The 264,827-nt window shown below is 43.8% G+C and overlaps 1 protein-coding gene and 1 long non-coding RNA gene across 2 annotated transcripts; both read right to left on the bottom strand.

Annotated features, from left to right (window-relative positions):
- Positions 1–25,316: 25,316 nt before the first annotated feature.
- On the bottom strand, positions 25,317–194,564 carry CTNNBL1 (catenin beta like 1). The gene is made up of 16 exons (XM_019943897.3): positions 194,407–194,564; positions 165,124–165,312; positions 160,736–160,842; positions 151,986–152,125; positions 141,552–141,649; positions 133,588–133,681; positions 130,259–130,350; positions 122,223–122,295; positions 121,925–121,983; positions 120,304–120,452; positions 87,449–87,630; positions 59,709–59,806; positions 58,209–58,289; positions 36,821–36,958; positions 36,526–36,598; positions 25,317–25,508 (listed from the first exon to the last, which is right to left on the bottom strand). The coding sequence occupies exons 1-16, from the start codon at positions 194,434–194,436 to the stop codon at positions 25,420–25,422; spliced, it is 1,692 nt and encodes a 563-aa protein (XP_019799456.1). The 5' UTR covers positions 194,437–194,564; the 3' UTR covers positions 25,317–25,419.
- LOC117308350 (uncharacterized) lies at positions 26,488–36,519 on the bottom strand. Its single transcript, XR_004522324.2, has 2 exons — positions 28,028–36,519; positions 26,488–27,880 (listed from the first exon to the last, which is right to left on the bottom strand). It is a non-coding gene; the product is annotated as an uncharacterized lncRNA (long non-coding RNA).
- Positions 194,565–264,827: the final 70,263 nt, after the last annotated feature.

The raw sequence follows: 264,827 nt of genomic DNA, 5'->3' as shown, positions 1-264,827 counted from the left end.
CCGAGTTGCCCCTTTTAACACACCAATAACATGTGCAGCGCGGCTTCACGAGAGCTTATCGGAGACCCCACGGTCGCTGGCTGGGAGGGAGCCCATTTATACGGGGGAACAATGGCTTCAGTATGTAACCGCCTAATTTCCAGAATGCATTACTGAGCTCAGAGGAGCAACGGAATTCTATTAAACTCTTATCTGTCATGGGAGGGTATGAAACCTGCGGGGAAATCCAGACTTAGCAGAGACATGCCCAGAAAGGACTAGGGCTGACCCTGGGAGGGGGTGAGCAAACCCAGAGGGGAAGAGGGGGCAGGCGGGGCCCTGCATGGGTAAAAATATGTGCGTTAATAGAGCTCTGGTTTCCAGCGATTATGTTTACATCAGCGAATAAAACTTGGCAATAAAACATCGGAGCTGTGTCTCAGACAGCACTTCCTTTAACAGCCTGGTGTATTTCACTCATTATAACAGGAGGCAAGGAGCTTGAGGTGTTCCGATTTCTCCCCCTTTAATTAAATTTCCTAAATTACTGCCCAAAATTTGGATAAAGCAAAAGACTTACAGCTCTCCTAATCGCCATCACGGCTCCCATCCCATCATTGTGGTGGCCCTGACTGTATCAAGATCCAATATTATTAAACTGAAATACTGTGGGCATTGCCTGCCTGGGCTCTGGTTTGTAAAAGGAGATGCAGCCTCAGGAGAAAACTTGGCCCAGGCTCAGAAAAGAGGCCTGGGTTCTGGGACCGACTTTGCTATCATCTTGCTGTGTGACCTTGGGCAAGTTACTTCCCCTCTTTGAGCTCGATGAGTTCCCTTTTTCTGCAAACATTCATCTGGAGGCTTTTAGAGTTGATTGGGGTCTGGGGTACCCTTTTGAATGCACACTGGGGTGCCTTAGGGAGCTTTAAAAAAATAATAATGTTCAGACCACACCCCAGAGATTCTGACCCAACTGCTTTGGGTGAGGCTAGGCCTGGTATCAGGCTTTTTCGAAATTTCCCAGGTGATCCCAGCGCACAGCTGGGGTTGAGCACCACTGGCCTAGACACAGAGTTATGAGATGTTAGTGGACTTCAGACTCTCTGGGGAGGCTGGTTGCGTCTGCAGAGTCCCAGGCCCCACTCCTGGGGGTTCTCTTCCAGTATGGCTGGGGGAGATATCAGGGAATCTGCCGGCTTACCAAGCTCTCAGGTGTACCTCGTGTAGGGATCCAGTGGGCCACAGTGAGGACCCCGACAGGATGGGAGGACAGGGGCTCCTCCTCTTCTGGTCCTTGAATTGGGTCCAGCCAGCCTCTTGGGGCAAGAAGGCCACCTGCCCCAGCTCTCATGTGCAGGGCAGCACAGGGGGCCGAGCTGTGACCCCCTCCCATCCAGGTCTGGGACGCTCTTCTCCTCTGATGACTGATTTCTTTATCCGTTCTCCCACAAGCTGGGCAGGAGCCGTGAGTGCCCTCTACAGTCAGGCCATGTCTCTGTCACATGAGCCTCCAGGTTTCCTTCTGCCCAGGTGGCTCACCCATGATGCAGACCCAGATCCTCCCATCTTCGTGGATTCTGAAACTTCATCTGCACTCTGCCTCCCTCAGAACTCATGGGCCAATTAGGAAGCCCCTAGCTAGGCTGAGGGCCATGCCTGGGCCAGAAGCCAGAGACAGGGGGAGGTCATCCAGGCTGGCCCCTGTCCCTTCTAGGCTGAGTAACCCCGTGAAGACCTGCGGGGCCACTCGGAGGTTTTCTTTCTGGATTGTAGCCTGGGTGGACCACGTAGAGTGAAGACATCATCTAAAACCTAGAATTTAAAATAACTCTGTTTTTTAACAGAGAAGGGTCATCAAGGATCAACCACGGTTGCCCCATTGTATAGATGGGGAAACTGAGGCCCAGAGAGGGGTAGGGATAAGCCTAGGGTCTCACAGGGAGGAAATGACAGAGCCAGGCCAAGGGCCCAGGTCTCCTGACTCCAGCTGGAGTTTTTCCTCCACATGTCATGAGGAGAGCAGACAGAACCCATCATCAACTTTGCAGCCAGGCAGCTACTCCAGAGGCATCCCACTCTGGGGTTTCCCAAAGGGGACACCTCTCTGAGGTCCAGAGAACCCCCCTAGGCCTTGGCTCTCAGGTTTGAACCCAAACCCATAAATTGCACTCTACCAAGGCCTGAAACATGCCCGAGCTGTGTATCTGTGCTGTCCCAGCAAGGGGCCTAATGATAAGCCCATCAAGGGCAATTAACTGCATCCGAAAGACGGGGTTCCTAGGGCCCTTCACCCTGCCAACCGGGTGCTTATTAAACACGACAGGACAGCAGGGTCTCTGCCAATTTCGAGGCTCTGCTTGTGGGAGTGTTTTTAAAATCCTAAAATGACGTTAATGGTGTGGTTAATGCCAGTCTAAACATTCCATGGCTGTGAGTAATTAGCTAGACCAACACTGTCCAGTAGAAATCAAATGAGAGCCTGCATGTGTAATTTAAATTTTTCGGGAATTCCCTGGTGGCCCAGGGGCTAGGATTCCTCGCTTTCACTGCTGAGGGCCCGGTTCAATCCCTGGTTGGGGAACTAAGATTCTGTAAGCCGCGTGGCGCAGCCGAACACATCAATAAATAAAAATAGCTTCTAGGGGCTTCCCTGGTGGCGCAGTGGTTGAGAGCCCGCCTGCCGATGCAGGGGACAGGGGTTCGTGCCCCGGTCCGGGAAGATCCCACATGCCGCAGAGTGGCTGGGCCCGTGAGCCATGGCCGCTGAGCCTGCGCGTCCGGAGCCTGTGCTCCCCAACGGGAGAGGCCACAGTAGTGAGAGGCCCGCGTACAGCGAAGGAAAAAAAAAAAAAAAAAAAAAGCTTCTAGTAGCCACAATAAAGAAAAGTAAAAAGAAACAGGTGAAGTTAATTTAATAATATATTTGATGTAACCCCCAAATATTGTCATTTCAACACATGATCAATATAAAACATTATTCATGAGCTATTTTACATTCCTTTTACGTATAAGTCATCAGAATCTGGTGCGTATCTCACACTGATGGCACATCTCAATTCGGACTGGCCGCATTTCCGGTGTTCAGTAGCCACACGTGGTTCTTGACTACCCTAGCAGAAAACAAAGAGCTGAACCACTCCAGGGGGAGGCTGGGGTGTCTCCACAGACCCCACACAGAGGGAGGGAACAGGAATCTAGTGAGCACATACTATATGCCAGGCACTGGGACTGATGTCACTAAATCCCCACGACGAATCTGGAATGCAGGTGGTGTTCACCCTATCTTATAGCTGGGACAACAGAGGCTCAGAGAGGTGAAGTGACTGGGCTGAAGTCACACAGTGGCTGGGACCAAGGTCCGCTGCCCGAGACTTCTGCTGAGGCTCAGCGAGGTGGCCTTACATGAGCCTGAATCCTCAGGCGTTATTTCCCTCTCGTTTCCCCCTCAAACATCTTTTTGAGATTTCTGGCTGCTGAGCAAAGGGAGCCTGTGGAAGGGGTTTGGCCAGCCTCGTCCTGAGCTTTGGAGAGGGAGCAGGGCACCAGCGCCAGGGTGGCAGCAACGACAGAACCCGTATCACGATTTTAATTAACTAATTAGTCGTACAACTAGCTGTTTAGTGTCTGTCTCCCCTCCTCGACTGTGAGCTCTTATAAGGAAAAAACAGTATGATCTTTATTCCCCACTATATCCTCAAGGCCAAACAGTCTGCCCCAGCCAGCTGCACCTGGTAGGTTCTGAGGTCGCTTCTTCTGCAACCTCCTCCATCACAAGGAACTCCAGAGGAGGCTCCTTCCACCTCTGAAGGGCATGATCTGTTTGAAAAGGCAGCCCCAGGCCTGGGCTCAAGCTCCTGCTGGGCCATTCACTTACATGTGGCTTTGGACAAGTCACTTAAACCTCCTGAATCTCAATTTCCTCACCTGTAAAATGGGAATAAAAGAGCCCATTTCATGGGTTGTTTTAGGACCAGAGGGAAAGGCACATGGGACGCACTTTGTTCTCTGCTGTGTCTGTGTCAGTTACCACTGATGCCTTTATTAATATCATGGGACTTACGTCACAACCACAGGTGGGCCCTCGGTGGACCCTCTGGGCCAGAGAAGAGGGCTCTGTGCCTCTTAGATGTTTGAAGACAGGGACCAGGCCCGCATGTTTTCTTGTCTGTGCCCAGGTGTCCCCAGCTCCCTCTACCGCCTGAGTGCCTTTGCTTGTTTTCTTTCCTTCTTTCCTTTCAAGCGTGTCTGGAGTGCCTGCCATGTGCTCTTCACCAGAGCTAGACCTGAGGGGTCCCGAGGCTGGTGACTCTCTTCACAGTGCTCATCTTGTCACTCAGGCCGAGACCGGGTGCTCACCACACCTCACAGGACCCACCATGATCTGGGCCTGTCACTCGTCACCTCTCTGCCCTTATCTTCCTTGCTGTCCCCTCGCCTCCCCTGCTCTAGTCACACTGGCCTCCTTGCTGCTCCTCAAATATTCCTGGAACACTCCTGCCTCAGGACCTTTGCATTTGATGTTCGTGTTCCGCGGAACACGGTCCTTTCAGACCCCCAGCCTCTGATCAAATGTTGTCCTGACCATGTAATATAAAACTGCAGTCCCTGCCCCTCTGAAGCCCCTTACATTTCTGTTTTTCTGAACTCTGACCATTATCTGCCACATTACATGTTTATTTCTTGACTCTCTGTTGCCCTCACTACAATGGAAACCCCATGAGAACAAGGGCAGTGGCTGTCTTGTTCTCCAGCCTGGATCCTGGCACAGAGTGGGTGTTCAAGAACTAACTATTGAATGAACACACAAATGTGGTTTTTGAAACTTGTTTGTGCCGGTCTCCCCCAGGGACGGGGATGTCCTCGAGGGAGGGGCCGAGCTGGTTTTGCTCATCACTTTGCTCCTGCAGGGCCAAGCACACAGTGGGCCCTCAGCTGCTACTGGCCGTGTGGAACTGGACACACCACACTCCGGGAAGGGTTATGACTTCTGTGTTACCATGACTGGCAGCCGTCGTTTGCTGAGGGTCTAGAATGTGCCAGGTCATACGTCAAGCGCTTACCTGTTTTTTCATTAAATCCTCACGATACTGAAAGGTAGATATTTCATGCCCATTTTACAGATGAGGAAACTGAGTCCCGAGAGGTACCCAAGGTCTTCTAGCTGGCAAGTGCAGATCTGGGGTCCAGTTTGGCTCTTCCTGACTCCAAATAGGAAATAACACTCCCTGCGTTGGCCCCTCTGGGCACTGAGCTGAGTGTGATGTTCACTGTCCTCCTCGCAGCCACAGTGGCCCCGTGAAGTCCCACCACTGACATTCTTGTTTAATGATGAGCAGCCTGAGACTCTGAGGGATCAGACGTGTGCTGAAGATGACACAGCTTGTGGCCACCGGGTGACCTGTCTCTAGGGCCTGAGCTCTTAATTGCAAGAAGGGTGTGGTTTGGGGCCAAAATCTCTGTTGACTGGACGGGAGAGGGTCAGCCTGGCCCACTCCTGATGATGTTGGGATTTTGTCCCCCATCAGGTGGACCTGGGAGTCAGGCACGCCAGGCCCTAATCAGGCCCTCTTCCCCTGCATTCTACGTCACCCCTAGTAGCCATCCTCTCCCTGCACTACAACTTTTCCCATCTCGAAAATGGGAGGGTATAGCTTGATCATCACTGCAGAGCCCTTCCAGCTCAATACCATAGAAGGAAATGAGGGATAATGACTTGACCAAGATATACAAGGTTTCCAACATAGATCTTTAGACACCTGGGCCATTGTTCTCCGCCCTGAAGAAAATGCCCTTTAAAGCCAGAGCTGTAGTGTTAAACCAAAGGAATGACATTCTAATGGTGAAATTTCAGGCAAGGTTGGGGGTAGGGACAAGCCTTGACCAACTTGACCCAAGCTGCTGGGCCTGGGTGGGGGGAGAGGGTTTTCCCCAGGGGTCCCTGCTGAAGTGAACACATCATTGGGCATCCTGGGTCTCTCATATTAATGATCTATTGGGAGAATCCGGATGGAGGTGCCGGGTAATTATATTTAAACAGCTGGAACTTGCTCCAGAGTTTCATGCCACTTGCCAAGGCCTGTAAATCATGCCACAGCAGCTCAGGGAGGGGATACATTCCCCTCTAATTCAGGAACACCTCCAGCTGTGATCCTGAACGCAGCACAGCACCTTGCAGCGGGGGTGGCTCTCAGAGCCTCCCCACCCCCAGGGGAAGGCAGCCTTCCAGGAGCAGAAGTAGGCGAGGGACACAGGAGGCTGAGCAGAAGCCCATGATCCTGGAGGTGCAGCCCTCCTACCCCCCAGGAGACACCTGGTTAAGAGCCACAAGGCAGCTTCAGAGGCTCTGAAGAGTTCCCAGGACTATGGGCATGTTTTCATTTTTCTGTCCATCCATCCAATTTTGATCATCCATCCAATATCTCCTCTTTGCTAGTGTGGTGTGTGCAGTAGTGAAAGGTCAGCCACTGGCTTCAAATCCTACCCTGTGTGACCTTGGGAGGGTCTCTTCACCTCTCTGAGCCTCAGTTTCCTCGTCTGTGTACCTCCCCTCCCCCAACCGTAGGGCTGTTGCAAGAGCAGATGAGACAGAATCTCAGCATTCATTTTACCAACAGGCACTGTGCCTATGGCTTTAAATATATCATCGCATTTAAACCACCCAGGGAGGGAGGCCAGGATTACCCCCATTTCACGATGGAGAAACGGAGACTGGAGGGGGTAAAGAAACTTGCCCAGAGCCACACGCTGACTTATTCTCGCTAACTTCTACCCACGTTCACCGCATTTTTCTTTCCATACTCCCGTCCACCCCTTTCCCCCAAACCCCACCTGTTTCAACACCCTTGAGGGTGGAGCTCCGAAGGGACATACGCTCACAACCCACGTGCAGGGCTGTGGGCAGCAGAACAAACACTGGCCTCGTTTGAAGCCAGACAGAGGCAGGCTTGAAGTTGGTCTCACCCCATCCCAGCTGTGTGATCCTGAGAAAGCTACTCAACCTCTCTGAGCCTCAGTTTCCTGATCTCTGGAGTGGAGATAGTGATCCCTATCTTACTGGGTTTCATAAAAATTAAGTGAGATAAGCATGAAAAGCCCTTCTTCAGCACACAGTAGAGGCGCAATAAATGTTAGCTCTTGATTTGTCTGTCCTCACTCTCTCTAGGATAATCTATAGCTGTCAGGGTCTCTGGATGTCATCTTATTGCCCTACTCCATTGTACAGGTGGGGAAACTGAGGCCCAGGGAAGGGCAGAGACTTCTGAGACCACACATCCCATGAATAGGGAGAAAGAGGCCTGCATCCGGGGCGCCACCCCACTCCATCACAATCCTCCACCCTGTGCCCCACTGGCCACTCATGCCTGGAGGAAGCAGAAGCCCCAGCACTGAGCAGGCTGGAAGGCCTGTGTCTTCAAGGAGGCCACCTCTGGCCACAGGTCAAGTGTGTGTCCTTTGGGCCCCTGTTCCACCTTGGTCTCAGTGTCCAATATTCAATTGCTGTTCCTGCTTCCCTGGTCCCTAGAAAGGTAGTTTCTAAGGATCACGGTTCTTTTCTCCCGTGCTCCTTTCCCCTCAACCAGATGTGGTATGCAAGGCCCCACTGCCTCTAAGCAGGGGCTCCGTCCCACTCCCCACACCCACCCCAATGAGGCTGGGAAGGCCCCGTTGATCTCTCAAGAGGCAGCTGGCTCTGGGTTTGGATCCCGACTCTGCCTCTTCTGGGCTGTGTGACCTTGGGCCCTTTCCCTCTCTGAGCCTCTGTTTCCTCATCTGTAAAATGGGAATAAAAACCAAGCTTAGCACATAGGATCGTTGTCTAGCTAAACACCCATCACTCACTGCAGCACCTGGTGGATGGTGGCTCAGGCTCAGGAAAGGTAGCTGTGAGGCCCGACTTCCCGTGTTGCTGGTCTGGTTCAGGGGACGTTCTCCCGATGGGCTCAGCTCGGGTCTGGAGGAGTCTGAGGAATGAGGAAAGCTGACAGTCAGGCCTCAAGGCCCTCGGGAGGCTTCCAGCTCCACTGACACCAGTAGGGTGAGGCCAGTGACCAGGCCACGTGGCCACTGGTAGCATTGACAGGAGGGTACAGCCTAGAACAAGGGAAGGGATGGCCTGCCCTGCTCTGTCCAGCCCTGGTCTCCCCCCACCCTCCCCCAACCCTCCCACCCCTTTTAAGAGGGACACTGACCCACTGGCAGGGAAGGAGGTGTCAGGACCGGGCGGGCCTGCAGACCACGTATTTTCACCTGGGTGAGTTCATCAGCCTCTGGGGGACTCAAGTCTGGCTCTGGTTCTGGTCAGCCCTCCGGTATTTCCCTGCCTAGAGCCCATCTCCTCTTGAATGGCTCTTCAAACCCAACACGCCCCATCCCCACCCGAAGTTCTATCTTTCCCCTCCAGTCTGGCCCTCATCTGGGCTTCCCATCTCAGGAGCGGCCCCCGTCCATCCACCTATCCTGTCCCTGAGATGGGATCCGTGCCCAAGCCCCCTGCCCCGCCCCACCCCGGAGTGAACATCTCCTGATCAGCCTCAGCTTAGCACGTAGCGGGGCCTCGGTGAATCTCGCTGATTGCATGAGCGAGGGAAATAATGGATAAATAAATGAAGAGCTGACTCTTCAGCCTGGGGAGCAAAAGATGTGGGGCACGGGGTGGGGGGTGGTATTGCAGCCACAGGGGAGCCCGGGCCCTGCACTGACACCCCCTCACTGTGCCACTCTGGGGTTTTGCTCCCTCTCTGCACCTCAGTTTCCCCAGAAGAATGAGGCAGTTGGGTGAGGTGACGTCTAACGTGGAGGGTAGCAGGGGGTTATGAAGGAAGTGGGCAAGTGGCCGAGCTGGGACCTGGAGGTAGGACTGGAGGGAGTTTGACCAGGTCCACATAAGGACAAATGTTCCCACAGTCAGAGCTGTCCTGCTGCTGGACCAGCTGCCTCATGAGGAAGTGAGCTCACCATTGCTGGAGGTATGTAAGCAGGGGGCGCTGTGGGGAAAGACCCCCGCACTGCCTGGGCAGTTGGACACATGACCAGGCACACAGCCTGGAATTGGGAAAGACACAGACTCTAGAGGTCAGTCTCAGCTCCATCCTTATTAGCTGTGTGACCTTGGGCAAGCTAGTTTAGCTCTGAATCTCCAAGGGCACCTAATCTAGACAACAGAGATACAGCCTTGACCTTGCAAGGTTTTGAGAAGCTGCACAGGGCCTGGAGCCATGTAAGTGTTTGGAAAGTGCTGGCATCTTCCCCAGCCCAGCCTGCACATCGAGGATGCAACTTCTGGCCGTTCACAGGACAAACTAGCTGCTTCATTCCAAGCCCAGCAAGGGCCTGGGCCCCATTTACAGGGTCTCACGGAGTGCTCACCTGGGCCCTCGTGCCCAGGTGGCCCCGGCCTTGACCCTGGAGCCTAGGAGAAAGGGCAGCCTTGAGTGGGCCCCTCACCACGCTGGGTGCCCCCTCCAGATCCCTGGGCCTGTGAATTTTTTCCTCTACCCGCCTCTCCCGTCGCCTCCGTGCAGGGAGGCCCAACCTTTCCACGCCTCCCAATCACGGCAAACTGCCTCATCAATCATGTTCTCTCTAATTAACTTCTAATTTACCTCTTTAGTCAAATCTGTTTACAATCAGAGACAAGAAAACATGCAGCAGCTCCAGGTGCGGACGTGGGACCAGCTCCAGGGAGGTAGAGGATCAATCAGCCCTTGACCGGGGTGGGAGCCCAATAAGGGGTCTACAAGGCAGGGTCAGGGGTACCACTTGGCCCAGTGCCCTGGCCCCCAGCAGCCTGGCATCCAACACCAGCCCCGCATCCCCCAGAGGGCTTTCCTGCTGGGGCCCCCAGCCGCAGATCGCCAGCCGCCACCTGCCCTCCCCACCCTTGTGTTCCCCTCTATCTGGTTTTTCTGCCTCACTAGGTGGGGAACGCCCCATGGGCATGCATCCTGCCCCTCACTGGCTGTGTGGCCTCAGAGAATGACTGGACAACTCTGAGCTTCTGTTTCCAGGTTTGCAAAGTGAGGGGTAAAGTCACATCACCCAACTTGCTGGCGGCAGCCTGGCCAGCCGTGCCTAGACACTGAGCTCCGGGTGGAAGGAACACAGGCCTTGTTTGTTTGGTTTTTGTTTCTGTATTTTGGATGTTTTAAATTTTAAAAAATTTGAACTAATGTCCAACTTACAGAAAAGTTGCAAGCATGGTATGTGATATGCCATTACCTCCAAATTTCAGTGTGCGTTTTCTAAAACAAAGACGTATTCTTACATAACCACAACATAACCACAGGGATAGGGACATTTGTGTGGAAACATCACTGTGTCTAATCTCAGCCAGGGCCTGAGTTTTAAACCCACTGCATCACTTGCTGGCTGTGTGACTCCAGCCAAGCCACAGGGCCCCTCCTAGGCCCCGCTTCCACATCTAAAGCAGGCGGTCAAGGTAACAATCTTATCTCTATCTTGCAGGGCTGCTGTCGGTGTGGATACAACGAGCCGCTGGGTGATGGGTGGGAAGCAATGTGGTAGAGGGGGTGCAGGTACTGCCCCCCTCTCCGTGTTCAAGGCAGAAAGGGAGGCTAAGGGGGACCTGTAACCTGTTCTAGGTCACACGACATGAAGGCCAGAGTCAGAGCCCTGGAAGAGCCTGGCCTGGAAGAGGCCGAACCCTGGGATGGGGGACCCAAGACTCAGACAGCCCAGTGACTTAGGCCCTTTGACCTACGTTAAGGTGGAAAGTAGGGAATTCCCTGGTGGTCCAGTGGCTAGGACTCGGCGCTTTCCCTGCTGGGGCTCGGGTTCCATCGCTGATCGGGGAACTAAGCTCCCACAAGCCACATGGCACAGCCAAAAATAAAGGTAGAATGTGAACAGCAGGGAGGCAGTTGAGGGCTGATGATTATTAATGGTGCACCAATAATACCAACAGTAACCAATGAACAAGTCACCTTGGGGGAGGCCTCTCACGGGGGCTGCGGGAGATGGAGGGCGGGGCGAGGACGCCCTGACGGTGCACCAGGCCAGTACATGGGACTCTCGGAGAGGCCTGTGAGCCATCGAGGATGCGGGGCCTGATGGGGGGACACCTGCTTGGCCCTGGCTCCCAGCCTGTCTTCTCACAGGAGACCCCCTCCTCCTCATTCACATGTACACCCACTCAGGGGTTCATTCTGTTCACACTCGCTGTTCTCTCTGACTGGAACATTCCTCCAGCTCTGCCCTTGGCTGCCCTGCTCACCTTTCACGTCTCAGCTGGAACATCACCTCCTATGAAAGGCCCTCCAGAACCATCTTATCTCAAGTAGAACCTCGCCACTCCCATACAACACACTCTCTAATTTGCTCTTTTTTTTTTTTTTTTTTTTTTTTGCGGTACGTGGGCCTCTCACTGTCGTGGCCTCTCCCGTTGCGGAGCACAGGCTCCGGACGCACAGGCTCAGCGGCCATGGCTCACGGGCCCAGCCGCTCTGCGGCATGTGGGATCCTCCCAGACCGGGGCACGAACCCGTGTCTCCTGCATCGGCAGGCAGACTCTCAACCACTGTGCCACCAGGGAAGCCCTGCTCTTTTTTAAAAAAAATAAATTTATTTATTTATTTTTGGCGGCGTTGGGTCTTTGTTGCTGCACGCGGACTTTCTCTAGTTGTGGCGAGCGGGGGCTACTCTTCGTTGCGGTGTGCGGGCTTCTCACTGCGGTCGCTTCTCTTGCTGCAGAGCACGGGCTCTAGGCGTGCGGGCTTCAGTAGTTGTGGCACTCGGGCTCAGTAGTTATGGCTCACGGGCTCTAGAGTGCAGGCTCAGTAGTTGTGGCGCATGGGCTTAGTTGCTCCACAGCATGTGGGATCTTCCTGGACAAGGGCTCGAACCCATGTCCCCTGCATTGACAGGCAGATTCTTAACCACTGTGCCACCAGGGAAGTCCCTCTAATTTGCTCTTTACCTCATTACCTTATTTTCTTCATCTCACCTATTTCTATCTGAAATCATATCATTTCATTCTTCTTCTTCTGATTGGTTTAGCTTGCTCTGTGCCTGTCTCCTTCCACTCATGAGTTCCTTGACAGCAGGGATCTTTGGGCTTCCCTGGTGGTCCAGTGGTTAAGACTTTCCGCTTCGACTGCAGGAGGCACAGATTCGGTCCCTGGTTGAAGAACTAAGATCCCACATGCTGTGTGGCCAAAAAGAAATAAAAGAGTAGAGAGCTTTGTTTTGCTCCTTTCCATCTCCCCAGAGTCCGGCAGAAACACAAAGCTCAACAAATATGGTGGAATGAACTTTGAATTCACCTGTTCGTTAGTATCCGCCTTGTGCCTGTCCATGTGGGGGATGCAGAAATGGAATTAGACCGATGTTCTGCCCTCACATGCTCACAATCCTGCCCAGTATGTAAACGCAGGATCTCAGCAAAGCCCAGCCCCCTGTACCTAACACTACTGACGGGATAAAACCTCCTGGGGCAGCCCTCTTGGGGGGGGTTGGCCAGATGAGGGGCAGTGCACCTGGGGCAGCATCCAGACAGAGCCCTGGGTCCTGTCTAGGTCAGAGCACTGGGGCCAGGCCAGTGTGGGCTCCAGCCCAGCTCTGCCCAATCTCACCCGGCCCCGATGGCCCTGGCTGGAGACCTGAAATGACACCGGCTGTCCGTGAGGCTCTGGAGGAAGCTCTGAGAGGGGGAACGGCTCCAGTCCAGCGTGCACAAGCTCCAGTTTGTCTCTTTGTCTTTTGGGGTGTGTGTGTGTGAACCCCGGCTGGGGAGCCCCTTCCTCGGGAGCAGGCATCTTATTCAAGGACTGGGAGATGCTTCCTGTCTGGAAGCCTCAGGGATATGATGGCTTCAGGTGACGGAGAGGGCACCTCAGCTGTCTCCCTGCACTGTTTGTTCATATTTCTATTCCCTGCCTGTGTTCCTCGTTTCCGCCCATGTAAGTAGGTGTCCAGGGGTGTCTCTGATTCTGCTCCGATAGAATTTGCCTTGTTTAATCAGTAACAGGATGGCTGCCTCTGACAGCTGTTTTTCCCAGAAAAAACGATGCTATTAGGGATGGGGTGAGTCAGGAAGCAGCAAGAATGGGGCCTCTTGGCTTAAGTTCACCTTAGCCACAGATTTGTGGGCGACCCCGGTGCCTGTCACTTCCTGTCCCTGGACCTCAGTCTGCCCATCTGTAAAACGAGGGGAGTCAGACTCTGTGACCCCTCAGCGGGGACTTTGAGATGCAAGGGCTGGAGGTGGTGCCACAGTGGAGGGTGGGCTGAGTTCGTGGAGCATCCCTCACTCAGATGCCGGAGGAGAAGAGGCATTTAAACCCAAGGTGGCATTTTTATCGCTGTGTTCTTAATTGTAATTGCCATTTAATTAGATTAATGATAATTAATAATACTAATAATGTACTGTCCTTAGTCTGGGACAATGACATTGCAGACCCACCGTCCCAAAGTGGAGCTGGGCTGCATTGAACCTCTCTCCTCCTCTTCTCTCCCCCCCAACCCTCTTTCTCCAATTTTGTCTCCCTTTTCACCCGTGCTCGGCACACTGGGTTGTGACCATCGCTTGTCACGATGGTCTCCCTATTAGACCACGAAGTGCTCCAGAGAGCTGGGGACCGGTCCAGGCATCTCATGCCCCGCTCCACCCCGCAAAACATAGAGGAATCCTCCCAGAGAGGGGACTGATACCTACTCGATGGCAGGAAGGGTAAGTGGGCGGGTGTGTGGATGGATGGTTGGAAAGATGGATAAATGCATTAATGAATGGCTTTAGTCTCGGGCCAGGGAGGTGACAGTGCTATCCGACCCCCAGAGGGGACCCACCTCTGCTCTCAGCCCCCTTCTCCCTGACCGAGCCCGGCCCGCTAGAACTCCATAATAGCTCTCAGATACATCTCCTCGTCTCCATCCTCAAGGTCATGGCCCGGCTGAAGCCACCAGCACGCTTGCCTAGACAGCAGTACCAGCCGCTGCCTGGCTCTCACAGCCTCCTGATCTACCCCTTTATATCCATTATGTGCAAGAACGGAGCATCCTTCAGACTCATATACATATGTGACCTGCCTCTCTCTGGTTCAGAACACTTCCAGGGCCCCTCTGGGCCTCCCGAAAAGAGTACAAACGCTTGGCCTTGGCATTGGAGCATTCCTAATCTGGCTCCTGCCCACCTCCCTGTCGCCGTCTCTACTACTGCCCCGCCCGCCTCCCTGCCCGCTGCTCTGGCCACCCTGGAGCGGGCACACTTCCTCCAACACGCTTTCCCTCTCTGGGCCTTTGCCATGCTCTTCCCTCGGCAACCTCTCCCCTCCTGCCCCGCTCCCTCCTCTCCACCCAATTCTCCACCCTTCACAGTTGAATTCAGATGCCACCTCCTCCACGAAGCCCTCCATGATGCCCCAGGGAGAATGAGCTACTCTGCTTGCCCACAAGTGTTTTTGTGGGTCTTTGACAGTATCCTCCCCCTACTCCCCACTTGCTTTCCAGGTAGAATCCCCATTTCCCACAAGAATGTGGGGATGTATTTTATTAACCCTTCTTGGGTTTTGAGTTCAAGTCTCAGCTCTCACCCGCAATAGCCTGTGACCGTCCAGCCTCTTCCTCTTTCTGACATTTGATTTTCCCATCTATAAAACGGGGACAGCAGCTTGCCCTTCACAGGGCTGTGGTGACAACTAACTGGATTTGAGTCTGTAAGGTCCCCAGCTCAGAGCTGGACTCTTTCCTGCCTCCCCACCTCTGCCTGCTCATTTCTGTTCCTGGAAGCCCCTCCTGTCTTCTTACCTGCGGAATTTCCACTCTCCCTTTTATTCCTGGGCCAGAGCAGCCTCCTCCAGGAAGTGGCGGGGACCTTCCCAGACATAATTCAGTTCAGATGTTCCCACTGCTTCCCACCCTGACTCAAGACGCTTTTGTGGCTGCCGCTCTGACCACTGTGAGCCCAGGCTGGGCGCTGGCCCCTCCCGACAGTGGGCCAGAGGGACAGGAGGGGAACAGATCCTGTTCTACACGGTGGCGCTTCCTCCATGCAGGCGGCCAGAGTCTCAGTCTCCACCCTTCCCTCCATCATTCATCCTCTCATCCTCCCTCCCCTCAACCATTCCCTCCCTCCCTCCTTGACTCAGTCATCGTACTCCACGCATGTCTCTTCTCTGCGTAAAATCCTCCGATGGCTTCCCGTTGCATGTGGGAGACAATCCAAACTCCTTACTGTGGCTGGCAAGGCCCTGTACGGTCTGCTCCCAGCCCAACTCTGCAAACTCATCTCCTCCCACTCTCCTCCTCATTCTCATGGCGCATCTGGCCGTTCAATAGGTGAACCACACTCCTGCCCCACGGCCTTTGCGCTTGCTACTTCCTCTGTCGAGAATCTTATTCCCAATTCCCCCCGGCAGCTGCTCTGTTCAGCAGTCCTGTCTCAACTCCAACATTACCTCCTCAGAAAGGCTGACCATCCAGACCAGAGTAGCTACCCTTCCTTCCAGTCACTCTTTTATTTTCTTTATAGCTCCTAAGCACCATCTCAGGCTGCCTTGCTGGTTTATATCTTGCTGTTTACTTCTGTCTCCCCTGCTTGGAAGGCAGCAGGGCAAGGAGCATGTCTGCCTGTTTGCTCTCTATTCCCACGGGGTCCAGCACAGAGTAAGTGCTCAGAAATTATTTGCTGAAGAAATGTTGCAGGAGCACCACCTGGGTGGCAGGCCCTGCGCTGGGCACAGCAGAGCGGAAATGGATGAAACGCGGCTCCCACCCTCAGTCAGTTCATAGGGCAGGTGGGGAGAAGTGGGCTCAGGGAAAGCTCACTGGGGGTCTGGGGAGGGCAGAGAGGGGGTGGAAGAGGCGCTGGGGGCGCTCAGGGCTGAGGGCAGAGTGTGTGGGGTTCTCGGCACCTCTGCTTATCACGCTCTGGCTGATGGGGTTATATCTGCCTCTGTCTCTCCCGTGAGGCTGGGAGCCCCCCAAGGGCAGGACTTATGCTCCCGCTTCCCAGATAGGGAGCCAGTCTCAAGGAATGAGTAGGGTCAACAGGGGTTTGGGGAAGTGGGAAGTGGGGCAGGTTACAGAGAAGGAAGGGCGTGGACAAGGGCCTGGGGTCGGGGACATCAGTGCGGGCTGTAAGCAGTGGCTGGACAGTAGCTCAGGCCCACCCATGGCACTCCGGTTCAATTCCCCAATCCCTTAAAGAGCACTTGTTGGGACTTCCCTGGTGGCGCAGTGGTTAAGAATCCACCTGCCAACCTAGAAAAACAGTACAGATGAACCGGTTTGCAGGACAGAAATAGAGACACAGATGTAGAGAACAAACGTATGGACACCAAGGGGGGAAGTGGTGGGTGGTGGTGGTGGGATGAATTGGGAGATTGGGATTGACATATATACACCAGTATGTATAAAATAGACTACTAATAAGAACCTGCTGTATAAAAAATAAATTAAATTAAATTAAAAAAAAATAATCCGTCTGCCAATGCAGGGGACATGGGTTCGAGCCCTGGTCCGGGAAGATCCCACATGTTGCAGAGCAACCAAGCCCGTGCGCCACAGCTACTGAGCCTGCACTCTAGAGCCCGCAAGCCACAACTACTGAAGCCTATGCACCTAGAGCCCGTGCTCCGCAACAAGAGAAGCCACCGCAAGGAGAAGCTCACACGTGGAAATGAAGAGTAGCCCCCGCTTGCCGCAACTAGAGAAAGTCTGCAAGCAGAAATGAAGACCCAAAGCAGCCAAAAAAAAAGCACTTGTATAAAATACATTGCTCACTCTTTGTTCCTAAAGGACCTTGGCTTGGGTGTTTGCTGATGGATGGATTGATGCCCTCATGGGTTTTCTCCTTCATTCTGGAAGGTATAAACAAAGATGAGTCAGCTCCCAGTCCAGTGGGGAAGGTGAACAAGAACACCCAATAAGATAAGGATATCAGGGAGGATGACATGACCACTGATCAGCACATTATAGGTGCTCAAGCGCTTCCTGTGTATCAGCTTGTTGCTGGTCTAGACAGTGAGTAGTATTGTATAGTATGATCGCCCCATTTTATAGATGAGGAAACTGAGTTAGGCAGGTGAAGTGACTCACCCAGGGTCACACAGCTGGGGAGTAGCAGGATTAAATTTGAACCCAGGTAGCCTGTCTCCAGCATCCATGCCCTGTGTTCACTGCCCTTGTGGGTCCACGAAGCCAGCCTGCTGAAATTTGTTTGTGCATCTTTTAATCTTTCCCAATTACAGAGAGACTTTTGCTTGCAGCTGCTAAAAGCAAGAACCTGTCCTCAGGCCTTGCTCCCAAGAGGGCTGGAGCAAGGTTGGGGGTAGGGGGAAGGCAGCTGGCACAGGCCATGTCCTGCCATGGCCACTTAATGAGCTTAACTGATAACCACAGGCCCAGGCAGGCTGCCGGCTGGGTCTGTTCATTTGGCCAGGCTTCCTGGCCTTACACCCACTGGCTCGGGGAGGGTGGCATTGGGGCCAAAGGAGGGGCCTGAGGATCTCCAGTTGTTTAAGTGCTGGCTGCCATGGCCAGCATCAGTGACACGGTTGTGTGACCTTGGGCAAATTCCTTGATCTCTCTGTACTTCCTTTTCTTATTTGTAAAATGGAGGTGAGCGTGGCACCTTGGAGGATGCTACAGGGATGCAGCAAGGTGCTGGGGACAGTGGCCTTCAGTTCAGAGACTACCCGGCATGTAGTAGGCACTCAGCAAAATTTCCACCCCAGTCCTTCAAAGGCCTCAAGAAAACAATCTCAGCCCTACCACGCTTGAATAAAGCAGAAAAAGCCTGCGGTGAGAGGCTGGAGAACTGGACTCTCATCTGGCTGTCTCTAACTGAAGGGGTGACCTGGACCCTAGCTCTCTCTGGGCCTCAGTGTTCTTATCTGCAAAATGGTATAACGATAGTCTCCACATCGCACGAATGTGGGGAGGATTCGAGGAGGCAGGCATTTCGTTGGCGCTATAATGTAGCTGGCACTAGGGTGGTTTTGGATGGCTGGATCTGCAGATCCTGTGTGATTTTAGGACAGTCACCTACTTTCTTGGTGCCTCTGTTCTCTCATTTGTAAAACATCTAACCCCAAGTTCTGCTTCTCCCCAGCTCTGTCGTTCCAGGAGTTCAGCAGTGTTGATCACTGCTTCCTCTGAAACCCACCTAATCTGCTTTAGATGAGGAGAGAGTAAAGTCCTTGTGTCCAGGGGAGGGGGGAAAAGTGGGGGCCAGAATTTTTGTGCCCATTTCCCAGCTAAGGAGAGTGAAGCCCCTGGATTTTAATGGCAAGATACATGTCCCTGCCCACTGCTCCCTCTTGCCTGTTCGAGCTGTGGGGCTGGCGCAGGGAAGGACAAGACTCCCATGGGCCCCAGGAAGGCCTGGGGAGAGGGGTCTGGGTCTGGATTCTCCAGGGCGTGGAGCTGTGTCCGCTCAGAGTGGAGGCAGGGCCTGAGGGTGGGTGGGCACGTTGATTGCAGTCATTCCTCTCTCCCTGCAGCGCCTGCGTCTGATGAAATTTTACGGCAGGTGGAAATGATATGACTCCGCAAGCCCTAAAAGCACTTCTGTTTATTCATTAAAGATATTTGTTACTGAGCAGCCCTGTGGTGGCCCCACCTGACTCCTGCCGGGCCGTGAACTTGCTCCCACTCCTCAGTGCTGGGGGAAGCCTCCACAGGGCAGGGGGCCCCTCCCTATAGAGTGACCGGCTGGCTCTGCCTCAGCCGCATCCCTAACCCCCTGTCTCTAACCCACTACCTCTTCCCGGTCCAAAGCGCCAGTATCTCCTCTTCTTGGGTCTCCTGCTTCCATGCTGGGCTCCACAGTGTGAGCTCCATCAAGCCATCAAAGGGATCTTTTCAAAACCAGATCACAACCCTTCCATGCTCAAAACCCCTCAGTGGCCCTCCAGGCCCGGCAAGACCTGGCCCCTGCCCACCTCTCTGGCCTTATCCTCCACCAGCCCTGCCTCACGCATGGGTCCACAGTGGCTTCTTTCGGCTATTTTCTGGAGAATGACGGTGCTCTCTCTCTGCCTCAGGACCTTTGCACCTGTGCCTTTGCTTAGAACCCTCTTCCCAGCTCTTGGGCTGCCCAGCTCCTTGACATCATTCAGAGCTTAGCTCAAAGGCACCTCACTGAGGAGGACTTCGCAGACCACCCATCCTCAGGGTCCCCCATTAACTAGTCTCTATCACTTTGCACTGAGTTCGCTCCTTGACAGGAATCACTCTACGTATTTACTTGTTTATTGTCCTTCAGTCTGTCCCACTAGGAAGAGGACGTGAGCTCCTGGAGAGCAGGGACAATGTCTGTTTTGTTTCCAGCTCTGGTGGGTGTTCAGTAAATGGTGCGGGGGAGGTGGGTGATGAACTCCCAGGCACCATGAGCTGGTCACAGGTGTGGAGTTCCCCGGGCTGGGCCCTCAGAGACCCTGTCAGTCCCCAGATGAAGGAGAGCTGAGATTCCGAGAGGGTGAGGCTCATGTCTCACAGAAGGTGGGCTGGGGGCTCCTGCCCCTTGTCCCCTGCCGTCCTCCATCTGGGTGTTTCCTGGGTGGGCGGGCTTGCTGAGGCCTCAGGGGCTGGAGCTGGGCTGGAAGCTTCCTCAGCTGTGGCCAGACCACGGCCTGGTTTCTGAAGACCCGCCTCTGGTGATTCTTCCCCAGCTGCTCTCTAGGGCTTTAGAGCAGAGCCTCTTCCCAGGGGCTGTGGGAAGCCTCCTGCAGCCTTCCCGCTGCCTTAGGGGTGGTGGCCTTGCTCCTTGCTCAGCTAATATCAGTGTATCTGGGTCCTGGGCACTTTCTGCATGACCTGCGAGGCCGGATCTTGCTTGAGGGGTCAGAACGGAGGCTTCATCACCATCCAATGGGATCTGTTTCTCCATCACTCAGGGACTGTGGAGATTTAACTAGAACAAGCTGTGACTCTGGACAACCGTGACCCCCGAACTCCTAGGAAATCACCACGTATGTAGTTCTGTCAGGTTCTGCCACAGCCAGAAGTTCACTCAGCCCCGGCCTCGCTGACCTCAGGGTAGCCAGGGCCTATCCAGTGAGGTAACTGTGAAAACCCCCTCATCTCCAAAGGCCCCCTGCATTGTCATGGCCCCGTTCCTTTACCTGCGCAGCTCCCTCTGCCTCGAATGACTTTCTATTGATACCTCTTGGGTGTTGGGACTCACGGCCATCCTAAGGACCCCGTGAAAGTCACTCAAGACACAGTTATGGTGCTGGGTCCCGTCTCTCCCAATCTCTCCTGCTAGGTTTGGGGGCCCCTCTCTGCCCCTCACCTCTGTTGAAGCCCATCATCGCTCTCTCGTGACACCCTGTTCGGCTACTGTGGGGGGTGGTTCACACTGCCTTTCAATCTAGGGGGCACAGTTCCAGAGCCCAGAATGGGGCCTGGCACAGAGTGGGCGCTCAGCAAACGCTTCCCGGGAGGTGAATGGCAGGAGGCAACGTGGGACGCGGAGCGAGGAGCAGGGAGGTGCTGGGTGAGGGGTGTGAACTGGTGGGTGGGCAGAGGAGGCGATGATGCGAACGGCAGGCAAGGAGCCTCGCTCCAAGCGTGCCTGTAAGTGGCTTCTCCTCCTCGCTGCTGCGGTGGGAAAGCCTAACCTTCTTCCAGGGAAGAGCAGCCAGGGAGCCTGGCCCCGGGGCCCTCACGCAGGTGAGTGTTGCAGCCACTGCTCAGATGTGGCGTGAGAGACACAGGGAGAAAGCAGGGACCCTGCAGGGCCGCTGGGGGCTTCAGTCATGAGGCTGAGCCGGCTGCTTCTCGGGGGCTTCTGCTTCCAGTGCGATAGGGCGGAGCCCCTCCTCTGCCACGTAGTTGGGGGACAGTGTGGCTCTGGGATCAAGAGTGTGGGCTTTGAAACCACTTTGCTGTTCCCCTCCCAGCTCCGTCACTTTGTAAGCCACTGACCCTCTCGATCTGCTTTCCTCATCTGTGAAATGGATTGATAATAAAAGTACCCACACCTCACGAACGAGGGTTAAATGTGCTAATTTGACGAGCTTATAGCAAGAGCTTCAATGAGTATCAGCTAATATGGCACACACTGAATAAATCCATTCTTCCGAAACACCGAATGACTTCACTCATAAGAGAAATGCAAATTAAGACAGTAAACTCCATTCCCCGATCAGAGAGGCAGAGATGAAGACGGCTAACACGGCCACGGAGGGTGTGGGGCAGCCCTCACATACACCACTGATGGGAGGAGGGCAACGTGACAATATGCATCACGGTGAAAACTGCACATCCCCTCTGACTTAGCAATTCTGCTTGGGAATCTAAACTCACACATGTGTGAAATGACGTTCTATACAGGATGTTCACTGCGGCATTGTAATAGCCAAAGATCGAAGACAACCTAAATGTCCATTAACGGGATTAACTGAATTATGGTACCGCTCTGCAATGGAGCTCGGCTATTAAAGGAGTAGGGGGGGGACTCTGTGCGTTGGGTAGATGTAGAGTGAAAAGCAAGGTGCAGACCAGAGACCAGGAGATGCCACCGTTTGTACTGACTATATTTTATTCACTTGAAGACACTGAAGGCTGCCTCCGAAAGGATACTCCAGCTCATTAGCACTGGTTGCTTCTGGGGAGGGGCCTGGGTGGGCCGGAGACGCAGCTGGCAGGGAGACTTATGCACTGAATCTCCTTATGTACCTTCTGAAGTTTATGCCAAGGGCACGTGTTACCTAACAAGGGAAAGGGGACTGGAGGAGCGCTTGCCATTTTCTCGGCACAGATAACGAAGGCCCACCTCTGTGATACCAACCACTCTCCACGTGTACCGGGGAGCAAGACAGATTGAAAAATGTGGCTCCACTTTTATCTCTACTGTGGAGTAAGAAAATCTAATCAAGAAGTTTTTGCCTTTAGGAAAGCGAGTCTGGTCTCCCTGTTGGCACTAAATTGACGCTTTGGTAACGGCAGGAGATGCCACCTGGGCACTGGTGCTGCTGTGAGGGTGACTGAAGGTTGCCTTCCAGCTTCCCTGACGATGCATTTCCCCCAGATAAAGAAGGAATGCAGCCTGCATGCAAATCTCTCTAAATTAGACACGGCCCATCTTGACGCCGCTGAACTCAGGCCGACCGCCGTGAGCGGAGCAGCAAGCCGCACAGGAGGAGGAAGATGAAATCCTCATTTCCCGCAGGAAGGAATTCTGGCTAACAGTGCTGAAAGGCTATTTTAGTGCCGTGTTTACATAGGAAAAGGAACACCGCCTGGCTGGGGTGCCATGTCCCGGACCCAGGTATGGACACAAGGATGGACACGAAGGGGCTTTGTTTGAAGGGGAGAGCTTGGGAAGCCCATGAGTGGCAGACGCAGAAGTCGCGTTCAGAACCACAGGGCAAATGGGGCCTTTTTTCGAGCCCAAGAAGTCCTCCTGGAGGGGTGGAGGCAGAATCTCAGCCGTGAGCAGACGCAAGAGGTAGGACCACACCCCTCGAGCCTGAGGGTGAGCAAGATTAATACTGAGGATCTTCCCCTTGTTCTTAAAGCTCTTCTCAGCCTTGAGTGGCGGGTTGTTAAAGTTAGCTGAGTTTACTCCTCGTCCCATCTCCTTGGTCTCCCAACCCCTGGAACCGTACACCCTTTCTGAATCCTAAGGGATTGTACCTCACATTCCCCCCAAACCCTCCCATCACAAAACTGATGGAAAAGGGGACCTCATTTGAAAGTGAAGGTGTGAGTTCAAACTTGCTTTTAGTACAGGGACTTATTGGAAAAACAAACTCTCAGGAGGCAGTCTAACATAGGAAGCAGGGCAAAGTGGGGGGGGGGGGCTTCCCTGGTGGCGCAGTGGTTGGGAATCTGCCTGCCAGTGCAGGGGACACAGGTTCGAGCCCTGGTCTGGGAAGATCCCACATGCCACGGAGCAACTAGGCCCGTGAGCCACAACTACTGAGCCTGCGCGTCTGGAGCCTGTGCTCCGCAACAAGAGAGGCCGCGACAGTGAGAGGCCCGTGCACCGCGATGAAGAGTGGCCCCCGCTTGCCACAACTAGAGAAAGCCCTCGCACAGAAACGAAGACCCAACACAGCAAAAATAAATAAATTAATTAATACTATATTGCTTGCAATTATATAATACTATCTTGTCTCACATTTTGAAAAAACAAAAAACAAAAAAAACAAAGTGGAGGGGACTGTAGCTGAGGGGGTCAGTGGCCTGAAGCCCTACCCACCTTCTCTTCTATGTTGGCTTCTGATGCACTTGTGGGAAGCCTGGGGCTCAGGTAGAACACAGCTGGGAAACTGCTGGACAGAACTTCTCTGGATGGATAATCAGGTGACAGCAGTTGCTTCCGGGTGGGAGATGGGAAGGGAGACTCCTCTCTGCATACCTATTGTTAAAATTTGAACTTCTGTACCATGTACAAGCATTACCTGGGTAAAAACAAAATTTAAAAAGAAAATAAAGCTGAAGGACTAATGATCTAAGTACAAACCTTAGTTCAAAAAATTTAAGATTCTGAACTTATTTATGAAACAGAAACGGACTCATAGACATAGAGAACAGACTTGTGGTTGCCGAGGGGGAGGAGGGGTGGGGGAGGGATGGGTTGGGAGTTGGGGATTAGCAGAAGCTCACTATTATATATAGGATGCATAAACAAGGTCCGACTGTATAGCACAGGGAACAATCATTTTGCTGTACACCAGAAACTAACACAACATTGTAAATCAACTATATTTCAATAAAATAAATTAAAAAAAATTTAAGATTCTATAGGTTACATTTGTTGTGAATTCATTAAATCCCATATGGACAGTAGAACAGATCAAAGTGGACTGTATCAGTCAGGGACCTGTGATTGTCTCCTGAACAGAGGCAGCTCAAGGGAGGGCAGAGCACGGGCTGTGGAGTCAGACCTCGCTTTGAATGCCGGCTCCATGCGTACTGGTCCCAGGGCCTTGCACAAGTTACTTACTCTCTGGGACCTCTCTTTCGGCTTCAGTAAACCGGGGATAATGATGCCAGCAGGGCTGCTGTGCAGGTTAGAGAGAACGGACGTAAAGTGAGTAGCACATAGCAGGTGTTTGATACATGGTCGCTATTATAATTACAGAAAAGTGAAATTAAAAAATAACTAAATCCATATGTGACTGTAGGGCAACTCTGATTCTGTAACGGGCCCTGGAGCAGGCTCAAGATGCCTCCCTGGGGAGTGCTTACCTCATGGTAATAACAGGCACACTGTCCATCTTCCCGCCAGGCTGGACGTGAGCACCGAGAGGGTAGGGCCTGCCTCACTCACTGCTCCATCACCAGCCCAATCCGGGGTGATACAGGTGCCACCTAATTACGAGTCCCCCTGGGGGGCTGCCTGGGATGGCGAACAGTTTCTCCTGGCATGTCAACTCTGGCCAGATGGTAGTGGCCGCCTGGAGCCCTGTCCCTGGGGGCTCACTGAGCAGCCAGAGCTGCTCTGACTGAATGGTGGCCACGGGACACAGCATGCGGTGTCCCTCGCAGCTGGCCTGCTGACCCTGGCTGAACACTTCATTCTAAGTCGGTTGTCCTCCCACCCCTCACTCAACGAGGACTCTATGCTCTGTGACAGAATAAAAACACGCTAAAGGACCGCTGACTTCTGTAGAGGAGGAGACCAGCTTTCTCACAGTCCCTGTAAAAGGGGTGAGACTGCAATTCTGAAGCCACAGACATGTGAGGGAAGGACAAAAGAAATCACCAAATGGGTATTATTACCCCCACTCTGCAGATGAAGGAAGTGAGATTCAAGAAGGTGAAGCCACTTATCCAAACCGCCACAGCTGGTAAACAATGCAGCTGGATTTGGACGCCCTGTCTACTCTAAAGTGGTAGCTCTCACCCTGACACTAGGAACCACCTGGGGGCTTAGGACAGTTCCAGGGCCTGGGCCTCACTGGACATTCCGATTTCATCATTCTGGGGTAGGGCTCAACACTGATATGTACTTTTAAGCCCCCTTCCAACCAGAGTGACTCGGACATGTGGCCGGGGTTCAGACCGCTGCTCTGAGGACTGTGTGCTCTGCGGGCGGCCTTGCAGTGCCAGGAAGCCCTCCCCAGGGTGCTTCTGCACGAGCCACGTACCTCGTGTTACACGCCCAGGCTCTTCGTGTCAGGGCTGGAAGCCCCAGAGAGGTCCCCAGTCCATGCCTTCCCCTTCCCAGCTGCAGATGGGCAGCCTCACCGCAACCCCCAGGGCAGCCCCAGTGGCCACTTTATCACTCATCTGCTCTCAGAGCCTCAGTTTCCTCACTGGAAGGGGGAGGCCAACCACTAAGCTTCCTCAGACGCGTTCCGTGAGCACTGCTGGGAAAGGTGTTGGGTAAAGGTTAGAAAGTACAGAGAACACCAGCCCAGGAATACCAAAACTAGCTTTTATTTGTCCAAAAGTCACATCGAGCTCCGTAAAAACTGTTCTGGGGGAGGCCCAGAGAGAGTCCCTGCTGCCCAGGGCCAGGGGCCGCTAGAAGTTCTCCAGCAAGCCCAGGATGCGCTTCTGCTCGCTGTCCCGGAACTCCGGGCTCCGGCCATCCCCGATGTTCTCTGCATACTCTGGGGAGACAAAGGCAGGGTTAGGCATGAATCTGAGGCGTGGGGTCCTTCGTGGCCGGGTCACATCATGCCTCTCCCTGAACCCCAGCTCCCGTGGGGTGTGTGCTGCTCTAATGCCTCCAGTGGCAGCCACGGTGGCAGTTGTGTGCAAACTCCTTGGTCTTGCATTCACGGCCCATGGGGGAAAGGGCCCAACTCCCCTGTCCCTGCCCGCAGTCCCCTCCTAGCTGCAGCCTTTCTTCACTTAACACACACAGTGGATGCTATTATGGGCAGATGCTGCCCAGACCCAGTGGTTCTCAGAGCGGGAACCCCAACCAACAGCAGCAACATCACGCAGGAACTTGTTAGAAATGCAGATCTGGGGACTTCCCTGGCGGTGCAGTGGTGAGAACTTGGCACTTTCACTGCCGGGGCCTGGGTTCAATCCCTGGTCGGGGAACTAAGATTTCACAAGCTGCGTGGCGCAGCCAAAAAAAAAGAAATGTAGAGTTGGGTCCAATTCAGACCTACTTATTAGGAAGCTCTGAGGACGGGGCCCAGCAGTCTGTGAACAAGCCCTCCAGGCGGTGCTCATGCTGCTCACATTTGAGAACCACTATCTGAGGCAACGGGGATAAAGTCCTGATCAAAACAGGACAGGTGAAAATCTCTGCACTTGTGGAGCCTACTTTCTAGTGGGGGAGACAAACCGAAAGGCAAATAAAATATATAGGGTGGCTGTCAGAAGGCCTCACAGAGATGGGGGATTTGATTAAAGACCTGAAGCAGGTGTGTGGGGGAATATCTGGGAGCGAGTGGCAGAGGGGCAAGCAGAGCAGGGGCTGAGAGGGGAGCATGCCTGGACCCTCTGCGGTGAGCAAGGAGCTCAGAGCCGGGGAGGGGCGGGGCACAGGTCGTGTCGGGCCACTGTAAGGACTTTGGACTTTCCCCTGAGATGAGAAGTTATAAGAGCGTTTTAAGCAGAGGAATGACATGATTTGACTTTAGCCAGCTCACTCTAGCTGCTGTGCGGAAGATACCCTTAAGGTGGCAAGGGCAGAAGGAAGGAGATGTGATTTGATTGGTGGTTTGGTCCAAGGAGGTCATGGTAGAGGTGAGACGTCTTCAGATTTTAGATGTATTCTGAAGGTGGATCCAGCAGGATTTACTGAGAGACTGGAAATGGGGCGTGAGAGAAAGAGATGTGGATAGTGAAGTTGCTAAGAAATACGACAGGGTAGTGGAGAGGGTGACAGGGAGCTTGGAATTCCTCCAGGGAATAAGGGGAACAGGTGTCTGCACCACGAAGGGGGGGGCTGCGGTACAGTCCACTGACATGAGATTGAAACAAATGGGTGTTTTTTGGAAAGAGGGAGGGAGAAAGAATGGTCTAGAGACGCCCAGGAGGAGCGTGGAAGGCCCCTCCTCCGTCTCCAGTGGTAAAAGGCATGTGGGAGAAAGTAGGTACCACTTGAGAGGACCCATCCCCGGTAGAGACAGTTTTAGTTAGAGCAGGAAGATAAAGGAAATACGCCTAAAGAGGATGGGAATACAGGACATGATGCTGATGACAGAACATAATCAAAGAGTTGTAAGGTGGGTAAACATATGGTCCCGTTTCCCCTGTTATCCCAACAGAGTACTTAACACACCTCCATTTTATTCTCAAAAGTGTCCTGGCCCCCCCAGATTATGTGGTCAGCTGGTTTTAGGAGGCGGGAAGGGGTGCGATATGGCACAGAAATGATGTGTGGAGCTTAGGGATGAGAGTGCAGGGCCTGTGTGGTGACTGGGGCCCTGGGTTTCCTGTGGTGGCTCCCAGAGCACCGTGGACGGGGACGGGGGACGGAGAGCCAAATCCTCTGTGCGCTGACCATGCCCTGCCCCCGCCCTCAGACAGGAGATGGTGCAACACTGTGGGCTGTGTTTGTATCCTGACTCTGACTCACAATCCTAGGTGGCCTTGCGTGGTCTCCCCCTCGGCAAATGCATGTAAAGAACCTATAATAACAGATGTTCAAGATACGCTAGCTCCCTCCCTGAGCCTGCTTTGCTCAGGCCAGCAACATCTCTCTCAGAGAAACACCACACATCCTTCAAGGACACCTTCTCCGCAAAGCCCCGCCCGCTCACCTCTGACTCCTGTTCCTGTTCTCAAGCCTCTGTCTCCACCGCAGGCCTGACTTCTAGATCATCTTCTACTTGTCCCCTCTCTCCCTCTAGACTGACAGCGTCATGAAGGTAGGGGCTTCCGCCTTACTTTCAGCTAAATTCCCAGCAGAGCTTGGCTGAGAGCCAACTACCAGTCTGGTGCTGTGAATAAGCTCTCAAAGCAGTGGCTCAGGAATGAGTGCCTGCGGGTCTGCCCCCAGCTCCCTGCCTGGGGTGGCCTGAAATGGAACAATAGAAAACTCTCTTGCAAGAGGCTTCTGCATAATAAAACATCTGCTCACCCAAATCAGACAAAGAGTGGGGAAAGGGAAGAAAGCCTGCAAACCCTCCCCTACCTCCCATCCCCCACCGTGATGGAGAAATACCTTGCCCCTGCCACTTCTTCATTTTTCCTCCATCCTCTTTACTACTTTGGACATGTGCCGGAAAACGGGACTTGGGATTCAGACGTGTGCCAGCTGTGTGTCTCCCCCTGGAAATCATCCTCTTCTGTTAGGCCCATCCATCACCTCCAACAGCAAACGGCTGTGATCCCTTCTATTAAGTCTCCTTAAAGGGAGGGCTGGGGTGATGGGAAAACAGAAACTGGGCTGCGGGAGAAGGCTAGGGGCTGTATGTAAGTGGTATCTCTTACTCACATGTGAATGATCTAGCCGCTGCCCCAGGAGAGACAGAAATGACCATTATAGCATTTAATACCCTCAGAGGCATGGTCTGAAAGCAAGAGTCTTAATGGACTGAACTAACACTTTGTTCCAATGTATTCTCAGACCCAGGAGAGAGGGAAGTGGAGAAACAGTCTGATCCTTTGGGGCAGTGATTTTTTTCCAAGTAAAGCCAACTTCCCTGGAGGGACCTAATCTCTTTCTAGGGATGCGCAGAATAGAGGCCCAAAGTTTGTATCAATCCCCTGCTGAATCACCCCTCCAAAGGCCTTAGAAAAACACATGCCACCGCTGTACACAGAGCACTCACCCAATGGACAAGTCTCCTCTGTTGCTCCACATGCGGGGAAGGAGGAAACAGTCAGATTACCTGCTCTCTGGAGATGGGCTGTGAAGGAAGTTAGTAGGATCTGGAAGAGGGGCTATCCTGTACAGAGTGGAATGGGACCTCACATGTGGTGAACACTGTTTACGTGCCAGACATTTATCTATATTGTCTCATATAATCTTTGCAGCAATCCTATAAGGCAAAGAGCACCACCTCTGTTTAGAGATGAGGAAACTGAGGCATATTAGAGAACTGAAGCAACCTGCCCAAGTCTAGGATGGTAGAGGAACTGATATTCAAACCAAGAACATGTGTCAGAAGTGAAAAAGGCACGTCAAAAGCCATGGGGGTGGGGCTGGGGAGCCGGTCCCCAAAGTGACATCCTCTTACCTAGGCAGTTATCTTACCCTGCCTGTTCCCCATCCTTTGGGGAAAAAATCTCCAAAGCAGCCCAGCCGTGGCAGGGCGTCTGGCTACAACGTCCTCACAAAAGGTAAGGCTCTTCAGCGCTTTGTGACCACCTAGAGGGGTGGGATAGGGAGGGTGAGAGGGAGACGCAAGAGGGAGGAGATATGCGGATATATGTATATGTATAGATGATTCACTTTGTTATAAAGCAGAAACTAACACACCACTGTAAAGCAATTATACTCCAAGAAAGATGTTAAAAAAAAAAAAAGGTAAGGCTCTGGAGGGAATGTCCTGGAGTAAAGGGGCCTCAGCAGCCAGAACAGATGTGGAGTGGGCTGCTGGGGCCATGCTCCTTCATGCCAGGTCACTGAGTGTCAGGGCTGGCAGGCCTCTCAGAAATGTACTGCAACTGGATGGACAGGTGACCGGCCAGGGTCCCGCAGCAAGCCAGCCACAGGGCCAGGCCCACCGGGTCTGACAAGCCCCGGGTGCTCTCCCACTGGCCGTGGCAGCTGCTACCAACTGTGTACCTCACCTCTCACCCTCTACCCCCTACCCCAACTCATTCTTTGTTTCCAGAGTAGAATCCTATTTGGAGCAGACCTTGGTGGTGCCAGCTTCCTCTGGTTATTAAAGCTGCTGCAGCAGTTTATAAATATTGAACAGATTCCTCCCAGAGGTCTCGGGAAAGAGTCCTCTTTGCTCTGTGCGCACGCGCGCGCACGTGTGTGTGTGTGTGTGTGTGTGTGTGTGTGTGTGTGTGTGTGTGTGTAAGAAAGGGAGAGAATGCAGGAAAAAGAGAGACGCTAGATGAAGGGAGAACTTCAGGGTAGGGGAGAGGGAGAGGGGAGACAGGAAGAGCGTGAGTCGGGTTGGAGAGTGAGAAAGACGGTGTACACATAGACTCCCTTCTCGACTTCCCCAGCATTTTCAAATGCTCTTACAATAAAAGCTTTGATGGAGATCAAAAACAGGCAGCAGTGCTGAATGCATAAATATTAAAGCAAACTTTAGACAGCAGGTTTACTATTCAGACATGGAATACAAGCTGTTCTGTTTTTGGTAAGAGGAAGAGGGAGGGACACCGGGCTGGCGGATGGGGAAAGACTGTCTTTGAGGACGGAGACTGGGACCAGCGCTCACAAGCCTGGTTCAGATCCCTGGACCTTAAGCCTTAAACACTCACCCTTGAAAAAGTGCAGGAGGAAGGGTGAGTGGGGAGAAGAGGAACGCCAATATTTTTACACTGAAAACCCTTGAAGACATAGAAATAATCACAAAATAGAAACTGGGAAAGTAAAATCCTTGAGGTCTAACAGAGAGTCCTTAATGACAAGGATGAGTGTGGAGGGACTAATGTCACTTCTCTAGGAGGAGGATGTTGTGCTGGGGCTGCAACTGGGGATATAAGCTTCATCAGGGATCTGATTAAAATGAAACCTACTTAAAGGAGGAGGAGAAGGAAACTTACCCTTTGCTTACAGCGCTAACAGGGTCACATCCCTATAGACCATTTTCCCACAGACCTTTCAGCTGCTTGGAAAAGCACCACCTACCCCTTCCACCCCCACCAGGCCCTGAGGAGTATGGCCTGGGTGCTGGTCCATGGGCTTTCCTGCCAGCACTGGTGAAAGGATTAGGCCAAGGAAGGGAAGGAAGGAACCTGCCTTTACTGAGCAAGTATTCTGTCCCAGGCCCCCAACTGCATCTCAACCTCAACCTTCCTTGGGGCAGTATTCACTTGCGGTTTGTTTCTTACAGAGGAGTAAAGGAAGGCTCAAACCGGTTATCTACTAACTTACCCCAAGTTACAGAGAGCCAGAATTCTTGCCGGCCTGTACCTCTCAGCTCTGCTTATTCCTGCGTGAGCCGGGATGTGAATCACAACGGTGACGGTAGCTACCATTATCAGGCACTTATTACGTGCCAACATGTAGGCACTTTACCTGCAGCACCTCATCTAATTCCCACAGCAACCTTTTGAGGCAGATTACCCTCATCTTATAGACACTGTGGCTTAGGGAGAGGGCAAGTAGCTGCCTAAGGTTAAACAGCCCCTCCAGGGTCCTTTCCTGCCTCCCAACCCTAGAGGCCATAGCAGCCACGGCCTGGCGCAAGTCACACACATCAACGTGTCACCGGAAGAGAAACCCTATCAGCTTCTGCAGCTTTCAAATCACAGAGGCAAAGCCCAGGTTACCAAGAGCTGAACTCAATATGGAAATACGTGTTTGTGAGCTTCTGAGAGAAGACTTCAAGCCATAAAGAACACAAGCAAATCAAAGGGCCGGGAGCCAATCTCCGAAAGCATTCTGAAGTCTTTGGCTCAGTCTTTTCGCCACCAGTGACAAGAGTTTTGAGTCAGTAATCCTCTAAGCTTTCCTCTGCCAAACAGCCCAGCACCACCTGATCTTCCAACAACTTTCACCAGTGACTAAAACATCCAGGAGGCTCACCAGAGGCTTCCAGGCTAACCCCCGGCACAAGTATTTATACGAAGTATTCCCAGGTCACAGTGCCTACTCCATATCCAAGGAGAGGACCACTCAGTGCACATCTGCATCTGCATATGGAGGTCCTTCACGGGCTTCAGGAAGCCATCTCCCTACTTACAGTCATCAACCTCCCAGGAACGGAATATACAAGGGTGGTTGCCAGGGGCTGGGGGAGGAGGGAATGGGGAGTAAGTGTTTCCTGGGTACAGAGTTTCAGTTTTGCAAGATGAAAATAAGTTCTATGGGCGGGGGTGGTGGCAGCAGCAATGGTTAAGTGGTGGCTCCTATGCATATTTTAGCACAATTAAAAAAACACCCCGAGCACCTCCTCCTCTGTGCAGCCTCTCTGGATCGTCAAGCTCCTTTTTAAATCTCCAGCAGAATTAACTGTGCGTTCTTGAGTCTCACTCCATACCTTAGCACTGACTTCAATCTGCTTTGTGTTGTGCTTATTTATCTCACATGTGATGGCACTGAATTGCCCTGGGGACAGGGCCTCCTAAGTGTCTCACTCATCTAAGGAGCCCACCTAGTGCCCTGTGACGCCAGTGGGTACTCTGTAAAGGTGGATGCACTGAATTTTCTTTCTTAAAATGCAGTAGGAGTGTATCAGGCGATTGGTACAGTTAGAGCTCTCCTTTCTGCCAGATGGAAGACGGACTGAGTCTGGATCCAGTTTCCAGCATTAATAGTGACTTGGGTAACATCCCTTAACCTTAACCACAAGTCTTGGTTACCTTATCTGCAAAATGGAGACTGTAATCCTGCTTTTAGGACCGTCGTGAGAACCAGAGAACATACATTAAAAGCCTGGCACAGAGGACGTGCTCAGGAGAGACCACTCTACCTACTGGTCCCGGATTTCTGGAACAGCACAAAGAAGGCTGAAGCACCACCTCAGCAGTACCCTCAATAAGCATTAGCTGAGCCCCTTCTCTGTGCCAGGCATGGGCCAGGCACCAGAAGGTAAAAGCCAGGACGACTGTCACTGCCCTTTCAGAGCGCGTGGTCCTTCTCTGGCACAGAGACCACCGTCCCCTAGGCGGGCACCAGAGGCCTTAGGCCAGAGCTGCTGCCAGTTCAGGGAAAGCTGGACTTTGGGAGCACTGAGTAAGCAGTCTGCAAACCAAGGGACTTTAGTGAGCCATCAATTTTCCCCAGCTCTCTTGGCACCCCCAACAGAAAAGGAGGGAGGAAGATCGTGAGAAAGGGGACTGAAATATAACGGGAAGAGTCCCCTGCTGGGCTTGCCTCATCAGCGTTTTCCTGAGACCTCAAGGGATACATCAGCTGTCATCCTGCCAGCAAAACTTAGGAAATATATAGGACATAAAATCAAAGAAAGAAGCTTGCATCTAATTAGCACGTTAAAAAAAAAAAAAGGAAGCAACCCAAACTGAAAAACAAAATTAAAATCAAAGAGGACAGACCGATGAGCTGGCTTTCTTTGTGAGGCTTTGTTTTTTCGTGCATTGTGATGGAATGAAGGGTGGAGGCAGGAGGGGGAGGGCGTGAAGGCTTTTAAGAGGTGGGCCTGAACAGAGCCCAGATGCCACCCCTATCCAGCCCTGCGGTAGCCTCACCCCTTTGCAACCCCAGCACTGCTCGGAGCTTGCTCATTGCACCACTTTCAGGGGCTGCTGAGAGGCAGCCTGTGGCACAGCTCCACCGCCCAGCGCCGCAGGCAGATGGGCTTCCTGGGGCCAGCGAGAGCCCTTTATTATAACCTTAACCTTCCATCTGGAGAGAACACTTTCTTCTGTTTGTTTTCAGTGGTCAGCGTCCTGTGAGGACTTCTTTGACCTGGGCAATGACATCTAATCTCCTGGCTTTAAATATCATCTCCATACTACTGACTTCAAATTGTCCAAACAAGCACCTCTCCCGCCCCAATGAGAATGTCTACTCTCTGCTGGCCAACAAAGGGATGCAGGCGCTACCCGTAACCCAAACTCACCGTGTACCCAACAGAACTCGAGAGACTTGCCCAGCAATACTCCCAACCCCACCCAATGCTCCAGCCTCCCTCACCCCTGCTTGGCCTCCACTGATGTGGCAGAGTCCGTATGAAGGCCACTGATGTCCTGTGTTGGATGTTTGCTCCTTCTGCCTGGGACGTGCCTTTCCCTCTGGGACACCATTCCCAGTCCTGGGACCAGCCTCTCCTCCCCTGGGATTCCTTGGTATGGCCTGTGCCTCCATTACTGCCCCCTTATCAGTCCCTTAACGCTGTTCACAACTTTAACACAGCACCTAGCACATCATAGTTAGTTTCGAGTATCTCTCCCAGCTAGACCATGAACCCTCAAGAATAGGGATCTTGCTTATTTATTCTTCCTTGTATCTCTAGTACTGGATACAGAGCTTGGCACCCAGCAATGCCAGCTGAGTAGTTGTTGGAGTGTGTATTTCACTTAGCTTGATTATGGTTGGTCATTTCTACGTCTATGTTCCCCAGAAGACTATAAGCTCCATGAGGGCAGGTGCTGTGTGACACCTTAGTAGCACAGTATTAGCACTGTGCCGAGCCCTGAGGAGAGTCGCAGTAAACGTTTGCCAATTTAAATTCATGCAAGGGTAGGGTTTAATTCAACAATGTTTAAAATATTCACCGGGTGTCCATTATGTGCCTGGCATTGCTCTAGGTGCTGAGGAGACACGGAGAACGAGCCAATGTCCCTACGTCACGGAGCTTACACTTTAATGTATGAGACACACAAATCAAGGAAACAAAGACATAAATAAAAGTAATTACAGACTGTGATAAGGGCTAGGAAGGAAATAAACTGGGTGCTATGATGGGAAATAATACATGGAGAGAAGTGGATTGATTCAGGATGGAGACTGGAGGCAGACGTGGCAGCTTTACTAATGGATTGGCTGTGAAGGGTGATGGCGAGAGAGCTGAAGGGCCGGACCTGGGTCTGGGAGGAGGGATCTGAGAGTCTGGACAGAGCGGGAAAAGAAAGCAACAGGGGAGAGGAACAAGAGTGGTGGGAATGAACACAGCATCTGTGCAGGCTGCTCACCTGCTCACCTGCCCAGACAATCAACAAATGTCTATTCAGCACCCAGTATGCACCCAGTGCTTTAACAGGCACTTGGGGAATAAACTGGGATCTGAGGGAGACAGAGGCTGGCTCACAGCAACTGGAAATCCTGAATAACCTCAGGTATATGTGTTAGGATCTCTGAAAGAAAAGCATCCACCTACTACGTGTCAGCACCTGTTAAAAACACTTTTCCTTTCTCAGATCACTGTTTTGATCACAGGAATGGAGGTGCAGGGAGAAGCCTAAATGCAGGAGAGTAGAGCTGAGAGTAATAAAAAGTTCCAATTGAACACGTGGGCGTTGAAAGTAAATGCCATTTAAAGGCTGGGGTTGCAAATCACCACAGCTGCATTAGGGAGGAGGTGGCATGACACCCTGAGCAGTAACTCATGTGAATGTGACACTGAGAAAGAGGGAGCACCCATGGTGCCACTGTGGAAGATGCTAGGCCAGGCTCATGAACAAGTTCCCCCTTTCCTCTTTCTGAGGGAGAAGACAATAAATTCCAATGGCTTGAAGGCTCCATCTACAAAATGGGCACGACGGATTTACCATCCCCACCCTCCTGGGAGGGCTGTGCTGATCATGTGATTTCCAGTCCTATGTTTTCACTCACACTGTTCCTTTGTTTTGGAATGTCTAAGACCCAGCTCAATGTTACTATTCCCACAAGGCTTCCCATGGGGTTTTAGCCGTGCCTCACTTATAATGCTGCTAATGATAATCATCATCATAATAGTTCATAATACTCATAATAGTTCACATTTGCCAAGAACTTATTAACTTGAGATATTTTCCATATATCATCTCATTTAATCCTTTTACCTAATCTATGAGGTCCCAGAGCAGTTGGATACCTTGCCCAAGGTATCACAGTAAACAGCAGAGCCAGGATTCTGTTTCAGGAGCCAGATCCCAGAGCCCATGGCTCTTAACTTCTCTTCACTTTATTGTATGTATCATTTATCTCCACATTTCATCTCCCACATGTAACAGGAGTTATAAGCCACTTACAGGCAAACCCTCTGAGTAAATCTAGCCTAATCTCTCATCTTAGAAGTGGGCAGGACAAGGGTCAGAGAGAGAGAGATGATGTGCCTGCAGTTACGTCCATCACGACTCTCTCTCTGAACTCTGGCATTATCAGTACTATAAAAGCCAATACAGGCTTCTAGCCGCCATGTGTGTTAGTCTGTGCTAAGTGGCTCGAGGGTGGAACTGCACCACTGAGCTGATTGAGAGCATGCTCGCCGACTGGAGGCCCCTTGGGAGCCACTCCAGCTGAGTCAGGCCCAGCCAAAGATACAACAGCATTTGAGAGACCCGTTGGGGTAGGTGAAGGAAATTCGCCCAAGCACTTTCTGTGTGCCAGGCACTACACTGGATGCTGTCATGTAAGTATCTTGTGAACCTTTGCAAAATTTCTTCTAGATCATGCTCACACAGCTGGCGGAGGGCAGCGCTAGCACTGGAAAGCAGGCATGCTTTTTCTACTGCACCACACTGCCTCAGATTCACTTCCTTCTGCCTTAATTCCAGGTAGTTCTTGTTAGTTCCTTGTTTTTTTCCCCTAAGAAAGCAATTTCCTTCCACTACATGCAGCTTGGAACTAGATTTTTTTGTTTATTTCTTGTTTGGTGTTTTTTTGTTTTGTTTTTAAATTTCCAACACCTAGTGCTCCTTGTTTGTTATGTGTTTTTAAAATTCTGGAACTAGAGGGTTAGAGGCAGAGAATAACTAGGTTAGTCTTCGGTATTCTGACAAGATGACCTGGACACACACTGAACTGGACAACACACTTAAGCCTTCAGTGCAGAGAATGTTATGCACCAAATTCCAGGGATATTGACAGAGACAGAAAGCATCGCGTAATTTCCCTGGAGCCCCAGACACAAGCAACGTGCAACTCACCCTTGATGATGTGCCTGACAATTTTGATGGAGCTTCCACGCATATTTAGGATTTGGTGAACCCTCTGGCGAATCTAATAAGGAAGGGGAAGAGTGGAAAGAGAAAGAAAAAGCATCATTTGCCCTGGTAGACATCAGAATACGTCATTGAAAGTATTCACCTCACCCCCTGAAAGAGAGGGCCCACATAGAGTGAAGGAATTCAAGGAGAGTGTGATTCGCTCCATTCTACCTAAGCAGGTGGCAAGCAAGGAGTCAGGGAAGGAAGGGCCCATCCAGGGGCAGCCCCCTCCTACCTGGGGCACGTTGGCATTGCAGATCTCTGCCATGATGTAGCAGATGTGCTGGAGAACAAAAAGCCCTGCATCCAAGCGCCGGAGGTAGAACTCATCCTCAATGTCATTGTCTATGATTTCTCCACGCCGGACCATGTCCTAGAAATGAATGAACGTTTGGGAATAAAAGCCACACAGTGAGTGAAGGAGGAAAGAATAGGTTTCTAGTCCACCCATAATACACAGAAGAGTAGTAACTACAACTACAACAACAAAAGAAAACCACTCTGCCTCGATTTGCCTCCTGCTTCTCCCATTACTCTAAAGTATCTTATGTTCTCTTGTTGGCCCAGGGAGTCAAGATTAAAGTCCATTTTTCCTATACAGTTACTCAGGGCCAAAATGATCTCATCAACATATTCAACCTGAAAAAATAAGCTGATGGGGACACAAATCTATTCATCTGCTTCTACTCATTCTTTACTCTTTCGTTCCAGCCTCCATAAATAACCTCTCTACAGATATACTTAATTCTCCTTCCCTTCCAGATCAAGTTAACCTAGGGAAGAGAGCTGCTTTCTCTACGATTCTGTCTTGGTATCCTGGTGATGGCACAGGTACCCAATCTGTGTGTCCCTTTTGGCTTACATTTTGTTAGATGCAAAATGCTGCCCATCTTTCCATTTCATTCCACAAGTTCAATACTCCCTCAAGGCCAAAGTCCTAATGAGTGATGCGAGTCTCTTTCCTAAACTTTTGTAACCCCAGACCTATCAGACTTGCTGTCCCCATATCTATTCCTCTCTAGTAGATTCTTTAAAAAAAACAAAAACAGCTTTATTGAGATACAATTGACATACCATACAATTAGTATAGTCAGAGTTGTGTAACCACCATCACAATCATTGTAGAGTATTTTCATTCCCCTCCATCTCCAAAGTCCCTCATCCAGTGGATTACCACCACCTTTGCCAAGAGGCCTCTTCTTCCCAACTCAGGGACTTTAGGGCCTTCCTTCCTAGGGATTCTGGGGTATCTCTCAAGCCAACGCTATTTTTAAGCTACCTCTCTTACAGAGCCTTAAAGCTAAAAACTCCTCCTTTCCAAAATTCCTGACAGCACCCTTGCAGGTCACTCCATGACACGACCTCTTCTGGCACGTCATATTCACACTGATTTCAGTTATCATCAGCTCCCTGTTTCTATAACTCCCTTTATTTCATGAGGGTGAACTGTGAGCTCTGTGAAAGTGGGGACTGAATTTTGTCTTTACATCCCCAGCTCAGTAAACATCCAGGCAGTGAATGAAAGGAAAAAGACATCTCCGTTTTAGGCTGTCATCTCTCAGGGGTCAGAACTGGAGGAGGGACTCATTCTACACGACTAGCGACTGGTCTAAGAAGACAGGTGCTTGAATACATGCCTTTGATGACGACAATCCATTTCTTAATTCCGTCAGTGGTTTTATGGCCATGGTTCCCTCTGCCAACTCAGGCTCCTGTCACTGACAGAAGCCCTTGGGACCCTGCTTTCCACTCTCCCAAACTCGAAGGACTTACCACTGTGGTCATCAATCTCCAACCAGCATCCTTCAGAGACTATTTAGATGCAGATAACATGCTTCTTTATTTGCCCAGGGGGCCAGCCTGCAGCTACACAAGGCTACTTTTCATCTCACTCCCAAAGGCCTCTGTCTGAGAGGCAATAGAGGGTTCTAGATTTGCCAGGCCTTGTACTGCTCAGTAAATCACCACCACTAATTCATAGCTTTGTTTAGTAGCAAATTCCTTGGTAATCTGGTAATAGTGCTAACGTTCATGAGGTAGTCATGGAGCACTGGACTGACGTCCAAGGAGTTTACAAGTAGAAGGGCCTCTTTAGTTTCTCATTTGCTCATAATCATAACTTCCTGCTCCAGAACTCCTAAGTGTTCAGAAGCTGGGGGCCCAGGAAGGAAAATTACTCTTGACTTTCACTCATGCAAAAAGCATTTGCTGTTAATACTTCACATTTCTATAATGCTGCAGAGTTTAAAGTGTTATTATGTATATGGTCCTTATTACCAAATTTAAAGAGAGCAGGGAAGGGATTATTAATCCCACTGTACAAATTAGAATCCAAGGCACACAGAGGTTAAGTAAGTTGCTCATAATTACCAGTTACTAGAATATGGACTCCCCGGGGGCAGGAATCCTGTCTAATTCACCTCTGAGGTGGAAATGAGTAACATGAAGCACAGTGTTCAGATCTGGACCCTGCTAAGTGCCTAGTGGCAAGAACACCTTCCTAAGCATTGAGTTAAGGCAGAAAAGGAATGAAAATGGAGGTAAGGGGATGCCCTGGTCTTAGTCACCAAGAAGCTGACTGTCTATCCGGGAAGGTCACAGTAACACAGAAAATGACCAAAAAGTAAAGGGATACAGTGCACCCACAAATTTAAAGTAATTACAAGTGGTGGGTGCTAATCAGGGCTGGTTAAGATGTTAGGGCATTGGGAAGAAGTGACTTAGGTAAGGTTTCAAGGATCCTGACTGGCAGACATAGCAGGATGAATGCCTTAAGAATGAAGGCCTTCCTGTGGTCCGAAGCCTTATGCAAATGCCTTATGCAGTTCATACTTTCTGCTCACTAGCCCCCGACCCATACACACAGCACAAACAGGCCTGCCCTCCCTTTTCTGGCCCCTTCACTTTTGCTTGTAATGTTGGTACTCTTCCCAATCCCCAATCTCTATCATAATGTATTTAAAGTCTAAAACGTGATACTCCTTACAAAACTTCTCCTGAGAGCTTTAAAAACGTCTCAGTGTTTTCTAACTTGCTGTGATTTTTCAATCCTCAAACCCCCCAAGTTTTGGATTTGTACCTCTTTTATGGCACCTCCCATGCCCTGTCCTGCAATAGTTATTCAGACGTGTGCCTCTTTCCTGTGTAGGTTCCTTGAAAGCAAGAGTTGTAAAGTTTTAAATCATCTTTGTACCCTAGAAAGCACCTTGCATGGTACTTTTTTGCATAGCAGACTCTTGAAAAGCATTTGTGAAACAGGATTGGAAAAATGCAGGTAGAAGTTCAGCTGTATTAATGAGCTGTGTGTGCTAAGACTTCTGTGGATGGGGTAGGAGGGGAAACATTAGGAAATGGGGAGGGACAGTGCCTTGGAGGGCTAGCTGGTGGGAGGCTTGAATGCTGGCCAGAGAAGTGAGATATGATGAGCTGCTGACTACACTGTGCAGGAAAGTGAATGAGAATGTGCCAACACCTCTATGATGGACACATCGGCTTAAAGTGTTGAGAGGCAGGCAGAGTGTACAGCTCGGAGGCCACAGTATCAGCCTATGTGAGAAGTATATCAGATGGGGAAGAGAAGAGGGGAGGGGAGGGGAGGGGAGCAGAGGAGAGGACAGAGACCAAACCCTTAGAGGTTCCCAAACATGGGAACTTGGAGAGAAACATATTCATTCATCTACCTGGTAAAGATTGCCTGAACACCTAACTATGGGCCAGGTATTACATGACGTACCAGGGGCGGCAAAGATAAATAAGACAGTCTACATAATCAAGGAGATTAAAGTCTAATGAGGTTAACAAATATGAACAAACTTCTTTTTAAAATGTAGTGATGGCTATTATGAAGGACCTCTCAAACTGTACTGAGTGCCATGGGACTCCAGGAGAAGGACAGACTAAGTTTGTTTTGAGGAGTCAGGAGAGTTCAAGGGAAATCTAACATTTGAGCTGGATTCTGAAGGAATTTGACAAGCTGGAAAGAACATTCTAAACAGAGGGAACAATAGCATGGGTCAACTCGGCTAGGGTGGAAGAGAACAAGAGCGGAATATCACTGCCATTAAGAGAGAGAAAGAAGAGAAAGAAGGGAGTGTTTCTTTGCTTATTAGATCCTAGCTACCGGCAGATCATAGTTTTTGATTGATTACTACATACCAGGCGTTGTGTGACGCAGTCTGAATAATAGCCATTGCTACCACCATCTACCCACCTTGGAGGAGCAGCTGATGTTTACTGGGGGCTTATTATAGTGCCAAGTGCTTTACCTATACTGATTCCTTTACTTCTCACAAATATTACGCGGTAGGGATTGTTACCCCCATTTCAGATGAGGAAACTGACTCAGGCAGAGCAACCTGCCTAAGGCTAGTGGGTAGGAGAACTGGGATTCAAATCCAAGAATGTGCTCTTTTCCTACTACCATGGTTGTGTAGGTATACGTTTTAGAGCTGTTTGGAGAACAAAGGAAGATACTAAATAACAGAAAGGCTTAAGAAATAGAGTTTAGCAAAATTAAATTTCTCCAATTACATCAGAAATGCCCCTGGCGATTTTTTCTTTTTCATACTCTTCCCCACAATCTGATCTTCTTTTAACCAGACATAATGTACCTTCCCATTTCTCTAAATACTGTCATGTGGAAAGGATTGGACCCAAGAGAACATTGACAAATTCTATTTTTTCCTCTTTCCTCAGAACTTCAAGACTCTAACAACGTTCAATTCGACATTCTACTTTTAGACACAAGGCCACATGATTTGAAAGTGAAATTTTCCAATGTAGATCTGAGATATGATTACAGTTCATCTCCAAGAGAGGCATCACCATCACCGCACTGAACAGGCACAAAGATGAAACACAGACTGGCTTCTAAGACAAAGTTTGTGCCCTGACAGATTTAGAAGCATCACAGAAACCAGCACACAGAGAAGGTGACTGCTGTCAGGACAGTCCCTAATCTAGCCTGTTACAACTCTGTGGCATGGAATATTTACTGCTGAGTGGATTCACGGAAGCTGAGCACAAATGTTTACTCCATGTTTAAAGGGAAATTTAAAAAAGCAGGGTGATTATGTATTATTCTGATGGAAAATAAGGAAGTTTGCGTACAGTTCTTTTAGGCTTCTCAAGTTCTGGTCTGTTTTAGAAAGAAGTAGGATGGTATGTCACCTTTATTATCCACCCGTCTCACAATGTGTGAACAGAGTCAACTTCTTATAAATGGATTAATGCATTTTTGGCTCTTTTTCTCCGTTTCTAAGACACTAGATAAAAATTTGATCTTGAGATAAGGACTTGATATGGTTCTTTGGATTTCTGTGTGTGAGGAAGACCTAGACATCTTAAAGAACTAAGCAAATGGGATCAGATCCCAACTCTAATACTAACTTACTAGTGTCTGTAGGCAAGTCATTTAATTTTTCTTGGCCTTGCCTTCTTTGCTTGGAAATTAGAAGCCTAAGCTGGATCAGGGAAGGGAAATAGGGTTCCTGAGTGCCAACTCTACTTCACTGTCATGGCTGTAGATGACCATATTGGAAAAGCGTTGTGCAGCCAAGTTGGAGCTTAGTAGAGGAAGAACACTGCAATCAGTCAGCACTGTTTACACCAATCACAGGTTGGAGAGTGTAGGGGGGCTGACCTCTGTCTTCCCTGATCAGGCCTTCTTGAAGGTTCCTTTTAGCTTTGATAACCTGTGGCAAATCTAGGACTGAAGCACCTTCATAACCAGATGCAGTGAGTTTCTGCCTGCATATGGGTAAATGGACAGACGGGAGCTGTTGACTGACAGTGCTCCTAGACAGTCAGAAGAGCCACTGGGAGACATGCCTCAAGTAGAAGACACAAACTGTCACCTCAACAGGACATGTTTAGTACTGACAATTAGCTCGTCCTCTCATCAATAAATTAAACTTCCCTATAAGAAAGAGACAACCCCTGGATCTGCTATTATATTAGACAGGCTATTTTAAAACAATTTGGGCAGGCAAATCAAGTGCTCTTAAAATGGGAATATGGGAGAGGATTGGGAAGATGGCGGAAGAGTAAGACGTGGAGATCACCTTCCTCCCCACAGATACATCAGAAATACATCTACACGTGGAACAACTCCTACAGAACACCTACTGAACGCGGGCAGAAGACCTCAGACCTCCCAAAAGGCAAGAAACTCCTCACGTACCTGGATAGGGCAAAACAAAAAAGAATAAACAGAGACAAAAGAATAGGGACGGGACCTGCACCAGTGGGAGGGAGCCGTGAAGGAGGAAAGGTTTCCACACACTAGAAGCCCCTTCGCGGGCGGAGACTGCGGGTGGCGGAGGGGAGGAACTTCGGCGCTGCGGAGGAGAGCGCAGCCACAGGGGTGCAGAGGGCAAAATGGAGAGATTCCCGCACAGAGGATCGGTGCCGACCGGCACTCACCAGCCCGAGAGGCTTGTCTGCTCACCCGCCGGGGCAGGCGGGGCTGGGAGCTGAGGCTCGGGCTTCGGTAGATCGGGGTCAGAGCGCAGGGAGAGGACTGGCGCGTGAACACAGCCTGAAGGGGTTAGTGCACCACGGCTAGCCGGGAGGGAGTCCGGGAAAAAGTCTGGACCTGCCGAAGAGGCAAGAGACTTTTTCTTCCCTCTCTGTTTCCTGGTGCGCGAGGAGAGGGGATTATGAGCGCTGCTTAAAGGAGCTCCAGAGACGGGCTCGAGCCGCGGTTATCAGCGCGGACCCCAGAGACGGGCAGGAGATGCTAAGGCGGCTGCTGCTGCCACCAAGAAGCCTGTGTGCGAGCGCAGGTCACTATCCACACCCCGCTTCCGGGGAGCCTATGCAGCCCGCCACTGCCAAGGTCCCGGGATCCAAGGACAACTTTCCCGGGAATTCACCTCAGGCTGGTGCAACGTCATGCCGGCCTCTGTCGCCGCAGGCTCGCCCCGCACTCCGTACCCCTCCCTCCCCCGCGCCTGAGTGAGCCAGAGCCCCGGAATCAGCTGCTCCTTTAACCCCGTCCTGTCTGACCGAAGAACAGATGCCCTCCAGCGACCTACACGCAGAGGTGGGGCCAAATCCAAAGCTGAACCCCGGTAGCTGTGCGAACAAAGAAGAGAAAGGGAAATTTCTCCCAGCAGCCTCAGAAGCAGCGGATTAAAGCTCCACAATCAACTTGATGTACCCTTCATCTGTGGAATACATGAATAGACAAGGAATCATCCCAAATGGAGGAGGTGGATTTTGGGAGCAAGATATATTATTTTTTCCCCTTTTCCTCTTTTTGTCAGTGTGTATTGTGTATGCTTCTGTGTGAGATTTTGTCTGTATAGCTTTGCTTTCACCATTTGTCCTAGGGGTCTGTCTGTCTGCTTTTTTTTTTTTTTTTTACTTTAAACAAAAATTTTTCTCTTAAAAATTTTTTTTTATTTTAATAACTTTATTTTATTTTACCTTACTTTATTTTATCCTCTTTCTTTCTTTCTTTCTACTTTTTCTCCCTTTTATTCTGAGCCGTGTGGATGAAAGGCTCTTGGTGCTGCAGCCAGGAGTCAGTGCTGTGCCTCTGAGGTGGGAGAGCCAACTTCAGGACACTGGTCCACAAGAGACCTGCCAGCTCCACGTAATATCAAACGGCGAAAATCTCCTAGAGATCTCCATCTCAACACCAACACCCAGCTTCACTCAACAACAAGCAAGCTACAGTGCTGGACACAATATGACAAACAACTAGCAAAACAGGAACACAACCCCACCAATTAGCAGAGGGGCTGCCTAAAATCATAATAAGTCCACAGACACACCAAAAAACACCACCAGACGTGGACCGCACACCAGAAAGACAAGATGCAGCCTCATCCACCAGAACACAGGCACTAGTCCCCTCCACCAGGAAGCCTACACAACCCACTGAACCAACTTTAGCCACTGGGGACAGACACCAAAAACAATGGGAACTACCAACCTGTAGCCTGCAAAAAGGAGACCCCAAACACAGTAAGATAAGCAAAATGAGAAGACAGAAAAACACACAGCAGATGAAGGAGTAAGATAAAAACGCACCACACCTAACAAATGAAGAGGAAATAGGCAGTGTACCTGAAAAAGAATTCAGAATAATGATAGTAAAGATGATCCAAAATCTTGGAAATAGAATGGAGAAAATACAAGAAACATTTAACAAGGACCTAGAAGAACTAAAGATGAAACAAGCAACGATGAACAACACAATAAATGAAATTAAAAATACTCTAGATGGGATCAATAGCAGAATAACTGAGGCAGAAGAACGGATAAGTGACCTGGAAGATAAAATAGTGGAAATAACTACTGCAGAGCAGAATAAAGAAAAAAGAATGAAAAGAACTGAGGACAGTCTCAGAGATCTCTGGGACAACATTAAACACACCAACATTCGAATTATAGGGGTTCCAGAAGAAGAAGAGAAAAAGAAAGGGACTGAGAAAATATTTGAAGAGATTATAGTTGAAAACTTCCCTAATATGGGAAAGGAAATAGTTAATCAAGTCCAGGAAGCACAGAGAGTCCCATACAGGATAAATCCAAGGAGAAACATGCCAAGACACATATTAATCAAACTGTCAAAAATTAAATACAAAGAAAACATATTAAAAGCAGCAAGGGAAAAACAACAAATAACACACAAGGGAATCCCCATAAGGTTAACACCTGATCTTTCGGCAGAAACTCTGCAAGCCAGAAGGGACTGGCAGGACATATTTAAAGTGATGAAGGAGAAGAACCTACAACCAAGATTACTCTACCCAGCAAGGATCTCATTCAGATTTGATGGAGAAATTAAAACCTTTACAGACAAGCAAAAGCTGAGAGAGTTCAGCACCATCAAACCAGCTTTACAACAAATGCTAAAGGATCTTCTCTAGGCAAGAAACACAAGAGAAGGAAAAGACCTACAATAACAAACCCAAAACAATTAAGAAAATGGGAATAGGAACATCCATATCGATAATTACCTTAAACGTAAATGGATTAAATGCTCCCACCAAAAGACACAGACTGGCTGAATGGATACAAAAACAAGACCCATATATATGCTGTCTACAAGAGACCCACTTCAGACCTAGAGACACATACAGACTGAAAGTGAGGGGATGGAAAAAGATATTCCATGCAAATGGAAACCAAAAGAAAGCTGGAGTAGCAATTCTCATATCAGACAAAATAGGCTTTAAAATAAAGACTATTAGAAGAGACAAAGAAGGACACTACATAATGATCAATGGATTGATCCAAGAAGAAGATATAACAATTGTAAATATTTATGCACCCAACATAGGAGCACCTCAATACATAAGGCAAATACTAACAGCCATAAAAGGGGAAATCGACAGTAACACATTCATAGTAGGGGACTTTAACACCCCACTTTCACCAATGGACAGATCATCCAAAATGAAAATAAATAAGGAAACACAAGCTTTAAATGATACATTAAACAAGATGGACTTAATTGATATTTATAGGAAATTCCATCCAAAAACAACAGAATACACATTTTTCTCAAGTGCTCATGGAACATTCTCCAGGATAGATCATATCTTAGGTGACAAATCAAGCCTTGGTAAATTTAAGAAAATTGAAATTGTATCAAGTATCTTTTCCGACCACAATGCTATGAGACTAGATATCAACTACGGGAAAAGATCTGTAAAAAATACAAACACATGGAAGCTAAACAATACACTACTTAATAACAAAGTGATCCCTGAAGAAATCAAAGAGGAAATCAAAAAATACCTAGAAACAAATGACAATGGAGACACGACGACCCAAAACCTATGGGATGCAGCAAAAGCAGTTCTAAGAGGGAAGTTTATAGCAATACAATCCTACCTTAAGAAACAGGAAACATCTCGAATAAACAACCTAACCTTGCACCTAAAGCAATTAGAGAAAGAAGAACAAAAACCCCCCGAAGTTAGGAGAAGGAAAGAAATCATAAAAATCAGATCAGAAATAAATGAAAAAGAAATGAAGGAAACGATAGCAAAGATCAATAAAACTAAAAGCTGGTTCTTTGAGAAGATAAACAAAATTGATAAACCATTAGCCAGACTCATCAAGAAAAAAAGGCAGTAGACTCAAATCAATAGAATTAGAAATGAAAAAGAAGTAACAACTGACACTGCAGAAATACAAAAGATCATGAGAGATTACTACAAGCAACTCTATGCCAATAAAATGGAAAACCTGGAAGAAATGGACAAATTCTTACAAATGCACAACCTGCCAAGACTGAATCAGGAAGAAATAGAAAATATGAACAGATGAATCACAAGCACTGAAATTGAAACTGTGATTTAAAATCTTCCAACAAACAAAAGGCCAGGCCCGAATGGCTTCACAGGCGAATTCTATCAAACATTTAGAGAAGAGCTAACACCTGTCCTTCTCAAACTCTTCCAAAATATAGCAGAGGGAGGAACACTCCCAAACTCATTCTACGAGGCCACCATCACCCTGATACCAAAACCAGACAAGGATGTCACAAAGATGAACAAGGATGTTCACTGATGAACACAGATGCAAAAATCCTCAACAAAATACTAGCAAACAGAATCCAACAGCACATTAAAAGGATCATACACCATGATCAAGTGGGGTTTATTCCAGGAATGCAAGGATTCTTCGATATACGCAAATCAATCAACATGATACACCATATTAACAAATTGAAGGAGAAAAACCATATGATCATCTCAATAGATGCAGAGAAAGCTTTCGAGAAAATTCAACACCAATTTATGATAAAAACCCTCCAGAAAGTAGGCATAGAGGGAACTTTCCTCAACATAATAAAGGCCATATATGACAAACCCACAGCCAACATCATCCTCAATGGTGAAAAACTGAAACCATTTCCACTAAGATCAGGAACAAGACAAGGTTGCCCACTCTCACCACTCTTATTCAAAATAGTTTTGGAAGTTTTAGCCACAGCAATCAGAGAAGAAAAGGAAATAAAAGGAATCCAAATCGGAAAAGAAGTAAAGCTGTCACTGTTTGCAGATGACATGATACTATACATAGAGAATCCTAAAGATGCTACCAGAAAACTACTAGAGCTAACCAATGAATTTGGTAAAGTAGCAGGATACAAAATTAATGCACAGAAATCTCTGGCATTCCTATACACTAATGATGAAAAATCTGAAAGTGAAATCAAGAAAACACTCCCATTTACCACTGCAACAAAAAGACTAAAATATCTAGGAATAAACCTACCTAAGGAGACAAAAGGCCTCTATGCAGAAAATTATAAGACACTGATGAAAGAAATTAAAGATGATACAAATAGATGGAGAGATATACCATGTTCTTGGATTGGAAGAATCAACATTGTGAAAATGACTCTACTACCCAAAGCAATCTACAGATTCAATGCAATCCCTATCAAACTACCACTGGCATTTTTCACAGAACTAGAACAAAAAATTTCACAATTTGTATGGAAACACAAAAGACCCCGAGTAGCCAAAGCAATCTTGAGAACGAAAAATGGAGCTGGAGGAATCAGGCTCCCTGACCTCAGACTATACTACAAAGCTACAGTAATCAAGACAGTATGGTACTGGCACAAAAATAGAAATATAGATCAATGGAACAGGATAGAAAGGCCAGAGATAAACCCACGCACATATGGTCACCTTATCTTTGATAAAGGAGGCAGGAATGTACAGTGGAGAAAGGACAGCCTCTTCAATAAGTGATGCTGGGAAAACTGGACAGGTACATATAAAAGTATGAGATTAGATCACTCCTTAACACCATACACAAAAATAAGCTCAAAATGGATTAGAGACCTAAATGTAAAGCCAGAAACTATCAAACTCTTAGAGGAAAACATAGGCAGAACACTCTATGACATAAATCACAGCAAGATCCTTTTTGACCCACCTCCTAGAGAAATGGAAATAAAACCAAAAATAAACAAACGGTACCTAATGAAACTTCAAAGCTTTTGCACAGCAAAGGAAACCATAAACAAGACCAAAAGACAACCCTCAGAATGGGAGAAAATATTTGCAAATGAAGCAACTGACAAAGGATTAATCTCCAAAATTTACAAGCAGCTCATGCAGCTCAATAACAAAAAAACAAACAACCCAATCCAAAAATGGGCAGAAGACCTAAATAGACATTTCTCCAAAGAAGATATACAGGTTGCCAACAAACACATGGAAGAATGCTCAACATCATTAATCATTAGAGAAATGCAAATCAAAACTACAGTGAGATACCATCTCACACCAGTCAGAATGGCCATAAGCAAAAAATCTAGCAACAATAAATGCTGGAGAGGGTGTGGAGAAAAGGGAACACTCCTGCACTGTTGGTGGGAATGTAAATTGATACAGCCACTATAGAGAACAGTATGGAGGTTCCTTAAAAAACTACAAATAGAACTACCATATGACCCAGCAATCCCACTACTGGGCATATACCCTGAGAAAACCATAATTCAAAAAGAGTCATGTACCAAAATGTTCATTGCAGCTCTATTTACAATAGCCCGGAGATGGAAACAACCTAAGTGTCCATCATCGGATGAATAGATAAAGAAGATGTGGCACATATATACAATGGAATATTACTCAGCCATAAAAATAAATGAAATTGAGCTATTTGTAACGAGGTGGATGGACCTAGAGTCTGTCATACAGAGTGAAGTAAGTCAGAAAGAGAAATACCGTATGCTAACACATATATACGGAATTTAAGGAAAAAAATGTCATGAAGAACCCAGGGGTAAGACAGGAATAAAGACACAGACCACAAGAATAAAGACACAGTCCACAAGAATGGACTTGAGGATACGGGGAGGGGGAAGGGTAAGCTGTGACAAAGTGAGAGAGTGGCATGGACATATATACACTACCAAACGTAAAATAGATAGCTAGTGGGAAGAAGCCGCATAGCACAGGGAGATCAGCTCGGTGCTTTGTGACCGCCTAGAGGGGTGGGACAGGGAGGGTGGGAGGAAGGGAGATGCAAGAGGGAAGAGATATGGGAACATATGTATATGTATAACTGATTCACTTTGTTATAAAGCAGAAAATAACACACCATTGTAAAGCAATTATACTCCAATAAAGATGTAAAAGAAAATGGGAATATGATTAATAGAGATTAAGGAGAAATTCCAAAAAATCAGTAACCTCCTTAAGTATTGTAAAGATATCGTATTTTACAAAATTTCAAAGTGAAAATCTATATATACATTGAATTGTATTTGAAATACGACAATTTCAAATACAAGAGAGTTAAGATTTAAAGGATGTCTTCCACAAATTAATTCATTCAACTCTCACATTTGAGAAGAGTGAAGGTGACCGTTTTCTCTGTGAAGCAATGACAACTGAACATCCACACACAGCATTTTTTACTTTTCAAAGCTGCGGATCTGCATGAACCTCCCTTGTTGTATATGCCTGGTGTTGGGTATGTACAGCAAACACCATTTTCAGATCTCACAGATGGAAAAATTGAGATAGATGCCAAATGACTGTCACTGAGTTTCGGTTAGAGACTTGACTGGAACATGGTTTCCTACTCCAAAACCTTTTTCTGTTAGTCCTTTCAGTCTGACAAGGGATGGGCAGCAAAAATTGAATAATAACAGCACAATTTCCTGAGTCCTTACTGTCTGCCAGGCACTGTGCTAATAAGCACTTTCATGGATTTCTCATTTTTCCTTAAACCCCAAGAGGTAAGAATCATTACTATTTTCACTTTCAAATGAGAAACTGAGGCTTAGAAGAGTTGGAGAACTCTCCAAAGGTCACAACGCTCAGAGCTGAGTCAAGTGCTAGAGACAGGATAAAAACCCACACACGTCTGGCTCCAAGCCTGTGAGCACTTCCATAGTTCAAAGAAGGAAAAAGTCTTTGTTTTATAGACTTTTTCTGGTATTAGCATATGAGCATATGAGTTCTTTATGCCATATCTGGGAACTACTGCAAACCAGCAGCATTAAATGTAAGGTCATCTGGCTCCTTTGCCTGTCTTTTCCTTATAAATTGAAGAAACTTTAAAAAAAAAAAAGAGGGGGGTGGGAATCTATAGCTAGACCAGCAAATTCCACATGCAACTTGGGAGAGTTAAACCAAAAAAAAAAAAGACACTCTGAAAGGTTTTATTTTGTTCATTCCATAAGAGAGGGCTAGAATAAAAAACTTAGATGGTAATTCAGTGAATAGCTCATTAAATAGAACAGATTGCAATTCACAGCAGCATAAGCCCGTTTGGGGGCTGCTAAAATAAACAGCTTCGTCTCCAAAGACACACAAGGAGGTGGTACGTGTGGCATCAAGGTGCCATTTCTGCAGGGCGGTGTGTGTGTGTGTTCTAACCCTCCTCCAGCCACATCCTCACTTTAAATGTTCATCTGTCTTCGGGAGCACTACCAAATCACTACCTTTCCAGGTGCCTCTCTCTCTCTCCGCAGGCAAGTCGCAAGCCTCCAAATGAGCGTGTGGATGCTACTCCTAATCTGCCCCTGACAGGCAGCGAGCTGCCCCTCGCTGATGGAAGGAGACAGTCATAAAAGAAGCTGCTATGAAGCCAACAGGAATCCCTCTTTTCTTAATAAGAGAGGACATGACTCAGAAACCCAGCAGGGGTCACAGTTACTGTCTGTAGTCATGGGCAGGAATTGCCCCACCATTGAGAAAAGGCCAATTTCCTTTTTTCTTCCAAAGCAAAGGGAGAGATAGGTATGTGGAGTTGGGGGAGGCACAAGCAACAGCAAAACAGAATCTTCCTCCAAGAGCTTCTGAAATAGGGCAGACTGTTAGAGAAGGATCCTAGGACTGCAGGTCACTTTCAGCAGGGGAAACAGAGGCTGGAGAATTAGTAAAAGGGATTTTTTTTTTTTTGAGAATATACAGCTAACTGATAGCAGTTCTAATAAGAATCCAAGGATATCAGGCCAGAGTTTGCCCACAAAGGGAAAACTATGTGTTAGGCCACAGCCTTAACACATGAGCATGTGCCAGGTTTTTACAAACAATCTCATTAATCTTCAAAATGACCCTCTAATAAAACTATCATGAAAACTAATACACATACACACACAGGGCAAGGCATTTCCCCAAAGAACAGAATTTATGTGTGGCAGAGCTGGGATTTAACCTTTGGCTGTATGACCCCTGGGTTCATGTTCCTTCTATGGTACCATGATGCCTCCATCACAGGTAGGCCATCCATTTCCAAATTCACTAAAAATAAACAAACAACTAGACTATTAGACTATTCATCTGAATTTTCACAACATATAAGCCAGCCTTGAGAGAACCAGGGCTTCTGTGAAGTTGGGAGACTGTGGACCCCACTGAGAGAGGACAGAGAGGATGAGAAAAGCAAAACGGAGTGCTCAAGGCTGCACTGCAAGGTAAGAGTCAGAGGTGGGGGGCCAGAACTTCTCCTCCAATGGTAGGAAGGATGACTGTGATCGGGCAGGGCACGGGCAGGGAGGCAGGAGAGAGCGGGTGAAGGGGCATATGGCTAAATCTGCATCTAGGAAAGAGGCAAGCAGGACAGGGAAAAACACCACAGCATCCCCTGCCCCACACCTCTGGCTTCTACTGACTGTCAGCTGTGTTCTACCAAGTTCATAGACCGAGAAGTTTGGGAACCACTGTTTCAAGAACAGCTGAGAGGAACTCTCAGCAGGACTCCCTTTTCTTAGGCTTGCCCAGGAGATTCCAGCATTTAGCAGACTTGACAGCAGTCTCACACTTCCACTGTCTACACACCTACCAGTGCTTTACGATCACCAATCCCACTCATTCATTCCTGCGCTTTACCCCCTTTGTACAAATCCTTAAATGAGTTTCAAATGCTAAGGAAATAGTCAAAGTCTGTTTCAGACATCACGGCCTGTGGATACTGTTTCATTACAAGGAGTCCCTCTTCCTCTTTCCAGGATAAAGCCTGGGATGATTTAACTGTGGCAAAATTAGCATACAATTTGTAAGTCATTATGGTGCAAAGTATGTGGCGAGAACACTTTATTGAATAAACGTGCTGAGAATAATTTTCCTAGGAACTAAAAAAAGGAAAACCTCTCTTCAAGGCTCTCCTCCTTCTTTTAAAATCCCTGCCAGTATCTATATAATTATGTCTTACTTCTGACACTCAGAAGCCTGGCATTTCTGTACATTTAACCAACAGAAGCCAGAAGGAACCCATGAGAAGTCAGGATATCTTCCCAACAACAGGGACCTTGGCATTTTCTGGGCTTTTTTTTGCTTGGGGAGTCAGGTGAAATCTGCTGAGACAAGCACCCTGGGTATTTATAGATCACAGAGAACTGCTGCTCACTAGAAGAGTCTTAAGAATTACATGACCTTTAAAAGGTTAACCAGGAAGCCCAAGGGTATGTTCAGATACACTGTGGCCCTGAAGTCACATGGACACTGAATATAACTGAAAGCATTGGGCGACTGCCCAAGACGTGAAACTCTTTCCTAGTTACAGATTATTGTAGGTAATGCGACTTGAACTGAGTAGGTATACAATTATCAGTTTGTCCTGTAGACTCTTCTAAATAGGAGTATCTTTCTGTGTTTAATATAGCTACAGGTATGCCACAGAATTTACACAGTTGTAAAAAATATTTTTTTGATGATGGGGCTATTCAGAGAAAACAAAAATTAGGGTTAAAATGAGAGTTTAGATGTAATGTAGAAAACTCAGGATCCTCTATCTTCCTTAATACCCATGGACAAATATTAATTTTATTTCATGAGTAGCTGTCCTTCATTTACTGCATGTTAATCACTATGTAGGTCCTAAGAATATGATGAACAAGAGATTAGAGTCGTAGAGACAGAGAGTAAACAAACATATAAAATAATTACAGGTTACGAAGAAGCACTGGCATGGGGACACTACTTTACATACGGGTGTCACTGAAAAGCTCTCTGAGGGGGTGACCTTTAGGCTGAGACCTGAAAGTAGAAGGAGGCACCAGCGTGAGAAGAGGCAGGACAGGGGGAGAAGCAAATGCAAAGGCTATACAGCTGGAAGTTAACGCACAGCAGCAGGAGAGGAAGTGGGAGAAGTAGAGGGGACTCAGATCACACAAAATCTTGCAGCATTAGGGAAGGAAGAAAATCATGTGTGCAGAGAGGTGGTGGTAGAAACAGTGCTCACAGAGAAAAGAAAACTAAAGGTTCTCTGGCCACCTCTACAGGCCGGGACCTGTGGAAGCAGCTTTCACGTGTGTTATAGCTATGTCACCAAATTCCTAAATATGTAATTCCTCACAGACCCACAGGTTGGGACGTATACCTCAAAAACAAAACACCAGAAAGGAAGAAAATAAAGCTGGCGAAGTTAGGCTATTTGTCCGCAGTTGGAGAACCAGAAGAAGCCTGGCTCTAAAGCCCATGCGCCCCCCTCACACCTTCTGCCCTGGAGTATAACTTATCACTTGCCCCAAAACTTAACTTGGCTTCCCACTGCCCCTCCTTTGCTCCTGTTCGTCTCTAGTCTGGAAATGGCTTATATGTCTCCTCCTTTTAAGGTTCAGCTTGAATTCTGCCTCATCCACAAAACTGTCAGGGGTGACTCGAGGTGCAGATGGCTTCCCCCCTGCTCCTTGGATTCTTCCAGCCCTCAGCAGCAGCAGCAGTACTCCTGGGGCCCATTCTTCTTTTGACACTTCCACCTGTGTTCACCCCAGCCAGTGCCTAGCTTACTGCCTTGCACAGAGCAGGTGCCTGTCATCTGCCAAATGACTGGATTCTTTTCAGTGAATTTTGGTCAGCTGCAAACCATGGACACTTGCACCGCGCCCGTGGGAATCTGGAGTTTGCAGGGAAGATGGTGGCTCCGAGACACTAAAAATGTCAATACTTGATCCCCCTTCTCTTGGTCAATACCTGACCCTGTTATTTAAGGTGTTTTTTGTTGCAGACTTGGCAGAGTATATGAGATATTTATTCATTATGGATATGACAGTCAACGTTATCAAATGCCTGAGAAAAAAGTATTCAATTCAGGTCAACAAATATTTGCTGAATTCCCAGTAGGTGTAGGACATCCAAGTTTAACGGGGGTGGGGTGGGGTGAGGCAACAAATCATTTAAGAGAGACTTAAGAGAGTAGGCTGCATGAAGGAGAGACGAAATGAGGTGGTTTGTTCCAGGTCACTTCATACCTGTGAGGCGGCTTCATCTGGCAGGATGAGCCTGAGTGCTGGCAGAGAGCGCTGCTCACAAACACGTCCCTCCCCCCCGCACCCCGCCACGACTCTCCCAGCAACACTGAGGCTGCTGAGCACTAATAGCGTTGGAACGTTTGCCAGTGCCCAGCAAAACAGCCTTGGCATCAAGGAGACAGGTGTTTGTCAGGGAATGGCGGGGCCCTGCGCCTGTGCACACAGAAGCACCGTGAACGCTGGCGAGAGTGGCTGCAGCCATTACTCTCCGTCAGTGCTAATCAATTTCACACCCTCTTCAATGCTGATAATAGATAATCTGGTAGGAAGCAGCCCAAGTTTCTTTTTTTTCTTTTTTTTTAACATCTTTATTGGAGTATAATTGCTTTACAATGGTGTGTTATTTTCTGCTTTATAACAAAGTGAATCAGTTATACATATACATATGTTCCCATATCTCTTCCCTCTTGTGTCTCCCTCCCTCCCACCCTCCCTATCCCACCCCTCTAGGCGGTCACAAAGCACCGAGCTGATCTCCCTGTGCTATGCGGCTGCTTCCCACTAGCTATCTATTTTACGTTTGGTAGTGTATATATGTCCATGCCACTCTCTCACTTTGTCCCAGCTTACCCTTCCCCCTCCCCGTATCCTCAAGTCCATTCTGTAATAGGTCTGTGTCTTTATTCCCGTCTTACCCCTAGGTTCTTCCTGACCTTTTTTTTTTTTTTTCTTAGATTCCTGCTCCCTGATGCCCAACAGCTTCCTCTGGTCTCTCTCAAAAAACAAAACAAAAGAAAACAACACCCTCCCCCTCCCCAAAAAAAAACAAACAAAAACCAAAGTCTATTCCAGGTTCACCTCAGATGAAGCATCTGATGGTGCCAATGCTCTGGTCTGCTAGGACAACTCCTTCTGGGTTATCTGGTAAGGAGGATGCTCTTAGGAAAAGGACTGCCTGGCATACTTAAAAGTTACATGGGAATTCCAAAAGAAGCTAGGAAAATCTAACAACAGCAGTAGCTTTTACTTATTGAGCAAAGTAAATACATAGTTTATGCTTAGTCTTCATGATAGCACTGAAAGGGAGGTGTTATGGCCATTTTACAGATGAGAAAATCACAGCTCGGAGAGGTCAACTCATTTGCCCAAGGTCTCAGAGCTAGGAAGCAGCAGAGCTCAAATTCAAATCCAGGCTTATCTGACCCCCTACCTCATGCGCACCTTTCTACTAGGCTGCTGCTGGCACTCCATGAAGACAGTCGCTGATCAACCTCTCATTGTGCTTTTAACCCATTTCATTTTCAAAAAATGGCAGTTACCAAAGTATGCTCACCTGAATCTGAGGGAAAACGTTAAGTTGGAGGGGATTTGAGAGACCGCCTTTGCTGATGCCACATTATGGCTAAGAATCTGGGGCTACACAAGGCACAGTGACAAGGTGTGGCGAGGCAGTGATTGTGAGGTGCATGCCCGCACTAAAATCCTAGCCCTCGGACTCCCAGGTGCGCCTTCAACCAGCCCTAAAAATCTCCTTCAGCAGATAACTTGGGGAATTCCATCAGCAGGAGTTCTAATTGTCCCATGGCTGTTTCCCTACAAAAGTCTAGGGAAAGTTCAATTTGTTTCTGATTATCATTCAGTCAAAGATGAAGAATATATACTTTGGCACTTTAACAATCACTAAGTGTCGACCATGGACAAGTTACTGTGAATGGAGGAAAAAAGGGAAGAGGAAAGTTTAATCAAAGAATAAAACAAAGGGGGTGAGGTGTGTGGAATGAAGGGACTGTGTGTGGAACATGCTGGTATCTGAAGTCCAGCCTCAGAATTCAGAGTCTCTGCCATTTACCCTGTAATAGTATCACCACATTAAAGAAGAAAGTCCCAGTCAATCAATTCAATCAATCAACAAACATCTGAGGACTTACTAGGTTTAGAGAGCACAGGGAAATCACAAGAATGATACATATGGTTACCTATCTACTGGTATTCATAAATGAAGGTATAGTTTGTGAAAGGGAATGGGTGGCTTAGAAGGGCACAGACAACAAGGTCACTGTTTTCCCCAAGCTCTAGTCTCTCACCCTGGCCTGAGGCACAACTTGAGGGAAGATGCTAGTGTAATTCCCAATGTACACAGCTCTGCCTCATGGCTGGCCTGCCCCAACACAGACGGGAGGGGTGCTGAAGCAGGCTCTCCCACCAGTGAGGCTCAAAAGCCTCCAGTGTGTCTTTAAGGCAAGAAGAGTGAAAAGAAAATAGAGTGATACAGCAAATCCAGATCACGAAGAAAATGGGCTCTACTACAGACTTTGAAAAAAGCAAAAAAAGGATCATTGTGCAACATGACCATAGACTGAGGGTACTTCCCTGGTGGTGCAGTGGTTAAGAATCTGCCTGCCAATGCAGGGGACATGGGTTTGATCCCTGGTCCGGGAAGATCCCACATGCCATAAAGCAACTAAGCCCGTGCACCACAACTACTGAGCCTGTGCTCTAGAGCCCATGAGCCACAACTACTGAGCCTGTGTGCCACAACTACTGAGCCCGAGCGCCCTAGAGCCCACGTGCTGCAACTACTGAAGCCCGTGCTCCTTCACAAAAGAAGCCACCGCAATGAGAAGCCCGCGCACCACAACGAAGAGTAGCCCCTGCTCGCCGCAACTAGAGAAAGCCCACACGCAGCAACAAAGACCCAATGCAGCCAAAAACAAAAAGAGAGAATACAAATCAGACATTAACCAATATGAAAACCTGCCCCGATTAAAGGGACAGATGAGAAATCAACTGAGGACAGAGATAGCAGAGAACAAAATAGAAGCAGATGAAAAATACAGGAGGTAGGATAACACCCTAGGTAAGTATGGCTTGTCAACAAAAAACATCTAGCAGGTTTCATCTCCCTTAGCAACCACCTCATCAGACAATGCGGCTCAGTCACTCTGACCTGGTTTGCAGGCCATGCTGCAGAGTTTTGAGCTCCCTTCTCTAGGTCTCTAGGTTTCATCTGCAAATGCGGGAACTGTATTCAATGACCTCACAGTCTCCTTCCAGTGCCTCCCTATGACTACAGAAGCCAGCAAGTGTGTGTGCCAAGACACACTCTGCCACTGTGGTACCACGTCACAGCACTGTGCTTTGGTCAGATTTTCGAAGAGAAGCTCTTATCAAGGGTACTTGTGCTACCACCCAGACTCCCAGGTCAGACCGGGATCAATTGTACACATCCATCCTCTTCAGGGACTTCACTCCTGTTAAAAGGGCAGTTATAACCACTGGCGGACTGTCATCTGCTCAGCTCTTACGACATGTTAGGTGGCACACAAAGGTAGATGGCACCTTTGCCCTTGCCTGTCCTGTGGGGAGATACGAGGTGCACAAGGGACCCAATGGAGTGCAAGTCAACAGCTGGCAAAAGACAGGCAGGGATACGTACGTGTTTTTCCCCTTCAATCTTCTTGTCGGCCACCTGCATTGCATCCAGATATTTAAAATGCAATTCCATCAGCCTGTCAACCTGAAAGAGAGATACTTCACAGGCATGAGTGAGAAAGAAAGAGTATACCAAGGCAAGAGAACACGGGAGCTCCTATTCGTCTTACTGTCACTCCCCACAAAGGGAGAGCCACTCTACCACTTCTCACTCTGGATATGAGCTTTGCTGTGGAACACATCAGGAAGGGATCAAACGGCTCGGGCAGAACAAAGCAAACACTTAGCATGGATGCAGTTTGAACACAGGCCATTCCCGAAGGACACTATGCATTCCCAGCCCTTCTAGGTCTCCCCTGAATTCAGGTTGTTAAAAACAAACAAATAAATAAAAATTCAAGTCCCATCTTGCACAGAGAAGAAGCATGAAGTTACATACTTGATATTCACTTAGAACTATACAGAAATTTCTTTTTTCAAACTGAAACCTTTCATGTTCAGATTCTGCCCCAGAGCTGATCTTTTTTTAAAAACGGTCTAAGTAAAATCTCTTTAGTTGCTTTTCAGTCAGAAGAGAGTGCAAGAAAAACTCCTTCACAACTTAAAAAAAGCCCCTGACTTTTGCTTAGCAATAACCTAAAAATCAGTTTCAAACTTAGCAAAAGTCATGCTTCAAACATGGCCTGAGGAATACTGAGTGGGCTTGAAAGTTTCATTTTTTTCCCTAAGACTTCCAAAAGATTGAAGGAACACTGTGAAGCCAGCCTAAACTTCTAACCTCTCTTTTTACTGGGTTGGCACCACTATGGTTCTTGGCAACCCTGGTATTTACCCAGGAGCTTGTATTGATTAATAGTAGATGTTGCTTCAACACAGCATCAGACAGTCAGGAAGACTGTGCCCAAACCTTCCCTGGTTAACAATGATGACCCTAAGATCGTATATATTTCAGTTTACAAAGTATTCTCATATCCACTATTTCCTTAAACATTAGGAAAACCTGATAAGGCAGGCAGGGAAGATAGAGAGCAGCCCTAATTTTAAAGATGAGGAAGCTGATGCACAGACATTAGATAATGTCACCAGGGTGACATGATTGCTAAGATGTTCTGTGTCCTAACCCAATGGCCTCTTCTTCCTTTTTTTTCTTTTTTTGCAAACAACAATTGCACTTATTTGTATTACTTACATGGTAACAAATGGTTTCATTGCATATTAAGAATTTTTAAAGCACTGACCTAATCTTTTCCTCCTCATCTTAATGATCCATAATGGTACACTGTTGCGTACAGAAATGGTTTCAAAATACTTGGGGTCAAGGGTGATGCATTAGGAGATGAGAGGCAGAAAAACCTTTGAGATCCAAACCAATGGAGCCCAGATGCTGGAGAAGATATTTTAGGGCAGGAACACTTAACCCAGCACTCCTCAGATCGCATCAGGGAGATAGTGATTCTATTCCCGCTGGTCCCAGTCCCATCTTTACAGTCCAACAAGCACCCACCTTCTCACTGTCATTTTCAGTGAATTTATTCAGAAGCCGGGTCCGCTGCTGCCCTCTCAGGTTCCGCAGGAGGGAAGCCAGGATCGAACAGACATGCTCTGTGTTGGGAAGGAGAAAAGAGAACATGCTGTGATCAGAGCAGTAATTATTACCTCTCTTCAAGCCTGGTCTGGTTCTATTGAAGGAGGAATAAGTAGGTCTTCCCTGACTGCTGCTATTGCTTAATAAGACAAGAACCTAAATTGTGTCAATGGAAAACTGAACTGATTTTCACATACGGTGCAAGAAACATATTCAAAAGGGATTATATCCCCAAAGACAACTTGAGCAAGTGAATCAAAACTAAGTTAGAATTTCTGTTCTGCCTATAATTAATTGAGTTTTATTGTCTGCAACAGAACCTCAAACTAATCCCCCCATTTACAGAAATAACCGGTAAATAGAGTATGAATACTAACCATGAGGTGAGCACATAACGAACAAATAAGACATGTTCTACCATATTCTCAAATTACCTTATAACTTCCCCAGGTAAATATCTGAGAATTAAATAAGAAATACGAAAGGGTCCCAGTGCTATCACTTACATTCTGGTGCACCTAAAATCCCTACCTCAAGTTTAAAGACAGCAGGACAGTAAGGACTTCAAAAGGATAACAATGTTTTTTCAGTCCACATAACCTATAGGCTTCTATTATGAGATACTATTCTTCTAGCCAGGGAAGAAAAGGGTAATTGAAGGGTATATCATAGGCTTCAGCTGTAAAGAGGTTCTTTTCTTTAAAAAGGATTTTTAAAAACCAAGGATAATGATGTTGAAAAGGAGATGGCAGAGTAAAGTTTGTTTTGAAATAAAATGCTCACAGTGTGGGCAACAAATATTCTGTTTGAAAACTGACTGAACATCTTCATATGCCAAAGTTTGAGTTCTCAAAAAGTCATTTTCCTCACTTATATCAGAGAAGCATTCCTCACTACTTCATTTCCCCAATCTCTTAATGCTAGAGTTATTCAGTCTTTAGACTTCTATTTCTACCTCCTACTCCTTCTTCTATCTACTTTCACCTCCCTGGGGATCTCATCTAGTCCCACAGCTTTAAAGACCATTTACGTGCTGACAACTCCCAAACTTGTGTCTATAGGCCAGTCCTGTTTTCTGAACACAGGCTCATGAATTCACCTGTCTACCTGCTCTCTCCACTTGGTTGTCTAGCAGGACTGAACATGGTTTTGGAACCAAGCTCCTGACCTCCCTCCTCAGGCCTGTCCCCAGTTTGTTCCACTGAGTTAATGGCAACAAGGTCCTCCAGTTTCTCAAGCCAAAAACAGTGGCGATATCCTTGATTCTCTTCTTTCTCACATGTCCCACAGAAACCTTATCAGCTGTAGTTTCAAATTACACCCAGGACTCCATGTCTTCTTACTGCTACCCCCACTGCCATTACACTGGTCCACAGCACCATCACCTCTTGCTTGGAATACTCAGCAGCCTGCTTGTGGGGCTCTCTGCTTCCACCCTTGCTGGCTTTGGCCTGATCTCCATAGAGCAGTCAGAATGATCCTTTAGGTTAAAACCTAAGTCAGACCCTATCATTCTTCTGTGTAAAACCCTCTAATGGCTCCCCACTCACTCAGACTAAATGCTGTTTCTAACGTCAGACAGGCTTCTGTCCTGGGGCCTCTGTACTTACTGTTTTCCTTGCCTGAGATGCTCCTCACCAGACTATCTGCATGGCTCAATCCTCAAATCTAGCTTTACTCAACTGTCATCTTCTCAATGAGGCTTTTTCTTGACCACACTATTTAAAAATGCAGTGCTCCAACACCACCGATTTCCAAGTCTTAACTGCTTTATTTTTCTCTTCAGCATGCATTATCTTCTAAAATACTGTATAATTAATTATTTGTTTTGTTCACTGCCACCCTTCAATTAGAATATAAGCTCCTTGAAGGAAGGGATTTTAGTCTGCTTTGTTCATTGGTATATCCCTGGTCCCACAACAATGTCTAGCACATAGTAGGTGCTTTAGAAATACCTGCTGAACAAATGGGAAGAAAGCAGGCTCTCAATACAAGTTTTTGGTGGTGGTGGTGGTGGTGGTGGGACCAGACAAACAAATCACTCTTGAACTCTGGGTATTTTTCAAATGCCTTTGAATAGCTTTCACCTTTTGTATATAGTGCCTATCCCAAGTTCAGAGTAATAGCACCCTTGCATTGGTAATATGCTCTCAAACCATCAGTTACAAAACGGTCCTTAAAGATATTTTGCATTTGGGAGTAAGTGGATGACTTTTTCTTAGGGAGCCATCAGTTTGAATAAAATATCTCTAGTCAGTAGATTCACTTTTTTAAGTATAAATTTTTTCTTAAAATATGCTGTGGAGAGAGGTATTATACCTTCTCAAGACCCCAAGTTCTCCCCAATATCTTTCTTCTAACTTCCGATGTAAAGCTGGGATTGAGCTGGTATAAGCTCCACCTTGATAAAAAGGAAGGGGCACGGAACAGGAGTAGGGTGAGATGAGGGCAGAAAGTGGCGAGTGGACAGCATAGGACCTGTCTTCACAGGAAGGCAAAAACCATCATGAACCTAGGGTAAGGAACCAAGACAGCTCAGCTCAGGGTGACAAAGTATAATAAGAAGGGACGTCTTTGGAGGCTCACATCAGGCAAAAACAACAAAAAAAACAAACTTCTGTGTATGTCAAGGAGAGAAGATTAGAGGAAGGAAGAGTGGGGGACATAATCAGTTCTGCAATCTTGGGCCAAGCAACTGGATGTGGCTCTGATCTCTTCAAGCTGGTGAACAGGCCATAAAAAATGCAGTGAATTTTAACAAGCTTAGTTTTGAAACTTTGAAATTACTCAACATGACAACTGCTAACAACTTCCATGTATATATATGACAATCTGACAACCATAGAGGAAGAAAAAAAAAAAATCAGCCAGAGAGTTCTCATAGATTATCTAGGCCAAATCTCTTATTGTACCTATAGAAAAATCAAGGCCCGGAGAGAAGTGACTTGTCCACACAGCTAATGGGTGAAAGAGGTAGAACCCAAATTTCAGATTACTCACTCAATCATTCACTGACCGCTTACCTCTGTGCCTGGCAAGCACTTGGTTATCAGGGCCTCCAAACAACATAGTATCCCTAACCTTAAGGAGCTCTGTGTTTAGTGGGGAAAACAAAACAATAATTACAGTGCAGTGTGACAAGTTCCATCACTGAGGTAGACAGAGGGGATCTGGGGAGCACAGACAAGGTATAGCTGACCTAGAGGAATTCCCACTGGAGGTAACAAACAACTGAAAATCTTAAAACAAAACAAAACTAAAAAGCCATGGCTGACAACTAGATAGAGAAGATAGAGCACTCCAGGCAGAAGGAACAATATATGCAAAGGCCGGTTTGGATGGCGTATCACATACACGTGCGGGAGGAGAGGCCAGTCAGGTGGGGAAAGGCTGGAGAAAAAAGCGACAAGGTTCCACCAATGAATTTTAAGCTGTAGACAGATAAGACTAGATATGAGTTTAGACCAATCTTTGGCTGCTAGATTCCTTTTAGAGATCAAGATAATGTTTCTCTTTCCTGATAAATTTTTTGTGCTTTTTACCTGAGTTACCTCTTTGCCTTGGCTGTTAAGAAGCTCAAAGGTGAGTCCATGCTCAACCACAGGAGTCAATTTCTTTTACTACTTTATTATTGACTCTCTCCATCCTCCACCAATGGATTTTAAAATAAAAGGAATGGATGCATATGGTAAAAACCAAACTATACAAAAAGATATGAATGTCCTCAACAAATATTTATTGAGCACGTACTAATATTTTTCTTTTCCCATACTCCTCTCCTACCCTGTTCATCTCTCCCAAAGGACAAAAAACTACTAGTATCTTGTGTACACCTACAGGAGGGGAAAAAATATATATACATACATACACACATGTATGTATGTATACATACATGTGTGTAAATACACACACACATATATTCTCTACTATATTTTTCCATATCAGCACATACTTTTTTTTTAATGGCTGTCAGGAATTCCACTGAACTTATTTATCATAATTTAACTAATGCCCCAGTCATGGATATTAGGTGGGTTCCAGTTTTGGGTTGTTTGTTGTTTTTGCTATTGGAAACAATGCTGCAATGAACGTCCATGTACACGTATTCTGGCACGTATACCTTTATTTCTGGCATGGATACACTTTTGCACATATATTCTTATGGCAGATTCCTAGAAGTGGAAGTGGTGAGTCAAAAGCTATTGACATATAAAATGTTGAAAGACAATGACAAATTGTCTTCCAAGAAGGTTGTACCAATTAACTTCCACTCTCAGTATGTGTATGTGTGTGTATCTATGTGTTTTGTACATACAAAAAGCTTTGATGATTACCTTTTACATGTGGGAAGCATGTAACTTAGTAGGAAAAGCTTACATTTTGGAGTCAGACAACATAGGTTCAAATCTAAGCTCCTACCACTTGCTTAAGGGCATGTCCTTAAGTAAATTAACCAGAATGTGCTGGGAAATACCTACATGCACATACACGTATATCATACATACACACTGAGAGTGGAAGTATAATTTTACATACATAGTGTAAAAGAATATCTGTTTTCCCATATCCTCACTCAGATTGGATATTATCCAACTTAGAAATTATGACAACCCTGTAGGTGAAAAATGGGATCTTCTTTCGATTAGCATGTTTTTATTTTTATTATGAATAAGGTCAAACACCTTTTCTGATGTTTACTGACCATTTGTATTGCTCTCTGTGTGAACTGCCGGGCCTTATCCTTTGCCCATTTTGATTTCTATGAGCTCTTTGTAAATTAAGAATATTACCCTTTTGTCTTCTACACTGCAAATATTTCCCCCAGTTTGACATCTGTCTTTTGATAAATTCTTACTCAAAGCTAAGATTTAGTATCACCATATTGTTTTGCTGTAAGTTGCTTCAAATTCCGGTATGAAAGTAAGCAGGGTACAATAATAACTGTCACCAATTTATTGTGTATCAATAACAGTAGGCTTGAGTCTGTACACAATTTTCTCATTGAATCTTCACTACTAAGCTATGCAAAAGGTACTATTCTCATTTCTGATTTATTATGCAGAATCCAAGTGTCACAGAGGTTAATCAATTTACTTAGTAGGTCATGTCCTTGAGAGAGTGGTGGGAACTTAGGTTTGAACCCATGTTGTCCGGCTCCAAAATGGAAGCTTTTCCTGCTAGGTTACAGGCTCCCACATATAAAAGGTAACCATCAAAGCTTTTAAAGAAGAAACTTTTATGATAAAAGAGATCAGAAACTAAACCATGTAAAACCTGAAAATGTGCTTCATGGGGGGGCTCACTGTGTCCAAAAGACAGGCACTATGTAAATGTGGATTAACAAAAAAGTCAATAGTTTTAACGAGAGGAAAGTGAAGCGAAAGGCCATATGGAGGTAAGACATGAATAACACCCTTCTTTTCTCTCTTACTGAATTACCCTTTCCAGAAGCAATTTCTAGCAGAGTCCAAATAAAGAAGTGACTTTGAGTTCTGGGCAGTTCCACAAATACTAAACCAAAACTTCTCAATAATTCTCCCACTTAATCTTCCTGATTAAAATGGATGAGGAGTTGCAAGAGAATGTTCTTTTATTTTTGGGGGGTGGGGTGGGGGGGCCACGCTGCGCGGCTTGCGCAATCTTAGTTCCCCGACCAAGGATTGAACCCAGGCCCTGGCAGTGAGAGCGCAGAGTCCTAACCACTGGACCGTCAGGGAATTCCCAAGAGAACGTTCTTTATATACCTCAACAAGATGGGATGTGGGGTGCTGGTGGCACAGAGAGAGTGTCAGGAGCTGTAATTTTCAAAGAGGAAAATATAATATAGAGGAAAATCATTTTTTCTGGAACTAGATCATATTAGCATGTATTTCCACAGCTCATCCCAGCCTGGAACAGGAGATACCTTGATCAATTGCAGTGGTATACTAAGAACAAATGACATATACCTATTAGTTTGGGATTTTAAGTAAAGGACAGGTTGTCATAGGCAGACCTGAATCTGCCTATATTCTTTGCATCTCTCTCTCTGGGTGCTGTGGCTGGTCGTAGGTCACTGGTGCCTGCCAGATAGGAAAACACTTCATTCACCCTAAGTTTTGCACATACACATGAGTGCAAACACACACACACACACACACACACACGCTTTCATTAGCCACTAATAAATGTAGCTTCCCTAGGAACAGATTTCAGCCCAAGGTGGTGTCAATTTCTCACGCACCAAGGAGATGGGGAGAGCTACTGGCACAGAGAGCAGGGGAGATAACAGGTTTATCTGCTGGCCAACACCGCTCAGCTGCTCTGTCATTTCGACAGGATAAAATGGAGGTAAAGGATGGCTATGGAGCTGTCAATATAGACAGGGTGGATGTGGTGGCCCCACTGCAGAGAACAACCTCTAAGGCAGGACCCAGGAAGAGCAGAACATACGCACGCACACGCACACACATTAAAGGAATCCACAAGGCGCAGGGAGGGGAAGGTCACGCAAATCTACACTTTGAAGTCACTAGGTAAGGAGGCAGGGGTCTTGGTGGAGAATTAGAGAGCCAGTATTGAAACTGTGTGCCAGTGTGAGTCCTTTCCTGCTGGGTGCCTTGCTCAACAGTCAGACAACTGACTGCCTCAGACACTAATTAGTGAAACTGCCTAGAGGAGTGGTTCTGGCCCATTCTTCCCCCAGCTCAAATCCCTTCAGGGCCTCTCCAGAGTGATTAGCAATGGGTTAGACCCCCCTGGATATATGCAGTGGGGGCTAAAAGTTTGATTCTCTAGGGTCAATCAGAATTCTGTAATTTTCAGAGCTGAAAGGAGAATTAGAAATCTTTGTTTCAACTCCTCTGAGATTTCGAGTATAGAAACAAAAGCCCTGATAAAGGATGTGATTTGCTGCTTCCAGTCAAAAGTACCTTTCTAGGCCACTGAAATCTAGATCTGCAATTTGTCCCCCCCACTCCTTATTTTTTCCTTCTTAAAATCACGACAAACACTTTTGAGAATCTGATGAACCCTTATGCATGCCATTCCCTCCCGTATATATAGATACAAATGCCACATTTCCATGAAGTTTCAGAGCGTTCCCATCTCTTAGGGATGGCCAAGATCTAGTATACCCAGATCAGAGGTCTTTCCAGAATGGCACAACCAGACTGTGGCAATCACTCTAACCAGCCTCCTGCAGTATGTGCCACTTTTGTAAAGAATGAGATGGAAGTGCATTTCCCATCCTCATCCTTAAAAAAGTATGGTCCAAATCCCAATAGGCTGATGTCACCTCTCTCTGTGAGGAGAGTGATTCATCCAGACGGGCCTATAAACAACTAGGCCCATCAGTGTCCTACTGCTGAGAGGTACACTGAGAGGACTAACTCCAGGGACCTCCTCCAGAAACGCTAAGTGAATTAATTAATTATGTGGGGCTTCAGAATCAGACAGACTTGGATTCAAATCTTGCCTCTGACACTCACTAGCTGGTTAAACTAAACCACTGGCATACTGTTTAATCTCTGAGCCTCAGTTCTCTTATTTGTAAAATGCAGCTGTCCCTTCTATTAAATCCATTGTATCAAATGAGATATGTACACAGTAGGCACTCAACAGACATTAGTTTGAGATCTGCTGCATTGAAAAAGAGCATCACAAGAGATTCTCTCACTGAGGCACCTGCCAGAGATCACCACCTCACTCCTTCCGTACTGCATCCTGATCACATGTTGGCAACTGAACATGTTTCAGTCGGCCTGGGCTATTCTAACTAGCCCCTGCTGAGATAAATAGGAACTTAGATGGCTTGACTTTCTCAGCTGGTAGGGCTATTTTCTACAACTCGAGATTTGTTCTAACCCTAAAATGGAACAAGGCCAACTTCACTCAGAATCTTTAATCCCACAATAAATTAAAATAAAGACCTTATGTGTGGTTGCCTATAAAGCCAAATAATACAAGATTCTGGGAGACCTGCAAACAGCCCTGAGGTGGGCAGTGGCTATTTATCAGTAAGCTGAAGGACACAGCACATCTAAGCAGAGATGGTCCTTGCCTTTTGATCTTGCTGCAAGAACTGAAAACACAACACATGATCTGCAGAGGAAATGAAAAAGACACTCTCCTTTGAGTTTTATAACCACAGGACAAGTAATTACAGGGCACCAAGTGGTACATACACCAGCCATTCCTTTACTCAAACTTCTGAGTACCTACGGTGTGCCAGGCAATGTACTAAGTACTGGGACCGTAGAGATGAAAGAAGATGGCCCACTCTAGAGAAGCTCATCCTCATCATCTTATGGGCAAGGCTGGAGGTGTTACACTGGCAAGTAAATGTCTGTGAGCTCACAACCCCAAGTTTTCTATGGCAAAGCTGGTAGGCAGAAGCTAGAATTTTGGGTTCTAGGAGCACATTTAATTCTTGAAGCACATATTTGGACCACATTCTCGAATCCTGGGACAAATGGACTACTATTTATATTAGCAAGTCTCCCAAGGTGAGGACTGGGGTGGAGGTAGGGAACAGAGGGAGGAAGGTGACAAGGTGCACAGTAATAATTCCCAAATGTGACTTCCTCATCCTTCTGTGCCTCTGGATTTCAGAGGTGTCCCACTTGCATCTCTGTTGGAGTTTTGGTCCCATGAGGCAGGGGAAGATTATATTTACCAGAAAGGAAAAGGAGGCATTAACCAGCTGAGCTGGGCCACAGGACTATCTTTGGGACAGGAACTGACACTGATTTATTCATTTATTCATAAGATAGAATCCTACAACATATAAGATACAGTGTTTGGGGACTGAGACAATCAGACAATCCTGCCCGCTAGGTGACTGAGGTATACTATGTCTAAAATTACTTGACAGAAAGTGATAGTGAATGGGGAAGGGGCAGAAACTACTAATGAGGCAAATACTCTTCCAGTGAGGATATCTGGGAAGGCTGGTAGGCAAGATGGCCCTTGAGCGGAGCCTTGAAGAACAGAAGCAGGTAAGAGAAGAGCCTCGGCAGGAGAAGGGGCAATGGGAACAACATTATTCCAAACAGATGGACAAGCGTGAAGCAAAGGCATTAAGTTGAAACGTACAGGGTACAGGCAATGAACTGGGAGGAGACAAGTGTGGTGGGAGGGAAGGGGGACAAAAGGTGATTAGGTTGGAAAGGTGGGGAAGGGGTACAGATAATGGATAAATGTACATGCTGGACTATGGAAAGTGGACCCTAACCAACACCCCAATGGCCTGGCATTTAAATACTGGCCCAGCATGGCTCATTGGGGAATGGATTCAGGGCTGATCTGCCCACCCAGCTTCAGAGCCTGCACCTCCTTCCAGCAGCCCAAATGGTTAAGAAAGATATGGGTCAGCCAGAGTTCTATTCTTAGGATGGAAATGGTCCCTGTACTTCAACCAGCAGGCCCATGTCATGGCAAGATCTTGCAGGGCCACTTTAAAATTCAAGGCCATGCTGAAGAGCTGCCTTTGTTTAAGGCCATTAGCTCTTTTGTTTTAATGAAATCACACAGAAGTGATCTTCCCTCATTTCTAAAATGAAAGCCATCTCTGTTTTATTGCTGAACCTTGCTGCCCACCTCCCCCTGAGCTCCCCCAGATGGAGAGACATCCTGCTTTCTGGTAAGACTCTAGATGCAAACAGGATGTTTAAAATACCCTAATTAGATCGATCTTGACTTCAGCACTGGTGTGTTGGAATACAGATTAATCTGTTCCATGCCTGGCACTGGCAGCTGAAGCAGCAGGAGGCCCTGTCAAATAAAGCCATAACATCACACTGCTCTGCCTTTATTATTATTTTTTCCCTTTTTACATTTCATTATAATGGACATCTGCCTAGCAGGGGATGTGGTAACCCAAGAAGAGTCATGCATGTGCACTCAGCCACTCCAGGTGAATATTGATGCAAGTCAAACACTCTTTTCAAGACAGATGGATCTGTGTTAAGCATCTATATATAGTCCCTTTTAACACATACACAAAATACATATATTCCTATTCTTCACAAACATTTACTGAACTCTGGCAGGCACTGGGCTAGAGACTGGGGACATAAAGAGGCAAAATTTATTGTAAACCTATTATGTGCCTATGTGTGCTCTGCATGTATTACTTTATTTAATTCTCACAACAATCCTCTGAACCATGTTTATTATCCTCCCCATTTTACAGATAAGAGACTAGAGACTCAGCTAGGAAAAGAACTTTGCCTCCCAGGGTTTCACAGCTAATTAGAAAGTAACCTCATTAGTTCCACTATAATAAAACTTGATTATTTTCCTCAAGAGTTAAAAAATACCCAATAAGCATATTAAAAAAGCATTCAGCCTCAGTAGTAATACAAATAAAATCATGAGATAGTTTCATTTGATAAAAGTTTTCAAAATACCTGACGCCTGGAAGGCTGTGGGGAGCTCCCGTAAACTCTCCTACACTGCTGGCCCTGTGAGTACTGATGACGCAGTACTGAAACCGCTTTTGCTATGTGAACCTCCGCAACAGATGGTAAGCTCCTCCAAGGCATGGTCCATCTTATTCACTGACACACCTCAGTGTCTAGCCTTGTGCCAGAGATTCAACTAATACTGAATTTGACATCCTAACTAAACAGCGTGGTAAGCGAGATGTGAACTTGGAATACAAATGATGAGACTCCTGAAGGCCATTTTTCCAAAAAGTAGTTTTTAGTATGTTTGTTGTTTGCAATTTTGAATGCATTTTCCATTGAAACAGGCCCACTGAAACCCATTTAACCTGAAATACAGCCAAAATTAATTCAGTATTCTCATTTTTCAGTTGCAGTGAGATTCTACAAAGTGTCTAAGCATCTACTGGGTACAAAGCAATACGACAGGTGTTGCTTTTTAAAAATTTAGTTCCACTTCCCCATGGAATTTCTTTCCTTCCTTTCAGAGTTCCAGTAGCACTATGGATTTAAGAAAGTGTTTAAGTGCTAGCTTAACTAATTTACGGATTTGAATCTGTGGGAAAATGGGCCTTACAGCAAGAAAGGGCTATGTATGCCCAAGAAATGCTTCTTTCTGCTACACAATTATTCTCCAAGAACTCAGAGTGAAACAAAAACAAAAACAGAGGGATGTGGCATCTAATTCTCCCAACTCAGGGCTTGAGCTGAAAGCATGAAGTTCCCTAGAAGTCTAATGTTCATATATCAGGGAAGGCCCATATCTTACATGGGCTGAAGGAGAGGTCCATGGAACTCTGTCTGCCACGTGCGTACGCAACTGTCTCCTTGGAAAATGATTCCAATCTGTAGTTTTCTATGGCTCCTACAAGGTGCTTTGTCAGTGAAACCAACCCTATCACTCCAGCAGAGGCAGTGTGGATTGGGGAATGATACTGGTTCTGGGGAGTACCACTCTGAGATGGCCTAGACAAGCGCTGCCCAAGAAAGGTGTTCTATACCAAGTGGCAGCATCCTGACTGCCAGCTACCTACCCAATTTCTCTTCTTATTTCTTACTAATAGAACCTATATTTACTTGGTAATATGCCCAGCTTAAAAAAACAAACAATAACAAACAAACCACCACTTCCCTTATAGCTAGGTATGACTGTGTGACTAACTTTGGGTCAAGACTTAAGATGAACTGGTATTTGGGACTTCCAGGAACGGCCACGACCCCTTCTGCCCTGCTCCCTTCCCCTTTTGCTCTTCTGTGGATTCGAATGTAGACATAGTAACTAAAACTCTAGGAACCATCTAAGACCATGAGGCAATCCTGAAAACGGAAGCCAGGCATTTTATAGGTGCCTGGGGCGCATTAACAAGCAAGCAAACATCCCTGGCCCTGTGATAGGAAGAGAATGACAGAAGGAAGCTGGGCTCGGGCTGACACTGTGAAAGTGCCAGTCCAGTCCTGCTGACCTCTGGGCTGACTTTACATGAGACAGAAATAAACCTCAATGTGTTCTATTTTGTTTAAACCACTGTGATTTCGAGTCTCTGTTACTAGCAACCAACTGCAATTCCTAACTGATATACTAATTCAGTAAGTTCTTTTCCAGGAAGTCCAAAGACAGACTGCATCCTGAGAGTCAGGTATTTACCCCAAGAAAGCTGAGTGTGCAGTCTCACTCATTTTTGGAACCAGCCACACATCCCAGTGGGGAAAATCCTAGAACCAGGAGTAACTGCTGGTGAAAGGTACATTCCCCTCTTTTCATCTGTCTTGAAGGATCTCCTCAGGACACTTTTCCATTATATTCTGGAGAACCTGGCTGGAAGGACTGATACAACTTTTTTTTTTTTTTTTAATTAAAAAAGTTAACCCTCATCCTTGTAATGGCAGAAACGCATGCCTGGAGTTTCAGCACCTTTGTTTCCTCTCTGCATTCCCAGCAATACTCACATAAGCAGCACTCACACCCAGCAGTATTTTGAAGAACTGGTATGAGACGGCTCAGATGCGTGGTTTCTGACTCACCAGCCTGAGTCCTTTAGTGAGCCCCCCTGATGAAGCCACCTGAATGTCAGGTGTGGCTGGTTAGAGTTTACTTTCCTTTAGCACATCACTTAGGAGTATTTCATCTAAATTAAACTGACTCTGTGGCCTAGAAGCTCTTTCAGGTTTAAAAAGGTAAATTATACAGTTACCACTCCTCTCCCCACCCACGCCCTACAAAAAACATTAAAAAAAATCTTTAGATCCTAAAATGAGACAATCACTATGAGTATTTGTAATGTGGCTTTATTTTTTTAAAGAGTCCTTTTCAATGGTTAGCTTACTGTATTCTCAAATAAGCCTAAAAGGTTAGGAAAGCACAGCAGAACCCTGTCATAACATGGATTTGGATATACTTGAGGTTAAACCTAAGTGCCAGAATTCTCCCACATTCTCCCCTTCCTCAGTGATTTCTTCGCTATTCCAATTTCCCACTTTCCAAGTATCAACCTGCCTTGGCTCAGGAGAGCTGATCATCACAGCCCCAAAGCAAGGGAGGTATTTTCACACTCCTCTGAAAGCCATCCCTGGATGCCTGCTTCAGATCAGAAATTCAGTTTAGGGGGAACAAAAAAGAAAGAAAGAAAAACCTGTTTCCAGGGCCTTCAGGGAATGATCTAAACCTACCTCTGCACGACTTTCATCTTATTCACCAGTCCTGCCTTTGCACTCTTCAAACAGCCACCGCTCCAACTCCTATTCTTCCCACATTTAGCAGTAAAGTCCTCTTTTAAGCTGCTGCAGCCTCACCAACTGTTGGGCTCCACACACTCTTCCTTCAGACTCCAGGGCTTCGCTGATTTCCACAGAAACCAGAAAAACCTGCTCGCAGACCCAAGGTGGCCTTATGTTCATTTTCTTGAAGTCTGACTTCTTAACCCTTTTTCCATCAGCCAGTAATACAGCAGTGAAAGTACAGAAGGAATTTCAGTGCTGCACTAACACAGTTCTTTCATTTCCATTGTGAGACTAACGAACTAAACCATTCTACAATCTTGCACACACAAAAACTACCGGGAAAACATGCAGTCATCTCTGCGAAGTTGCTTCAGGATCATATTCTAACACGTATTAGACTCATAATAGGGAGGAGATAAAGGAACCTGGCTAATCCTAAAAAACACACGGCATTTGGGAAGACAGAGTCCATATTGTGTTTTACGAACAAGATATAATCAACAATTAGCAGATATACGGAGTACTTTGCCATCATTTTCTCACAAGCTAATTTTTCCATATACTCAGTGCAACCATTTTACAGTTGTACAAATAAAGAACTAAGGGTCTGAGAGATTTACGTGCCTTTCCCGACGGGTCTTCCTCCCTTCTTCCCTCCCTCCCTTCCTTTCTTCCTTCCTTCCCTCCCTCCCTTCCTTCCTTTCTTCCTTCCTTTCTCTCTCTCTCTCTCTTCTTTTTTGCCTGCTCAGCTTGTGGGATCTCAGTTCCCGAACCAGGGACTGAACCCGGGCCACGGCAGTGAAACCCGAAGTCCTAACCACTAGGCCACAAGGGAACTCCCCAATGGGTCTTTCTTAAGAGGAAAAAAACCATTTATTAGTGTTACATGCCAGGTTACTGTGCTAGGTGCTTCACATACTCTTTCTCATTCTATGTTCATGACCACACTTGGAGTGAATTATTCTCCCCATTTTACAGATGAGAAAAAGTAAGGCCCAGAGAGGTTATATGTTTTATCCAAGTTCTCAGAGCAAGTAAGAGCCAGAGGCTGATCTGACCAGTTTTCTCTCCACTGCCCCAAATCTGCCTTTTTAGTGGTAAACTAAATTTACTAGCACCCAAATTTCTGGGGTACTTCTTAGAAAACTGAGCTGTAAAAAATAAGCAGGGAGCCCATTTTGAACATAGCTATAAATTGAATGTCAATGTCGCTTGCTTTATACAAAGCAGATGGTTTCTGGAAAAAACTGACTTCGAAGTAATTTCTCTGAAACAAATCCTACTTGTTTACCACTGTGGAATCCAAGATGCATTCCCAAAGAAAGAATTCCCCAGCCTGCTTCATCATCACTGTCCCTGCTGGCAGTGGTATCCCAGAACTCCCCTCAGCCTGGCTTCTTGCTTTCCCTTGCTCAGTGAGACACCCCCACGAGGACTACAGGAAGTCTTCCTGCTCCTGGAAAGCCTCTGACCTCACCCTGGTAGCTCCTGGAAACTGTGTGTAAGATAGTAGCACACATGTTGGCACAGGGATTGGAAAACTGAGATTTTGTTCTCCAGCATGACATGAATAAGTACAGTAATAATCAGAAAGGCACTCTTCCTCTCTGGCACCATTAGGTATTCAACAAATAATGGCTGAAGAAAACTTTAGAGTGAATGAACTCATGGAAGACGTCAGTCGAGGATTTCTTTGAAAGGCCACCTTACAAAGGTTTTCACAGACTTCCTAAATGACTCCTAGCTCTGGGCAAACACCTCAAGATGACCTCCTAAGTCATCAAGCTATGCTCAGATGTGGGCACCTCTCATTTTAAAGCTTAATCCTGAATTTACTACTTGCAAAATGTCTTCTGTAGCCTGGAACTTTGACAGAGATAAGACATGCTGGGAATACACATTTCCAGAATTACTTCTTAAATAAAGGCCATGTTGGAAGGAGAAGGGAAGAGGGCTAACATTTGTTAAGCACCTACTATATGCCACAATGAATCTGAGAGATAACTTACTGAGCTCACTGGGCAGGATGTGGGTCTCCTTCTACCACTGTTTTATTGCTTCAGGGCACGTCTCATGCTTCTGTTGCACAGTTTTGTTGCTAAGCAAACCTGCTTTCTTGAGTGATCAAGGGGTCGCCTATACTTTTTCTCTACTTACAGTCCCCTAGTGGGATTAACTATTTAATCACCTCCTTTGTCCCTTCACCCTGTCCCTGTCAGTTTTATAGATCCCTGCTACTCAGTGTGGTCAGAGGACCAGCAGCAGCGGCACCACCTGGGGCTGGTTATCAACACACAACTTCAGGCCTCACCCTAGACCTACTGGAGCAGACCGTGTTTTTAAAAGATCCCCAGGTAATCTGTTGGCAATATAAACACTGAGAAGCACTGTTGAAGATGCAGTATATCTGAGATCATTGAAGTTAATTAATGTGCCTAATGTGATATTGTGATTTATAATGAGAACTATTATATTTGGTCCTTGTCTCCATTTCTGGCAAAGAGCTCCTAAAACCCTTGGAATTTTCTAAGTGATGAAAGCTACAACGGTGTCTCTTGTTATGTTAATGTTATGTTGCTAGGAGAACCAACCAAGAGATTAGAGTGATTGGAGGATTGCAACTTTCAGTCCCAACCCCAGATCTGGGAGGGGAGAGGGGCTAATAGATCGAATCAATCACTAATGGCCAATGATTTAATCAATCACGTCTATGTAATGAAGGCTCCATAAAAACCCCAAAAGGATGGGGTGTGGAGAGCTATCGAGGTGCTGGGAGAGCGGCGTGCCTACAGGGGGAGCATGGAGGTTCTGCACCCTATCCCCATGCCTTGCCCTATTCATATCTTACATTTGGCTGTTCCTGAGTTATATCTTTTTATAATATACCGGTAAGTAAAGTGTTTCTCTGAGTTCTGTGAGCTGCACAGAACCCAAGGAGCAGGTCTTGGAAACTTCTGGTTTATAACCAATTAATTGATCAGAAGTACTGATAACAACCTGGGCTTTCGAATGGTGTCCAAAAGGAGTGGGAGTGGGGCAGTTGTAGGACTGAGCCCTCAACCTGTGGAAAATGCTCCTTTCTCCAGGTCTATAATGTCAGAATTGTACTGAATTCTAAGACAGCCTGCTGATGTTCGAGAACTATTTGTTGGTATGCAGAAACCACCCTCACCTTCACGTTGGAAACTGAGTCTCAGAACACCTAATTTAGTTACACAACTGGTATAAGCTGGGATTTGAACTCCAGTCTGCATGTTCTATACGATTTTCCCCCTACACTATTAAGAACTATGCAAAGCTTACAGCTTAGAAAAACACATCTAACTTAGTATAAAACATATAGAAAAAACTTTATAACAAGATTCATTATTTCAAAAATTTAGGTTGATGTTATAAAAAATGTTCACATCCCACATTACAAATATGCCCCCCCCCGCCAAATTCACATCTTACATAATACAAAAAAACTTGGTAATAGAGCTTTTCTGCCCTGCCTTGCCAGTATTATAAAATTTCCTGTTTTATTTCTAGAAATAACTAAAGGTTGCTTTGGTGATGATTAAAAGTCATTTAACTCTGGTTTTCAGTTGTCTCTTTAAGAGACTAAAGCATAGGATCAAGAACATAGGCTTTAGGTTCTAGCAGACATTAATTTAATCTGTGCACGATTTGAGAAAGTGCTTAACTTCTTGGGGGCTGTTTCCTCAGTAATAAACCAGGCTAATGATACTCCACAAAGGGCTGATGTTAGGGATAATGACATCATGGATATATTGGAACCCAGCAAATACTCAATAAATGTGAGACACCACCACAGCCATCATTGTCAGTCTGTAACCTCAGACTGGCTGGCACATCATCAGGAAAATCAGCCTGCTAACGAGAAAAGCAAACACTGTTATCCCACGAGTTTGCCAGCCAGCAGGCATACTTAACAGAGACATGACTTATTAGTAATCGATACTTTTAAGAAAGTTGTAGGCATGTTTTTAGTGATCATCAAAATGATACGCTTAATTTATTTTATGGTAACCCTGCAGCAAATATGGAACAAATTAACCATCATTTGCTTTCTACGTTGGAGCCAGAGACAAGGAAGAAAAGTGTTACAAGGAAACAATTGTAAGGAATGTAGAAGAGACAAGGGAAAAACACTAAATGTAATACACACCACAACCATATTGTACGTGTGCATAATCTTATAGTATATAAAAACACTTCCCCATACACCATCTTATCCAATTCTCACACACTGTGAAATATTATTATCTCCCTCTTTAAGGGTGGGGAAACTGAGGTTCGGAGAGTAAATGACTTACCGAAGTCACAGAGCCTATGGTAGAAACACAAATCCAAACCTTCTGAACCCAGCCCAGGGCTCCTTTCTAATAGGCTACTTAAGGGATTTAAAGCTACTACTGGCAAACAGAGGTGCTCAGCTGCAGAAAATCACCCCATGATGGTTACAGCAAGGTTCTCCAACTGCATCCCCAGGGTGACCTCCCCAGCTCAACACATAGATCCTTTAATAAACCTGAATCTTAAAGAGAAAAGAGATGCTTCACTTTAACCTGATACCTGAGAATAATTTGTTTGGGGATCCTTTGTTTGGCTACCAGAAAAGAGTAGTCAACATCTTTTCAACCTCCTTCTTATGCTAATTATATTTCATCAGCATCTGGACACCCATAAGCAAAATCAATCTGACTATAAAAGCAAGCCAAAGACATTTTCTTACCATAAGAGAAACAAACAAGTAAGATTGCAACATGATTAAATACACAGAGCACTTCCCCAGCAACCTGCAAGCTGCTGTGTATAAAAATCACATCCAATATCGCAAAAGTCCAGGAAGGTGGACACTAACAAATATCTCACACATGTAACTGTATTCTTTATGAGCAGTGAAATGTATACAGGTTTATTTTCAGTTTATCTCCTTCTACCTTATATCTACTGTTAGATGCCAACATGTCTAACACATTAAAATATTCACACATTAAAAAAAAAATTTGAAAGGCATCTTCACTTCCCTTATACTATAACCAAGTGAACTCAGACATATTAGCCTTCAGTCCACACCTCCTTTCCTTACCATCCTGAAGTCCCAGCACATTAACAATACTTGGAAGAGGCAACATCACCATCCAAGTGCAGCTTACCTTTCCAAACTGCTATCACCTCTACAACCTAATCATTTAACCTGAAATCTATCCTGCCTTCTAAAAATATACAGTCCAGTTTCCTAATTGTATTGAAAGACTCATCCCTGTCAAATATGCCCAAGACACACTGAGTAAAAACAGCAGGTTACAAAACAGCATATACACCATGGATCCACTTATACAAAATTATATGCACATATATCCAACCCCCACCCATAACACAGATGTTTGAATGGGTAGTGTCCACGATGTTTCTAGTCATTAACTCTGGGTGGTGAGATTGGGGGTGATTTTAACCTTCCCACCCTTCTTTTCCACAATGCTTGACTTTTCTACATTAGGTTAATTATTCACACTCAGAAAAAGCAATAAAGATATTTTTAACAAGGCTTTCCCTAAGACCCGCCATGTCAACAATCTTCTCTTGGCCCAGAGAGAAAGTAAAAAGTATGCTTGCCAAGGCTTATGCTCTGAGCATTCTGGCTAGTGAGTCTCAGCACTAGCTGAGCAACAGGCTCTGGAGCTTTTAAAAAATACAGATGTTGGGCGTTCCGATGCTCAGAATTCCTGGAGGTGGGGCCCAGGCATGGGTATTCTGTCAAAGCTCTTCAACTGATAATCATCAGTGAGGGTTGAAAACTATGGATTCATGTCTCATTCTCAAGGGGGCCAACAGAGGGAGAAAATAGGCCAGAGTGCTGAGTAAAGTGTTTAAAGGCAGGCAACTGCAAAGTAAGCAGATGGGAATGTTTAGGAACAGAAATTGAAGCCTGAAGCAGTGCTGAGCTTCAGGCCTGAGAGGCCACTGAGAAGAGAGTAGACTATCAGTGGACAGATACACCCTAAAGTCAGAAGCCAAGAAGAGGTGAACAAAGTGTGGCAGGGCAAAATGTTTGGAATTGAGAGAGTTTATGCAGTACTGGGTGCAGGACTACCGATGACTTAAAAGAAATCAAATACGAAAAGACACCAAGCAGTTTAAATTAGGCCCACTACTACTAAGCAACACTGATTTATGATTAAAAGAAGAATTAGAAGAGTGCTGCATATGATTTAATTTTCAGAAACCTTGGAAAAATCTTAGCTTAAAATCCTAGTAAGGCCATGCACTAGCTGTGTCTTCAGAAAATGACAACTTCTTTATACCTCAGTGTTCTCACCTGTAAAATGTAGGTAATAATCCATGGCTCACAGGGTTCTTGTGAGGATTAGGTGAAATGATATAGTGAATGCTTTCACCTGATAGGTTTTTGCTTATCAGAGTACTCAACAAAAAGGCCCCCAGTGGTAACATTAGGAAGCATATCATAGTAAAGATTACGTGTTGAATTTTAATAAACCAGGTTATTATAAACCAGGTTTAATAAACCAGTTAATTACTGCCTAGCCCCTAAGTTACTTCCCCATTTTGGCACCACCTAATGCTACAGAAATAACCTAAAAAGGTTTGGCTATTTCTCAACTGCTGCTTCAACATTCCTGGTATTTGTTTTACTTCTGTAAAGGAGATACACTGCACACTAAACTATTTCTATAAAACTTAATCAAGATTATAAATGAAAACTAACAGAGTTATATTGACAAAATAATAAATGTAACAGTGGAAAACTCTATATCCAAAACAAGAATTCAGCTAATGCTACCACTAAAGAACTAAGTTTCTACCTGGAAAAATGAAAAACGCAAAAGAAAAACCGTGATAGATGTTTCTCCTTCATCCTTTCCACCCAGGCCTTCAATATCAAAATTGAGTTTGTGCTAAATTAGCTGAAATAGTCAAAATAATTAAAATTATTACTCTACCTATGATCTATAAAAATTTGGGGGAGTCCTTTTTTTACTATAACACAATAAAATAACTGTAAGAACAGCAATAACTATTAACATTAATGAATGCTTACCATGTGCCAGGTACTGCCCTAAGCACTGTACATATATTAACTCAGTCAATCCTCACAACAGCTCCTCAGGGTCCTTCAAGGTCTGGCTCCTGCTTAACTAATCTAATCTTCTGGCTCCATGCTCTTTTTACCAAGGGCTGGTGCCAGACTGGTCTCAGAGGGTACTCACGGCAAGCTTAATAAAACTACATCTCCACCAGCATTATGCAGACTGGTGGAACCAGAAACTCTGAGAACATGTCCCAGAAGGCTCCATTTTAAACGAATTCCCAGATGGTTCTGAGGGGCAGCTAGTCTGAGGCTCACTGTGGTCTGTGCCTCCCACCTTTTATTTTATACACGCTGCTTTTTTCACTTGATATTCCTTCCCGTGGCTAACTCACACTTAAGGTGTGGCTCAAGAGCCACATTTCTAAGGTGGAGTTGTTTCTAACCTCCACCTGTTCTCTCACCACCTAGGTTAGATTAGGAGCCCCTGCTCCGTGCTCTCTTCTACCACTTTACCTTGTAATATAAATACAGGTTTCCATGTCTCCCTAGCTGCACTGTGAGCTTGTTCACCTTCCATCTACAACACCAAGCCTGGCACAAAGAAGGGGCTAGTGGTCTGTTTAATGAAAGAATGAATGAAGCCTCACTGACCTACCTTTAGGGCTCTTATCCATAGGAACAGACCCTCTGCAAGAGCATCAAACTGAAATAGAAGGGTATAGGACCTCACTCAAGGTGATGAATTTTGACAGGACCAGCACAATCAGGATTATAACTGAGGGTCCAGATTAGTAGGCCATCATGATAAACTGGCTGTCCCATCTGTTGGTAGCTCCTGTTATGACCCAGCCTCTCCACATACGCAGTCCTGGTGCACAACTGGGCTTCACACCCATGAAAGCCAAGGAGTTTTGCTCCCTACACATAAACATGAAAACTGAGAGAGGTAAGGATGACTATTTTTGAAAGGAGGCTGACATGCAGCAACTATTTTACCATTTATTAAATGTCCACTTGCTAGAGACTATGTAGGATGCTCATGATCATTATTCTTCACACAACAATTTGAGAAAGGCTTTACCTGCCTTGTTGATTGAAGAGGAATTCAAAGTCCAGAAAGAATAACTTGTCTAAGGCCACCAGCTGTTTTGGGGGTAGAGCTGGGATTGAAGCCAGGTTTGTCTCCTACAAAGACAATCCTCCTCCCCCTACACTGTGCTGCCTCTGGATACCAACCAGAAGACCACTGGAGCCACCTTGGTGTTAGAAGAAGCTTTAGAAGCAAACCTAGGCTCAAATTCTGCTTTTGTCACTCACTTGCTAGAAGGTACTTGGTAATTAACAAACTCTTTGAGACTCATCTATAAAAAAATGATAGAAATGCCTAATTCATAAAGTATATACACCTGTAAAGCCCTCAGTATACTCGTAGATGCTCAATAAAATGTGAGTTGGCCACTAACCTCCTCCCACAAAAGAGAAGAGCAGTTTTCCAGGATGGTAAATACATCCTTTGTTTCACCATCTTCCTCAGTGGCAAACAGCTATGCTGTGCTCTACTTGGGAAAGGCCCGTGGGTTAATCCTTATATGACTGGAACCAGTTAGCAAACCAGATGTGTAACACTCAAAATCATCCCCTCAAGCCTGATGAGAGGAACCCTAAGTCCAAACACATTGCTTATTTCAGCATCCTTATATTTTGTCATCTGAGGTCAGGAATGAGACAAGCAGCTGGAGGGAGAAAAAAGAAATTGATACAGGAACTATTCAGTTATAAGGTTTTCAGATAGCGACAAAAAACAACAGCCAGACATTTCCATCCTTGTTTAACATAAAGTCCCTGGTAGCAGATGGCTTAATGCTACTCTTAAAATTAAATACCATTTACTCTTCACTTGTTCATTATTCTGAGCACTACAGCCAACTCTTTGGGATTTTTAAGCTTGGGGAATACAAAAGGAGGGGGCGAAATCTTTGAATTCTCTGTTTACATGATGTAGAGAAGTGGGGACCTGGGGATCCCTAGTACATCCTCTATGGGAGAGGTTTTTGTCTTACATTCCACATAAGACTGGCATGTTTACGGTCTACCCCTATGAATGGCAGATCCAGGGAGAAAAAGGATTTTTTTCTGTGGGTACTTCGAAAATTACCAATAAAGTAGAAGGAAGAGGAACACAAAAGGGAAATCTATCCTCAACCCAGCCACTAATATTAATGAAGCAGGCACTATGCTAATCATTTGATCTGCTTTATTTCATTTAATCCTCGCATAGCAGCCTTATGAAATAGATTCCAATATTATCCCAAATTTACAATTGAGGAAATACAGGCTCAGGGAGGTTAAGCTGCTTTTCCAAAGTCATAGAGCTAGTAAATGGCAGAACCAAGACACCAACCCAAGTCTTGTCCTGTGCATGTGGGGAATATTAGAGTTAAGCATGGTGTGTTGCTTTCTGCCTTGGGTGCCAGTTACCAGGACAGGAAAAGCAGAAGAGACTTGGGTGATGAAGGAATGAGTAAAGTTTTGAATGAGCTGAATTTGAGTATCCGGTGCAGTTGTCTTCTGGTTAATTAGTTGTGCTGATTAGAGCTTGTACGAGAGACAAGGCTGAAGAGTAGGAATCAGTGGCAAAGAGACAGAGGTTAAAGCTACAGGTAGTAGATGAGGTCAAGGAGTATGGGGAGTAAAAAAAAGAACTGGGGGAAGACACCGCCAATCCAGACAGACAAAGATGAATGCTTGAGGGACAGGCTGAGGCAAAGGATCTGGAGATTCGGAACACTGGGAAAGAGCAGCTCCCCCCAGGACAGGCATTCAGTTTTATTCCTGTCACATGTTAGGTCTGTTAAATTTTGAACATAGTAGGAGCCCCAGTAAAAGTTGGCCCCAAACGATGCCATGTCATTACCACAGCCCACCATGGACACATTAAAAATATTTCTTTTTTGCTTATGTTGGCTAAACTCCCTTCTTTTCTGACTGCAGGAAAGGTTTTGCTATTTCCCTCTCCTAAGCCTGGTAGGTGGTGGGAGCTCTGGTCTGCAATTCCTCAGTTAGGAGTCCAAGCAGCAAGAAGCACCAGGCAACTGTATACCTCCTGACTTGAGGAGTCCACGAGAATCACCTACAATTGTCTGCAGATGACAGAAAAGTATTCTTTAAAGCAGTGACCTGTTATCAACTGCTGTCACTGTTGATGAGGTTAAATGTGTGCATATGCCTAGCATGCACACACACACCTACACACTGCTTGGTAGCTCACCCCCTTAAAGCTCATAATAGCCTCTAGGGGAACCATGCTGAAACAGTGCAATTAACTAGAACTGCTATAAACTCAGTAACTCACCTACCTAATGAAGCAATACAAGGAAAATTGGACCTATTTTAATAAGAATTTTTAAAAGAGACAAGAAGTAAAGGTCAAATGCCATTTCTGGATCCCAGCTCTTTTCTTCCTCCCTCATATTCTGAAGCAGTTAATTCCAAGGAGACAATATATACTGTGCTATTCTTTATAAAACCAAGGAGGCAGCCAATCATGCTATTGCACCCAAGGGCAAATTTTTTCCTTCTAACCCATCCCCCAAGCTAAGTGCCTCCCCTGATCTATTTCAGAAGGTTTTATTATGCAAAACTGAATGGATTTCAATTTTAATTCTTTTCCTTCTCCACCCTAACTCACAAAAGAAGAACTACATTACCCACAATTCTAGGTTATAAGGGTGGTTTCTGCTTCTTCCCTCCTCTCTAGAGTCAGCTTAATCTAGAGACTGTCCTCTCTCAAAGCTCTTTTCTTGGCTTTAGGAATACGTTGTTTTTATGCCGCTCCACTATTCAGCATATCATGACTCCTGACATTCCCGTCAAGAATGAGTTTGCCCATTCTCATGCAGCAATCATACAGCGATTAGATCGATTAGACCGCAGGCCAATAAAACCCACACTCTCCCAATCCTCCCATACCCAAGGTGTAGGCAGTCTCTTTGCCTGGCTTCCCAGTGACGTCTTAGAAGAACGGGTATGTGTGACTAAGGTCAGGGTGGGCAGAACTGGAGACAGATTTAGTAGAGGAGAGAACTTACACTTCTTGAAGTGCCTACTCTATTCTAGAGTCTGCGCTAAGTTAATATCTGTCACCTCACCTGACCCTCACAACCACCCTATGTGGTAGATCTAGCATTTTACCTAAGGCTCAAGTAAGGCTCGGAGAGTTGAAGAATTAACCCAAGATCACGTGGTTGACAAGCAGTGGATCATTCTGTACCACACCAGGCTATACTGCTACCATCGGAGCTTGGGGAAGATTCTAAGAGATGACAGGGGCTGAGACTGGACCAGGATGAACTTAACCCTGATATGTGACAAGCCCCTGAAGCTGACAAGAAAGGGAAGCTTACAGGGCAGCCCTCCAGAGGTTCTGGATGGGCAAGCTGATTCCCAGCCCATAGTCCTTTATTAGGAGCTGCTGGATTACCAAAAGAAGCTTGTCATAGGGTGGCCTCACCTATAAGCAAGTTCCATCCATAACATGTCTCTTAAAGGCACAGCTCTAAAGGAGGGGGGAGGAGTTCTGCCATAATTTCTAAGCCCATGAGACAAGGAAAACCTTAAGGCTAGGAACCCACTTGTTTTGCTTCCAGACAAGCTGGTCACCCCAGGTGTACGACCAACAACTGTCAACTGTATTGACTCAACCTTGCAAGGTTCTGGGGAGAGCCCCAAATCCATGTCTGTCTTTAATGAGCAGTCTTTTAGGGAAGCAGTTATCCATTCATGCAGTCAGTAAATATACACTGTGTATCCACCACATGCCAAGCACGGGACTAGGCCCTGGGACGCAGAGGTGACAAGACTATTGGTTCTATAATCTTAAGGGCTATGAAGTCAAAGTCCTGGGTCCAAGAGTCCACTTAATAGGAGGTTCTATTCAAGCCTAGGAGCTCATGTTATGTTTCCCTGAGAAAGTGACATCAAAACTAAGGACTAGGGCTTCCCTGGTGGTGCAGTGGTTGAGAGTCCGCCTGCCGATGCAGGGGACACGGGTTCGTGCCCCGGTCCGGGAGGATCCCACATGCCGCGGAGCGGCTGGGCCCGTGAGCCATGGCCGCTGGGCCTGTGCGTCCGGAGCCTGTGCTCCGCAATGGGAGAGGCCACAACATGAGAGGCCTGCGTACTGCAAAAAAAAAAAACAAACACTAAGGACTTGAAGGATGACTATAAGGCAGGCGAGCAGACAGGTCAGAGAAAATTGTTACAGATGGAGGCAAGAGCATGGTAGAAACCTGGGGCTGGGCATGTTTGCAAATACTTCTGATGGTCTGAGCTACCGTGCTCTAGCTTACCACTCAAACCTGGTCTACTTCCTTCAGAAAGGTCAGCACATGGAGAGCAACCCAGAAGACAGGACAAAGAAACCTTGCACAAGGTGCCCCTGCTTTGCCCTGCCTCCATCCTCACCCCACCACCATGGCCAGGAGCAGAAGCTGGGGTGGGAGAAGGGCCGGGGCTGTGTTTTCTCCTTGGGGATTACTCTTTGGGTGCCGCTGTATTCAGGATGCAGGGCTCATCCTCACCAGCCATTACAGTCCAAACGTGCCTTCCAGGAGCTGTCTTCCCAATCTACTGCCCTCACTAATATAATGTTATCAAATTCCTAATGTGGGTACTCTAAAGCAAATGTACTGCTACCAGCATGCCACCAGGCACATTTTTCAGAAGGAAAACAGCTACTCACTGAATCTGTCATTTCTCTTCTCAGCGCCATGCACACAGAGCAAGAGCCTGCTAAGGGCTGTTTCCCTTCACTTTCTTCAAGCATGCTCAAAATGTACCATCAAGCCTCTCAATACAACCCAGCAGGTCAGCCACCCACAGTCCTCAAGGAGTTTCCTGGATTATAGGACAAAGCCTTGACAACTAGGGCCCGTGCCTCAGGATCTTAAGGTACAGATATCAGAGCTTCTAATTCACTAGTCTAGTTTCCGCATCTTACAGAGCAGGAAGGAAAACGCAGTTGAGAGAAGTTAAGCAAAGGGTCTAAAGTCACACAGCTATTCAGCTGTAGAACCGCAGCTTGGTTCCTTTCTTAGCTGACTTCCTTATCTTAAAAAACAAGGATACCACCATCTACTTCATGGGTAAGGCCCAACTAAGATAGCATATAATGCAGCAGCACTAGGAATGTGGCAGGTTTTCAATGAATAGTGACTGTCTCCAAAATTTTATCTCCTCGATCTCCAATACCACCCATTCCCTCTCCCATGGCCTCATTTTGCCGAATTTCCATTGAGGAAAGAAAAAAGATCAGCAGTAGGCTTAACATGTTCAGAGCTGGTGTTTGGTCAGTATCTGGTTTGAGGTGAACTGAACTCTCTACGTGTTCTCACATCTCTAGTCCATAGTTCTTCCCCTGCCAGACTTCCTGCTGTCTCTGGAGAGCTGCTTTCATCAGAGAAGATATCACTGGAGGTGACCACTGAAGGCATCACCTTCACCTTTAGCCACTCCAAGTTGGCACAGACTAAGTCAAGTCAATTTGAGAAGTGATAGACAGGAACTCCCAGACTTTTACCTAGGAGGGTAAGGAATGAAAAAGATCCTGCAGATACCTATGCCGTTCTACTAATCATGATGAAAAAAAATCAAACCATGGGACAGATGTTAACTTCTGACAAGACAACCAAATTAGCCAGCCAATCAGCCCAGGTCCTCATCCTTCACACACACCACCTCCTCGTCCCCCTCTTAGCACCCTCCCCATACTTTAAAATAACCACCCAACCATGTAAATTCCCTGGTGCAAGTATCTGTTAACCTCCAACAGAACTGTCAGTGCTCATAAATCCAGGGCCTTCCAGATTGCACTGCGGCTATTTACTGGGGAGAGAGATGCAGCAGGCCACTAGACAACAGCAGGAAGAGAATGGCCTAGCACCGCAATTCATGGCATTTTGCTGGGAGTATGCACCATCAGGGAGGACAAACATAAAAAGGGGAACCTGGGCTGTAAATAGTTTATTTCAGCAATTCCTAATGGTGGCTGAATCACACTTTAATACAGAAATACATGAAAGCACTACTCTGGCGGTGACATGTGTTGCCACCTCATTACTCTTTTCAAAAGGGTCTTCCATCAGAGAGACTCCTCGCTACAAATTATAGTGAAGAAAACAAAACCTTCACACACAGACTTATTCACAGGCCAGAAGGGAATGGAACCACTAGGATTCAAACAAGCAGAGAACCAGTGCAACAAAGGCCATCAGTGATCAGGGGTCTCTGGGTTGCTTTTCCATGCATAGAAAATAAGCAAATAAAAAAGAAAAAGGTAGCACACTTCCGCCTAAGAGTCAACTTCTCAGCTGCATGACAGAGTTTTTCAAAGTAGCTCTCATTGCCCCCCATTTCTCCTAATGTATCTTCATTAGGCTGACTTCTCCAGTGAACCTTACCTTCATGCTCCTTCTCAGTGGTTCCCACTTTCTTGATCTTCCTGGGAGATTTCATAAAAAGGGGAAAGATGGTTCGTAAGCCAAGAATATCAACAAACTTATGGCAATTGTCTGTGCCCTCGGGTCCAATCATGGCATGGTCCAGCACTTTCAGGGCACTGCTCCGGGAGATCTTCTTTTCTCTGGGAACAAAAGAGGTTTTCATGAGTGTGTTCTAGTCTTAAAAAAAAAAAAAAGTGTATTTACTGCAATACTCATTACAACGGAAAGAAGAAAAATAAAAACAAAACAATGTCCACCAGTAAAAAAATTATTACATTATAGTATATCTACATGGAATATTACACACTTTGTTAACAATTAGGAGAGTATGTGGTAGAATGAACAAGTTCTTACGGTCAGAATGATAAGCACAAAAGATAATATTCAAAATTCTGTATGAAGCATTATCTCAATTATGTAAAATATATGCATTAAAGGAGACTGGAAAGAAATAGATCAAGATACGAACATGTTCAAGGTGGTAGGATTATGGATCACCTACTCTTCCTTTTTCTTTCTTTTTAACAGCTTTATCAAGATATAATTCACATACCATACAACACACCCATTTAAAATGTACAATTCAATGAATTCTAGAATATTCACAGATATGTGCCACCATCACCATAGTCAACTATAGAACATTTTCATCACCCTGACAAGAGATCCTCTACCCTTAAGCTACCATCCCTCTACCTTCCCCATTCCATCCTAGCCCTAAACAATCACTGATCTACTTTCTGTCTCTATGGATTTGCCTACTCTGGACTTTTCAATTTAAATGGTATCATACAATACTTAGTCTTTTGTGACTGACTTCTTTCACCTAGTATAATGTTTTCAAGGTTCATCTATGTTGTAGCATGTATCAGTAGTTCATTCTTTTCTATGCTTGAATAATAGTCCACTGTATGGAAATGTCACCATTTATCTATCCATTCATCCATCATGGACATTTGGGGTGTTTTTACCTTTTGGCTATTATGAATAATGCTGCTATCAACATTCATGCACGTGTTTTTGTATGGATATATGTTTTCATTTCTCTTTGGTATATGTATACCTAGGAGTGAAACTGCTAGGGAATATGGTACGCTATGTTTAAACCTGTTGAGGAACCATCAGACTTTTCCAAAGTGGGGCTACATCATTTAAAATTCCCATTGGCAGCATATAAGTGTTCTGATTTCTCCACATCTTTGTCAACACTTATCATCTGACTTTTTGGTTCTAGCCACCCTAGTGGGTGTGAAATGGTATCTCACTCTGGTTTTAATTTGCATTTCCCTGATAACTAATGATGTCAAGCACCTTTTCATGTACTTATTGGCCATTCGTATACCCTCTTTGAAAAAATGTCTATTCAGATACTTTGCCCATTTTTAAATTAGCTTAACTATCTTTATTATTGAGTTGTATGAGTTCTTTATTCTGGATACAAGTCCCTTAATGATTTGTAAATACTTTCTTCCATTCTAGGCGATATCTTTTCACTTTCTTGACAGTGCCCTTTGAGGCACAAAACTTATTTTTTTCTTCTGCTGTTTGTACTTTTGGCGTCATAGCTAAGAAACCATTGCCAGGGAATTCCCTGGTGGTCCAGTGGTTAGGACTTGGTGCTTTCACTGCAGTGGCCTGGGTTCAATCCCTGGTTGGGGAACTAAGATCCTGGAAGCCATGTTGTGCAGTCAGAAAAAAGGAAACCACTGCCAAACCCAGTGTCGTGACGATTGACACCTATGTTTTCTTCTAAGAGTTTACTAGTTTTAGTTCTTACATTTGGATCTTTAATTTATTTTAATTTTTGTATGCACTATTAAAGTGTTAATGATGACAAAGCATGCTATCCTGGGTCAGAATAGCCAGCCAGGATTGGGTCCCAGTGAGCGGAGGAAAGGAGAGTAGATAAAAAGCTTGCTGACAGTGCCCTTTGGTGCTAGACCATGCTGGTATACCTGAGACTGTTCCATTTTTAGCACTGAAAAGAAAGTACAACATCCTGGGAAACCCCTCAGTCCTGGGCAAACTGAGATAGTTGGCCATCCTACTTGGTGCCAACCTCAAAAGATCAAGGATGTATTGTGAATATTCCTACCTTTATTCCCCTTGCTATGGGGAATAAACAAATCAATCAAAACAATCCAAGATACTCACAAATGACATTCAACCCAACTACTGAGTTTAACAGAAAAAAAAAAAAAGGCTTGTACTAAGCACTTGCCTCCATACAGCAGGCACTACACTAGCTGCTAGGAATTATAAGCTCCCTGTCTTTAGCCGATTTAAGAACAGGTAAATAAAAATAATTTCAAGAGCCCAAAGCTGGGGCTTCCCTGGTGGCGCAGTGGTTGAGAGTCCGCCTGCTGATGCAGGGGACACGGGGTTCGCGCCCCGGTCTGGGAAGATCCCACATGCCGTGGAGCGACTGGGCCCGTGAGCCATGGCCGCTAAGCCTGCGCGTCCAGAGCCTGTGCTCTGCAACGGGAGATGCCACAACAGTGAGAAGCCCGCGTACCGCAAAAAAAAAAAAAAAAAGGCCCAAAGCAATGGAAATTTAACTCCAAGGAGGTGAGAGGTAGAGATAATTAACTTTATCAAAGAGAAATCTGTGAAGGTGTCAAATGAAAGGTGACATCTGAACTGAGTCTGAAATATGAGTGTTTGTCAGGCAGAGAAGGGAGAGCCATGACATTGGTGGCAGTGGTGGGTAAGTGACCCGGGCAAAGGTATAGGAGGCCTGTAAGAACATGCCACTTGGGGGAACTGGAAGTAGCTCTCAATGACCAGGGGTTGGGCTTCCCTGGTGGCGCAGTGGTTGAGAGTCCGCCTGCCGATGCAGGGGACACGGGTTCGTGCCCTGGTCCGGAAGGATCCCACATGCCGCGGAGCGGCTGGGCCTGTGAGCTATGGCCTCTAAGCCTGTGCATCCGGAGCCTGTGCTCCGCAACGGAAGAGGCCACAACAGTGAGAGGCCCGCGTACCGCAAAAAAAAAAAAAAAAGACCAGGGGTTAAGAAGATGACTAAGGGGAGGTGGGCAGGAACAGGTCATGACAGGCCCTAGATGTGCTGCCAGGGAACCTGGGCTCCATGCTGTTGACATTGAGAAGCCATGAAATGTTCAAGAAAAGGAGGCCTCTACACAGATAGATTTTAGAAAGCTTAACCTGGCAGTAGTGTGATGAAGGGACTGGAGTGACAGAGCTTGGGGTCAGTAAGCATATATAAGAGAATATGACAAGAGCGTAAGTGAAAACGACAGAGTTCTGATAACTGCAGTGGTGTGAGAAAGGCATATTTGTGAGACATGAAACCTTAAATATCTGGAGCAGGGTAAATAAATTTCTAAATTCAATAGGAAGGGTATTTTTTGCACCAAGATGAAATTCTAAAAGGAGAGTAGACAAATAATATATATGTTTTCACTGCAGCTGGACTTGAGCACCCTACTCTACAAACTTAAATTTACAAAGGTTATGGCTAGGGCAGATAACCATGTGAGCAGAAATTAGGAAACTGAAATACAATATCCTTACTGTTTAGTCACTCAGAAAAAGTCCTCTTGAAATGAATTACAGTCATGTAACAGGGCACCTTCCGTTACCATGCAGCATACATTCAAACATTTCACATATAACAGAATTGTTTGAAATGCTAAAGGTAAATGATGCTGGTTTCACCAAGTCTCTTTTTTTCCCTGCCTAAGCAAATTCAACAAACAAAAGATCTTAAAAGTAAAACCCTTCTTCAGGTAAGCAGTGTAAGACACGTTTAAAGGGGGCAGTAATTGCATATTGATCAGGCAAGCTGGATGGAGGTGAACGTTGGAATACTCACTGGGCTCAAGTTCAGGCTTTTAGCAATCAATAGCTGTTTGGCCTTGGGTTGACTTTATTTGAAATATTTATTCTACTCGAGGACAAGCAGTTTATCTTAGTCTTGGCTGGGTTCATCAGGTTGTTGATCATGCCAGGACCAATGTGAACGCTGGCCTCTATAACATGGGTGGTTGTGGGAAATGACTGAGTCACCTACTGCTCCCTCTTCTGCCCAGGTGAGCCTTCTGATGAGAAGGGAAGGTGAGGAGTGGGAAGTTTCCGTTGTTGCTTTAATTAGCTTATTCTTCTTTATTTTACAGAAATACTTTTGTAATGAACATGCATTCTGAGTATAATTTTTTTGCTCTTTCATCAAATATAATATTTATGAGGCATCTAATAGGTGCCAGTTATTAAGCTGAGGATGCAGAGAGAGGCACAGCTCATGCTTCTGAGGAGCTCAGTTCACAGGGGAGACAGATGTGCAGACAATGAAGAGCCAAGTACTACAATGGAGGTGTACACAAAGTAGAACATGAATGCGGAAGGAGGGCTGACTATGAGTCAGGGAGGCTTCACAAAGCAGATGATGCCTGAACCAAGCTTCACTGGATGTCTTTCCCAGACAGGCAAAAAAGATAAGGGTATTTCAAGCAGAAGGAAACAGCAGCACATGCAAAGGCATGAGTAAGCATGGAACATTCAGGGAAGTGGTGCATGGTACTGCTAGAATATAAAGAGCACGAGGGGCAGCAGCAAAAAATGAAGCCTGCTGGGCTTCCATGGTGGCGCAGTGGTTGAGAGTCCACCTGCCGATGCAGCAAGGGACGCGGGTTCGTGCCCCGGTCCGGGAAGATCCCACATGCCGCGGAGCGGTTGGGCCCGTGAGCCATGGCCGCTGAGCCTGTGGGTCCGGAGCCTGTGCTCCACAGTGGGAGAGGCCACAACAGTGAGAGGCCCGTGTACCGCAAAAAAAAAAAAAAAAAAAAAAAAAGAATCCTGCTGATTTTGTGTATTGGAAAGATCACACTTGCCACAGTGGGTTGGACAATATGGGGGGAGGAGGGGGGGGAAGAAGCAGAAGAAAGAGGGGAAATGCATTAGAGGTAGAGACACTGATAAGAAAGGCAAAGTAACAGACTATGAGTGAAAAGAGTTGAGTTAGATTGAACCTGAGGTGCCTGTGAGACATGGCAGTGATGTTCAGCTTAGACTTGTGGGTCTGAAGTCCAGGAATGAGATTAAAAACAGAAGGAAATATATAAGAATAATTATATCTATGGTTAGTAATTGAACCTATGATGTGAAGAGTACCCTGAGAGGGGGCAGAAAATATGCAGAAAAGAGGGATTAAACCTTGGGGAAAACTTATTTGAAGGACAAGTAAAAGAGGTAAAGTCTACTCCCTCCCCGGCCAAAAGAGACTGAGGGATTAAGGAGGGAAAAAAAGTGATAGGCATTCTTTAAAAAATACTGTGAACCATAAACTTATTCTGGTAAAAAATTTGGATAATGACATATGAGATCATTTTTGTTTGCTTTACAATGTACATGATTAAGTTCCTTTTAGCTCCCAAAATATAATATCACTTTCCAGGGTCCAGGACTTCTATGAATTTGGCAGTAAGATCAATGTGACTAAGTTCATAGCTGCTCTCAAACTACAGTGCCAAAGAACACTGGTGCTATGGCAGTGCTAAGAGAGATTCCACCACTAAAATAGAATAATGGTGGTCTTCTATATTGCTTGATACATTTTTTCAATTGCTATTCCTATCCATTTTTTATAAACTACTGGTACCAACCATTACTTGACTGCCTATGCCAGAAAACGAAACAAATATGTAGAAAACAGAGGTAAGATTTTTGTTTCTAGCACTGTGGTGAGCTAGATATGCAGAGAAACCTCACACAGAATGGCTGAGCAGACAGTGAAGTAAGATAAATAATCAGTGACCAAAAAACCAAGACTCTAGAGAGCACACGCTGGCAGGTTGGCAAATTTTATGAAAAGGGTCAGACAGAAAATATTTTAGGTTTCACGGGCCACGTATGGTCTCTGTGGCATCTTTGTGTTTGTGTGTGTGTTAAAATATTTATAATGCTTTTAAGGTATAAAAACCAGCTTACTGGCCATAAAAAAACAGGTCTCAGCCAGATTTGGTCTACAGGTCTTTAGTTGCCAAACTCTAATACAGAGGATCAACAAAGTCCAATCTGGTTCTTTAGAAAGACCAATAAAATCGACAAACCTCTAGCAAGAATGATCAAGAAGAAAAAGCACAAAAAAACAATAATGGTAATCAACAGAAAGGGAGAAAACTACAGATACAGCAGACATTAAGAACAACAGAACAAAGGAATAATTCTATGCCATAAACTTGGAAAACAGGTGAGATGGACAATTCCTAGGAAAATATATTTTCCCCAGCTCGAGAAAAACAAAAAAATCTGAATGGAGAGCTAGTTAAAAATCTCCCAAAGAAAACTCAAGGTCCAGAAGGTATCACTATCAAGTTATACTAAGCATTCAAGAGCAAAATAGTTCCAATTTTACTTAAACTCATATAGAAAACAGAAAAATAAGGAACATTATTCAACTCATTTAATAAGGCTAAAACAAACAATTAACAACCTCTGACAGCAAAACTTTTCTGAGAGAGTAAAATTACAGGCCAAGCTCATTCATACATATAGGTATAATATTCATAAATAATATACAGAATCCTAGAAAACATAAAAAAGATGGGCTCATTCCAGGAATGCAAGGTTAGTTCAATATCAGAATATTCATTAATGCAATTTTCACTATATTAATATTAAAAGATTATTTCAATAAATGTAGGAAAAGCATTTGATAAAATTGATTGATCAATTATGTGAAATCTGTGACAATTAGAGAAGTTTCCTTAATCTGATAAATGCTATCTCCAAAAAACTTAGAGCAAATATTATACTCAATGGCAAAATGCATTTCCTTTAACAACAGGAACAAGACAACTTTGCCCTTTATCACTACTCATACTCAATGCTACACTAGAGGTCTTAGCTAGTAAAATTTAAACACACACACACACACACACACACAAGTTAACAAATTACTAAAAAGAAATATGATAGAAAATAATCTTGTTTCCAACTATTAACCACTACTCTCTAAAAGAGGCATATACCCAGTGGTTTGAAACTAAAAGTTCAGCTAGCTCTCCAGAAAAAAAGTGCTGATTTGTTGTGTTTGCCAATTTACGTGGCAAACATCCCATCATAGTATATTTCAAGTCACCAACATGATCACTAAACACAGTGTTGGAAAGAGAGGTGTACAAGCAGCTTTCATGAGCCTATATGAGCCAGCTCTAACACATCACTGCTTATACACCCTCCTCCCACCACAGACATCAGGTTTGGCCATGTGACTTTTAATGGCCAATTAGATGTGAGTGTAAGTAATATATGTGTCTTTAGAGAAGTTTTCAGATTTATTGCATTATCCAGTCTTTTCCCTCTGCCATGAGAGAGTCATGTCCCATTAAACACTGCTCCTTCAGCCTGAATCCTGAAATAAAGATGTGAAGCAGAGCTTCGGATGGCCAGTGATAGATGTATCAGGAGTAAAAAACAAACATTTGCCATTGAGAGTCCCTGAGATTTGGGGATTGTTATTGCAACAAAAGCTGACCAATACATGACACAGCAAAGTTGTTAATAAAAGATCAAAGCACAAAAGTTAACTGCATTACTATCTACCAGCAATAAATGGTAAGAAAATATAGTTTAGAATGTATTTTTTTTCAGTATATAATACACTGCTAGACTTCCACTTTGGGTCAAGATGGAGTAACAGGGACTGGATTTACATCCCCTCCCATGCCTAAAACAAAAAAATGAAAGGATAAAATATGCAAAACAATGGTTTTCAGATACTTTACATCAGGTAGCACAGGAAGTAATCCCTGAGAGAGGGAAACACATGCAATGAGCCCAGTTGGCTGGTAGGAGAGAATTTCTATGCCTCAGGGCAGGGAGGAGGCACAGTGAGGAGTCTGGGGAGACCACTGTGGCTGGAGTTCACAGAGCAGGGTACCAGAAACAAGAGCTGCACAGAGATCTGCAGAGGGTACCCGCTGAGTCTTCAGTTCAGTATTGATTAGAATATGCATGAGGAAACTAACCAAAGCTGTAGAAAAGAAGCACCTTAAAGAAGAAGGGGGAAATAATCCCTAGAGCTCACAGGGGCCAGGAATAGTTCGTGTTCCCACCAGTTGCAGTGGAAAAGCTTGGTGAATTCCCAGTGCAGCAGATAAAGTACTCAGAAGGGTACTGCTTTAGTAATGAGTTAAATTTGCCATAGACGAAATGCTAGTCTGGTCCCACCTCATAGTAAGCTTAAAAGTAAGCCTCAAAAGGAACAACTATTTCCAATTAATTTAACTAGCACCTAGAACAAAGTTCAAGAATATTTACTAACAACACTGTAAATCAACTATATTCCAATAAAATTTAAAAATAAAATAAAAATAAAGAAGCACACACATACACCAACACACCCACACAGGAATATTTATAAGTATACCAAAAAGAAATCCAAATGCACAAAATCTAAATTTCAGTAAAAAAAAAATTAAGCATTCAAAGAGATAGGAAAACATTAACCATAAAGAGAAAAAAATCATTGTAAAAATAATAGAAATGACAGAATTAGAAGACAAGGATGTTAAAACAGTTATTATAACTACATATGATATGTTCAAGAAGATAGAGAAAAGCTTAAGCATGTTAACTAGAAACAGGGAAGATATAAAAAAGACCCAAGCTGAACATCTAGAGAAGAAAAATACAACGTCTGATGAAAAACACACTGGATGAGATTAACTGCAGATTACACACTGTAGAAGAAGAGTAAACTCAAATACATAACATTAGAAACTATCTAAAAGAAAACAGAAAGAAAAAAAAGACTGAAAAAATGAATAGATCACCAGTGAGCTGTACTTATTAGCCTAATATACAGTTCACCCTTGAACAACGTGGGGATTGGGACACCAACCCTGTGCACAGTCAAAAATCTACGTATCTTATACTTGGCCCCCCATAGCCGTGGTTCCTCCACATACACAGTTCCTCTGTATCCACAGACTCAACCGACAGTAGATTATGTAGTACTGTAGTATTTACTATTGAAAAAAAATCTGTGTATAAGTCGATCCATGTAGTTCAAACGTGTGCTGTTCAAGGGCCAACTGTACATGTAACTGGAGTTCCTGAAAGGAGGATGGGGGCAAAAAAAACTATTTGAAAATATGATGATTGAAAATTTTCCATATTTGATGAAAACTATAAACTCACAGATCCAAGAAGCTCAATGAACATCAAACACAAGAGACATGAAGAAAACAACACCAAGGGACATCATAAATTATTCAAAATCAATGATAAAGAGAAAATCCTATAAACATCCAGAAAAAAAGACACATTACATACAGAAGAACATATAAGAATGAAAGCAGACCTCTCATTGCAAACTAAGCAATCCAGAAGACAGTGCAGCAACACTCAGAGTACTGAAAGAAAAAAAAAAAGCCTATTAACCTAGAATGCTATATCTGGTGAAAATATCATTAAAGGTGAAGGCAAGTAATTTTTCAGACATACACAAGTTGACAGAAATCATCACCAATAGACCAGCACTACAAGAGATGTTGAAGGAAATCATTTGGGAAGAAAAAAACTGATACAAGATGGAAATCTGGATCTACACAATGGAATGAAGAGCCCTGGCAATGGCAAATATGTGGGTAGATACAAAAGACTTTCTTCTTACTTTAAAAAAAATCTCTTTAAAAGATAATTGACCACTTCCGGACTTCCCTGGTGATCCAGTGGTTAAGAATCTGCCTTCCAATGCAGGGGACATGGGTTCGATCTCTGGTTGGAGAACTAAGATCCCACATGCCGCGGGGCAACTAAGCCCATGTGTTGCAACTATGGAGCCCGTGCACTCTGGAGCCTGTGCACCACAATTAGAGAGAAGCCTGTGAGCCACAAAGAGCCTGTGAGCCACAATGAAAGATCCCGCGTGCTGCAACGAAGATCCCACATGCCACAGCCTAATTAATTAATTAACTAATTAAAAAAAAACCCAGGGGACTTCCCTGGTGGCGCAGTGGTTAAGAATCCGCCTGCCAATGCAGGGGACATGGGTTCAAGCCCTGGTCCGGGAAGATCCCACATGCCTCGGAGCAATTAAGCCCATGTGCCACAACTACTGAGCCCACATGCTGCAACTACCAAAGCCCACGTGCCTAGAGCCCATGCTCCACAACAAGAGAAGCCACCACAATGAGAAGCCCATGCACCGCAACAAAGAGTAGCCCCCACTCGCCGCAACTAGAGAAAGCCCGCGCGTAGCAACGGAGACCCAACGCAGCCAAGAATAAAAAAAAAAAAAAAAACCCAAAAGATAATTGACCACTTAAAGAAAAAGAGCAACAGTATATAATGGGGTTTATACCATATGTAGAAGTAAAACGTGTGACAACAGGAGCACAAAAATCAGGAGGGAGAAATGGAAACGTAGAGTTGTAAGGTTCTTACACTATAGCTGAAATGATATAACACTACTTGAAGACAGACTGTGAAGAGTTAAAGATGTACCCTATAAACCTTAAAACAACCATTAAAAAGGCAAAGAGGAAGAGCTAATAAGCCACGTAAGAAAATAGTATGGAATAATAAAAAAATACCGTGAATCTAAAAGAAGGCAGACAAAGCAAAAATGGGAACCAGAAAAAGAGATGGGAAAAATAAAAACAACCCACAAGATTTAAACTTAACTATAAACCACCATGTTAACAATCACATTAAAAGATACACTATACCAACACTAATGGCTATATTAATAGCAAAGTAAATGTCCACCCAAAGATTTGTACATGAATATTAATAGTAGCTTTGTTCTTAAAAGCAAAAAAACTGAAAATCTAAATGGCCATCAACAACTGAATAAACAAACTGTGATATATTCAGAAAATGGAGTACTACCCAACAAAGAAATAGGGACAAACTATTGATACACATGGCAGAATCTCAAAATAATTATAGTGAGTTAAACAGGCCCAACTAAAAAAAGAGTAAATACTATAATTCCATTCACACAAAATTCTAGAAAATGCAAACTAACCTATAATGGACAGAAAGCAAACCAATAGTTGCCTGAAAACACTGAAATAGGGGAGAGGGGTTATGGGTTACTAAGGGGCACAAGGAAACATTCGGATATGATGAATATGTTTGTTATCATGCTTGTGATGATGGCAGGATGAGTCTAAGCTGATGGAAGGGCTCAAAGATAGGTCCTACACCATTTCCTGCCAGGCAATCTTGGTTCAGTTTAATCTGCCTTCTCTGCCACAGCACTTTCCCATTTATAGAGGTAACACCAGCCTGGAGGGCTGCTGGAAGCATTACTTTGTACTTTTGAAGCATCTTTCTGATTCCTAGAGATCAGGTACAGACTCCTATTACTCATCTAAGTGAGAATGGCAATATTCAGTGAGTGGGGAAAGGGATGTTTGCTGGACAAACAACAGCAAGATCTGTGTGTGCAACTTGGAGCAAAAACTGGCTACAGCCCCATTAGGAAGCACAGCTGAATTCTAAAAGATCTGCATTATCATTTTGCTCTTGCAGTTGAATCTGGAGACTGAAGGTCAGAAGAAAAGGTTCTAGAATTTAAAGGCACCACCGCCACCGCCACAGCAACAACAAAACCTTTTGTAAAGGATCACAAGAATAAAACTGCGATAGAGTTTGGATCTTCACATGTTCATTAGGAACAAAACCAATAAAGAACAAAACCAAGGGAATAAAATTTCAAGGTTAAAAACAATTCCCCAGGCTGGCCTACCTACCTATATGCTTTGGTACAAACTTACAGCCCAGAATTGGGCCTGCAAAGACTTACTTTGCAAATGGTATACCATCACCACTTTATCTGTTTTCTTTGTCAGAGACAATTTTCTTTAGATTACGGAAAATCTTACTAAAAAAAAAAAACTCATAGGAAAAAAGAATTGATGGCTTCTGAAATGGATGTATCTATGTACCCTTCTCTTTCCTTTCCTTTTTTTTTTTTTTTTTTTTTGCCTATACAGTTAATAACCAGAATGGGTTCACTGTATTTCTGTTACACAACCCCAAGCTGCAATTGTACACACCCCTTGGGATCACGGTGGTCTCTTCTTTTTCTAAATGGAACAGGGTTTTACAAGAGAAGTAATAAGCTTCATGTCAACATTTCCAAGGAAACTGACAATGTAGTTTTTCTGTCTCCCACTGGCTTTGTTGTTTCTTAAAGAACACTGAACCATTTGATACAAGGACATACTGTTAAAAAGTGGTTTGTGGAGGGAAGAAGCAAACATTTGGAGTACAGTCTATAATTAAGCCCAGTATACTGAAATCTTCTATTTGTAGCAAAATCTTACCAAAGATAGGCATCTGTAACCAAGTACAAAGAAATGGCAAACCAGTCCCCATCCAGGGGCAATGAGGGCATTTTTATAGCTCCACCCTCATTTCCTGCCAAATTCTAAAATGGCTATACCCCCATAGGTATAATCTAGTCTTATTAATACCACTTGGTTCATGTTCATATCTGAACTCTCCTGCTGCTAGCCAAAGACCATCCAAATATCCTCTCTGTACCCTAACTCTTGACTACCAAACGAAAAGAATGAGACCAAAATGCCTGACACACACAGGGACTCTGGCTCTCCCTTTCAGTACACAGTTCTCCACTGCCTAAGAGGCCCTGCAGGTCCCACCCTCACCTCATCTTTTCTCTTTCCTTATCAAAACGCTACAGCCAAATGAGAAATCTTTTTTTTTTTTTTTTTGAGTTCCTATACTCTAGGACGGCTACCTGCTGCTTTTTCCACAGCATGAGTTCCATTTTAAAATATCACCTCAGCAATCTTTTCTCCTTTTCCAAAATGTCTTCATCTATCCTTTGGCAGAGAGAGAGAAAAAAACAAACAAAAAAAATAGCCCTTTTTTCCTTATTGATTCTGTCAGGCACTGTGAAATCCAGGCACTCTTAACACAGGAATGAAAAGAAGTCACCTGACAACTAAACTGACACTGGGGTGGAAGGGTAAACCAGAGGGGAAAAGCTTGTGAGGTAAGGGGTACTAGACCTCTGAACAGTCCCCAGAAACAAAAGCTGAAACTCAACTACAAATCTACATGAAGGACTTCTTTGAAACTTGAGTAGAAAGGTTATAAGAAATGAATAACCAAACCATAACCCTGAAACACCTAGGAGTATGATGGAAGAAGAGTTGAAAGGGTGAAGTATTCCCAAGGGGGATAAACTGAAGTGCGGGCACTTGAGTTGGCTTCTGCTCTGAAGCCCAGCATGGCCACAGGCCAAAGAGGGCAGTGAGCCCAGGCCTAGAGCTGATGCCTGGCTTCCCTGGAACCTTGAAGATCAGGCTCACAACCATCATGTAGACTGTTTTATGTTCTTCACACACTAAAAAATTTCACATGGGAAAATAGGACTAAATATCTCTTCGCAGAAAATTGTGTTCTCAGCTACATGACTTTTAATAAGTCACTCCTCATTCTTTGGGCCTATCTATGGGGTCTGCCAGCAATTCTATGACCCAATGACTCTAAACAGCAAAAATATTTCTCAGATTTTTCTTATTCATTTAGAAAATATTTACTGGGAGCCTAATGTATACTGTTGCTAGATTCTGGGGATATAAAATGGAAAACCTGGTCTCTGCTCTCAAGAGTCTTATAGTGGGCTTCCCTGGTGGCACACTGGTTAAGAATCCACCTGCCAATGCAGGGGACATGGGTTCAAGCCCTGGTCCAGGAAGATCCCACATGCCAGGGAGCAGCTTAGCCCGTGAGCCACAACTACTGAGCCTGCATGCTACAACTACTGAAGCCCGTGCACCTAGAGCCTGTGCTCAGCAGCAAGAGAAGCCACTGCAATGAGAAGCCTGTGCACTGCAACAAAGAGTAGCCCCTGCTCGCCACAACTAGAGAAAGCCCACGTGCAGCAGCGAAGACCCAATGCAGCCAAGAATAAATGATATATATAAAATTAATTTATATATATAAATATATATAAATATAAATTTATATAATATAAATATATATAAATTTATATATATAAATATAAATTTATAAATATAAATTTACATAAATATAAAATAAAAAATATATATATATAAAATAAATTTATATATATATATAAAAAAGAGTCTTATAGTACAGCCAGAGACAAACAGATGTTACACACAGTGGTAAGTGCTCCCACAGAGGTATGCAAGGGATACCACAACCTAATCTCTACAATCTAGAGGGTGAGTAGGGGTGTAAGGACAGGCCTAGGAGAAGTGATACAGGGGCAGAAGCTTCTTAAAGAAGTTTAGCCTAAACATCAAGGGTGAATCACCCAGAGAATACAGCAATGTGTTAAGGAATCTAAAGTAGTTTGGTTTAGACAGTAGAATGTAAATGTGTGGAAAAGGGAGAATGAGAAGACATGGTCACAGGAGAATTAGGCAGAGACCAGATCCTGAAGGGACTTGGTAGCATTTCGAACGTTCATAAACAAACAAATAAAGCTTCACTTTTTAAAAAGTAAATTTCACTAACAGAAAAGAAACAGAATAATTTCCACATTTTCACAGAAGAAGGAAAAGGATGAAAGAACTAAAAGACAAGAAAAAATAAAATAAAACCATGAAGGAAATCATCAGAACAAAATAAACAGAAGAGGGACTTCCCTGGTGGCACAGTGGTTAAGAATCTGCCTGCCAATGCAGGGACATGGGTTTGATCCCACACACCGCAGAGCAACTAAGCCCATGCACAACAACTACTGAGCCTGTGCTCTAGAGCCTGTCACAACTACTGAGCCTGTGCACCACAACTACTGAAGCCTGCATGCCCTAGAGCCTGCAAGCCACAGCTACTGAGCCCACGCGCTCTTGAGTCCATGCGCCACAACTACTGAGCCTGTGTGCCACAACTACTGAAGCCCATGTGCCTAGAGCTTGTGCGCCGCAACAAGAGAAGCCACCGCAATGAGAAGCCTGCGCACCGCAACAAAAGAGTAGCCCCCACTCGCAGCAACTAGAGAAAGCCCGCGCACAGCAATGAAGACCCAACACAGCCAAAAAAACCCACTATGTTTAAAAATAAATAAATAAACACACAAACAGAAGAAAAGGGCCAAACATAATAGTCATTGTAATAGAAACAAGTATATCAAATTCATCTACTTAAAAAAAAACTCCCGCATTGGACTAAAAAACCAAGAAACAGCTATATGCTCTTAACAAGAGTCACATATAATATAAAATGACATAAAAAGTTAAAGAGGACCTTCTCACGCCTGTGGCCAGGGCTAAGAAAAGCTCCCTCCAGGGCTGACCTTCTCATGCCGGCTGCCAGGCGCTAAGGCTGGATCTATCACTCCCATGGCCTCTGGCTTTCCCATGCACCCGTCGCCACCAGAGCCCTTGTGACCCAGGCAGTCATGCCACCTCCGCACCCTGTCCTCACCAGGGCAGACCCAAGTGCTCCAGGGCAGCCTCAGGAGCAGACTCCTGTGGGTGGCTCACATGCAGAGGTGAGGCTAAAACCACAGTTGAGCCCCAGGGCAGGGCGACTAAGGAAGAGGAACAAAAGTCTTCCTGTGAAGCTGCACAAGCCTCAGATTAAGTCCTCATGATCAGCGTGGTAAACGCTGCATCTACAGAATACCTGGATGGACAATGAGTGTTCCCACAAATGAAACTGGTCTAGCTCTAGCAGCTGCAGACTAGTACGTACAGGAGGTGGGCCAGGTCAGAGCCTGAGCTGCCCCCAGAGTGCCCACAGTGGGACCAGAGACCTAACTAGAGGTTGTGGAGGGCCTCCTGGGGAGCCAAGTGCTGGCTGTGACTCATGGTGGGGGGCAAGGATGCTGAAAGCTGAGACTCAGGAAAATATAATGATTACTATTTTTTTAAAATGTTTTGTTCTGTTGTTTTATTATTATTGTTTTTATTTTTATTTGAGTTTTTAAAAACTTCTAAAATATATTTTAATTTTTTTATATTTCTTTCTACATTACTTTTTTGTTCTGTGTTTTTTCCTTTTCTTTTTTTTTCCTTTGTTCTGTTTTGTTTAAATCTTTTTTGCTTTGTTCTATTTGTTCTTATCTTTATCTTTTAAAAATTAACTTTGTGTGCTTGTTTTGTTTGCTTTTTCCTTCAGTTTGCATTCTGCTCCTGTTTGGTTTTTATTTTTTTGTCAATTTTGTTTTTAATTGTTTGATTTCATTTTGGGGTTCTTTTGTTTGTCTGCTTGTTCTCTTGTTTTTTGTTTACCGTGATTTTGTTTCTTTTTTTGTACGTTTTGTGTTTGTTTCTTTGTTTTTGTTTGGTTCTGCTTTTACCATCTGTCTGGGGCTTTGTCTGTTTCTTCATTTGTTTGTTTGTTCTTAGTTGTTGTTGTTGTTTGCTTGTTTTTATCTTTGCTATCTGTCTTTAGTTTTCATTTGTTTTCTTCCTGCCCCTTTTTTTCCCCACCCTATTACTGCCAAGCCATGTGGCTTGTGGGGTCTTGGTTCCCAGGCCAGGTTTGGGGCCTGAGCCTCTGGTGTGGGAGCGCTGAGTCCAGTACACTGGAATGCCAGAGAATTCCCAGTCCCAGGCAATATTAAATGGCAAGAGGTCTCCTGGAGGTCTACATCTCAACTCCAAGACCCAGCTGCACCCAAATGCCTGCAGGCTCCAGTGCTGAATGCCCCACACCAAACAACAAGCAAGACAGGAGCACAAACCCACGCATCAGCAGACAGGCTGTGTAAAGTCGTACTAAGCCCACAGACACCCCAAGAACACACCAAGTGATGTGGCCCTGCCCATCTGCGTGATGAGATCCAGCTCCACCCACCAGAACGAAGGCACCAGTTCCTCCCACAAGGAAGCCTACACAAACCACTGAACCAACTTCGCCCACTGGGGGCAGACACCAGAAGCAAGAGGAACTACGACCCTGCAACCTGCAGAAAGGAGATCCCAAACACAGTAAGTTAGACAAAATAAGAAGACAGAGAAATATATTGCAGATGAAGGAGCAAGATAAAAACCCACAAGACAAAAGAAATGAAGAGGAAATAGGCAAGCTACCTGAAAAAGAATTCAGAGTAGTGACAGTAAAGATAATCCAAAATCTCAGAAAGAGAATGGACAAAATACAAGAAACATTTAATAAGGACCTAGAAGAACTAAAGAACAAACAAACAGTGATGAACAACACAATAACTGAAATTAAAAATACACTAGAAGGAATCAATAGCAGAATAACTGAGGCACAAGAATGGATAAGTGAGCTGGAAGAAAGAATGGTGCAAACAACTGCCGCAGAGCAGAATAAAGAAAAGAGAATGAAAAGAATTGAAGACAGTCTCAGAGACCTCTGGGACAACATTAAACGTTCCAACATTCAAATTATAGGGGACTCAGAAGAAGGAGACAAAGAGAACGGGTCTGAGAAAATATGTGAAGAGACTGTAGTCAAAAACTTCCCTAACATGGCAAAGGAAATAGTCAATCAAGTCCAGGAAGCTCAGAGAAACAGGAAATATGAATAGACCAATCACAAGTAATGAAATTGAAACTATGATTTAAAATCTTCGAACAAACAAAAGTTCAGGACCAGAGGACTTCACAGGAGAATTCTATCAAACATTTAGAAAAGAGCTAACACCAATCCTTCACAAACTCTTCCGAAATATTAGAGGGAGGAACACTCCCAAACTCATCTATGAGGCCACCATCACCCTAATAGCAAAACCAGACAATTTATCACAAAAAAAGAAAATTACAGGCCAATATCACCGATGAACATAGAGGCAAAAATCAGGCAAACCGAATCCAACAACACATTAAAAAATCATACACCATAATCAAGTGTGATTTTTCCCAGGGATGCAAGGATTCTTCAATATATGCAAATCAATCAATGTGATACACCATATTAACAAACTGAAGAATAAAAACCATATAATCATCTCAATAGATGCAGAAAAGGTTTTCAACAAAATTCAACACCGATTTATGATAAAAACTCTCCAGAAAGTGGGCATAGAGGGACCCTACCTCAAAATAATAAAGGCCATATACGACAAACCCACAGCAAACATCATTCTCAATGGTGAAAAACTGAAAGTGTTTCCTCTAAAATCAGGAACAAGACAAGGGTGCCCACTCTCGCTACTATTATTTAACATAGTTTTGGAGCCTTAGCCACAGCAATCAGAGAAAAAAAGAAATAAAAGGAATCCAAATTGGCAAAGAAGAAGAAAAACTGTCACTGTTTTCAGATGACATGATACTATACATAGAAAATCCTAAAGATGCTACCAGAGGGCTTCCCTGGTGGCGCAGTGGTTGAGAGTACACCTGCCGATGCAGGGGACACAGGTTCATGCCCCGGTCCGGGAAGATCCCACATGCCGCGGAGCAGCTAGACCCATGAGCCATGGCGGCTGGGCCTGCGTGTCCGGAGCCTGTGCTCCACAACGGGAGAGGCAACAACAGTGAGAGGCCCGCATACCGCAAAAAAAAAAAAAAAAAAAAAAAGATGCTACCAGAAAACTACAAGAGATAATCAGTGAATTTAGTAAAGTCGTAGGATACAAAATTAAGGCACAGAAATCTCTTCATTCCTATACACTAACAAGATCAGAAAGAGAAATTAAGGAAACAATTCCATTTACCACTGCAACAAAAAGAATAAAATACCTAGGAATAAACCTACCTAAGGAGGCAAAAGACCTGTACACAGAAAACTATACAACAGTGACAAGCCTCTTAGATAGCCTCATCCACCAGATGGCAGACAGCAGAAGCAAGAAGAACTACAATTCTGCAGCCTGGGGAAGGAAAACTACATTCACAGAAAGATAGACAAAATGAAAAGGCAGAGGACTTTGTACCAGATGAAGGAACAAGATAAAACCCCAGAAAAACAACTAAATAAAGTGAAGATAGGCAACCTTCCAGAAAAAGAATTCAGAATAGTGATAGTGAAGATGATCCAGGACCTTGGAAAAAGAATGGAGGCAAAGATCGAGAAGATGCAAGAAATGTTTAACAAAGATCTAGAAGAATTAAAGAACAAACAAACAGAGATGAACAACACAATAACTGAAATGAAAAATACACCAGAAGAAATCAGTAGCAGAAAAACTGAGGCAGAAGAATGGATAAATGACCTGGAAGACAGAATGGTGGAATTCACTGCTGTGGAACAGAATAAAGAAAAAACAATGAAAAGAAATGAAGACAGCCTAAGAGACCTCTGGGACAACATTAAACCCAACAACATTCACATTATAGGGGTCCAGAAGGAAAAGAGAGAGAGAAAGGACCCGAGAAAATATTTGAAGAGATTATAGTCGAAAACTTCCCTAACATGGGAAAGGAGATTGCCACCCAAGTCCAGGAAGTGCAGAGAGTCCCATACAGGATAAACCCAAGGAGAAACATGCGGAGACACACAGTAATCAAATTGGCAAAAACTGAAGACAAAGAAAAATTACTGAAAGCAGCAACGGATAAACAACAAATAACATACAAGGGAACCCCCATAAGGTTAGCACTTGATTTCTCAGCAGAAACTCTACAAGCCAGAATGGAGTGGCAGGATATATTTAAAGTGATGAAAGGGAATAACCTACAACCAAGAGTACTCTACCTGGCAAGGATCTCATTCAGATTTGATGGAGAAATCAAAAGGTTTACAGAGAAGCAAAAGCTAAGAGAATTCAGGACCAGCAAACCAGCTCTACAACAAATGCTAAAGGAATTTCTCTAAGTGGGAAACACAAGTGAAGGAAAGGACCTACAAAAACAAACCCATAACAATTAAGAAAATGGTAATAGGAACATATATATCAATAATTACCTTAAACGTGAATGGATTAAATACTCCAACCAAAAGACACAGGCTCACTGAATGGATACAAAAACAAGACCCATATATATGTTGTCTACAAGAGACCCATTTCAGACCTATGGACACATACAGACTGAAAGTGAGGGGATGGAAAAAGATATTCCATGCAAATGGAAATCAAATGAAAGCTGGAGTAGCAATACTCATATGAGATGAAATAGACTTTAAATAAAGAATGTTACAAGAGACAAAGAAGGACACTACATAATGATCAAGTGATCAATCCAAGAAGAAGATATAACAATTATAAATATATACGTACCCAACATAGGAGGACCTCAATATATAAGGCAACTGCTAACAGCTATAAAAGAGGAAATAGACAGTAACACAATAATAGTGGGGGACTTTAACACCTCACTAACACCAATGGACAGATCATCCAAAGAGAAAAGTAATAAGGAAACACAAGCTTTAAATCACAAAATAGACCAGATAGATTTAATTGACATTTATAGGACACTCCATCCAAAAACAGCAGATTACACTTTCTTCTCAAGTACGCATGGAACAGTCTCCAGGATAGATCACATCTTGGGTCACAATTTAAGCCTCAGTAAATTTAAGAAAATTGAAATCACATCAAGCATCTTTTCTGACCACAACAATAAGAGATCAGAAATCAATTACAGGGAAAAAAACGTAAAAAACACAAACACATGAAGGCTAAACAATATGTTACTAAATAACCAAGAGATCACTGAAGAAATCAAAACATACCTAGAGATAAATTACAACGAAAACATGACAATCCAAAATCTATGGGATGCAGAAAAAGCAGCTGCAAGAGGGCAGTTTATAGCAATACAAGCCTACCTCAAGAAACAAGAAAAATCTCAAATAAACAATCTAACATCCTAAAGGAACTAGAGGAAGAAGAACAAACAAAACCCAAAGTTAGTAGAAGGAAAGAAATCATAAAGATCAGAGCAGAAATAAATGAAATAGAAACAAAGAAAACAACAGCAAAGATCAATAAAACTAAAAGCTGGTTCTTTGAGAAGATAAAATTGATAAAGCATTAGCCAGACTCATCAAGAAAAAGAGGGAGAGGACTCAAATCAATAAAATTAGAAATGAGGGCTTCCCTGGTGGCGCAGTGGTTAAGAGTCCACCTGTCGATACAGGGGACGCAGGTTCGTGCCCCGGTCTGGGAGAATCCCACATGCCACGGAGCGGCTGGGCCTGTGACCTATGGCCGCTGAGCCTGCGCGTCCAGAGCCTGTGCTCTGCAATGGGAGAGGCCACAACAGTGAGAGGCCCATGTACCACAAAAAAAAAAAAAAAAAAAAAATTAGAAATGAAGAAGGAGAAGTTACAACAGACACCACAGAAATTCAAAGCATCTTAAGACACTACTAAAAAAAACTCTATGCCAATAAAATGGACAACCTGGAAGAAATGGACACATTCTTAGAAAGGTATAACCTTCCAAGACTGAACCAGGAAGAAATAGAAAATATGAACAGACCAATCACAAGTAATGAAATTGAAACTCTGATTTAAAATCTGCCAACAAACAGAAGTCCAGGACCAGATGGCTTCACAGATGAATTCTATCAAACATTTAGAGAAGAGTTAACACCCATCCTTCTCAAACTCTTCCAAAAAATGGCAGAGAAAGGAACACTCCCAAACTCATTCTATGAGGCCACCATCACCCTGACACCAAAACCAGACAAACATACTAAAAAAAAAAGAAAACTACAGACCAATATCACTGATGAATACAGATGCAAAAATCCTCAACAAATATTAGCAAATAGACTCCAACAACACATTAAAAGGATCATACACCATGATCAAGTGGGATTTATCCCAGGGATGCAAGCATTCTGCAGTATATGCAAATCAATCAATGTGATACACCATATTAACAAACTGAAGGAAAAAAACCATATGATCATCTCAATAGATGCAGAAAACGCTTTTGACAAAATTCAACACCCATTTATGATAAAAACTCTCCAGAAAGTGGGCACAGAGGGGACTTACCTCAACATAATAAAGGCCATATACAACAATGCCACAGCAAACATTATTCTCAATGGTGAAAAACTGAAAGCATTTCCTCTAAGATCAGGAACAAGACAAGGATGTCCGCTTTCGCCACTATTATTCAACAGTTTTTGAAGTCCTAACCACAGCGATCAGAGAAGAAAAAGGAATACAATTTGGAAAAGAAGTAAAACTGTCACTGTTTGCAGATGACATGATACTATACATAGAGAATCCTAAAGATGCCACCAGAAAACTACTAGAGCTAATCAATGAATTTGGTAAAGTTACAGGATACAAAATTAATGCACATAAATCTCTTGCATTCCTTACAGTAATGATGAAAAGCCGGAAAGAGAAATTAAAGGAACACTCCCATTTACCATGACAACAAAAAGAATAAAATACCTAGGAATAAACCTACCTAGGAAGAAAAAAGACCTGTATGCAGAAAACTATAAGACACTGTTGAAAGAAATTAAAGATGATACCAACAGATGGAGAGATGTACCATGTTCTTGGATTGGAAGAATCAATATTGTGAAAAAGACAATACTACCCAAAGCAATCTACAGATTCAATGCAATCCCTATCAAATTACCAATGGCGTTTTTTACAGAATTAGAAAAAAAATCTTAAAATTTGTATACAGACACAAAAGACCCTGAATAGCCAAAGCAGTCATGAGGGAAAAATATGGAGCTGGAGGAATCAGACTCCCTGACTTCGGGCTATACTACAAAGCTACAGTAATCAAGACAGTATGGTACTGGCACAAAAACAGAAATATAGATCAATGGAACAGGATAGAAAGCCCAGAGATAAACCCATGCACCTATGCTCAAGTAATCTATGACAAAGGAGGCAAGGATATATAATGGAGAAAAGACAGTCTCTTCAATAAGAGATGCTGGGAAAACTGGACAGCTACATGTAAAAGAATGGAATTAGAACACTCCCTAACACCATACACAAAAATAAACTCAAAATGGATCAGAGGCCTAAATGTAAGACCAGACACTATAAAACTCTTAGAGGAAAACAAAGGAAGAACACTCTGTGACATAAATCACAGCAAGATCTTTTTTGATCCACCTCCTAGAGGAATGGAAATAAAACCAAAAATAAACAAATGGGACCCACTGAAACTTAAAAGCTTTTGCAAAGCAAAGGAAACTGCAAACAAGACGAAAAGACAACCCTGACAATGGGAGAAAATATTTGCAAACGAATCAATGGACGAAGGATTAATCTCCAAAATATATAAACAGCTCATGCAGCTCAATATTAGAAAAACAAACAACCCAATCAGAAAAATGGGCAGAAGACCTAAATATAGACATTTCTCCAAAGAAGACATGCAGATGGCCAAGAATCACATGAAAAGCTGCTCAACATCACTAATTATTAGAGAAATGCAAATCAAAACTACAGTGAGGTATCACCTCACACCGTTTAGAATGGGCATCTGGGGATGGTGGTGTGCTGAACTGGGTGACTGGGATTGACATGTATACACTGATGTGTATAAAATTGATGACTAATAAGAACCTGCTGTATAAAAAAATAAATAAAATAAAATTCAAAAATTTTAAAAGAATAAATAAATAAAGAATGGGCATCATTAGAAAATCTACAAACAACAAATGCTGGAGAGGGTGTGGAGAAAAGGGAACCCTCTTGCACTGTTGGTGGGAATGTAAATTGATACAGCCACTATGGAGAACAGTATGGAGGTTCCTTAAAAAACTAAAAACAGAATTACCATATGACCCAGCAAACCCATTACTGGGCATATATCCAGAGAAAACCATAATTCAAAAAGACACATGCACCCCAATGTTCACTGCAGCACTATTTACAATAGCCAAGTCATGGAAGCACCCTAAATGCCCATCGACAGGCGAATGGATAAAGAAGATGTGGTACATATATACAATGGAATATTACTCAGCCATAAAAAGGAACAAAATTGGGTCATTTGTAGAGATGTGGATGAATCTAGAGACTGTCATACAGAGTGAAGTAAGTAAGACAGAGAAAAACAAATACTGCATATTAACGCATATTTGTGGAACTTAGAAAAATGGTACAGATGAACTGGTTTACAGAGCAGAAATTGAGACACAGATGTAGAGAACAAATGTATGGACACCGAGGGGGGAAAGCAGTGGCGGGTCGGGGTGGTGGTGTGATGAATTGGGAGATTGGGATTGACATGTATACATTGATGTGTATAAAATGGATAACTAATATGAACCTGCTGTATAAAAAAATTAAATTAAATTAAAAAATTTAAAAAAAAACTATAAGATACTGATGAACAAAATGAAAGATGACATAAACAGATGGAGAGATATACCATGTTCTTGGATTGGAAGAATCAATATTGTGAAAATGACTATACTACCCAAAGCAATCTACAGATTCAATGCAATCCCTATCAACTTATCAATGGCATTTTTCACAGAACTAGAAGAAAAAATTTTACAATTTGTATGGAAACACAAAAGACATCGAATAGCAAAAGCAATCTTGAGAAACAAAAATGGAGCTGGAGGAATCAGGCTCCCTGACTTCGGATTATACTACAAAGCTATAGTAGTCAAGACAGTATAGTACTGGCACAGAAAAAGAACTATAGACCAATGGAACAGGATAGAAAGTCCAGAGATAAACCCACACACCTGTGGTCACCTAATCTATGACAAAGAAAGCCAGAATATACAATGGAGCAAAGACAGCCTCTTCAATAAGTGGTGCTGGGAAAACTGGACAGCTACATGTAAAAGAATGAAATTAGAACACCCCCTAACACTATACAAAAAAGTAAACTCAAAATGGATTAAAGACCTAAATGTAAGGCCAAACACTATAAAACTCTTAGGGGAAAATATGGGCAGAACACTCCTTGACATAAATCGCAGCAAGGTCTTTTTTGACCCACCTCCTAGAGTAATGAGAATAAAAATAGAAATAAACAAATGGGACCTCATTAAACTTAAAAGCTTTTGCACAGTGAAGGAAATCATAAACAATACAAAAAGACAACCCTCAGAATGGGAGAGAATATTTGCAAATGAATCAACTGACAAAGGATTAATGTCCAAAATACACAAACAGCTCACGCAGCTCAATATCAAAAAAATAAATAACCCAGTTAAAAAATGGGCAGAAGACCTAAAGAGACATTTCTCCAAAGAAGACATACAGATGGCCAACAAACACATGAAAAGATGCTCAACATCAGTAATTATTAGAGAAATGCAAATCAAAACTACAATGAGGTATCCCTCACACCTGTCAGAATGGCCACCATCAAAAAATCTACAAACAATAAATGCTGGAGAGGGTGTGGAGAAAAGGGAACCCTCATGCATTGTTGGTGGGAATGCAAATTGATACAGCCACTATGGAGAATAGTATGGAGATTCCTTAAAAAACTAAAAATAGAACTACCACATGACCCAGCATATACCCAGAGAAAACCATAATTCAAAAAGACACATGCACCCCAATGTTCATTGCAGCACTATTTACAATAGCCAGGACATGGAAGCAATGCAACCTAAATGTCCATCAACAGAGGAATGGATAAAGAAGTTGTGGTACATATATACAATGGAATATTACTCAGCCATAAAAAGGAATGAAACTGGGTCATTTGTAGAGACATGGATGGACCTAGAGACTGTCATACAGAGTGAAGTAAGTCAGAAAGAGAAAAAGAAATACTGTATATTAATGCATGTATGTGAAGCCTAGAAAAATGGTACAGATGAACTGGTTTGCAGGGCAGAAATAGAGACACAGATGTAGAGAACAAACGTATGGACACCAAGGGGGGAAAGTGGTGGTGGTGGGGTGGTGGTGGGATGAATTGGGAGATTGGGATTGACATATATACACTAATATGTATAAAATGGATAACTAATAAGAACCTGCTGTATAAAAAAATAAATAAAATTTAAAAAAAGGATTATAAAAGAGACATAAAGAGGTGAAAATGAAAAAGATGAAATGAAATGGAAGATATAGAAAAGAATGATACAAGGACAACATATTAATAAACTTGAAAGTCTATGAAATTGAAAATTTCTAGTAAAATATAAAGTATCAAATTGTCTTTAAAAATCAGAGCATTGATGAAAGAAATCAAAGACCTAAATAAATGAAGAAATATACGATGTTCATGGATTGGAAGACTCATTATTGCAAAGATGTCCATCCTCCCCAAAAGAACCCATAGATTCAATATGATACCAATCAAAACCCCAGCAGAGTTTTTCTAGAAATTAACAGGCTGATTCTAAAATTTATACAGAAAGACAAAGAAAGTAAAGAACTAGAATAGTTAAAACAATCTTTAAAAAGACATTAAGTCTGAGGATTCACACCATGTAATTTCAAGACTTAACCATAAAGTCGAAATAGGGTTGTGTTGGCAAAAAGATAGATACACAGATCAATAGAGCAGAATAGAAAGCACAGAAATAGACCCACACATATATGATTGATTTCTGACAAAGGTGTAAAGGCAATTAAACAGAATGTGGACAGTCTTTGCAATAAATGGTGCCAGAACTGGACATCTATATACAAAAATAATAAATAAAACCAAGAACCTCAATTCATATCTAACACTATATATAAAAATTAACTTAAAATGGATCACAGACCTATAAATGCCTAAAACTGAAAGTTGTAAAAGAAAATATGAAAGGAACAGTTTGAGACCTTGGGTTAGACAAACACAGTTTATATACCATACCAAAAGCACAATTTAAAAAATATTTTTTACAAATTAGACTTTATCAAAGTAATACTTTTGCTCTTTAAAAGATACTGCTAAAAAATGAAAAGGCAAGCCACAGACTAGGAAAACGATATTTCTAAAACATGTATCTGACAAAGACTTCTACCTAGAGTAAAGAACACTTAAAACTCAATGAGACAACCCAAATAAAATTTAGACAAAAGGTCTGAACAAAGGTTTGACTTTAACAAAAGGTATAAGAAAGGTCAATATGAACATGAAAAGATGCTCAACAACCTGAGTAATCAGTTATATGCAGATTAAAGCCACAATACATACTCACTCAAATGGCTAAAACTAAAATCTGACAATACCAGGTATTAAGGAGGATACAGAGCAACTGGAGTTCTCATGCCTTGCTGGTAGGGATATAAAATGATACAATCATTTTGGGAAACAACTTGGTAGTTTCTAATAGTAAATTTTTATTTAATATATAACTCACTCATTCCACTCCCAAGTATTTAACCAAGAGAAATGAAAATATATGTTTATCCAAAGACTTTTAAGCAGCTTTATTCACAACAGCAAAACAATGGAAACAACCCAAGTGTCTAGAACAGGTGAATAAATAAACAAACCGATATGCTGGAATGCAGAAATATAATCGAATACTACTAAGCATAAAAAAAGAACCACACTACTAATACATGCAAAATAAATGAACCTCAAAAACAACCTGTTGAGTTAAATAAGCTAAACAAAACACATACTGTATGATTCTATTTATATGAAACTCTAGAATGGCAATGTTTGACTGGGGTCAAAGGTGGATTGGTGGGAACTGATTGCAAAAGTGATCAAGGAAATTTTGGAGGGTGATAAAAATGATCTACATATGCATTGTCCGATATCATAGCCACTAGCCACATGTAGCCACTGAACATCTGAAATATAGCTAAATTTCAGATTTAAATTGAGGAGCTAAAATTTAAATTTAATTTAAATAAATTTAAGTTTAGAAATTGATACTTGATTCAGTTATTGGGAAACAGTTAAGTATGTTTAGAGAAACCTAAGTATGGGAATCTACTTTTTCAACTGTAAATTTTATGAAATCTAACTACAAATCAAGTACTGTAATGAAAATTTAGCATTGAATTCAGATGTTAATGTAAAATACACACTGGATTTTAAAGACTTAGTAGGAAAAAATAATGCAAAATGGCTTAATAATGTTTTTATTGATTACATGTTGAATTGATTTATAATATACGGCATTAAATAAAACCTATTATTTTGTTTCTTTTAAACTTTTTACTGTGGCTACTACAAAATATAAAACTATGTATTGCCAACTGAAAGTTGTCACTTGCCATCTGCCTCTACAAGGATTAGGTCACTAACCACAGCAGTCGCTGACCTTCAACACACCCTGAAAGGAGTTCAGGGTGGAGATATCAGGAATGAGGCACTCTGTGCTCTGGCAAGAACTGGCAGAACAGGCCTCCAGAGAGTTATTTTCAGAAGACTTTTTGTTGTTGTTGAAGTATAAGTTGATTTACAATGTCGTGTTAGATGCAGGTGTACAGCAAAGTGATTCAGCTCCATTACAGATTCTTTTCCATTATAGGTCATTCCAAAATATCATATATAGTTCCCTGCGCTATATATTAGGTCCTTGTTGTTTATCTATTTTATATATAGTAGTGCGTATGTGTTAATCCCAAACTCCTAATTTATCTCTCCTCCCAACCCTTTCCCCTTTGGTAACCATAAGTTTGTTTTCTATGTCTGTGAGTCTATTTACGTTTTGTAAATAAGTTCATTTGCACCATTTTTTTAGATTCTACATATAAGTGACATCATATGATATCTGTCTTTCTCTGTCTGACTGACTTCACTTAGTATGATAATCTCTAGGTCCATCCATGTTGCTGCAAATGGCAATATTTTATTCTCTTTTATGGCTGAATAATATTCCATTGTGTGTATATATATATATATATATATATATATATATATATATATATATATACACATACAGCATCTTCTTTATCCATTCATCTCTTGATGGACACTTAAGTTACTTGCATGTCTTGGCTACTGTAAATAATGCTGCTATGAACATTGGAGTGCATGTATCTTTTCAGATTACAGTTTTCCTCTTTTCTAGATATATGCCCAGGAGTGGGACTACTGGGTCATATGGTAACTCTATTTTTAGTTTTTTAAGGAACTTCCATACTGTTCTCCATAGTGGCTGCACCAATTTACATTCCTACTAACAGTGTAGGAGAGTTCCCTTTTCTCCACACCCTCTCCGCATTTATTATTATTTTTGTAGACTTCTTGATGATGGCCATTCTGACTGGTGTGAGCTGATGCCTCATTTTAGTTTTGACTTGCATTTCTCTAATAATAGCAATGTTGAACACCTTTTCACGTGCCTGTTGGCTATCTGTATGTCTTCTTTGGAAAAATGTCTATTTAGGTCTTCTGTCCAATTTCTGATTGGGTTGTTTTTTTGATATTGAGCAGTATGAGCCGTTTGTATATTTTGGGAATTAAGCCCTTGTCTGTCACATTGTTTCCAAATATTTTCTCCCATTCCGGAGGTTGTCTTTTCATTTGATTTATGGTTTCCTTTGCTGTGCAAAAGCTTATATGTTTGATTAGGCCCCATTTGTTTATTTTTGCTTTTATTTCTTTTGCCTTGGGAGACTGACCTAAGAAAACATTGTTATGATTTATGTCAGAGAATGTTTTCCCTATGTTCTCTTCCAGGAGTTTTATGGTGTCGTGTCTTATATTTAAGTCTTTAAGCCATATTGAGTTTATTTTTGTGTATGGTGGAAGGGCAGGAGAAGATTTTATAAGCCTAATTTCTTGTAAACTCTCATATCTAGAAAAACAGTAAAATCATTAATCTGCTCCTTGCGACTAGCAGCAACCCTCTGCCGAAATGTGTGCTTGATTGCACACATTCCCCTTCACCAAAATCATATATGTACGGACCTCCCCCCTTACCTCTTCAGAACAGTCCCTCAGAGCTATCTGAGAGGCTGTCTCCCAGGCTATAGTTCTCATTTTGCCCCAAATAAAACTTAACTCACAACTCTCACGTTGTGCATTCTTTTCAGTCGGCAGTATCTTGCATCTTCAAATTGTGGTGAAAACAAAGGTATATACATTTGTCAAAATTAAAATTAGTGTTTGACTGTATATAAATTATGCCTCAATAAAGGTGATAAAAGTATTAAATTGGGTAGTATTGGGTTGGCCAAAAAGTTCGTTCGGGTTTTGCTGTAAGATGGTACGGAAAACCCGAACGAACTTTTTGGCCAACCCAATATATATATATGTATGTGTGATAATTTGTGCATATAAATGTATAAATGACTATCTTGTTGGTGACCTTTCCTTATCAATAATCAGAAACATTAAAAAAAATTCTGTGGACATGCAAAATTAACTGTTCCTCTCAATAGTTAACACATTTAATTATATTATGGTTATTTAATGTTGGCCTCCATCACTAGCAACTGAGTTTCTTGAAGGCAGGAATCCTGTCTTGTCCATGTCCGTATAAGCCTAGCACTTAACATAGTAAGTTAACATAGCACTTTACCAATGTTTTAAGAACTGCAGAACTGTCCCAGCCAATTTATATATATAGTCTAATATCCACAAAGATCCCTGCAAATTTGGCATTATTACTCCCATTTTTCATATGAAAAAAGTGAGGGTCAGAGGACAGAAAGCTTAGAGTAACTCACCAAATATCCAGAACTAGTAAGTGAAAGAACTATGTTCCAAACCCACATTTGCCTCAACTCCAAAGCCCACTCTTCCACACTACACCATACTGCCACCTCTCCAGGTGGGCATTTCATAACTGTTTGATGAACGTCTAAATCAAAATAAAGATTAGTATTTAGGGGCAATGGAAGCACAGAAGTTTTCCTGAACTTCTAGTGTTACAGCTTCATAGTCTTTGAATGGGTTCCCTTGAGACAGAGCAACTTGGCAGCTCTTGCTAGAAGATCAGGAAGGATGAATCTAGTAGGAAAAAAAAATTCCCTCCCAATTAAACTTTCCACTTGGGAGTCTGAAGAAGAAAAATAACACAGAACAAAGAGCATGGGAAAGAGAAAAAAAGAAATGCTGAATCTGCTAATATAGTTAATTAATATGAAAGAATTAATCTAATAGTAACTTCAGCATTCAAATATGAAAAGTTAGGAGATCCTACAAAGGTACAGTTCCTAAGTCTTTTGGAGCTCCTGTTTAGTTAGGCTCCCAGAATCTCAGCATTCCTGTCGGAATAATCCACATTTCTGGTTATTTATTCAGCTCCCCACTGCTGCACATTTACAAGCCATATGCTACAGGAATACATCACCTCATATTTGCACTCAAACATCCAAAGACACTGGCAGTTCAGACCTTTAAGAAGCTTAGAGAAAAGTCCCTGCAGAGTATAGTTTTAAGGTTAGAAGGTCCAGGAAGCCAAATGCATCTTCTTTATATGCTATTTGCTTGAGAGAAGGTGGGTCATTTCAACAAAAGGACAAGCAATTAGAAGGGTAAAGGAGATAAACAAACAAAAGACTCAAGAGAGTAAAGCTAGCAAAAATCTGCTGAACACTAAAGGTCTCTGAATAATTCCAATGCTCCTCTCTGCACTTTAAAATAAATTTTAAAAAACAATTCCACATAGGAAGATTCTTCAATCAATCTAAGGTCTAGTACACATTAGACAAACCAAAAGGTCTACTGTGCCCCTGGGCCTAAACAAGCCTTTAAAGAGGAGAGGTTTTAGTAACATATACCTTGATAATCTTAAAGACAAAAATAGTTTAAACACAAAAATTTGTAGAATTTGTCATTGGAGAATTTTTTATAACAACAAAACATTGGAAATACCCTCAATATCAATAACAAAGTAAGACTAAGTTATATTCCCTTAGAGTGCATTATTCAGTTATTGAAAACTCTCATGAAGGTTATGTCAAAACATGGGAAACAGCATGTTAAGTTCAAACAAACAAACAAAAACAGTATAGAAAATTACATGTGTGGTAGGCCTAAAAAGCTGTTAAAGAGAAAACAATTATGGGAAAAAAGACTACAAGGAATATGCACCCAAAGTTGGGCTGTGTTCAAGTGACAGAGCTGTTTTTTAGCTTCTTGGAGGCAGGAATCCTGTCCTCCAATTCTGTATAAGCCAAGCACTTAACATAGTACCTTATCAGTCCTACTACTAACAGTAGTTTTGCATGTCTATATTCTAAGCTATCAAATTTATTAAAAAATTTTTTCAATGAAATATATTAACAGAATTTTCAGTGTACTTGAATATGTTTCAAGACAGCAGACTCTGGCTCAATTTCATAAAGAATAATCCCATGATTATAGTCTCTCGCATCTCTCAATTGAAAAAACTGACCATTGATACTACAACTCCTTCTCTGGTTACCCCTTCACACCATTTCTCTATTTCCCTTCCAAGCCAGATTTCTCAAAAGAATTATCCATAACAAGCTATCTCCCATTTACTTCCAACTTTAGGATTCTGTGAATTATACTAACATGATATTTACTATAAATAGTTTAAGAAATTAAAGCATAAATAAGATATACAAGAAAGCACTATAAAGAAAAGTTCTAGAACTGTCTTGCACATTTTCATATCTCCTATGCTAGCCACATAGCACATGCGCAATGCATTATTGAAAATAACACATAATGAAAAATATGTATAAGTGAAAAATATGAATTATATTCTGCTGTCAATAATAAAAATACGGACAAACATATGGCACAGACAGGTCTATGTGGAATATACAGAAAACTGGGCTAAGTTTAGAAATTAACATAGGGTATGTTGAGAAGTTAACGACTAGATTTCCCAAAACCAACACACTATAAGAAGGAGCAAAAAAACCATTTCCCTTTGATGGAGTGGTCCTATTCCCAAATGACCTAACCACAGGGCACAAACAGACTGAAATATACTTTTTATTCATCCAATCTAACTTTAGAAAAGACCATACACACACTTGAAGACTTTACTGTTTTATATATCTAGGAAACTCAATGGAATAAAAGGCCATAGCTACATGTTCTTGAATCCAGGCTAACAGTGAGGAGTTCGGCAAAAAAAGATGGAGAGCTAGGAGATAATAGGGGATAAGAAGCATACCTTAGCATGAGATTCATCAGTTGAAGACCCTCACCCTTCAGGAAACGCTCACGATTGGAACTGAGCATTAGGCAGGAACAGAGTGAATCAAACAGATTCTCCATCATCTCCTGCTCCTCGGCTGTGCTAGGATTGTGTCTTTTAAACACCTGTCAAGTAAAGATATCAGAAAGCACAGAACCATAAGAGAATGTCTTTTCATCAACCAGCACTCAACAGTTTCCAAAGCCCATCTACTCCAAAAACCCTACAACTGAGGAAACAGAAGCTTACCAAACAAAATTCTCATCAGTTTCCATTATAGAGAAACTGGGCTTTCTGATGCACAGGTTAAATAAACGGCTATCAGTTCATGCAAAAAACCAGAACACTCAACTGACCACTGAGTCCATGAATAACTGATAGTTCCAAGGAGGCAATTTAACAAAAACCAACAAAACCTTTTCATTGTGAAATATATTAACATGTAGAAGACTCTATAAAAGACAAGTATAGCTAAATGCATAAGGTGAACACCCCTGAAGCCAGCATTCAGATCAAGAAACAACTTTGCCAGCTACCCCCCAAAGCCCTCCACTTGTGCTACCCAACCACACTTCTTCCCCTTCTAAAAGAAACCACAGTCCTGAAAGGCAAATCTTGGCTCAATATAAGGAACAGTTTCCTAACCATCAGGGCTACTGAACTGCCTCATAGACTAGTTGTGGCTCTAAATCATGGGAACAGCGAAAAGCAGTTTTATCTTTGCCGGAAATACATGGCATGTTAAGAGGAAAGCCTTTTAACAGTGTATGCATACCCATACAGTCTACTACAAAATGATCAATAATCTTGCGGGAACAGGACTAAGTACTTTCCCAGAATTGGGAGATTCACATTTCAAAGCTCTATTTTTTGGGGTGGAGGCCAAGCCACTCAGGCTGCTGGCACCAAGATGAAAGCTGTATGCAAACTGACATCTCAGACACTCCCAACACGCTTAAGATTTTATCCAAATGATCTATTTTCAGTCCTGGTTTTGGAATAGCACAGATGAGATTTGTTAGAAAAAAAAATCTTAATAGTATTTTCAGAATGCCAGCAGAACAACATTTCAACAGGATTTACATTTCTTACAACAAGCAAATGGCAATTTCTAATTTCTTTTTCCAGCCTCCAGTGCCACATCCTTCCCTATCCTCCTCTCTGACCTCTATCCCACTGCATTGGAACTTGTACTACTGAAGCTTACTTATCTGGATCCTAAATGAACAGACTCCAATTTAGTGGCAGACTGACGGGAAAGCAAGTGAATAATCTTGGGAGTGGGTCAACTAAAAATAATTTGGTATTCTTGGCTCAAGAATATACACTTAAGCAGGAAGCACACCTCTTTTGGATTGATAAATATCAGAAGACTGAGAAAGTCCACACCAGATACACAGTGATATCTGGCCATAAAGAGGAAATGACTAAGAAAAGGAGGCAAACCATGTACCTCCAATGTGACCTCAAACCTGCCAACACATTCCATATGGCTTGCATCACATGGCTTATTCCTTCCAACAATTTCCAGCTCCACCTCCCATTTAAAGCAAGCCATGGATCTTGACGGCAGACAGGAAGCATAAGAATTACTCACGGATAACTGCTGAAGAAGCACATCGATTCCATCCAGCTCCCCAAGCAATTCCCTGTTTTCTAAAAGGGGAAAAAAATAGAAGGAGAAAAAAAAAATGAAGCTAACTGTCAGATTTTACAGCCGTCTAACACTGATACATCAGCAAACAAAATCAATACAGCTTGACAGAGTACAAAAGCTGCACAGAGAGCGAGAGGGAGAGCAAGGGGATGCCAAAGGCAAGAGAGCTTGCTGTCATGATCTGAAACAAGCCTGGCTCCTATCCTAACAGAATATCAATACCGAGAGGGAGCCTCACCATCATTGTCCTGGAGCAATATGGCCAGCACTTCACTACAATACAGTTTGTTGGCATCAAAAGGCATCTTTGCCTGTTGGGAAATAGGAGAAATGAGAAAAACGTTAAGGGGCCTTGCTTCCTTCCCCAGGACAAATTTTTTCACAAGTACTAGGATCTGAGTTAGCGAGAAGCAGAAGTTAGAAAGGGAAAGGGCAGGTTAAGGGTAAAAAAGGTCTGCCTCTGCTCTCAAGAGACCAGACTCAAGCACTGCATAGTAAAACCATAAACAGCAGATGTACACAACAGCTCTCACACTCCTAAAGCCCAGGTGCAAATGTCACCTCCTCTGTGAAGCCCTCCCAGATTCCCCATTTTGAGTCTAGGGACTATTGTCTAGCACATAATACACACTCAAATGTGAACTGGATAAATGATTGAAAGTTTTGAACATTTAAGACTAAAATTCATCATGAAGCTTCATTCACAAGTTACAATCATAAAATTAGGCTGTAAATTAGCTGATAGATGATCAGAGAAGCTGAAAAGAAAGCAAGCTTTTGTTTTGATTAGTTGAATGTCTTTATAACAAAGTAGTTCCTTTTGGATTTTTTTTTAAATGCTTAAAATTTAATTTGAAATCATAAACCTAACTGCTCATGGGCCATAATCTGCCTACTATTTAAAAAGGAAACCATATTAAATATGCAGAAATATGTTAATATTTTAACACCCAAATTATTACCCACAATTCTTTCCCTGCTGCATGCTCTGCTACTTGGAGTTGCAGAGGGGACACATCTACTGCAGAGCCTATTTTTCATGGTCATCCACATTGTTGCCCTAGTAGTGCGACTCAAGTGCCTCATCATTAACAATGCCCCTTGGATAAAGGTACACAGAGAGGAGCACAAGCCTCATCGATGTGTTTTTATTTACCGTACCCTTGATCCTTAAAATGCAGGCACAAAGACCACGACTGTTAATCAGCAGCAGCCTTGCTACCTATCCAGGTTTTAGAACCAACATATAATTACTGTACCTGGAAAGGACAGGGGAAGTGTTTATACTGAAGCTAATACCTCCATCCCCTTAGTGCCATTCACAGTTCTGTTTGGACACTGATTTTGCACTTAAGAAGGAAGAGTGGCCCCTAAGGAAGCAACACCCAGCATCTTTTCAGTTCTCTCTGCATGTCTTCCCCATCAAGCCTAAGTGCACCCCATAGGTTTTCAGAAGGCTGACCGGGTATGACCCATCTTAGGTTAAAAGATCTGTAAATACAAGGTCTTATGTGTGCTGACTGCAAGTTATGCTCCCTGAACAAGCTTAAGGCCTTGTTTCAAGAAATTCAGTACAACAGCCAGGGTTTAAATGCAATCTGTGGTGTTTTTCACTTTAAGAAAAATAGTTTTATACAAATCAAAATACAAAAGTGAAAAGCCAAGGGGTGAACATGTCTATTAGAATGAAGGATTCGCTAATAAAATCACTTACTCAAATGATTTAAGTTCAAGTATTGCTAGTTTAAATTACTTAAGCTACAACAACTTATACGCAGCTTTTTAAGGGTCAGGATTCTTGTTGCAAACAAGATACACTCAACTGAAAGAAGCCAAAAGACATCAGGCCACTACAGCAATAGCATTTCTGTGGTTCCAATGCCTCTTGTCTTTTATTTGATTTTATAAACTCCTGTCTCTAAGGTAGGAGAGAGGTTTCCTCTTTTTTTCCAACAAATATTTATTGGGCACCTGCTATATGCAAGACACAAAATTGAACGTGACAGCAAACAGAGGTGAATTTGACATGAAACTGGTCCATTGTTACGTCATTTAAAAAATTACACTGAATTAAAGTTAATTTTATCAAGTAATACATTTACGTTAAAAAAAATAAATAGAAGGACATGAACCTGGGATGAGACATACCTAGATTTAACTCATAAGCATGTACTACCTACGTGACACTAAGTCTGCAGTTCCCAAACTGTGTGCCAAGGTACCTGGGACATCATATTGAATTCAGAGGGGATTGCAAGGATTTACAGGATTTACAAGGAAAGCACAGTGACATCTCACATCTGCTGATTAGTGAGCATGTTAACCACTAGCTTCAGGTACATTTCTTTTTTTTTTTTAACATCTTTATTAGAGTATAATTGCTTTACAATGGTGTGTCAGTTTCTGCTTTATAACAAAGTGAATCAGTTATACATATACGTATGTTCCCATATCTCTTCCCTCTCGCATCTCCCTCCCTCCCACCCTCCCTATCCCACCCCTCTAGGTGGTCACAAAGCACTGAGCTAATCTCCCTGTGCTACGTGGCTGCTTCCCACTAGCTAGCTATTTTATGTTTGGTAGTGTATATATGTCCATGTCACTCTCTCACTTTGTCCCAGCTTACCCTTCCCCCTCCCCATATCCTCAAGTCCATTCTCTAGTAGGTCTGCATCTTTATTCCCGTCTTGCCCCTAGGTTCTTCTGACCATTTTCTTTTTTTTTTTTAGACTCCATGTATATGTGTTAGCATACGGTATTTGTTTTTCTCTTTCTGACTTACTTCACTCTGTATGACAGTCTCTAGGTCCATCCACCTCACTACAAATAACTCAGTTTCGTTCCCTTTTATGGCTGAGTAATATCCCATTGTATATATGTGCCATGTCTTCTTTATCCATTCATCTGTTGATGGACACTTAGGTTGCTTCTATGTCGTGGTTATTGTAAATAGAGCTGCAATGAACATTTTGGTACATGTCTCTTTTTGAATTATGTACATTTCTTTTGATGACATCTTTTCTTTGTGAAGTTGGGTTTGAGTGGTTGCTGTGATAAAAGAACTATGTGAAAATCAGTGTGGAACAGGAATGAAGATGGTTGCGTTCAATCTGATTCCAAGGTTTTAGAAGTTGTGTAGTACAACTACACAAGAGGCACACACATCTACTGGTAAGTAATTGTGGTATTTAAGAATGAAATAAAAAATATATTTTATTTTAATTCATGCATATTATTTTTTTGAACGGCTACTAAAGTCTTAGGACATAAATATGTATTAAATTTGTTTGGATCTAACTACTTTAAATGGGACTGGTAGGTCCTCTTTGGCACAGAACCCTGTAAAAACAAAATTACTGAGATACTCATGGCACCATAAATTAAGAATGGTCATCTATGACCGAAGTAACATTTCCTGGTCTCAAGTTTCTTTATCTGTAAAATGGAAACAATAAAATAACATCTTCTTTGGAGAGTTACTCTGAGAATTAAATAATATGGAAGTACCTAATACATAATAGTTGCTATAAGTTTTTCTGATGATTGGGATCAGAAATATCCAGGTTAGAATCTCAGTTCTAACAGTTACCAGCTATGTGATCTTGGCCAAACTACTCTGCCTCTCTAACCTGATTGATATCTCTTACGTTGAGTGAAACTGGGCTAGATGGGAAAGTAGGAGACTAATCTTTCATGCCTAGCCAAAAACAAAAGTCGCCATGGAAGTTTTATTTCTCTTTAAATCTCAGCCAGAGATGACAGCCTCCACGCCTGCAAAATACCAAACTGCCAAATTACAAGGACATTTAGTCAAAATCAGGAGGAAGGAGAATTTATTTAGCAGGTATAGCCTCTTGGATTTTGCAAAGCTAGTCAACGGGAGTTGGAGCTTTGGGGGCTCTCGTCTATCCAGGAGCCTGATGATCCTAAATCTTTCAGCTGTCAGAGTAATTACAGAGTCAAGCATAGGTTTGTACTCAGCATGTACTGGCCTTGAATAAAATTAAACTTCACCTTTTTTGGAGCTGCTGCTTTTTTGGAAAGTACAAGACATTTATGCTACCACCCACAGCCAGAAGCTGCAGATTATTTCTGCAGCTCACCTCCGGTACCTGGAACACATGGGGCAGGTTCAGACACAGCTACAGCCCTGGACAATAGTCAAAGCAGATTGTGCCCTACAAAAATCCCATCTCCTGGTCATAAGAGGCTAAGGACTTAGCATCAACCAGTTGTACATGTAGTATAACACAGCCAATTCTCAATTCATTAGCTCAAGCGCCAAACATTGCAACTGTTTTTGAAGCAATGATTTAATTGGGAAACAAAAAGGAATCTCAATTTTGTTTCCTTGAAAAAGAAAAAAGTTTTGGTGTTATTTTCAATAGTACACAATATGCTAATAAGTTTGTATTCCCCATTAAAAAGTGAACTATGGTGCAGTGTCTCTCATACTACTGTTATCTGCTTACCTGTTAAACCATTTAATGTAATCCTCTGCAATGGGTTTTATCCTTATTAGCAGCACAAATAAGTGAGGTTTCATTTAGTGAATGAAGAAATCCATGAATATCTCTGTATACTGCTAGGCTACCAGTACATAAAGGAGACTCACCAATGTGCCACTCACTTAGTTACTCAAGGACTACTGAATAAACAGGGGATGATCAGTTAAATAGCAGGGTTTTATCAAGCAATGTAAACATAAGTACTCTAGGATGAGGGTTCTCAGACTTCAGCATGCATCAGAATCACCTGGAAGGCTTGTTAAAACACAGATTGCTGGCTCCACCCCAAGCTGGGCAGATTTAATGAGTCTGGGGTGGGTTCAAGAATTTGCATTTCCAACAAGTTGCCAGGTAATTTTGATGCTCCCCATTGGGAACCACACCCTGAGAACAATCTGGAGGAGATACACATATGATGGAGTCCCAGTCCTTGCTCTTAAGGAGTTTAAGGACATTGGGAGAAAGACAAGGAGCACACATAAAAAGAGGAAAGTCTGCCAGGTGATGAAGAAAAGTTGCTCCATGAGGGTAAGGGTCACACAGTTATAGGCATATGTTACAACCCAGATCTGCTAACTCCCAGAAGAGAACCAGTAGAAAAAAAATAAAATGATTGATATTCAGGAAAGAAAGAGGGCAATATGGGCTGGGGGCAAAGTAGTGCTATGGAAAGGGTGCATGAAGAAAGTCTGGAGGCTTGGGTTTTAATTCTAGGTCTATCTCTAACTAGCTGCATGAATTTGGGCAAGGCACTTAATCTCTACAGGTCTTGATTTTTAATTTTTTATCTGCAACAGAACTTATAAAATTCCTTTCAGTTCAAAAAATGATGGAGGCAATGTGGAAGAGTAGGGATTTAAGTTGGTTAATGAAGGTGGTGTATAATTTAGAATTACATAGGCAGGAGTCATTCCTGGGGGATGGGGGGAACATGAACAAAGACAGACACAGAGGTCAACACTGTTGACCCTTGTTGACCTTTGCAAAGGGGGTAGGTACAAGAGATGTCTGAACAGTAATAAGGCCAGTGTTTCAAAACTGAGAAATGAAAGGAAAAAGGAAAGAAAAGAAAGATCAGGCCGCGTTAAAGGGCCTTGAAAAGTAGGCAGAGATGGTGGGATCTGACGCAGAGGGCAGTAGCATGACTCTAGGAAGGTTCTTGAATAGGGAATGGCATAATGAAAATGGAGCCTTAAATTAGTTTGGGAGCAGTGCGGAACAAAAATGCTCACATTTCTAGAGACCAGTGGATCTTAGTGAGGGTTGTACATTTATAATCACAGGTGGAACTTCTCTAAAATACACCGAAGACAGAGGCTTGAGACAGTAAGTCTGGGAATCTGTATTTTTAAAAGTTCTACTGGTGAAAGTAAGGATCTGGGTCCAGCACTCATTCTGATTCACCATGATATTTATGAGGGTGAAGATTAAAATAAGCACTTTCCTAGATTACGACAAATAAGAGTAAGGCATTGGTTTTAAAGACATGCCTTCTTACTGGCCTCGCCCTTAAGCAGAACCTTTCATTAATGTTCTGGGCAGCACAGGATTTTTCTAAGGGTACTTGCTTACTAGTAAAATAACCAAATAGCATTTTAATGTTTAGATACCCCAAAACCTTGAAAAACTGTTTCAGAGACAGCAACACGGCTATTTATGCCTTGAGGATTGCATAAACACTATGCCTAAAAGGCAAGAGTCGAAAGCTTGCAAGACTACCGAATGGACCTCTTTATTACTCTCATAAGGGTAATGGTATCCAAGCCAAACACCCAAAGGTCTCGATTTCCCTTCCTGTTACTAATCCAAAAAAAGACTGGCAAGTTTAAACACCTTTCAAAAGGCAGAAGAGGCCTTACATTCTGGTTTAATGAAGAACCCTTGATTCAGTATCAAGTCTCAAGTAACTGGGAAAAATTGGTCCTGATTTCAAAAAGACAAAAACTATTGGATTATTTTGTATATTTTAAGGTTAAGGCCCCAACCTATGGCCACCCCATCAACAATTCAGGTCTCTGCCATCTATCCTACCCCCTTAACTACGTGTTTTACTTTCCTCTCCCCTACTCCTCACCCCCAAAATGTCTCAAGGCTTTGGAGAATAAAGATTTGTTGAATAATGAGGGAAGAAGAAACCGAGGGAGATGTGAAGATAATTACATGCGGAAACCAAAGGACATCAAAACTCATGAGAGGAGGTTGGAAGGAAGCTGCAACCTTCCTTGAGAAAAGGAAGCTGCAAAAATGACAATGAATGAATTAACCAGACCTGATTTTTCCTGAAAGGAAAGGCGAGGGCGAGGGTGTGTGTGTGGGTAGGAAGTTGCAGTCTACTGAACTATGCCTTAAGTTTATCCTCTGCCAGCAAATGTGCCCATACCCACTGATGATAATATACAGCAGGCCAGCTGAATATCCTCAAGTCATGTTATGTAAGTCTATGTTACAGATTTAATGGGAACAAGGGATTAAATAAGAAGGATTGGGGAAGACCTAGACTGTCAGAGAGGGAGGGAACCATGGGGGCATATGATATCTTAGGCAGAATCTTCTTCCTTAGTCCTACCAAGACAGTGGGGGACAAATCGGACCTGATGCACCTCAGACTTTCTGCATCTCTATGACACTCTGAAGCACAGCAAGGCCAGGACTACTTAAAGAATCATACCAGCTACAAACACGTCTTCCTCTTTCTCACTGAAAAGTTGGGAACCCTTGCTTGCCGAGATTATTTCAGTAGCACATAGGCAGTTCCAAACTGCCTTCCATCATACCTTTGGTTAACACTATCCTGAGAGAAGCTCTTACCTCTCCCTTTCCTCATTTACTCTCTGTGACAGCACTAAATGTTAAAAAGATGGTCAAAAGGACTATGCTAGGAAGGAAAGAGAATGAATAATCCAACAGAAATATGAACAAAGGATATAAATAGGAAGCTAAAAGAGATGAATACAAATGGCTAATAAAAAACTGAAAGCCAATACACTGTCCTCGATTTTAAAATTCCAAATTAAAATGAAATACACATTTTCACTTATCAGTTTGACAAAATTTTAAGTTTGGTAATACCCAATGTAGGTAAGGGAAACAGACCCTCTCAACTATTAGATTTTGCAATATCTACCAAAAATGTTAATGTGCATACCCTTTGACCTATCAATTCTATTTCTAGGAACTTATCCTACAAATAAACTAACACTAGCGTTCAAGGGGAAAAAAAATGTGCATGTGTACATGGGGATATTCACTGCAGCATTGTTTTAACAGTGAAAAACTATTATAAACAGGAGAATGGTTAAATTGACTTTGGTACAACCGTAAAATGGAATACTAGGCAGCCATTAGTTCAGCGAAAAGATCAACTTGCAAAAGAAAATAATATATCATTCTATTTGTGAAACACACACAAACACACTCACATACTCTTATTTACACAGAAAATTTCTGGAAGGATAGATAAAATATTGTTAACAGAGGCTGTCTCTGAGAAGTGGAACTAGAAGGAATCAGCAGAGAACTTTTCAGTATAAACCTTCTGTACCACATGAATTTGTGTTGACAACATGTTTATATTATTTTCAGGGGCATTAAAGGGTACTTTTAAAACAAACAAAAGAAGAGAAGCAAAGAAAGAGGCAAGAGTTGCCAAAAGATTCCCCAACTAGATCACATAGCCTATGAGTAACAATCTGTGCCGATGACCCAGCATGAGCTGTGCCCAGAGCAAAGAGAGGTTTGAGCTACAGTCCCACAAAGCCAAACTTACCTTCAGCCTCTTCAGCAGCCACTGCAGAAGACCCTGCTGGGCAGCCTCGGTGCACATCTCAGGCCGGAACTCAGCCATGTTCTCCACAATAGCTGAAGGGAGACAGACACCAGTAATTTGGGAGGGCAACTTTGTTTCCATCTTCAACAAGCTTGCTTCCCAAGACAGACATTTTATTCCTCTTTCCACTTCCCTGTATTCCTCCCAGCCAGATGCTGTGTTGTCATTTTCAGATTAACCAGGGAGATGCTATGGTTTTTTTTTTTCTTCAAGTTATGTTACAAGTAAAACTCATAACTGAATGTGATGGAATTCAATAAAGGAATAGAGAAACATTTTCTGTGTTAACAGGGAACAACACTACAGCAGTGTGAATATCTGCCTAAGAAGGCCCTCTTAATCTCACTGTACTGGAGTCCCTGAGACCTGTGACTAAAGAAACAGGGGGCTAGGCAGAAGCCTTAAGGAAAAATCAGGGGATGAATTCAGAGCCTCTTCCTCTCCTGATTCATCCATTTTCAGATCTCTTTCTCTGGATACTGCAAGGGAAGCAAGCATGATCTTAACTGAACAAAATAATGTGCATAGAGGGGAAAGACCATGCTGGCAGAGGTAACCGTCAGGTACTCAGGAGCAAACATAACTGGTACTGCTATCTCCTACAACAACCAAATTACTGTTTAAGGGAAAACTTTTAAATGAGGAGGCAAAAAAAGTGACTGTATGATTATGATGCTAAAAAAAGGACATTAAAAAAACAAAACCCAAACCTGTAGTCTCATTCTATAGCATCCAGTGCTTTCCTTCCTTCAGGGCTCCATCCGCTCCCCATCCCAGGATATGTTATTATCTATCATAAAGCAGATCGGAGTTCTGTGCTCTTTAAGCACAACGCCCAGCGGGTCTGAGTCTTGAAGAGAAAGGGCTGAAGAAAGCACTACACCTCCTATCTGCTTCCTCACTCATGCCAGCCTCACCAATGGCAAGTTAAAGAATGACCAGGCAGCCCCTCAGGGAGTGGATACAAAGCTGTGGGAGCAGAGTAGCAACGAGACCCCTGAGAGATGAAGATCATTTTAATAGCTTAATTACTTTCTCACATTTTCTAAGAAATCAGCTCATTCATTTTAATCTCCAATGCCTTTATCTTATTCTGCTTACACTTTAGGTGGCTTTCTATTGTCCACTAGGATAAAATCCAAACATCCTGCCAGGGCTTAGAAGGTCTTCCATAATCTGGACAAACTTACTCCTCCGGTCCCATCTCCCACCACACCTATCTCACACTGCCACAGTACATTTCTAGTCTTCCCCCAAAGCCCTTGCCCATTCATGGCTTTACAAATGATACTGCCCTGCCCGTCTCACATTTCTCCGTCAAAATGCCCCTGTCAGGACTTCCCTGGTGGTGCAGTGGTTAAGAATCCGCCTGCCAATGCAAGGGACACAGGTTCGATCCTTGGTCTGGGAAGATCCCACATGTTGCGGAGCAACTAAGCCCGTGCGCCACAACTACTGAGCCTGTGCGCCTAGAGCCTGTGCTCCACAAGAGAAGCCACCGCAATGAGAAGCCTGCACAATCGCAACAAAGAGTATCCCCCGCTCGCCGCAACTAGAGAAAGCCCGCACACAGCAATGAAGATCCAACGCAGCCAAAAATAAATAAATAAATGAATAATTTAAAAAAAATGCACCTGTCTTCATATTCAGCCCTAATCAGCTACCTGCTCCTACCCAGCAACTTGGAGACCCTTCCTCTTCACTTCCATAGTGCTCCCCACTATTATACCATTTGTCACCCTGTATTACCTTTCCTTTCTGTTCAAGACTTTCCCATCACTCTGCCTCTTAAGAAGAACTGTGCCTAATTCACCTTTGTGCCTAGAACAGTGCCTGACAAACATCGGATGGTTAATAAGGGAAAGAGGGATGAATCTCCTGAGCTGTTGGTAAGGGACCAAGTTGAAAGTAGACAGATCTTCATAGACTGCCAGGCCAGTGCTTTTTCCATTACATCAGGCTCTTTTTATTAACTGTCAGTTAAGACTTCTGATACTCTTTCTACTCAGCAGAATTCAGCATTAGGCTAACAGATGGCAATGCCAAATTCTGGCTCTAGACAATAGCCAACCCCCAAATCACAGACTGTTGTGTTCTCTCTTCTCTTACTCCCTAGGTGCCATGTCTTCCTCCTTCTTTATGATAATCTTCACAGTAGAGAGTATAAAACTATAAGAGAAATCTGTGCTAGACACAAAGGAGCTGGGAGAAAATCTAATCTCATCAAAATTTCTACTTCTGCTGGGCCTTGTTCATTTCTCAAGCTCTGCTTACAGATATGTCACCTTTGGTTTTATAAAACAGTGACCAGTGATAAAGAGGACTACCCAAAAGCACGATTTTAAATAGGCTATTGGTTCAGCAACTTTGCAGGGGGAAAGACTGGAGAGACTCAAGGAGAAAGGAGGAGGAGGGGAAATATTGCAGAGGAATCCACTTAAATGAACATATGATAAAGGGGCAGCCAAGTTAACAGCAATATTTCAACTCACAGTTTACATGGCAAAGTACACATAAGAAGTGAAAGAAATACTCTTTTTCAAATAAAATGTCCTATAAAGGTACAAGCATACCTTGGAGGTATTGTGGGTTTGATTCCAGACCACTGCAATAAAGCGAATATCACAATAAAGCAAATCACATGAATATTTTGGTTTCCTATGATATATAAAAGTTATGTTTACACTATATTGTATGTAGTCTATTAGGTATGCAATAGCATTATGTCTAAAAGAATGTACATACCTTAATTTAAAAATACTGTATTAGTATATAATGCTAACTATCATCTGACAATGCAGGGTTGCCACAAACTTTCAATTTGTAAAAATGTAATATCTGCAAAGCACGATAAAGTGCAATAAAATGAGGTATGCCTGTATACAGTTGTTCAAAAGTTTGTAGTTCCACTGAAGGGAAATGTGAAGAAGAACCAACAGAAGGGGATTCAAAAATGGTAAAATATACACTTTCCAAAGCAAATAGAAAAGAATTCATCCTGCACAGACTTCATCCTAACTTTTGGAGGCAAAGGCAAAGGCCTGCTCAAAGAAGCCAGCAGTTTTTGTCCAGGAATGATTCTGCTTTTATTACCGCAAGCCAAACCAAAGCAGCCGTTATATGAAATCTACACAAGGGTCTTCATTTGGGAGCAGAAAAAAGGAAAACCCTCCTGCTGTTGACTCTGTAATGAAGGAGGAAGGAAATGAGTACCAAACCCCAAAACAAACACAAAGAAACTCAGAAGATGCTGGCACCCTTCCCCTTACCCAGAGTGTTGTGGACGCCATCTGCCTCTTCTTTCACAGACTCATCCAGACGCTCCAGATTCTGCACAAGCAGGGCCACCACTTGCCCGTCCACCTTCAGCAACAGGGGAGCAAAAGGAGAATGGGATACATGTCACAAACAGTCTCCAAAATGTTGTCATTCCCATGCTCCTCTACTGAATGAACAAAGTAAACAACCTGCCACTTATGGTTTACAGTACGCTCTCCCATCCCAATACCTCTTTTGAGGTTTGAAGTGACCCTGAGGCAAAGAAGGGGCAGGCATCACTATCCCTAACTTTAGATTGAAGCTTAAGGGAACAAGGTAAAATTCAAGGTTACACATTTAACTGAGTGACATACTAGCACTTGAACCTAGGCCTCTGAAATCAAGTCCTGTGCTCTTTCTACTTCTATGCGGTATTTAAACACCTTACAAAACTGCCATCTTAAGTCAAGTCACAAGTTCATTCAAGTCAAAAGCACATTTCTAGACCACAGCACCAAGAGATATTCAGTTGGGAAGTTTACTTGCCATATTTACACTAACATCAAAATTTAGGGTTAAACTCAAAACATTCCTAAGTTTCTACATCAAGCTTTTATGAAACTATTACTTTCAAAGAACTTCTGACTCCTGCTCGAAAAGAATATTAACAGAATAAAATACCTTATGTTTGTATTACACATAATGCATAAGAAAGCAATTACATTTCTCTTATTTAATTTGATTCACATAACACTTATAGGAAAATTTTAGTAGCCACATCATATAGATGATATTTAAGAGATTAATGACTTAGCCAAGACCACACAGCTACTAAGCAGTGGCAGCAGAAGCAAAAACCAAGCTTCCTTCTTAGGTGAAATAATGCTTACGCTGCTTCACACTACCTTCTGGCACAATGTGTGCCCTTACAGAGACTGCCTTGGGGAACCCTGAGGCACACCAAGGAAGATAACTAAGGAAACACCTAATAATCAAGAAGTGATTATCTATCTGGTAATACATTTCTAAGTCATAGCCAATAAGTAAACCTATACTGGAAGATAAGATCTACTGCATACCCATGATATATCCTCTCTCTCATCACCTCAGTTTCTTCACTTAGGAAATGGGAAAAAGTTGTAAAGATTAAATGAAATTATATGGCATACTTTACCCTGGGTCTGGTTCCAAAATTAAGTAGAGAGTTTGAATCTAGCCCTTTACTTCTTCTGATACCTGCACTGTTCATATCTCCCACGGGCTAAGAAAAACTCAAATTCTTTGAAGGCAGGCACTGCACCATCATTTATCTTGGTACACTCCTCAAAGTCAAGTGCAATACTATACATTCAGTAATTTTGCTAAATTTAAATAAACTGACAAAACACTCTACTTTGTGTACTGTAGTCATATTTTTGTTTTTTGTTTTTTTCTTTTTGCGGTACGCGGGCCTCTCACTGCTGTGGCCTCTCCCGTTGGGGAGCACAGGCTCCGGATGCGCAGGCTCAGCGGCCATGGCTCACGGGCCCAGCCGCTCCGTGGCACGTGGGATCTTCCCGGACCGGGGCACGAACCCGTGTCCCCTGCATTGGCAGGTGGACTCTCAACCACTGCGTCACCAGGGAAGCCCTGTAGTCATATTTTTATATACACTGCTCCATTTACTCTCATGTAATCCTCACAACTTTTACAGGTGAGAAAAACAAAGGTCCAGAGAGGTTAATTAGCCTGGTCAAAGTCACAAAGCTTGTGGCAGAAGTGACCAACTCCGAGACTATTTTTTCCCATCATGTCCTGTCACTTCAATGAGGGGAAAAGAAAGGAGAGGAAAGAAAGGAGAGAGAAGGAAATGATCTCATTCAACTGATGCCTCCTGAACACTTGTGTATAAGGCACTCTATGGACAATTTAAACTGAGCCTGAGGATGGAACAATGGCAAGAGGGACAGATCTTCAAAGAAGGCCTCTTTACTCTTTCTGGGTGAGACTTAAGGGAAGCATCTGGATGGGGGAAAAGCTGAAGTTGTTGACTAATTTGGGATACCTGAATCACGAATGAAGCAGATTTTTCTAGGCTCTCCTTTATGCCCTGGTGTGAGAAGCAATGAAAGACACTAGTTGCAGATTGGAGGGGATACTGATGCCAGAATTGAGAACTCCTGTAAATACGAGAAAGAGCTGTTTCCCTCTCTTGTATCAAGGAGATATAGTCTTGCTCTCAAATCTCACAGCCAGAAAAAGCTTCACCAAAGAAATCCACTGCAATATTTTCCTTAATTAATTGGACAATTTGGGTATGTGAGAGAAAACAGAAAAACATCTGGGGGAAAAACATGAATCATATCACAGTTTGTGTTTCCCTAAATCACCCTGACTGATTTATAATCTCCCTGAATCTTAAAGCAGCGGACACTGCAACTCCGTTGGGTATCACACTGCTTGTCGGTTCTGCAAACAGCCTCACCGGTTTCAACTGCTTATTGATGCTTTATGTGCATTATCCCCCCGTCCCCTTTCCTTGATTCTTAGTTATGTTACCCATGGTCTGCTGTCCGGAGAGTGGTGGGGACAGTGGCAGTAAGCAACACATTCAAATCCCAGAACTGAATGGTTATTGGTAATGGGTGTCTGGCTAGAGGAAATCTTTTTTTCTTGCTACAAAAATCTAACTTCTAACAGACAGCCTTTTTAAGCTTGCAAAGTGTGAAACTTTATGTTTAGCTAGGTTAAATGCAATTTTATCTGAATGCAGCAGGGTCAAAGCAGTCAAAATACATTTAGCTGAGAAAACCCTCAGGAAAACATTTATATTATGCATAGCTCCAGATATCATCTAGTAAGAAGCACAAATTAGCATTCTGTCCCTCTAAACTCGGGTCTACCACCTTCCTGCCCGTTTTGGACCTGTGACTAACTCTGAAACTAAAACCAAATCCTGCTTAGGGATTAAAGCATCAGCTAGAGTAACCCTGGCCTTGGAAATCATGACTGTCTTAAGCCTGATGTTTTCTGATAAGGCATTGGCTTTTTCCACTTGTTACCAGGTCTCCCAAACAATACTCCACCAGGTCCTACTGAGACAGGGTTCAAGGGCATGATCAGTCATATTTTTCCACTTGACCAGAGAGGGTAGATACAAGAGAAGATGAGGAAATAAAAAAGGGATAGAAGAGGGGAGATGAGAGCGTTTGAAGGATTCCTTTTCTATCTTGCACAATCTGCCAACAAGGTTTCTCAAGAGTTTGACTGGAGCTTTTCTACCTACTATGAGTTCTGGAAATTTCATATTTAAAAAACAATAATAAACCCTCCCCCTGCCCTACACACACACCCACTGAATCTTGATCAAGCAATAAGTTTTGAAAATACACATAGTAATATGGTCATAATGTAAAACTTAGGCCTGCTGCAAGCTAATATATTCTAGCTTCCACTCTTGCCCCTCCAACCCATTATCGACACAGCTCCCAAGAGTGGTCTTTCTAGAATGTTAGGTCAGACTATGTTACTACTCCCCTGAACACTGGCAATCCCATCCGAACTTACTACAAGGCCTACAAAGCCCAGTGTGGTCTGGCCCTGACGGTGCTCTCTCCCTTCACCCCAGCTGTGCTCCAACAATACCGGCCTTTTTTTTGTTCCTTGAGTATGTCAAGCTCATTCCTTGCCCTTGGTCATTCTGAATGGCTGGCTTCTTCTCATCACCCAGAACTCAGGCCTTTCCTGACTATCTAATTTGATGTGACTCTCCAGTTGCTCTACAGGACATCATTCTATGTTAATTCTCTATGTAACAAGGAGTCATTACCTGTTTTCTCGTTTACTTATTTACTGTTTCTCCCGACACTAGAATACGAGCTCCACAAAAACAGACTTTGTCAGTCTTGCTCACTGCTACATAAGCAATTCTTAGAATCCAGAACACACTAAGCATTCAATAAACAATTAGTGAAATGAATGACCAAATGAATTCTGCTTGAGAACAAATACAGATGAAGGTGAGGACGTGAATAGAAATGGGAAGGGATAAAAGTGGTAGCATCCAGAAACTTACATAAGTACCCTCAGAACCACCAAAAACCTGCCAACTTCAGCCTCACCTGAGCAGCACAAAGGCATTGCCACCAGCTCAAGCTTCAAAATTTACGTAGGGTTAATTGAGGGCAAGAATGGGTATAGGGCAATCTCCTGGCTCTCCACATCAAAGCCACATTGTGAAACTATAGTAAGTGGTGGCTCCCAGCCACATTTCCACCTCCTCTGGCTGTGACCCCTCCAAGCACCCTCACATTGAAGCCTCCCTACAGGGGCCATGGCCAATACCTACAGCTCTGCCGCCCCTCCTGGTTCTTCCCCATCAGAAGGGATGGCTCTCTCCTCCTCATTTCCAAAGAAGCTTGCATCTCTCACAGTCATTCTTAATGCTCTGCCTTGTATTATCATCATTACTTATTTCATCCTCTTTTTTTTTTTTTAAACTAAACATCTATCCCTCCATGTCTCATTTAGGTCCACACCCTTCAGATGTTTTTGGGTATTTGTTCAAAATGTTTTTTGAACATTTGCTGAAATGAAAAAAAATGTTTGTTGAAGTCAACAAACATTCACAAACATTTCACTGTGTGGCATGTGATATATATCATTTTAACTTGACATTTACTAAGTACTTAATATGTCCCAGACATTTATACCTTCATTAAGACAATGGCTAACATTTATTGGGTGTTTACTCTGTGCCAGACACTGTTCTAAAGATCTACTAAGTATCTCATTTATTCCTCACTTCAGCTCTACGCAATAAGCACTACTGTTATCCCCATTTTACAGAAGAATGAACTGAGTACAGAGAGGATAGGTAACTTTCTCAAGGTCACACAGATGGTAAGTGACAAAGCCACCACTTTGGCCACTCCCCTGATCGGGATCACATCTCAGGGAAGACAAACTTAAAAACAGTGCCAGGATATACACAGTGGTAGGGGAACACAAATTCTGCTGAAGTGATGAGTCTGAAAAAGACTCAGGAGAGATAAGGTTTAAGTGAGGCTTTAAAGAATGAGTAGTATTCCAGATAGCCCAGGGGAAGCAAGCCTTGCCAAGCTGAGGGCAGATGTGAGCAAAGCATGGGATTGCCAAGCGCATGGCAAATTTTGGGACTAGGGAGTAGGGAAATGACTGTAATCTAATCATGACTCTCAAGGAGTCCAATGTCTTCTTAAGAGAGGCATGCCAGAGAACTGCCATCAAAGCAAATACCCTGTGTTCCCGCTCTTCGGAAAAGACTGTATTTCCCAGGCTACCCAATCAACTTGTTACAAAGCACAAATATTTGCCTTCTGCATAAGTAATAGCAGTGGATATAAACCAAACCTTAAACCCCAAAGATCCCTGAGAATACCAGGACAGCACTCTCTCCCCACAGATGTGCTATTCTATTGCTCAGGACTTCCAAATGAGAAAATGACCAAGGCAATAACTGCAAACTGAACATCACAATAAATTCTACTACATGTTCTCTAGCCTCTGCTCATTCAATTCCAGGCCTCCAATATTGGCCCCAAATTAAGACTACGAAGACAACTCAGCCCTTGTAATATGAGAATACTTATCAAACTTCTTCCTGAATGCAGCACAAGGGTAGAAAAAAAACAGATGAAGACCACCTGCCAGTTCTGCTCTCTGATATTTACTGATGGCTCCTGACTGGCGGCAGATAAGCAAATAATATATGGGAGTCTAGAAATGTTCAATTGTTTGTGATTCACACCAGCCCCACCAGTATAAAGCTGTAAGAGTCAAAAGCTTAAAATAATATAATAAGAAAGAAACTAAACAAAACAAACAGAAGACCCTGTATAGCAGCTACCTAATGGCTCCCCAGACTGAGGATGAACTGTCTCTTCCCAAACAAACAATAAAATCTGCAAGATCCAGCTTTCATTGGTGGGCTTGGCAACACAGAAAACACAAAGGGGGCTTTTGTGTGAATTGCTGTTTCTGGGTACGTTTTACAGGCAGCAGACCAGCTAGCTGTTCTTCTCTTGTTTCCTCTATTCACACAGGCAAAGGATGATAATTAAAATCAGCCCAGAGTCCAGGCAGGAAGGCTCACTCAGGGCCACTGTAATTAACCTCTGAAAGGTAAGACTACACAAATGACACTGTGGGGACATGGAGAAGGAGCAAGTGCCACAGCCTTCCTTCAGATGCTCCTCCAAACAAAAGGACACCCCGACATCACCCTTTTCTGTCTGCACAGTGGTTCAAAGGAAAAATAAAGGTCCTGAATTCTACGAAAGTGGCAGTTTGCTCTAGGAAGGAGCTTGAAAGAAAAACGGCCATAGAAATTTTCATCATACTCAGTCACAAATGGCCCTGCTGGACTCCAGCCTCGCTCTCTGTAAGAGACAGTCCTTCATATCCAGTGGGTTCACAGCCCCTTCATTCACACCAAATGGTAGCTGTGAGCAAGGCACATGGGAAATTTCTCATGTCAAGAACCTCAAGACAGAAAGGGTGAGGAGGGGGTGGGGAGCGTAGCAGTGGGGTCTCAGAATCATTTGGGGTCCTCGTCCCAGCCATTCTGATTCAGCAGGTCTTGGATGGGGCCAGAAAGCAGCCTAACAAGCACCCCAGGTGCTTCTAATACAAGTGGCTACATGGACCTTTGATAAACTCTGCAAACTGCATCAAAACCAGTACTTATTAACATTCTTAACCAGAGAGAAAAGACCAGACAGCAGAAGACAACAGAAAGATGGAAAATCAACAGAAACTTGAGGAGGGAGATAGCTTGGTGGGTGGACAGAGCTCCACAGGCAGTATCAGGGTAAGAGGCTGGAGTAGAGTCACTCCTGCCACTGGCCAGCTGTGGGGCCCTGGGGCCCTCTCCCATGCCTGGTAAGAGGGAAACTGGTGCTGTGGGACAGGACTGCAGTGGGAATCCCAACATGCAGAAGCTCATCTTTGCTGTTACAGGGACTGGCTGAGAGTGATGCAGTGGAAGGCTTCACTTCTGCACCTGGGCTTCCTCAAGGGTAGAGTGAGTTGATGAGATTACATCACTTCACCTCACATATAAATTCTTCGGATTGGCTGCTTCCTGGAATAATACCTGAAGAAGATTCTGAGGCCTTGCCTAGGCTCCACAAAAAGGAACACAGAAATCAGCTGACCCTGTCTTCTGCAGTCAGTGGCCGCTACTTGGACCTGGATGAGCTAGAAGGTTTGTTCTTGTTTTTAAACGTTCTCCGATTCCCTATCTGTACAACAAATAATAATGATACCTGTCTTTACTAGCACTTGGGATTATAAAGCCCAGAGAAGAAAAGAAACTCTTTGCTGCAAAAACTCTTTGTAAAAAGGTCAGAAGCAACACAGTGAGGGCAGGCGTGCAGGAATGTGGAGTCAAAGAGAACACAGGTTCAAATCCCAGCCGTGTGACCACGGGCAGGTTGTTTTGCCTCTCTAAGCCTCAGCTTCATGGCTATAAATGGGAATTACAGCAGTAATACCCTTCTGAGAGGTTACAGCGAGGATTAAATAAAGTGTAAAAAACAAGAAAACGCCTGCCTACAGCACATATTTAATAAATACTAGGACTCTACAACCCCTGACCTAACACAGTTCCAAAGAATAAAGTACCCCACATGTTGCACTTCACTTTCCTACTCTCCTCATTCAGTCCCGCCTTGCCACTCACGGGCCCAGCCGCTCCGCGGCATGTGGGATCTTCCTGCTCTGGGGCACGAACCCGTGTCCCCTGCATCGGCAGGCGGACTCTCAACCACTGCGCCACCAGGGAAGCCCTGGCTTGTTTTTTTTTGCACTTTACTTTCTTACTCTCCTCATTCAGTCCCGCCTTGCCACAGAGCTCTTCCTGACACCCAGCCCGTGCCACTCACAGAGACAATGGTGGGGAGGATGCCAACACCGTACACACACCTGCAAAACCCCAGAGGGACACGTCACTTACCAGAGCGTCAATGAGTACTTCTGCTCCTTCTTCACTCTCATGGAGGGTGTCTATGTCTGTTAATTCCTGAAGCAAATCAACCACAGCTATGGACACATGTGAAAAACGTTAAGGGTAACACATACATATGAAAACCCAACTGACATTTTATTAAAATATTTGGTTCCCTTCCACTTCCTGGCCAATCGCTTCATCACCATTTACCTTTGATATGCTCTAGTTTTATTAACATCTCTTCAACAAGGTTCTACTCACAGTGGGTGTTCAATAAATGCTGGTAACTGCTTCACTTAGTTCCTTTCCTTATGCTGCCTTCCTGGCAACTTAGTCCATAGGTTCAGTGCATTTTCATAAATTTCAAAACTTCAAATAGATCACTTGGGAGGTCACTTTTCCAGTGAGAAAAAGGCCAACACACTTAACCTTACCTCATAATTTAAATTCTTGGAACTCAGTATAATCTTAACTATCTTCTACACTTCACCTCCAAAGACAGTAATGATTTCTTCTGAGATAAGATGGCTGGTGTTCACCAAGGAGTCTTCAGAAATCAGGGCGTGACAAAATAGGTTTAAAATGTAGAGGGAAGGATTTTCGTTGGACTGTGCTAGACCCCACCAACCTCCCTTCCTCTTAAATACCATGTTGCTTTGGACATAAAAGGAAGGTGAACAATGATGATTAAACACAAGGCAAAAAGAGAGAGACAGGGACATACAGGAGAAAGAAAACATGAAGGAGAGAAAAGAGGAGTTATGTTTGGAAACTGGAAGCCCAAACTAAACTAAGTTTCCCTTCCCTCACCTTGGACGCATACACACACACGCACGCACGCACGCACGCACGCACATGCGCGCGCGCACACACACACACCACTTGCTCTGTCAACCAGCATTTACTGAATGCTTATGATGAGTAAAGCACTGTGATAGTGACAAAGGCAAATCTATTCACTCTGGGCCTCAGTTTCCTCACTGATAAAATGAGGAAGTTAAGGTAACTAAAGACGTTTAAAAAAATTATATACCACAGGCAATTACCAACATGTAACAAATGAGGAATACAGACAACTTGAACTGCACACATCCTGAAAAAGGAGCAAACTGAACTGGGAAATAAGGAAAGATTTGCTAGAAGATGACTGGTCAGAAAACAGGCCACTAAATAGATGAGGGCAGGTAGGCTAGAAAGCAAAACATCAGGAATATAGACAGAGAGATTAGAATGTACAAAGGTATATGAAGAGGAGAAGAAAGAGGATTAGGGACGGGGGGAGGGGAGAAAGTGATAACTAGACTCATATGAAGAAAATAATATCTTGAAGGAATAATATAATAGCTGTGTGCAGGATGCACTAAAGCACTGTGAGTGTTGGGTTTGAGGGTAGGTAGATGGGGGGGTTGGGGAAAAGCCAGGCCTGAAGGAGGAAGACCTGCTCCGAAGCTACAACACACGAAAGAGTCCAGAAGTGAGATGACAAGGGTCAGAATCAGGGCAGTTTCAATGCAAACTGGAAAGAAAAAATAAAAAGAAAGATACAGGACATATTAACAAGAATGATAGGACCTGCTAACTGCCAACTGATGTTACAGGTATTTTATGAACACCTTTTGCTAAAAGAAAAATTATTCAAAGGTTTGTTTTATTTATCTATACCTGACAAGCTGACCATCATGAATAAGTAATTAAGCTTTCCGTGTCTTATTCTTTCACACTTTAAAGTAATATATATGCAAAACTTGGGTGTGCTATGAAATTCTATGTGTATGATGAGATTAAAGGTCTTTGGATAAAACTTCATGTGTATAGTATATAGTCTTTATTAACAAAGTAACCAGAAAGCTCTTGACACAAAGACCACGTATCAAACATGATGTATAGTAAACTAAAATATGTAAATTGTTTGAATTAAAAAACAAAACAAAACAGCCTAACCAAACCAACCTCTAGAAATTCTGAGTAGTAGGAATTAGTAGTTCTCCCTCTCTAAACACTGCTGTAGATGCCATCATAATAACTACCATTTTTAAAAAGTCATCATTATGCCAAGCACTGTGCTACTGAATTCTCACAGCAGCATTATAAGTGTGATCCCCATTTTACAGATAAGAAAGTGAAAGCTCAGAGTGGTTAAGTAACTTATCTAAAGGTCACTGCAATAGTAAGGGAGAATGTTAGGTCCACCTGATTCCAAAAACAATACCTTTGCCCGTACTCTTCATATTAATGCACAGGGGAGTATAAACCAGGTTTGAAAACAGCTAGATTCAGGTAAATTCTAGCTATTGACCCTACTATAATAACAGAGAAAAGGACTGCCACTTACTTCATCATAAATTATTAAAATCCCAGGAAAAAGAACAAAATGCTAACAACTCCTCATTCTCCTCATCTGAGAAGCTCCCATATTTATTCTCTTGAAAAGTTCTTACATATGAGATGTAAAATTCTTATATTTATCCACCTGCTTATTTAATATGCATGATGACATTTCATCCATCCATCTATCCATCCATCCATCCATCCATCCACCATAGAGTCAGATGTCTATAGGACAAGGATGTGAATTGGGCATGCAATAAGTACTATCATTACATCCCCTGAATAACATCATGCCCCACTAAGTACTTAGTAACTATGATTAATTAAACATTAGCCTCAAGAGACAGGTGGGGCATATATGAAAGAACAATAGATGAAGAGTCAGAGCAAACTCGAGGACGGGGGTCATATCATATTTATCTTTGCTTCGTATCTTTAGTGAACCAAACTGTCCCCAAATTGTTAATACTATGGAATCTTGCTCAAGCTCCTTTATTTCCTTACAGCTTAGTTTCCTCATCTGTTAAGAGGTGATAATGATCTCTGCCCAGCCTATCTCACCCAGTAGCTATAAGGAATAAATGACATCATGTATGTCAAAGGGCAAGTAAATCCAAGTACTGAGAAAATAAGAAAGCACTATAATAAAGATTGTTGTTAGTCAATTCTTCCCACAGAATGGCCAAACCCTCACTATTGCCTTCATTTTTTCTAAAACCTCTAAAATCTAAAATTTAAGCTAACAACAGCATGATCCTCCCTTTCTGGGTCACAATGGGTTGGAAGATCTAATTTTATATTTCAGCTATGCCACAGAAATTCAGATTGATCAAGTCCTTTTTCAGCCTCTAAGGTCTTATGGGACAGTATCATATTTTCCTTTGATTATTCTTATACCATGCTCACAAATGGGTCACATTAAACCTGGGGGAAAAAAGGAAAAGAAAATTTGGCAATGGTGATCGTTTTATATAGGAACAGAATAAATGTCTAACTTTTACCAAGAAAAGTCATTTCTTATAATGGTCCAGTAGATATCTCCTTGCCTACTACACTCCTGCCTCAGTTGAGAAGTCAAATAAGAAATCACTTAGCAGCTACCAGGTCTGGTAAACAACTCATCAATCCTACCACTAACTGATTTTACATAAATTCTCAACTTTCACCAAATAGCATTTCAGCAAGGCAGTAATGAGTCCATAATTGTAATCATCAACTCCCGAGTAATATAATATGATCCAGAAGATAGAGGTCATTTGAAGACCAGAAAGAGGAATAAGAAGTGAAACTAAAGATAAACAGATGAACTCTAAGTCTTAATGAGAAAATTCAGCATGGTCTGCCACCCATCCGGCGTTTCTTCACAAGCAGACTCTGGGGATGGGTGATAGGTTTCTCCACTGTAGTTACAATTTCATTTCACAAGGTAAAAGGCTCTCCCATCCAAGTGCAATAGGAAAACAGAGAGCCTGTCTTTGTGAATTACTAAAACACAGTTTTTGATAGCCTATTTTGTCATGTCAGGTAGAAAGGCCACCCCACTCACTCCCTCTGCACCTGTCCACTGCTAGGGCAATAAGCCAGTACAATAAGAGGCGAAGTAGAAAAGACCAGCTGGGTACAAAATGGCCCACAACACAACGGCTTTTAGAAAAAGAGGTGTGTTTGCTTTTATTTTGGCTTTAGATATTTGATTTTTTGGCCTCATCTCCTGTAGAGTCTTGGGACAGAAACGGGGCATCAATTTCATTAATCTCCAGTGAGATGTGACCACAAGGAACAAAATTATTAAAAGAAAAAAAAGATAAAGAGGAACAAAATATATTAAGCAGATGGCTTTTTTTAAAAGTCCTTTCAAAAATGCTTCTTTAAGAAAAATGACCAGTCTGGATTCACAGTATGTAACTGATTTAATGGAACAAATCTGGGGTTTTTTAGAAGTCTTTTTTTCTTTTATTCCTAGATTAGAAGAGTGATTAGATATAGCTCAATTAATGCTGATGAATTTCTAAACAGACAAAACTGTCTTTTTCTCCTTTTAAAATAATAGCACAGAACTACCTAGAATGAATCTAGATTCTTAATTTTACCCCAATCCTTAATCAAAATAATATGAGGGAAAAAAATGTCCTCATTCAACATTTATTAAGCACCTACTAAATGTCAGTGGGCACTGTTAGGCCACAGGGGAAATGTCCAAAGCAGGCTACAACCACCCTAGCCTTCCAAGGACATGGAATTCACCTAAAACTCATAAGCAAGATCAAAAGTTACATTAAGAGGTCCTTTTCCTAGATTGCCATTTTGGCACTCTTCTCCTAATCTGACTTACTTCAGAGCATACTTAAATGGCTCCAAAAAAATGGGTGGTTTATTAGTACAGATTATCAGGGAAGTTAGACTACCAATCAGGAAAAGAAGTAAATTCTTTTCAGTGTAATTTTTTAAAAAAATAAATTTATTTATTTATTTTTGGCTTCATTGGGTCTTTGCTGCTGCATGCAGGCTTTCTCTAGCTGCGGCGGGCAGGGGCTACTCTTCATTGCCGTGCGCAGGCTTCTCATTGTGGTGGCTTCTCCTGTTGAGGAGCACATGCTCTAGGCGCGTGGGCTTCAGCAGTTGGGGCTCCCGGGCTCTAGAGCGCAGGCTCAGTATTTGTGGTACCCGGGTTTAGTTGCTCCGCGGCACGTGGGATCCTCCTGGACCAGGGCTTGAACCCGTGTCCCCTGCATTGGCAGGCGGATTCTTAACCGCTGCACCACCAGGGAAGTCCCTTCAGTGTAATTCTGATTCTAGAAATATCAAGACAAGAATAGCTCCTAGCAGAACAACAGCTTGACATATAAAGTCTTGTTAGACAGTGCTTGCAGGAAAGCACTGGAGCAATAGCCAACTCCCTCCCAGTCCAATTAGAAGAAAGCCCTTAGGAGGTGCAAACCCTTCCCAGCCCTACTCCTGCTCATTAGCACTGGGGCTCGAACACAAGGCACCCCTGACTACTGTACACACCCTCTGGGATAATATGGTGTGTCGCATAGACCCAAACTGCTCAAGTGCAATTGATCCCTGCTGGTCTAAAAAAAACCTGTCTGCCCTTTATTTTCCAATTCCCACAATAATTCTTCACAAAATCCAACGGGACAACTTTGCAAGTTCTCCTGGCTTTCTAGAGTTTGAGAAAACTAAGCAGTAATTTAGAAAAGAATAGTGCTAACGACCACTCCCTATTTCAGACAAAACAGAGCTGTCCCATCAGGACCAATGATCTACTCTGTAATTAACAAAACAAAGCTCTCCCTTCCTGCATATTAGCATGCAACCAACTGTACTGATGCCCTAAGTTAACAGTACAATGAGACCTCATTTTTCTGAATCACAAACGGGTGGAGAGAAAGCAGATTTGAAAAAATCTGGTTTATATTATTCAATAGTTTTTATTAAAGAATAGGGCACTTAGCTGAGAAGCCATGGTCATGATTTTAAAAATAAATAAAGCCATGGACCTGATATTCCTATAAGTTTGTAGTGACTACGTGAGCACAACAGCTTCCAGCGCGTGAGGAATGGCAATTTCCATTGCCACGGTAGGAATCATGAAAATAAACTTGAAATGAACACTAATCTCCACATCTATCAAAAGCTTACCCATCTCCAATGCCCAGTTCCCTAATCACTGCCAAACCAGAGATGACCTACGTTTTCTCAGAACACCAGTGGTACTTCCTGAGCATAACACTCCAAGGGCACTCACCACACCTAGTAATGTGAGTGTTTTTGTATCAACTAGAGTTTTTTTTTTTAATTAATTAATTAATTAATTTTTGGCTGCATTGGGTCTTCGTTGCTGCGCCCAGGCTTTTCTCTAGCTGCGGTGAGAGGGGTCTACTCTTCGTTGCGGTGCGCGGGCTTATCATTGTGGTGGCTTCTCCTTGCGGAGCACGGGCTCTAGGCGCGTGGGCTTCAGTAGTTGTGGCACACAGCCTCAGCAGTTGTGGCTTACGGGCTCTAGAGCGCAGGCTCAGTAGTTGTGGTGCACGGGCTTAGTTGCTCCGCAGCATGTAGGATCTTCCCGGACCAGGTCTCGAACCCGTGTCCCCTGCATTGGCAGGCGGATTCTTAACCACTGCGCCACCAGGGAAGTCCTCAACTAGAGTTATTATTTGTTTCCCTGATAGCACCCAACAGAGCTTATCATACAAAGGAGAAACCCGGTAAATGCCATGATCTGCCATAAGGACTTTAGAAAGGATTCCACTGACTCTTCCCTCAAATTGAGAACACAGCAAATGACATATAAAAATAAGATATTTATGGATTTGCTGCCCTAATTTTTTTTTTCTTTTGCTGATAGCAGAAGAGGTGATTAGCCACCAACTGGGGTTCTATCTTCCTCTTGTTTTATTCCTCCTTGGTCCTTTAGGCAAATTGAGTAAATTTGGTTTAAACTGGGCCACAGAACTGACTGTTTAGCAATACCTTAAGAAAATATCTTTAGGGACTTCCCTGGTGGCGCAGTGGTTAAGAATCCACCTGCCAATGCAGGGGACACGGGTTCGAGCCCTGGTCCGGGAAGATACCATGTGCCACGGAGCAACTAAGCCTGTGCGCCACAACTACTGAGCCTGTGCTCTACAGCCCACAAGCCACAGCTACTGAGCCCACGTGCCACAACTATTGAAGCCCGTGTGCCTAGAGCCCGCGCTCTGCAACAAAAGAAGCCACTGCAATGAGGAGCCCGCGCACCGCAATGAGAAGCCCGCGCACCGCAACGAAGGGTAGTCCCCCCTCACTGCAACTAGAGAAAGCCTGAGTGCAGCAATGAAGACACAACACAGCCAAAATTAAAAATAAATTAATTTATAATAAATAAATAAATAAAATAAAAAACCTTTAAATGTACCTTTGATTTTATTTTTCTGTAGAAACACTCCAAAAGGGTCACAAAAAAAAGGGCTCTGAACATGTTTAAATGATTTATTTTAAAGGGAAAATTGTTTTAAAAAGCAATATTTCTAAAAGGCAGCAGCTGTTGAATCCCACCTTGTGTTCCCTCCTAATGCATTCAGAGTGACTCTTCAATCCATGTGAGGGGTGTGCCCCTCCCTCTCTGCCCCTCACCCCCAGAGGTGCTCTTCACGGACCAGAATTCCTCTCCACAGCCAACTGATGGCTGAGCTCCAGCCTCTCAAGGGGGGAGATGAGGCACAGAAGCGCTGACAAGCCCTCACCAGCAGCAGTGATGCAGAGCGCCAGAATAAACTCTGAAGCTGCTTCTCACGGTTGAAAGGATGAGGCACAAGCTGTTTTCTCACATCCTCTGGCTCTTAAGGTTACAACAAACCAGCCTCTGATCCAATTAAAGTCCCTATAGTTTATGTTTTCTCAGAGAAGGACAAAGCAAAGATGACCTGAGCTTGCTGGGACCATAACCAGCCATGTATGGTCTTGGTTGATAAATGAAGAGTTAAAATGATTAAAAATTTAAGTCCTGACTGCCACGAAATTGTTTATTCATGGTAAGGTGTTTCGGGCAGTTACAGCTGTACAACAGTAAATTGTTAACAACCGTTTCCCGAAGAAAAATTTCCATTATAGATCACAGATACGACAAGAAGCAGAGTGCAATGCTACTGGGAGATCAACATTCCAACTGATAGAGGATATGTTAGATGCAAGTCAAGAGGGCCTACCCTTTCTTGAAACCACTTTCAAGAAAAACGGTACTTTGAGGAGGAATACATTTACCCTAATTGCTGCATCTAATTAAAATGAGGTAATTTTAAAAATTTCAAATGCACTTTAAACTTGATGTAGGGCATAATTTAAAAATTAGATTTAAAAAAATATCATTAGGGCAGCAGGGTGAAGGCTAGCAGACAAGAAGGGGAAAAAACAGTTTAGCTCTCAGAAAACAGGAGGGAAATGGCAGTCTGTCAAAGTTATTATAGGGGGGACTTGTTTTTTTCCCTTCTTAAAGACCAGAACGTAACAACTTGGAACATCTGTGCCATTGTCTTTCCCAAACATCCCGATGTCAAGCACACTTCTTGTGTCAGTCTTCTCCCCAGCAGGAACCAGGTTGGTGAATCAGCAAAGTGTCAGCATCTTCAGAAAGCTGCCACTATTATTTTGAGTTAGCAAGAATAAAAGAAGAATAAGAGTTGTGTTTCCAGAAACAAAATAGGTGATTGCTGTATTAATACACAAGGTAACAGGTGACTATACAACTCTGTCAGGGATGTAGTATATCCTACAGGGAAAAGACTCAAGGTGCATTAGAAATGACACTGGACTGGAAATCAGGGGCCTGGAGTGCCAACCTCAACCTCAACAGCTAGTGGTCCAACATCCAGACCTTAGACTTGTTACTAACTAAACAAATAAGGCCCTGGACTAAGTCAACTCTAAGGTCTGTTTGGATTCTGAAAAGCTACCATTCTTAGGTGAACTGAAATGTGAAGTCACAATTAGAACTCTTGGTTACTAACTCTGTGAGGACCAGTTAGTACCTTGAATAGGGCTATTTGTATGCTAGATACTCAATATGTTTACTGACGGATACTGCTTGAGCATCAGTGCAGCCTATGGTTCCTGGGGGTCTAGCACAGTGCCTGATAAGCACTCAAAGCCATGTCTACCAAATGAATTCATGAGACCCATACCAAGCTCACCCAGAGACAAGCTAATTGACTAGGGGCCTCGTACAACCCAGAACCTCCCGGTGATGAGTATGGGGAACATACTCATCAATCTAGGGACTGACAGGAATTCTCAATACTGCCTAACATTCCATGAATTATCAGAAATGGCTTAAAAGATCACCCTTCAAGAAGCCTGCATTAAGATTATTCACTGATTTATTTCTATGAGAATTATCAGGCAGGAAAGAACCTAGTCAGACATGCTCTCAGGAGAGAGATTACCAGAAAGATGAAAATAACATGAAGCAGCAGCAGATTTCCCATGAATATCACTCAAGCAGACTAACTACATTTGTCTCTTACCTTCAGAAATCTATATTCAAACAGAACAACTATTGGAAGAGAATTTGCTTTAATGACCGTAACCCCAACCACAGGTACATCAAAAACCTTTTCCACTAAAGCTGTTTCACATCTGATAGCAAAGACAAAGTATAAAAAGGTTTAAGTCATGATTCAGCTTCAGTTAAAAGTAACATTTACTAAATACCTACTATGTATCAGAAACTGCTTAGCACTTATATGAACTCCTTTGATCCTCTCAATAACACTGAAAGGCAAAAGTTTATATATATATATATATATATATATATATATATATGAATGTTTATATTTTTTTCTAGTAAATGCCATCTACGAATATACACAGTATCATTCCCACAGAAGAGTCTATAACATTTAAGTCTTGAAAACAAGGTGACAACTGAATTCACAATTTTTAGATCCTTCGGTAATTTAATGTTCTATGCCCTTAAGTCTGTTAGACCTTAAGGTATCCAGGTCTGGTTACGTCCCAGTGACATAACTCATCTACTTTTGCAGATTAGAATACGAAGGGCTGGAGGGGCACCAAATTTCATACAGGGAATCAAACTTAGACTGTCTGTTTAGGTCTAACGCTGTCAACAAATACTAAATGTTATTGTGCACCCAGCCTCTTTTAAGGAATTGGGAATATAGCAGTAGACAAAGTAGATAAAAATCCCTGTCTTCCTGGACATTCGAATGTGAGACTAGAGGAGGGTTCAACTCCACTGGGCCATCTGTTAGCAAAATGATGTGTAGATCAACAGATGTAAATCCTGTCTGGTTTTGCCTGTATAATGGGCCCCCAAATCAAGATCCTGAAAAATTAATGCTGTTAATGTATGAACAGGATACATCACGATGAATTCTAACACTAATAAGAGCAAGTAGGACAATTAAGGGTTGCCCAAGATTTATTAATAGATAAAAACCAGACTTTCGAATGAGTAAAGAGCAGCGTGTGATTCAAGATGGGAGAAAATTAAAATGGAAATAGAAAACCAAACGTGACAGCAGACATCAGCAGAGACAGACAGGAGAAGAGAGTAAACAGCATTCCCCCACCACGTCTGCCTTCCTACTGAGGACAGATCTGAAAGGATATCTGTATTATCATGTCCAAGCAACCCGAGGAGAGACTGAACAGCATTCAGCTCTACCAGAAGGTGGTACAGGTCTGGCATGGTGGCCACCACGTGCATCTCCTGAATGATGTCATTTAGGTCCAGCTCAGATTCCATAAACCTAGGAAGGGAAAACAAGACAGCATTATTGAAAGGGAAGGGGTACAATCAGTACTGAGGAGCAAACAGCAACATAATCCAGACAGAGAGACAATCTGTCAAAGTGTCTACAACAGACCAACCAAGAAGTATGCGCGTCCAAAAATCATACTGTCACACAATTTCCTTGGGAAATCGATTTCCTCATTACAAAAATCAATCTCGGATTCAGATCTCACTACAGGGTTCCCCTTACTCGTGCAGTCACAAGTTGCCTTTTAGAGGCTTCGAAAGCATTTTGCAGCATCAGATGCTCTAACCGCCCACCAGTCCTGTGGATTAGCGACCATTACCCCTTGGAATGGCAATTCACTCTGTTGTCCTGAACATAGTTATCCTACTGATCCAAAAAGGGCTTCTCTTACCTACCACTTCAGATCAAGAGCCAATTATTCCCCTTACCTAAAGGAAAGTACAGGGATTCTGCTGCCATCCAGAAATACCTTCCCCTCCCCCACACCCCTTCCAATGAGCTGATTAAGAGAAAGATCCCAAAGTAAAGTCTGGCATCCTGTAATCACCACCATACCTTAAGTAGCAAGATACTTCACTCACATTTCCACACCTGAACCTTTCCGCAAACCTATGCCCAGGCACAAAGAACAGAACTGCTTTGCATTCACCTCTGCATGCCCTCCCCCAGTGTTTGACATAGAAGAAATGCCCGCTAAGCCTTTGATGAACAAGACAGGAAGGTTTGTTCTGAAAAGGAAATGAGCTAATCCATGTAAAGCAACTGAAAAAATAACTGGCTGAGAGGAATCAGTGGTTAAACACACTCTGGAGCCAGACTGCCTGGCTCTGAACCTCACTTCGCCACTTACTTAGCCTCTCTTTGCCTCAGTTTCTTCATCTGTATAATAAATGGGATAATAAAGTTACCTGTCTCATAGGCTACTGCAAAAAGTAAATGAACAAATACACATAAAGCACTTAAAAAATGTCTGACATGCAAAAAGCACTGTACCTTTGCTCTCATTTCTATTACTACTACTAACACATATAATATGTCTATCTTCCCTTCCAGAAAGTAAGCTTCTTAAAGACAGGAATTATATCTTTTGTCTCTATGTATCCACAGATGCCTGCTTAACTGAATGGAGGCCACAAAGAAAAGGAACATAAGCAGGGACTCCTGAACCTCCAGATGCTGAGGAGCTGGGCAAATACCACCTCCCCAGAACTCTGGAGATTCTGTAAGAACAAAATCTGGAGACTGTAATTTTTTAAAACATGTCCATAATTTAGACAATATCTTACCACTGTTTTTCTCCATTACCATTTTTAATCATAACATTTATGTAGTTTTTTCTGATTATAAAACACCACTTTTTGTAGAAAACTGGGAAAAGGAAAGAAGAGCCCTCAAAAAGTAAACCGAAATCATCTATGATCTTATTAACCAGAAATAACCATTGATAATACTCTGGTATGTTTAAGTCATTTTTCTCAACTCATAGCCTTCCCCCTGCCTAAAAGTAGCCTACACAGTATACAGTTCTATATATAATTTTTGCTGTTGTTGTTAACATAGTCTGAACAATTCCTCTTATCATTAAACATTCTTCTACAGCAGGAAAAGCCAGTATCCAATAGGGCTGTCAGTCCTTCTTCTCCCTTGGCAAAATCCCTCACTGAGCACAGCATCTCCCCCGCTGAGGCCAGACATGGCTTCAGAATCCTTCTCAACATAGTGTTCCAAGAAAAGACTACCAATCAATCATGGAGAGGGAACAGATTAGGCCTATCTGAAAGTCCTATTCTAAATAATACATTTTAAAAAGCTACATGGTGTTTCCTTGTATAGATGTTCCATAATTTATTTTACCAATCCCCCTTTGTCAGACACTCAGATGGTTTCCAATTTTTTCCTTTATAACAAATGGCACTAAGATGCATGTATTCATAACTATCGTGTGAGGATAATTCCCAGGAAGGAAAGTACCAAGTCAAAGAGTATGCATAATTTAACAGGTTTTGATATATTCTGCCAGAAAGGCACCAATAGTGTATGAACTCCCTGTTTCCCCACACCCTCTTCAAAAAAAGTATTATCTATTTAAAATCTCCTAATTGAGATGGGAAATGTAACTTCTTTAAATTTTGCTTTTCTGATACCACCATGGTAAAAATTGTGTTAATGTTTACTAGCTATTTGTATTTCTTCTTTGCCCATTTTTATATCCGGGTGTTCATTTTATTATTGATTTATAAGCACTCTATATATTAATGAAATTAATCTCTGTGATATATTGCAAAAAAAAAAAACCCAGAGAAAAATATTTGTCCTTTAACTTGTACATTGTGCTTTTTGACATAAAGGCTTTTAATTACCTTTGCCTTATGAACTCTATTTTACCTGTATGCTGAGCAAGGTTTTTTCTATGCTAAGATCAGATATATGGTGTACTTTTACGTTTATACATTTTTAAATGTTTAGGAGTAATAAAACTAAAATTTATTTCAGTGTATAATATAGGGCAAAGATCTAACTTTATACTCTGCAAATGTCTGGCCAATTGCTCCAATACTATAATCTATCTCTTTTCCACAAATTTGAAGAAATGCCACCTCTATCATACACTAAATTTTAATGTGTACTCTAATCTGTTTATGGGCTTTTCACTCCATTTCATTGATTTGTCTGCAAATTCCTGAGCCAGGACCATACTTGCATAGTGTTACAATATATTTTATATCTGTTACTGCAAAACACTCCTATGTTAGCTTTCTTTTTGAATGCTTCCTTGTCTATTCTCACCTGCTTATTATTCCAAGTAAACTTCAAAATTATTTTTGTCAGACCCCCCCATACCACTTTTTTTTTAAAGTCTCCTTCCACAGTGCTTACAAATAGATTACCTTTTAAATCACTAGTTCCCCATCACCTAAAGTGTGGAAACCAAATCAGAATCATGACACGGAAGGGCTGGTGCAGACTTCAGATATTCCACGGGGCAGTAGATCTGTTTAATCTTTGAATCTAATGGGCTCAGCAAACCTCTAAGGCTTATTTGCCTTACATGGGTAGTATAAAACAAAACAAAACAAAAAATCTGATTTCTTGAGAGTAACTTGACAAAAGATTTTTGCAGCTCACTGGGGAGAAGTAGCAAGGGAGACTGGGCACTAACTAGTAATAAACAAAATCATCTTGCATACAAGGAAGAGATTTGGGGACTTGAGTGATAATTAGTGAATGAATGTCAGCCTGGAGAGAAGCTTCTGGTGGTATCCTGCAGGGCTCCCTCCTTAGGTCTGTTTAGATCAACTATATTATTTTATTGTTATGTTTTGATCAACAACTTGGGTGAAGATATATAAAAGGCAAACTTAACAAATGTCATACAACACAAAGCTTATAGTGAACACAGCAGCTGACAGAATCAATTCAAAAAGTTTCTGACAGGCAATGATGATGGGCCAAATCTAACAGGAGAAAAATTACCTAGGGTCTACGTGGAGAACGCATTGAACCAAAAAGTCAAGTACAAATACATGGGGCAGGAAAGATACAGTGTAGTAAGAGGACATGTGTAGAAAGGACCTGATGGTTTTACTCAACTGTAACCACAATACAAATCAGACCACCAAACAGTTCTGCCAGGACAGAGACTATTTCTCAGTCATCTCTGGACACCTAGCACTGGGCACACTCCCTGGTCCACTGCAGAAGTTCAGCAGATGCCTTCCAAATGAAGGAGCAGAGGAAATGCTGTTATGGTTTTAGGCTGCTTAAAAGAAGACAAGATAGTTATGCTGATTAGATGACCATAAAAGTCTGTGACATCTGTTATGGGAACCATACTTTAGGAGGGATATGGAAACTAATTTGGGGAAGCAACTGAGGTTATAAGGAGTCTAGATATCCTCTCACAGGAGGATTTGTTGAAATTCTTTTTCATTCGGAGTTGAAATCTTAAAGAGTCAGAGCTGCCAAATGATGAAATAAGTTTCTCTGGGAAGTTAGATCTTTGTCACTGGGGGTAATTAATAAAAGGTGATATAAAAAAATCAATGATGAGAAGGGAGAAAGGGACTGTACCTTTCAGTCCGCTCCAACTTTGAAATCCTTCTTCCAAATATGCAATCTTAATCAAATATCTTTAAGTTTAGAAAGTCAGAAAATTATCACAACAAAACGAGCAGAAAGTCAACTGTGAGCAGGGAAACAGCATAAAAATACCACTGGGGTCCCATGTGACATGAGTAACGAGATATAGTGGGAAATGCCTGGACGTAGGAATGAAATTGACCTGGGTTACACCCCAGCAACATTATTTACTGGCTGTGTAACCATTAGCAGTGTGTCAATAAGTATGTATGGGCACATACTAGGTGCCAGTCACTGTGCTAGGTACTGAGGATATAACAGATAGCAAAATAATCCCAGTTGCCGTCCTCACCGAACTCCTAGCCTAGCACAAATATAAATAATCTATTACATACAATTCATTGTAAGGATATCCAGCGTTGCCCAAGAAAATTGCCATTGGAACACAGAGCACTGGGCTCCAGCCTTGTCAAGGGAGACAGAATATTAACTAACCTATCTCTAAAACTCAACTTCCTTGATCTTCCTATCTGAATTATAGTGAGGATTAAAAGAGATAATAAAATGCCTAACAAGTGTTGGCATGTAGTAGTCAATGAATCTAGATACCCTCAAGTTTGCTACACTATAACAAAGAAAATTCTCTTTTTGCTGACAAAAGTACAAGCCTACTCATTTAAAATCACACACTACAGTATTTGCAGACGGCTGCCTAGGGATTAGGTATACCTTCAGCAACAGATGACTCACAGCTGGGGGGAGAGAATCAAGCTAGAGGTCAACGGGAAAGCAATAGAGCAACATATTAAAACAGTAACCCAGGCTGAGATGGGGTCACTGATTCCATCTGGTAGGATGGAGAATATTCTGCTAGCTTGCCCATGTACATTTGCTTCAGACCAGCAGGATGTTCTCCCTCAACCACAAAAGTGAATTTTAGCAAGTGATCAGCAATGTTCAAAAACACTATAAGAACAACAGAAGCCAACGAGTCCTCCTGCAATCACAAAACCAGCTATAAGTGCACAGACAACATGATGCTTCCTTCACCTGGCTAAATCAGCAGTTCTCAAAGTGTGGTCCTGGGACTGCAGGTGGTGGCTGGAGATCCTTTCAGGGGTTTATAAGATCAAAACTATTTTTACAACAACTCCAAAACATTATTTGCCTTTTTCACTCTCATTCTCTCAGGAGTGTATGGTGGAGTTTCTCAGACAACTATACAACAATGTGATGATACCACTGCCCTAATGGCTAATGAAATGTGTACTTGAATATTCTAGAATTTTCTTAGATAAGTACTTTGGGGTACTCAATAATTTAAGGGCGCAAAGGGATCCCGAGACTAAAAAATTTGAGGACCACTAAACTAAATAATTCTGCCCCTGCAAAAATGAAAAGAGAAACTACTAAAGGACTTACTAGGGAAACAGCACACTCTACCAGATGTGATGTTTGGGAGAAAGATCACACAGTGCAAAGTAGAGGCTGCATAAGAGAAGTGTCAATTGAATCTGAAATGCAGCCAAATGAAGAGAGGCATTTTTTGGTATGCAATCAAAATGACAATTGCATATATGGGAAAATAAATTTGAATGTTTCTGATCTCAACCGGAAAGTTTCATTCAAATATGCTCTAGCAATTTTCATTTTAATTGCACCTTGCTGGTCTAGAGAATTATAAAAGACACTGCACCAATAAGAATTCAAGAACTCAAGGTTAAAACACAATGTAGTTTCCTAACTGCTTTTGGACGTAAAAAAAAAAAAAATGTTCTTTATGTATAATTTCAATTTTCAAATGTTTAGATTTTAAAACTAAAATAGTATATAAATTTTGTGTGAATGGAAAACACTGTTGATATTTTTAAATAAAACAACATTTTCTTAAAACCAGTTCATGAATTGTAACAATATAGCATCTGTCGTACCTAAGATGTAAATGGTGAACATAAGCTGCAGAAACTCGCTGCTCTAAAATGACAAGTATACCTACCAAGCGGGCAAAGGTAATACTGCCATTCCAAGAAGTAAATTGGATTTCTTAAATTTCCAGTGTCATCAACTTGTGACATAGCTGCCTCATAATGTATCCTTGGGTTCCAAGCAATAGGGATGTAGTAAATATGACATCAACTATATAAGATCTCTCTTGTTTACTGAGTGCCTACAGTATGGCAGGTACCGTGCTAGGTACTACAGAGACAAACAATACACACCAACTAAAAGGAACACAGAGTCTAATGCAGGAAGACCGCTGAGTAAAGAAATAACAATAAAACAAATGGCAAAGATGTTGAGAGATCAAATTCATTGTGGGCAAGAACGTAGGGAAAGAGACCTGCTGGTGACAGAACTAAAGGATATGGTGGGGAATTTGGCAGTAGCTATCAAAGTTTAAAACGCACATGCCCTTCAATCTGGGAATTCAACATTTAGATGTGTATCCTATAGAAATACATGTACACTAAGACACATGTACACAGAGGTTCACTACAGCATTGTTCATAAAAACCAATATTTAAAATAACCAAATGTCCATCTATAGAAACATAATAAATGAATCATGGTATCTCCAAACCATGAAATGCTATGCACCAGGCACAAAATATAAGGTAAATATGCATGCACCAACATTGAAAGATCTTCCGTTATGTGACCAAAAAAATCAAGGTGCAGAATATGTACAGTATGATTTAGGTAGGAGAAAAATATTTGCATATTTATATATATGTAAATAAGTGTACAGAAAACAATCAAAAAGGATACTCACAGAAGTGTTCACAGGCGCTATCTCTAAGTAGAGGAATGGAAAGGGGATCAGTGCAGTGAAGGACAGCTTTCATTTTTCATTCTACTATGCACTATTGGTATTTTTTACGATGACAATCTATCCATGTATTACTTATATAATCAAACACACACACACACACACACACACACACACACACACACACACAGCAGTATGACAAGTGCAATTACTGCTGCATGACAGAGGTCAGCACAAAAACTGATAGGACTCTGGTGTGGGGAAAGCTGAGCTCTGATCTAGCTACTCCTACTGTCAAAGGGGGCTGTGGCCCAAGTCCAGTAACCGGGTTCTCCCCTCTCCACCTCCTCATCCACAGTACAGAGAGAATGTAGTGGACCACATTAGCCTTACCAAGTTGCCATGACAACAGGATGCCCTCTGATAACTCTGTGCCTTTGTTCCTGCTAGTCACATTGCCTGGCATGCCTTTCCATGTTTTCTGCCTAACTAAAATCAAAATCATTCTTCAAGGCCCAGCTCAAATACCACCTCTTCTGTGAAGTCTTCAATAGCCCCTGATGTGGTATTCACTGCTTCTCCTCTTTGCTCCCACAGTACTTTGCTTGTATTTCTTTTAAAGTATACTTCCTTCTACCATGCATTTATAGTCAGTCTCCCTAGTAACCTTTAAACTTGAGTGCAAAGACTATACTATTCAACTCCTAATTGCCTAGGGGCCTTAGGCATATTAAGATTCATTAAAAGTGTATGTCCTAGGAGGGAGGGAGGAAGGGAGGAAAAGAGAGATTTAGGACATTAAAATCTGTATAAATATGAAAATCCATTTACTTAGGATTCAAAACTGATGCAAAGTTATCAGACTCCTCATTATAGCACTTCACAGTGCACTGAGGAGCTGGTGTAGTAACAACCATATTAACTATCATTTCATGAGCACTTACTATGTGCCAGATACTGAGCTAAACACTTGCCATTATTCTCATTTATTCTTCACAACCACACTGTGAGGAAGGTACTATTTCTTTATACAGATGAGACACCTGAGGCTAAGAAAGGAGAAATGACTTACTCAAGGTCATGTGGGAGTCACACCCATATTTGTCTAACCCCAAAGCCTTTGACATTTCTCAACAGTAAAGCTATCACTAATGGCAGCCATGGTCAGTCTTCCTGGGGCCTTGAGAAGAGTAATGCAAAAAAGAGTTAACATAACAGGCCTGATCCTTAGAAGGGCCTGGTCCTAGGCTGGCAGCTGGGAACCTGGCTTTTGAAACAATTCCTAAGTGATAAGGTTGCTTTGCCCATCTGGGGCACTGAACATCTGCTTTCCTTCTGTGAGTCTGGAATTTTGGTAGCTGTTGCTGGCAGAGAATGCTATGATCTGTCTTCAATAAATACCCTGGTCTCAGAGTCTCAAATGGGCTTTCCTAACAGAAACACTGCACATGTGATGATGTATTTCACTGCTGGAAAAAGGAGCAGGTCTGTTGACCCCTCCCAGTGGAAGGGAGAAAACACAGGAAGCCTGTACATGAATTTCTCCAAACTGCCTGATGTGTCTTTTCCCCTTGCTGATCATATTGTGTATCCTTGAGTACCACTGACTCCGAGTCCTGTGAGTACTTTTAGTGATTTCCCAAACATGTGGGTCATCCTGGGAACACAAAATACACAAAGAGCAAAACAAAATAGCAAACAAAACATCTCAGAGGAGAAAGGGCAAAAACAGCAAAACAGAGACTTACTTCTCTGGATTGTCTGGAAACTTGATCCGCAACTCTTGGTTTTTGTATGATCTTTTTTCAAATGTAAGGATCATCTTCTTCACTGAGCTTTCATCCAATGGTTCTTCCTGGGGTAAAGAGACAAATGCAACAATTTCAGTCCAAAGGGATTTCTTATTCACTAATCACTACTTCTTTCCCGTGGCTCTTACATGCCATTCTGCCCCTCACCTTTCTGGATTAACTGTACAGTAAATACTTTATCTCCCCCATTAGAATGAGGGTTAAGGGTGTACATCACATGCTACTTTGTATCATCACTCTGTGTGTCTCACATCTAGCACAGGAAGTTCAACTTAAGGTATTAAAGACTCACTCATTCAACAAATATTTCTTGAGCATACCGTATGGCATGGAGTAAGCAACGATACTAAATGAATATTGTTTAATATTTATTTCGTCCTTCTCTTCTGTTGTACAGGTAAGATAACATTTAGAAGTTTAAAGAACTTGTTCAAGGTCAAACCCTGAGTCAGTGGCAGTGCCCCTCAATCTTTTCCCTACACCGGGGGTCAGCAAACTATGGTCCATACGTCAAATTCAACTTAATAGCCTATTTTTGTACACCCATAAGAATGGTTGTTAATTAGCAATAGTCACTGCTTTGTGTTTCTTATATTATACATTACTGTATCTAGTCCTTACTAGCTACTGAGAAGGGTATCAGACAGGTACCTGGAATCCCGATACAGCAACAAGAATTTAGTAACCTCGCTCAGAGGAAGCATAAAAAAACTAGCAGACCATACAGAATATTCTTACTTCATACACTGGAATAATACCTACAAAGGTAAATAAAGTGAATTTTTGAAAACAGAATCATTCGCCCCCCCCAAAAAAAATCTACACTAAAGTTTCAGAAATGTTTTTTCCTCAGTTTAGTTCCCAGTTTAAAGTAATGTGCTGCAGTGCACTCTGCCTCTCTAACACTCTCCCAACTCCTAGCTTCGTAACTTTGTAGTCACTGACCAAAACTCACACCTAAAAGCAATAAAGAAACTGCTATTAAGAGAACCAGAAGGGCTTCCCTGGTGGCGCAGTGGTTGAGAGTCTGCCTGCTGATGCAGGGGACGCGGGTTTGTGCCCTGGTCCGGGAAGATCCCACATGCCGCGGAGCGGCTGGGCCCGTAAGCCATGGCCTCTAAGCCTGTGCGTCTGGAGCCTGTGCTCCGCAACGGGAGAGGCCAAAACAGTGAGAGGCCCGCGTACCGCAAAAAAAAAAAAAAAAATGGAGAACCAGAAATAGATCCTTTTGGAAATCACTGAATCATCTCATAATTTTTTAAGTACCTAAAAATGTTAGCTATTAAATTTAGATTTTGGCATATTGAGGTTCTTTTTTAAATTTACTTATTTTATTTTTGGCTGTGTTGGGTCTTCATTGCTGCGTGCGGGTTTTCTCTAGTTGCGGCGAGCGTGGGTTACTCTTTGTTGCGGAGCACAGGCTCTAGGTGCACAGGCCTCAGTAGTTGTGGCTCGCAGGTTCTAAAGCGCAGGCTCAGCAGTTGTGGAGCACGGGCCCAGTTGCTCCGTGGCATCTTTTCGGACCAGGGCTCGAACCCATGTCCCCTGCATTGGCAGGCGGATTCTTAACCACTGCGCCACCAGGGAAGCCCCGACATATTGAGTTTTAAGTGGGAGATACCTATACATTCATTTTGGGCATGACACCTTTCTTAGATTTTATCAATGACTCCTGGACCCTGAGGTACTCTGTTGGAACCCCACCCGCTCCCCAGTGTCTACAGCTTTAAGGAGAGGTACCCTGACTTGGTAAAAAAACTGAAGTCAGCGCCCGGACTCAGTCAGGACTCAGAGCTTAGCTTCACTACTTACTACCCACGTGGCAATGTTACTTTGCTGAATATAATCTTCAAATCCTCACCAAGTCTAATTGATTCTACCTCATAAGTGAATTCATCCACTTGGCATTTAGAATAAAGTCCCAAATCCTTCACATGACCTGTATAAGGAAGGCCTGGCAGGATTTGGCCCAGTAATCTCTCCAACCCCAAACCTCTGTTAGTGGCCCATGTCTGCTTATTCACTGTTGACTCTCCAGTGCCCATGATAGGGCCTGGCACACAGGAGACATCCAATGAAGATCTGTTGAAGGAAGGAAGGAAGGCAGGGACAAAGGGGAAAACTACTTTAGGTCATCATAGAGATGACCTAAAGACATGAGGTACCTAAAATTGTTTTATAAACTGTATGACACTCTATTAATATAAGCTGTTATTGTAACTATTAGCATGATTGTTAATGTAGCCAACTTATCACTGGGATTTAACTAAAATAATTTAAATTGCTAGGAAAGGGTTAAATCACTTTCAAGCAATCTCAGTACCTACAGCTTTTCTTTCCCTTAGCTAACATCCTGCCAACCCTGTAGGAAAAAACTTTATTAGTGTTAATAATACAGCTCTCATAGGATTCCCAAAGTCTTAGCCTCTCCAGGGTTTGGCCTTCCCTCCTTTAATTTCTCTCCAACACTGGGGGAAAACCGAATTATCAGTCTTAGTCATCAGCCACAGCGGTATCTCTAATAGCTCAACGTCAGAAACCAGAGGGAGATTTCAGAAAGATGAATGCTGGTGATGTAGCACAAAAAGGACAATAATATTTTACAAGTTCACCTGACTTTACAGGGGCAAACATCACTTGTTTTTCATCAAATGGGACTTTGGTGGCAGTGAGAAAATAACTCCTGGACTTGTGGCCTTCCATGCGTCATTTTTACAAAGCGACCTCTTTTTCCCTATCCCTTAACAGAAGGGCTGGTCCCACATCCCATTTCTGTCTTCCAGGCTAGAAACCTTATACCCATGACAGCTACTATCCTAATCCTCCAGTACCAGCCTTGCCCGGCACGGGAATTATACCTGCCAATTAACTGCTGCTGCAGGGCTAACAGATTGATCAGAAGCTAGTAAGGAGTGAGGGAGAGAGGGAGGATGTGCTACACACACTGTTTGTCTAAGGCTGGCAGGGCTGCTGCCCTCAGAGAGGAAATCCAAGACTGTTTCTCACCACAGATTTCCAAAGTGTCACCATCTCTTAGGGGCAGACCACCGAATTACCACTGGTAGAAATCCTAATGAGGAGAGAGTTACTGTCATAACACAATAAAGACCTTTTTGGAATATGAATCAATTTTTTTTTCTTCTCAGATTCACACTCCAGCTTCATTTTTTAAATCCAAACTTAGCATCAAGTCTTTAAGGGAACCAAAAAACAGCTGGCTCTTAAGAATCTAATTCATACTGAACAAAATGTCAGAGTGAAATTACATACAAGTTAACACTTAAGGATTTAAAGAGACACAAAGGTAAGGTCACATTATTTTTAATCACTGATATTTTACCTCTATTCTTTTCGGCTTCATTCATTTATTCATTCAATAAATACTTGTTAAGGGCCTACACCAAGTTCTAGGCATTGCTCTGAATGCTAGAGATACAGCTGTGAACAAAACAGAGCCAGTCCCTGTTTTCAACAGAGGTTGGGGAGAGGACAACAAATGAGTAAAATAACAAACAGGAATTTCAGATCATGATAAGTGCTGTGAAGACAGTATACAGAATAAAGTGATAAGAGAATAAGAGAACGACTTGCAGGGCTACCTCAGAGACAGGAACGACTTCCCTGAGGAAGAAACACCTGAACTGAGACCTGAATGAGAAGAAACCAGTCATGTAAAAAGCATCAGGGGAAGAAAAGCATGCCAGCAGAGGACACAGAAGTAAAAAGGTTCAGAGACAGGAGTCAGTGCAAAGGCCCTAAGGCACCTTGAGGAACAGCAAATAGAAAGGGCCTTGGGTATCTCTTTCCCTAAACCATATTTTTTCAGTCACATCTAAATACCTAATCCCCTAACTGCGCCTTTAATTTCTTCAACTTCGTTGCTTTGCGAAGGCCATCTCAACTGCCTGAAAAGCCCTTCCTCCACTTGTTTGACAAAATTCTACTCCTCTTTCAAAGACTATTGACTGTACTTAAAAATGAGTGCCCTCTATGTGTCCTCAGTACTGGCTAGGAAGCCTCTCTGACCCTCCTCAGTCCATACTAATTGCCCCACAGTTCAGTGCTTGGGCCTCGATTATAATATATAATCCAGAATAATTTAAAAACTCTATCTGTAATGTTCTTTACAGTTTGTAAGATGCTTTCCCAACTCCATTATTCCACTTAACCTTCATGTCAACACTGTGAAATAAGTATTCTTAACCCCATTTTACAGATTAAGCTGGGAAGTTCAGGGAAATTAAGCATTTAGCACTGAATTACACTCTACAGATGCTGTGTCAGGGCCGAGCATCTGAGCTCCAAGCCCAGCTCTGCCACCTTACCTCTTCCTCTTCCTCCTCACCCTCTCTGTCAATGATTTGAAGCAGCCGTTTTTTGTCATCATCTGCTTCTTCTACCACAGTCATTTCCTCCTCCCGAAAGCGGCCACGCTCTCGAGTACCAGCTTGTCTCCGACGCATCTTCAGCTCTTCCTCTTCATCATCCCGGGGACGTTTTGTGCCCCTGTTGGGCTAAGGAAGAGAAAAAAGAAACACAGGATTTGAGAGCTGGAAAATACGTATAAGGGCATACATACCAAGCATTCTAAAAGTTTTCGGAATTCCCTGACTGAAAAACACCAGAGCATACAATTTCTCCCACAGAATGAAGTAAAGCTCTAAGTGGTTATTTCTCAGACCTGCAACGATTCTATAAATACATGATTACAGTCACCTACAAGGTAGCTGGTTTTTGTTACAAGTATTTTTCAATATGTAAAGTTTAGCACTTCACAGAAGTTCCTGTATATACAGAAATCACGGGGAACAAGGCTACTTTGAGAAGGGAACGCTGGGTTAAGCTCAATTTACTAGTTAGGATTCAGTCCCCAACACCAATCCCTTAGTACCTGGTTTTAATTCAGATTTAAAAAAGATTATAGTCACTCACAAGTAATTCAAACAGAGAATATTACATACACAACTTCCAAGGGTCTACAACATTCTAAATTCCTACTTTCCAGCAGAGTAGAGTAAGGCCCAGAGGTCAAGTATTACCCAAGGTCACAAAGCCAGGAGCAGCACTGAAAATAGAACGGCACTTCCGGACTCCTAGTCCAGGGCTTTTCCCACCGCACTGTTAGGGTCTCATTCTCCCTCTGACAATGCAATCCATGGAGGAGTTTTTACAATTGCTTGCCATTCAGCTGGAATAAAACAGGGCACTACTGAAATGGGCCTCAGAACTGAGGAAAAAGAGCACCGCACTAGATATCAAACAGCCCAATATCTCCATTCAGCTCGAGTTACTACTGTGCAACTTTGGGCACATCATTTAACCTCTCTAAGCCTTACTTTCCTCATCTGCAAGTGGAGATTATCATCCTTTTCTCCCTGTGAACTTCAGAAAAGATGTTTTTGTGTGTATTTTAAAAATTTTTTTCAGCTTTATTGGGATATAACTGACATATAATTTGTGCAAGTTTAAGGTGCACAACATGATGATTTGATTCATATATATTTTGTGAAATGATACCACAATAAGGTTAGTTAATACCTCTATCACCTCACATAATTACCTTTCCCCACCACCACTGATGGTGAGAACATTTAAGATCTCAGCAACTTTCAAGTATACGATACAGTATTATTAACTACAGTCACTCTGCTATACATTAGGTCCCCAGACCTTATTTACCTCATAACTGGAAGTTTGTCCCAAACGGTGGCAAACTGTAGTGAAAGAACAGTAAACTATAACAATACTAAACAAATATATAAAATTATTACTATGAGTTAATTAATCCAAATGATTCTGTCTTCCCCAACACAAAACATTTGTGTTAGGCTCTTCAACGAGCTTTTCTTTATCTGTTACAATAACTGCACACACCAACAGTGCGCTAGGTACAATGTGGTATGTTACTACCAAAGTGAAGAAAATGCTATATTCACTGCCAGCCTGCTAAGTTGCTTTTGGTGATAACAGACAAATTTCTATTATACATGATACACATCTCACCCTGTGACTTATAACCCACACTGTTACTGAACTCTGCTACCCGAGTGGTACAAAGGCATTCCCCTCTATATTCATGTACCCTGCTGATTCCACATACCAGGTGCTTCAGTAAGTCTAAGCATACGACATTGCTTAGAAAACTCACATTAGACAATTCGGTTTGTGGGGTACCACCTGCTATTTTTCACTCTGTTCCTGAGTCTCCCTGGGATGGATTAAAATTTCATATGATCACACTCTATTTCCATAAATATAAAAATTACAAAAATCTGTTGTCATCATTACTAGTCTACACGTTTAAAAAAAAGAAGAAGAAAAAGAAAAAGGAAATCAACATGCCAGTAACCAAAGAGTACAAAAAAAGGAGGTGGTGGTTTTCATGTGAGGAGAAGGAGGTAGCTTGCTCCTAAAGGAGGGCAGGCTTCAAACTAGGTAGCGCCACAGCAGGTAAGGAACTTCAGCCCTCTGGGAGCACTAATTCTTTCAGGCTCCTAAAACAAGCCCTGCTGCGGTTCTGATTAGTGTGAGCCTATTGCAGCAGCCAAATCAAAGCATGAGCTCCACAGTCCTCCACGGAGAGGAGATTTCTGGACTGTTTATCTCAGCGCAGAGAAAAAAGGCAGTGGACCACAATTAAAAGGAGAAAGCTAAATACTGCCACAGTTAAGAAATGCAAAAAAAAGAACAATGGCAATGTCTCTTTTGAACACATCTTCCAATCCACTTCTGTAAAACAAACATTTCAGAGGTCCGGGAGGAGTTTCATTTTTACCACTAATAATTTCCACTGAAATAGCACTTTCCTTCTGCAGAACTTAAAGCACTCCTTTTAATCTTCACCCCACCTCTGGGGATGAGAAGTAGTTAACAGTTCTATTTTATAAGCAGGGAGACAGGATGCCTGAGATCCTTTAATAAACTCTTGCAAAGACAACCTGGTGCCTTCTAAAAGTTGAAACTGATCTCTGGGAAGTTTGCCAATTTCCATGATTCCAGGACCCTAGCTGAGACAGATCTGAGGGACTTTCAGGCAAGAACATATAAACATAAGTCATACAAGACGTTAGGCAAGTTAAAATAATATTTGTTAAACCATTCATTCAACAAATAATTTATTAAAGAATTCCAAGGCTTGAAGGATCCTCAAGTAATCAGCCTGGCCTAGTACCAGTCCCAGGCTTCCATTAGGGTAATGTCTAAATAGGGACACAGGGATAGACAGGGCTAGAACGGATTCTTGAGACAAGATAGCTTTGCTAATCTTTGTGAATAGTCTAAGCACATTCCTAAGAGGGCAACCTTTAGGTTTAGCCACTGTATCTCCAATTTCCTTCCCCCTCACACAGGGTATTCGGCTTTAGCTCCCCTCATGGAGGACAACTCTGTAGCAGAGCACAGCAGAACCCATCCCACTGGGATGCTTTGACATGGTTCCTTGACAAACATAACAGCTCCCACCTCCCTCTCCAACAGATGGATAAGCCTCCCAAAGGCCCGATATATTTTATTTCAGCATTTTTCTCTCCCAAGGCAAAATTTTAAAAACTTCTGTTCTTTACTTCTCTACTCAACTCTCAATTCTTTTTCAGATACTAACCCTCCAAATAGAGAAGTTCCTACTCATTTCTGAAATTTGACCATTCTGAGTAATAAAGGTTAAAATTCATTTCTTTAACAAATATATAATAAGTGCCAACTATATATAAGGCACTGTGCTGGGGACTGGGGACACATGGCATAAAGACAAACATTGCTTTGCTATCAAGGGGCTTAACAATCTAGGACATAGCAGTCCAATCAAAATATAATACAAGCCATAGATATAATTTAAAATTGTTTTAGCAGCCAAACAAAAAAAGAAACAGATGAAATTAATTTCAATAATATGTTTTATTTAATCCAATATATCTAAAATATTACCTTTTCAACATGTAATCAATATAAAAAATTACTAATGAAGTATTTTACTTTTTTTTTTTAATACTAAGTCTTTGGAATTTGGTAGATGTATTTTACACTCGTGGTGTATCTCAACACAGAACCAGCCCTATTTCATGTGCCCAACAGCCATGTGCAGTGAGTGGCTACCATACTAGACATCCCAGGTTTAGGGAATTTTCATCTGAGGGGTTCCTGTTCCCTGATAATGTCAAAATGAAATTGGATTTCTGGCCACACTGAATGAAATAGGGACTCATATACAGCTGAAGTCCTATTTGTGAAAGATCCCCATTAAAATCTGTGAAGCTAACAACACCCTGCCCCAGAAATAAACTTCTAGATTATATTTACCAGTATTCACCACTGAGAGAGTGATCAGTTATACAAAACAAAGCAAGAATATGTAAGTGGGGAAGAACCTAGGAACTGCCGAACTGATTTCACTACAGAAGAGACAAAGGACTCTGGATCCAGAAAGGCAGCACTCACAGCCTGTCAGGGAGGTCATCAGCTCAGGCCTGAGCTCTCCTTGCGTTTTACACAACCAATCCCAAGAGGATTAAGCCAGTCTTACCAGTCACCTTTGGAGATTAATTTGTTTTGGTATCTGAAAGGTGTTTGGAATCCCTCAAGATGAAGGAATGACAAAAGAAATTGTTCTTAATAAAGTCATTTCTCTGCTTCTGCTGCCCACAGCAGAAAAATGATTAACTCTTAACTTCTGATGTACTAGAACATCAGCCTTTTAAGGATTTTTACAATCTTCTACATTCCCTGCCTTATTCCCAATAGGTGGCGAGCGGAATAAATGCTCACTAAGCATTTGCCACCATCCAACCACACAGCTGGTACCCTTTCTAGGATACACAAAGGATTCCCACTTGCTCAAAGCTTATAGGAAGCTCCAAGAATATACATATAATATGTCTTTACTTTCCAAAAATCTTGATGCCTTGTGTGTGTTTGTGTGTGTATGATGGATGATATATATACCCATCCCCCTAGAAATAGAAATCAAGACATCTCCATGAAAGCTTTGAAAGAATTAAAAAATTAAATAAGCAATCTGCCTAGACTAGTCCCTGCATACCCAGACAATATCCAACCTAAGCTTTAGGTTTCATTTCTCTCCCCCCCCCTTTTTAATTAAAAAGCAGTGAGAAGCTGTAGCTATAATGAGGGACTGTGGGAAAATGCAGTTATATTGGGCTCAAAGTAATGTACCATAGGAAGAGGCTACATCAGCAGAACGCATCCTAAATTAAAACTCCACTATGAAACCAACCCCATTTCCTCTGAGCATGCAATCTATATTATCGCATTTATGGTCTGTCTCGACCTCAATTAGACTTGGGGGTGGGGGAGAAGAAAGGGGACTTCTATAATAAGCAATAATGGTATCATTATGATAAATTATGAAAGCACACAGTGCAATTATTAATGTGAAGAGCACATTTGTACCAGGCTATAACAATGTAGATGTATACTGCGGGGGAACATCTAAATATAGCTCAATATTCCATGTTACCTGGCTAAGAAGTGGAGTAATTTTCATAAAATGTACTTTCATGTTAATGGAAGAAAAATATGTTCAATTTTATTAAGGAAATGGAAAAATTCAAAGGAAATCTTCTATTAACTTTATAATAAACCAGGAATTCTTCACCTAGCATCAAGAAGGTCACATATCTTCAGAAAAGGGCCTTCCAAGTGGGGGCATAAAGTGCTGTTTCCTAAATATCAAACAATGGGGAAGACTCAAATGTGAGCTGAAAGAGATAATCTAGTTTATCCCTCTTTTTACAGAAATAGGGAAACCTGAGCTCGGTGGGTTTAAGCACCTTGTCTGTGGTAGGCAATAATATAAGCCTTCTAATTCCCAATATAATTTGTCTCCTCCTTCGCCATACTAACTAGTCATTCCTAACCTGTGTGCAATGGTGATATCCTGTTTGGAGAATGAATTTTGGAGTCAGATCTTCCTAAATTCAAATCCTGGTCCCTCTACTTAGCAGCCCTGGGAAGTAACTTACCCATTCCAGGCTTGAGTTTTCTCAATCTATAAACTAGGAACAACCCGCACTTTCACACAGACGTTTTATACATATATATATATATATATATATATATATATATATATATATATATATATATATGTACATAAAGGCCAATGTTTCTAAAGTGCTAAACACAGTTTAGCCCACAGAAGACAATACGTGTATCTCTCCTGGACACACCTGACTTAAAATCAAAGAACCTCAAGGTTGGAGAGGGTGTTGACCATTAATAGGTGTTAAAACAAGGATCCCATTTTTAACGTCAAAATATTTGACAGACCCCACCCCAGCCGCACTTTTTTAGTATCCAGTAATTGAGAAAATACACAATGACAACAAACAAATACATTTCTATGTATTTGGTAATACTTTTCATTGAATTTGTGTTTTTAACTCCCACATTTACGAGAGAGAAGAGAAGACACGGAGAAACAGAAAAAGAGAGACTGATTAATTTTGAGAGAGATTTTGAGAGATTGAGATTCATTCTACAGAAAATGCTTGAGTATATCTGGATTTAAAACCTCTTGCAATAATTCTGAGTCACTAGAGACAATCCAGACTTTAGGAATCCTTGATTTAACTCAATTATCTTTCTGAGGTTTGAAAACCCTTTAAAATATTTCTGCTAGGCACAGGCTGGGGTTTCCTAACACTTTCGGTGACCAGAAACTTAACCTCCTCCTAAACTGCACTCCCTCCATCTCTGGATCACTCAGACAGTTCATTCAATTAAGGGGAAACATTTCAACTTAATAATTTTCTTCCCCGGTCCATAATCTTTCTCCTTAAAGCAATATAAAATAGGTTTAATCTCACTCTCACATTTAAAAAAAAAACACTTTATATTATTTTAAGACAGTAATCCTATTTCATTCTTCCTCTCTCATTGCCTTTTCTTTTTCAGAATAAACACTTTCAATATGAGATGGGAAGAATGTATGCAACATAGTTAAGGGAGGTGTACACATAATTAAATTCCTTCCTACCTTTATTTGGGGATTTCAAAGCTTTCTGATACCTCTTCAGGTGATTAGACATATGGAATGTCACAAACCCAAGCTTGTGGATGGATTGCTTTAACCAATACGAAGTGCTCAGAAATCATCTGCTGTTAACCTCACCTGATTACATTTTGTCAGAATAAAAAGGAGTTTTCAAACATTCATTTTTACCAGATGGTAGTGAGTGGCCTGACCCAGAAGTTACAGATGAGCTGCAGTAATGAGTTTTCCCTTGCCTTTGCTGGCTGCACATTCACTGGTGACATTTTCCAACTAGGGCTTCTGGCTCAATCAATATTTGCAGGCATGAAACCTGCCAAAGTTAACATCAGGGCTCCCTTGCAAATTTGCTTAAGGCATCAGAACTGAAAAAACTCACAATCTCTAATGCTGCAACTATCATCAGCCAAAGTTCATAATTAGGGATCAGAGTCATCAGAGACAGAAAATTCTACCCACTCAAAGGGTTGTTGTGATGGTTAAAACATCTTACAAAGAGGTTTTGTGTAAGCTATAGAGTGCTATGTCAATGTAAGGGAATATCATTATCATGTTTTTAAGAAATATCTGAGTGACTAGAAAAAAAAGTAGCACAATTTGTATGGAAACACAAAAGACCCCGAATAGCCAAAGCAATCTTGAGAAAGAAAAACGGAGCTGGAGGAATCAGGCTCCTGGCTTCAGACTATACTACAAAGCTACAGTAATCAAGACAGTATGGTACTGGCACAAAAACAGAAATATAGATCAATGGAACAGGATAGTAAGCCCAGAGATAAACCCACGCACATATGGTCACCTTACCTTTGATAAAGGAGGCAAGAATATACAGTGGAGAAAAGACAGCCTCTTCAATAAGTGGTGCTGGGAAAACTGGACAGCTACATGTAAAAGACTGAAATTAGAACACTCCCTAACACCATACACAAAAATAAACTCAAAATGGATTAAAGACCTAAATGTAAGGCCAGACACTATTAAACTCTTAGAAGGAAAACATAGGCAGAACACTCCATGACATAAATCACAGCAAGATCCTTTTTGACCCGCCTCCTAGAGGAATGGAAATAAAAACAAAAATAAACAAATGGGACCTAATGAAACTTAAGAGCTTTTGCACAGCAAAGGAAACCATAAACAAGACAAAAAGACAACCCTCAGAATGGGAGAAAATATTTGCAAACGAATCAACAGACAAAGGATTAATCTCCAAAATATATAAACAGCTCATGCAGCTCAATATTAAAGAAACAAACAACCCAATCCAAAAATGGGCAGAAGACCTAAATAGACATTTCTCCAAAGAAGATATACAGATGGGCAAGAGGCACATGAAAAGCTGCTCAACATCACTAATTATTAGAGAAATGCAAATCAAAACTACAATGAGGTATCACCTCACACCAGTCAGAATGGGCATCACCAGAAAATCTACAAACAACATGCTGGAGAGGGTGTGGGTGAACCCTCTTGCACTCTTGGTGGGAATGTAAATTGATACAGCCACTATGGAAAACAGTATGGAGGTTCCTTAAAAAACTAAAAATAAAACTACCATACGACCCAGCAATCCCACTACTGGGCATATACCCTGAGAAAGCTGTAATTCAAGAAGAGTCATGTACCACAATGTTCACTGCAGTTCTATTTACAATAGCCAGGACATGGAAGCAACCTAAGTGTCCATCAACAGATGAATGGATAAAGCAGATGTGGCACATATATACAATAGAATGTTACTCAGCCATAAAAAGAAACAAAATTGAGTTATTTGTAGTGAGGTGGATGGACCTAGAGTCTGTCATACAGAGTGAAGTAAGTCAAAAAGAGAAAAACAAATACCGTATGCTAACACATATATATGGAATCTAAAACAAAAAAAGAAAAAAATGGTCATGAAGAACCTAGGGGCAAGATGGGAATAAAGACGCAGACCTACTAGAGAATGGACTTGAGGATATGGGGAGGGGGAAGGGTAAGCTGGGACAAAGTGAGAGAGTGGCATGGACATATATACACTACCAAACGTAAAATAGATAGCTAGTGGGAAGCAGCCGCATAGCACAGGGAGATCAGCTCGGTGCTTTGTGACCACCTAGAGGGGTGGGATAGGGAGGGAGGGAGGCAGACGCAAGAGGGAAGAGATATGGGGATATATGTACATGTATAACTGATTCACTTTGTTATAAAGCAGAAACTAACATACCATTGTAAAGCAGTTATACTCCAACAAAGATGTTAAGAAAATAGATGCTCAATAAATATGTATTGATTAAAAAAAAAGAAATATCTGAGTGGCAATTCCAGATATTCATATATAATTATATATTATGCCTATACAAGAATCATGGCAATATGCCACCTTTTTTATCTGGAAGAAAAACCAGGTACCAAAAATTCCTCAAAATCTCCAAGCAAAGTCATTGCAAATATTAAACAGAACCCTCATGTACTTATTAATTCCCAATTTTAAAAATTACAGGTACTAAGAGTACAGTAATTACTGGAGAATGTGGGTTTTACCAATGTCCACAGTGGGGGGGGGGAGGTGAGGGGGAATCAATGTATCAAAAATTAACATTACCAAAGATCTCACTTATGATCTGTAATCTGACTGATTGACAAGTAACATGAATATGATTTATAATTTAAATCACTAGTCATGAAGACACTACTTAATCAATTTTTCCTACCAAAAAAATTCTTACTCCTTGTTAAAGCCTGAATATATATCCATCTCGTTTCCAAAGGGTGTGTAGATTTCTTTTTTGGAAGTACAAACTATTCTTTAGCATTCATGATTTACTTTGACATTTTCTCTGATTAATTCTACAGCTGCATCAGTAAGCTGAATATTGATTCTGTTTCTTTATCAAGCCTAACAGAGGCAGATACTTGTAAAATCATTGTAAGGTAAACTACCTCCATTTTAACAGACATTATGAATGTTTTGTCAGCTACATCAGAACCATGATCATTCACTCATTCACTCAGGAAGTGTTTACTGAGCTAACAGAACCTGAACATCACTCTACTAGGTGTTGGAGGGAATATTAGACATCAAACCAAGAACAACAGAACTGCACTGACCTAAAAAAAGCAACACAGTATACAATGCAAAGCGCAGTGGACCAATAATCATAAAAATCTGGGTGCTAGTGAATCACTTAAAAGTCACATGACCTTAGATAAGTCATTTGACTTACCAGCACTGCATTTAAAAAATGCTCTGCCCTTGCTCTGCTACCTCACAGGATTGTCTTTAGTAAGATAAGGGAGAATAAGATTAAATAAAATAAAGATACAGCACTTTAAAGAAAAAAGAGCCTAGGATTCAATTTCTTTTAATGACAGCTAACTACAAAGTCCTATATATACAACAGACTTTTCAGCTTTTGACAAGGAATAGAATCACAACTATGATTTCAAAAGAAAAAATACTGAGTAGCCCATAAGCATGTAAAAAGGGACCCAGTCTCATTAGAAATCAGGGAAATGCATATAAAAACCAGGAAATATCATCTGGTTGGCAAAAATAAAAAAATTAAAATCTGGCAATATCATGTGTTAGTGAGGATATAGAGAAACAAATGAAAACATGCTGATAGAAGAGTAAATGAGTACAGAGCTAATTGGTGATACCTAGTAACACTGAAGATGCATATATTCTATGACTATCCCAGCAGTTCTACTCCTAGGTATACACATTAGAGAAATTCTCAGACATATGCACAAGGACATATTTAAAGAATGTTCACTGGAGCATATTTGTAATAAGAAAAAAAATTTCAATGATCACTGGATGCATACATAAGCAGTAATCATTAAAAAAAAAGACTGGGAATAATAATCAACAAATTCAGGATAGTGATGGCTTCTAAGAAGGGTAATAAAGAAGTTGGATTAAGGACGGCTACACAATGAAATGGGATTAGGGAAGGGTACACAGGACACTTCAACTGTATTTATAATATTTTATTTCTTAAAAAATGATCTGAAATAAACTTGGCAAAATGGTATGGTTATGCACATACTTAGGGGGGGAAAAAAAGGAGACCACTAGAAGCTAGCAGGGAATCATGCAGAACAAGTTATGCCCAACTGGTTGTAGTCCCTTGATATGGTTACTGCTGATTAAGGTTAAGCGTTTACAATACCTACAGATTACCTTTATCTCAACAAGATCTTTCACAAAGTCACTCAAGTGGGCAGACGGAGAAATGTGGGTGAATGGTAGTATAGAGAGATAGATTCATAATAGGTTAAACCAAAAGAGTATGAGCAGTATAAAGCCCCTTGTTTAAATTCAAAATAGCAAATAAAGTCCCTGCCAGAGGAAATATGACTTAAAAATAATTCATTCAGGAAACAGCTGATGGTTTTAGTTAATGTCATTTTCAACAGGATGGCCAACTTTAATTTTTTAAAAATCTAAGGCATATTAAGGGTGCACTATTAGAAGCATAACATCTAATTCGACTACAGTCCCGTAGCGCTGAGTTAGCTACCACACTTGAAAAGAGGCATTACAATCTCAATATTGCATGAGCAGGATAGTACAGGGTCTGGAAACCTTGCCATAGAAAAAAACCAATAAGGGAATGAGAGAAGAGTTAGGGAGGGACCCAAGAGTCACCTTCGGTTACTCAAATGATGCCTTGGAATGGAGTAAGCACGTATAGTGCTACCATGAAGAGCAGACCACCTTCCTTTCCCCTTTTGTTCCAGCTAGAAAAACCCTACTCAGCCTTAAACTCCAGCTCAAAGGCCACCTTCTCTAGGAGTCATCCAAATGCTCCAGTAAGACCTCTGAGCTTCCTCAGCAATGTATCACATCAACACACAACACGTGCATTAATAAATCTCCATCTCCTCTAGTAAGTCATATGCTAGGTCCTCAAGGGTAGGTGCCCTGAGATCTGACCCTTGCTGCTAACACCTCAGCACCCCACAGTGCCCAGCTCACAGCAGGTACTTAACCCACATTGCTAAATCAATGAGAGACAAGGGAAGAGGGCAGATAAACCAATGAACTATCCAAGAATCATAATCACTATTAGCAAATGTATACAATGTATGCATATTCTCAGAATTTCTTGGCTCATTAGATTACTGCAACCAGGCAGAATTCATCTGTTCTATGTGTTCTATCTACATATTTAATCATTTTATGCCACCCTGGGCTACATAGCTTAGTAAATTTTCTAATGATGGCACCAAGTGATATTCAGAGGGTAAGAAGAGTAAAACTCAGGTTCAGACAAAGTGTATCCATACAACCTCATAATTTACAGATGAATAAACTAAGACTCAAGGATGAGCCTGAAGCCCTAGAGCTGGGTCTGGAATCTAACCCTCACTTTTACAGCAGCAGTATACACAACCCCCCAGTCAGCTTTCCCTAGTCACAACTTCAGAAACTATCATCTAAAGGCATAATTTGCATCATCTCTCCCTGCTGCCATCATCGTTCAACCAACACCAAAATCCCTCCTGCCACTTTTCTGCCCATGCCGTTAGCCAGGAAAGCTCTTTTCTGTAGTTGCTTCTTGCCTGTTTGGAAGCTCACTGACCAGAAGCGCTTACTGTCATCTGTCTATATGGAGATTTTGGTAAAACTCCTTCCGCCAGATCATCTGGGGAACCCACAATGAGCCCAGGGGTTACCCACCTTGAACACCAGTCCACTTTGAATCTTTAAACATTAAATAACAAATTAATATGGCAAAGCTATTTTAAATTATTTAAACTATTTCCAAAGGCTCAGACACAAGAAATTCACTTTATTATTTAAATATCTAACACAAAGGTTAGATATTTTATAAGTGCATGTCACAGAGGCTGGGGGAGGTGGAGTATGCATTCAGCAACCAGCAGACCCACACAATGGCTTTGCAAGTTACATGGCACACCTGTTACATGTAATCGTGATGACAGAGACGTCTCCAGCCAGTGGACTACTGCCTCTAGCAATGCACAATTCCATTAACACTAAAGTGGGGAAGAAAATCTTTAACTACTTTTTCTATAAGTTGCCTCTAAGGTCATTGCCAAGACTCAAAACTGCATTCCTCTTTCAAACAGCAGGAGTGATTGTGGTGGGGAGGCAGGGCAGTGTATACTAGCAAGAAGACAGACAGGAAAGAAAAAAGTGGAGATATTTTGAGAAAATGGGAAGGGGCGGAATATTCAGAGCATGCTGAATGGCCTGGGAATAAATGAGTGAGAACCAGATCATACGTGAGAAACGAGTCATGTTATTTATTTACAAAATCTAGGTCTTTCACAGTTGCTTATTAATTCCTTAAGGGTTCCAACATGGTTTTGATCTCTAGAGCCTAGGACATCAGCTATTACCATTATTCCTTTTAAAGCTTACAACTTATCCACGTAAGTCTGTTACATAATAGCTGCCACATTTATTTCAAGGAAGACAGAACTCACATGAAACTTTACCCTGAGTATCTTGTTAAAAAGAGTATTTTTCAACATTATGGGTAATACTTTAAAGTCTGAAAATGTAGCACGATTTTACAACACAATTTCCAGCACTAGAGTGCCGACTTACCTATCTCTCTCGGCTTGAATGAAGTATCTAGTGTTATGGCATCTGTACATGCCTGTTGATGAGTCCATCAAAAACAATGAAAAGAGATGGCTTCATGTCTGTTTTCTTCTAAGATGCATTTTATTTTCCTCAATCCAAAGGTTTTACTATTTCTAGAAGCTTTACAAACCACTAGAGTTAGCAAAATACCTCTGTTCCCAATAAAGACAAGGATGGTAAATGAATTATTCTTAGAGTCAGAAATATTTCCTCCGCCCAGAAAACAGAAGGCACCCTGACCACCTGGCCATGTGGAATATGATCAAAAGGAATTCTTTGGTAGCCTGGGTAGCCTCTTGCCCCGCTACGAATCCCCTCTACAAGCTCTATCTCCACCGCAGCTCTCTCAGGAAGGCTATAAAATTGACTTCAAAGTGATTTCAAACTAATAACTGCTCACTCCAAGAACATTTTAGGGTACTCAATTTCCTAGCAATAGCATCTAATAGACCAGATAAGCCAAAACACACACCTCGCTGGGTGGGAAGAAACTCTACCTAGGGTTAAGATAATTAAGTAAGTGTCTTATACAGAAACAAATTAAATAAATAGTAGAATAAAATAATTGTTTTGAACCATCTCTTTCCTTTTTAAAGTTTTCTTTGAAGCTTGGTAGGCTTTTGGCATCAAAAAAACTTAAGAATTGACTGCCTTTAAAAAAATTACCTTAAAACAGTGTAAAGACAACTTTTTTTTTTTGCATCATGCAAAGACATCATTACATGTTATAATACCTTTACTTTTTTTTTATAAAGGAAAGCAAAGTGAATTTTCATAAGCATGTTTCCTCTGTGGGTGAATCTCTAGTTGGTTACAACCAACTCGAGAGAGCCATCAAGGCAAACTACCCATTAGCTGTCAATTTAGAATGATTCTAGAAAGCTAGCCCCAGAGCTCCACCAGTATCTTTTCAACAACCTCTTAATCTTGTTTATAACACCTGTGTTAAAGCAGCCTGACATCAATCCTACTCACTTGTCTCAGACTGAAATTACTTAGAAACTTGAGAATTCAGGTAAACATATTAAATATCAGAGAGTCACTGGCTGAAAACCCTGTACACAAGGGAATTCGGTCACCTCTTTTAAACAAAGCTGCATAAATAAGCCAGGATGGGCCTCAATAGGCAAAGTCAGATATAAATCTTACAAAGAGCTTCTCAGGAGGCACTGAGGTCAGAGAATCGCAGGATTTAAAGAAACCATGAAGAATTCTTCCTACGGCTTCCTCACCAAGCGATTATCCAAGCTTTATAACAATGACCACTAACTGTGTGCTTATTATATACCTGGAAATTAACATTTCATTATCTTTTCAATCCTCACACAACTCTGCCAGGTAGGTAATACCATTCCCTGTTTCTTCAAGTGAGGAAACCAAGGCTCAGGTAGTGGCTTGCTTAGCGAACTGCCTAAGGCCAAAGAGCTAGAAAATAGTGGAGACAGGACTCAAATAGTCCATCTAAGCCCAAAGCTCTTGCTCTTACCAGGGCACCATACTACCTACGACCATGTGATTGGGAAATCACCCCACCTTAACTGGTTTCTGTGCTTACTACTAATCTGTTTCCCAAGGCTACTTAAACCTAAGTGTACTTTTAGCAGCTCTACCACTTTCTGTTTTAGAAACCCATATGTGTCCCAGGCCTGTACAAAACATAATGTACATAAGAAATGATGGTAAAGTAGTCCCATTTATAGGGGAGCATGGTGCAGGGAGGAGAAACTGGATTTTAGTGGTCAGACACTTAACTTTGTTGTTACCAGTGTGTGACCTTGGTCAAATCACCACACACTGAGATCATCCTCGGAAAAAGCTCTCACAGCGAGGAAGTGCCTAACCCAGAAAAAGTACTTAATAAATGTTTAAGAAAAAAAATCAAATGGAAATGCGTGTGCCAGATATAACCAACATGAAATATAAACTAACCTTGTTAGTTTTATCTTTTGCCTATAAGGTTGGGTAAAGAGAAAACAGCAATTATGTCTCACAATAGAGTTGGTATAAATCTGGCTAATAAATGATTAATCTCTTGTTTTGGAGTCAGAGACAGCTCTGGTCTTTAAAACAACTCCAGTCAACTCTCGGGTTATTAAAGTACTGGAATCGGACTTTTATCAAGATCATCAACTGCTATTTAAGACAAGTTTCACCCAACCCACTGTCTCCTATGACTAGGGCCACTATCATTCACAAACACAGCTTAATCTCCTCTCCATCAAGGTGTAAGAGACAAGAAAGAGAAGACAACTGTGGAGGTGCTCAGAGTTAACATAAAAAGATACCTGGAAGAAACCCAAATTCAGCCACCTAATCATTGATTCACTGCTTCATTCATTCATCCCTTGTTCCTTCCTTTCTTCAGTCAAGAGACATTCATTGAGTATTTACAGCAGGTACTGAGCTGGTCACTGCCCTAGAGGAACTCAAAGTCCAATGGGAAGAAAGATATGTAATCAAATAATTCCAATACAAAATTGTTGGGAAAGGCAGTCTCATGCATGCAGTATTTCAAACCCCACTCAGTCACATAAAAACGGGCCTTGGGCCTCAATACTTCTGTACAAGAGATAAGGAGCCCATACAGCCTATGCCTGGCTTATCACTTTGTATAGGAATATCTTTCCCTGTTTCAGGCTCAGCAAGTGTTTCTTTGTTCTGCTTAAGCATGTACGTCAATGGCCCTTAGTCATGCCACTAGCTTTCAGGTCTGGGTCCTCCTGCTGCTGCGAGAAAGAGGGGTGCACATAGGCTAACTGTCCAGCATTGGAAGGGGGAGGGCCCTGCTAGCCACAAGGGACTGAGTACACTACTGGAGCTGATCTTGCTCTGTCTCTTCTCTATGTGAGTAAAGCATTGTTCCATCCCGTGCTTGACTGTGTTGTGTTTTCCTTGGCAACTTCAATACCAAGATGCAATGGACAGTGTTTGAAGTGCTCCCCTGGGATTGGTAACTGATGCACGGTGTTCTGCTTCCCTGGATTTGATAACCAGGGCACGGTGTTCTACTGGACAAGAATGATATATATGGTAGACAGGAGGCAAGTACAAGGTAGGGTGATGGTAGCATTCTGCTGCATTCTACTCTCTAGCGTGTTTCTTTTTTTAAGCTACCTTCATCCACTGGAGCCCTCTATTAGGAAAAAGATTCTACCACCTACTTCTTGAGTGTCTTTGGGCAAGTCACTAAACCTCTGTGAACTAACTTTCCTCACCTACACAATGGGAATAAGAATACTGACTTCCCAGGGTTGCCTTTTGGGTGAGACAGAATAACATATCAAATCAAATAGCACAATGTCTGGCTCTCAGTAGGCTTCAATACCTGGTAGTTCCCAGCCTTCTATTTTGTTCTTTTGGCTTGGTGACATAGGGAGGAGAAAACACATATTCTTTTATCTCATTAAAAGTATGACAATTCCTACAAGCTCCTCTTTGAGGTGTTTTTCATTCACTGCAAATCAGGAACATACTAAACCTATAAGTAACCCCTTCTCCCACAAACGCAAAGATAATCTGTCAATTGAAGGCATATCTGCCATTAATGCAGAGGCAATACTTCAAGCCCAGCTGCATACTTACCTCCTGATATTATCCTGTTAGGCTTGGTGTCATGCTCCTGAAAAAAAGCTATACTCACTGAACTCAGCAATCAAAGCGCCTCTGCCTCACACAAGATGAACCATGGCTAAAAATTGCTTTCTTTAATTAAAGTAAGACTTCCTCAACCTCAGCACAACTAGAATGTGGAGCCCAATATCAGACTGTCAACCAGTCTCCATCTTGCTCTAATGGTGGTTTGAAGCACACAGAAAAGTAGAGGGAAAATTACTAATTTAAACAAAATGTTTAATCCTCTAATTATGGGACAGGCTCCAGGAATATGGAAAGTGATTTGCAATCTTCATTATGGAATCCCCACCAACCACTAGCCCAAGTCATGTCAGCCAGAAGGCAAATGCCATCTCTTTTTCCGCCACTGGGCCTTCTGTGTCCTTATAAGTTCTGTGGGGATGGAAGAAGAAATCTTTGGAAAAAGAAAAAAATGAGGTACAAGAATCAGAATTTCTGTCTCTCCAAGTTCACTATGCTGAATGAGGTGTAAGGATCCCCCAGTGAGAAGCCAGGGAGATAATATTCAGTGACTACATTGGCAGGCTAAGCAGACTGAGGGCCTTTGAAACTCTCAAGTCTTGTAAAAACTGCCCAACTCAAGTGGTGCTTAAGTAATTCTTTTTATTTGCTGAGAAGTCCTGTCATCCTCCTCTCATCAGTGGTAAGAGATGCACAGAAAATTAGGTGGTGCCCAGCAACGGCACCTCTGGTCAGAAGGAAATCTGTTCCTCTGCAGATATGCTTGTACCATTGCTAATTTGTGTTAATCTCTGCCCTTTCAGATCTCTATGTGCTAACTCAGGAAAAAAAAGTCCCTACCAACTAACTCTGACAAGTCTGATGGCAGAACTCCCACTGGAGAATCAGCAGACAGCAAAGGCAGGCAATTATTCCCCTTCATTAGAGAGAGTTCTTTTTAATTTTTTTTTTTAATTTTGAAAACAACAAGTAGCCATTCACAGGCACTGCTCACTGCAGTCACTTATACAACTGGCAGAAACTGAAATCCCCCCCAAGCCAACTAAAAAAGATGTCCTGGAAGTAACCAGAAATGACTATGCCCCTTTAATTACCTACCCACTGTAATGTAAAACCAGACATAGAGAGGATGGCCACAGCAGATCTGGGCAAAACAGTGGTGATATTTAATCATCAGTCCAGACCATCTGCAACTGTTTTGCAGAAGCACATGAAGTTTATGGATTCCAAAGCTTCCTACCAGTTACCAGGTGCTGAGGGTCAGCTGCACTGTCCTCAGGTCCACCAGAGGCTGCTTTCTTCATTCTCTCCAGGCCAGGGTGCTCAACAAAAGGCACCAAGCCCACATTTTCTGTGCCAAGCCTGGCACTAGGAGAGTGTTGCTTCTTGATTAAGCCAGAACCCAGATTAAATGTTTAGAACTGGGAAATTCTGAAAACAACCTAGGCGGGAAAGCAATTATTCTAGGGAGAGCACAGCTTCAGCTGCGGCCCTCCACAGCACAAAGGTGAGTTCTATCCCCTTTGAACGACTAAGCTGGCCAGATTTGCTCCCCTACAATCTATTCTCCATTCGGCAGAGGCAGTGATCTTTTAAAACTTAACCAAACTGTGTCAGTCCACAGCTTAAAACCCCTAATGGTTTCCCAATGTACCAACAATAACATCTAAACATTTTAGGGCTTCCCATCCTCCCCACAGCAGACCTCTCCGTCCTTATCTCTGTCCCTGCCTCACTCGTCATGCTCTATGCCATACTGCCTCAAACATGACAAGCTTGGTCCCACCTTAGGACTTTTGCAGTGGTTTTCCCCTTGGCTTACATTGCTGTTCCCAAGCTCTTCATGTGGCTGGATCCTTCTCATTATTCATTCTCAGCTCAAATGTTACCTCCTCAGAGAGGCCTTCTGGAACCTTCTGATGATCCCCAATCATTCAATTACATCAGCCCATTTTTCCCTTCATATTTCTGTTTAAAATATCTTGTTTTTGTTTCTCTAGTACTATTTGTTTGCCAGTTTAGGTGTTCTTATTTATTTGTATTTGTTTTTCTTATATATTTTCTGTCTTGCCTCCCTGGGTATAAGTTCTATAAAGACAAGGGACAGCAACTGTCTTGTGTATCACTCTATTCCTGATGCCTAGTATAACATCCTGCATTTAGTAGGCATTTAATAAATTTGTTGAATAATTTAAAAATGAAAGGCTCGATATGGATTACTAATGTGAATGAAGTTTACTAGCCCTTGAAAATCTGGACTGGCTCACAGCCTGACAGTGAGCATGTGTCACAATGCCCTAGAAACATACAAAACACCAGCAGAGAACTGATGTACTATTAATGGTTAAGTCTATTAAAGATTCCAAAAGTAATTTTAAACTTAGTGACTCTTAACTGGGGGGGGTCAAATAAAAATGTAATTAATCCTCAATTTTATGTACTAACAGAATAAGCACATGAATAATGCCAAAGTGTTCAATAACTGATCATACCTGCCTTTGGAATATAGTCAGACACAGTCAGAGAGAAGCATCATAATACTCTGTGCTTGACTTCAAATCCTTCTCAGTTCAGTCACTGACTTTGGACACTGCTGGGTAGTTGAAGGGAAGTCTAAGGAGCCAAAGTAGACAATCTGCTTACAGGAAACTGATCATCTAAAATGAGTTAAGAGATGAAAATGCACTGTGGTAGTCTCACTAGATCTTTCACTGAACTCAGGATGAAGGTAATCTAGTTTGTTCACCAACCCACAGTGGAGCTGGGGTTCCAAAGTTTAGGCCAACACACTTTCAGATCACTCACTCCTGGAACTCTGTGGAAAAGAAAATGTTCTTGAACTATTCAGCTGAAATACTAGAATCAGATGGCTGGCCCTGGAGAAGCTAAGAGTATTCCTGCTATACTTTCTCCTAATTCCATTTTCCCTACAGCTATACAAGACTCAGACCAAAACCAATCACTTCCTTCAGGAACATTAAAGGAAAAAAAGAAAAAGAAAGGAGTAATTTGTAAATGAGATTCCTGGCACTAGAAAAGAGGAAAACTGAGATATCTTAGTAATATTAAAGCGACCTGGGGAAAAGAATTACTGTGTTGATGACATAATCCTTGATATCAATGTCTGCTAACTGTGGTAGAATACGGTTATACTTTAATCTATTGAGAACAGTTCTATACTGCGGAATGTGTGCGTGACAAACTGTTCTCATTTCCTTTTATAGCATTCTAAACCTTAATCTCCAAGACACCAGTGACCTTGGGAATACTAAGGCAGCTTTGCAGAATTCGAGAAAAATATTTTTTCCTTTTGCTATACCATATGTGTTTTTATAATTATATCAATAGTAAAAATTGACAGCTAGCATGTACTCGGCACTTACCATGTGTCAGGCACTATACTACTTAGCACTACCCACACTGTCTCATTTAATCCTGTATCTTTAAAAAAAAGATGGTAAAGTGGAGATTTTTTAAAAGATGGTGGGGCAGAGACAGACACTATTATATAATCTGCATTTTAAAGATGAAGACCTGAGGCTTAAAGAGGTTAATTAAGTGACCCAAGGTCACACAGCTACCAAGTAGCAGAGGTGGGATTCAAACACAGGCAGCAGTCTGCCTGACCCAGAGTTATTGTTCGTCCACTACACTAAACATTAAAAGACGGCTAAAATGGGCACACTCAGAGGGGCATGTATTTTGAATTATTTTCTCCAACAGTGCTAACAGGCTATCTTGAACCATCCACATTCTCCAATGTAGTCATTTATACATGTGAAAACTTCTCCATTGGGGTCTTATAAATGCAACCCCCCAATTTAAACAGTGACACCTAGTGAGAGACTGAAGAAAGGTATGGCTGTCTTCCTCAAATTCACCTCCAAAATTAGGCATCTCAATAAGACCTATCTCCAAGGAAGCTGAAATAGGTAGGACTGGAGTCTAGACCAGAGAAGGGTGCTCTGTTGGCACACAGAGGAAATAAACCCACATTCATCGTGCCGATATGAGATCCACAAAGGAAAAAATGAAGACCAACTAGAAAGCTAATTATTTGACAAAGTCCCAAGAGTCTAAACGAAGATGGTGGCAACTGAAATAGAAAAGAAGGGATGGAGAAAAGGCTCCTGAAGAAGCAACAACTCCCCTGCAAAGCCTTCCCAAGTTCCCAACGGCAGGGCTCCTCCTGCCTCTATGCCACCACATCTTGCTCATGCAATGGCACTGTGTACTGGATTATCAATTCTCAAATCTGTGGGATGCTCCCCCTTAGACTGTAAGCTCCATGAGAGCAAGAACTGTGACTTATGCATTTTCAGATCCTAACACCCTCCTGACTCCTGAGAAAAGAGCTAGCCCTTTGCTCAAGAGTTTGTATTTTCCATGAGGAAAAGAACTTTGCCTTTCAACTTTAAGCCCCTTCATCTTTGAGAACTAGCTCCAGGGCTTTTTTCAAGTCTGCTGGACAGCTACACCCTTGACTAAAAAGCAGAATTGGGGGTAGGTGATAAGGGGGCGGGTGGAGAGATGCAGAGAATTATACCAGAGCATACGGTCAGAATGTTCAGTAGTCACATGAAACCTAAATCAGGACTAGTGAGCTAAGAGTTTACATAAAGATGCTGAAAGACAAAAGAATGGATGATTCCTCTAAGATGAGGAACCAGGTTATAGAATAAAATTCTAGTGAAGAGGCTCTAAACAAACACATGAAAGGATGCTCAACATCACTAATCATTAGAGAAATGCAAATCAAAACTACAATGAGGTATCACCTCACACTAGTCAGAATGGCCATTATCAAAAAATCTACAAACAACAAATGCTGGAGAGGGTGTGGAGAGAAGGGAACCCTCTTGCACTGTTGGTGGGAATGTAAGTTGATAGAGCCACTATGGAGAACAGTATGGAGGTTCCTTAAAAAACTAAAAATAGGGCTTCCCTGGTGGTGCAGTGGTTGAGAGTCCACCTGCTGATGCAGGGGAAACGGGTTCGCGCCCCGGTCTGGGAAGATCCCCCATGCTGCGGAGCGGCTGGGCCCGTGAGCCATGGCCACTGAGCCTGCGTGTCCGGAGCCTGTGCTCCGCAACGGGAGAGGCCACAACAGTTAGAGGCCTGCGTACCGCAAAAAAAAAAAAACAAAAAAAAACACTAAAAATAGAACTATAATACGACCCAGCAATCCCACTACTGGGCATATACCCTGAGAAAACCATAATTTAAAAAGAGTCATGTACCACAATGTTCATTGCAGCTCTATTTACAATAGTCAGGACATGGAAGCAACCTAAGTGTCCACTGACAGATGAATGGGTAAAGAAGATGTGGCACATATATACAACGGAATATTACTCAGGCATAAAGAGAAATGTAATTGAGTTATTTGTAGTGAGGTGGATAGACCTAGAGACTCTGTCATGCAGAGTGAAGTAAGTCAGAAAGAGAAAAACAAATACTGTATGCTAACACATATATATGGAATCTAAAAAAAAAAAAAAAGGTTCTGAAGAACCTAGGGGCAGCACAAGAATAAAGACGCAGACGAAGAGAATGGATTTGAGGACACAGGGAGGGGGAAGGGTAAGCTGGGACGAAGTGAGAGAGTGGCACGGACATATATACACTACCAAATGTAACATAGATAGCTAGTGGGAAGCCGCCGCATAGCACAGGGAGATCAGCTCGGTGCTTTGTGACCACCTAGAGGGGTGGGACAGGAAGGGTGGGAGGGAGACGCAAGAAGGAGATATGGGGATATATGTATATGTATAGCTGATTCACTTTGTTATAAAGCAGAAACTAACACACCATTGTAAAGCAATTATACTCCAAGAAAGATGTTAAAAAAAAAATGAGGCTCTAGAGGTTATCATACTAAGTGAAGTAAATCAAAGACAATACTATATCACTTATATGTAGAATATAAAATATGATACAAATGAACTTATTTACAAAACAGAAACAGACTCACAGACATAGAAAACAAATTTATGGTTACCAAAGGGGAAAGGGTGTGGGGAAGGGATAAATAAGAAGTTTGGGATTAGCAGATACAAACTATTATATATAAAATAGATACACAACAAGGTCCTCTGTACAGCACAGGGAAGGACAATTCAGTAACTGAGGTAACGGATTTGAATCCAACTTTCTTGAAGTCTAACATGAAAGCAAAGAGATACAAGCCAGCAAGCAGACAAGATATTAGAACAAAAGCTTTCCAAAAGAGCATATTTGAAGGCACATACTGGTTCATGCACTCAATCATTAAACAATGATTTATTAGGCATCAACTAGCAGAGAGACACTCTCTAGGTGCTGGTCCCTGCCTCTCAGTTCACTGCCTAGGGTGCAAGGGGGCACATAAATACAATGTATTTTGCGAGTAAGAAAAGAACTCATCACGGGAAAAAGAGAAGATAAGGTTGCAAAGGGAGGAAGTGAACTTAAGAAAAAATGTCACTCAGAAGATGAAACAGAAAACACCCTGAAGTGGGAATATCAATAAGAATAGCAATTTATTTGTTACTTATAGTCCCACTAACAATAAGTAACTTCAGAAAGCACTAGTCTAAACCGTCATGCCAAAAGAGCCTATTTCATGATGCTGTAAAGTGACATCATGATTATGACAATATTCGCAGAGTTAGAGGTAAAATGGGGCTACCAAAGAATGAAAGATATATTTGAGCACAAGTGTCCAGGCTTCCAATAATGTTTCTTATACACACACCATCGACAAAAAAACAGAACAGAAAAGCTCAGTTATAAGCTACAACACAACCCTAAGAAAAAAAAGCAGATAATAAGAAGTACAAACAATAAACACATGCAAGGGAAAAATGCTTATTAAAGCAAATGAACTAACACTTTATATACCTACTATATTAATGAGAAAAAATTAAATTATGGCAACTTGTAGTATCGAGATGGCAGTAAAATTGGAACACACACTATTGTTAGCACTGTAAACTGATAAAGGATTACTTCCACATGAGCACTGTGTATTGCCTGACATACCTGCAGCGGAGGCAACCCCATCATCTCCTGCCACTCCGCTCCATTCACTCAATGCTCTGAACATTTCACTCCCATGCTTTTGCTGTCACTAATCCTAGTCAAGAATGACTCTCCTCAGCCTCCTTCAGTACCCACAGAATTTCTATTCATTCATCAGGGCTGAGATTCCAATGTCATCTCCTTTTCCTCAATGACCAAACCAAATCCATTCCCAGCAATACATCCCCTCTCCAGGCACATCCAATCGTTCCTTCCATTGTACTCCCATAATACTTTATTCATACAGTTAGCTGTTGAAAGGTCTGTCTCGCTCCTTAACTATGAATTCTTTAAGGTCCAAGACCATATCTTAATCATTTTAGCCCATGCAATACTTCGCACAGGAGATGATGGCACGTGATGATTACTAACGACAGATGTGAGGGGAAAAATGCCACATGAATAAAGAAGTTCACTGCAATATTATCTCCAAGAACAAAATCTGGAAACCACCTAAGTACTCGATTATAGAGGAGCAATTTAGGGAAAAATGGTTGGTCTGTCACTTGAGCAAAAAGTATGTAAACATTAAAAACAACATGAAGACTATGTAGAAACACAAAATATTTCTGGCAATGTTAAATTAAAGCACAGAACACAAAACAGTGTGTATACAATGGTTATAGCCATGCAAAATACATAAGGACTGTGGGAATATAAAAATATTTTATTGGATTAGGGTAGTAGTTTCCCTTTTCTTGAATACTTTAATACTATTCCTGTCAGATTATTGTCATTAAAATTTTTTACTTCAAAAGAAAGAAATAAGAAGGGAAAAGGAGAAAGATTATAGATTCCAATAAGCCCCTGCAATCCAAGGAAATGCTATATTACTGACTGATAGGTGACAAGAGGAGTGGGTGTCTGCAATATTGCCAAAACCAAGGGTCCCTGACCCCAATCTGCCTCAAAGAGAATACTTCTCATGTCACAAAATAAGTCATTCCCAATGAGCCAAACTGCACTAAATGTGAATTCTTTATTGCAAAACTTCAAAGGTAAGAACTTTTTCCAGACATCTGTGGAATCAGTATTAATGAGAATGCCCTGGAGTTCATATACGTGCCTACGCAGCAGAAACTTCTCAGCCAAGGAACTGCTGGGCACACTTCTTGATGAGATGTCTAAGCCCGAAGGCATCAAAAAAGTACATTTCCATATTGGGAACATAACTGGTTTCCTCTTTAAGACTTTTTCCACCACCACCTGTCCACATTGTAATTCTCCTGTCTTTTCAAATGAATAGTTAACATATGTCAAGGATATAAGGCATATACTGAGGCACTTGCTGCCTAACTCTATTACTAGAAGAACCAATCTCAGCAGAAAATTGGAATCTTCCCACCAAGTTGCTCCAAAAGTGAAATTTAGAAGGCATCCAAAAAAACGTCAAATACTTTTAATAAACATTTTTGGCATTACATATTTTCTTTATTTACCTTAGTCTCTGAATTTTAGGAAAAGAAAGAACCAGAAGTCATATAGCTCAATCTCCTCATTTTACAGTGATTAAAAAAATGATGTACAGAGAAGGGAAGTGACTTATCCTGAATCACCCAGATAAATAATGATAAAGGTAGGATTAAAACTCAAATCTCCCAGATTTTCAGCCCCAATTCATTCTTCTGCATCAAGCTTTTCTTAGCCCTTGAAATCTCTGGAGCTCTTCGCCTAAATAATCAGTATCACAGAATTTTAAAGCTAGAAGGGACCTCAGAGAAACTTACCTCCCCTCATTAGGCATATAAGGAAACTGAGGCCCAGAAAGATTAAGTGATTTGCTCTCAATATCTGAGATGGCAGGGGCAAAGTATAACTTAAGCTCAAAATACTGTGAACTAATGGCCATGAGAAGGGAGGTGAATGTCTCAGAGAAGATTTTAAGAGGAATGTAGATCATTCTAGACCAGGGGTGGGTCTCAAAGTGTGGTCCCTGGACCAGCAGCTTAAGCATCACCTGGAATCTTGTTAGAAATGCAAATTCTAAGGTCCCATGGGAGACTTACTGAATCAAACTCCGGGGGTGGGGATGTTCAAATCAGACCACCTTTGTCCCTGAGAAATGAACTTTAGTGGTCATATCGAGTCTACTTTGTAAATGACAAGTATAATCAAAAGCACTTAAGATTTATGCATTCTTCTATACATATACCATACTTCAACTTTAAAAGTTTTTAAAATTGGAAAACTAGATTTGGGTATTCGGTTGGTTCCAGTTCTGGCTCTGCTCCTTACTGGCTGTTTCATCTTGGGCTGGTAACTGACCTCTCTAGCTTGAGTTTCCTTTTCTATAAAATAGGCATGCCACCTACCTCAAAGGGCATGCTGAGAATTAATGTAAGAACATATCTGAAAGCACTTTAGTTCAGCACAGCACAGTGGTTAGGAACTCCAACTCTGAGGCAGGCACTTTTTTGTACCTCAGTTCCCCCATCTGTACAACAGGGATTTAAAACAGTACCTTCTTCATAGCGTTGTTATAAGGATTTAGAGAAATGATGCAGGCATGCAATGCATCTTTCACGTCTATGAAAAGTTAGTTTTCAAAGAGCTTTTGCGTCCATTAACTCAGGTAATCCTCATGACTTTCTACAAGAGGATGGGAGCATTTATTATGGACTAGATTCTAGACTGTACCATCTTTTAGGAACAGGAAAAGTGGGCACTGATCTTACAGACAGAAAAGTGCGTGAGTAGCGCACGTGGGGAATGAACAGAGCTGGAAATAAGATCAGGATTCTGGTTTCGACTCTTGTCACTACCTTGGCCCACAACCTCAGGGACGTCCCTTACCGAAATGGAGTTCACTTTTCATTTATAAATATGTGGGCAGAATGAGGTTATCTGTAAGATTTCTCAAAATAAAATTCAAATTCCTTATCGTGGCCCACAGGAAGGCCTACATAGTCTGTCATCTGCCTACTTCTCCAACCTTATCGCTTATCATTCCCCTGCTCATTCACCAAGTTCCAGCTACATCAGTCCTCTTCCTGATCCTCTAACAGGCTGCACCAGCTTCTATTTTAACAACTCACAGCCTGTGTACCTGCTATTCATTCCCTCTGCCTTGATTATTCTGCGCTTTTCACGATTGGCTCCTTCTCAACCATCGGTCCTTTAATGTCCGTTCCTCAAAGTCCTTCCTAGACCATATTATCTAAAATAATAGGTCCTGTCTCCTGCTCCCAGCGGTTAGCTTTAGCAGCTCTGTCCAATAAAAATATATTGAGGGCCACAAACAAGCCACATATGTAACTTTAAATTTTCTAGTAGCCACATTTAAAAAGTTTTTAAGAAGATGATATTAATTTTAATAATTTTCTTTAAGCCAACATATCCTAAGTATTATCATTTCAGCATGGAATCAATATAAAAATTAATATATTTTACAGTCACTTTTTTCATACTAAATCTTGAAAATCCAGTGTGTATTTTACAGGTGTAGCGGATCTCAATTCTAACTAGCCACATTTCAAGTGTTCAAGAGTAACGTGTGACCAGTGGCTACCACACCAAACAGCACAGCTCTGTATATACCCTGTGTATCCTTCAAAGCACTTACCACGATCTGAATTTCTCATTTGTTTACTTTCTTATCTTGTTACTTCCCCACCAGATTATAAGTTCCACAAAAGCAAGAACCTTGTCTGTTTTGTTCAATGTTGTATGCTCAGTAGATGCAGTACATATTCAATAGATATTTGTTGAGCAAATGAATGAACCTCTTCTAGCTTTAATATTCTATGGGTCAGTGGGCTCATATGTAGGCCAAACAGGCATATAACCACTCATTTAACAACGCTCCTATTTCCTTTCTTCTTTCACATCCTATTACTGTCTTAAAAAGGAAATCACCTGGCTATATACCTCCCATTGCTTACAAGTTCTTTCCCATGATGTCTAGTTTCCAAGGTCAGTTCTATGTATACCGGCTGAGGGAATTGCATGAATATAATTGCTAACGTTTTTCAAACGTTTACTCTTTGACAAGCATTGGGCTAAACACTTTACATTTCACAGCAGCTTCAAAACAGACTTATATGATAGCTACTTTCTTGCCCCCATTTACAAGATGAGAAAACTGAGGCATAGAGAGGGTAAGTATTCTGCTCAAGGTTACAGTAGCCAGTTAGCAGCAAAACAGAGATTCCAAGCCATAGGGCTTCAGACTCATGGCTCTTAATCCATTATTCTCTACTGCAGAGCTGTCCAATGGAAATGCAAGGCTATACATGCTATACATGTAACTTTAGTAGTGACACAAAAAGGCCAGCAGCTACATTAAAAAGTCAACAGGAATAGGTAAAACTTATTCTGAATATATTTTATTTCACCCATTACCCATATATGATTAATATATGGGTAATGGGTGAAATATATAATTAATCACTATGATCAATAGTCAAAGTAATCGACAGGATCATGTAATCAATATAAAAATTTTACTTTTTTAATACTGATTCTTCAAATTCCAGTGTGACTTGACACTTAGAGTACTTCTCAATTCAGACTAGTCCCATTTCAAGCGTTCGATAGCCATATGTGGCTAGTGGCTACCATACTGAACATTTAGGAAGTCAAAGGTGAGGGAAAAACGTTGAGCTGGGAGCCAAAAGATCTCATCTCTAATCCCAGCTCTTACTTGTTGAGTGACTTTGGACAAGTCCTTTCTACCTTCTGGGCCACTGTTTCCCCACAAGTACTCCGAGCAAGTGGGACAAGAAGAAGATTCCGAGGTACCCATCCCATGCTGGAATGTCAAACATCTGTCAATAACTGCAATTAACATGGGTCCGGCTTTCCACACTTTAAAATCAGCTTTCACATCCATTGGCTGATACAGTCCTGAAACAAACCTAATAGGTAGCTATCACTGTCTCCACTTTATACATACAAAAGCTGAGGCTCGAAGAGGGCGACAGGACTTGTCCCAAAGCCACAGAGCCGGTCAGTAGAGAAGCTGGGGCTCAAATGCAAGAAGGGCCAGTGCTCTCCCACCACGACCACCAACTCAATAACTGGAGAAGAGAGTTTAAGGGGGATGGTTGTGAAGATAGTTTGGGGCCTTCAGAATAGCTGAAGTGAGCCAGGCCCCAGGGCAGGGTGAGAAGGAGCCCAGCCTTTAGTTGAGAAAGGGCCCGGGCCTTGGGAAGAAATAAACTGAAAGAGCCCAGGAGAAATTCGAGGGAGTTACGTGAAATCAGAGGCTAGGACCCGGGTGACAGGAAACGTGAGGGGACCCGGGGCTGAGGTGGGAGAAAGTGAGATGAAGGGACTCTGGTCCTGCGACTCCTGCCCGGGTGAGAGGACGGTCCCCCCAGCCCTCCTCGTCCGTCATACCTGGTAGCTCAGAAGTTCGCCAACGTCCATGATTCCAGGTTCAGTCAACACCGTCTACTCTGATTCCCTGCACTCACGACCAAACCGCGGTCCCCACATGGGCGGCTCCAGCCACACGGCTGTAAAGCGCCTTGAGCAGGGGCCGCAGAGCCAATGAGCTAAAAGTGCTCGCGTCGCGCGAGCCGGCCACACTGCGGTAAACGTGTGACTTTACGGCCACACTACCGTAAAGCGCGCTGCATTTGATGACAGCACTACTTCCTCCCGGAGCCTGAAGGAGGCGGGGAAAGGGGGCGGAGACTTGATGAGGTGGGGGCGGAGACTTGATGAGGTGGGGGCGGAGACTTGATGAGGTCGGTGCGGTGAGAGAAAAGGTGAAAGGAACTAAGGTTTATCGCGCGCCTCTGGCGTGCAGGGTGTTTCCCTTGCGCTCTCATAATCCATTCAGTGACTAGGCAGTTTTATCCCTCATTTTATCCTCAATTCGCAGATAAGGAAACTGAGGCATTGAACTGCACTGTCCAGTACTATACCCACTAACCACGTGTGGCTGAGGGCTTGAGCTATGGCTAGTCTGAATTAAAATGTGCTGTAATTGTAAATAAAATACCCATCGGATTTCTAAGACTTCTATTGATTACATGTTGAAATAATATTTGGGGTATATTGGGTCAAATAAAATATAAAATTAATTTCACCCATTTCTTTTTACTTTTTTAAATGTGGGTAGTAGAAAATGTAAGTTACACGTGTAGCTCCCTTTGTAGCTTCCATTGTATTTCTGTTGGACAGTGCTAGCTCAGAAAATGTATTGTCCAAGTCCATATAACTATTACTGCCTTCAAAACTGTTGGTGATCACACTTCCCTGTCTGGACTTCTGTTTAGTCATCTGTGCAAAGGCCAGAAACTGGATGATCTTGTTTCTACCCAAGAGATGTAAAAAGATTTTCTGTAGGAGAAAGTTGCCCATCATCGGAAGAGAACAATTCAGAGTGCATCTGAGCTCCTGGGATTTAAATAAGTCTCTGTCTTCAACGGGGGCTAAGCCTCTGCCTTAGCCCCCTTGGCCATTAGCCCCCTGTTTTACATGTTCATGATATTTGTCTTAGTCTGTTCAGGCTGCTACGAAAAAACTACACTGGCTAGCTTATAAACAACAGAAATTTATTTCTCACAGCTCTAGGGGCTGAGAAGTCCTAGATCAAGGCGCTGGCAGGTTCCTTGTCTGGTGAGGGCCTGCTTTACTGTTCACAGACAATGCCTTCTCACTGTGTCCTCATATGGCAGAAGGGGGTGAGGGAGTTTTCTCCCATCTCTTATATAAAACCATTCATGAGGACTCTACCCTTAGGACCTACTCACCTCCCCAAAGCCTCACTTCCTAATACCATCACCTTGGGAGTTAGGATTTCAGTTTATGAATTTGGGGGGAACACAAACATTCAGACCATCATAATATTTATAATCATCTTCCCCATCCCACCTCCACTGTCTCCAATGATAACAGAAATTACTTTTATTCCTCAAACTGCCAAATCCTCTCCTCTTCTGCCTAGCCACTAACCTCACACCTCGACCAACTCTTTCTCATCCTTCAGGTCTCAAATGTCACTTTCTTAGAGTAATCTTCCTCTACTCACCTTCGGTCCAAGTAAGGAAACTCTGCTCATTATTCTCTTTCCTAGTACCTCCTCTACTGAACATGTATCTCAATCTGTGCTTAACGGTTAATTACTTGTTTATTGACAGCCTCATCTACTGGACATAGGCTCAATGAGAGCAGGAACTGTGTATGTCATGTTCACCATTATATCCTACAACAAAAACCCTAATACAGTGCCTGGTACAGGGGGAGGTTCCACAAATGGGCCTCATGCGTCACGGTAAGGAGATTGGATTTTCTGCTAAGAGGAAGATATTGAAAGGTTTTAAGCTGGGGAGTTTTGTGATTGGGTTTATGGTTTTTAAGAATCACCCATGCAATCTGCTTTGAACCGAGTTATTTGAGTGTCTTTTCCCCTCCTACTGAGCTGTGAGTGTAGACTGTGCCTCATTCAGGGAGGCAGGCTAGAGTACCAATGATGGGAGTGTACCCTTTGGAACTGTGTACCCTTTAGAACTATGTCCTAGTTCTTGGTATCCGGAGCCAGCCTGTAAGACAGGCGTGCAAGATCCTATGGTTAAACTTTCAGGAAATTTGCGAGCCAATTGACATCAGGTTGGTTGCTTGAAATCTGCCATGGAGGGGGTATTTACATCATGGAAATCAACATACGCTACAAATCAGGGTTATTGGTTTTTCAGAGAGCTGGTTGTTAAACATTTACCAACACACCACTGATTATGATTCTAGCCAAAGTTCCACCACAACTACCTGTGTGCCCTTGGGCAAGTTACTTTCTCTCTCTCCAAGTTGCAGTCTCCTCATATGTAAGGTGACTTATTCATTCATGCAACAAGTATTTACTGAGTGCCTACTCAATGCCAGACACAATTCTAGGCTCTGAGAATATCGAAGTTTATAAAGAGAAAAGTTCCTGCCCTCTTGGAACCCACACTCTAGTTGGGGAGAAGATGTTAATGAGCAAGATATTGTTATCATTTTCATTTTACAGATGTGGAAACAGAGGCGAGTGACTATGTGCCTGATTGCCTCCCCTGCAAAATGGAGATTCAACTGGATTTACATCATAAGATTATGGGGAATTTATATGAGATGCTGCATGCAAAGCACTTAGCTTGGTGCCTGGCACAGAAAAATACTCAATCAATATTTGACCTTAATAATACGAGGAGTTGAGTGGGAATAGGGGGAGAGGGAGGGTGGAGAGGGGAAAAATGAGCTCAACCCTTATACCCTTTCCTTAGCAGGCATTCAGTCATGTCTGTGTGTTTGTAGATGCCAGGCCTTAAAATATACAATCATAAGGCAAAACCCTATGAGAACCAGGTTTGGGGAGCATCCTGCAATAAGGATAATGTAGTTGCCAGGGAAGGTTTCCCAGAGGAGGTGCCATTTGGACTGGGGTTTAAAGGATGAGAAGAGTTTGCCAATAGGACATGGGGAAAGACGGGGGATCTGGGCAGAAGAAACAGCATGAGCAAAGACAAGGAGCTGGACAGGGCATAGGGTGCGTGGAGGAAATGGTGGGAAGAAAGGCAGGAGAGGGTGGCTGGGGAAGATCATAGACTTGCCACACTTAGCACATAAAAATACGACATCCAGTTATGTCTGAATTTCAGTTAATGAAAATTTTTAGTATAAATAATGTCCCGTGCAATATTTAGTAACATACTGAAAGCTTTTGGTTGCTTATCTGAAATCCAGATTTAGCTGGGCATCCTGTATTTTATCTAGCAATCCTCACCATGGAGGATCTTGAATACCACATTAAGATATTTCGATTTTATCTTGATGGGAAAGGTCTATTAATAATTCCTTGGGAACCTCCCCGGGGATGAAGCTTGGGGCCCTCATCCTTCAGGTCTCAGCTTAATGTCACCACATCACAGGCATCTTCGTTGACTATGAGATCTATGACAGTCCCTCCCTCCCCACAAGGTTCTCCATCAACATTCCTGACCATTATCTTCAGAACACTTGGGACTTGTGTTTCTCTATTTATTTTCTTTTCGCTCAGTGAAGGTCTGTTTTCCCTTCCGTATTCTAAGCTCCAGAAAGCCAATATTGCTGCATTGCTCACCATGGTAACCTTAGAACCTAACACAACACCTAGCACTCAACTGGCAGTCCCTAAAGTTGTTGATTTAATAGATGAGCCAGGGAATCCCTGGCAGTCCAGTGGTTAGGACTCCGCGCTTCCACTGACGGGTGCCCAGTTTCCATCCTTGGTCAGGGAACTGAGATCCCGCAAGCTGCGTGGTGCAGCCAAAACAAAAAATAAACAAACAAACAAAAAATCAGAGGCTGAGAAGGAAGACTGTTCCCTTCCGATGACTAAACAGCTAATCTATATAATGGGCATTAATTTTAAAAATAGATAAGCCAATCAATCTACTAACTGATTGATACATTCCTGGCAATAATATTATCAAATACCTTTAAATCCTCACCCCTCCTAACAAAATGCTATTCCAATTTTAAAGATGAGGAAGTGAAATTTCAGAAGAGCTTTGTTTATGCTAAGTGAGCTAAGTCAGACAGAAAAAAAAGAAATACCATGTGATTTCACTTATATGTGGACTCTAAAACAAAACAAAACAATGGAAATAGAGAACAGATTGATGGTTGCCTGAGGCAGAGGGTGGGGAGTGGGCAAAATGGGTGAAAGGGATCAAAAGGTATACATTTCCAGTTATAAAATGAATTAGTCATGGGCTAGTAATGTATAGCATGATGGCTATAATTAATAATACTGTATGCATGTTTGAAAGTATCTATAAGAGTGGATCTTGAAAGTTCTCATCACAAGAATAAATAATTTTTATAACAAAGTATGATGATGGATGTTACCTGGACTCATCGTGGTGATCATTTTGCAGCACATACAGATAATGAATCATTACACTGAACGCTAACATAATGTGATGTAAATTATGCCTGAAAAAAACTAAGGGAAAAAAAAGAGGAGCTATGTGCTATGCACCACGTAGTCCCAAAACATGTGATATTGATGATGATTTGAGAGTGGCATCCACGAGAGAGATTGCAGAAGGGCACCACCCTAGAGACCAACTGCTGGGCTGTAACCTTTTAAAAAAGATCTTACGTGGAAGAATTATCCCTTCTAGAAATTTTTAAATAGCTGTGGGCTGCCTAGTTTCCTTAAACTTCAAGCTTTAGATGCTCCAAGATGTAATCAGAGTCGCTTCTTCCATCTTTCATTGCCCCAGTAAATTATTCGTGGGAACAGTCTCTAAGAAAATATCTTCAGAAAAACACTCATAAAGTATATTTATCACCAATATTGAGCTCCTACGCTGCCACCATGGACTGATCGGAAACACATGACAGTGCCGAAGAAATCCAGGCTCCTCCATTTAGGCACTGATTGAGGAGGGGAAGAGTTGCAGGGTAGGCAGTGGAAAGGGAGATATATTTTTCTGGAGAGCAGAATGCAATTATGCAACTTCTGGGGTTCAAGAGGAGTCCCTGTTCCCTCTGCCTCTCACTCCCCAAATCCAGGTCTCCAGGTCCTCTCTAATGTTTTTAAATAGTGAAAACTGAAATGTAGAGTGTTTATTACTTGCCCACAGTCGTAGTATAAGTAATTGGCAATATTCCAATCCAAGCCTGTCTGGCTATGCACTACACAGTAGGGATTTGGGCTCAGCTAACCTTTCAAACAGTACTGACACTTATGATCCAGGCACAGCTGATTATTGAATGCTGAAGAGTAATTATCTCTCCCAGCAGGCACTGGTCTCAATTAGACACAAGGAGAATTTACGTTCTTAGATACACCGTGAGCCAAGTAAGAACTCAATAGTCCGGGATATGCAATGAAAAGGAATTATTTGGGGTTTTTTTTTTTGAAGTATGATAATAGAATTGAACTACACTGTCCTAATCTTTTAAAGATACATACTGAAATCCATGTATGAAATAATATTATGACTGGAATTTGCTTCAAAATTATCCAAGGTGGGATAGGTGTGGGTGTGGGTAGAAGCATGGATGAGAGGGTTATTGGTGAGTTGATAGTTGTTGAAGCTGGGTGATGGGTGCATGGGAGCTCATTTTATTACTCTCCTGGCAACAGAATGTTGGCAGCAGTTCCAGGCACAATAACATCAAAAAGAATAAAAAGGATTATCTTTTCCTGAGGCTTTCTCTTAGGAGGGAAGGAGAAGGAAGAAAGGATGCCGGTAGGGACCAACTTCGTCTATTGCACAAAAAAGGATTCTCCAGTCAAGTATGTAGGGCTGGAAAAGCCATGAATGCCAGTACTCACAATGGTTCGTAAGAGTGTAATGAATCTCATAAACACTTAATTCTGAGGGGATCCCCTCATCAATGCCCCACACAAATAAGCCTCATGAGTCACACCTTCCACGGAGGCTTTCATAATAAGGGCTGGAGGGAATTCTTTCTGCGGTCACTAGTAGGGGTCAGTGAAAGGACATTGGTCAAGACCGCTTCTATCTTAGGAAGTAAGCAAACTCTTTGCCAGCGAGCTGAATCAGCTGTTTATTACCCAGCCTTAGCACTAAGGACGTGGATTAGTTATCTATTGCTGTGTAACACGTTACCTAAAAATGTCGTGGCTTAAAACAACGAACATTAATTATCTCACACAGTTTGTGTGGATCAGGAATTTTGGAAGCAGCTTAGCAGGATAGTCAAGGTCTCTCTTGAGATTAAAGTCAGGAGGTCAGTCACTTCCGAGAAGGGTCAGTCACATGCCCAGCAGGTTGATGCTGCCTGATGGCCAGAGACCTCCATTCCCTACCACGTGAATCTATTTGGCCACCCAAGTGTTCTCATACCATGATGGCTGGTGTCCCCAGAGCAAGTGATCCAAGAGAGATCAAGGTGGAAGCCACAATGTTTTTTTGTGACCTAGTCTCAGAAGTCATAGTTCATCATTTCTGCAATATCCTGTGGGTTGCACGAGTCAGAACTATTCTTCGTGGGAGGGGACTACACAGGGCATGGATGCCAGGAAGCGAGACTCATTGGGTCCATCTTGGAAGTGGAGCCTCCAATGTCAATCAAGCTTTCAGATGATGCGTCTCACATCTTCACTGCAACCTCATGAGACGTGGGGCGCCAGAATTGTCCATCTAATCTGGTCCTAAGTTCCTCATCCACAGAAAGAGTGAGATAATAAATGCTTTGGTATTTTAACCTCCTGAGTTTTTCAGTAATTTGCTATGCAGAAATAGATACACAAAATTGAAGCAGGTTAGGTGCCAAAGAGTGGCATTCCCAGCATTGACTGCCACTGTGACCTATTGATAAACTGAGCATCTGATTAATACCCATTAGACTCCCCAGACCATTCCTGGCAGATATCAATGAAGGCAGAGAATGGCCCCGCACCCCAGGTCTACTGGAGGGGCAGCTGCTAAGTTTACAACTTCTCTTAGAGGATCACAATGCACGTTAGTATATTAAAAGCTCCAAGCAAGTCTTGCAGGGGAAAACCTGTTTAACTGTTTTACTCAATGTTTTCCAAGCCTATTTGACTACAGAAACCATTTTTCATGGAACATCTGTGGAAACACACCTTAAGAAAAACTGCTCTATGTCAACCTCCTCAGAAGTTTCAGAAAATCCTCCACTCAGAGTGAAATCTCAAATTTTTACTTTGAAAAATAGCTATGCATATCCATATATATATTTAGTCCCTCAGACTCTAAGCCCTATTAGATATGCTGGGACACGCCCCTTCTCTGAATCTTACATGAAAAAGATGCAAAGGCTTTGTGACGTTAATGATGATGCTCTCTGAGTAGTAGGCTATGAGTGGCTTTAATTTTCTTCTTTTGGTTTACTTCTATTTTCTCAATTTCTATCCTGAACAAGTATTACAGAAGTAAATAATAAAGTAAATATATAAGACATATAAGTATCTATAAAGGTAATAAAATAAAACCATTTTTAATCTCCATGCTATTTATTAAAGTTATTTGTAATGCCACACCTTGGGTTTTGTAAAATTACATATATCTGTTCGTTTTGGATGCACACTGTTCCCCTCCCCGCAACACACCTCTAATCATCCTGTTTCTCTCCATGATAAATAACCACTGTTGGTATTTTAGGAATAGGTTTTTAGAGAGCTTGTTACATTTTCTATTTATATTTATGTTATATGTTTCTGTTTATACCACCGCCTTATTCCAGAAAGGATTTAAGGTGACTTAAGAAGATACATAAAACACAGCAAGGTAACATAACTTAAAAGAAGGTATAAGAAAAAAGGAAAACATGGAGAAGAGCATACCATGGAGATAGAAAGGAAGCTAATACAAAACCACACAGTGTCCTGCTGGCTTGCTCCAGGGAGGTCACTAGCTGGTTTTAAGTAGCTAACTAGTAAATATGGAAACAGAAACTTGTCCATTAATTAATTGGTCCCTCCTACTCCAACCAGCTCATCTAGCAGTTTTCAAATTTTGCTCCTGTGGAATACTTCTATGAACTGGACCCAGCTGTTCTAAAATCCAGTTGTGGAGAACTGTTGGTTGTAGGCCGATTCATGGAGGGAAGGGTTAATAGGTAGAATTGCCTTCACTGGTAATTTTCCTCCAGTGCATGTCCTCTGACTTCAGCACCTGCTTCTACTTTTTATGGCAGAGCCCAGTACAAGATGGTATTTGATTTTAACACAAAATTATTGGACTTCCCTGGTGGTCCAGTGGTTAAGAATCCACCTGCCAGTGCAGGGGACACAGGTTCAATCCCTGGTCTGGGAAGATCCCACATGCCACAGAGCAACTAAGCCTGTGAGCCACAACTACTGAGCCCGCACGCCTAGAGCCCGTGCTCCACGACAAGAGGAGCCACCGCAATGAGAAGCCCGCGCACCGCAACGAAGAGTAGCCCCCGCTCGCGGCAACTAGAGAAAGGCCGCGCGCAGCAGTGAAGACCCAGGGCAGCCAATAAATAAATAAATAAAGCAACATCCAAGCTGTCCTTTAAAAAAAAAAACACACAAAATTATATAGTTACTCATTTAAAACATTAATTTGTCACTATTTCATGATATTTTGCAGGAAGGACGATGATTTCAAGGTATTTCTCTATCATCTGAAAAAGTTGGGGAAGGCCATGTTTGGGGAAGGTGCTATCTACAAGAATTCAATTGAGTGGCCTTGCTCTGACCACTGGAACAAGCTTCGCACCTCTGTGGAGCAGGTGCCAGAGGTGCCAGAGAATTAACAGCCACCCCATCCTCCCACTCCAGAATAGCCCTCAGCCTGCTAGGACTTAGTAGATAAATGCCCAGCTCCCTCACTCCTCAGGTGGGATAACTGAGCTACGTGTTTTTCACTGGTTCCCAGAGGTCCTGCCGGTGGTTTCTGGAGTCACTCCCCTAATAAACTCAGTATATCTGAATTCTTATCTCAGGCTTTTGGGAGATCCCAAATAAGACAGTGTATCATAAAGACATAGAGCACAGCAGGGCAGGATGGGTACTCCAGTCGTACAGGCAGGAGATGCTTGGAGCTTGGACTGAGTGACACTGGGCATGGAGAAAAGTGGAGGGGAAATCAGCAGGACCAAGATATACACTGGATGAGCAGGAAAAGGAAGAGGGCGATGGGGAGGCTGCCTCCTGGGCTTTGTCGTCCCTAGAAGGGAGGGCAAGGGGAAAGGTCGAGAATACATATGTTAATAATTTTGTGCGTGTCGCAGAACAGCTTGAAACCATCAGATTTTCTGGAACTCTCTGCTGTCTTCTTGCCCTGCCTTGACTCATCAGACTCTAGAACAACCTAGCTGCCATCGTCGGGGGAAGCCTGTGTTTTCTCCTTCAGGGCAGGATCCAATAACAGTGTTCTCATTCCAATAAAGGAGGCTGGCGCACAGGGACAAAATATTGAATTAAAAACAATACCAGAGCCGCTGAACTCGCACCACCCCTGAACTGCCTGTGCGTGCCTTTGCTCTGCAAATTGGTAACGGGAGCCCCAGGGAAATACTGTCCAAGAGAGTAAGGAGGAGGGAAGGTGGGGGAAGTAGAGTCAACTCTTAGCGACAGTTGGCTGAGCCAGCTCCCAGGAGCAAGGAGTCAGCTGCCAGAAACCCGGCCCTGAGCTGCAGGCTCTGGTCTTGGTTCTGTCTCCATGAAGCTACCTTCAGGGAGGAACTCAGATCCTCTGAGATCAGGCATTCTTGGGTTTGCAGCCTGCCTCCACCATACTGCTCGACTCTGTGACCTTGGGTAAGTCCTTAGATACTCTGAACTTCAATTTGTTGTTGGTGGTGTTTCAAGGCCCAGCACATGCCAGTACTGTGCTTAGCACTTATTTAATCCTAACAACGACTCTATTCCCATTTTACAGTTGATGGAACCAAGGCTCAGAGGAGTTAAGTAACTTGCCCAGGGTCACACAGCCAGGTGTAGCCAGAATTCAGATAAAACGATGTAACCTTGCACATGCCCTGTTAACCATCACATGTTACTCTCCTTCAGATAAGAAATCTCCTATTTTCAAGGTGTTGGGCGATCCCCATGCCACTGGAGGGAGAGGGCTCTCTCTGTCCTTAATATAGCATCTAGTCTCACACATTGTTATGTTCTCTCTCTCTCCCTTCCCACCCCCAAACTCTTCATTTCTCTCCTCCAGCCCTTCACTAGCCCAAATTACAAACTCCTCCCCTTGGCCCTTAGCCAGCAGTTTCCCATAACCATATCATCACCTTCTAGCCACCTCACTTGACATCTTAGCGCCTGCTCACATCCATGCCCTAAGGGGGCTCACCTGCCTCCAAGGAAGCTTATCAAGGTATCTCCCCAACCCAAATAGTTGTTTTCAGGAAGAATTCTGATGCCCACTGTTTCAGTGAACAATGTGTCTCCATCATGTTTCAAAGCCTGAAGCTCAGATGGGGTCTGGAACGGAGCTAGGGGTTTGGACATTATAAGTGTACTGGGGCTGTCGAGGCTGTGCCGTAGAAGTGAATGGGGCCTCCCAGGGACAGTGAGTGGAGTAAGAGGACAGAAGCCCTGCCAGGGCCTCAGGGACAAGGTTGGAAATGAAAAGAAGGAGGTGGTTGTACAAATCCATCTTCAGGGCAGAGACCCTGAAATGTGAAGGGCAAGCCAGGCCCTGGGCAGCCCAGGGGCTTGGGAAGGTGTCAGGCAGCAGTCTTGTCATTGGGACAGAAATTCAACTTGAACTGATCAAGGCAGAAAGGAGAATGTGCTGGCTCCTGGTATCTAAGAAAGATTGGCTACTCCAGATTGAGGCCAGGCAGTGGGCCCTTGGGTCTCAGCAGATCAGGCACATGGGCTCAAGGCTGCCAGGACCGTCTCTCCATTCATTTCTGCTTTCCTTGTTCTCTCACATTGCATCCTGACTCCTTCCATATAATGGGAAGCATGACTACCTGTAGCCTCCAGATCTAAATCCCACAACTTGTACCTTGGAAAGAGATTGGCTTTGCCTCTAGGTTTAAAAATCCAATGGAAGTTTTCTGATTGGTTTAGCTCTAGTCCACTGTCCACCTATGATCCAATCAACTCTGGCCAGAGTGGTGGAGCCAAGTTAAAATATGCCCACTCCTTCGGGAACCATATGGATGGATAGAGGAAGGAGGGAAGCGGGGGTGGGGTGTGGGGAAGGGGAGCAGGTATGGCAGGATGAAAGTAGGCCCAATATAGCAATGGATATTCTTGACATCAGGAACTAGTGACATCAGCATTAAGTCCAAGGGGTGCCTCTCAGCAATGAAAACCGCAACGGGGGGAAGCCAGAGAGTCAAACAGATCAAGGAGGGAAAGCGAAGGCTCAAGCCAAGCCAGAGAGAACCAAACACTGTGGGGCAGGCCAAGGGCTTAGCTTTGTTGTCTGCTGGCTATGTGCTGGGTAAGGCCCAGGCTGGGATGAAGATGCTGTCCATCTGGGGCTGACCTATGGCCACAGAACCTCAATCCCACCTGTTATAACTCCTGCCAGAGAGTGTCTTGATCCAGCAAGTGCCATGACCTGACCCCAGTACCGCCCTTCTCCTCCTCCAGATTCAGGAATGCAATTCTAAGACCTCAAAACCTACATAACCACCAGTGTTATGGGAACTGGATTTGGGCGAACAGAGATCAGATGAGTCTAGTCTTTGGATGAGTACGGGGAGTGCGTAGAGGCTTTCACAGAGGCAAAAAATTCAGTAATGACCATAGCAACAGCCAGCACCAGTACGAAATAGCAAATAGTTATTACATACCCTGCACTTGTGCTAAGCAGCCCTTTTCGTGCATTACTTCATTTTACCATCAAAGTCCTAAGATGTGAGTATTCTCCTCCCCAGGAACGGAATCTCACAGACATTAACTGATTGGTCCGAGGTCACACAGCTAGGTAGCAGCCAAGCTGGGACTTGAATTGTCTCCATCTGACTGCAAAGCCTGTACCTTAAGCTGCTCCAAGCCTGAGTGGTGAAAACAACCACCTGGCTTGGCATCCTTTTTACTTCTTGTGTCAGTCAGAACGCTTTGGGCTGCAAAAATGAAACCACCAACTTAGTTGATTAACAATGAGAAAAATGCATCAACTCAAAGATTAAGTTCAGAATTTTGATGGCTGTAGGAGTCATTAATTCAGCAGCTCAATGATGTCCCTTCCATCTTCCCATGGTGTCATCATTAGCGTGTTGGTTCATCCACCTGGTCACAAGATGGCTGCTACACCTCCAGGCATCACGTACAGACATGACCACAACCTGCAAAAGAAGAGGTACTTTCTCTTTCTGAGCAAGAAAACCTCTCCCAGAAGCCCTTGAGAAAACATTCCTTATACCTTATTGGCCAGAATTGTTCCCACTCCTGTTTCCAAACCAATCATTCACAGGGGAAATGGAAACTTCACGAACGGTTTGATAGAGCCATGGCCATTTGTAGGAGGATGGATTACCCCCCAAAATCAAGGCTCTGTTAGAAAGGAGAATGAGGGCAGTGCACAGTTTGGGGTAAACAAACAAAAATGTATGCTACTCCTCTCTTTTTTCTTCCCAATCTCCAAAATTCTCTTTCTCTACCGGTTAACATTTTATTCACCCCTCAAGAATCAACTCAAATATTTCTTCTCGGCAGTCTTCCCTGACTTTTCCCCATCAGATTAATCGCTCTCTTTACTATGCTTTCAAGGAACTTGACACATGCTACTTATGTGGTCTTTACTACATCCTTATGCGGAGAGGTCAGGCTTTGGAGCAACTGGACCCAAGTTCATATCCCAAGTCTGCCACTTCCTTCACAGGGAACTTTGGGTATATTACTTCCTCTCTTCAAGCCTCAGCTTCCTTGTCTGTAAAGTACACATTCCTTTTTAGGCAGTTTTGAGGATTAAGGCAGGTAATGTGTCTGGGATTATTCAGTGATCTCCTTGGAAGGAAGAAAGGGAGGAAGAAAAGAAACTATCAGGCCGGACTAAGCAAAACTCAACTCTCAGCAAGAAAAGCAAAACTCATTCCAAGTTGCCAACCACACGGCCCCTTTCCCCTGAAGCTCCCCTCCCCCTCGTTCTCCCAAGAAAGTCGTTTTTCATCCCCAAAGTCATTTGGTTTAGAGAGAAGGGGGAGATGCAGTGGCAGGGTCTGTATTGTGCCTGCCCTGTCACCATCCATCACCTGGCCGACAGGAACTCACCTCCCACAAATAAAATTATGACAAGCGTCCCCGACCCATCTTTCAGCCGTCGCCTCCCTGTTTCCATCATCTCTGACATTATAAGCCATCAGCCAAGCTGTTTGTCACGCCTCTGACAGGGCCTTGGCATCGCAGGCAGGAGGGCTGTGCTAAGGTACGGCTGGACTCAAGGGTGGGTGTCCTACCCGCACCTGCCACTGGTGATCTCGAGCTATTTCACACGTGCTCTCAGAAAGCGTTTCTCCCGGGAGGGAGAGAGGCAGGGGTCCAGATGTGCAGCAGAACTGGAGGGGAACGTTCATTCATTTATCCAAATTATTTAGCAAACATTAAGGAATATCTCTACTGTCCTGACCCTGTGTTAGGCACAGCTGCAGCCACAGAGAGAAATTATGCACAGGCCTTGCTCTTGAGCAGTGCCCAGTGCAGTGGGGGAGTGGAGAACAAGCCATTTCAATAGACAGTGCCCGCACAACTGTGGCAAAGGCAGTCTAAGGATTATGGGCGCACAGAGAAGGGTAGGAACATAGGGAAGGCTTCCTGGAGGAGGTGGCATTTGAGCTGAGACCTGCAGGATAAGAAGAAAAGACATGTGAGGGTACAGTGTGAGCAACTCCTTAAAAGGTTCCCTTTCTTTCTTCTCTGCAGGTTTGTCTACTTATACCTCAAAGGGCAGAGTGGAGCGGAGATCTGGGGAAGAGAATCATATTCCAGGCAAATGGAATGGCATGTACAAAGTTCTGTAGTAGTTTCTTAGGGCTGTCGTAATAAATTACCACACGCTTGGTGACCCAAAATGACCAAAGTTTATTCTTTCACAGTTCCAGAGGCCAGAAGTCTAAAACGAAGGGATGGGCAGGGCGGGCACTTTCTGGAGGCTCTGAGAGAGAATTTGTTTCATGTCTCTTTCTTAGCTGATGGCTGTTTCAGGCAAGCCTTGCTGTTCCTTGTCTTACAGATGTATCATTCCAATCTCTGTCTGCACATGGCTTCCCCTCTGTGTCTCTGTCTCAAATCTCCTTCTCCTTTCTCTTATAAGAACATGTCACTGGATTTGAAGCCCACTCCAAATCCAGGATGATCTCATCTTGAGATCCTTAAGTTAATTATATCTACAAAGACTCTATTTCCAAATAAGTTCACATTTGCCGGTACCCGAGGTTAGGACTTGAACATACCTATTTTAGGGGGACACCATTCAACCCAGTACAGCCCCAGAGGCCAGAGAGTATTCAGGAGACAGAGAGTGGCTAAATGTGGCTGGAACATTTGAGACTGGACCAAGTTCAGATCCCATCTCTGCCACTAATGAGCCAGATGACCTAGACCAAAGTCCCTTAACCTCTCTGAGCCTCAGTTTACTCACCTGCAATGTGAATTGCCCCCCGGACCTCTCAGGATGCTGGTGAGGGTGAAATGTAGTCATTCCATTAAAGGGCCAGCTCCTCAATGGGAGTATATCAATAAGGGACCTTCTGGTTGTAAAAGACAGATGCCAACCCACTGTGGCCTAAGCCAAAGAGAGCTTATTTGCTTACGTAGCTAAAGAGCCCAGGAATATGCCTGCTTCGGGCTCTGCTGGATTCAGGGGCCCAGAGGACAGATTCAGGATCCAGTTTCTTTCCACCTAACCTCACTGTCTGTGCCGTCTTGTTTCATTTCCAGGTTTCCCAAGGCCAGCCTTTCGCGCTGGCTATCTTCCTTGGGCCCTGCAGATCTGCTCTCTACCCTGGTCCACTCTGCTGTATGGCGTGGGTTCAGCCAATGGGAAGCAATGGCAGGCAATCAGAGGAAGGGAGAAGAAGAAGACAGACTGTTTCTCTTTCCTGGGTTCCTCCCTGTCAGCTCCCTCTACCAAAGGCCCCAGCTCCTGCCAGGCAGAAGCCTCTTGGAGCCACAGCTACTCTCCCTGCATTCCAGTAACCACACAGTGTACTTGACCTTCAGACCTAGAGGTGCCAAAGGCTCCCCACTGTCTAGCCCAGAGGAACTGCACCACCATCTGCTGGATTCCCTAAACACTGCTGTGATTCCCTAAATACCTTTGTAAATAGCCCCTTGAAAACACTCTCCTGAAATGACAGCTTGAGCGCCTCTGTTTCCTTCAAGGACCCTGCCTGATGCACCCCGGCAGCTCACGGTTCTGTGTGATCCTCCTCTCCGGGCGGTAAGTAAGCCCCATGTGGTAGATTGTAACATGGGTGGCCCTGGTGAACCATGCCTCCCAGTATTTGCGCCCTTCTGAGTCCCCTTCTACAGTGAACACTGGACTTGGCCACGTGACTGGCTTTGACCAATGGAATGTTAGCGTAGGTGAGGCAAGAAGAGGCTTCAGAAGCACTTGTGCATTTGTGCTTGACGTCTTGGAATGCTCCCTTTTGGAATCCTGATGCCATGCTCTAAGGAATACTAGTGTATCTTGCTGAAGAGGAGACACCATGCAGAAAGATCCAGGAAGATGACCTGCCACATGGGGAAAAAGGCAACACAGGGGAGAACTGAGGTACCCCAACTAATAGTCGCCACAAAGGTTCCAGACCCTAAGAGAGATGCCTTTGTAATAAGGGGAGAACAGTGATTTGCCCTAGAGGTGTGAGGTATTTAACTCTAACATCATTTAGAATTGCCAACACCCAGTGATAAAAGGCAGACTGACTTTTAGTTAGTGATATTATCATTTTTAACCTTTCTGCAAAAAATGCTTCTCCTTATTGCCAGCACTTGGGGTGGACCATGCCCGCCCCCCGCCCCCACACACACCTCTATTGCTCCCTGGCCCTTCCAGCCCAGCCACAGCTGAATGCAGCCACTTGACTGACCCACGCCAACATCATGTGGAGAGAAGCACCGCTGTCAACCTACAGAATCTTGGGAAATAATAAATCATTGCTGCTTTAAGCCACTACGTTTTGGGTGGTTTGTTACACAGCAATGAATAATGGAAACATACCAGCAACTCCAGCTCTACATTGTTGCAGGTTCAAGGGCAACTAGAAAGAGCCCTTTCCGGGCACCCCTGCTTAAGTCCTGGAATCACTCTGATTGGTTTCCCCTGGGTCACGTGCCAGCTATGAAATAATTGCCTGACCAGGGGAACGTAATACACTGACTGGCTCAGTCTGGGTCACATGCTTTATCCCGGAGCAGGAGGTGGAGCCACACTTGGACCACTGGACTGAGAGTGGGGGATGGAGGGGTTCCTAAGGGAAGATGAGGGAACAGGAGGCTGGCTGCTAAGGACAATTTATGGGGGTAAAACTCGGGGAAGATTATCCTTGGTGCTCCCCATCTAGCTACCATTTGTGCCTATAAGAAACAGATAGGGGAATTCCCTGGCAGTCCAGTAGTTAGGACTCTGCACTTTTACTGCTGTGGGTCCAGGTTCGATCCCTGGTTGGGGAACTGAGGTCCCGCAAGCTGCACTGCACAACGAAAAAAAAAAAAGGATAAAAATGGATCCCCAGTGTACAAGTGTAAAACATCCCCTATGATGCGATAAGAAGACCATAAAACTTTGGCCATGGACAGACCTGGCTTCTCTCACTTTCTTTTTGGAAGCTGCTTTGGGCAAGGTGCTCAACCTCTGTGAACTCATCTGAAAAATAGGTTAGTTAATTCCTGCACAGATGCGTGGTGGGGGTAAGGGCGGGGTTCAATTAGATCCTGGCTGGTGTGGTGGACAAAGAGAGGGGCTGCCCATACACCCCTTCAAGAAAGGGCTTGCTGCCCAGTGGGGGGCGGGGGGCGGCAGCAAACAGCTGTCAGCCCTTCCAGGGCTGCCTCAGCCACAGACAGCCACCTGGCCTGAGGTCACACCCTTCCCAGGGCAGCCTGTGTTCGGTCAGTGGGGGAGCCAGGGTTTAAATGCTTGATGCAGAACCGCTCTGCCAAAGGAAACCATAAACTAGATGAAAAGACAACCCTCAGAATGGGAGAAAATATTTGCAAATGAAGCAATGGACAAAGGATTAATCTCCAAAATTTACAAGCAGCTCATGCAGCTCAATATCAAAAAAACAAACAACCCAATCCAAAAATGGGCAGAAGACCTAAATCGACATTTCTCCAAAGAAGATATACAGATTGCCAACAAACACATGAAGGGATGCTCAACATCATTAATCATTAGAGAAATGCAAATCAAAAGTACAATGAGGTATCACCTCACACCAGTCAGAATGGCCATCATCAAAAAATCTACAAATAATAAATGCTGGAGAGGGTGTGGAGAAAAGGGAACCCTCTTACACTGTTGGTGGGAATGTAAACTGATACAGCCACTATGGAGAACAGTATGGAGGTTCCTTAAAAAACTACAAATAGAACTACCATATGACCCAGCAATCCTACTACGGGGCATATACCCTGTGAAAACCATAATTCAAAAAGAGACATGTACCACAATGTTCATTGCAGCACTATTTACAAAAGCTAGGATATGGAAGCAGCATAAGTGTCCATCGACAGATGAATGGATAAAGAAGATGTGGCACATATATACAATGGAATACGACCCAGCAATCCCACTACTGGGCATATACCCCGAGAAAACCATAATTCAAAAAGAGTCATGTAGCACAATGTTCATTGCAGCTCTATTTACAATAGCCAGGACATAGAAGCAACCTAAGGGTCCATCAACAGATGAATGGATAAAGAAGATGTGGCACACATATACAATGGAATATTACTCAGCCATAAAAAGAAATGTAATTGAGTTATTTGTAGTGAGGTGGATGGACCTAGAGACTGTCATGCAGAGTGAAGTAAGTCAGAAAGAGAAAAATAAATACCGTATGCTAACACATAAATATGGAATCTAAAAAAAAAAGTTTCTGAAGAACCTAGGGGCAGGATAGGAATAAAGACGCAGACGTAGAGAATGGACTTGAGGACACAGGGAAGGGGAAGGGGAAGGCGAAGCTGGGATGAAGTGAGAGAGTGGCATGGACTTATATATACTACCAAATGTAAAATAGATAGCTAGTGGGAAGCAGCCGCATAGCACAGGGAGATCAGCTCGGTGCTTTGTGACCACCTAGAGGGGTGGGATAGGGAGGGTGGGAGGGAGACGCAAGAGGGAGGAGATATGGGGATATATGTATATGTATAGCTGATTCACTTTGTTATAAAGCAGAAACTAACACAACATTGTAAAGCAATTATACTCCAATAGAGATGTTAAAAGAAGAAAAAAAAGAACCACTCTGCCAGTCAGTGTTCATTCCAGAGCCGCCTGCTGGGCTGGCTGAGGGTTTGTAGAACCTGCATCAGTTGATTTCCCCTCTTCCCCGCACCATCCAATCCTGCTTTCTCCCCTTCCTTTCACAGGTGTTGATCCCTAATAAATATCTTGCATCCCAAACTCTGCTTATGGAAATCCCAATCTGTGATAGATGTTTCAAATGCTTAACCCGGCACTCGGCACTTAGTAGTCTGTTGATACAGGTCTGCGGAGTGAAAACTGACTCCTTGCTCAGGAGAATGAGAAACGGAAAACAGTTGGGGCAGGCAGAGGCTGGTGTGGGGACTGCCAGGCGTTAAGCAGCTGTTGTGGAGGAAGGGGCCTGGGGCTGACAGAGGCAGCTGCTTCCTCAGAGAGGAGAGGAGGGTCTCTCCAGGGACACCTGCTCCACCCCCATGCATCTGCAGCCCCCTGCTCGCCAAGCAACTGGATCAATTATGAATGAGGCCTAACACATGCTGGCAGGCCTGAAGACAGGCAAGTCAGGGCTCTCCTCCAGGCTGGGCCCAGCCCCACGTGGCCTGTCTGGGGTCCTGAGGCCTGGTGGCCCTTGGAGAGGTGGCCGAGACCACTCAGGTCCTAAAGTAGAAGCCCCCTCCTCTTTTTGTAGAATCTTAAGAGTTCTGGAATCTTGGAAGGGGAGATTCAGTGTTCCAGGACGTCACAGAACTGGAAACAATACTATAGAGTCTTGGAACAAGAAAATCTCTGGTTTAAAGGATCCTGGTATTTTGAGGCCAAAGGGGCCAGGAAGGCTCTTCATTTGAGCGTTTCTCTCTCTGAGAACTCTGAGTGCAGACCCTAATCGTGTGGCCTGGAGGCACTTACCGCCTTCCTCTAGGTGCATAGGAGAAAAAAACAGACCCTACAGGAAGCGGGGAACTTAGACAAGAGGGAGGGTATCATAGCTGGAAAGAACGGTATGTAGGGATGGGATGAGGAACTGTCTTTATGAAAGTGAGGGCTTCAGATGACACAACACAAGTAAATCATCTGACCAACACATTGTAGGTAATAAATGTTACCTCACTTCCCTTTCACTTTTGCTCACAATTCTCTGTTTTGTACATTTCCAAATTATCCACATTCACACTGAGGAGTTTTGGGAAAATACAAGGTTATCTGGAAGGGAGACTCTGAACTGATTCCACCCTCACCCCGCCCCCGCCCCCAGAAAGAATCACCTATCACAGTGCATGGGGACCTGTGCTCAGTACAGGCCAGGACACGCTTCTGTGGGAGCAGGAGGATGGATGACTGATCACAGAAAAAAACCCAGGAGGGGGATATCTGAACAGGGTTTTGAGAGTAAAAGAGGAGTTCACCAGGCAGAGGGGGTGGTGGTGGAAGGAGGGGAATTCCACACACTTTCTGTGCCTGTTAAATGAATTGGTAAGGTCTCCCCTTTCTAATCCATACCTTAGGTACGAATTCAAGCATCTACCCACTCTGACTTTACAAATGGAAAAACTGATGGACACGGGCATATCCAAGCAATCTTCACATCTATTTCCTGTTTCTAAAATCCCCAAGCCAAGAATACAGAGGGAATAACAATGTGTCCTGAGCCCAAGTTAGACCTTGAAATGGAGAGATATTTTCAAGGGTCAGGGCCAAAGTGAAGGCATTTTTGATAAAGCTAAATTTATTTCACTTAAAGGTCTCTCTTTATTCCAAGATCATGTACTTCCTACTTTGGGGGTGTTGAAAATGGCCTTTCATTTATGAAATTAGGTGACAGTAAATGATCATCGCAGTTTGGATTTTTTTAGTGTTTTCACTTGGCAAAATAAAAAGTTAATAACCCTACACTGGTTCTCAAAACAAAATTTTCTTACGTCATACCACTCCCCCAAACCGCAGATTTTCAGAACTGCCGAGTCAGAAGCCATGGGTGGTAGGAGGTTCCATCTCATCATATGGGCTCTTCCTTCTGTCACCTCCCCAGAGTGACCCTTCCTGGCAATCCTGCCTAAAATGGCTCCTCTCCCTCTCCCCATGTTTTCTCTCTGCTCCATCTCCTTGTTTCTTCCATTCAGAACACTTACTCTTTGCAAGCATCTTGTTAATGTGCACACACACTTATAGTGTTTTCTCTATTTGAATGCAAGCAGCACGTTCTGTCAGGTCAGGAGCCAGGTCTGTCTTTTTCACACACCCTCCCCAGCACCTAGCACAGGTTTTAGTGTATAGTGGGTGCTGGGGAAGTGTTTTTGGAAGGAAAGAAGAGAGGAAGGAGGAGGGGAGAAAGGAAAGGCCAGGGAGCTTGGGCACTCAGGCTGGAGAACATCAGGGGCAGTAGAAGGTAGAAGATGCTGTGGGGACCCTGTGCCAGAGCCTTTCATCCTACCTTTCAGCCTCGGCCATGGTGAGCACCCACGCACACTGCCGGCATCCTCCCTCAAGTGCCCGCTTAGTCTCTTAGCTTTTCCACCTCAAGGCTTTCTTGGGAGCCCTGATCCCTTGCTCAGCCCACCCATAGGCACAGCCCAGAAGTACAAGGGAGTTCATGCCCCCTGTGGCGATGCTTAACACCTAGAGGGAATGGGAGTTGGTGTATAAGTGCCCCAGCCTCCCAGCCTCGGGGTGAATGATTCTACATAGTACTCAGAGGGTCCTCCCAGGACTGAGCCCCAGTTGTCCACAGCAGCGACCACCTCCTTCCCTGTCTCCCCACTCCCTCACTCCTTGCTGTGCTCACCTCCCAAGTAAATTACATGTACCAAGTCCTTGTCTCAGGCTCTGCTTTGGGGGAACCCAGTCTAAGACAAGCTGGGTCACTCCCTTGCATCTCAAAACTTCCCTTTTGCTCATTCTCCTCTCTGAACCCCAAGTTCCACCAGCCCTGCTGTTGCCAGGTGACATCTAGAGAATCACCGCCCCTCCCCCATCCAGCAGACAAGCTGGCAGGTCTTGACCATCTTTCAACCTGGCCCTCATTCTGAGAAGTTTCAATGAAGGGGCTTGGCACGGCACGTGGGGGTCCACATGCTTTGGAGACAGCCAGGGAGGAAAAGACCTCTCTAAACAAGTCTGTAATGATTAAATCATCTGCTCTCCCTCCGCTCCTCCCTGCCTTTTGTGCTTTGGCTGAGATGTTACCTCCAATCCATTATCTTCCCTTTCTTCTCTCAGCCTCCCCAGCCCTCAGCCACCTCAGCAGGAAGACTGAGCTGGGCTGAAACAGGACAGCCCAATGTGACTACAGAAATTTCTAGTTTACCAAGAACTTTACAGGCTTAGAGCTGTTTATAAAGCTTTTTCTGTTTACAAGATAATTCATTAGTATTATTATTGATGTTGTTTTAATACAAACATTTATTAACCTCAGGGAGAAATTCCCTTTATCTTGCCAAGGAAGAGTAGAGCCTGGCTAGAGAAGTCGTGTAATCGAAATTCATTTCTTTCATTCATTCATTCGTTCATTCTCCTTTTGATGGCTTCTTTGTGTCCAGGCCCTGGGGATACAAGATGAAGCCCTTCCCACCAGGAGCTTGCAGCCTGGTAGGGAAGTATTTGAGTCTGAGTCTAACCAGGAAACACTTGAATACTTACAAAAGAAGAACTTTAGGAAATGGAAGGCGATGGAAGAGCTGAGAAGCCAACTGGACATAGTGAAGGAGCCCAAAGACAAGTAACAGCTGGTGGCTGCCACCACCCCCGGACCTGAGGGACGGAAGGCAGATGAAGTGCCAAGTATTTGTGGAGCATCTCCTCTGTGCTGGCCGTTGCTAGATGCTGGGGATACAAGGATGACGAGGACGGCCATGGGACTTGCCCCCATGGAGCTGGCGGACTACTGGGAGAAACAGACCCTAAAAAACTTATTAGAAATGATTGTGTGAACACCCATAATGGGCAAGGTGCTGTGACCAAGCCCATACTGGTTGTAAAAGGAGGTGTGTAATAGGAGAACCTAACCTAGTCTGGGGGGCAGGGAAGGCTTCCTGGAGGAGGTGATGGTTAAGCTGAGGGTGAATGATGGACAGGCATTATTTAGATTCCACATCACAAACTCTCACCTCTACGGGGGCCTGTGATCAAGTGCTTGGCCCTGTTGCATGTCCAGCTTGGGCCAATCTCCCAGCATCCCTCGGAGACCCCACCTCTGGCCATCCATGCATGGACACGCTCTTGGCTGAAATGATGGCCTGGGCCACCACTGGGCTTGACGATACCTCCTAGGCCACCGTTGATGAGAGATTCCTGCCTGGGCTAGAGCACCTGGAATGCATTCAAGCCCAGCACAAGCCAGTGCCTTCAGGAACAGCCTGACCAGCACTGAAGCTTGTTCTCCAGACCCTGCTGGCCGCCTGGAGCCTTGGCAGACAGTCAGGAGGAGGCCTCTGGGAGGAAAAGACAAAGAGAATTTGATTTCCATTTTGCTCCTGGTTCCCCGTTTTCAGTCCAGATGCCTCCAGATCTAATTCCAAATAAATAATTGTACAGAGTAACCCAGGTCCCTTGGTGATTAAGTAAACACACTGAGGCGGTAGAAATTGAATTAGTGCAGTGTGCTCAGCCATTATTACCGGCCTCTTCTCATGAATATTAATGAGGGTTTATTAAGAAATGTAAATGCTGCCTCAGGGGGTGGGAAGATGGGGGGGCGGTCAGGGCAAGAGGACAGACTGTTCAGAAGGCAGCGTGATTGAAGGCATTTTAAAAATTATGTCAGATCTTTCTCTTCCGCACTGTGGCCATGTTTCCGGATGCTTCATTTTTATTAAAACGAGGATAAAGGAACAAATTTTAATTCGAGGATAAAATTAGCATTTTCCAAGCAGTGTTGGCAGCAGCAAGAACATATTTTGCCAGAAAATGGACATTCGGGCGGGGTGGTGCGGAGTTGGAGGAGTTGTGGCTGATGGACGATTAGTTCTCTCAGTTCATCTCCAGGCAAGGGAGTAAACAAATTAATCTCTGAATGGGGAGCAGCCTGGAAGACGATGGAAGCCTGGAGGATCCAGCAGTGTCTTTGCTGGGAAACCAGAAGGTGTCATCCAGGCCTAGGATCTCCTTTACTGCTGGTTCAGAGAGGTTAGGCACTTGTGTGAGGTCACACAGCGAGGTAGGGCGCTCCGCCTGGGTTCTATGCGCAAGTTGGGAACGGGGCTGCGTCTCTGAGACAAGCTTTGAGCAGAGAGGCAGACTCTCCTCCCACCCTTAACGCTTGACCTCCAGGACCCTCTGGTTGTCTCACCTCTGTGGCTCCAGCTTCTGCCCTCACCATTCCTTCCCAGTCTGTGCTGTCAGGTTCATCTCCCCACTTTCACTATATTCTGTTTCTGCTCTGCAATCTTCAATGGCTCACTATTGCCGTTTGGCTGAAGATTAAACTCCTTCTTCTGACATTTAAGTCCCTCCAGGATCTGACCACAAATCCACTTTTCCAATTTAAGTATCCACTACCCCTCACAGCTGCAATCAGATGCATCTAGGAAAGTGAGAAGGTGAAAAGGAAGGAGAAGAAAGGAAGGTGGGAAGACAGGAAAGAAGGGAGAAAGGAAGAGAGGGAAAGAGGAAGGAAGAGAAAACTAGTGTTAAGTACCCAAATGCTCCGGATTTGCTAAATATCTTACCTAATAATAATGGTGATGATGACGATGATTGTAGTAATTGCTATCATCTACTGATGATAGATGCCAGCCCCCGGCTTAACACCACTAATCCTCTCACTGTCACTGTGAGGTAGGTATTGTTATCTACATTTTACAGAGGAGGAAATAGACAACACACACACTGTAAATGACAGAACCAGCCTATTGGACATTGAAATCTGAATTCTTAACTATTGCACCTCCCACATCACCTGACAGTCATTATTATCCCCATTTTACAGTTGAAGACAAGGAGGCTCAGTGAAGTGATTTGTCCTACAAATACCCGAAAGAAACAAACAAGCAGAAATGAGAGGAATCAAAATTCTTTAAGCCAGGCTTGCTCCATTGTCATGAGCACCATTCCTGGAGAATCCAGGTAAAATGCACTGAACAGCCTGGTCCCTGCTTCCCACAGCCAGTGGCGTCCGGCACTCCAGAGGAAACTCAAAAGCTCTCAGAGACACAGCCGAGCTGTGCCCCAAACAATGTCCACCAGATGAAGCCTGCAGGTTGGTCCTCTTGGTTCCCAAAGGTGTCCTCACCCAGGGCCACGAACCCCAAGCCTGTGGAACGAAGCCCAGATGTGGAGTTCAAGCACTCAGCTCCCAATGCTGTGCTCTGCACAGGAAAGAGTGAATCTGATCAAACTCATGCATTTTTAACGACTTCAGCATGCCTCGCTCCATGCGATCGCAGGAATAAAGGCTGACAGGTGCAGCTGAGTTAATCAGAGTGGATAATAGAGGAAAAGACAGGAATCACTGGCCAAATTGCAGCAGAGAAAAATGGGGCAAGATCATGAGACGTAAGTCAAAGGTATCCAATTAAAGTGTGATCATGTTTAAAGGGCAAGAACCGCATTCTCAGTCCCTTGGAAGTTCTAGTGCAACACTTACCATGAGGATGTGAGGAACAGTGGTACATGAGATAATTTCTGGCAGTACACAGATGAATAATTTCTTAATTTGAATAGGGACGTTTCACGTGTGTTAGAAAAGATATAACTAGCACATAAAACCTATAACTAGCACATAAAATTTGATGTCTAGAATGAGTCTGAACCTCACCCAAAGAAGCCATTTAATTGCTAATTAAAAGAAAAAATATTAAAAACAATAGTATAGATGGAAGAAGAATATGCAAAAAAATATGAAGTTGGCACTTATGTGACTGAAGTTTGGGAAACAATATTCTAGTTCTTTATTACTCCAAGGGGGGGTCCCTAGGTTAGCAGCAGCAGCATCACCTAAGAGTTTGTGAGAAATACAGAATCTCAAGACCCTCCCTAGACCTACAGAAGCAGAATCTGCATTTTAACAAGATTCTCTGGTGATTTATATACCTGTTCATGTATACTTTGTTTTCAAAGCACTGATCTATCTTATTTATCACTGGGAGCAATGAAAACCTTTTAAGACTTGGTCCCAGGGAGAGAGCACTGGACTGGGATTCCATTCCAGCCATGCTCTTTGACTCTGAAGAGTTTAAAATCTTATAATTACAGAAGAGGAGACTGAAGTCCAGAAAAGGCAATTTCAAGATTGCAATGTGTGATTTTTCTCAACTTTGGGACCAGTCCAGGTCTCCAAACATATTGGCTGGTTCAGGAGGAGATTGTTGACAACAAAATTGCTGTCAACAACGTGATGTGACTTTTAAAAAATTGTTTGTTAAAGACATCACAAGGAAAGAAATCTATAGAACAATATATTTTATAAATACAGATGTAAAAATCCTCAATAAAATACTAGCAAAGCAAATCTAGCAATAGATAAAAAAGATTATACACTATGACCAAATGGGATTTATCCCAGGAGTACAAGGTTGGGTTAATACATGAAAATCAATTAATATAATACACCATAGCAATAGAATAAAGGAAAAAAAAACACATGATCATCTCAATAGATGCAGGAAAAGCATTTGACAAAATCCAACACCCTTTCATTATTAAAAAAAAAAAACACTCAACAAATTATGAATAGAAGAGAACTCCCTCAATCTGATAAAGGCCATCAACAAAAAAAGTACACCTAATGTACTCAATGTGGCCAAATGCGTTTTCTTCCTAAGATCAGGAGCAAGTAAGGAAGCCTGCTCTCACCACTTCTATTCAAGATTATACTGGAGGTTCTGGCCATGGCAATTAGGCAAGAAAATAAACGAAAGCATCCAGACTGGAAAGGAGAAGTGAAACCATTTCTAATTGTAGATTACATAATCTTATATATAGAAAATCCTAGGAAATCCATATTTTTAAAAAACTTTTAGAACTAATAAGTGAATTCAGCAAGGTCACAGGATACAAGATCGATTTTCAAAAGTTAATTGTATTTCTATACACTGGCAATGAACAATTCAAAAATGAAATTAATAAAACAATTCCATTTACAATAGCAGCAAAAAGAATTAAATGCTTAGGAATAACCTTAACAAAAGAAGTGCAAAGCTTGTAGTCTGAAAATTACAAAATATTGTTGAAATAAATTAAAGAAGATCTAAATAAATGGAAACATATCACATGTTCATGGATCAGAAGACAATATTTTTAAGATGGCAGTACTCCCCAAACTGAAATACAGATTCAATGCAATTTCTACCAGAATTCCAGCTTTCTTTCTTTCTTTCTTTTGCAGAAAATGGAAAGGTGATTCTAAAAATCATATGGTATCTCAGGGGGCTTCAAATAGCCAAAACAATCTTAAAAAAGAGCAGCAAAATTAGAGGAGTCACACTTTCTGATTTCAAAACTTACTATAAAGCTACAGTAATCAAGACAGCATGGTAGTGGATAGACATAGATCAATGGAGCAGAACTGAGAGTCCAGAAAGAAACCCTTACATTTATGTAAACTGATTTTCAACAAAGGTGCCAATGGGAAGGAATTGTCTTTCCAACAAATGGTGCTGGTACAACTGGATATCCACATCCCAAAGAGTGTAGTTGGACCCCTTCCTCACACCATATGCAAAAATTAACTCAAAATGGATTATAGCCCTAAGTATAAGAGCAAAAACTATAAAACTTTAAGAGTAAGTCAACCATAGGAGCAAATCTTCATTACTTTGGCTTGCTCTCTTAGAGCACCAAAAGCACAAGTGACAAAAGAAAAACTAGATAAATTTCATCAAAACCAAAAACATTTGTGCTGTAAATGATACCATCAAGAAAGTGAAAAGACAGCCCATAGAATGGGAGAAAATATTTGCAAATCATATGTCTGATAAGGGACTTGGATCCCGAACATATAAAGAACTCTTACAACTCAATAATAAAATGATAACTAACTCAATTTTTTAAATGGGCAAAGAATCTAAATAGGCATTTCTCCAAAGAAGATATATAAATGGCTAAAAGCACGTGAAAAGATGCCCAACATCACTAGCCACTACAGAAATGCAAATGAAAACCAAGAGGTACAATTTTATACCTACTAGATAGTAACTAAAAATAAAAGAAGAAGAAGAAGAAGAAAGAAAAAAAAAGACTGATAATAACAAGTGCTGGTGAGGATGTGGAGAAATTAGAACCCTCATTCACTGCTAGCGGGAATGTAAAATGGTGCAGCTGCTTTGAAAAACAGTCTGGAGGTTCCTCAAATGTTAAATACAGAGTTACCATATGACCCATTCATTCCAACTCTATGTATACATCTAAGAGAAATGTAAACATACGTTCACACAAAAAAGTGTTCACGAATGTTTATAGCAGCATTATTCATAACAGTTAAAAAGTGGAAACAACCCATATGTCCATCAAGTGGTGAATGGATAAATAAAATGTGATACATGCATACAATGGAATATCATTTGGCAATGAAAAGGAATAAAATACTGATATATGTACAATATTATGCTAAGTGAAAGAAGCCAAAGTACTGCATATTGTATGATTCCATTTATATGAAATGTTTCGAATTGGCAAATCTATCGAGGCAGAAAGTAGACTAATGGTTGCCTCTGTCAGGGTCAGGGGAGGGTTTGTGTGGAATTGGGAAGAAATGAGGGTGACTGCTAATAGGTACAGTATTTCTTTTGGGGGCGATGAAAGTATTCTAAAATTGAAGTGGTGACGGTATCCAATTACTCTGCCAATATACTAAAAACCATTAAGTTGTACTCCTTAAATGGTGAACTGTATGGTGTGGTAACCCCTCAAAGATGTCTGTGTCCTAATCCCTGGAACCTGTGAAAGTTAGGTTACATGGCAAACAAGAATTAAGAATGCAGGTGGGATGAAGGTTGTTGATCAGCTGACTTTAAAATAGAATAGAATAAAATACAAATAAACCAGGGAGATTATCCTGGATTATCCAGTGGGACCAATGTAATCTCAAGGGACCTTAAACATTGGAAGAGGGAATCTGAGGAGAGAACCAGAGAGATGGCATTGTGAGAAGGACTCATCCCAAAGTTGCTGACTTTGAGGATGGAAGAAAGGAACCACAATCCAAGGAATGCAGGCAAGTTCCAGAAACTGGAAAATGTAAGGAAACAGATTCTCCTAGAACCTTCGGAAACACAGCCCTGCTGACACCTTAATCCTAGCCCAGTGAGATCTGTGTCAGACTTCTGATCTACAGAAGCGTAAGATAATACATTTTTGTTAAGTCACTGAATTTGTGGTAATGTGTTGCAGCAGCAGTAGAAAACTAATACATATGGTATGTCAGTTACATCTCAGTAAAACTGTTTTTAGAATGATTATTATCTTAGACTACATAAATAGAAGCATGGTGTCTAGAAAGAGGAAGGTGATGGTCTGCTTGCGATCTAAGTGAGGCAGACTCCACCTGGAGCTCAGCTGTCAAGGCCACACTAGACGAGGAACGTGGGAAAACCAGGGTGGGTCCAGAGAAACGTCACTGCGATGGTGAAAAGGCTCAAGATGATGTTGGGATGTTGGGTGAGCAATCATCCCCTGAAGTGGGATGAGTTTAGTGGGGATGAGAAGACAGATCCTGGGACAATGGAGTGTGTTACCTACAGGCAGGGTTCAGCTTGAGATGAAGATGAATTTTCTTCTTCTTTGTTTTAAAAAAATATTTTGTTTCACCCAAATACATGCTTACTTAGAAAAATTAGAAAATACAGTTAAGCAAGGAGAAGGAAAAACCCCACATATTCACATAACATTTTGTTGCAAGTTATTAAGGCTTCTAGATGACCTGCCTGGGAAGGTAAACTGTGTCCGTCTTTTATTGTCATGTTCCCAGAGTAGGTAGATGATCATGGAATGCTTATTGAATGAATACATAATGCACACACACACACACACACATTTATAACTTACAGAAACGGGACTTGACTGTACATATTGCTTTATAATCTTCTCTTCCCCCATTACCAATATATTATGAGCTTCCTTCCAGTTCAATAAATATGCATTTACATTAGGGATGTAATAGATACTGCCAGACTGCAAATACAATTCAGGAGGGCTGTGAATTTGAATGGGAAAAAAATTATATCCTTATTTCCACTAACCTGTAACTGAAGTTTCTCATTTCTTTCAACTTCAATGTAGGTAACAAGACATAGTAGCATTAGCAGTATCCTTGCCATCGGTAGTGATCATAGATGTTTTCATAGCAAATTACCATCGTTGCTTGAAATACTGTTTACTCTCATCACTCTTTGGAAATGCCAATGGTTATTACACCTGCCACAAGATCTTGTTAGTGAATGTAATAAAGAAACATGAATACTACTATATCAGAAATTTAAAAAATTTAAATAGCTGTATTTCAATATAATTGGTCTTCTTAGAAAGCTTAAACATCTTATTTTACATGTTTAAAGCCATTATTCTTGAGAAAGGGTCCACGGGCCTCACCTAAAAGGTCCATGGCATAGCAAAGGTTAAGAAACTTTGATGTACACTGTCACATTTTTTCTTAATTTTTATTCTGAAATAATTTTAAATTTACAGAAAAGTTGCAAAAATAGTACATGTACTCCCCACCCAGCTTCTCCTAATGTCAACATGTTACATAATCATAAAATAATTATTGAAAGCAGGAAATTAACATTGGTACAATGTTATTAAGAAATCTTTAAATTGAATTCGAATTTCATTAGCTTTTCCACTAATGTCCTTTTTCTGTTCCAGGACCTAATCCAAGATCCTACATTGTATATAGTTGTCACGTCTCCCTGGTGTCCTCCAATCTGTCATAATTTCTCAGTCTTTCCTTGTCTTTCATGATCTTGACACTTTTTAAAAAGTGTTGGCCAGTTAATTTGGAGACTGTCCATCAGTTTGGATTTGTCTGATATCTTCTCACAATTAGATGGAGAGTTTGCATTTTTGGTAAGAATAGCACAAGAGTAATATTGCGACCTTCTCCAGGCATCACATCAGGGGTACATGATGTCGACATGTCTTATTCCTGTACATAATGGCTGCAGCGTATCCATTATATATTTAATTGGATGTAACATATAACTTACTTAATTGGTCCCCTTCCAATGGACTTTTAGCTTATTTTCAATTTCGGGCAGTTACAAATATCACTACAATGAAAAAAGAAGTACAGGGCAGGGCAGCCTGAAGGAGCAACCAGCAGTAAGGGGTGGTGATGAGTATCCTGTCCCTGGAGGCATACAACAGCAGAGTGGCACCAGATGCCATTTCCATTTCCCCAGCAAAGAGCATCTGGTGTCCCAGAAGACTGACAAAATGCACAGGGGCAATAACAAAGGATGCTCCCCTCCCTTGGTTCTCCACTCAGGTGCCCCATCAGCAAGGCGAGGCCTCAGCCCAGGTGGAGGGTAAAAAATGCTCCCCAGAATAGACCAGGTCTAGTTAGTATTCTGAGCTCTCTGCTCTACTGATGGCTAATTGTCCCTAAGAGCTGAGATCAGTGGAGGGGAAAATGGAAGGCAGCCTAACCTTTGCTGGGCTCGGGGAGCCAGCCAGCCTCCCAGCAGAAAGGTCTGCACTGCCACTCAGCTCGACTCTCCTTTCTCTGCTATGATTGCTAATGGAGCAGAGTGGCTCAGAGGCCCAGCATCCCGCAGAGGAGTAGCTCTGTAACTTACCCAATCTCAGGAAGTTTGGGGGCTGCAGGGGAGACAGTGCTGAACCTTCTAGTTGCTGGGTTCCTAAAATGTACAAGGTACAACCATTGTGGAAAACTGACAGTATCTGGGAAAGCTAACTGCATACCTAGTCTGTTACTAGGTACATACCCAACAGAGTAAGTGCTCGCGTCTACCAAAGGATGTTCATATAAGTTTTATTCACAATCACTAAAACCTGGAAACAACTCAAATGCCTATCAGCAGAATGGATAAACAGATCATGATATATTCATACAATGGAATCCTACACAGCAATAAAATAAAAACAACAAGCTACTGCTACAAGCAACAGCATGGATGAATTCCCAGATGTTGTGTTGACTGAGACACAAGAGGTCATACTGAATGAGTCCGTTTACGTGAAGTTCAAAAACAGGTAAACTATGGTGATAGAAATGAGAATAATGGTTCCCCTTGGAAGGGGGTGGTATTGACTGGGAAGGGGTCCATTGTGAGGGGGCTTCTAAGATGCTATGCTACATCTCAGTCTGGGCGGGGGTTCTGTGAGTATATACCTAAGTAAAAACTCATCAAATGTATGCTTAAACTTTTATGACACATAAGTTATATTTTAACAACAACATCAACAAAAGGATGGGTGATGGCCAGGGGCAGGCTCTGCTGGCCCAGGGAGGTGGGAGAGGGAGTGACAGGTCCCAACTTTGTCAGGACTTGCTATGTGAACTGGGCCACCAGATCAAGTGCTTCAGGTTCTTCCACTGGGGAGAGGCTGATGCCGCCCGCTGCCCTTGCCACGTTATTGGGAGGAGAATCTGGGGAGATGTGTCAGAAACCAACTTCTAAATCAAAAACTGATGTGTGTGTTGACTCCTCCAATACATATTAATCAACTCGGACGTGCAGGCAGATTAGACCCAGTCCTGGTCCTGGCAGGAAGTCTCTGACTAAGCAGGGATAAAGGCAACCAACGCCCAAACAAACAATTACAACCCACGATGAGGGTTATAGAGAGGCCATCGGGCCTGGAGGTGGTAAATAATCAAGAGGTGGAATGGGGATGGCGGGTCAGGAGAGATGACTTGGAAGCAGGGAATTAAAGGACAGGAAGGAGCCGGGCCTGCAGGACAACATTTCAGACAGCGGAGTCCTTGATGGCAGAGATCTCGCAGCTGGAAACAGCTGCGGGGGCTCACAGGGAGGCCTGTGTGGCCAGAGAGGGCAAGCCAGGGAGTGGGGTTCATGGCAGGGGCAGACCGTGCACAGCGTGGGCAGGGTAAGGGTTTGGGGTTTTACTGGAAGCTTACCGGAAAGACACTGGAGGACTTTTAATCAAGAAATGACATGATCTGATTTGTGATTTTAAAAGATGACTTCAGTAACTAGCTAGGAGCCAAACACAAAAGATGACATACTTGATAATTCTATTTATGTGAAATCCAGAGATCTCCCCAGACTAACCAGTAGTGATGGAAATCAAAATACTGGTCAGCTTTGAGGGTTGTGGTCTTGGAGCTGAAGGGTTGGAAATGTCCCATATCTTGATGTAGATGGGAAGTAAGAAAATGCAAAAAGTTGTCACAATATATACGTAAGTTTGGTGCACTTCATGGAGTACAATACTATCTGTATGCTATACCTCAATAGAAAAGCAAAATAAAATTTGAAATTGCTAACATTTTTATTGGCTAACGTTTTTCTTTTTTTTTTTTTTTTGCGGTACACGGGCCTCTCACTGTTGTTGTGGCCTCTCCCATTGCGGAGCACAGGCTCCAGACGCACAGGCTCAGCGGCCATGGCTCACGGGCGCAGCCGCTCCGCGGCATGTGGGATCTTCCCGGACCGGGGCACGAACCCGTGTCCCCTGCATCGGCAGGCGGACTCTCAACCACTGCGCCACCAGGGAAGCCCTGGCTAACATTATTTTTTAAAGTAAGGTTTATTGAGATATAATTTCCATGCAATAAAATCCCCCCTTTTAAAGTATGCTGTTGGATGAGTTTTGACAGATGTGTACACCAGCATAACCCACCACCACAATCAAGATATAGAACATTTCCATCCTCCCCCAAAGCTGCCTTGTGCCCCTTTGCAGTTGCTTCCCACCCGCCTCACCCCCACCCCCAGCCCTAGCTCCTGGCAACCACTGGTTTCATTTCTGTGCTTATAGGTTGGCCTTTTCCAGATTGTCATTAAATGGAATCATTCAGCATTTAACCTTTTGAGACTGCTTCTTTCACGTAGCAGAATATTTCTGAGATTCATCCATGTTGTTGTGGATATCAGTAGTTTGTTGCTTTTTATAGCCAAGCCATCTGCCATGTATGGATGTACCACAATTTATTTATCCATTCACCAATTGATGAGCCTTTGAATTGTTTCCAGTTTGGGTCAGTTATGAATAGAGCTGTTATAAACACTTGCAGATAGGTCTTTGGTGGACCTAGGTTTTCATTTCTCTCGAAGAAATATGTTAGGATTGGGATGTTGGGATATATGATAAACGCATGTTTAAGGTTGCAAGACACTGCCACAGTGTTTTTTGAAGTGATTTCCTGGTACTAAATACATTATCTCATTTTCTCCTCAGAATGGGTGAGGAATGTGAGGCCCAGAGAGGCTAAGCAATTTGCCCAAGGCCCCACAGCAAGTAGTTGATAGTGCTGGGCCCGCAGATCCCACACAGGAAAACCCTGCTCTCAAGCTCCTCCAAGAGGGGCCGCTCTCATGAGCAGGGCCAGTGGGTGAGGGCTGGTTTGCCCAGAGCCAAACTCAGACAAGTCCCAGACTAAAAATTAGGACCGTGACAGAGGAGATGGCAATGGACCATGTAACCCCTCCAAGAAAGAAAATAATGAAAGAAGAAGAAAGAAGAGCCAGGCGACATGAAAGTGGAGAAAATTGCCGGCTACAAGCCAAGTATTAATTCACTTGAAGTCAGCCTTTTCCCTCTGCTCCCAATATCCCTTGGTCCCCTGGCAAGTTTTCAGATTAAAGTGCTGAACACTTTCCTGTCTCCCCTGACCCCGAGATGATGAGGGCGGGCAGGGCTGGGGGTTATGGCCAGAATATTGTCTCGATCCAGCAAGCCAGAACGCCCACCCTACTCCCAACCTCAGACAAAACCTGGACCCTGGCTTGCTGGGAGGTGGCTTCCCCCAGCCCAAGACAGGTCTGACGCCCACAGGGGCACAGGGGGAATGGAGGTTAATGAGATTTTGATGAACCTGCAGTTTTCATTTTGCCAGGGAAAAGGCTCAGACCCTCGCTCATTAAAGGGAACTGACCTGTAAAATGAGTCTGGGGATGAATGGCAGGGCAGGAGGGCCAGCAAGGGAGGAAGGGAGGAGAAGTGGGACCCCAACAGCCTGGTCAACACAATCTAGTCTGATGGGGGAGCAGGCCCAGAGACTGGAAGGGATTTGCCCAAGGACACACAGCAAATCAGACTAGACTTGGGTCCTGAAAAGAGGTGGGGAGAACTGGGGGACAAACTGAGAAACAGGAAGATGGACAAGGAGATAGATTGAAAGAAACAAAGAGAGAATTCCATTGACTGCATATTCAATAATAACATCTAACTTTCACTGCAGGCTATGCTAAGTACCTGTCATCCCATTGTCTCATTTAATCCCCACAACTCTAGGAGGTAGGTATTATTATGCCCATATGCGGAAACTGAGGTTCAGAGAAGTTAAGTGACTTGCCCAAGGGCACTCAGCCAGCTAGTTCTACCCGACCCCATGCTTTTAGTCACCTTCCCCTACACCTGGGGAGACCCTGGGTTCCAATTTACACGTGCTGTCCCAGTTTAAGTATTAAAATGCCTCTTTTCATTGTCCAAAGTGACTCAGTTTAAGCCAAATATTATATAACTACCCTACCTAGACTGCATCTTATCAATTGCTTCCTGTGTGACATGCGTAGCCCAGGATCCAACACACAAATAGTCAAACCTAGACACAGACTCTATTTTGTCATGTCTCAGAAATGAGGCAGAGAGCACAGTGGTAAGAAACTTTAGCTCTGGAGTTAGCCAAACTGAGGCTCAATCCCAGCCATATGACTTTGAATTAGTCACTTGACCTCTCTGGGCCTCAGTTTGCTCATCTGGAAAGTGGGGATAACCATGGCTACTCCACTAAGTTATGGAGGTGATATAAAGAAAGGGGTATTAAGTGCCGGTGCATGTTTGCTATAAACACATGGCTGATGTAATTACAGGATTTTAATGTAAATTACATAGGATTTTAGCCTATGCCCTTTCTGCTGCACCCTGTGGATTTCCATACTGTGTACTTGGTTTGTGTTTGCTGACCTTTCTCCCACGACTCACTTTGCAGTTCCCTGCCCCAGAGCCTTTGCATATAATGAGGCTTTTTGTTTGCTTGTTTAGCTAAAACTCGTTTGCCAGGCATCATTCTAAGCATATTACATATGCTAATTTATTTAATCCTCACCAGAAGCCTATGTTTACAAATGAGGAAACTGAGACAAGGAGAGGTTAGTCAACTTGTCCAAGATCATATAGCTGGTTACTGACAGAGCTGGGATTTGAACCCAATCAGCCTGGCTTAAGGGTCAACCCTATATAGTACTTCCCTCTGTCCTGAAGGTGCTACCCCACTCCCACTACTGGCCCCTCCTCTGCCTTTGCCTGAATAACTCCTACCGACCCTGCCTTTGCTGAAATATCACCTCCTGCAGGAGACCCTCCATGACTGCTCAGCCTAAATTACATTTCCCACCCCTGCCAGAGGAATAATCACTCACCCTACTCTTTACTGTCTTTCAGAGCTGATTGTTATTCTCTATTTATTTGCTCATTTGTCTTCTGCACTGGACAGTGCATTCCAGGAGGGCAAGGACCATTTTTCTATCCCAAGCATCTAGCAACAGACACATGGTAGGTCTTCAATAAATATTTGTTGAAGGACAGAATAAGGGAAAGGAGGTAAGGGGGGAGATTAGCAGCCCCCTAAGGACAGGAGCTGCCCCTGACAGTGTTTTATTGTCCCAAGAGCCTGGCCCAGGGTCTCCAGGCATACAAGAGGGCTCTCAGTAATTGCTGACTGACTACATCAGCAACGTGACCGACCCACATCCATTGGGCCCAGGGCTGTGGACAGCCAGATGGAGCAGGGCTGGGACCCAGCTTTCTAGAGCCATCAGCCTTTCCTTTCCCCCCACACCTGACCCCTCCCTTCTCCCTTCTTCTTCTCCTTTCTGAGATGAAGCAGTGAAATGATTTTTCTACTTGAGCAGTTTTCAATTTAGATTAAGAAAAATGTGGTTTGCAGTCACTCGGCAAAAGGCCCTGGCAGCCCCGTCCCTTCAGGGACTGGGGGTTTCTCAGCCATTGACAGCAGAGCTGGTTCTGGAGTGGGGGAAATGTGGAGGGGACTTCCCAGTCCCTCTGTGTCTCCTGCTGACATTCATCCTCACAACTTGGCCTCCTCCTGCCTTCTTGGGTAAGGGACCAGGATCTGGAACCAGACGAAACTGAGTGGGTTCAGGCTCTAACCCATGTATACTGTGTGACCTTAGGCAGGTTCTGTACCTCTCTGAGTCTTCTTGTTTCATCCATAAAGTGGGTCAATGGTAAGCCCTCTAATTTGGTCCCTGCCTCCCACCCAGATCAAAAGGCTCCCTCTTAAGCTTCCAGACTGTAAAGAATAAATAGAAGGACATCACAAGGACGTTTGGCTGGGATATGCCAAGGTGGGCAGACCCTCAGAAACCCCAGGGCCAGAGCAGAAAGCAGGAGAGACAGGCTGATGGTAAGGGAGGCTGGACCAGCCCAAGAATAGATGGAAGTTTCCAAGGAGGCCCTCAAGGAGCCAGAGGTTAACTAGGGCCAAAGACAAGGGCATCCATGTGGGGCAGGGGGCAGAGGAGGAAGGAGGCAGAACTCTGGGACCACTTAACTCCTTCCTAATTCTGACATCTTTATGCCTGGGATAGATTTCGCCCTGTTTGTTAATGTTGCCTTTCAATATGGAAGTGCTTTTGTTCATGTGGGTAAATAAAGGGCGTGTATGAACTCTAGTTAATGGTACCAATTCTGGAGTCAGGCATACCTGGGTCCCATTTCCTGCCCCTCCCCTCAGTAGCTGTGTGATGTTAGGCAAGTTACTGAACTTCTCTGAACCCCTCCAAAATACTCAATACATAATTTTCACACTGCTCTGTTTCTTAGGTTTTGTGAGGTTTTTTTGTAAATCAACTTTACTGAGGTGTAACTTACAAATGATACAATGTACCCATTTTAAGTGTACATTTCCATGAGTTTTGACAAATGTATACACCTATGTAACCACACTATGATCAAGAAACTGAACATCTTTATTATCCTAAAAAAGTCCTTTTGTGTCCCTTCTCAGTCTTTCTGTTGTTTTTAATGTAAAAATAATAGGTTCTCCAGGCCCCATGATAACAAATTTTGGCATCAAAATAAATATCCCAGGAAGGTTGCGGTACTTGCACTGTGACTCTGCCTACCTGCTCCTCACCCCCACCCTAATACACACACTGTCAGGTAGCCCCAGGGATGCTTGACTCAAGCCCAGCACCACAGGATTCTAGGTGGATTCCCACCCCGCCAACTGCCAGTGGTGAGCCATTAGACAGCCCATCCTCCCTCCACAGACTACCAGCTGGCAGCTGGCCTCTCCGGGGCCCCTCGCATGTGTCTTTCTAGCTGACACCTCCAGGAGTCATGAGCTGCTCCAGGGAGGGCACGTGGCTGCCACCTGTCATCCACCACTGCGTCTTCAGTGCCCTGGAAGGGACTGGCGCACAGTAGGTGCTCAATAACTAGGTGTAGAATGAATGAATAAGAAGGGGGGCTGCCAGCCGGAGGACCCCCTGACAAGGAATGAGGATCACCGTACACCTAACCAAGTGTTGCCCAAACATCTTCAAGTCCAACTTTCACAAATACCAGGCACTATTATTTAATATTCGTTAAATGGGCTCAATTAGTTTTTATTCTCTTTGTGTTTGCTTTGCCTTAAGCTACCATGAAATCATGGTTTGATTTGATATGTATATGTAACTTTTAATTTTAATATAATTTTTTTTTTGGCTGTGCCGTGCGGCTTGTGGGATCTTATTTCCCTGACTGGGGATAGCAGCCGGGCCCTCAAAAGTGAAAGTGCGGAGTCCTAACCACTGGACCGCCAGGGAATTCCCTAATATGATTTTAAACTTTACAGAAAAGTTGTAAAGAACATCCATACAGAGTTTTTTCACCCAGATTCACCAGTAATATACATTTTGCCCCATTTGATTTATCATTCTCTCTCTCACATACAGCTATGCATGCAGAAGTATATATACATCTATATGCATAGTTCTGTATTTTTCTAATACACCTTAATGTAAACACTATACTACATTGTATCAAAAAAAAGATACTTGTTGCCCTTATTACCAGGTGCCTCCCTGCGAAGGGTTGTTCCTCCTACCTCATTGCCATCAGGTTTGGCCACATGGCTTGCTTTGCCTAATGAAATGTAAGCAGAACTGTGCGCGTCTTCTCTGAATGGAAGCTTTAAAGCTCTCATGTGGTTCTGCCATTGTTCTTTTCCTGCTGCCATGTAACCAGCAGCATTGTAGGCAGGGCTTACCCCTTAGCCTGGTCCTCAGAATGATGATACAGGGTAGAATCAAAGCAGACCCGTGGCCGACACGCAGTGTGAACAAAAAATAAAACCTTACTGTTGAAAGCCATTGAGATTTGGGGGAGGGTCATTTGTCACCATAGCACGACATTATTTAAGCTGACTGATATAAATGCATCACTCTTAAAATGAAAAATGTTTCTGTACCACCTACAAATACACAGCAAATTCAAAAAATGTCGTGTTGGCCATGGTGACCCCAAATAGCCCATGCAATAAAGAAGGAAACTGAGGCTCATGATGGCTAAGTCGTTTGCCTAAAGTCTCTCGGCTAGGGAAGGTGGGAAAGAAGATTCTGGGTACTGCTGTCTGGGGCTCAGTTAAGGGAGAGGCAACAGAACTGTCCTTTGGCAAAACAGCTCTGTCAGGGATATCTCTCCTGGACAATCTCCTCTCCTTTCAGAACCCCTTTCTTCTGCTCCTTGTGCCCCAAGACCACGAGGAGCCCCTCCTGGCCCCATTCTTCTCACAGCTGAATGCGAGGTGATTCCCTTTAAGGAGTCAGCTGCTAACTAAAGGTGTTAACTGCTAATGAAAGTGCCAGTACTAACTAAGGTATTAGCTAGTAAAGCATTAACACCTCTCGAGGTGTTGGCATATTAATAAGGAGCTTCAGGAAGGCCCAAACGATTTCAAGAATCAGAGGAACAGAGCTCGAAAGGTGGCAGAATAATTCGTTTCTACAATTCTTCCTGCCCCTGTTACAAGCTGGGCCCTGAGCTAAGACCTGCGGCTAACATGTTGCATATACACAAGGCTTTACAGTATACACAACACTCGACAGTCTGCAAAGCACTTAACAGTTTACAAAGCACTTCCTTATCCATCATCTCCCTTGCTCTTCACATCAGCCCAGTGAGGTAAGCTTTGCTATCCCCAATTTGCCAATGAGGGAGCGGAGGTTCAGAGAGGGGGAGTGACTTATTCAAGGTCGCAGGCTGGTGAGTAAGGGGACTGGGCTTGCCTCCAGGACTGTCAGGCTCCCAGCATGGTGATCCTCCCATGGACCGCAAACCCCTAACACAAGTGAAGCAGTAGCAAATGGGGGCCAGAGCATTTCAGCTCACATCTGCCTTCCTCCTGGGCCTATGGTTGACTGGGACCCCAGGGCGTCAGGGCCAAGGCCAGACTAGTTCTTGGAATACTCATGCCTATAGGGGCCCTCTTTTCTGCTAACTTCTATTCACCTTTCAACTCCTTTCTCAGCAACACCTCCTCCTGGAAGCCTTCCCAGATGGTCATGGGCAGTCTCTCTTCAAACTCCCAATATATAGGGCATATCTTGATCCTACACATTGCATTAGAATGATCTCTTTACAGATTGGAGAAATCTCTGTTTCCCTGTGCCAGGCATGCAGCACAGAATGGAGGAAGATGACGTAAATGGTTGTTTTTTTGGTTTGGTTGGGTTTGGTTTTTTAGTATGTATGTATGTATGTACATATTTTGGCTGTGCCGGGTCTTAGTTGTGGCATGCAGACTCTTAGTGGGGGCATGCGGGATCTAGTTCCCTGACCAGGGATCAAACCAGGGCCCCCCGCAGTGGGAGGGCAGGGTCTTACCCACTGAACCACCAGGGAAGTCCCCATAAATGGTTGTTGAATGAATGAATGACTCCCATGGTTGGTAGAGAGAACTGACGAAAGTGAACACCATTGCCCACCCTCTTAGGAACAGATTTACACAAAATGTGGTCATTTTAAAGTAAAACAAGAGATGAGATATTCTCAATTCCGTAAAGCCTGATTAATATTTTACTATCCAGCAGTAGTAGTTACTTGTATCTTTGTGTGTCTCTGTGTGTGTGAGCACGTGTACAGGCTATAGCAGAAAAAAGAGAGGGAGGTTTCAAGGCCAAATAAGTTTGGAAAGCCCTGGGTTTAAGAAGGGTCTACTGCCAGACTTTTCAGAGCCTTTAAGGGTAACATTTACTGAGCATTTACTATATGCCAGGCACTATGCTAAGTGCTATGCACTATGCTAAGTGCATACATTACCTTATTCCTTTGTAGTCCAATCAATCTGTTAGCTTATATTCTACTAGACTGTAAGCTCCTTGAGGACAGAAGTTCGTTTGTTGATTAACTAATTAATTAATTACTATGCCCATTTGGTAGATGAAGGAACTGTCTGACTACAGAGCCTGGGCTCTTAACAACTGACTTGTTACTAGTCTTCAATGTGGTAACTAACGAGCCTGGCAGATCTGCAGGACAGAGTGCTTGCACTTAGCATTTCCATTCTTTTTTGTTTGTTTGTTTTGCGGTACGCGGGCCTTTCACTGCTGTGGCCTCTCCCATTGCGGAGCACAGGCTCCGGACGCACAGGCTCAGCGGCCATGGCTCACGGGCCCAGCCACTCCGCGGCACGTGGGATCTTCCCGGACCGGGGCACGAACACATGTCCCCTGCATCGGCAGGCGGACTCTCAACCACTGCGCCGCCAGGGAAGCCCCTCCATTCTTGACTTGACTCTGAACCTTTTTTTCAACAAGTGTCTGGAAGGACAGTATCTTGAGGAACATACTCTATGAAGTAATACTCTAGGCTCTGTAGGCTTTAAGGGCAGGGGCTATCTTTGATTTGTCGCCCCAGACCATAGCACATAGATATTGGAGGGCAGGAGGGAGGGAGAAGTGTTTCTGCTCTTTGTACTTTTTTCAGGAAGGAAGGAAGGAGGGTGCTGAGAGAGAGAGAGAGAGAGAAAGGAAGAAAGAAAGGAAGGAAGGAAGGAGGGAAGGAAGGAAGGGAGAAAATAAATGGATGGGAGGGAGCAAGGATGGGCATATGGATGGGGGGATGGATGGGTGGATAGATCGAGTATACAGGGGCCGTGAGGTGCTGTGCAGTGGATGCCCAATAATTTCTATGTGGGTGCAACAAACTGGTTGGAAGAGGGGCTTGACGCTATATTCGAAGAACAAACTACATAAGTTTGAGAAACTATCAGCTGTCCATGTGAAAGAAAGGAGAAATGGCTAATGGAAATTAGAGAGTTAAAGCCCCACGAAGCCACCCCTTAGCACTCTCACTGCAGGTGTGACTGTAATAGTCTATAATAGCGAGATTCTGAAAATCCATGTCCCTAAGAAGATTCAAAGGTTTTAAGGTTCTGTGTCTCTAAGACCGAGAATTTAAGACACTGTGTCTTTAAGAGCTCTTTATCTCTGCTAACATAGTAAGAGATGTACTATGTGCCAGGCAATGTTCTAAGCACTTTACAAAGAGTAGCGCCTGGAATCTGCCACCCGTGGTGTAGACATTATTATCCTCATAATGAGGCCTGGAGATATGAAGTCATTTGAACCCAAGAAGGCTAGGCAGCATCCGAAGTCCATGCTTTCAACCACCACACGATCTTGCCTCTAGGAATGGAGGATTCTGTGTGGCTAATTTTCAAAGATTCAGTGCTCAAGGCTTGAAGAGTCTGCAGTTCTGTGGCTCTGAGTGTCTCTACAACCAGGAGGCCGAGGCTTCCTCCTGGGGAAGGCATGAAGGGGTCTTCAGAGGCTGAGGGAGAAAGGGGGGCCCTGGCTAGCTCCTGCAAGCACCAGCCCTGCTGATGTCAGATGCCTGGCTGTCACTCTTCCTGTTAACTTTGGGGGAAAAGCACATCTGTGGTAGATACCAGGCACGAGGGTGTACCGGCCCTCCGCCCGCTCCTGGGCCTGATGGATGGGCTACATGGGGCTCCCCTGACCTGTGTGTGTACTGTTATCTGTTCGGCCAAGGGAGGCTGTTCATCATGCCGACAGTTTGACAAGGCACACCTGCTGGGCCTGCATCAGCCGAGCTGCCAGCATCCCAGGAGGAGAGAGGAGGGGTTATGGGAGGGGTGGGGCAGGACAGACACAGAGAGGAGGACCGAGGACCCCACGACAGCAACATCCCTAGGCCCAGGATTGACCCAGAGGGTGGCACTGACTGTCGGGTATAATGCTGTTTCTGGTGGTACCATGGATATGCTGTGTGACTGTGGGCTAGTCACTTAACCTCTCTGGGATGCAAAATGAGATTAAGATTTGCCAGAAACCTGAGGCTCCTCTTTTTTACTCCTTCTCCTCATGCTCCATATCCAATCACTAGGTTCTGTTGGTTTTACCTCTGAGTCTGTCATGATCCTGTCCATTTTTCATCATCAGCTCCACTGGGACCACCCTGGTTCAGGTCACCATCATCTCTTGCCTGGGCTCCCTTCTTCCTTTCCTGCCCCTAAACTCCACTGTCCACACATGAGCCAGAAGGATCTTTATTACAGAATCAGATCATATCACTCCCCTACTTCAAACCCCCCAATGACTTCCTTCACACTTAGAAATAAATCCAGGGACTTCCCTGGTGGCGCAGTGGTTAAGGATCCGCCTGCCAAAGCAGGGAACACAGGTTCGAGCCCTGGTCCGGGAAGATCCCACATGCCGCGGAGCGACTAAGCCTGCGTGCCACAACTACTGAGGCTGCGCACCTAGAGCCCGTGCTCTGCAGCAAGAGAAGCCACTGCAATGAGAAGCCCGCACACCCCAACGAAGAGTAGCCCCTGCTCACCGCAACTAGAGAAAGCCCGCACAGCAACGAAGACACAATGCAGCCAAAAATAAATAAATTTATTTTAAAAAATAAAAAAAAGAGAAAGAAATCCAAACTCTTTGCCAGGGCTCTGCAGATTCTGGTCTCCCCTCCTGTCCATCATCACATCGTACCTTCTTGCCCACTTGCTCTTCAAGTGCCAGCTACACTGCCAAGTCCTTTCCCATCTCTTGGTCTCTGCATATGCTGTTCCCTCTGATGGGAAAGCTCTCTCCCCAGTTCCTTGCATGCCCAGCCAGCTCCTTCTCAACCACAGATCTCAGCTCAGTTAACACCTCCCCAAAGAGGTCTTCCTAGCCTGAAATAATATCCCAGCCTCTAAGTTCACTCTATCACAGCACCAATGTATGCCCTTCCCAGCACTTATTACAACCGTAAACTATGTTGTTTATTTATTTATATATTTATTTATTTTCTGTGTTCCCCACTAGACGGTAAGCTCCAAAAGGTCATGGATTTTTGTCTCATTCACCACTGTGATCCTGAATGTTTCCTCAGTGCCAGGACAGATAGTGTCCTCCACCCCAGGGTCTCCTTACTAACTATCCCTCTTCTTAGAACCTCTTCTCTCTCCTCTTCCCCTATTTAACTCCTACTCATCCTTTAGATCTATTGAAGAGTGTATTTTCCAAAGATGGTCACATCCTACATGTTGTTCATAAAATATAACCTTGACACTCTCCCCCTTCATTTGGGGTGGGCTTATGACTTGATTATAACCAATAGGATGCAGCAGAAGTGACACTAGAACACTTCTGAATAGAGGTTGGGGACACCGACTCTGGAGCCCTGAGCTACCAGGTAAGCAGCATGACTGTCTGGAGGACACCATGCTATGAGGAAGCTCAAGCTGGCCTATGCAGAGAGACCACATGGAGAAGCCCTGAGAGTACATGCAGAGAGAGAAAGGGATACCCAGCAGCCCCCAGGTGCTCCAGCCCCAGCACCATCTGACTGAAACTCCTTGAGACACCCTGAGCCAGAACTGCTCAGTAGAGCCCTTTCCAAATCCCTGAGCCACAGAAACCAGTAGCAACAACAAAATCATTGCTGTTGTTTTAGCCACTAAGTTCAGTTGTCATGCAGCATCAATAACCAGGACAAGATCTCAGCTCAGGTGTCACCTCCTCAGGGAAGCCCTCCCTAACTAAAGGCACTAGGTCAGATCCTCCTAGTTCCATTTTATTTTTCTTCATGACATGTATCACAGTTGGTAATTATGCAGTTATTTATGTGATGGTTGATTTTTGTCTCTCTTTCTTCCACTAAAATATGAGCTTTGCCAAGGGGGAAGGGATCACTGTCTTGATCACTGCTGTGTCCCCAGGACCTTGAATAGCACCTGACACATAATAAGTGCTCAGTAAATACCACTGAATTGATGATTTCACTAAAATATCACATTAGCCCTGAAAAGTGGGCTTTATTCTCTCCATTTCACAGCTAAAGGAACTGAGACTCAGAGATGACAAGTCCCTGCCCAAGGCCACACAGCAGAGCAGGATCCTAGCCTGATTCTCTCTGACCCCGAAGCCAGAGCCCATCTCCGGATAGGAAGAGGAATGAGGTACTGGTTTGGGACCCTGGAAGTGGGAGCCAACAGGGACCACAAATGTCGTTTTGTTTTACACTTGAAGGAAGAGAAGCCCAGAGAGGGGAAGGGACTTTCCCAAAGTCACACAGCTCATCGATGTTCAAGTTGGGACAAGACCCAGAGCCCACATTCCTAGCCTAGAGCTCTTCTAGCTACATCCTCAATGCTGCCCTGAAGACTTACCATGCAAGGCCAAGTCTAGACTCCAGGAGGTGACAGAGGCAGGAAAATCAGTTGTCCCTTTAAGGAAAAGAGAACCCAAATTCCTATGTACAAAACAAAGGGGACAAGAAGAGCAATTATATATGGAAATCTACTGTGTGTCAGACAAGCCTAAAAGATATTTCTCTCAACACGCCTATAAGGTATTCTTATCACTGCCTTTCATAAGAGGAAACTGAGGCTCAGAGAGGTTAGAGGACTTACCCAAGTCACCAAGCTTGCCAAGTGGCAGGGTCAGGACTTGAACCCAGATCTGTCTGTCACCAGCACTCCTCCCAGGATGCCATCCTTCCTTGACAAGAGCTAAGGGAGCCTTGAGGTCCCATAAGAACAGGGAATCAAGGAAGGCTGCATGGGGGAGGGAGTTGGGTCATGAAGGAAGCAGTGTGATTTCTTTTTTTTTAAATATTTTATTTAGTTATTTATTTATTTTGGCTGCGCCTGGTCTTTAGTTGCGGCATGCGGACTCTTAGTTGCAGCATGCGGGATCTAGTTCCCTGACCAGGGATGGAACCTGGGCCCCCTGCATTGGGAGCACAGAGTCTCACCCACTGGACCACCAAGGAAGTCCTGCAGTGTGATTGCTAAAGACTGAGCTGGGGAGAGCATTCCAGGTGGAGAAGGGGAGTATGGGAAAGGCTAGGGGTGGGACAGGCAGGCAGGTGTGCGGCTGAGGTTGGAGGATCCGGCTGTTCCTGCCCCTCATCGCCTCTGCAGCCCCCAGTCACCTTCCCTGGCAGCCACCCCCCAGCCCCCAACCTCACAAGAGTGAGGGATGGAAAATAAATGAATCTGTTTATGAAGCCCATAATGTTGCCAGCAAAACAAGGACTCAGCAGAGCAGCTCGGCGCCTCTAATGGGATATTATTTATGTCATTTTCCTCCTGGCGCTGGAGCCATTACCGCACGGGATGGCGTTCCGTCACCCTCCACTCCCCCAGCGATGTTCCAGTGTCACACTGAAGGATGTGCGCTGCAGTCGTCACGGCTGGACCTGGGGGAGGGGGCGCTGAGTGGGCGATGGGGCAGCCCCCGACTCCCCACCAATGGGATCTAGCTTGTCCTGAGTTGCTCTTGGTGCCAGCCATCCAGCCAGGCATTCAGGATGCTCCCATGGCTCCCCACTGCCCTGCAGATCAAGTCCCATTTCTCCAGTCAACCAGTAAGGCTCTGGGCTTTGGGCCCTTGCCCACCTCTGCAAACTCAGCTCTGGCCACTTGTGCATAAATTCCAGAATCAGGCCGACCTGGTGCCCCAGACCCAGTTTATGCATCTTCTCTGACTGACTCATTCCCACCTGAGCCCTCTTGTTCAATGGCGAGCCCTGCCTCTGCCCTTGCCTCATCGTCTAACCCAGCCGCCTGAGTCTCCTCTGAGTGAGGACCAGCCTTCCCTTCAGCATGGGCTCCATCAAGCTTGCCAGGCTGCAGCAGCTGACACTTGGGTCCAGCCCAATCTGAGGGAAGCTCGGGCTCTTTCACATTCAGATAAAGAACCACGTGCAGGGCATGGGATCTGGCTTCCCCAGTGGCTTCCCAGAGATGCCAAGTAACAGCACCCCATGGAGTAAACTGGGAATACTCAGTCGGGAGAGAGGATGGAGCCACAGATGAATGGACTCTTCCAAAGAATGGAGGCTCACATGGCTTGTGGATGTGCCACCCCACATGACCTAGCGCCCCGCTGCATTGACTCCAATCTGGGGCCAGCTTGGAAACATATCACTGTGTGTTACCCTCTTCTCTACCTCACTTCCCCTTCCCCCTCATTCTTGCTGCCCCAGAATCACACCCCCATGAAGTATGTAAGCTTTGCCTCAGCCTTTGTGTTCAACCCCTACTTCATCACTTCTTGCTGAAGTATCTGAGGAAAGTTAAGGAACCTCTCTGAGCCTCAATCCCCTCAACTACAAACGGAGATAATAATAGTCCTGACCTCACAGGGTGGTTGTAAGTACTCAGTGAATGTCAGGAATGCTTGTTTTTCCTTCTGGGGCATAACTTGTCTTGCATCAGACACTGGTACTTGCCTTTTTCACTGCCAGAAACACTCTTACCACAACCCCATTTATCCTTTGTGCTTACCTTAGATATCAGCTCCGGGGAAAACACTTCCTGCTGTCTCTGGAGACTCCTCCAGCCCCCTTTGCTTCCTCTCTGATTTCACTAGACATCGTTGTACTGTTCTTGCCTCTCTCATTAGACTGAAAACTCCCCGAGGGCAGGGCTGTGTGCTTTGCTTCCCCTCTGATTTCACTAGACATCGTCTGTACTGTTTTTGCCTCTCTCATTAGACTGAAAACTCCCCGAGGGCAGGGCTGTGTGCTTTGCTTCCCTTTGTCCCCCTAGTACTTAACACAGTGCCTGGAATACAGGATGTGCCGGACATAACAGTGTGTGCCACGCACTTTTCTCCAGTGAATGAATGATCCTACTTCATTCTCGCCACAGCTCTACTTTGTAAGTGTTATCATCTCCATCTCATTTTCTGATTTGTCCATTTCTGCTTTGATCTTTTAAAATTCCTTCCTTCCATTTTTGATGGATCTATTTTCTACTACCTTGAACGGAAGATTTAATTAATTTGATTTTTCAATCTTGCTTTCTAACAAATGCATTAAAAGCTATAAATCTCCCTCTGAATATTTTCTTGTCTGCATGCCACCAGTGGGGATATGACACACTCTCATTGCCTTTCAGTTCTAAATGGCTTGTATTTTATTTCCATTTTAGATAAGGAAATTGAGAGTCAAAGGGGTAAAAAGACTTGCCTGAGGCCACAAAATGAGAAAGGGGCAGAGCTGGGATTTGGACTCAAGACACTCTAGACCCCATTCTGTGTGTGTGTGTGTGTCTGTCTGTCTTTGTCCGTCAGTTTTCAATTAAACCTTTATTTTGAGATAATTGTACATTCAAATGAAGTTGGAAGATACAGTACAGAGAGATAACATGCACCCTTTACCAGTTTTCCCCAATGATGACATCTTGCAAAACTATCATACGATATCCCAACCGGGATATGAACATACAGTCCGCTGACCTTATTCAGATTTCCCCAGCTTTACTTGTATTCACGTGTGTGTGTGTGTGTGTATGTGTGTGTGTGTGTTTCATACAATTTGATCACATGCACCGATGCTCTTTGTATCGCAGGGTGGCACCTCCTAGTACATCAGTTTCCTGAGCATCATTTCTGCCAAGCTAAGGCTTTCACTCTGTTCCCGGGAACAAAGCCACATTCTGTTAACTGTGTCCTTGCCTTTTCCCCTGGGTCTGAGCCTCAGCTGAGCTTCCCTTCAGGGGCCCAAGTCCTCTACAGTTGACTGTACTTGGAGCCCAGCCCTACACTTGGAGCTCTGGTGGCTGACAGTCAATGTCTCTAAAATCCTCCCCTCACTCACCTGTCCACCTCTCATCCTCCCCTCCGGCAGACCATCCCTAAGCCAACCCCTCCCTTTGCAGGTCACTTGTTCGTGGAAGGATGAAACTGGGAGCCTGCCCAGGGTGGTCTGGGGACACCTGAACAGCCCTGCCCACGTCAACAGTTCTCATGGGAGCTGAGGGTTGGACTTGACCCTCCAGTGAGAGATCTTCTGGTGCCACCTTCCTGTTTTACAGATGGAGAAACAGTAGCTGGAGCTGCCTTACAGTGCATCTACTATATACCTGGCCCTTTCACACTCATTACCATGTATTCTCATCATTTTGCAAAGATGTACAATTTATGGGTGAGGAACTAAGTTTCAGAGAGGGCAGGTGACTTGCCCTGGACCACAAAACTAATATATTGTGAAGCTGAGATGAAAGCACAGGGTTAGTGTAATTCCGTAGGCAATGAGGTTTCTACTACACTTAATTTTAAGATAGAAGTCGAGAGCATCTCAGACCCTGGAACCAGACTGCCTGTTTCCATCACTTCACTTCTCTTCTCTGAGCCTCAGTGTCCCAATCTGCAAAATGGGAATAAGACTCCCTCAGCAAGGATTAGCCCCATATAAATCTAAATAGAAAACGAGGCCTCCAAGAGGTAAAGTGGCTTCTCCAAAGGTTCTCAGGAAGGGGGTGGCGAGGGTGGGACTTGAATTTCAATCTGCCTTAATCGGGGACTGAGTAATTTGACCTCCTTGACCCCTTGGGCCTTTGAGGAGTCAGTGGGACCAAGTCTGTAGCCCAGAGAGGTTTAAGTAGGGACTGAGGGAAGCACTGGTTAGATCTGTGGCTTCTGGACAGGGCCTGACTCTTGATGAGACTTTGCCCCCAAGCCATACTCCAGGGGAAGGTCTTCAAAGTGGACAGCAAGCACCTGTTGGCTGCCCAGAGGGTCCTCCTATGCTTGAAGAAGCCAAAGGAAGGCCAGCAAGGAAGCTCGTTGGAGAGGGGTCTCCAGGGACAGAGAGGAGAAGTCAGCTGAGCTGTGACCCAAGGACACTTGGCCGGGCCCAGCCCTGACCCCAGGCAGAGATCTAACCCAAACAAGGCCTTTGCACACAGCTGTCCCTGCCCTGCTTCTCCTCCCCCACCAACTGTGGCATCCCTGTTACCTGGACCAGCAGCCTCCTGCCCATGGAGGGACACTTTGGTGCAAGGATTCATGCAGCTGTGGGGTTGAATCTCAGCTCTTCCTCCCCACCTCTGACCCCGGAGCTGGCACATCTCTGAGCCTTGGTTTCTGCATCTGTAATTGGAGAGAACAAGTCCCAGCTCACAGAATCCATCACAAAGATGAGAGAGAAGGAATGTAAGGAACGTGGCCTGTAGCAGGTTTCAAGGAATCCAGGAGCATCCCGTGACACCTTCTGCCTGTTTACACACACACACGCTTAGGGGGAGATACTTTGGAGGATGGAGCCACAGCAGATGGGCCCTGTCTTCAGGAAATCCACGTGCTGGGGAGGAGGCAAGGTTTAAGGGAAAACACTTTGGGTTCGGACCAAACAGTCCTGGGTTTGAATCCTGTGCGACCTTAGGAGAGTTGCTTAACCTCTCTGGACCTGTTTCCTCATCCATACAATGGAGCTCAAAATTCCTCTGATATGGAGCATCCAGTGAACTAAGGGAGCTGAAGATGCTGTGTAAACTATGAAGTCCTGTCCAGGTGATAATGCTCACATGGGTCAGATATTCCAGAGCAGAGAACTGAAAACACAAGACCTCTTTGGAGTGCTAAGGAAGTAAGAAAAGCGGGCGGGGGAGGAAGGGAGGGTGCTGACTGAGCCCCCACTGAGTACCAGGTTCCTTCTGGAGGCTTCATGTGGAATTCTTATAACTACCCAAGAGAAGAGGCATTTCCCCTGCGAGTGGCGGGCCTGATATAGAGTAAGGACTCATGGGTTATTCCCTTCTCAGCCTTCCCCCCTGTTTCAGGTAAAGGAGCAGACCCAGAAGGGAGAAGTGACTTGCCCAAGGTCATGCCGCTGGTAGGTGGAGGAGCTGGGATTTCCACCCACCAAACTGGGTGGATGACTGGGGTATCTGAGGGTCATAGATATTTCAGGAGGGGAAAGGGGATGTAAACCCTAGGTTTTTCTCCTCTTTCCTTCCCTGGTACCTTCTTGGGGATTGGGGTGGGCATCAGGGTGGGCACCCCAGGTGGCCAATGCCCATCAGTAGGGCAACTGGGTCTGGGTACCACTGCCAGCCCCCGGCTGCTCCCCTGACATTCTGTTTAAGCTTTAGCATCTCCCACCCGGAATACCAGCCCTCTTGTGGAAGCCCTCTCTGCCTCCTGTCCCCCTAACCCCATCCAGGCCACTTCAGACAGATGTTTTAAATGCCAGTGGCCACACTCCACGCCTGCACAGCCCCTTTCAGTGGCTCCCATACCCCTGGGACAGTGTCCAAACTCATCCCCTCAGCATTGGAGGATTCCCTTGATCTCACCCCCTCCACCTCCCCTCCCTCCTCATCTCCCACCCTACACACACACACACACACACACACACACACACACACACACACTCACCAGGAGCCTGCAGCTCCTCCCACACCTCTGTGCCTTTGCTCCTTCTGTCTTCTCCACCAGGAACGCTGGGCTCCTGGATGCCCTGATCACATGCTGCTTCCTTGGAGACTATACCCTTGACCTTCCATGTCAGGATCACTTGCTCCTTCCCAGCAGACCCTCAGCATGTGGTTTCTTCCTCTATCAGTGCTCACATAGTAAGAATCGTAGATCAATGGCCACTGTTCACTGAGCACTCCTAGTACCTGAGGCTATGCCAAAGCACATTTCAATGCACGCCCTCACTGACTCCTCACAACGCCTTCGACCATCCCCATTTTACAGATAAGGAAACTGAGGCTCAGAGGTATAGGAAATTCTCCCGAGGTCACACAGGCCAGGTATTCTGACTCCAGAGTCAGTAGTCATAACTCCTCTGTCGTGCCACCTTGCTGTGAGTCCCCCCAATTCAAGGGCACGGATGGGGGCTGTGTGGTTCATTTAGATGCCACCAGCAGTTCACCCGGTACCTGCAACTGATAGGTTCATTTATTAGCATCAATATGCTTTGAATGAAGTATGAGATAACAAAGAGTGGCCGAGTGCATACGTACGTTCCGCACTTTATTGAGCACCGACTAAGTGCTGGGTGCTGTTCTAGGTGCTAGGAATAGAGCAGTAAGCAAAACACAAAATCTCTGCCCTCAGGGAGTCTGGTGAGAGGAGATAGTCTGCTGGGGAGAAACAGGCGACAAAAAAATAAGTAAATAAAGGATCACTATGTCACATGGTGAAAGGGGCTATAGAGAGAAATAAAGTCGGGGGGGTGACAGCATGAACACGTGTGCGTCTGTAGCGGAGGACAAGGGTCCCTCTTCTGAGATCCACCGGGAGAAGCTGATGTAAGAGGAGACAGATCTCCATTTGGGGGGTGAAGGGCAGCATGGAGGGGTAGGGCGGGAGAGCCCCTGCGGCCTCGCTGTGACGGTGGCGGCACTAAAAGTAGCAGCATGACGGGACGTGGCCACCCAGTTACTGCCTCCTCGTTGGCCTTATTTATGGCCCACACTGTCTTCACTCCTGCCCTCTAGTGTGGGCTGGAGGGAGGGAGGGGGCACTGCTCTCTGCCTGCCTGGTGCAAGATGACCTTGGGGACAGTGTCCCCCAGGGTCCCTAGAGGAGGGGTGGGTTTTGGAACCTGGGTCACTGCCTTTCATGTGGCAGCCCCAATGCTAGGGTCACATCCTCTAGGAAGCCTCAGACATCTCAGCTTTACTCAAGACGGGGCATGAGAGGAGTCTGACCTTTACTGAGACCTCTGTGCCAGGCATTTCATGCACACAATTTCCCTCAACCCTCACGATCATCCTATTGCTCCATCTTAGGAGAGGAAATTGAGGCTCAGGGAGGTTAATTAATGGGTCCAAGGTCACACAGCAAGTACAAGGCAGATCAGGATCTGAACTCAGGTTGGTCTGATTCAAAGGCCTTCATTTAGAACTCTGGTCCTCAAGGTCACTTTTTATTTCTCTTGCAACTTCTGGCAAAGTCCACCGCAAAGCATTAGCAGGCTGCAGACGGAGTAGAGCAGGGTCTCACAGCATCGTGGACTATGAGACCAGAGAAGCTTTGATTTCTAGTCCTGACTGTGCCACATCGTAACTCTGAGACTTCAGGCAAGTCTTTTTCCCTCTCTGGGCCTCAGTTTTCCCATCTATACAGTGGACATAATAATAGCTTTCCTCTTGACCTGTTGTTTAAGGGTGGATGAGATGTCAGGCAAGATAGTCTTTGGAGAAGGCACTGTTTAGAGATAGTTCAGTTATGGTGCGGTCAAAATCCAGGAAAGGGTTAAGGAGAAAGGAGCTTTTATTGTTCCAGCAGCAGTGGCAGCATCTTTGCAGCAAACTTCACCCGTTTACAGTCCATTAGAAGCCATTATTGCTGTGTCTGGGGCAAATGCACACCCCTGACCTTGATGCGTGTCTGACAGCCGCAGGCAGCAATCTGGGGAGTAGAATTCATTTCGCGGCACTTAAAGGTCCACAAGGGGCCAAAGGCCTCTTCCAGTGCCTTCCTCCCTCCCAACTCCTCTGAGAGCCAGAAGGCTGAGAAAGGGGCCCTGCCTGGGTTCCAGGTGCTCAGGCATCCCCCAGCCCTCTAGGCAGTCCCCAGATCACCACCTTGAGTTTGCAATCTTAGTAGGGCAATAGTGAGTGAGGAAGAAATAAACAGACAGCTAGGGCTGCAGGGACCTCAGAGAAATTGAGTCCAGGCCTTCCCTTGTGTGTAAGAAAGGAAAGGACATGCCCAATGTCAGAAGAAGAGAGCCAGAATGAGAACCAGGCTCCTGGCACTAGCCTAGGCTTTGAGATGCTAATGGTGGGAATTTCAGGCAGTGACCAGTGGCAAGTTGGCAGCAAGATTGGGCAGAGAGGAGGATTTTATATCGTGTTGCATAGGCGGCTGCCACCTCTGGCTTCAAGCAAAGCAGACCCTGGGCATGGGTGGCTCCAGGCCAAGCTTTCCCCCCCCCCAGCTTCTAAAGCTTGCATGAGAGAGGGAGAGAAGCTATAAGAGAAGGTGGGGCAGCTGCACGATGCAAAATCAAGCTTTTCTCAAAGCTCTTGCTTTCCTTTTCTGCCCAACTCCCCTTTTCTGTTTTTGTTTGTTTGTTTGTTTGTTTTGCGGTACGCGGGCCTCTCACTGTCGTGGCCTCTCCTGTTGCAGAGCACAGGCTCCGGACGCGCAGGCTCAGCGGCCATGGCTCACGGGCCCAGCCGCTCCGCGGCACGTGGGATCTTCCTGGACCGGGGCACGAACCCGTGTCTCCTGCATCGGCAGGCAGACTCTCAACCATTGTGCCACCAGGGAAGCCCTGTGTTTTTTTTAAAATAACTTTTCTCCAAAGTATTTATTGCCCCCAGACTTTCTCTTCATTCCTCTTCAGCAAACTCTTCTCAGAAAAGAATTAAAATCTCATCCATACTCAAGTGTAAATGATTGACAACAGCTTTAAGGCAGTGGCAATCCCTCCAATTTTCGTAGGACTGTAAGAAAGAAGTAGGAAGAGAGCCACACATCCCCCCTTCCCCACCTAATTACAACCCCATCTTTCACTGGTAAACTCATCCTTCAGACCTATACTCAAAAGTCTCTCCTCCAGGAAGCCTTCCTTCACCTCCAGGCTGACCTGGGTCCCTCTGTTATACATCCTCACAAAGCCGAGTTCCTTCTCTTCAGAGACCTTTGTCTTTTGGTGTGATTATTTGACAATCATCTGTCACTTGCCCTTGACTATGAGGTCCCTACGGGCACCTTTTGCTCTCCAAGGTTTTCTCCAGAGCCTAGTAACGTCTCTGGAACATAGGAGATGCTCAATAAATAACTTCAGAGTGGATACATGAATTATTGAGTGAATGAAACTTGAGGCAGCTAGAAAGTCTGGACTCTGCCTTTATTCCATGAACAACCTCTCAGTGCCCTGAAAGCAGTGACTCTCTCCTAAGACACTGTAGTGGGTCTTTCTGGTACCGCATCCAGACCCTCTTTCCCAGGCAGGCATACCCATCCCCCTGCTGCTGTAGGGTTGGATGCCCCCTCAACAGCTGCTCCCTTCTCTGCAAAATTGCCCTCACTGACCAGGCCACCTCTTCTGGGAGGTTACACCCTCCATCTCCCTCCCAGAGGCAGCTCACAGCCGATGATGTGTGACAATGGGGCGTATGCTCCAGAGCCCCCCGTGGATAACCAGAGATGACATCTGTGTTTGTCCTCTTTCCTTTCCCTCTCCTGCTTCCCTCCCTCCTTTACTGGTTTTTCTTAAGGGCACTTCCTCAGTAAATCCTGTGTACTCAATCTTTCTCACACTCTGTTTCCAGGACTCTGACCTGAGACAGGCACTTGTCATCTTCCCTGGGCTCTAGCTTAACAACATCTCCCTACTGGGCAATTAATATTTATTAAGCATCTACTGTGTGCCAGCGTCCATGCTAGATCACTTACATCTAGCATCTAATCCTCAAAACCACCTGATGAGATGGGTCCTATTATTATCCCCATGTTATAGAGGAAAAAACTGAGGGTCAGAGAGAGTACACAACTTGCTCAGGATCATACAGTTGATAAATGGTGGAACAGGGGTTTGAACCCAGTTCTAGCAAGTGAGGTGATGACGGCTACCTATCACTGTACTACGGGGTGACTATAGTTACAATGGCACAGAAAAAAGAGAAATCAACATTGTCAGGAGTTGTGGAGGATCGTAAAGAAACCTTTCTCTAAGTAGAAAACATTATAGAGTCTTAAAGAAGATGTAGAGGACGGAGGGCCTGCAAGGCAAAGAGAACAGCACATGCAAAGGCAAGGAGGCAGAGATCGCACGTGTTTCATGTATTGATAGCTCCAGCAAAGAGTGTGAGGTACATTGACGGGTGTACTGCAGATACAGGCTGGGACCAGATCTTAAAAGGCTTGGGTACTAAAATAAGGAAACTGGACTTTGTCCTAGAGGAAGTTAGATGCCACTGTAGGGTTTTAAGCAGAGGAGGAACATGTATGTTTCTGTTTAGGAAAATTACTCATGTTCAAGATGGAAGATGGATTGGAGAGAAAAACTGAAGCTGCAAAGGCTATTTAGGGAAAAGAAGGCGAGATTGTATTTTAAGGCCATGGGGATACAGAAAAGTAGGTGAATTCAAGAGAGAGGAATCCAGGAGATAAAAATAGCAGGATTGGGGTCTGGACATGGGAGATGAGGAAGAAGAAGGAGTCCGGGATAATGCCCAGGTGTCTGTCATGGGTAGCACCACTTGCTGAAGTGAGGAAAAAAAGGGCAGATTTGGGTAGAAGGATGATGAGCTCTGTTTTGGACATGCCGAATCTGAGGCTTCTCCAGGGGAAATGTTCAGGAGGTAGCAGATAAATGGCCCATCTCTCCTGTAGCTCAGGGGAGAAGTGGGAGGTAAAGTTCTGTATCAGAAACTCTGATTGGCTCTTTGTGACATCATAGAAATGGGGAGTGGGTAGCAAAAGAAGCCCTTGACCATGAAAACATTGAGAGTAACTGGTCTAACCCAGTCTTTCGTGTTAAACTTACTGTCCCAGGTGAGCTTGCCAGAATTGAATTCTTTCAACTTAAGCTCTTTGGACTTTTTCAAATTCTTTAGGATCATGAGCTTCCTGCTGTCAAACATCCCCTCACTTTATCCACTCCTCCCCCACATTGCCTTTCCAAAAAAAGAAAGAAAAAAAAACAAGAAAACAAACAAACGGTGGAATGGATGATTTGGGAGCTGAAAACCTCCAAATGGGGAGGTTATATCCTCTAGACAGCAGCATCAATCACCACATTTTCATTATTAAGTAACATCGAGGTACACAGGACTGATTCTGCACCTTATCTGAACCTAGCAGCTGTGCCCTAAATTCCAGCCGCGGCGCCTGTCTGCAGGAATTCAGTTGCCTGTGTTTAAAATGAGTGTTAGCATCTATCATTTCCCCACACCAAATGGTTTTGTGTCGGTGGTTGGCAGCACTAATCCGTCACTGGGGTACTCCACTGCCCGGCTCAATACCCTCTTCGTCACTGTTGGGAGGAGAGGAACGAGAGGCCCCCAGGATGGAGGAAATGTCACTGTGAGGACAATTGCAACATTTGGGACTCTTTCACAAAAAACAGGAGGGAGAGGAAAAACCATTTGTATCTATTACAAGCTCTGACTTCTTATCTCACTGATTCTGGGTAGTCAAGGGTCTTCCATCATCCATTCTTTGGGTCAGTATAAAAGTTGGTGGGACCTTGCCACAGAAGACAGCGGCCTGTGGCTCTGTCCGTGGTGCTGAATAGCTTTGGGGCTGTGATCTTTCGGCTCTCAAGGGTGCAGAATTGCAGCACATGTGAGCTGAAGAGGAACTTAGAGCATCCAGTCTGGTATGTCTCAACCTCTTTGGGGATTCAAAAACCTTTTAGGACCCTCTCACCAGAAATATATACAAGTCCAAAATTTTGCTCATATATACCAAACTTAGCCTATTATTTCATGGGGTTTGTGGACTCCTGGTTAAGAATCTCAGATTACTTTAAACCCCTCATTTTGTAGTTGGAGAGGCTGAGCCCCATGGAGAGGAGGCCATCTGTCAAAGGCTTCAGAGTGAACAGGTAGAATTTTGGGTTGTGTGAATGAATCTCAAGCCAGTGAGATGTAGTTGAAAAAGGAAGGGGTTAAGAGCCAAAAAGATCTGGGTTTGAATTAGCTCCACCACTAATAGTTACTAGCTGTGTGGCTTGGGAAAAGCCCAGTAGATACATTGTCCAAAATTCAGTTTTCTCATCTGTGAAACTAGGTAATAATATCTATTTTGTAGGATTGCAATAAGGTTTAGTGTTAATGGAAGTAAGTAGCAAGTTACATTGGATGCTGTGATGCACACCCAGGTCCCCCTTCAGAACTGAAGGATTTTTTTTTTTTGCGGTACGTGGGCCTCTCACTGCTGTGGCCTCTCCCGTTGTGGAGCACAGGCTCCGGACGCGCAGGCTCAGCGGCCATGGCTCACGGGCCCAGCCGCTCCGCGGCATGTGGGAACTTCCCGGACCGGGGCACGAACCCGTGTCCCCTGCATCGGCAGGCGGACCCTCAACCACTGTGCCACCAGGGAAGCCCCAAGAACTGAAGGATTTTTTCCACCAATGGGGGGTGTCATCATCAGAAAGTCACCAGCTGTCAGTCCCCTACAGGGATTGCCTCAGCTGAAGAGAGCTGCTTCACTCGACATAACACATTTTCCTGGGGCAGGCTACATCAGTAACTGGTTTATATGGAAGTGTAAAGGCCCGTCCCAACTCTGGACAACTGACATGTCATCCTAGCTTCAGAACCATCCATAGGGTTGGCTGAGACCTCTGTGGAGGCTGTATTACAGCTCTACTTTCCCCCTGTTCAATCCCAGTCCTTTCCCTTCTCATGACAGGTGTTGACCCTAAGAGCACTCCCTAATAAGCACCCTGTATACTGAGCTCCATCTCTGAGTCTGCCTCCTGGGAAACCCAGTCTTGATATAGGACTATATCAGATCTTATTGGTTAGCAGGCTCTTGGGTGTTTTCCTGATGTTCTTGTTGCGATTTGAGTTTAGAAGCCAGTGCTCCTGACTCCCAGTCAAGTGCCTTACTGGGCCAAAAAGCTGTCAGTTCCAGTGTTTCCATTGTCCCATCCCTCTTCTCTCAGTCTACTGGCTTGGTGCCCCTTGGAAGGAGATGATACGTGGGCTACTGTCATTCTTTCGATCCAGCCCTCTGCCTCCCATTATCAAAATGTCTCAAGTTGACCAGGTAGAGATGCCTGGGCTACTCATGTGCCCCCGCTTCCTGCTCCACCCTGAAGATGCCCCCCTTCCCCTCTCATATCCACTTTGTCCTCAAGAGATACCTGGGTAGTAGCAGCAAATCTGCAACCAGAAAACTCACATATTCAATATTCAGCCAATGGTTGATGAGCACATGCTGTGCTCTAGGGAAAATCGTGTCTAGTCTTTATCTTAGGGGGCTCCAGGAATAGATAAACTCATTCATTAAGTTGGTTGTTCAACAAATATTTATGAAGTCAAGACCTCTGCTGTGCCCTGGGGAGATACAGTGAACAGGAAAGATGTGATTCCCTTCCCTAAAGAGATCACAGCCTAGTGCCTCCCATTCCAATAGGGTTTTCCCAGGATTTTGTTCTCCCTTAGTTGTCAAGGGCATTTCCTTCTGCTAATCACAATCCTCTGACTTTAATTCAAATTTGTCATGTGGTTATTTTCCCATTCACTGTGTCTTTTATCTCACCTTTGAGGAGACTCTTCCTCACTAGGCCTTGCCTTTCTCTCAGCTTCTCCTTTTTTAAAAACCAGAATCATCTTCTTAGGATAATTCTAGGCTGAATCAGACAGTAAAAAGGCCAAGGTCAGAAGACCATTCACCACAGTGGTTCATTGGCATCTCTTGGTGACCAGATGGTTCTTGCTCCTAATCTTTGCCCACCTTCCAGGCCCAAACCCAGAGGGTGGGTGAGACTGCCCATCACTGGTTGGAAGCATCATTTTCCTTTACGAAGGACTGTCTTGCTAGGCTTAGTGTCCCTCTGCAAGGAATAATTATACTCCCTTTTATGAAGATTGGAAAACTGAAGCACAAAGCTGAAAAATAACTTCACCAAGGTCATACTACTCTCCTGAGGTTGAAATTCTGCACTGAATTAAAAGTGAGAAACTGACACATGCAAACACACAGTCAGGAAGAGCAAGTGACTGGTGAGAGGAGAGGCAAAGACAGGGACTAAAAAGAAATGTAGATGGGCGACAGAATGAAGGGGAGGCAGAGGAAATGAGAGAAAGAGAGAGAGAGAATTCAGCCCAAATGACGACTTCTTTGCTTTCCAGAGGCATTTATCTTTCATTTGACCTTATAAGAGTCTGTTTGCGTTGAGATTTTAAATTGAGGATTTTTTCTTTTTAAAAAGCATCCCTGCACAGTTAGCACGATTCTACATTAATTTTTATTCATGCCAGTGGCTTCGGTATTTATTCTCCTCCAAAATCACTGAGTTGGAAGGGACAAAGTGAAAGGCATTTGGCTTCATGTTTGTTTGGATTCAGAGCCTGAGGCCCAAGGCGTAGGGTTGAGGTGGGGTGGGAGCTGGGTGTCGGTACATCAGGCTGGAAACTAGAGGGGGGGGTGCCTGACAGTGTTATCAGGTACCCTACTTCAGTCCAAACCACACTGTATGCTGCATTGTCAGCTGTGAAGCCCCTGGGTGAGGGGGCTGATGGAGAGGCCAAAGCCATGAATCCCCTGGAATTCCACTATTCAACATTCTGGAGATGGTGTCTGAACTGGATCTTGAAGCTTATGGCAACTTGAGAGTCAGTGTGGCCAAGAGGTCAACTTTGGGCCTGGGCATCTGACTGCCTGGGTATGTGTCCCAACTTCACCACTTACTGGCTGCATGACCTTCACTTCACCTCTCTGGACCTCAGTTGTCCTCATCTGCAAAATGGGATCAGTAAAAATGGTGACTGCCTAGGGCCAGTGTGAGGATTAAGGAACTGACTGCTCCTGAAGAGCTTGGCTTAGCGCTTGGCACCAAGCAGGTGCTCAAAAAATGTTTGTAGGTTGAAAGAATATAGTTCATGCACTTGCATAGGAATTCTGCAGGCAGAGGAGGCATGGAAAAGTGACTAAATACAAAGGTTCTGGAAACAGACAGACCTGGGTTCAAATCTGTTGTCTAGTTTCCTGTTGACTAGGAGTCAGACTGCCTGGATTTGTGTCCTGGCTTCACCACTTTATAGCTGTATAACCTTGAACCAGTCAATTTACTTTTCTGAGCCTCTGTTTATTCATAATTAAAATGGGGTTGATAATAATACTTACCTCATCATGCTGCTGGGAAGACTAAATTGGAACACACATATAAAGGATTTAGCATGGTACCTGGCATACAGTAAGAGCTTGACGAATGTTAGTTAAAAACAAAACACACTCTATAGATGGGAATTCACAAAGCAGAGAAATGCAGTGGCGGACTTTGAAAACAGATGGAACCGCAAGTGCAAAGACCCAGAGGCATGAACAAGCACAGGGTGATAAGGAAGCTGAGTGAGAACCATAAGTCATGCCTGGAGCAAAGAGTGGGTAGGAAGAGGCAAGCTGTAGATGTGGGCGGGGGTAGTCATGCAGGGTCTTGAATGCCGGCTTAGGGAGCTTTGACTTCTCTAAGGCCACAGGGAGCCACTGAGGGTTTTAAGTAGGGGAGGGACATGGCTGTATCTGGACAGACTAAGCTCTTATTCCTTGTGGCTATAATCTATGAGGGGCTTCACAGTCAGGGGGAGATGTCTCACTCTATGGATGGGAAAACCAAGACCCGACACGGGGAAGGGTTTGCCCAGTGCCTAGGATGAGGGTTTGGCAGATTCAAGGCCAGAATCCTGGGCTTCAGCCCAATCATCTTTCTTCCCACCCTCCTGGGCTTGGATGAAGGCGGGAAAGGCCCAGCATCCAGGGACAGCACTGGAGCAAGGAACTGGGTGTTGCATAATAAACAGCGAGGGGGAAAAACCTCAGTGGTAAACAACAGCAAGCATTTAATTAGCTTGCAAATCTATGGCTCAGCTGGGGTGGCTCTCCTCTGCCCCCACCTCTTCCCAGGACCAGCAGGCCAGGCTAGGGCACGTTCTAGTGACAATGGCAGGAGAACAACCGCACAAGTGTTTTTCAAGCCTCTGCTCGCTGCACCTCTGCTGACATCCCACTGGCCAAAGCAAGTCACACAGCTGAGCAATGTCAAGTCAGAGTCACAGTGGGAAGTCATTGCAAAGTAACATGGCAAAGAGCAGGGACCTATAACTGGGGAAGTGCTGAGGGATGTAAAGATTTGGAACCATAACCCAGACTACCACAGGTGCTTTTGGAGGCTGTCCGGGGATCAGGCTCCCTTCTTGCCCTGAGATGTCCATTTGTCCCTCCAGCCATCCCCCCAAAAAAGAGATGGGGGGAAAGCCACAGCATTTCCTGAGCACATATGCCAAGTGTCCTGCCACGTGCTCTGCAAGCCCATGGTTCATCATGTACCCCTTCCTCCCCAGCCTCTCATGTCATGCCCCACTCCCCCACCTGACCCTCCCCAGCTTCACTGTTACTCCAATACACCAAGCACTCTAGGTGCTTCCCCACCTCAGGACCTTAGCCCATGCTGTTCCCTCTGCCACATTCCTCTCTCTCGCCACCCCCATGCCTTCAGATCTCTGAGATACCATCCCTAACCACTGGAGCTGAGTCTCTGGTGATTCTCTATCACCGAAGCTCGTTTATTTTCTTCCTAACCCATCACTGTTTGCAAACTGTGTTATAATTTATTGGTCTGAGGCATGTCTGTCTCTCTCACGACTGTAAGCACCTTGAGGGACCTTATCACCAGTACCTGTACAGGACCTTCTACACAGTAAACATTCAATAAATATCCGTTGAAAGAAAGGAAGGAGGGAGGGAGGGGGGAGGAAAGAGAGAGACCATGAGGTAAGAGTTCTTTATGCCCATTTTACAGCTCTCAAGAGGCTCAAATAAGTGAAGTCCCTTGCCCATAAGCCCATAGCCACACCTCTAAGAAGCTGTGATATAAACCCAGCCCCGGCAGACTCCCAAGTCTGCTCCTCCCTCTAGACCACTGATGACCAAAGATGACCTTGACCTACAAAATATAGAGTCAATTATGTAGCAAATGCCCCCTGTGCCCAGCACGTAGCTTAAACAATAGAACATCACGGAGACCTTTGAGGTTCCCTAAGTTTTCCTCTGGAACTCCATCCCTCCCTCCCTGCCTCTCCAGAGGTAACCATCATGCAAAATTGACTGTTTAGCATTTGTATCCATGTTTTTAATACTTCTACTCTGGTGTGTATGTTTAAACAGTACTGTTTTATACACTTTTAGATTTTATATAAAGAGCGTCGTCTTCTGTGTATCTTTCTGCAACCCACTTTTTTTTCACTTGATATTATGTTGTGAGCTTCATCCTAACAGCTCTATTTCATTCATTTTTGCGGTTGCGTAGCGGTCCCCTGTATGAATAATCCGTGGTTTATTTATCTATTCTCCATATTGATGGACATTTAGGTTGTCCCCAGCTTTCCGCAACGTGGAAACCTTTCTTCAAAAGAAATATTTTGTGGAAGCTCAACATAAAAAGCAGATAAAAGCAGAAGTGCTTCGTTTGAGTTGAGGACGGGGCTGTCCTGAGGGCCTAGGATGGGGTTCTGCTGCCAGGAGGTCTGCAAATATTCCTGGGGCTTCCCCCCCAGGCAGTAGGCAGGCGAGAAGGCAAGAGGAGGCAGGACAGTGAGAAAGAGGTTGACTTTGCCTCTGATTTACATCTGCAGATTCAGAGGAGGGCCAGACATCCTTGCTGAGTCTTTTCTGGGTCAATTCAACCTTCTCCCCAGATGAACACACATGCGCACACACAGCTTTCCGTGATCCTATGCATGCACCATGTTTGTTCCCACCTCTGTGTCTTGCTCACAACTCCTGTGTGTCCTCCCTCCCCTCCTCAAATCCTATCATTCAGGTCCCAGCTCCAGTCTCACCTCCTCTATAAAACCTTCCCTGATCGTCCCAGCCTAGGTCATCTCTCCTGGACAGCTCATCACCATCTGTGAGTTGAGACAAGTAAGATTTAGGCCTGTTTGGATATTTGTTCCTGGTAAGTTGAGGCAGATGTATTCCAAGCTGTACACCCAACAGCTTACTAGACTGCTCCAAGTTCAAAACCAAATACCCCAACGTCCCTCCAAAGCTGCTGTTCTTCCCCGCCTTCTGAGATCTCAGGGCCCAGCCCACTACCTGTCCCATGCCTAAGCCCCACACCTGTCCCCTCCCTATGCCCCATAGGCAAGGCACCCCGCCTCCTGGTAGCTTTGCCTCCTATTTCCCCTTGCCCCCCCACATGTCCAAAACCCTAGTCCAGCCACTGCCCTCCGTCTCAGGCTACTACAAACACCTTTTTGTTCTCTCTGCTTCCACACTGGCAGCCCCATAATCCATTTTCCAGACCTCAACCAAAGATATCTTTGCAGAATACAAATCAGTGTTGTTGCTTCTCTGTTAAACCCCTACAATGGCTCCCCATTGCTCCTGGGATGGAACCAAACTCCTTCTCGTCACCTGCAAGTCCTGCGTGCTCTGGGCTCTGCTCATCTCTCCAGGTTCATCGTGCTCCCCACTCCTCCTCTCTATCCTGCAACCGCACAAGCCTTCTTGCCCTGCCTCACCTGTGCCTGGTCCCTCCACCCCCATCCCCACCAGGCCTTGGCCATGCTGTGTCCTTGGCCTGGACCCCTCCTCTCTGTCTCTCTGCCCAGTTAACTCCTACAGCCATCAAGACTCCACTCAGAGTTACCTTCTTGGGTCAAAGTGGGACAGGATGGAAGGAGGCAGGGCACACCCTTAAAGAATGACAGAGTCGTTACGGATACAACATAAACTGGTTAGAACCAACTAGGTCCAAGATGGCGGAAGATTCGACTTCCAGTAGACCTTGAGCCTCATTATACACTCATTGTATCACATTAGCATATGCTAAATGACACGCTCACAGGTGCCCGGACAGTTCCAAGGCTAACCATAAAAGACCAAAGAGTGGGCAGTGGCCCAATTCCTGGAAATCTCCACCCCTTCTCCAAAATAGTTGGAATAATCCTCCCACTCATTAGCCTATGAAATTACCCAGCCCATAAAAACTAACCACCCCGTATTCTGGGGCCTCTTGCTTTCTGAGATGGCCCACACTCTGTCTGTGGAGGGTGTTTCTCCCTGGGCCATGTGCCTTTCAAGATGGACCGCATTCTGTCTCTGGAATGTGTATCTCTCTAAATAAATCCACTTCTTACCTATCACCTTGCCTCTTGCTGAATTCCTTCCACGTTGAGACATAAAGAAGCTGAGCTTCATTAAGTCCTGAGACCAGGTGTGTGATCTCAATTAAAAGACAGTGGGTTCAAGGGATTTCCCTGGTGGTGCAGTGGTTGGGAGTCCGCCTGCTGATGCGGGGGACGCAGGTTCGTTCCCTGGTCCAGGAGGGTCCCACGTGCCGTGGAGCGGCTAGGCCCATGAGCCATGGCCACTGAGCCTGCGCGTCCGGAGCCTGTGCTCCGCAACGGGAGAGGCCACAGCATTGAGAGGCCCGCGTACTGCAAAAAAAAAAAAAAAAAAAAAAAAAAACAGACAGTGGGTTCAAGGGATTTCCCTGGTGGTGCAGTGGTTGGGAGTCCGCCTGCCAATGCAGGGGACACGGGTTTGAGCCCTGGTCCAGAAAGATCCCGCATGCTGCAGAGCAACTAGGCCCATGCGCCACAACTACTGAGCCCACGTGCCACAACTACTGAAGCCCGCACGCCTAGAGCCTGTGCTCTGCAACAAGAGAAGCCACCGCAACGAGAGGGCTGCGCACCGCAACGAAGAGTAGCCACCACTCGTTGCAACTAGAGAAAGCCAGCACACAGCAACAAAGACCCAACGCAGCCAATAATTTATTTATTTTTTAAAAAGTGGGTTCGAGTCCTAGCCTGTGGGTTCAAGTCTCAATCTGGGTTTTGTCTGGGTTCGAGTCCCATCCAAGTTGTGCGGTTCCAAAAGCAAGTCAAACTCCTATGACTGTGTGCTAAGCACCTGTGGACCTCCCCTGCATGGCACCTGTCATCATTGTAATTGAACATTTCTTTGTGTGATTCTTGGAATAACGCCTGTCCTCCCCTCTAGGATGTGAACTCCACGAGGGCAGAGGTTACACCTTGTTCACAGATTTCTCCTTAGAGTTCAGTTCAGCATCACGCTCAAAAATACTTGTTGAACAAATGAGTGATGAGAGCTGTAGTAACTATTTGTGCAGAGGCATGCCTCACGAAGCTCACAGAGATGGTGGAGGAAGAACTGGCAGGACTGGGATACTGGTTGGATGGGGAGGGAGGAGGGAAGGAGCAAGGCAGAGGAAGGCAAAGGCATGAACCCGAGCATCATGGAAAACCTTATGCTTTCAGTAGAGTTTGAATCCCAGCCTTGCTACTTGCTGGGCCATCCTGGGACGGTAACTTCATTTGTCCGAGCTTTAAAACAAAACTCTTAGCTGTCTGTGCCAGTGCTTCCCAAACTATCTGCGGTGAAGAATCAGATTGTCTTTTTCCAGACTGTCATGGACATTCTTTTGGTCTATGCTCTGATCACACATTTGGATGTTGCAACAGCATCGAATTGCTGTCAATATTTCTAGACACCTACTCTCACTGTCTGTCTGCTCATCTCATATCAGATCAAGAACAAATGGTTCTCAGATCAGCACTGGTCTATACTTGCTGTCTCCAATTGCCCCCACCTCCAATTCCCTCTCTCACTTTTTAAAATATTTTATTTAGGGCTTCCCTGGTGGCACAGTGGTTGAGAGTCCGCCTGCCGATGCAGGGGTCACGGGTTCGTGCCCCGGTCCGGGAAGATCCCACATGCCGCAGAGCGGCTGGGCCCGTGAGCCATGGCCACTGAGCCTGAGCGTCCGGAGCTTGTGCTCCGCAGCGGGAGAGGCCACAACAGTGAGAGGCCCGTGTACCGCCAAAAAAAAAAAAAAAAAAAAATTACGAGAAGAGTACAAAGAATGGCATATCCCCTTAATCAAAATTCCCCAATTGTCAACAGTTTACCACATTGCTCCACTTCTACACACACACATACACATACCATTTTTTTTTCCCAGATTGTTTGAGAGCAGGTTGAAGAAATCACCTCTAAATATCCTAGTGTATGTATCCTCAAACAAAGAACACTCTCTTATGGAACCTCATAACAACCATCTAAATGCGGATGTCAATGCTAATTCAGTATCATTGTCCAATCCACAGACCACTTTCTGATTTTGTCAGTGGTCCCAACAATGTCTCATTTTCTCTTCTGGTCTAAGACCCCACATAGAACCATCCATTCCATTTAGTTGTTGTGATGGTGAATTTTATGTGTCGGCTCGACTGGGCTAAGGGATGCACAGATAGCTGGTAAAACTTTATCCCCCCGTGTGTCCGTGAGGATGTTTCTGGAAGAGATTAGCATTTGAATCCGTAGACGAAGTAAGCGAGATCACCCTCCTGTGGGCCTCATCCAATCCACTGAGGGCCAAACAGAACAAAAAGGTGGAGGAAGAGTGAATTTGCTCCCTCTGCCTCAGCTAGGACACCCATCTTCTCCTCTTGGACATGAACACTCCTGGCTCTCAGGCCTTCAGACTCAAATTGGGACTTACACCATTGGCTCCCCTGATTCTCAGTTGTTGGGCCTGAGCTAGAACCACACCACCAGCTTTCCTGGGCCTCCACTCTGCTTGCAAATGACAGATTTGGGACTTCTCAGTCTCCATAATCATGTAAGCCAATCCTACATAATAAATCTCTGTCTATCTATCTATCTGTCTATCTATCTATCTATCTATCTATCTATCTATCTATCTATCTGTCTATCTTATTCTGTTGGTCTGCTTCTCTGGAAACCCCTGACTAATGCGGTCATCATGTCTCTTTAGCCTCCTTCAATCTGGAGCAGTCCCTCAGTCCTTTCCTAACTCCCGTGACCCCTGGAAGAGGAACAGGCTTTTAGCTTCCACTATGACATCCACCTGACCAGCCACCACCATGAAGGTTGCCAAATGGAGATCCTCTATTTCCATCATTTCTTCTACACTGATGAGTTATCATGCTACCATAAGGGAGAGCTTTCCCTTCTAATCCTATTTGTTTTGTTTGCTGGGTTTCGGTTTGTTTGTTTTACTATTTATTTATTTGTTTGTATCATTATGGACTCATGGATTCCTATTTTATTGATGGATCATAATTTGTTACCATTTGTTATTCATTTTGAGGCTCAAGTTGCCCCGGTGTCAACGGGAGGCCCTTCAGATCGGACCCTGTGTTTCTTTAGTGTAAGACGGTATTTAAAAAACAAAATGGGGGGCTTTCCTGGTGGCGCAGTGGTTGGGAATCCGCCTGCCAATACAGGGGCCACGGGGTCGAGCCCTGGTCCAGGAAGATCCCATATGCTGCGGAGCAACTAAGCCCACATGCCACAACTACCGAGCCCGCGCTCTGGAGCCTGCCAGCCACAACTAGAGAAAGCCCAGGCACAGCAACAGACAGCCAAAAATAAATAAATAATTTTTTTTTTAATGGGGAATTCCCTGGCAGTCCAGTGGTTAGGTCTCTGCCCTTTCACCGCCGAGGGCCCGGGTTCCATCCCTGGTCAGGGAACTAAGATCCCTCAAGCCGTGGGGTGCAGCCAAACACACACAGATAAACAAAAACCCAAAATGACTGAGTGTCATTGCTTACGGGCCCTCTCAACAGAGCTAGGAAATATTATGCCACATACACACACACACCATGCGTAGCTATACATGAATACCTATATCCACATCTATAACTATCTGTAACCATCAGTTCTTGTCAACACCTCCAATTCCAGCCTAATACCTCAAGTTTCTTTCTAGCTTGGGACACCTCGTTCCCATCATCCTCAATATATTTACTTGTTTGCTCAGTCCCCCTATATGTAAACCATGCCCCGACCATGCCAATCCTGTCCTTGGCCCTGCTGCCTCTTTGGTTCTGCTGTCATCTTATAGCCCCTGGCAATGCTGTCCCCTCCAAGAGAAAGGAAGGAAAGAGAAGGGGGAAAAGGAGAGGGAGGGAGAGGAGAGAAAGAAGAGGAAGAATCTTCCATTCTCTCCTGAGCTGCTCCAAACAAGCTAAATCTCCCATTATTCCTCCAAAACTGCTTTGGTCAAAGTCACCAATGACCCCCGGACCGCTAAACCCAATGGTTAAGTCTCAGTTCTCATCTTCCTTGCTCCGAAAGTCACGATAGATACAACTGATTATGATCTCTTTCTGGAAACACTTTCTTCACTTGGCTTTGCCTGGTTTTCCTTCCACATCACCGGCTGCTACTTCTTTGTACCTTTTGCCAGCCCCTCCTCAAATCCCCATCTATTCAGTTTGGGGACCCCAGGGCTCAGGCTTTTGTCCTCTTCTTTCTTCATCTACCTTCACTGCCTTGGTGATCTCATCCAGTCTCATGACTTTAAATATCATCTGTGCCCTGATGTCTCCCAAGTCATATCTTTATGCAGAACCTCTCTTCCAGACCTTTATAGCTATATTCATTTCCTGGGGCTGTCATAACAAATTACCACCAACTCGTTATTCTCCTACAGTTCTGGAGGCTAGAAGTCCAGGATCAAAGTGTTAGCAGGGTCGGTTCCTTCTGGGGGCTCTGAAGAATGTTTCCTCCCTCGCTCCTAGCTTCTGGTGGTGGCCAGCTCCTTGGCATGCCTTGGCTTCAGATGCATCACTCTGACCTCTGCCTCCACCTTTACATGGTTTTCTCCCTATGTGTCTTCACATCATCTTCACACTATGTGTTTCTCTGTATCCAAATTTCTCTCATAACACACCGGTCATCGAATTAAGGGCCTGCTCCAATCTAGTATGACCTCATCTTAACTTGATTACACCTGCAAAGACCCTATTTCCAAATAAGGTCATATCCACAGGTTCCAGGTAAACATGAATTTGGGGGAGGGGGACACTATTCAACCCTGTACAATACACCACTCAACACCTCGCTATGGGATGCCTCAATACATTTCAAACTTAAGATGTCCAACCTGAACCCCAATCTTCCCTTTCTGCCCCCAAACCTGCTTCTTCCTCAGCCTTCTCCATCTCATAAGTGGCTGCTTCGTCCTTTCAGTCATGCCGGCCAAAACCCACTGAGTCACCTTTGATTCCTGTATTTTTATTTGGTAAATTAAACGGTCGTATCCCCACGGCTCCCATCTCATTCAGAGAAATACCCAGAGTCCTTACACTGGCCTCCAGGGCGCTGCATGTTCTGGTCCCGTCCCTCACTTCCCATCTTTCTACTTTCTTGCTTTCTCACCCTGCTGCAGCCACACTGGCCTCTTTACCAAACCTGAGAGACACCGACCTTACCCTCACCTCGGGATCTTTGCCTGGTACGCACTTCATCTGAATATTCACACGGCTCGCTCTTCGCCTCCCTCAAATCTTTGCACAAATGCCGCTCAGTAGGGCCTTTGCTGACTACTCGGTTTATTCAGCCTTTCCTGCTTTATTTTCCCCCATAGCCCTTGTCATCAGCTGATATATTTTACTTACTTCTCTTGTTTATTATCTATCCCCTTGATTAGAATGGCAGCACCATGAGGGCAGAGGCGTTTGTCTGTCTTGCTCGTGGCTCTATATACAGAGCCTAGAACAGGACCTGGCCCACGGGGGAGCTCAATAAATATTTGTTTAATGAATGGCTCTCAGTTTCTTCATCTGTAAAATGGAAGTACCTCCCTAAGTCATGGAGTTATTATGACAATCAGATGAGTTAATAAAAATAAAGTGGTGCTTAATAAATGCTCCCCCTGCCCCGCACCGCCTTCTAGGTTCCCTGTCAACTCAGAGATTCCATAAAAGGTCTCTAAAGAGTTCCGTCTACTGTGAGTTGGCTACCCTTAGAGTCGTTGCTGTCCTCCTAGTGGCAACTTCTGGAATTACAGGCACCATGCCCTGGAAGGACTAACCTGTTATTAGGGACCAAGCCCAGCAGCAAATCCCCTTTTTAGGTTAGCAAACATGCTCAGAAC

This window comes from Tursiops truncatus, chromosome 15 (assembly GCF_011762595.2).
Source record: "Tursiops truncatus isolate mTurTru1 chromosome 15, mTurTru1.mat.Y, whole genome shotgun sequence".
NCBI classification, from domain to species: domain Eukaryota; kingdom Metazoa; phylum Chordata; class Mammalia; order Artiodactyla; family Delphinidae; genus Tursiops; species Tursiops truncatus.
The sequence above is the reverse complement of the archived record's forward strand: the minus strand, read 5'-3'. Positions and strand labels throughout refer to the sequence as shown.

Coding starts and splice junctions, on each gene's coding strand:
- CTNNBL1 (XM_019943897.3), bottom strand. CDS start 194,436: ATGGACGTTGGCGAACTTCTGAGCTACCAG. Junction 130,351..133,587: donor TGGCGTCCACAACACTCTGG/GTAAGGGGAAGG, acceptor GTCTCCCTTCAG/CTATTGTGGAGAACATGGCT. Junction 59,807..87,448: donor CACTGAGAAGGAGCATGAAG/GTAAGGTTCACT, acceptor TTCCCAACACAG/AGCATGTCTGTTCGATCCTG.